Genomic DNA, 238,079 nt, shown 5'->3' with positions numbered 1-238,079 from the left:
ATATATTTAATATGTGCAGAGATGCATGCAAATGAATCATTCAGTTCATTTCGCCAAAAACGTGCAGGTCGTCAACCATGTATGCGATAGCAGCGCCCGCATGGGTAGCTCAATTGGTCATAGAGGTGAAACTTTGGAATGATGACCAGGGATCGAGTCTCACCAGCGGCAGTGTGGGAGCAACCTCTCAAAGTGAGGGGGGCTTCTTGTGCGCAGTGAGCACCGGTCTAGCCTCTATGGTTCATGTTCAGTTGAGTCACCATGATTTACATCCTCCCAAATGCTCTGTCGGGCCGGGGTGTGGGCGGCCCTTAGGGTTGGGGTTTAGCCTTTTTGGAATGATGTATGCGATAGCAGCGGAGGCCTTCGGACGTGAGCCTAAAAAATAGGGAAATTGAATGGTTGAGGTCCATTGAATCTATTTTTAGAATTCTATAAATAGTATGAGTTTCCTATTGTAAAACGTTCATTCTTCCCCTCTCGAATATTCTTTAAGGTTGTTATTAATGTCCATTCGCGGCTAATTTCTTGTTTGGTTTAGTGAATTGAAGCCCCGGAGTTCATTACGCTGTAAGGTTATTTATTTATTTTTATTATATATTTTTTATGCATTTGAGTATTAAATATTCTTCTAAGTTATTTGAAATAATTGTGTCATTTAATTGCTAGGGAGACCTACTAGTTATTTATTTGATATAATTATTTGTTATATTAGATAATGTTGTGCTACAAATTACTCTAATATTCAGTAGCAACTGGGTTAATTATTGACGGCTTAGTGATAATTGGACTCGGGTAGAATATTTTCCTAAATTAAATGCAACCGCTTGTGCTTGTGTTATTTAGTTTGTCGGTTTTCCTAGTTCCTATTGCTGCTATTAAATTAAATCTATAGCACTTGTCTTAGGTTATTTAGTAGTTAGGGGTAATTAAACCGCGTGTGCTTTAGTTACCTACAACTAAGGGAAAACGGAAATGAAATAATTTCACGACAAATATTCAACTGCATATTAATTACTTTATAAATCAATGATCAGTGTTAAACTCCGGTGGTGGATCTTTACTGACCAAGGTTTCTTATTATAAGTGTTTTCGATATATTATTTTCACTGTTTATTCGTTCGATTAAATTTCTCGTTTATTTAATTTCTCTTTTATTTAATATTTATTCTCGATATATTCCAAACCCCCCATTATTTCCTTGAGCACAAAAGTTAAACTAGTTACTCCTCGTGGGATGATCCTTACTCCCGCTACTACGTTTGTAAGGTTTTAATTTGGGAGCCTACGACAGCTCACCAAATTTTGGCGCCGTTGTCGGGGAGATTTTCTTGCTTATTTTGTGTTTGTTTATTTATTTATTGGTTTGTTTGTTTGTTTGTTTTTCTCGTTAATTTGTCCCAAAAAAATCATCAAAAATATAATTTTCTTTTCTTTCGTTACTTTTACATAATTGCTACACTATCTTTAACGGTTTATGCCTATAACTCGATCTGCTAACAAAGAAGTCTTGCCATACAATCCAGAAATTGAAAGAACTGTACGCAGATGGAGGAAACAAGTTTTGAGGAAATTAGAGTTTAGTGATCTGGCTACCGATTCTGCCAACTCTGATTTAGAAGAGGAACCCATGGCTCAAAATCGGACCTTAAAAGAGCTTGGAGCTCCAAATTTAGATCAACAACCATTATGCATTACTTTCCCTGCTCTGGATGCCAATGTGCAATTCGAACTAAAGTCTGGATTAATTCATCTTTTGCCTTCTTTTCATGGACTTGCAGGCGAAGATCATCACAAACACTTAAAGGAATTCCATGTGGTGTGTTCAAGTATGAAACCCACAGGGGTTACTGAAGAACAAATCAAGTTGAGAGCCTTCCCATTTTCTTTGAAAGATTCAGCGAAGGATTGGCTATATTATTTACCTTCCGGAAGCATCACCACATGGAATAACTTAAAGACACTATTCCTTGAAAAATATTTCCCAGCTTCAAGGGCGGCCAACATTAGAAAGGAAATTTGTGGTATAAGGCAAAACAATGGAGAGTCATTATATGAATATTGGGAGCGTTTCAAAATGCTTTGTGCAAGCTGCCCACACCATCAAATCAGTGAGCAATTACTCATTCAGTACTTTTATGAAGGACTTTTTCCAATGGATAGAAGCATGATTGATGCTGCAAGCGGTGGTGCTTTAGTTGACAAAACACCAGACGCTGCAAGAAATTTAATTGCAAACATGGCTGCAAATTCTCAACAGTTTGGCAATAGAATAACTCAACCGTCTAAGCAAGTGAATGAGGTAAATATTTCTGCTCTTGAACAACAAATTTCTGGTTTAACTACTCTTGTCCGTCAATTAGTAGTAGGCAATATGCAAACTGTAAAAGCATGTGGAATTTGCTCGGTAGTTGGGCATCAAACTGATGCCTGCCCAACTCTTCAAGAAGAACCTATTGAACAAGTTAACATGGCTGGAGGTTTTCCTGGACAACCTCAAGGTAAGTATGATCCGTTCTCCAATACATATAATCCTGGATGGAGGGATCACCCAAACCTTAGCTATGGGATCTCACAGGGGAACCAGTTTGTTCAGAATCGTTCCAATTTTCAGCAGTATAGACAACCATTTCCTGCAAGACAACAGCCGGTCCAAAGCTCTAGCTCAGGTATGAATCTAGAAGATATTGTTAAATCTCTTGCTACTAACACTCTGCAGTTTCAACAAGAAACACAAATATTCCAACAAGAAACAAAGGCTAGTATTCAAAATTTGGAAAGACAGATGGGTCAACTAGCAACTACGGTAAGTCGGTTGGAAGCACAGAGTTCCGCCAAACTACCCTCTCAAACGGTGGTTAATCCAAAAGAGAATGTAAGTGCAATTAGTGTTGAAAGTATGTCGCTGGAAAAGAATGTTGATTTAAACAAGGAAATAAGTGCAGGAATCATTGCCAACAATAAAGAGAAGTCCCAAGGTAAGCTTTCCTCTTTTTCTGATTATGAACCAGTACCCCCATTTCCTCAAGCTCTTTTAGTACCAATAAGAGGAAACTCAAATAATGATCTGTATGAGACCTTTCGTGAATGTGAGGCTAATAAACCATTTTTAGATTCTATGGAAAAAGTACCTCGCTATGCAAATTTTCTAAAAGAGGTACGCACTATGAAAAAGAAACGAAATGATGAAAGAATCGAGGAAGTGAAAGTGCAAGATAATATCTTTATGGCTAGTCAGAGCAATCTTCCTGAAAAGTGCAAAGACCCCGGTATGTTTACTATTCCATGCATGATAAGTGGGGTGAAATTTGAAAATGCTATGTTAGATTTAGGAGTTTCTATTAATGTCATGCCATATTCTGTTTATACTTCTTTAAATCTTGGACCCCTGAATAAATCTAGTATAGTAATTCAATTGGCTGATGGATCTACTACATATCCTAGGGGTGTGGTTGAGGATTTGCTTGTTAAAGTTAATAACTTGGTTTTTCCTACTGATTTTTATGTCCTTGATATGGAAAATAATAATCAAATTTCTCATATTTTGTTAGGAAGACCATTTTTAAAAACCGCAAAAACGAAAATTGATATTCATAGTGGCATGCTTACAATGGAGTCTAATGGTAAATTTGTGAACTTTAATATTTATGATACCATGAAATCTCCTAGTGATGATAATTTTGCAATTTTTGTTGATTCCTTGAAACTTGTTAAATTTAATGCAATTGCTTCTATTGAAAATAAAGAAGAACCAAATAATAAATCATCTTTGAGTCATAATCTGCATGAAGGGACTATTTCTTTGAATAATCGTAATCGTCGAAGGTACTCAAAAAGACGATGGAAATTTAAAGAAATATCAGAAGTCGAGCCAACGACGATAAACAAAGGCGCTGCTTGGGAGGCAACCTAAGGTGTGTTTGTCCCATTTTTATTTTATTTTATTTTATTTCATTTTTCTGTGTATTTTTTATTCAACATTGGGGACAATGTTGGTAATAAGTGTGGGGGAGGGATTTAGTTTTATTATTAGTTTTATTATTAGTTTTATTATTTGTTTTCTTATTTCAAAATTTTCAAAAATATTTTACTAGTATTTTATGCAAAATAAGTTTAATGTTAAAGTTACTTAAATTGTCAGTAAGAAGCACTCAAGTTGTCAGTAACCAGAACCGGTGAAACACGTAACCGGACCCCAAGTTCTCGCAGTAGATTCTGAATCCACATTACCTCGGCAGCGGAATTAGCCAGCGCCCGAAACTCCGCTTCCGTAGAAGACCGCGACACAGAGCGCTGTTTGGACGACTTCCAGGACACTACATTCGGACCAAGATAGACCACATAGGCTGTGGTGGAGCGACCCCCGTCACGAGCGCCACCCCAGTCCGAGTCTGAATAGGACATCAAGGAAAGAGAATGACCCCTGCGAAAATGTAACCCATGATGCAGCGTGCCCTTCAAGTAACGAAGAACGCATTTCACTGCCTGCCAGTGAAGCTCAGTGGGAGAGGACATAAATTGAGCTAAGCGGTTGACGGGAAACGCAATGTCCGGTCTGGTAACCGCCAAGTACTGCAACCGTCCAATGGCTCGCCTATACATTGTGGCATCAAACGCCGGAGACGTGGTGCACAAGTCCACAGAGGTACTCATGGGTGTTGACACCGTTTTCGCCCCCGTCATACCAAAGTGTTCCAAAACCTCAACCACATACTGTGACTGCGACAAGAACAACCCACTAGTAGTTGGAACGACTTCAACCCCTAGAAAGTGGTGTAGTGGCCCCAAATCCTTGAGCGAGAAGCGACGCGCAAGACGACCCACAAACTCATCAATAAAGGCCCCATCATTCCCGGTTACAATAATATCATCTACGTACACTAAAAAGTACAAAATTACACCACGGGAACAGTAGATAAATAGAGACGAGTCTGCTACAGATTTCTTAAAACCAGACAGAATGAGAAATTTAGACAACTCCAGGTACCAAGCCCGCGGGGCTTGCTTTAAACCATAGATCGCCTTCCGCAGTTTACATACGTGACCCGGGAATAGTCGATCAACAAAACCAGCTGGTTGGTCCATATAGACCTCTTCGAACAGGCGGCCATTTAAAAAAGCGTTGTTCACGTCCAACTGGCGCAATGGCCACCCCTGCGACAAAGAAATAGTGAGAATCACACGAATGGTCACCGGTTTGACTACCAAACTGAACGTCTCAAAATAGTCTCGTCCAGACTCCTGTAAGAAACCTTTCGCCACCAACCGAGCTTTGAACCTGTCAACTGAACCATCTGCCTTGCGTTTCACCCGGAAAATCCACTTGCACCCAACCACATCATGACTGGGCCGTGGTACTAACTCCCACGTGTTGTTCCTGACCAAGGCATCGAACTCGTCTGTCATGGCAGCCTTCCAAGGTTCACTCTTCAGAGCTTGGGACACCGTCCGCGGTTCAACGGACTCAGGGATAGGATGTGTAGTGGCCAGACTCACCATTTTATCATTATAGTATTTTGGATTAGGCCGTGGCTGCCGCCGTGGCCGGGACACCGCAAGAGGTTGAGAGTCCGGGACTTGGACACTGTTCTGTGGAGCGGTGGACACAGACTGTCTAGAGTCTGTAGCAGAGACACCCGGTACCGACCCAACAACGGAGACGGCTGGGGCCAAAGCCGCTGGCTCCGACGCCGCATCTGTCGAGGCCGAAACTGCGGCCTCATCTGGGAAAGAATTTATTGTGGCCGGCAGAGTGGTGGAGGAGGACACGGTGCCACCTAGTGGCTGATTCATGCAAGGCAAGGGGGCTGCCGAACCCGCAACAGACGGAGTTGGGATTGTAGTGGGAGTAGAGACAATAGGCAGGGGGGTTGTGACAGGTATGTGACTGATAATAAGAGGAACATCTGACAGCGGAGACACATTTGGCAGACTGTTGTGGGAACGTGACGGAACTCCTTCCAACTTACGAAACGGGAACTCATTAGATACAAATGACACATGACGCGACACGTACACACGACCCGTATCCGAGTCCAGGCACTTGTAGGCTGATTGACTTAGGGAGTAACCCAAGAAGACACAGGGGAGTGACTTTGGTCTTAACTTACCAGGAAAATATGGTTTTAACCATGGAAAGCACAGACACCCAAAAGGTCGAATTTTGGCGTAATTAGGTTCTCTGTTGAACAACTTTTTGTACGGGGAGGAATTATGTAGAATGGGAGTAGGCATACGGTTGATTAAATACACCGCTGTTTGGAAGGCATACGACCAGTACACTGATGGCATAGACGCAAAGTGTAAGAGCGCCATACCACTTTCCACTATGTGTCTGTGTCGCCTCTCCGCAGAACCGTTGTGTTCCGGGGTATGGGGAGGTGACGTAAAGTGTGAAATCCCCATACTATTGAATGTTGGAACCAACCTGGTGTATTCACCTCCATTATCTGAAAAGACAGAGATTATCATGTGGCCAAAATAATTTTCGACCATGGACTTAAACTGCACAAACACTTTATGGACATCAGACTTGAGTTTTAATGGATACAACCAGACATACTTTGTGAAGTGGTCTATAAAACTAACATAATACTTAAAAGCATCAACAGAGACCGTTGACGAACTCCAAACATCTGTATATATAAGTCCTAACGGCTTAGAGCTGGTCATAGAGTTAAACGAAAATGGCAATTTATGAGTTTTATTTACGTGACACGAAGTACATGAAAACATCTCGAGTGCACGACGATCAAAGTGCACATTATTACTCTTGAGAATGGAAGCCAGAACTTTGTGGCTGGGATGACCATGCTGATGATGCAACTTAGAAACTGAGGTTGTGGTATTAACTTGACATTTCTGAGCTGGAATGCTATAAACGTCATTCATGACCGGACTGCGAACTAGGGGTGTGCCCGACACTCGATCCTTAATAAAAAAATATGAATCAAAAAATTCAACCGAAACTGAGTTAGTCTTGAAGAGTTTAGAAACAGAGACCAATTTTTTTTGCAAATTTGGAACGCATAAGACATCTAATAAAAGAAGTGAACGGTTCGCATAGGGAAGAGAAACTGACCCAGTATGAGATATACGCAAGGACTTACCATCTCCCAGAATAATTTCATCTGGACCTGTGTACTCTGAAAGGTTATGCAGGGACATAGGGTCATTAACCGTATGATGTGAGGCCCCTCAGTCCATGAGCCACGACTGAGACGGTGTGGATCTAGTGGCAGTAGTGTGCACCGTAGGTGACTGGTGACCACTGCCTTGGGGTTCAACAAAGACCACGTTGTTTTCTTTCAAGAATTTGGCCAGCTTGCGACAATATTTTGTGTCATGTCCGGGGTAATCGCAGTAATTGCAGTACCGATTTGAACGGTTTCCAGTTTGTCGCGCATAGCCTTGTCGCCCACTAGAGTTTGCACCACCGCGACCACGGCGAGTACTTGAATGGAACATAGAGTCTGTTGCACCATTAGAGCGTCGTTGCGTGGCATTGGCCGTGGGCACGTGAACCTGAGACGCTGCGTCGTTGTCTTGAAGCAGGCGTTCATAGTCCGTAAGAACATCATGCAGTTCTCCAAATGAGATGGCCTCACTTCGGACACGGAGCGCCGCCACAACCGGATTGTAGTCGTCACCTAATTGAGTGAATATGTGAACGCCCAGATCCTCTTCACTTACCGAACTTTGGGCAAGTGCCAGATCATCCGCAATAGTCCGCATCTCTCGCTTGTATGAATCAACGGACCGGTTACCTCTGGGTCGGATTCTTCGCAAGTTTTGCTTTCAGTGAAACAATTCGTCCCCTGGAGGAAGCGGCACAGGTAGTGGATAACCAGATCCAGGTATCACGCGCAGAGGATGCTGACGAAACCACAGGTTGGAGTGTGTCTGTCAAGCTGCCTAGGATCGCACTCTGAATGATTTGATCCTGTCGATACCATGCCGTGTAAGCCGGAGCTGATATGGTGCCGTCATTTGATCCTGTCGATACCATGCCGTGTAGGCCGGAGCTGATATGGTGCCGAGGTTGGAGTGTGTCTGTCAAGCTGCCTAGGATCGCACTCTAAATGATTTGATCCTGTCGATACCATGTCATGTAGGCCGGAGCTGATATGGTGCCGTCATTTGATCCTGTCGATACCATGCCGTGTAGGCCGGAGCTGATATGGTGCCGTTAACGTAGCCCACGAGGTCTAGGCCGGTCAGCATGGACTCCACCTGTTTCCTCCAAATGGGAAAGTTGGAGTTGGTAAGTTTGATCGGCAGGTGAGATGGGGCATATATTTGAACGATGCTGGTTTGGGTTGTGACAGCCATGAGAGAACGAGGAAGGGGAAAGGGAAAAGTAAAAAAAAAAAACTCTCGTTAGAGCAGTGGCTCTGAAACCATGTGAGAGTGGCAAAAATGAACATTGCAATTCATTAACAAAGAAGAGGAATAAATAGCCAACATCCCACACAACCAGGGAGCTAGTTAAACAGAGCCCAAAGACTAGGTAAACAATAACAACTATTAACTAAGTCTCAATACTGATTGGGTAAACATTATATTCATACATTATTGTTTCTAATAAATTGCCACCAGTAACAATCTAACTATTTGATTGGGTGTCTCTTCAAAGCACATTTGTAAGTCTTCATCAATTGCTATTCGAATATGTACCCATCCCCGCACTTATAGAAGAACTTAAGGAGCATCTCTTTTAACTGCGGCCTTCTTCTCAAGACTTCAGCTTTGACTTCAGCTTTCAATTTGTTCATGTCTGGAAGAGCTAGATTCACCTTAAAAAAAATTTGACCCATATGTTCCACTTCGATAATCATGTTGCTCGAACCCGAGGCCGGAATCATCAAAGGTTCGACTTTGATAACCGTGTTGCTCATCGGAGGTTCGACTTTGATCACCGTGTTGCTCATCGGAGGTTCGACTTTGATCACCGTGTTGCTCATCGGAGGTTCGACTTTGATAACCGTGTTGCTCATCGGAGGTTCGACTTTGATAACCGTGGGCGTGTTGCTCGGACCCGCCGCCTCATCAGCGGTGGAGGCAGGAATCGGAGACATGCCACCCCCGCCAAGAACAGTCGGACGATTCCCCATGCTGCCGGAGGAATAGTAAGCGGTGGGAGGAGCCTGAGGATTTCCCATGCCGCCGGGGGAGTAGTAAACGATGGGAGGAGCATGAGGATTCCCCATGCCGCCGGGGGAGTAGTAAACGGTGGGAGGAGCATGAGGATTCCCCATGCCGCCGGAGGAGTAGTAAGCGGTGAGAGGAGCCTGAGGATTCCCCAAGCCGCCGGGGGAGTAATAAGTGGTGGGAGGAACCGTAATTGGTGGATTCCCTATGCCGCCGCGGGGGGGACGAACCAGATTCCTCACCGTGGAAATTCCGGCACCGGCAGTAATCGGACGAACCCCGCTGAGTAGTAGGCGGCCATAGGGGGTGTCGCATCAACACCGTCTTTATCATTATACATCATCACCAAGTTTTCTGGTGATGAGTGATAGCAGATCTGTTTATTTATCCAATGAGAATAACCTCCCTTTAACAAACTAGACTTCTAGTGCTGAACGGATTTGGTAAAAGTATAGTTACGGCACAAGGAGCTTGAGAGGATGATAAAGGTTAGTATGGCATATTAGGACTCTATATTTGTGTTAGAGGATGATAAAGGTTAGTATGGTCGATCCGACTTCGAACGGAGATTGCTCCTTCGTTTATCGCCTCCAGAAGGTCCGGAGTGGTTGATGTTCGAACTGGTCCGGAGTGGTTGATGTTCGAACTTCGCTCCTTCGAACTGCTACCGCCGGATTTGCCTTCTCCGAACTGCTGCCCTAATTTAAATAGTGTATTAAAACATTTAAATTTTTTGTCTAATTGCCAATAACTTTATGATTTAGTGGTACCAAGTTGCTATAAGAAGGCTTACATGACAGGCTCGACCAAGAGTTGCAATTTCCTCGGCTTCAGTGGCACCTGCTGCGAGTAAGTGTGTTTTTTTTTGGCATGTAATTTGTAATGTAAGTAATGAGATGATGCTGACAGTTTTTTCTTTTATAAATGAATTGTTCATTGCCAGAATATTTTCAAAATAAATTGGTGGAGACCATACAATTCTCGGAAATTCTTAATTTGAAAGAACAGTGTTGAAAAAGACACTTTCTTTCGTAAACTTCCAAATTTAATTGACATACCAAACACAAGCACACTTCAGTAAACATTTTTCTAGTGGTTAATGAATCCAAATGAAAAATTAAACTTAAAAATTAGCTCTGCCATAATTAACACTCGTACTCAAACTATTACTAAATTTCAAAATACATAAACCTAAGAAATCATCATTATCTACAAACGTTTACAAAAAAAAAACAAAAAAACAAAAAAAAAACAAAAAAAAACTAATAATAATAATAAATACAAGGAGCAGTGCAATGATGGAGAACCACAACTGTAAGAAGAAATTAATTAATGATATAGTTAACATAAAATCTTGTACTTTCATGCACTAAGACCCTATTGAAACTAATTAAAGCAACTAATCACCCACTAATTAAGGTTATCCAACGTTTTTCAGAATAACACAAATTTTCATCCGAGTAAAATAAAAAGAGCATACGTTTCCAAACATTTTATCAACAAATCAAATCATACCAAGAACAAATCAAATCACATTAATTCCCTGCTTTCAAAAAAAAAAAAATCACATTAATTCTCAGAGAAGTAAACATTCATACATTATTGTTTCTAATAAATTCAAAATAAATAAAAAGATCATATGTTTCTAAACATTTTATCAGCAAATCAAATCATACCAGGACAAATCACCGATTAATTCTCAGGAGTAAACATTCATACGTTATTGTTTCTAGGTATAAGAGTCAAATAGAACCACTATAGATAAAAGTGCAATTAAGCCCTCGAGACCCTTCCAACTTGAACTTATTTCTTTTTTTGCTCCGCCAGAATTCTTACCTGGAGGGCTTATTTGACTCAAAATAAAAGTTTTTAATTGTACTTTTAAAAAATTGAAGAGACTAATTGCATTTTTTAATCTATTTGACCCTTATCCTTTGTTTCTAATAAATTGCCACTAGTAACAATCTAACTACTTGATTGAGTGTCTCTTCAAAGCACAATTGTAAGTCTTCATCACATGCTATTAAAACCATGTTCCCATTCTCGTCCTTATACAGGAACTTAAGGAACATATCTTTTAAGTACGGCCTTCTTCTCAAGACTGCAGCTTTCAATTCCTTCAAAACTGGAAAAGCCAGATTGACCTTCAAAAAAATTTGACCCATATGTTCGATTTGGATAATCGTGTTCCTCGGACCCACCTCATCAATGGTGGAGGCAGGAATCATCGGAGGTGGTTCAACTTTGATAACCGTAGACGTATTGCTCGGACCCGCCGCCTCATCAGCGGTGGAGGCCGGAATCGGAGGCATACCAGCCGCGCCAGGAACAGTCGGACGATTCCTCATGCTGCCGGAGGAGTAGTAAGCGGTGGGAGGAGCCTGAGGATTTCCCATGCCGCCGGAAGGGTAGTAAGCGGTGGGAGGAGCCTGAGGATTCCCCATGCCGCCGGAGGAGTAGCGGTAAGCGGTGGGAGGAGCCTGAAGATTTCCCATGCCGCCAGGGGAGTAGTAAGCGGTGGGAGGAGCCTGAGGATTTCCCATGCCGCCGGGGGAGTAGTAAGCGGTGGGAGGAGCCTGAGGATTTCCCATGCCGCCGGGGGAGTAGTAAGGGGTGGGAAAAGCCTGAGGATTCCCCATGCCGCCGGAGGAGTAGAAAGCGGTGAGAGGAACCTGAGGATTCCCCAAGCCGCCGGGGAAGTAATGAGCGGTGGGAGGAAATATGCTGCAGCCGGGAGGAAGCATGCCGCCGCCGCCGATAGAATAGTAGGCGCCCATAGGGGGCGTCGCATCAACACCGTCTTTATCATTATCCATCATTATCACCAACAAGTTTTCTGGTGATGAGTGATAGCAGATCTGTTTATTTATACAATGAGAATAACCTCCCTTAACAAACTAGACTTCTAGCGCTGAACGGATTTGGTAAAAGTAGAGTTACGGCACAAGGAGCTTGAGAGGATGATAAAGGTTAGTGACTCTATATTTGTGGTAGACTATATATATATACTAGTTTTTTAAGCGCATTGCGCGATTGAGATAATGCCCAATATTTTTTTTAATAAGTACTTTAAAGTATATCAAGGCAGGATTATATTAGTATTAGTCATGCATAAATAATTGAATAGGTAATTCTAAGTTTACAAATGCAAGATAATATAATCAAGATTGATTATAATTGTCAATAAAATAATTGTATAGGTATGGTTGAAACCAAATACGGGACATAAGGGAGAACAAATAAAAATTAGGGCATAAAATTTTAAATATATACTAATATTGAAGAGCTAATTGTTGATTGTCAAACAAGGACATTGCGGGGTAGTTTTCCACTTCAATTTGTTGTGTAATTTGAATACTCTTTTTGTAAATAAATCTCCCAAGTAGTTAATATGATTGGCTTAATTTTTTTTATTTTTTAAAACAATTATTATTATTATTATTATTATTATTATTATTATTATTATTATTATTATTATTATTATTATTATTATTATTATGTATACCCTATGTCATTTTACATGTTAATCTAAAAAGCTAATTTTTTCAAATATCTTTTTACCCACCGTTGATATAATTCGCTGGTCAAATAAGCTAATATAATCCGCTAACGCTAACCGCTAACACTACTGATTGTCAAACAAGAACATTACGAGATAGTTCTCACTTCAATTTGTTATGTAATTTGAATACTCTATTTGTCAACAAATTTCTCAAGTAGTTAATATTATTAACTTTATTAATTATATTTTTCTTAATTTTTTCATGGTATTAATAAAATACTTGATAAATAAATATAAAACATTATTTTGTATTATAACTTTGATATTTAATTAAAAAAATAGTGTACAAAAAAAGATAATAGACAATGTAGTGAATATAATCAATTGATGAATTTGAATGTAAAGAATTTTTAAATTGGAGAGAAATAAAGATAATATAATATAATAAAATTATTTCTCTTAATTAATTTATTGATAATGAATAATTTTTTTTTTAATAAAGATATTGTAGGGACAATGTAGCGAATATAATCAATTGATGAATTTGAATGTAAAGAATTTTTATATTGGAGAAAAATAAAGACAATATAACTAATGAAAATTATTTCTCTTATTTAATTTATTGATAATAAATAAATTTTTTGAATAAAAACATTGTAGATACATAATTCTAAATTAAAGATCGAAATGCATATGTATTATTTATTGTTGTAACTACTAAATTATTATTTAATTTAATAAAAGTAAAATAAAGTATTAAATATGCCAACTTTGATTGGGATGGGGTTCGAACTTCGAATTTAAGACCTTTCTTATTGAAATCAATGAATAAGTTAACGGTGAACTAACAGAAATTAACGGAAAAGGTAATATTTAACGGAAAAGTTAACGGAAAATCATATTCATTAAGGATAAATTAGTAAATATTAAGAAAAAAATTAAAATCTGATCAATCTGAGCCAAGTTAACGGTGAACTAACAGAAATTAACGGAAAAGGTAATATTTAACGGAAAAGTTAACGGAAAATCATATTCATTAAGGATAAATTAGTAAATATTAAGAAAAAAATTAAAATCTGATCAATCTGAGCCATTCATTTGATTAAAATCTGTGACGGACACATTTTCTACCCATTTTAGGCCTAACTCTCTTGGGCTCTTATTAGTATAGTAGATATATATATTATAGTATAATCTCACTAAGTAGTTTGTGGTCCACTGGTATTGGATTGCTTCTTTTATGTGGGAGGTCTAGGTTTTGAGCTTCAGTCTAGGTATGTCGTGTAAGGTTAAATATTAAAATTTTATTTTTAAAAGTCTATAAAAATCACTGAAATTCTAAATTGAATACATCCTTAGGAGATCCCCAATAAGGGATCTTCACCACATTTTAGAATAGTAAAATCTCTTGGGGTAGATTTTAACAAATGGGATGAGAAGATTTTGAGGAAATTTTCCTTCTGCAAATCTAAGGATTTTGTCAGTAAAAAAAAAAACAAAAAAAAAATATTAAAATTGCAGCTTTTTCAGAGTGGCCAGTGGGCCACTCTGAAATTAATTGCATTGGCTGTTGCCAATTGGCAACGGCCAATTTTCCGGCCCAAATTCTGTGCCCTTGCCATTGCAACGACACACCTTCTCTTCTTTTTTTTTTTTAAATTTATTATTATTATTATTATTATTATTATTATTATTATTATTATTATCACATCTTTCATAAATTTTAACACATTTTAATCTACTCCTAATTTATTTTTATATTTCTCTCAATTTATTTTGTAGTTTAATTTTTAAGTAATTATTTGTTTAATTTTCATTCTATAACTATCGTATTAATTAATTAGACGTACTATGTTTATTTTAATTAAGTTTGGAAATGAAATTTTTAAGTAATTATTTGTTTAATTTTCATATTTAGGTATGTTCATTCATTTATGTTTATTATAAAATTATAAATATATAAAATAAATAATTAAAATATGGAGATAAAATGGTGGGTCCACAAAAAGTTGTGAAAAACTTAAAACTAATGGGAAGAAGAGATTTTGTGATTGAGTGAGATAGTGGATGATGAGGTGGATGTTGGGGCCCACAAAAATCTGGGGTAAAATCCCCAACTATTGAGGATGCCCTTAGAGCATCTACATCAGAGGATAAATAGGGGAGAATTCACTACTTTTGAGGTCAAAATGCCATGGTGGCAGAGAGAGAATCAAGAGAGAGAAGGGGTGGGGAGCATCTGCAAATGTTGGGATATTACTCTGCCCAAGAAAAAGAATTAATGATGGAGGAAAGAGAACCGATAAAGAAATGACATGCTTATTTTTTATTTTATTTTTTTATAAAATCAATTTTGATTTTTTTTCCCTCCCCTCTCACATTATTCTCTTTCCTACTCACTCTTATATTCTCACCTTAATATTTCAAACTGATAAGGATGCTCTTACAAACCTTCAATGATTTCGATTCTTATCATTTATATTTTTCTTACAAAACATGTTATAATATATTATTTAATTCTTCTTATTATATGGTTTTTCACTCACATCAACATTTTCAATATTATTATTTTATCCATAATATATCAAGACTTATATGCTAATATACTTATATATATTATTAATAAGCATAAAAAAAAAAAAAAAAAAACTATTTCATTAGAAACACATAACAACATTGAACACTAAAATTTATAATAAAAGAGTTGATCAGATAAAATAGGATTAATATTTGATGCACCATCGGGATATAGATGCTATACACCGGTGGTGAAAGAGAAGATGCCACATCATTAAAAAGAAATGTCAATATTAATCGGGTCCTGTTTCGCAAAATATTTAAGACTTTATTTTATTAGAAAGCTATTTATTGTTAATTAACAAAATATATCTATTTTCCTAAACATATTTATTACTTCGTACTTAATTATTATCTATATTGTTAATTAAATTGACAAGTGGTGATAAATATATATTAATCACAGGGTGATGGATGAAGGAATAATAAAAATAATTTTAAAACTTATTATTAAGTGCTTAATCCATTATATCTCAACCTCATTTTTTATTATTCTAATTATTGACTACAAACAAGATTGAGATGTATTTATCACTCTAAATATATTGACTACAAACAAGGCTGAGATATAATTATTGTCAATAAAAGTTTTATAATTAATCACACAGTGATGAATGGGAATTAAAGTTGCCAAACATTAATTTTGTTTAAATCTCTTAATTAACATTAAATTAGTATAGTTATATGATAATGATAATAATAATATAAAAAATCAACACTTAATAAAATATTATGTAATATTCAAATTATATTTTAAAACTTATTCAAAAGTTGAAATGTAATACTCCACACAACAATATCTAATAACGTAAAAAAAAATATCAAATTTGCAAACTAGTGTTGTTAATGACTTAATGTTAATCTCTCAATAATAAGTTTTTAACGTAAAAAATCAAATTTTTAATAAGTTTAAAAATTAATGTTATTACTACTTCCTTCATCACCGTGTGATTAATATATATTTATCACCATTTGTCAATTTAATTAATAATGTATCAAATAAAAATGTTTAGGAAATTAGATAGATAATAATTAAGTAATAAATATATTTAGGAAAGTATATATATTTTGTTAATTAAAAATAAAGAGTTTCTTAATAAAATATAAGTCTTAAATGTTTGGCAAAAAATGACTTGACCAATATTGACTTTCTTTTTTAGTGATATAGCATTTCTCCTTCACCGCCAGTGTATAGAATCTATAATCGACGGTGCATCAAATATTAATCCAATAAAATATTTAAAAATATAATTACAAGTTGCATAAAACAAAAATAAAATGTAATATTAATAGTATATATAGAAAATTATACTTGATATATTGCTAGGTATCAAGCAAAAAATTATTATTATAATAGTAATTTGATACTGCGAACAGCAACAATGTGCTACTATTTGCAACCACAAATTATTGTTGCAAACAATAATTCGCTTTTCGTAGTAACCTGTTGTTAAAAAAACAGAAAAAATATTTTACAAATATAAATATAAAAATAATAAAAATCAAAATATATAAGTATTTATATGAATATTATGAAACATATAGTACAATTTAACGATGATATACGCAAATTTTGGTTTGTTCATGTATATTTAGGAAGAATTACAGAAAGTTTAGAAGTTACCGAGAAAAGTTATTTGAGAAAGTTTAGAAATCTTGGGGTTGGTGGTTGGATTTAACTATTTATATTTGATAAAGAAAAGTCTACAAAAGTCCTAAAAAGTCTTAATCGAATACCACCCGACTTTTAAAGACTCTTTAAAAATCTTGATTGAATACCGCCTGATTTTTAAAGACTTCCTAAAATTTTGAATAGAATCCCTCCAAACTTTTTTTTTAAAAAATAAATAAGCTCATTCATTTAATCATAAGCTGAAACAATTACAAATAAGATCAATGGAACGACAACTTCCTTCTCCCTTTTGGTGAGACTAAAAAACCTGAAAATATTTGGTCTTTGCATGACACCCGACTCCTTTTCTCTCCTTTATCTCTCTATTCTATGTGTCAAATGGATCAGGAAAAAAAAAAAGAAGAAGTAACATTTTCTTAGGCTGTGTTTGGAAACCCGAAAAATGATTTCTGGAAGTCATTTTCCGGGTTTTTGGTGTTTGGCTACACATGGAAAATTCAGTCAACGGAAAATATTTTCCGTTGACTGGGAAAAATGTGCTCAATCTGGCGAAAAATGACTTCCGCCAAATTTGGGCGGAAGTCATTTTCCGCCCTTTGCTTTTTTTTTTTTTTTAAAGTTTCTGGCGGAACTGGTTTCCGCCAGAAACCATCGCCTTAGTTTCCGGCGGAACCGGTTCCGCCGGAAACCATGACAGTTCCGCCGAAACCATGGCTTAACCTTTTTTTTTTTTTTTTTTAGTTTAAAACATTTAAAAACAAAATTTTATTCTAAATAAAATAATTTAAAAAATATTTAATTATACCATTCTACTCATTTTCGAAAAATAAACCAAACACACCCAAACAGTTTTCCAAATGCAACCAAACACTGAAAAAGGAAAATGTTTTTCGAAAAATGACTCATTTTCCAAAAGTCATTTTCCTGCTTTCCAAACAGACCCTTAATGAGAGTGCTATTATAGTAGTAAAATATTGAGAGGTGAGTGGTAAAAAAAAAAACACACACACACACATACACAAACCTACAAAGAAAAACAAGTGCTATCTTGTAATTATTGTACTGTTCTTTTTAAAATGTAATGATGTGAACTTTTGATGTTGATTGTTTTTTGTTTTTGTTTTGTTTTATACTTAGAGCATCCACATCAGTTGGGGAGAATTGTGGGATAATGTAAGAGTGATTAGGAAAGAGAGTGTGGGAGGGGAGAGAAAAAAAGAAAAAAAAATCAAAATTGAAAATTTTAAAATAAAAAATGAATGTAAACAGACGCTTCAGGCGCGCCGACTGGCGCGCCGACTGGCGCGCCTGACGCGTCTCCGCCCGGCTTTTTCTCCATTCTGCGCAAAACGCGCTTAAGCGCGCTGATCCTTTTTTTTTTTTTTTCTGCCATTATCTTAACATTTGCAGGAGGATTATTTTTGGTATTATCTTTGCTTCCCATTTGTTGAAGTGCATATTAGTGTACTATTATCTCCCTATTATGCTTTGATGTGGATGCTCTTAGATGCCTTAAACTACAAGGCTTGGCCAGGCTTTGTTGGGGTTGCAGTCAAAAGATGAGGAGCAAGCTAGGTAAAAGTGTAAAACCGAATCTGCTGGTCTGTGTTGCCATGAGTATGGATCACATGCTTCCAAATGATGAAGAAAAGCATGGATATATATATATATATATATATATATATATATATATATATATATATATATATATTGAAAGGTTCCCGTGTGGTTGTGTGGTTATTAATGTGCGTGAGATTTGTACTCAATGTGCGTGTCCACGTAAGAACGGGATGATTTGGGTGTGCCAGTATAGATAATTGCGATGGGTTAATTTGAGTGACACAAAGTGATGTGCACTCGGTAAGGAATTTGGAGGATTTGGGGAGGAGACGGAGGTGGTGGTGATCGTTCTCTCTGAGCTCTGTGACATTGTCGAAAAAGGAGGAGGAGAGAGAATGAGATCCTAGGATTTCTATTGGTTAACTGATACCAGATGAGAGTGGAACGATTAACTCAATCAATAACAGAACAGAAGAGTACAAATATAATCTTAGGAGAGAGAACTAACTATCAGGCTAAAGACTAGATCTCTCACTAAGTTACAAATAACATTATACAAAACTATATAATAAAAGATACAATAAATATATGTCTAACACGTGAGTGTTGTGTCTAATGTGCTTGAGATTTGTACTTAATGTGAGTGAATGTGTAAAATGCAGCAGAAAATATGGATTTCAGCTTCTTCCCCATCCCCAGTAGTCATTGCCTCCCCGATGATGATGCGGAGGTGGGCTATTGTGGTTAAGAATTGTGATGATGATCTTGTACAAATTTTACTGTGAGTGCGTCATTTATATAAACATTCAACTGCACTGAAGGTAGCTGATAATCCAGAATCCATGGCCAAATTGAAGGAAGAAGTAACAAGAAGCTTGGGCGTTAATGTGCGTGAGTTTCTATTATGCTTCCTTCTGAGCTCGTAATTCTGAAATACTCACGCACATTAAGCACAAATCTCACGCACATTAAACACAATACTCAGGTACATTAAGTATCAAACTCACGCATATTAACATCACGCACATTAAGTATAAATCTCACGCACATTAATCAACCGCACAACCGCACGGGAAGCAACAAATGTACCTGATCCCTTCCCTATATATATATATATATATATATATATATATATATATATATATATATATATACTAATAAAAGCCCAAGAGAGTTAGGCCTATAATGGGTAGAAAAAATGGGCGGATATTGATCAAATTTTAATTTTTCCTTAAAGATTTCCTAATTTATCCCTAATGAATATGATTATCCGTTAACTTTTCCGTTAAATATTATCTTTTCCGTTAATTTCTATTAGTTCACCGTTAACTTACTCATTGATTTCAATAAGAAAGATCTTAAGTTCGAACCTCATCCCAATCAAAGTTGGCATAATTAGTACTCTATTTTATTCTTATTAAATTAAATAATATTTTAGTAACAACAATAAAAAATAATACATATGCATTTCTTTAATTTAGAATTATGTGTCTACAATATTGTCTTTATTCAAAAAAAATATATTCATTATCAATAAATTAAATAAGAGAAATAATTTCATTAGTTATATTGTCTTTATTTTTCTCCAATATAAAAATTCTTTATTCAAATTCATCAATTGATTATATTCGCTACATTATCCCTACAATGTCTGTATTAAAAAAAATATTCATTATCAATAAATTAATTAAGAGAAATAATGTTATTAGTTATATTGTTTTTATTTTTTTCCAGTGTAAAAATTCTTTACATTCAAATTCATCAATTGAATATATTCACTACATTATCAATTATCTTTTTTTTGTGCACTATTTTTTTTAATTAAATATCAAAGTTATTATACAAAATAATGCTATATATTTATTTACCAAGTATTTTATTAATATCATGAAAAAATAAAAAAAAATATAATTAATAAAGTCAATCATATCAACTACTTGAGGGATTTGTTGACAAAGAAAGTATTCAAATCACACAACAAATTGAAGTGAGAACTATCTCGTAATGTCTTTGTTTGACAACCAACAGTTATCGGTTAGCGTTAACGGATTTGACTAGTGGAGTATTTAAATCACACAACAAATACTGGTGATAATATTAACTACTTGGGGGGTTTATTAACAAACTAGTTATGACACGCGCTTTGCGCGATTAGACCAATGCCCAATGTGTATTTATAAATTAGTGTTTCTTAATTGGTTAAAGTATTCACATAATATAATGATGAGAGAGAGAGAGAAAATGCGAAATTAATAAAAGATATAGAAATAGTCTTGGTGATTATATATTGTAATAAAAGATAAAGAAATTCGAAATACTCCGAGCATTTAAAATACTTGGATTTATTGTCAAGTACTCTATAGTTCGTCGGGGCAGGTTTGACAATGACATTTGAAATTATGTACCTCTTGTTGGTCTTTAAAGTGCTATCATAAATTTCAATGTCATTATCAAACACTATTGATTGAACCCGAGTTCCATGTATATAGATATAACATTTACAATGATGTTGGTGGTGAATGAAAGCACCTTGATTTGAGTGTAAATAAAGAACTATACATGTCTAATTAATATAAATTAATAAATGACTAATAATAATAATAATAATTATTATTATTATTATTATTATTATTTTATTTAAAAAATAATTATAATCAATAGTATGTACTCATAACAATACACGATATAACCTTTTAATAATAATAATAATAATAATAATAATAATAATAATGAAATGGAAAAATTTTGTATTATGTACTTACAGTTTCATCCTCGAGGATGATGAGCATATACTTTTTCTCAGGCGATTTAATAGCAATCCTTGGTTCGTTTTTCTTAATGACACAAACTTTACAATTTTATCTCACAGTTTGTATGTCAATATCAATTAAGTTTTGTGCATTTGCCATGACTAATATTCTTCCGTCATTGAAAATATGCGCATAAAGAATGTAAAGAAATAATATAATGGGAACCATAACATAAATTGAAAAATCATGGGATTGAAATAATATAAGGAGTAACAAGAAGTATTATATTAATTAATTATGTAGTAATGATAGGAGATTTATATTCATACCTGTAGAATGTCTTTTGAATACTGTGTGTTGCAAAAGAAGTTAGATTTTGTGTTTGTTGAATAATAAGGGTTAATATAGTGTTGTTCTAGGTAGATTAAGGGTGTACTTAGGAATCTATAAAGATTTGTATTGTCAATATCAATTAAGTTTAGTGCATTTGCCATGACTAATATTCTTCCGTCATTGAAAATATGCGCATAAATAATGCAAAGAAATAATATAATGGGAACCATAACATAAATTGAAAAATTATGGGATTGAAATAATATAAGGAGTAACAAGAAGTATTATATTAATTAATTATGTAATAATGATAGGAGATTTATATTCATACCTGTAGAATGCCTCTTGAATACTGTGTGTTGCAAAAGAAGTTAGGTTTTGTGTTTGTTGAATACCAAGAATTAATATAGTGTTGTTCTAAGTTGATTAAGGGTGTAGTTAGGAATCTATAAAGATTTGTATTATAGAATCCTATTAATTAAGTCATCAATATTCTAATTTGAAATTAGGAATCTATTAAGATTTGTATTCTATATTCTAATTATAAATTACAATTGTATAAAGATGGTAATAATGACATGACAAGTAAATATATTTGATATAGTGAATATGACATAATTAGTAAATAAGAAAGTATCGTAATATAGAAATAAATTTCTATTTGTGTATTAATTAATTTTATTACGAAATAATTATGTAAAATATAAAATATTAGGTAAGAAAATTATGATTAAACAAGGAAATCATATTAATTAAGAGATCAATATTCTAATTCGAAATTAGGAATCTATTAAGATTTGTATTCTAATTCGCTAAATTTCTTTTGACAGAATTGTTAAACAGAATTGTTAAGTTTAACAGTGAAAGTTTGGTATAATTTAGAAGAATGAGGTTATATTAGGAATTTAAGTTGGCATAGTACAATTAGGAATGCGCAAAGTACAATTTTGTTGAGCATGTGGCGTACCGACATTTTTTTGTTCCGGTTAAGGGTCTAACAATATTCGCTTTTATTAAAGTTGTAGATAGCGGTTACCAAAAACTGGTAGCTTTAAAAATAATAAGAAAATATAATTAAACCAATCACATTAACTACTTGGGGGGTTTATTGATAAAAAGAGTATTTAAATCACACAACAAATTGAAGTGAGAAACTACCTCGCAATATCATTGTTTGACAATCAACATTTAGCTATTCAATATTAATATATATTTAATATTTTATGCCCTAATTTTTATTTGCTCTCCCTTATGTCTCGTATTTGGTTTCAATCATACCTATACAATTATTTTATTGAAAATTATAATCAATCTTGACTATATTATCATTTGTAAACTTAAAATTACCTATTTAAATAAACAAATTCAATAGTTTCAATTATCTGCATGAACAATTCCAATATAATCTAGCATTGATATATACTTTAAAGTACTTATTTAAAAAACACATTGGATATTATCTCAATCGTGCAATGCGCGTAAAAAACTAGTATATATTATATATATATATATATATATATATATATATATATATATATATATATATATATATATATATATATGCGCGCGCGCATATGCACCAACCATGCCACTGCACACCAGAATACCAGATTCACTGCTAATATTCCATTCTATTTATTCAATGCTGCCTAACATATATCCACCATTATTTTATACTCATTTATAATAATAATTCATATATTTGTTATCATAAATATGCCCTACTGTATTTGCACGAGTTTCTGACCTTGTCTGGGATGAACCGCTTTCTTCATTTATTGGCTAAAGTTCAGAATTAACCCTTATCGATCTCGAAACTTGTACGGCTGTACCCATCTTCTGAGGACATTTCTGGACATCAGACGCTCCAAGTCAGGCGTGATCTTCCTATCTTCTTTATTGAATTTGTTTTTTTGTCCATCAAATACAATAGTATATTAAAACATTATTTATTATGTAATTAAATAATCTTGTAATTTAGTGACACCAAATTACTTAAAAACTTACATAACAGGCTCGATCAAAAATTGTAATGTGTTTTAGTAAATTGAAAAAGTAATTATATTTAAACTTAAATGACAAGCTCGACTAAAAGTTGCAAGGTGTAAAGTTAAATTTAGAGAAAAGGGTCAAATAGGCCCCTAAACTTTACCCCAAAGGTCAATTAGGTCCTTAAACTTTAAAAAAGTTCAATTAAACACTTAAACATGTCAAATTGGGTCAATGAAACTCAAAAACTGGTAAATGACCTGTTATTACAGGTCATTTCAATTCCGGCGACAGATTTCAGCCACCGGTGACGAATTTCGGCCACCGGGGACATTTTCCGGCCGTCCGGTCGTCTTCCATTGGAGAAGACGATCGGACGGCCGGAAAATGTCGTCGGTGGCCGGAATCCGTCGCCGGAATTAAAATGACATGTAATAACAGGTCATTTATCGATTTTTGGACTTCATTGATTCAATTTGACATGTTTGAATGTTTAATTGAACCTTTTTAAAATTTAGGGGCCTAATTGACCTTTAGAGTAAAATTTAGAGGCCTATTTAACCCTTTTCTCTTAAATTTATAATCAGAATTAGGGATGTCAATCGGGCCAGCCCACTCGGTTTCGGGCTAACCCTGTCGGGTTGTCGGGCTAATCGGTTCGGACTAATCGATTAATTAATATTTTATTCACGGATTCGGTTTGGCCCTAACCCTAAACTTCGGGTTGTCGGGCTAATCAGGCGGATTGAACAATCTGAACTAAAATTAGAAACTAAAAATGAATACTCATATTTAGAGTAGGAATAATAGCGGGGCGGGACGAAACGAGAAGTAGCATTTATATATATATATATATATATATATATATATATATTAATTATAATAATTATTTTATGTATGTTAGGTTTCACATCACTCCTATAATAAAGAATAATTTTCAATAGTTCGGGTTGTCGGGCTAGCCCTTTTAATTTCGGGCTAGCCCTATCGGGTATCGGGCTAATCGGTTTCGGGCTCGTCAGGCTAATTTGTTTTATCGGGCTAGCCCGTTCGGGCTATAGCCCTGTCGGTTTCGGTTTTTATCGGGTTCGGGCTAAATTGACATCCCTAATCAGAATGATGTAAAACTCACTTAATCACCTCTTTTGAGACATAATATAATATATTTAATCATTGTTATCTTTATCAATGTCGTATATCTTGAAATCACTCTCCCAAGTCCCAACCGTACATTAAACCTCTGATGAATCCCTCAGTTTACTATAATTTGTATGTCTTGTCTTGTTCGGCTTCCGTCTCTCTCTAGCTTTGTCTCTTCTCGCTCTGCTTCTTTTGTCTCCCGTACCATCCTTAAACACTAATCAAGAAAAAAAAAAAGTGATTTATATGCTGATCGCGAAGTGTTAGTACAGAATAAAGGTTAGCTATGCATCGTTGGTCGGTTCTTTCTCTGTAGAATGCACCTTCGTTTTCTTCCTATTTAAGCAAATTTGCGCGAGTTTTTTGTACCTAGAAGGCTACGAAGAGCACAATGTCGAAGAATCCCGCAGTTTTTCTCCTGATTACGTTAATTCTGCTCCTCGGATGTTCCTCTGCTTCAGCGGCACCTGCTGCCAGTAAGTGTGTTCTTCATTCCCACCCGCAATCCCCTTCTGCAATTTTGGTGTTTTTTTTGGGTTCGTTTCTGCATATTTCGCGGAAATTGTTGGTGGGTTTTCACCAAGTTTGAGTTTTTTCATGTTTTTTTTCGTATTCGCAGAGATTGTTGGTGGGGTTGTCACCAATGTGGCCTCTGCTCTTTTCAAATGGCTGTGGTCGCTCAAATCTACGACGACGACGAAACCAGGTCTGGAACCTTCGAATGCGCGCGCAATTTCGTGAATTCCCATGTTTTGTTTTTCTGGTCGTTCAATGTGGCATTGTGTGAAACAACTTTTGTAAGGATTTGCATTTGTAATTGTCAGGCTGGCAAAACAAATTTCTATAATTTTAGTTGGTTTCATTTCTTTCAGCTGTTTCGACCCGTTCGATGATGAAATTTGAGAGTGGATACACTGTGGAGACTGTATTTGATGGAAGCAAGCTAGGAATTGAACCACACTCTGTTGAGGTTTCCCCAGCTGGGGAGGTCCTAATTTTGGATTATGAAAACAGTAACATCTATAAAACCTCAATGCCGCTTTCGCGCTGTAAGCCTCTTTCCTTCCCTTCTTGACAACATATTTGTTCGCTAAATTCGTCTTTCAATGTTTCATGAAACTGTTAGTTGTGTTTTGTTTGATTTGTTCATGATGTTTGCATATTACAAACTTGTGTTCATTTTCGCCTCGTTGGTAAAGTAATGGTTGCATTTCTTTTTTCAGTAGGATTGCTCTTTCAGCAAGCATTCTAAGAATCCGAGATTCGTTATAATGAACTTTTTGAGTTTGGGTTTCATATTTGCTTTTGTTTGGATGAAGACACTGCTTTTTAAGGTGCCTAAGATGTTTTTGATATGCATACTTAGAATTGTATATCTTTTAGGAGATTGATTATTAGTTGCTTTTGGGACTGTCCCCTTCAATTCCCCGCTTTATTCTTCTTGTTCTTTGTTACAATCATGTGTTGCCCGTCTTATCCAAAAAAGAGAAATTAGTTTGATATGTCTTTACGCCACCTACACTTCAAGATCTTTTGCCTTTTCCTTTTTTCATGTATTTGGTGTAAAACATTCGGGTTTTTTTAGACCATTACTTGTTAATTAGTTTTTTCCTTGATCGAAATCTTCAAATAGTGAGTAAATGTGCTTGAATATAGATAGCCGGCCCAAGTTGGTAGCTGGATCGACTGAAGGATACTCGGGGCATGTGGATGGGAAGCTAAGAGACGCGAGGATGAACCATCCAAAAGGGCTCGCAGTGGATGATGGTGGAAATATATATGTTGCGGATACCATGAATATGGCGATCAGAAAAATCAGTGACACCGGTGAATATCAATGCTGTATCTATCGCGTTTTGGTTGGCCATTGAGTAGAACTTCCGTTTTCAAACATTTCAAGCGTTTCCCTGAAACATATGATGCTAGATGCGAACAACGCTTGTTAAATTTTACGAAGACAATCTGTGATTTCTACAAGGTCAATAAAAAGTGCATTTTTTTTTTTCTGTACACAGGAGTTGTAACAATTGCGGGAGGTGGGAAGTGGGCGAGAGGAGGGGGCCATATCGACGGGCCAAGTGAAGATGCAAAGTTTTCGAACGACTTTGATGTGGTCTATGTTGGAAGCAGTTGTTCGCTTTTGGTTATAGACAGAGGGAACCAGGCGATTAGAGAGATACAACTCCACGAGGACGATTGTCCTAGTTACCAGGACGATGACAACAATATCCATCTAGGTAATGTTACGAAAGTAAAGGGAAAGTTTCTGAATGTGCTGTTGTATATTGTCTCAAACTGTCATATAGAAAAGAGAATACAAAGCCCTATTTCTGCCTAATCTATAGAGATTCCATATATCAAATATATTCCGTAATAGGTAAAAACCGAACTTTTTAGCTCCTCTATATGCAATGTTTTACTGATTATAGACAGCAACTTAGACACATTTCCGCTTCATCGTTGCAGGTACAGCACTGCTTGTCGCAGCTGGTTTCTTCGGTTACATGCTCGCATTGTTACAACGTAGAATTGGAGCCATGTTTTCGTCTGACAGAGTAAGCATTATAGTTATAGCCTTAATGTGTTAACTAATATTGCGTTTTCAAGGATTAAGCGCCTTAGTTATATCGTTTATAGGATCCTCGAGCTCCTACCCGAGGCATGCCCCCAACACCATATCAGCTAAATGCTACGCCCGTAAGGCCTCCCTTAATCCCACCCGAGGATGAATATGAGAAACCCGAAGAGAATGTATTCGTTTCAATAGGGAGGCTCTTTGCCAACACCAGCTCGTCGGTTTTCGAAATCTTTGGAGGCCTATTCTCGGGGTTTAGAAAGAAGCCTTATCCCCACCATCACCTCCAGCACCACAATTACCCTTACCCTCACAAGCAACCAAATCCTTGGTCAATGCAAGAGAGTTACGTAATCCCACGCGAAGATGAGCCCCCGCCCTTAGAACCCCGAGACCCTGCCCCGAGAAAACCATACCCTTATGTGTCTAAAGACCTGGAGAGGACCCGGCACTTCAAGCAAAGCCGGTCCAACAACTACGGTGGATGGACCGGGGAGTTCCAACAACCGCCCCCCCAGCTTCAACAATTGCATCACCAGAAGCATCACTCCCCCAGCCCCCAGACTTTCATCGAGCAAAGCTGCGAGACGACCAATGAGATCGTGTTCGGAGCTGTCCAGGAGCAAGATGGGCGCCGCGAAGCCGTGGTGATCAAGGCCGTCGATTACGCTGACCCTGCTTACAACCATTACAACATCCGATCCAGGTACAACTATAACACCACCTACTCTCATGGTTATTGAACAACTCTTTGCCTAAAATGATAGAAAATCACGAGAATGTGTAGTAGACAGGAAGTTTCTTACCTCGATGACTGCTACCTGGTTCATGTAACATATATGATTGTGAAATTCATATGATATAATTAAGGTTTTTCAAATTGCTTTGGTGACCCATTTTCATTCATATATACTGTGTGTTGAGTCATTGTGCAATCCAACTATCAGTTTAAGCTTTTAGTTGAGATGGAGCACATGCTTCAATTTGGTATCAGAACCAGTCAGGACCACCCATAAGCGACTACAGTCCACTGTTGCTTCAACTATCAACTTAGGCTTTTAGTTGAGATGGAGCACATGCTTCAATTATGTGAACCATATAATTGACAAGGAATTGAAGCAGCTTTTTATTGGTTAGACATCTTTCAAGTTTCAACCATTATATAACAGAATGACAAAAACACAAGGGCCCAGATGTTCACAACTGTACTAGAACCAAACAACTTAGTATTAAAATACAACATTAATAATATAATGTTGCTGCTCTCTGCAAATTTCAACCTGTCTTCTTCTTATATGCACTCTTCTCAGCCGTTTAATTTCTTTCTTGCAAGCACAATCCAGTCCCCTCCAGCAAGCAAAATAATTGATCCTATTTGCTCGATCAGATCAACACCCAAACATAATACACTTGAACCATGAAATATTTTCATGATCTAATTACGAAAATGAAAATAAAAACTTGAACTTGATCACCCACAACAAGAAAAAACAAAAAATTTAATGAATTTTTCAAACATATATATAATACAAGAGCAGCTGCTAAATGTAAGAATAAAGAATCCATCTGATACAATCACTAAAAAAATTGAGTTCGAGTTCGACTCTCATTTTCCATTCCCTCTCGAGCTTTTCATCAGTGATGAGGGCGATTGTGTACACCGTGTCCAGCCCCGGGGCTGGGACCAGAATTCTTAATGTCTTTGAGAGAGGGAGCTCTGTCAAAGCCACGAATGTTGGCTTCTTGGCGGGAACAGTGGAGGGGTTTGCCGCCATGGTTGGCGTTGAGATGGCGGGAGTTAATGGAGGCGACGAGCAAAGAGAGGATCAAGAAACCGAGGAGGAGTTGATGGTGGCAAGGTGGTGGTGCCATGAGTGGGTGGCGATTGGATTGAAGGTGAAAAAACACGTTTGTGTTGTGGATTTATAAGATGCATGTGAAGAAGGTTTGATTGACTTTTGGGAATAAAACAGAAGAGAAGTGATGGAACACGTCTTGGTTCAACATCAGAGGACATTATGGCAAAATGATTTGCATATATGGTGACTTGGAAGCCAAGCCAAAGGCTCAGCACAGATACATCCTCTTGAGAATGTACGTAATGCATGACAGCCTTCCTTTATTGTCTAAGGTTACAAGGCGGCGAGATTTACCTGGTTCCCCTCGTCACCCAAAAAAAAAACCCTTCTTAGGTTTGGGGAGTAATGAGACACTTGTACCCTCCGTTAATGGATAGTGTCAAATGGATTCCGTAGGATAATATACAGATTCGGGTAGCCTATGGAATATAGATAGTGTTGAGCAAAGGCCGGTAAAAGGTCGTGGTTGGGGAATTGTTGGGCAAGGGTCAATAAAGAGTTTAAAAGGTCAAATTCAACACCCAACGTTGCGAAAATGTGTGACAGTATAAAGATCGAAATAAAGTTACACATTCGCTACTAATGTTTGGTGCTGACATGCTTCTCACCACGTATGGCGGAGTCAATGGCTCGCAAAGAGGTGCGGTCCTGGCTCAGAGATAGGGGGTACGTGGTGGCTGTCGAGTTGCTCACTAGTGCCTAGATCAGCAAACACATTAGCTCATAGCTACGGCCTTTGCTCAGGCTAGTCCATTCCCCTGACTCTATTTTGGCTTTACTACAGAAATCTATATATACAGCCTTTTACTTTCAAAAAAAAAAAAAACTTTTAAACTTTTGGCATAATGATAAACACTTGATCCTGATAGTGTCAAAGAGGCTCAATAGAGTAATACTCATTAGGGTTTGACTTTAGAAATGGCTGAACAGGAAATACCCGGCCCTTTAACATTCCTACTTGCTGTAATAACAATTCCAAAACTTGGTCATTTCAGTTGGTCACGTAAGTGGGCTTGTTTTGGATTAAATCCATTTGAGATGGGCTTAATCTTGAGAACATGCATAATCCAGAAGTAACATATCCCCGTTTAAGCAACTCATATGTATCCAGGTTTAAGCAACTGGAAGATTGGACAGCACAGTATCCTATCCAGGACAAACACAGGTTGTCGTTGTCGCATACAAAGACCACATGCACCATCAAAACCCTTGCCTGCGAACTGCTACAACAGACAAAACCTACGTACACCAATCCATGATTCCCCATCATCATTGAAGGTTTTGCCGTCAGTAGTTCAGAAGTCTCTACCGCCCAATTATGGACCACTTAAAACAACCATTATATTATACTTTGTGGGGTTATATTAGTTGTGTTCTTCATACTATTATAAATTGTTGTGTTCTTCGTATTTTGGGTGTGTTTGATAAATAATTGTTAGTTGATAGCTGTTAGCTGATTAAGATTAATGATTGTAGAAAGATGTTTGATAAATTAGTTATTAGTTGATATAGTGGTCAAATAAATCAAAATTAACTGATAAGTTAATTATGGTACTAAATAAAACGTTTATTCATGGGATAATAATTCGAATCGTAATATCACTTCATTGATAATACTCGAATCTTAAATCATAATTGAAAAAAAAAAAATTGACTTCTTTTTACTGATTAATAGTGGGTAAGTGAGTGGGGCGGGGTTATGATAGAAGATTGAGAAATGAAAGAATATGATGTCAAACTTTTTGGACCACCATCTTGTTCTTCATCCACCTCTGAATTTCATGCCATAGATATATCATCCATTATGGTTTATGAACAACAGTCAACCTCACTACCAAGTTATTCCAACCAAAGTTGGCTTAGATTCGAAATATATCTACTGGAAATTCTGAAATTTCCGACCACCTGAAAGTTATCTTAAATCAAGTCGAAAGTCTTGTTCCGACCACTTTTGGTATTCGGAAAAACCCTTGTTGCTATTTCCGACCACTTTTTGCTTTCAATTTGATTTAAGATCACATTCAGATGGTCGGAAATTCAATAATTTCCAGTAGTGATATTCCTTCCAGATTAAAAGGATTGAACCCCAACTCGATCTCACCTATCCCACACTAAAACCTTAGCCTTTAGTAAAAGAGATAAATTACAAGATGTCTGGACGGTTTACTGGCTACTCCAAAATACTTGTACATTGGTGCCCTATTCGTTGCCAACAAAGCAGCGCTCACAACTTTCTTTAGATTGGTCAATCAACTGAACTATGTCTCAGGTCTCAAGGGCAAAATATACAATCAGTGCATTCAAAATGGAGTTGTGAAGAGAGAGAGAGAGAGGTATGGTGGATGACAACTACCAAATCAATCAAAGAAAGTGCAAGAAAGAAAGAAATCTCCTCTCTGTTGGCAAGGAACTCCCAGTAAAGGAAAGAAATCACCTTTCTATTGGCAAGGAACACAAGTATTGCAGCTAGTTCAATATGTTTATGGACACGATTTTGTCCCCCTTTCTTGTGTTGTCAAGTATATTTTCTCCGATCCTTCACATCATATTGGCTGGAAATTTAAAATTTTAATGAAACCCGAAAGAAACTGCACACCTAACTCACCATCAAACTAAAGAAAAATATTCTATAAAGGACAAGTTCTTCTAAGAAAGAAACTGGTTGTCTGTATATGTAAATGAACAAATATAAAAAGATTGGATAGATGGTGTGAAGCAAAAGCTCCACTTTCATCCATGTTTGAGGCAAAATTTATGCAAAAATTGCAACTGGAGTGGCATCTAAGCCGTAATCGTTAACAAGTCAAAGTAGCTGTTCATGACGATACTGATCAGAAACTCTTCTGAACCAAATCACGACAAAAATAGCAAAAATCCACTAACTCATTGTGAGAAGGCATTAGGCACAAGCCACTACGATTTAATTAACACTTACGTTTTCCAAAAGACAACTCTACTACACAACCTCATGGATCCCACCACCATTATAAACATACACAAAAAAAGATGACCCCAGACAAAAGATTGTGGCCAAAGTACCCACAAAAGGAGATCATTAAAGAAGAAGAAGAAAAAGAAAGGGATAGCAAATACATCAACAGTAACAAAGACGCAACAAGAAAAGGTGTATAATCATGGCCAGATTCGAAAACCTATATATTGTTTTTCATAAAGGGAATGGATAGATGTCCATCCTGTCAAGACCCAGGGACCTGGAATTTTTTATTTTTTTTTCGTAATTATAAATGAGATGTGAAGCACCGATCGAGTGGTTACCATAACGAGAAGAAAACTGTTGTTGGGTCACTACACCCACACTCAACCTTTTGACCACTGAGCTATGCCCTGGGGTTGACCTATGTTATCCTCGATTCAATGAAATGTGGCTTTCATATACTCACTCTTCATGAGCTTAACTAGAAACATTGTTCGTCAATCTAGTTGACCCAAGACATGATCAGAAAATCGTTCCATGATAATCAAGACATTAATTATAAATTAAGTAGGAATTCAAGACATTTCTCAATTTGATAGAATCCAAATTTCAAAAAAGAACCAAATAACACTGAGATTGGACCCAACTACAGATCTACCATGTTATAAGAGGTTACCGTTTCTTTTTTCCTTGAATTAGCAGCTTAAAACTTTCAATCGAAGAGTCAATGAACCGTATTAAGGAAAAAAAAAAAAGAACCAAAAATAAAAAATATACCAGAAGAACACTTTACTTGCCTTCTGCTCGACTCATCCATTGCGAGACCATATCAAAACGAGGAGGATCTTCCACATTGGAGTCCGACGAACTTGCAAATTTTCCTAGCCAAATCTTTGACATAGAGTAGCTATCGGTTTTTGCACCAATACCTATCCTTCTCCCATCCCCTTCAGCATCGTGGAGCGAGAGATAAGGATCCTGATCTCTTGATTTCACACGTTTCGCATCACCAGCATTTCTTCGACTGCTCAATGGTACCCTGAGGTTAGTGTCACCAACCACATATTGATACGAGCCCATCGAATAGCATCTTCTAGCATCCAAGTTACTACTGCTAGTCTCCCCTTCCCACTGAACTGTCAGATTATTTAATTTACGGAACTTCCCAAGTCTCACTGGAAAAGTGCCCTTCTCTACTACAATTTCCTTTAAATCGCTTGTTTTCTGACTAATAGAATTCCCGTTATCCCCGTTGTTCTGAGGACATCCATCCTCTTCTCCTAGTCCATCGTAATCAAACATGGGGTTATCTATCGAAAACCCACCATTGAAAAGGGCTCCTCTGCAGAGAGGACAAGTGGAGTTGGATAGGAGCCAAGTATCAATGCAGTTGATATGAAAAGCATGGCCACAAGTTGGAAGCAATCTCAACTTATCCTTCTCCAAGAATTCACCCAAACACACTGCACAATCGAAGGGCTCTTTAGGACCCACAATCTCTTTGTACATGAACACGGGAAGGGCATCGATAAACGCCTGATCTAGACCGGAGTCATGGAGATGGAAGAGCTGCTGCAACTGTCTCTGCAGGGCATCAGAGGTAGAAGCCTCAGGATTCCCATCAAACTCGGCCGAAGAAGAAGGGTTCTTGACAAGAAACCTAACCAGCAAGTGCAGGAGACCAGATATGAAAAACAGGACAGCCAATATGACTATAATGAACAGCACTGCTGGGCTAATCTTGTTCCCAGGAGAACTTGGTTGTTGTCTCTGAAAACTTCCAGAAACCGGAGGGGAGTATGTCAAGACACCATCTTTGTGATACTCAACCCAAGAATTCTGCTCAGATAACCATCTTGGCTCCCTAAATCCCCCCATTGAACAGATCATCTTGTCTCATCCGAAGAACCCAAAATCAAGCTCCTCCTTAAATCTCCAACCGACCCACAAATCACACAGCCACAAAACTTAATCTTACATTCGAGGCAAACATTTGCTTCATCAAAAGGGCACACCCACAAGGTCGTGTGTCACGAAAAGCAGCTAATTTCTTGATTTCTTTATTTTAAATTTTTATTTAATTCCCCAGACTCACAGGTTGCGAAATAATAAGAGAAAACTATGACACAGCCACTGAGAACATGATAAAGGTTGAAACTTTACCTCACTAGATCCCCATAAAGCCACCAGATAAATGTCTTACGCACTGCCAATCTCTTTAACGCATAGCTTCTCTGGAATTGCAGGCCATGGACAGAGGACTGAAATTTTGAATTCTCAATCCCTCTCTCTCTCTCTCTCTCTCTCTCTAGAAATGCTTACACACTGTGAACATACACAGTCATATGCAGGACATTCATATGTGAGAGAGACAATATAGTGGTCGAGTGCTAACAAGCGGAGAAGGAAAGTGCCAAAGCCCAGTGCTGACAGTCGTCGCTGCTTCCCAAATAAACAGTAAACAATTCCAAAAAGAAAAATGGGAAAAGGGCCGAACTATACGTGCGGAGAGAAGCGCGTGTGTTCTCGTCGCGGGAATGATATCTGGCCCACTAATAGGCCCAAATATGATATGGGCCAATCATTATTGTGTGAATCATGGTTCACACGGTAATTTATATCGTGCACTAGGGCGTGCACTGTATTGTGCGCCTTGAGGCAAAATAACGTTGTTTCACATAATTGTATAAAAAATATACATAATTGTATAAACAAACACACATAATTGTATAAAAAATACACATAATCACGTCAACTCTCTATCGCGCCTCCCAAAACAACGTTGTTATGGGAGGCGTGGGGCATACAGTGCTACGCGCGCCGTGGTGCAGGGTATAACGATTATGTTCACACATGTGTAAATCATATTATCAAATAATGTATATTTATTACATAAATAATATATTTTTAGTATATTCAAAATGTATATTATATTTATTAAAAATACATTATTTGAGTACTAAATGTTTTCGATGCGGGAATGAGATCAGGCCTACTAGTAGGCCCAAATAAGATCTGGGCTGAAAAGCAGCCCGCAATGAACTCATTATGGCCTTTCCTTAAAGACAAATGACGACATTACTGTATTCATAACTCCATCAACAGCTAAAAGGAAAATTATCACCCAATTTAATGATTTCTTAAAGTGTCCATCAAAATTTTGAATATTCAAATTATAAAACTGATTTATAGTTAATTAGTTTTAAAATGTTCTGGCGTAATTAATGGTATTAATGAGAATTATGGTGTGTTTGGTTCGTATATGAGAATCGCAATCAGAATGAGAATCAAAATACTTGGTAATGGACTAATGGTAATGAGTTTTGGTAAAATTATTTTGCATGTTCGGTAGTAGGGTGAAATTGGAATGATTACTAATATTGTTGTTTGGTTATATATGATCCTATAATGAAAATAAATGTTTTAAAAATACAAGAAGAAAAAATCAAGACAAATGATTCTAATATAAAGACATCCAAAGCAAAAACAAAAATCTAAAAGCAATAATCAAAATTTAAAAATCAAGTTTAGAATGAAACCCTTATTTTATTACGAGATGAGTTTTTTAATTAAGGGGTAATCAAATCTCATTCTACAAAGCTGTGAACTAAACAATAACTAACAATAACTTTGATTCACATTCGTGATAACTAAATCCATAAACCAAACACACCCTAAAATAACAAATGAATAAACACAAGATTAATTGCATAGAGGTGTAATAGTATAGTATATTTCAAAGTTTAGTATTGTGGTCGTTCCTTCCTTACATAGCACAAGGTAAATGATCTTGAGGATATAATCTGGATGAAAGACAATAATATATACGGCTCCAACGCCATTGCTGACCTGCATTTATTAATTTGTTAATTAGTACTTACTGCACAAACCAACCAAATTAAAGGGAGAATGGAAAAGAGTTAAAGCTAGCTTACGAAGACGAAGATGTCGAATCTAATGCAAGCATAGGCTGCCCAGATGATTCCATTAGTAAATTTGTTGAAAATAAAGCTAGATCCATACCATTATACAAAATGATGAAAGTGATTCCACAATTGTAATAATAATAACTCTAATACAACACTCAAGCCAAGACCCTAATTCTACCACAAAAATTAGTTCATGAATGGAGGTTTGGCCCCAACTTAAGTACCACTCCACAATCTCTTGTGGAGCCGATGTGGGATCGTATCAAATTCTCTTATGCGCGCACATGAGGGTGCCAGCAACAACAATAAGTTGTATTAGGAGCAAACCCGCCATTTTCCCCTCAAAACACTACTCCAGGGGAAAATGGCGGGTTTGTTCGTAATACAACTTACTGGTCTTGCTGGGATAGTTGCTGGCACTCTCATGGGCGCGCACACCATCGACAAAAGAACCACAATTGTGGTCACTTTCTATTCTTTTCATCATCATTTTGTATGGCTCACCTCTCTCCATAATGGTATGAATCTATACTAACTACCTCTGTGGTTCATGTTCAGTTGAATCACCATGATTTACATCCTCCCAAATGCTCTGTCGGGCCGGGATGTGGAGGGTCCTTAGGATTGGGGTTCAACATTTTGAAAGAATGAATCTATACTAACTTTATTTATAGACGAATCAAAAACTAACTTTACCCCATACACATTCTGAGTGCCAAGTAATGACAAATTAAATTTGATATATGGCTTCAGTTACAGCGATATGATGGATGGATGGGAGTTTCCAGGTGTGATGATGAGAGCGGAATTGAAAGTGGAGATGAGATGGCATATATATATATATATATATATATATATATATATATACTACTACTGCGATTAATTAACTAGAGTTCGTTTCTGTATGACTAAACTAATTTCGATCAGTAGGAGACTCATTCTCTATGCATGTTAGCATTGTTATGTTTGCTAATAAAATAATGTTACATAATGCCAAATTTGTGGAATGAAAAGTTTTGTAGGATCGGAGTAGCATTATTACCTATGCATTTTGATGAGGGGCAATATCGCTTGGTATACTCAACTGGTTAGTCACAAGAATGACCTATGCAATGTAATATATATGATGAGACAAATTTAACTCTTCTTATAAACAATTTATTACTTTTATAATCATTATTCCAAAAGGCTGAACCCCAACCCTAAGGGCCCCCTATACTCCGATACTTTTATAATCATGTAATTATAGTTAATAACTACTCGTGTTCTACAAGAAATTCATCTTCACACAAATATATAATAAGATATATAAGCAAAGAGTATGATATTGGAAAAACACATCATAGCAACTATTCCTCTTTATAATTATACATAAATACTAAGCCCGCATGGGTAGCTGGTCATAGAGGTGAAACTTTGGAAGAATTATACATAAATACTTATTGAATATAATTTACACGTCAAAAAAGTACTAAGTACCTAATGGTTGACAATGTCGTCCATCCAATCGCTATCTGAATGTATATATGTTTCCATTGTTTTCGTTCGTTTACTATTGATTATGTTATAATGTAGTATTATGCTTTCCGTGACGTCCTATTTGAGGGAGTCCACACTTATACTGCTTGATAGGCCTTTGGCTCTACCGACTGCTAATCACACTAACACGAGATACATCCATAGACCTCTCTTCCTCCTCTCTTATACCGTTAATCATCACCGCAACTTGGTTGATGGCGGGCCTGGCCGGCGGGGAACGATTAACGCAACTCACAGCAACCTGCAAAAGATTAACCATCCTCTCTTCATTAGCCCCTTCTCTGATCAATGCCCTGTCGAAAACTTCAACCGTCCACTCTTCTCTCAGCACTGAAACAACCCAACTTGCCACATCCATTTCGTCGGCCACCAGCTTCCCTGTCAGTAGCTCCAGAAGAATCACCCCCAAGGCGTACACGTCTTGTGTGAAGTCTGCTGTTGCGGCTTCGGCGGCGGGCTTCAGGCCGTACTCGCTTATGCGTGGCTCCATGGTTTGTGTGAGCAGGATGTTCGAGGATTTGAGGTTTCCGTGCGGGATAATTCCAGTTCCGGCGTCGTTTTTGAGCTCGCCGTGCATGAACGCCATGGATTCGGCTATGGTGGCCGCAGTGTTGAGTCTGCTAATCCACTCAAAAGCTTCCCCAGTTCGGGTTCCTGTAGGGAATTCAAGATCATATCGAATTTGAGTAATTAAAGGCTGGGTTTAATTTCTTGAAATTGATGGATATACTGGGCCCGGAACGAACGGGTTCGGAGAGACGGACCCAAGACGTTGCAACTCGAGATACGTCTCGGCCCAAGCCCCTTGGGCCATGATCAAGTCGGCCCAAGCAACTCGGCTAGGGGCCGAGTCCCGCCGTGGACAAGCTCGTCGTCATGGACCTCGGCTACTGCCGAGTGGGTCCATGGGGAACTCGGCCATGCCGAGTGGCCTGACTTTGGACCCGGTCTCGAAGGGGACGCGGTTAAAGCGGCCCGATCTAACTACCCTCGATTTTGGGGGTGTGGTTGGGGGTTTAATTGATATAAAAACCCCCCGTCTTGTCTTAGCAAGGACACTTCATTCCTGACACACTACTTTATAGTTATTATTGTCATAATCAAGCTTTGTAATAACTTATTAGCGATACTTAATATCCTTGCGATCTTAACAAGGACACCTTCCCTGCGACCTACGGTACCTGCGGCTTGACGATATTCTTGCGTTATATTTATTTATTTTATATTACGTTTTTATCTAGATTTACTGATTCGGGTCCATCCGAGTTAATTAAATCCATCCAATCTTGAAGAAGTAAGGAATGAATGATAGTTTACCTTGTAGGCGTCTTAGAAGGCTGCCATTATTCTGATATTCAAAGACTAAAAGCTTTTCTTGGCTGGAAGAATAGAAGGCCATGGCCGACAAGACACTGCGGTGTTTAGCCTGGTCCAATCGCTGCATTCTGGTCTTGAAATCACGGCTTGATATCTCCCAATCCTTGATTCTTTTCACAGCCAAGATCATCCTAGGATTCTCACACATAACCTTATATGAACTCCCGCCCTTTCCTCTCCCAATCAACTCCGCCGGCGAATTCAGTAGATCCTCAAATTTCAGCCCGTTCACCTCCGGGCTTGTCAGAACCACCAGCGCGTGCGACGGCGGCGCCGCCATCTCCGATGAGAATTCCGATGATGTTTCCGGCATGTTCTTTGATGTTTTTATGAAATCAGTGGATGCTGACATAGGATTATCAGTGAAATCATCGCTGTCTTCCACGGCTGCAACTTTTTTGTTAACATCGCGGGATTCGGCGGGTTGATTCTTCCTGCCATTTCTCCACAGCCAGAGACAAATTCCAAGAAGAACAGCCATAGCTAACAGGAAATAGCCAGAAAACATGAGAATCTGATCAGTCGAAATGTGTTTCTTCGGCTGCGATTCCTCCATCGTCTGATCACCCTTTCCTGTTTGCAGAACATGAAAGATGATCGAAACCAAGCATCCCAATACAAGACTATTATGCTTCATTTTGCACCATACACAAACTTATTCAACTGCAAATATAATGCAACATCTAGTACTAACAAGAACTTATATACTATCCCGCACGGGCTTAGCTCACTTATTCAGTAGGTCAAGAAGTCAAGGTTTGAACCCGTCAGCAGCAGTAGTGTGGAGATTATGTCTAACTAAAGTGGACAGAACTTGTTAGTAGCAGTGTGGGATTATGTCTGTCTAAAGTGGACAGATACCTTCTAGGTACCCCACCAACATTTGACCGGTCTATTAAGCTATTTAGTCACCTGATTTACATACTCCCAAATGCTCTGTCGAATCGGGATATGGGTGGTCATTCGGTTAGAGATTCAACATTTTGAGAGAAGAATTTATATACTAGACAACCCCAATTAAATTAGTCAGATTATTTGCTTAGTGATCATGAGATTTCAAATTCTACTCCTAGTAGTAGGTAACTATTTGTCTTCTTGTGATCTTTTGTCGACTGGAGTTATAAAATCAGGTTTACTCAATTCATATCATTGAATACTAATTGCGAGTTTAATAATATATTTTTATGTAGGGCAAGTTAAAAGATTTTAACACGACAAGGATGTCATGACATAGCCGTCTGGGGAAAGCTACAATGGTGTTTTCAAAATATTATTTTGTTGTCATTATTGTTGTATGGTTGATTGACACAGTCAAGCTGGAACTTGGAATTAGTACATAAAACTACTTGAAGATGGAGAGAGATTTGGCTGTTGGCAATGGAGCGCCGGCAGGTTTTTACGTCACTGTCATCGTCGTAAGAATATTTCATTAAAACGTGACGACTTATATTTACAATAAACAGAAATGGTCCAGACAGATCGATGAAATCATTAGTGGTATCAGATTCCAATCCCGTTGTGTATTCTTGGCTTCTTGCTCCATGTACTCTTCTAACTACTTCGATCAGTGCCACAGATCAAAATTTTAATTCTAATGATAAGATAAAATTAAAATATAAAGATATAATTAAAATATAAGCATATATTTAAAGTGTGTTAAGGAAAAATCAAATTAAAATATAAATATATTTAAAGTGTATTAAAGATTTAAGCAGACAAAGTGACTTGTGGTCCACTGGTACTGGGTTGCTCCCTTAAGTGGAGGTGAAAAGTTTGAACCTAATTTGAAGCAAGTAGTGTGTATATATGGTATTCCCTTCCTTATAATAATAAAAAAAAAAAAGATATCCCCTTATAATAAAATAAAAATAAAAATAAAAATAAAAATTCAGCAGCCAAACACCTTGTGCTCAGATGACTATTTGATTTCCATAAAAAAAAATATTACCTTATAAAAATGACAAATGTGATAGCGTAACAATAATTAACAATTAAAACTATAATTAACTTAGATGAATGTATGTTGGCAATTTATATCCTACACCACGGCGTACATTGCACTATGCGCCCAGATGCAAAACGACGTCGTTTTAATTTTTTTTTTTTTTGAAATTTCTCGCCCCAGTGAATGGCAGTAGGCTTTTCTTTAAAAAAAAAACCCGCTGTTCAAGAATGTACATAATGTTATACTTGAATACACATAATGTTATAACAAAATATACATACTCTTTTTAAAAGATAATACACATAATCTAACATAATACATAATAAACATAAACTTTTAACATAATACACATCAACTCTTAACATAATACACACAAATTTTCTGATTCGGATGTACATAATTATATAAAAATAATGTACATAATTGTATAAAAAAATACACATAACTGTATGAACCAATACACATAACGTAGTGAACGAATACACATAACGTTGTGAACGAATACACATAATCTCAGCAACTTCCTACCGCGCCTCCCAACACGACCCCAAAACGACGTCGTTTTGGGAGGCGCGCGGCGCACAGTGCTATGTGCGCCGTGGTGTAGGATATAACGATTGATGTATGTTTCAATTGTGGGCTAAGGCTTCATTGATATGGGTTTCACAATCTTTAAGCCTACTAGTGAAGGAGACTTGAGCGAATTATTCTTCATTAAATGCGACCCACGTGACACCCACGACGATCAGTGGGCAATTATGGGCCCATAAGAGGAAGTCCACATTGGCCCATTACAAACTCATCATTTGTTGTAGGGTCCTCGACATTACTCTAAATCAAATAAATTGGATTAACCCAATATAGCTTCAAATAATTAGTAAATGAATTGTTAACACAATTGTTAATGTTTATATCGCGGACCATAATAGTAAGATAGATTTTTAATACATATTATATTTTAAGTTATTTTTAGTCATTAAATGTTTATTTTGCATTACAATACATTAAAAATGAATCTACGGTCTACTAAAAATATAAATTTATATCAAAATATAATGAATCTACTAAAAATAAATGAATAGTATATAAAGAGTTAATGCTCAAAATCGTCCTCGACTATAGTGGTTTTTCTCAATTTCGTCCTAAACGACTTTGGTGACCCAATATCGTCCCAGACTTTTGTGTTTCGCTCAATTTAGTCCCAGACTTTTGTGTTTTTGCTCAATTTAGTCCCTCATTTGTTATTCTGTCCATTTGGTGTTAAATAAATAGACAAATCAGTAATTTTAATATTGGCATCTCTTTACTCATAGACATGTGATCTGCGAAATCCCTTTTTTTTATGAATTACTCCCAGAATTACTCCTAAAACTGCGAATATAAAATTTGATTTGCAAGGTCCGGGAGTAATTCTGGGTGTAATTCGTACAAGAAAAAGGAATTTCGCACTTCACAAGTTGAAAGTAAAGAGAGATCAATATTGACATTACTGAATTGTCCCTTTATTTAACACCAATTTGACGGAATAACAAATGGAGGACTAAATTGCGCGAAACACAAAAGTCTGGGACGATATTAGCACCAAAGTCGTTTAGGACGAAATTGAGAAAAATCACTATAGTCGAGGACGATTTTGGGTATTAACTCATATGGGAAATGGAAAAATCACTATTTTGGTCCCTCAATTATTTTTCAACTATCAATGTAGTCTCTAATTTTCAATTTTAACTAATTGATCATCGAATTGTGTAGAATTTCGTCAATTAGACCTATCGATGATCAAACTGATAAAATTTTTAAAATGAAAAAATCGTCATTTTGGTTCTTCGGGGGGGTTTAATTGACGAAACTTTAAACAATTCGAAGATCAAATTAGTTAAAATTGAAAACTAAAAACTACATTAACAGTTGAGAAACAATTGAGGGATCAAAATTGTGAGTTTTCCTATGACAAATGAACATATATTAGTGTCCATTTTGTAAGGTCGACTCTATAATGAACAATATAATTTGCCTACAAGTGTAAGCTAGATCAGAAATTTGTGAAAGATAGACAACTCTAATCAAGTATGTTAGAGAATTAATTTGATAATCATAAATTTTTGAATTCAATTTAATGTGAATTTCTGTATTAATTTTTATATTTGAGCCAGTGGACACCCATGTTTAGACTAGTGATTCAGTAACTCAAATAAAGTTTGCAAACGATTAAGAATGGAACGAAATCTATGAAAAGTTACCGTTGTCACTTTGCACAAAAAAGGTAGGCGGTTGAATTGCCTACCCGACAAACATTCTAGAAACCAATAATTGGAATTGGAATGTTTATATATATTTCGAATACTTTTGCAAAAATCCGAATGGTAACTCGTGATTTTAACAGTTTTTATTGTTATATTTATCAGACAATATAAGGTTCTGTTAATTACTTAGTATATATACATAATATGTTATTGGATTATATAAAATGATCGTTGGTTATAAGTGGTCAGAAATTATTTAAATTGTAAAATTAAAAAAAAATTTATAGTAGAGCTAGATTTATCATTGCAACTTATAAAATTGGTGCGGCATAAATATATAGTCACGCTTTTCTTGTGGTTTTTTAATTTTGTTCTATTTAATTTTTTCACTATGTGAACAAAAAAGAATAAAAAGTCTAATTTATTACAATTTGATACATTTCTCTCTTATGATGTCAAGAAAAATCACAATATTTTTTATTTTGTAAATACAACAATAATTTATCTCGTGATCTTTAAAAATGCCAAGCATCTTTCAATAGATTACAAAGTTATTAGGCAAGGACTTGTCAGCCTTATTTGGCAATTTATTTTTCAACCCAATTGGAGATTTATTATTTTTTGTTGAGAAATGGTAAAATACACCCTTCAACTTTACGTAAAAAGCCAATAAGATCCTTGAACTTTTGAAAGTTATAATTAGATATATTAACATATTAATTTAGCACATCAAGACCTAAAAATCTTAATAGTGACATGAAATAGCAAGTCAATAATGTAATGAGAGATGTCTGGCAAAATTCCGACTAAGGTGTAACCAACATGTCACCGGAAAACGAGACCAAATTGGTCGTTGTCTTCGTCGACTGGGGAAGGCGACCGAACCGGTTACCTTCTTCGTCTTTGGAGATGGAGACCGGTTCGGCCGCCTTCTCCGGTCGACGGAGATAGCGACTCATTTGGCCGCCTTCTTTGGTCGATGTAGATCGCGACTGATTCGGTCACCTTCTCCGGTTGATGAAGACAACAACAAGTTTGGTTGTTTTTTTCGGAGACCTGTTGGCCGTGCCTTCGCCGGAATGTCGTTGGAGCTCTGCTGATGCATTATTGACCTGCTATAGCAGGTCACAATTAGGATTTTGCGCATTGTGCAATTAATATGTTAAAGTGTCTAATTGTAACTTTCAAAAATTCTGGGGACTAATTGACTTACACAAAGTTGGAGTTGTATTTGATCATTCTCCATTTTTTTGTTTATTTCAATTTTAGAAGTCAATATTAGTTTTTTTCCTCTTTTTTTTTTTTTTTTTTTTTTTTTTTTTTTTTTTTTTTTGTCATACTATTGATACTTATGTTTTACGAGATAACATTAATTGAGTAATTTTTTTGCCATATGTGTGTCCCACTATGTGTCGTGCTTTCCCGCCAAACATCTCCACACGTGTCATGTTGCAGAGCAAGTTCAAAGACCTTGCCAACCACCCGAAGCTACGCATGATCACCCACCTAGCCATCTCACTACTGGTCAAGTCGCCCGCCTGAGTAGTCAATTTGAGCGGTCCACCATCTCCGACGAGTCATCCGTCGACCTCCAAGTGGTCGACCCAACATGTTGAACTAAGTCAATGCCTTTTGGCCGCCAACGGATAGCTAATATGACCAGACTGTGGGCGGAAATATCCAGGGGTAGTAGACCCAAGAGCGGTTCGCCAACTTGGCTCTTGCGATCCGTTTGAGCCCTATGAGGTCCGCTACTCATCGATGAGCCTAGATCTGACACCCCCACAACCAAGGCCAACCGTTTCTGCATATTGCAATACCAAACACGCCCTTAGTCGTTTTTTTTTTTTTTTTTTTTTTTTTTTTTTTTTTTTTTTTTTTAATACTATTGACTCTATTACAATGTAGTATTTGTTCATACATACTCCTTAATCCTCCTTCTAAAGAAAACCTTTACGCGATATCCCTTGGGCCATCACTTTTTGTGAGTTCTTCATTTCTTTTCATTTAATTTTATCATTATGTGAAAAATAAAAAAAATAAAATAATCAAAGCCTATTTAATTATATTTTGGTATGTCTTTCCCTATGATGTCATGGAAATTCACAAGATTATGTATTTTGTAAAAACAACAAGAATTTATCTTATAATCTCTAAAAATGTCAAACACATGTCACTAAATTACAAATTTACGAGGCACTAATTGACTTGTCGTCCTTATTTCACAATTTCTTTCTTTTCTAACCCAACTAGAGAATTATTATTTTTTGTTTAATTCAAATATAGAACTAAATATTAGTTTTCTTTTTCCTTTGTTGGCATACTGCTATTTATGTTTTATGAGATACAATTAATTGATTAAATATCGTTTTTAGCCCTCAACAATTATTATTTGACCACAATTGTCCTCAACTATTGATATATTAAGTGTTTTTTTTTAATACTTTCAAAAAAAGGGTGTTTTTTTGAATGCTACCTTATTACACTATTGATTTCCATTTATTTCTCAAAGTTAATTACCCGTTTAAATTTTTATCATTTCAATATTTAATAAAAAATATGACTAACAAAATAATTTCACCACTCAATTAGAAAAAAGTTAATGAGAAAGAGAGAAAAATTATATGTTGAGACAAGAGATTTAAATAATAACAAGAGATTTAAATAATAAAATTACGTGTTAATAAAATTTTTTTAAAGGGAGAATGACTAAATTTTAAATGAACGAATAATTGCCAAAGACCTTGTGGTCGAACGGCATGACTGTGATTCTTATAAATGGGGTTGACCCTTTGTGTTTCAATAGGTTGAGAAAAAAATAAATGAATAATTACATAAGCAAATAAAAATTTAAAATATATGGAGTAATAAGATTAAATTTAATAATACAATAATAATGGAGGACTAGATGTAAAATTTATTGAAATGAATTCAATGGGATTTTAATCGGTTGTTATTCGGGGGACAGTTGTTAACAAGAAAAATATGATTTTTAATTCCATACGTTACAACATGGGGATTATGAGATTATGATTATCCCAAACACAGGTTCTGTCCCTCTCTCTCTCTCTTCCTTTCTCTCTCTTCCCTTCACGCATAACGCACGTTTGCTTACAGTCTCAGTCTCACTCAGCAAAAGTTCTCTCTCTAAAGTGTTAGAACGTGGACACAGATACACAGTTTTTTTCAATCCTCAGGTACGTTAATTTGGCCTTCGCCGGAAACAACCCAGTTCGTCGCTATCTCCGAACCTTAAAATTTTTCGTTTTTAGATTAGTGGATTTTAAGGATAGACGCCGCCGCGTTTGTTTTCTTGAGGTACTGCTGTCTGCTTGTGTCCGTACTTTACATGCACTTCCCTCCTCTGTGAACTGTTGTAAATCCATTTCTGCATTCGGGTTCGGGTTTTACTTCAATGCCCGTCGTCTCATTCCCAACGGAGTAGTACATTCTGCTCCAATGGCGGACGAAATCCGATTCCCTTCAATTATAGGCCTCTTTCGCCTAACTGAATTCCCAGTTTTTTTCTTCTTTTTTTTGTCCAAAAATGTTGTTTGTTTTATCCTTTTGGGGATTTGCCGGTTTGTTTGTTTGTTCTGAAAAATTGTTTCTTTAGATTTTGTTTTTAAAAAATTTATGAGTTTTCCATATTTGGATAACGTAGCGCTGATGACACTAGAAAGAATCTTTGGATAAGGACGGAGTAAAGAGGCTAATATCTATATCTGATGCTTTGAACTTTTCCTACTTTGGGTATGTATAGATATTAGCAGGAATTTCTTGTTTGGGATGTCAAGAAGGAGAATGAGCTCGGCTCCTCCTCGGAATGCAAATGCGAGAGCTTTGGAATTGGAGAAATCGAAGGCGAGAATGGAGAAGAAAGAGGATGCTAAACAGAAGAAGGGCTGCTTCCCTTTTCTGGGTTGTTGTGCATCTCCAAGGCCTCATCCCGAGACTTCTGTTGCAAAATGTGGTAAAACTCCTCAAAAACACAACCTTTATATGATATCACATTGTTTTAAGTTCATCCTTTTTACTGTGCTTAGATAGTTTGTGTTCTTATTTGGTTCAAAAATTCTCTGTGTTTCTAAGACGACAGAATATAATCTTACGTGCTGTTGAATTGCTTTCCTGCAAATCAAACTTGTTCGTGTTTCCCTTCGAAAGGCAAATTGTTGTTTTCTCGTGACAAATGCGTGTTAGCTGATTGTCTAAATTCACCGCCTTTTGCTACCTGTTTTCGTTGATTGATACATTCGTGGGATAGTGATTACGTTATGTCCTTGCTGTTATTGGGGATTGATCTGTTTTCATGAACTGTTTCCTTTTCGATTGTTTATATTGTTAATGGTAATTATGCAATGAGTAATGTTATTAGAATCAAAGATGCAAAAGGGGGGAAGGAGGAAATATGCATTCTTTAACAGTTGCAGTAGTTGATGGTGGTCTGTATGTTTCCCGACTTTAATTTTTATATTCTATACAGATACCGAAACCAAATCTTCAAATGATACCAGCAGAGACCCCCCAGCTGCTGTGGTTATATCGTCTTCAGCTACAAGTAACGTGGAAACTACTCCATCAACTCCTAACATAAGCGAGGAATTGAAAGTCGCCTCTCAGCTTCGAAAATTTAGTTTTGCTGAGCTCAAGTCTGCAACCAAGGGCTTCAAATCTGAATATATTCTCGGTCAAGGTGGCTTCGGGTGTGTTTATAAAGGTTGGATCAATGAGATTGAAGCCACGTCAGCGAGGCCTGGCTCGGGGATCCCTGCTGCAGTGAAGACTCTCAATCAGGATGGACTTCAGGGTCACAAGGAGTGGCTTGTATGGAAATGTTACACCTTTATTTTGTCACTTTTTTTTTCCTTTATAAATACCTCAACGCCATAAATAATATATATTGTTTTTTTCTATTCACTTAAGTCATTCTCTTGTGGCAGGCTGAAGTTCATTTTCTCGGTGACCTCCAACATCCACATTTGGTAAAATTAATAGGATATTGCATGGAGGATGATCAAAGAATGCTAGTCTATGAGTTTATGCCGCGTGGAAGTTTGGAAAATCACTTATTCAAAAGTATGTTTCGATTTATATCTGTGAAGTTAAATAAATCTGCCGGTAGTGAATTAAAAGCTTTTGCTCTATGTAAAACTATCAACGCTTATATGATTTCGTGTGTGATTGTACTTTTCAAGAAAATTCGAATGGCAAATAAAACGTGCAATTTTACATTCCAAGCCAAGTTATCGACAATCCTTGAAATGGCAATGTTTTAGCTTCACACACTGCTTCCTTAGTTCTCTGTAATACATATATGCTACAAAACGACTTAATACGGAGTATCTGTCTTAAATATAAAAGTATCTGCATTAGTATTGAACGCATACATTATTTTGTTTGAAATGTTTGTTCTTTTTGAAAATTGTTGCATCAATATGTTTAAAATTGCTCTCTTTTTGCAGATTTGTATTCTTTTCTAAGTAAATGGGATTTCTTACCGTTTAAATTGGGAAATGAATATCTAGGTTCAGCACCCTTTGGGTGTTTGGGGTTGACTTGATACTTCCCAAATCTTTCATACAATCCTAATATGCTATATTCTATCAGAAGCAAATGTGATCACCTTAATTAAGAGTGCAATATATTGAGAAAATGAATGGCAAGAGCTTTTAAGAAGCGTCATCGGGAGCTAGGAGATGAGCGACAAGAAAATAGTGTGAGGCCACTGAAGCATATGTTATGCGAATTGTGTGGAGTAGGAAAGAAGACTATGAATCTATTATAAGCACTAAGGTTAATAAATTATACCCAATGGTGGACCTTGTCCTCTTCACTAGCTAGAAACAAGCCTAAATGCTATCGATGGTTTTACAAGGTATGTCCAATCTCAAGAATGGTCGATCCCCACAATGGCCTTTTGATGGCCTATTTATAAATTAGACCCAAGGGTGGGCCTTGTCCTCTTCCTTGGGCTAATAGGGCGGCAACCTCCTCCTGCTCCACCTTCTCTGTGGACCATCCTTGCGCATTAAAGCCTTTTTCTAGGTCGTCTTGTCTCCTTTTTTTTGGGCCACACATCCTTCTTGTCTAGTTCTATCCCCTAGTGCCCAGGCACAACCTTTGCGATAGGGCCGACCGGTCGAGGTTTTCCTTGATGTGCATGGGCCTCCCGCCAACCATATATGTTGGGCCTTTGGGGGCCCAAAGGGGGTATGGGCTACATCTCCATCCCCCAACACTAAGTAACGTGGAATTGGTGACCACGGAGAGTATATAGGCTTGGTTTGAGAAATGGTAGACGTTTCATCTTTTTAGGAAGGCTTTGACATTGAACTTTCCAAAACAAGGGGGTCGGCCAAGGGTTTAATTGATGCGGACTCAATAGAAAATAATTTCTATTTATAGAAGGTGTGCTTAATATGGACATGTTTTTTATGTTATTAGATTGGAAGCTAGGTACCTCGAGTCTTTGCGTGATCTCATTGTTATCATGTTAGTTTATTTTAGTAGATTAAAAGTTGGACCCTTTGTCGGGACATTCCCACAAGCGTCTAATTGTTTCATATGGGCGCAATGGGCCCAATTTTATACTAAAACTCAAATCTCCTTATATATTTGGACAAGGGTGTACACCATTCAAAAAAAAAGAAGGAAAGTTTTTTGAAACATTTAGGAGGAAATATTGGCTCTTAGACTCTTGTTTTTTAGTGGAGCAGTTTTTCAGGGCAATGTTGTCATATAACTGTTGATATGAGCTTTTGCCTTCTACCAATATCCATAATGTTTCTATTTTTAGTTGTTTTTTGTTTGTTTGTTTGTTTTTTTTTTTTTTTTTTTTTTTGAAAAAAAATTCTTCCTGTTTGCTTATATTTTTGTGGGGCCATATTTTCCATTAACTTTATCATTGTTTGATCATAGGTTGCTTTTTATTATTGTTGTTTTAATTGTTATCCTTGCCGATAGTGTTACTTTAATTATTTTTATCACATTCTAATTGCGATTACTATGTACTGCAGGGTCCCTGCCTCTTCCATGGAATATCAGAATGAAAATTGCATTTGGTGCTGCAAAGGGCCTCGCCTTCCTCCATGAAGAAGCTGAAAGGCCTGTTATATATCGAGATTTTAAAGCATCTAACGTCTTATTGGATGTGGTGCGTATTTCAAATCCTTAATATATCCGATGTTTTTCAATACATACTAATTTATCCAGGTTTATAATTTCTATTCCAGGAATACAATGCAAAGCTTTCTGATTTTGGGCTCGCCAAAGATGGTCCCGAGGGAGATAAGACTCACGTATCAACCCGAGTCATGGGAACCTATGGTTATGCTGCTCCTGAGTATGTCATGACTGGTGAGTTAGCTTCAACCGTGTATCTTAATTTTCATTTTTTTTTTTTGGGTTCTAAAATAGTGTTGAAATTATTTCTTAAATGAGATATGCAGATCCTAGTATGAGACCTGGTGTCATGTTTAATTAATACTAATCTTTTATGTTTATGACCATCCGATGCAATTCTATAAATTTGATGTGGTGTCATATCAGAATGTACCGAGTACTAGATGATCTTGAGGAAAAACCTCAGGAAGCCCGTGAAATTAGAGAGCGATGTTGTTGTTGATATGAATGAAGATGCCATTATAGTTCTGCGGGGAAGGACTTGCGATTCTTGCAAAATACATACATATTCTTGCAACCAGTGTTGCAAAAATCGGGCCTAGGCGGTCGGTCACCTAGGCGCCGATTAATCGCTCTAGGCGCCCTAGGCGGTCCCCAGGCGCCTAGCGATTTTTTCAACCTTGCTTGCAACTTAACGTTTTGGCAAATACTTTACCCCCATATATTGAAATTTGAAAATTCTGTCTCGTAGCACTTAGATGGTATGTTGTCGTATTTGAGTTTGTCGGTTGAAAAGAGGTGTCTGTCATTCAGTGAAACAGAACATGCTGACGTGTTAAAGATGGGATTCATGCTAAGTTGATAGCTTATTGAAATCTGTTTCTTACATTTTACCTTTCTGTTTGATAGCTGAACATGTTGATATTTTACAGTTTCATGAATCCTATTGTACTGTTTCTTGTTTCTGGAACAGTTATTGGTTGACCTGATTTGTTTTGTGGCAGGACATTTGACATCGAAAAGTGATGTTTACAGTTTTGGAGTGGTTTTCCTTGAGATGATGACTGGGAGGAGATCAATGGACAAGACGAAGCCACATGGGGAGCACAACTTGGTGGAATGGGCGAGGCCATACTTATCTGACAGGCACAGGTTTTATCGTCTGATAGACCCACGCCTTGAAGGCCGTTTCTCAATGAAGGCAGCTCGAAAGGCAGCCGAGCTGGCTGCTAACTGCCTTCGTCGTGACCCAAAAGCACGGCCTCTGATGAGCGAGGTCGTTGAGAGGCTGAAGCCTTTGCCTCACCTGAACGACATGGCCTGCGAGTCCCCCTACTTTCATGTCATCCAGGGAAGGGCTAATGGGAGCAGAACGCAGGGAGGAGGATCAACATCGAGGAGCAGGCGCCACTCCTTGCCAAGCGCCCCTCCTCGTGCTTCCCCTTCTAACCATCCCGTCCCTCAACAATCACCAAAACCCAGCAATGGGTCTTAGGATTAATGTTTGTTTTATTGCTTTGTTCTCCCCTCCCCCCAATTTTGAGTATCTGCTGAAGAGATTTTTGTCTGGTTTGGCTATGAATGGTGGGGTGGGAGAAGTAAAATATAGAGAAAGCACTGTGCAGGTTATGTGCAGGTTATGTGCAAGGTATGTGCAGGATGTAGAATTTTAGATATGGAAATTGATATTGTTAGGCCTTTTTCTCTAGTCTTTACCTTTTGATGCAAAATGTAATTAACTTTCGATGCAAATTGTAATTAACTTGAATTATTTTTCCTTTTCCATAAACAGTAGGTATTTTCCAGAATGCATAATAGCATATCATAAGCTTTATCTGTAGGAAATAGGAATCATGACAGCTAAATGTAAACAACTAGATATCAGGGTGGCCGCTCGCATGGGCAGCTCAGTTGGTCACAGGGGTGAAGTTTGAGAACAATGGATATCTGTGACCAATCACTATGGTCCACACAATTGTGTAGACATAGTGATATCCGCAAATATGTATATTATTATCAAATGAACCAGTAATAGAATTAAAATAAAATTTTAATATTGTTATAATGAATTTATTGTGTAAAACAAAATATATATGCATATTTTCAAATGAATTAGATAGTAAATATATGAACATGTAATTAAATGATATTTTAACTACTATAATGAAACTGTGTAAAAAATGAAACTAAAACATAACTCATACCATAGTCTACTGCTAAATGGACCACTGTCCATAGTAAAATTTACCTATTTATCTTTCATTATTATTTTCATTTATTGCAATTATTTATATTATAGATTATATTAAAAATAAAAGGCAATACAGCATATTGGGAGAATTCATTTAGATCACAACAATGCAATGACTGGGAAAACAACTCATAAAGTTCCACACTAGAATTCAAGAGCTTTTATGTACAGTCTCACAAATAAGCAACAGAGTTGAGAGAGATAATTGAAAGGATTTTATATGTTTAGTTGTTAATGTAGCAAGGACAACACTCAGCTTCTTTAAAGACCACCCCCCCTAACGCGAGAATCTGCTACACTGTTCTGAGCATCAGACAATTTAGTCTGCTGTCCAGCTTTGCTCGACAATCTCACGAACCTTCCGGTTGTACTCACGCTTGTTCTCACTAAACAATCGTGCGGCTTCTGAGTTGGCTGGTGAGTTGGGATTTGGATCACAGAGCAATGACTGCAATTGAAAAAAAAAAACAAGTATTGAAAGGCTGATTGCATGTGACTCAAGGACGGTTGCAGATATTGGATAGCTGGATACACATGAACATACCTGGATTGAGGTAAGTATTGCTGCTACATCATAAATAGGGCTCCACTGGTTTTGCAGGATATCCAAGCATATACTTCCGTCGGCATAAACTGAGCAAGTATGTAAAGATAATGGCGTGAAAAGAACTCAGAAGTGCAATTTCAATCAACAAATATTCTAACTCATGCATGGAATAGAAATTTTAGACATCTAGCACACAGATTACATTAGAGGAGAAAAAAATATGGAGTAGCATCTAACAAAACACAATAGCAAGCCATTTTCATAAATTCAAAAGCTGCTTAGCCATCAATGTGCTCAACAATACAGAATATTCGAATTAACTATGCATGGGTTCTAGACGTTTAGTATGATAGAAACAAGTACCCCCAGTACTCCACTTCCAATTAGGGATGACAATTGTACCCGCACGGCCACACCCAATGGATGTCCATATGGGTATGGTACAGCCAAAAAAGTAAGGTTTTGAAATGGGTATGGTACAGCCAAAAAGTAAGGCTTTGAAATGGGTATGAAAGTTTTCTGGATAATTCTTCAGGTACAGGGATTTCTCCCCTGCCCATTATATAAATTATAATAGTAATAATTAATTGTTACATTGTTATTTGGTATGCAATTTAATTTAGAATATGATGTGATAGCATCTCTAATTTTTTAAGTTTTCAGATAAATGAATAGGATACAGGGATTCCCATAAGTAATACCCATCCCTGCCCCCAGTGTTTTAAAAATCACTAGGTGCTGATCGGGTGTTTGATTAAAGACTTCTAGGCTTCTACCAAGTATTCCTTCTATAAAATACAAATGTTTGATCACAGATAATACTCCAAGTCTCCAACCATAACACGAAATCCATCAAAGAAAGAAGTGGACAAAAAAAAAGGTCCACATAGATTTTTCAAAAGGAAATGAGTCATATCTCGAGAATGTTAAATCAAGAATGATATTCCAATAAAATTCAAATTAAACATATTTCAACCATAAAGTATATGGAAAAGAACCAATCCCAGCAACTATTTTGGTGTGAATATGACACAAAGCAAATGTAATATGTTGGAGGAACTTACTATTAGGATGAAACATTCGGGAAATAAATCGCACCGTTGGTGGCTTATTTGGATAATCCTCTGTAAACTGAAGTGTCAACTTAAACGTACCTGAAAGCAAACAGCATATCAAAGAAACGGGCCAATATTTCACAGGAAAAGTGACCGGAAAAGTTTAACTAAAACTGACAGACAAGATGGATGCAACCATCCCTTCTAGAAACAATCTGATATATGAAGAACCTAACCATAGGCCAATCAAGTGCACTCAATGATAATTAACAAATACAATGTTTATAGAATAAAAGAAGGAACTAGTTAGATGTAATTTGGCCTAGGGCAAACCAAAAAAAAAAAAAAAAAAAAAAAAAAGAATCTCTAAGCACATTTGCCTCACCTCCATCCCAAGGAGTGTCATCCGGACTGCAAATCAAAACAAGCAAAAAAAAAAGAGTATTTAATACACAAGACAAAAGCTTAGCCTCTTACAGAACATATATCTATGATACAGATTCAACTTTCAATTCCATACCCAAAAATAACAGCATTCCAAAGCATTATGTTGTTGTCATAAGGAGCACCGCTGATGCCTGCTGGAGGATCCTGTTGCAGCCGCTTGAAATCCCTCATCAGTCTTTTCCTAGATGGCGTCGACATCCTCACCACTGCAACTTGATAAAAAGGAAGAAATCATTAATCATCAACAAAAATCTCCATTTTCCACGCTTCAATTTGTGTCAATTAAACAATCTTTTCATTTCATCAACCAAAAAGAACAAAATTAAATCATTGCACACAACAAAACCCTAGATCCGGAAAAAGCAATTGAAATAACCTCTTAATACAAATCGACTATCAACAAATTCACACCAATTCACTCGTCTTCGTATTCAAATGGCACATACAGCAATTGGCACATATTCAAACGCGATACAGCACAGATCATAATCAATCGCGAGGAACAGACAAATAGAGAAAGCGATGGCTTACCTAAGAGCAAGTGAGGCAACAATTTCAAAGAAAGCGACGAAATAGAATATGATTGCACTACTGGAACATCTTCTGAGCTACGCGTCGGATCCTTATACGAAGCCGAAGACTCCGAGTATTGCGTGATATAAAAGCCGGGTATGTACTATGTACCAGTCAGTTTATGAATTCCGAGAAAGGGAAAATGTTTCCGGGTCAGAACCGGTCGGCTTATATAGCAGTGGTCCAGGTCGGATCTGACAGGGCAAATATGAGATCATATCCTTAACAGGTTAACATTTGTGACTGTCCATTGGTCATTAAAGATGATATGTTTTTACTAATTGGATAAAAAAAATTGAAAAAAAAAGAAAGAAAAATTAGGAAAGTGAAATAAAAACACACTTGGATTGAAGTTTTAGTACATGTACTTCCAAATCATACTTTTTAAATTTTACTACTTAATGTGGTGGGTTCTAATAAATTATTTTTTCATATGAGTCCTAAATCAAATGTCTATATCAAGATTTTGTGTGGAAGTACAAGTTGAGAGTAGATAATGAGAGTACACACAACATTTTCTTATGTTTTATGTTCGTCAATACCATTAAAAATCAGGATAGTTATTTATTGATAATTCATTATAATGCGTTAAGGTTTGGCGGAGTTGATCTTGACACACCAACTTAGAAGAGTAGACTCATTGTGTATCTGTCAATTACCTAAAAAAAATATATAGTATGTACCTATCGATAATCTGTATGATGGGTGTCAGTAATCCATTATAATAGATTTGGATTTAGGTTTGGTGGAGTTGATCTTGGCATACTAACCAAAAAGAGTAAATTCAGTGTGTATCGGTAAAGTCTCGAAAAACTTAAAGTAGTTACATACGATAATCCATTCTAATTGATTTGAATTCAAATTTGACCCCTTTGCTCATATAGAGAGTTAGCATCGACATACCAACCCAAAAAACAACGATCATTGTGCTTGTCAAGGCCCTAGCAGGGTAGGCCTTGGCACACCAACCCAAAAGACGGGTCTATTACATCTGTCAATACCTCAATTAAGGTGGTTATGCATAAGACAAAGGGTATCTACATCAGTGATTTTTGGGTGATTTTTGAGAAAACAATACATATGTAGAGGAGATATGGTGAGAAGAGAGAAGAAAGGAGGTCTTTGTTGGAGGAGCTTGATTTAAGAATGCAACAATTAAAGTTGCATTGCATGAGGCACCAATCTCGCATCTAGCCGGACGCGTGCACGGCACGTGTCGGACTGGGCGCGTAAATCTTTATTTGTTTATTTTTTTAATTTTTTTTTCTTTTTCCCTTTTCTCCCATTTTTTTTTCATAGTCACACCTGCAAAAACTACAACTATTGAAGACTAAGTAATTATGATCATTGGTGTCCAAGTAAAATTATGATCATTGGTGTCTATATATATATATATATATATAGCCTTGTAGGTTGTCATATTCAGATAGACATTGTCCTAAACTCACTACACTGTATTATCAATCATGGACAACTAGATAGCCTAATTATAGGTGTTCCCAATTTGTAGTTTAAGTCTAAGTCTCTTTATAATTGATGAGACAGGTAAAAGATGCAGTTTGTTCTTTTCAACCCGGTTGGTTATTGTTCCGTTCCAAATATACAAAGCTGTTCAAACCACAAGAATACCAATAAAAGAAGCAGGAACAAGAAATTTGCTATTTTTAGCATCCTTCCCCAAACTACTTTCTACTGCAATGGTTTTCTGTCCCTTTAATAGCCTCATTATGTACACCCACTGCTATAACTGAAGATTTCTCCCCTCCCATCTATATTCTCTTCTCTTTATCTACCCGCGACTTAAAATTGAAAGAAAGACCGATGTTTTTGTGCTCCAGTTAAGCCAGAAACCAGCTTCGTTTGGTGATGGATTAGCTCTCACTTCACTAATTTCGGTCCATTGTACAATGCCCCGACAAATTTCAAGTCTTCGGGCACCTCCCGCTCTTTGAGCCATACATAGCTTTCCTTCTGATCCTCAGCCACCTCGGGCCCTGTTGCACCTTCATCTGTATTCGAATTCAGACAACAGATCGAGCAATCTTATGTTAGTATTGGAGACAGCCCGTAAAAAGTGTTCGGTATCTAGCAAGAAAGCTGCTGCAAAGGCGATAATGAAATTAAGCCAGTGGTACCTGAGAAGTTGGCAAAAGGGTAGTCGACGTAATACTGACAATGGCGACCTTCGAGGTCATTGTAAGGCGGGACGACCACATCGAGAAAGGCACAAGCTGTCAATGCCCTGAAGCAGTGCATGTTACAATCATTGGGGTAGAGGAGGTTAGTCTCGCAAGGGGCACTGAACTCCGAGTTCACCTTCACTTTTGCCAAACGAACTCCATCGGGATTGCCTGCATACCCGGTAAGATTAGGGAGATATAGTAGCGTCTCTATCTATAATCAGTGTTGCAAAAATCGCGCCTAGGCGCTAGGCTGTCGTCCTCCTAGGCGCTCTAGGTGCCCGCCTAGGCGTTCTAGGCACCAGCCTAGGCGGTACCCAGGCGCCTAGTGATTTTTTCAATATTGCCTATAATGGATAGTTAACGGGCGAGATTTCAAATATCTAACTTCAATTTGTTTTGCAACTAAAGAACTCGTAAAACAATGAATAAGATGAGGCTTACCATTACCACCAGGGCCAGCATCCGCCCAGTCATAGGACTGTACGTGCATTTTTCCAAAAAGAATTTTGCTGAAAACCGTCATTCCAGGATGGTTGTGGAGAGGAATAACGGCTTTCGGTGGCAAACAGAAGATCCCTATCTGCCAATATCATATGAACAACAACAATCAAGCATTTTGACACACACTTGAGCGAACGAAATCAGATTTGAACTACTGCCCGTGTTATAAAAAATTCAACGTGGATACATACCGAGAATTTATCACACTCATGGATGCGCATGTAAGCGATTTCAGGAGGCCTATCGTTTCTGGTTGGCTTGAAATATGGCATGGTTGGCTTGAAGTATGGCATGGTCGGCCTGAGACCAACATCCATCCCCGTCATTTTATCTACAAGCATGGAAAACATGATATTTAACAAATATAACTAGCCAAAGGAAAAGCTAAAACTAGACAAAAGGATGCTTATCTAATGAAACGGTTTACAGATCAAAAGATGAGATTTTTTATATAGCGATGTCTAGTTACCAAGTCTCGAAATACAGCTAACCAAGAGCACCACGGTATCGAGACAAAAAGGGCACCATTAAACTGTGCCAAGTTAAGATACCATGTTCTGCCTTTGGAATTCAGACAAAAAAGGATTGGACTACTCTGATATATAGGCCAATAAAATGAACCTTCCAGGCTAGCAAGTTATAATCATTCATTTTATGTACAATAGGGGATTATTTTTAGCCATACTAACCTCCTCAACTCAACTGATGGACCAATCTAAATAAATTAATAGTTTTACTTTACAGGCAACGGTTCCCACCGCATGGCATTGGCCATTTGTGGGCACGAATTAACAAGCACCCTTGGAAAACCTGTAAACCACCAGGACACATCTCGTGATTTACCTCCATCCTTGCCCAGAAAGGAAGTGGGAAGTGGATAGTAAAGCTCTCGAGATTATGGTGCAATCTCCTCAGCCATAAGTACTACACTACTACTACTATAGAGTATAGACACACTTGTTATCATGGTTAATCCCAAAACAAAATTGGGGTTTTAAACTTTTAATTTCCATCCTTGAGGACCACCAATACCGAACTCACAATCTCCCCAACCTTGGTCTATATATCATCTATATCTATTAGACATCTTTCCTTGTCAACAATCTAACACACAGAAACCAACTATCCAAGACACTCTACTAGGGACTAGGTACTAGGTACCAGATTCCTTTTAAGGAATTCACAGGTGAAGTTAACTCCCAAACTCCAAGGGATCCTGATATCACATCTGTGTCAAATCATACGTAAACAACACTAGAAAACAGACAACATAGTAATGGTTGCCATCAGTGCTGTGTCATTATCAATCTCCCAGTCATCAGTACGATGATATCTCCATCAACAAAACACCCAGAGACTGAGAAAAAGTAGCCAACCCAATTCTCTCATTGCTTGCCATGAATCATTATATTGCACAAAAGCATGTGCATTTGCTCTGACACTAAGAAATGATGCGGTCCAAAATAAAAGGCTTTTCGACAGTTAAAAAAGGAAGAATGATAACATACCCAAAATAGCTTTAACCCGTTCGACATTCTCCGGCGACGGGACGATGTCTGGGCCGCAATTCGCAAACACTTCCCGGCAAGTCTCGTAGAGATTCTGAACCGCCATGACTCTCCTCTGCTGCCCTCTCCGGTGTTTACTGGGCTCGACGCTCTTTCCTTTCCGATCACTAGCATTTTTGTCAACCCCCATTGCCATCCAGCATCCAAAACGCAAAAAAAATTCCGATTTTTTTTCCCGGAAGAATTCAAAAAGCGGAAAACTTTAGGGATGGGTAATTCAAGACGGATCAGGAGAACTCAGAAAAACATGATTTGGGCATCAAAAGAACCGCAACAAACTGGGATTTTTTGCTTTTCTTTTTATAAATATCTCCGTACTACATGTATCTATATTTTTAGTAATAAACAGTACATGTACGATTGTGCATCTCTGCTGCTGGGTCGAGAGGTATGAGGTGATGTGATGATGGATATATGGGGCGTTGTGGGCAGGGTAGGGGGTGATGGAAACTGGGTATAAATGGAGAGACAAATGCCAGAAAGAAGTATTCATATCTACAGTTGATTTCTAGAGACGGGGAAGGAAAACCACGGGCCATTCTTACATTCCAGTGTGCTGTTCCAATAGCGGATTCCTGCGATTTTATCCTCTTTTTTCCAGAGTCCCGCCTTTTACTTCTCATATTCCGTTCAACCCCTTAGAATTTTCATGTTTCACACTATGGTCCTTTTAAGCCATTTGCAAATTGCAATTTTTCTCCCTCCCTTTTCCCAATGTGTAGATTTTTGGGTAAGACCTACCATTTTATATCTTCTATACATTTTTTTTAACAATGATAAGTTGGAGTAGAGAAAATTTGACAAGAAATAATAAAATTGAAGTGAGGTTATAGATAAGTTAAACAATTAAATGATTGTTTGAAATTTATTTTTCTTTTTTTTTTTTTTTTTAAAAAGGGCAACAACTTTATTCACTATCAGATGTGTCTTCTATTGAATGACGTTATGTTCAGATATTGAATTCTTTTAATATCAGACTTACTGATACTGAAGTAGCTAGGGGCGTTAAAAGTGAGGGCATTTGTCCCCCATCGACACATTTGAACTGGGCGATATTCGTGCATGCCTTGCTAATTAATGTGTGCAATTCATTTACTATTAGATATACTGACTAAATATGTAATATTAATTTTGGAGAGGATGACGCTCAAAGTTGAGACAATTGTCAAACACTCTGATAAGTTCAAATTGGGCGACATACAAGGCATATGTTGCCTGATAGGGAATATTCTCGACTACATCGCATCGTATACCTGGTCGATATCAGAGCCGCATGTCGAGAGGAGCTGCACCCGAGCAGGGCCGATATCTTGGCATGTGTAACCCGACCCAGGGTTGTTGAGTGAAAGATTAGCACACTCGTTACTAGAGTCTAGTGCTCTTTGTGGCGGCCCGAGCATATATAGTCGGACCGACCGTACGACCAGCGATACTCAAAGCCCTAAAACATTGTTCCTTCCCAAATTCAATAGTGGCGAGCCCAGTAAAGCCAGGAATCTCCAAGCACATGTAGAGATCCGCCAAGTCTATGACCTACCTTTGTGTATGCACTCAACATGCCATGCATGCCGAGGGACTGACATGTACGTGCCCCTCGCTTCCCCTATAAATACCGCATTAAATGCGATATAGGGGACTTTTAGCAATTTCTACAATTTTACCTTAAACTCGAGTTCCGTGACAGTGGGTCATTAGAGAGCATCCCGAACAAAACGCCTAAATAATTTATATCAACTCGATCAAGCGATCTCAGTATAGGTGAAATGTTATTTGTAATTTTCATTTAAAATTTGTAGTCGTAAAAAATGAATACTATGATACATTATATTTTCTTTTAAAAAAAATTGAGGTATACTTCCAAAATAATTTATATGCAAATTAAAAATCAACACAATAAAATCAATTAAAATCAAATTCTCTCTAATTAAATATTAGAGTAAATACCCAAAATGGTCCCTCGACTATAGCTAAATTCACAAATTAGTCCTTGACTTTCAATTTCAACCAATTAAGTCCTTAACTTTGCAATTTTGACACGATTTGATCCTCCATCTATTTGTCCGTTTGTTAACCGCGATCTTTGAGGATATATATGTAGTTTCACGTGCAAAGCTCAAGAGAACGCTCTTGGAGGTGACATCGTTGTTTCGGAGGGGGGAAGTGTTTCTGCGCTTGCTGCTTGGGGATCCCGAGCCGGTTCAGCTTGCATACATCGCTTGGAGTCACGACTTTCTCGAAGAGCCACTCCAGGGACTTCGGCAATCTATCTATCAAAAGTTATAATCTCTCCGGCATGGGGTGCAGCGCCGGCAGTGGATTCAAATGTAACAATGTGGTCTAGAAATGCAACCGGAACCTTAAAAAATCGACGATGAACCATGAAATTACATATATATCCTAAAAAAGCGCAGTCAATAAACGGTCAAATAGACAAAGGACCAAATTGTGTTAAAATTGCAAAGTTAAGGACTTAATTAGTTGAAATTAAAAATCGAGGACTAATTTGTGAATTTAACTATAGTCTAGGGACCATTTTGGGTATTAACTCTAAATATTATTATAGTTGTCAAAAAATACAAAAATTTAGTACTAAATTACCAAATTTTAAAAGCTTTGATATCATTGTGAACATAAAATTCAAAATATTTTGCCAAAATGTCCAACAATTTCATGTAGTCAACGCCTCTTTGATGTGAATATGTGATATGAAATGCCAAAAATGTAAGGACCCAAAGTGGGAATTTGTTAAAAATCAGGATGGGAGTTATAAATAATGTATAATACGTGGGGATGGGTGAAATTTGTTAGCCTGCAGGTTAGGTGTGGTTTTGATCGGGTACGAACAAAACCGGACCAAAGTTAAATGTATATTATTATTAGTTTTTTTTTTTTTTTGTTTTTGTTTTTGTTTTTGTTTTATGAGCGATAACGAACGAATTTTTACTAATTAATATCTGTATGAAGTGAAAATTTATTTATTATATTAATTTAATGTATAATGTTTACAAATATTATTATTTTTAAAAAATATAATAAAATAGACGATTGATGTGCATTGTAACAATAATGAAAAAAATAGTAAAAATTATAATAATAAGCATATTTTTTTCCAAAAAAATATATATAATGTCGCTCTAAAAGCATAATGTACAAAATGATTAATACTAAAAATATAAAATTATGGATATAACTTTAATGAGACTTATTATGCTTTTAGATTATGAGTAAATGTCATATGTGGTCTTCCGAGTATAGTGATTTTGCCACATTTAGAATTAAACTTTCAAATTATTACCATTCATGGTCTAAGTTAATCACACATAGTTCTTCAACTTTTAAAATTTAAGTCGTGATCCTATGAAAGAATCATGGGTGGTCAAAATTTGATAGATGAAGAACCATAGGTGGTTAACTTGGATAACTAATGGTAAGAATTTAAAAGTTGAAAGATTACGGATGATCAATTTAAAAGTTTACGGCTAAACGTGTCAAAATCACTATACTCAGAAAAGCTCAGATATTATTATTATTATTATTATTATTATTATTATTATTATTGTATCATCTGGCCATCAATGATCAACCGGTTCAACCCCCATACTTTAACGTTTACTAAGCTTTAACGTAAAATTTTTGTTAGGGTTTGGTGGATTGTAAAATATTGTTTTTCCGGAAAACATGTTGGATTATGTGTTTTCCCATAAAAATCTCCTAGATTTATGTACGTTGTTGTAAAAAACGTACAACAACGATCAATTTTCTTCTAACATTTGCTTATACTATTTCTATTTTATATTGAACAGATCTTATATATAAGACTGTAAAAAAGTGGTATTGGCGCTGTTTGTCACATCAAAGATTGAACAATAACAAGGCGTTTGGTTGGAGATGTTGAATTACGTGAAAAAGGAATTGCAATTTCATAGTAGATTAATTACTGGGAATAAAGTGGGAATTTAAATTTTATTGTTTGGTTTACAGTAATAGAATTACTAGGAATTTCAATTCCAATGTTTGGTATACATGGGAATTGAAAGGGAATAAGTAGTAAAAAGTAAAAAATGTCTGTTGTTGTTAGACATTAATTTTAAGTTAAAAAGGGGAAGGGGAATTTTAACTCATCACTATCTTTTTTTTCTTCCTAAAATTTCAGGAATTAAAATACCAATGGAGACATGGGATTTTAATTCCATTAAAATGGGGGAGTTGCAATTCTTTTCAACCAAACAAGAAAATTTTGTGGCCTTTAAAATTAGGTGGGAATGAAATTTAAATTCCTTTCAACCAAACGCCCTGTAAAAGATAAATAATTTAAGATAGAAAAATATAAAATTGAAAATTAATTACTTTGTATTTATTACAAACTAAGGAAAATATAGGGTGTGCATTACTCTAACATGTCTTAATCTAGAAAAAAATGTGATTCCATTTTTTTTTTCTATCATTGCTTGCAATGGTATTAAGTTCCATGCGGTTGGGTGTGTCCTATGTGATTGTGCAGTTAAATATGAGCCATTGATCTTGTTTAAATCAACGTCCAGAATTAACAGTGGTTAAAAAAACGCGCGATGACAATTTGATCTTTTTGCATATAGGTCAAATTTAAGGTGCGTGATTTTCATTCTTAAGATGCGTGGTTTTTGTGATTAAGGTGAGTGGTTTTTGTACTGTGTGGCTTAAGGTGCGTCAGTTGTTGAAAACTTAAGTGCGTCAATCTAAAGCCTTAGGTATGTGGTTTTCCTTCTTAAGGTGCGTCGGCTTAAAGCTTTTGGTGCGTGATTTTCCTTCTTAAGGTGTGTTGTTTTCCTTTTTAAGGTGCGTGATTTGTATGCTTAAGGTGTGTCAGTTGTTGAAACTTAAGGTACGTGGTTTAATTTGTGTTATTAAGGTGTTTTGTTTGTCTGCTTAAGGTGCGTGGTTTGTGTACTTAAGGTGCGTCATTTTAAAACTTTAGGTACGTGGCTTATGGTCTTAAGGCGCGTCATTTTAAAACTTTAGGTGCGTGGTTTGTGGTCTTAAGGTGCGTCATTTTAAAACTTTAGGTGCGTGATTTGTGGTCTTAAGGTGCTTTGTTTGTGTGCTTAAGGTGCGTGGTTTGTGTACTTAAGGAGTGCCATTTTAATGCTTAAGGTGCGTCTTTTTGAGTTAACCGCACAACTGCACGAGAAGCTATACCCACACCTGAACCCTTCCCTATAGACTATTACCCAATAACAAGGTTTATCAGTCACACTTTTATGATTGTGATTGTGAACCCGCATGGACAGCTCAACTGGTCATAGAGGTGAAAAGTTGGAAGAATGACCATGGAACGAGTCTCACCAGCGACAGTGTGGGAGCTACCTCTAAAAGTGAGGGGGGGCTCCTTGTGCGCAGTAAGCAAAGGTCTAGCCTCTGTGGTTCATGTTTAGTTGCCCAAATGCTCTGTCGGCAGTTGAGTGTCGGGGTGTCGAGGATAGAGGAAATGGTCAAATAGATTTTTCAACTTTCAATGAAAAAACAATTAGGGCTTCCAATTTTAAAAAGTTTCAATTACACACTTGAACTCTTTAAAGTTGTGCAATTAAACTTAATTTACTGACAACTAATAAGTTACCGGTAAAAAAATTAAAATATATTTATTTATTTTATTTTTTAATTTTTGACTATCATTAGCGAATGTCATAATAGTCTCCTTCCGATATGGAAGGAGGCAAAACGTCGTCACCTCATTCTAAACTGGAGGAGGCAACGTCATGCCTCCTTCCCCGATCAGAATGAGGTGACGTTGTCTCCTTCTAGAACGGAAGGAGGCAAAAAGTCGTCACCTCCTTCCAAATTGGAAGGATGCGACTTTGCCTCCTTACACAATGGAAGGAGGCAAAAATGTCACCTTCTATAGAAAAAGTCCACAGAAGCAGCGAGAGTTGTCAACGTCAGCGGTGACAGTTGGCAATGGCGACGGTAACATGTCATGTTTAATCAATTTTTTTTAGGGAATACAGGATAATAGGCTGAATTGCAATAATTTTACGCATTGAAATATTCAATTGGAGCTTTTTATATATTGAGAGACTAATTACACAATTAAAAATATTTTAAGCGCTTATTTGACCCTTATCTCACAAAAAAATAACAAATATAATATGATTTAATTAACAAATATAAGCATTTACATGACGAAAAATTAAACCGTATGATAATTGAGTACACGATATAACTTGTACAAATATGTCAAACACGTCATATATAATTCACTCATCCAATATAATGATAATTATAGACTTATAGTTATCTTTTTCAAGTATTATACGTCTCAATAGTTAACAACTCTATTAAATTTTCTAATTAATAGATCATAATCAAATTATTGTCATATCTCAACTTTAATTATTTAAAATACTTTCAACATTTTTCACTCAAAACACACACACACAAAAACCTAAAATACTTTCTACATTTTTCACTCAAAACACAAAAAACCTATTGTTATAGACTTATAGTTGTTCCATGGAAAGAATGTCGGACGTTAAGATATATAAGCCTTATGTGGTCAATCATGCCAAAAAAGGAGATTAGGTTAACCAATATAATGCATGCATTATGCATATTTTCACTTCTTTTGAAAGTTTCCTTTCGAAATGATTTGACAATATATGTCCCACTAATCATAGCTACCAGCCTCTTTTCTTTGCTAGGGAAGTAGGGAGTAATTATTTGCAACTACATTAATTATTAAATACACTTAAACAAAGAAAATATTATATGTATTTTCATTCTCTACTCTTAATTTTTACTTCTACACTTAGGATTTTAGAGGGTGTTTGGTTGGATGTAATTTAGTTGTAATTAAATTGTAATTCAATGAAGACTTCAATTACAGTATTTGGTGGGAGGGAATTGCAATTCCCTCCTTTTGTTGAATTGCCCATGAATTGCAATTAAATGTTTTCGGGAAAGGAAAAAGTGTAAAAAAGGACAAAAATATCCTTGTTGATTGTTATTATTATTACACAAGGACATTTTAATTTTTATACCACTTTTTCTTTTTCATCCCCAATAATTTTATTCTTCCCTACCAAACAATGTAATTTGAATTCCTATATTATTCCTACCTTATTCTTTTCCCACCGAATTACAATTCATTTCCTTCATAATTCCTTCTTCCCAGCCAAACACCCCGTTAATGTAGACATATTTACAGGAATTCACATAAAAAATAACCTATCAATGCCCGCCACATCAGGAAATAAATTTGATGGGGTAAGATTTGGAAGTACATGTAGTACGTAGAACTCCTAAACAACTATTTCAATTAAATAAAAATATTATGTGTACTCTCAATTTTTACTCTCAAATTTTATTCCTACACATAAAATTTTGATGTAGATACTTGCATTGTGATCCGCATAACAAATTAGTTTATCAATACTCGTCACAGTAATGAATAAAATTTAAGGAATAAAATTTGGGAGTAAATGTAATACAACTCTTTTAATTATTGGGCTAAGATTATCCCCGTCAATTTATTATTGGCAAGATGATGTGACATTTAATTTAATTTCTTTTGCAAATTTGTAAATCTTGTAAGCTGCAACAGCTTTTGTAATTTTGTTTTATCTTTTAAAAAAATATGTTATTTTAATATATATATATATATATATATATATATATATATATAGTTTGGATCATATGAGAACATGTGCTTAGGTGAAAACGTAAGAGTACATCATATGCATCCATCTAATATTTTTTAATAGTCTAGATTAGATTAAGTGTGTGCGAACGCGCATTAAATGTGTGCAAACACACTAAATCGCATTTACACACATTTAATGTGCGTTCGCACACACTTAATCTAATCTAGACTATTAAAAAATATTAGATGGATGCATATGATGTGTTCTCACGTTCTCACCTAAGCACATGTTCTCACTGGAACTCCACCTTTTATATATATATATATATATATATATATATTGATGGCCACTATTAAAATTGATTGAATTTGTAGAAATGTATTGTGAATAGTAAATAATTTGTAAATTGAATAATGTGAAAGTTGGATTTATTTTTTAGAGCGATAAAGAATAGCTTAGTAAAACGTACAATAGTTGTAACGCTGATGCGTGCTTTCGCAATAAAGTACGGCGGTCGGCGGTGGGCGCAGCCATGCAACCGGTCGAAAAGCTCAACGGTCAACGTACATTCCGCGCTGTCAGAATAGTGTTGGGTCCCACTTCAGCTGCCCTCCAGTTACGTTACGTACCAGGATAAGAATACACTCTTTGCATCGCCTCAATTCCATCATATCGCTAATGTATATTTTGTTTTTCTTTAATTTCTTACAACGTACATATGCAATTATACACTTTAAAACCCCAGAGAATTGTCAAAAGTGTATAGACGGAGTACATGAGGAAATTTCAATAGCCCATTGTAAATTATTTCGTGACTAATAATAACATATTTAAAAAAAAATTGATATTTTTGTCAATCAAATTTAACTTTTGTTATTTTCAAAAAAAAAAAAAAATTAACTTTTGTTGGTAAAGATAAGGGTTGGGTACGGTAATAATAGGAATTTAGACAATAAATGTCTATAGCAAACACGTGTATAGATTTGATAATTTTAAATTATGATAATTCCTTGTTTGGTTAGGTTTGTAGGATTTAGAGTTGATAATTTTAAATTATTTTTTTATCAAATCATGAGATGTCCTGAACAGACCTTAACTATATAAGACACATTTAAGTTCGTACCATACTTAGACTAATCCTCACGCGCACCGGGCCAGTCCAATTAAGGAACAAAGTGCTGGTCATATTAATTTTTCCATACGATGAGGGGTTTAAACTCTCAACCTCTCTTAAGGAACAAAAGTGATATATAATTCATTGTTTGGTTTTGGCTGTAATATACTTGGAGGCTCACCAGAACCTTAGGGACCTGTAATTATAGGTCACCAATCGTGTTTTGTATCTCAATATTATAAAATAATATGTTTAAAGATTTAATTACAACCTTTGAAATTTTAAGAATTTAATTGCATAGTAGCCCATATATATGAAGTGAATGAGATGGAAAGTGCAAATTTATTAGGTGGAAGTGGTATCCTTGAACGCTGCGAACCCAACATACAATGTATCAGCAGCCACTAATGGATTTTATTAGATTAGGTTGCAGTACGTACTATGCTCGAATGTTGTACAACCGTCGATGCATGGACAGTTGGATACAGGCAACCTAACCGCTGCCACGTGACACAGTCCAACATCACGTGGATACAATGCACCCACTGTGTGGATCAGTGCATTCCCCATTGCCCGCCCGAGCTTCATTTTTTAATTAACAAGTCCAACATTTATAGCATCATTTAAAAAAAAAAAAAATATATATATATATATATATATATATATATATATTATGTTTGAATGTTGAAAGAAATTTGTATCACTAAATAAGAGTGTGTATTATGTAAATTTTGTAAATCTTATACAACGATCGTAATATTTATGTACAAAGTGTTTATAATAATTAAAATTATAATATTTCTGAACAAAGTGTTAATAATATTCATTATATTTTCTCTTTTATTTTATTGTAAAAATGTCACCGTTTTTATTCTTTACATACTCTTGGCAAAAAGTAGTCAAACTACACATTATTTTTCTTTTAATTTTTGTCTAATGTAGTCGTATAACATACATATCCTTTCTCTCAAATTATGTTTTAATATTTAAGGGGATCTCTTTCAAAGCATTGTTTAGACCATCCAACTCCTCCCACTTAAACTAATACTCCCTCCATTTCATTTCCATCATTCTTATGTAACTGGTTAACTGGTTCAATTAACAAGGCTTAAGTTAATTTTATTTAATTTTTCATAATATTAAATTTAATATTAGTATATAAAATTTATATATTTAAAAATTACATTAAAAATATTATTAAACACACAAAAATAAATTTAAATATAATTAAAAATACTCAAAAAAATAAACAATGAAAAAATAATTGATTTGACCAATAAATAGGAAAGATGATCAAACAATCTGAATCAAACTAAAAATGTAATTGGACCCCATTAAACTTTTAAAAAAAAAAAAAACCTCTCGAATAAACTCAAAATTTGGAATTGCTTCAAATAGCCCGTTGTCATTGATTTTAACTTGTTTGATGAGTCAAATAGTATAAAAGAAGAAGACCACGATAGATGACCGTATGGTTGTTCTAACATACAATCAAGGGTTTATTAGCCAAGTAGTTTAAAGAATGGAACAATTATCTACTGCCGATTGGCAACTCCAACTAATCAGCCTCCGAAGCATGGGAGGTTTTGGCCTGACAATCAACATCCAGGTGCATGGGTACATCCCCAATCTACAAATACGGAGAGCATCTACAACAGTTGTGATTTTTGAGAAGTTTTTCCGGGTGTGATTAGGAAAGTGAAGATACGAGGGAGAGAAAAAAGAAAAAATAAATAAAAAAGCAAGTCTGCCAACAACAACAACAAAACGGAAGATTTTACGCGCTCGCAAGTTGCGCTAAACGCGCGACTCAGACCAAAAACCACTCCTCCTCAAGAACCCCATTTCTTCGCTCTCCTCACCCTCTCTCCTCCACATCTTCCCCCAAGACTAAACAGGAGAATAATTGAATTTTCACACACACTGCAAAATTAAAAGATGAAAACCACACTGTCATGCACTCTGGATTTTTGGTTCTGTGCTACACATTCAGATATCCACATCAAGTTCCTTATCTCCTGCTCCCTCAGCCTCACGTATGCGAAAAATATGCCGTAGTTGAGCTGCATTTGCAAGAAAGGATCAAATTTATCCAGTTTTATTTGATTATTAGTAATTTCATTTTATATTTTGGGTGGAGGTGACTGAAACATGCATGTCAATGTCACAAACATAAGATTCTAAATCTTACTCTTAATAGTTCCAGACTTCCAGGCAAATCAGCACTTTCAGAAAAGTTACAGAGAAGAATATACCTGCTGCTCAAATGCCAAGCAAAGACGTTTGGCTTTTTCCTCGTAAAAAGGCTTGTCAAGCATCTGGCTCTTGCCATAGGATAATTTGGAAAATATGGACTGATAAGGAGGGTACTTTTCCATGACAGCACGAATCTACAACAGCAAGCAGGCATGAAAGGGAAAATTCATTCGACACTTAGTGTGAACTATAAAGAAAAATAGATAAAACCTGTCAGGAAACAACCGCTCAGCTGATACCAGAAACAATTAATTCATTCCTGGTTTGCTTGCAAGGCAAAATGCTATGATAAAATTAGTAATTTTCTTTTATTACTTTTCCCCTTAAAATGTAAACCTTGCTATCATATGCTCTATGCTTCTGGTAATACAGGGTATTTCAATAAAGAAATACTATTAGGGATGAAAAAATGGGAGCAAATTGTGTAGCACCTATGAATCATGATGAATGTTTGGAAATGAGGAATAACATAGAAAGAACCAGTATTATATTGAATTTCAAAAAGAACCTACACGAGCGGTCTATTCTATACTAATGGAAAGAATGATAATAAACTTCATTGCCTTAGTAATAATAATAATAAAATAAGAATAATAATAATAACAACAACAACAACAATAGTATGATCATGTACCTGATCTATATCTTCACACACAGCAAGTACCTCATGACCATAAGGATAACTGTTACACGAATGACAGGGTCAAGAAGAAAGTGTGTTGGAGGTATATGAAAATTTATTATTTATAGTTTATACCATGAACTGACCAAATGCACTTACAGTAAACCAAAATTAGAATACAACTTCTTGCGGTCTTCCTGAGTGAGTTCAGTACCAATGCTGTAAAAACCATATAAGACAGCACGAAAAAATGCCATTGCACAAAATGGAGGATATGATCTAGCATAATAATAAGTTAATACTAATGAGATCAAGACAAAGTAATAACTAATGGCATGCCTGTTTATGGTGATGTTGACTGCTCTTCTGTCAGCCTCAAAAGCAAGCAAGTCAGACATGACCTCTGCAGTAGCACCACCCAGTTTCTATTCAAAAGCTTTACATTAGACAATGTGCAAAAGTGTATCTGTCTAAAAGTATAAAACAATGAATTTGCTAGAAATTTTAAATCACCAAGCAAAATCTGTAGAAATCCTCAAGGTATGCCTTATAGAGAGTATTCCTCATAATCTCAATATTCATGTCATCCAAGTCCTGCAGGGCATTAAGTCCCACATTAGAACTACACTACACAATCAAACAGCACCATCCAATAATATAGACTGCCACCCCAAGACTAAAATTGGATAGAGGCTCCAGTGTGCTGGATAATTAAATAAATCAATAATTTGTGGAAAATCATTAGTGTAGGAGTCAAAAAAAAAAAATTAGGAGTGTATGCACTAACTGATCACTTCATCTATTTGCCAACAACAATTGTTTAATATCTAAATCCTTCATAGCTGAAAATTCTGCCCTTATGAGGAACCAAAAAGTTCCACAACATTCAGGTGGGACGTCACAAGCAAAACTGTCAGGGTTATAAAAAACCCAAACAAATTATAACTTTAAAAGGGTGAGGCACATGATAACTCGGAAGTAATGCACTCAGAGAAGTATGGAGCAAGAGGTGTGTCAACAAGCACAAGCTTGTAAAGCTCCCTCATATTTTGTGCAACTGCTAGGGAAGCAATGCTGTAGAAATATCTAAGTGTCAAGATATTGCTGGACAATTGGTTTATTAGCACTTATAGGCCTTATTATGAACACTACCTGTCAAACATGCCCAAAGGATGGCATTTCTCCAGCAATTCCTGAGCATCCCTGTCGTGCAAATGTTCCAGTGACAATTAGGACAACATTGTCAATCATGTGGCCGTACCTGAATTACAAGAAATAATATTGACAAGGTGAGATTTTGCCTTCAATAGGAGGTGACTCTACAACTGAGGTCTTATATTGGAACCTTTATATTGCATGCACACACTCCTATGTTAAAATGGAGCATAAGCACTATGGTATGTCTGTGTTAATTAGCCAAATCAATCCTTAGAGTAAAGTCAAATGCCAACCAATTGTATGCAGAGATGAATTATTTAATTTATTTTACATGCAGATATACTATACTGCAACAATTGCCACCAAGGGAGGGCCCAATATCACATATTCCTTGCAATAATACACGTATATAGGTATTAACCTTTTGGTTTGAGCCGGTCAGCTATGGACAATCTAGGCCGATTTACCACCTTGTGACCCTTTGTTGGCTAGGGTCACAATGCAGTGTTTACTCAGTGCACTCCCTCGGATAGTAACCTCGTCATCCTAAAAAAATATATGTGATGCATTGGAAAGAGAGAATTGAAGAGAAGGTCAAGTTAAAGATTTGCATACCTGATGTACTCTAAAAAGGTTGACAAGGGCCTGTAGCTTGACATAGCATGTGGTTATATTCCTCCACAAGTTTAAGAGTGCATTTCTCCACAATTGTAGTTGTGTGTAGAGGATATGGTTCTGTGAATTTAAAAAGGAGACGAAACCATTGAATTTCAAACAATAGAGCCCACAAATCTAAACTGACATTGACTACCAGCAAAATGAAATGATTATTAAAATAAATAAAAATAATAATAATAATAAAAGTGAATCGCCTTTCCTGTTAGTGTATCTAAACCTATTCCTCGATGCATCTATCAAGTAAATTCTTCCCTCCAATTGTCCTGAGCGTGATTCAATTCTATTCTGAACTCTGAAGTTAACATAATAAATCATTACTACAATCCAAGCATGCTAAAACTACGAACATGAACATGAGATCAACCCCAAAAGCGTCAAATGATATTACTGAGAGTTTTATATTTGAATCCTTGATTGAAACTCTGGAGCATTCATGATAATGCAATTGGAGCAGGGGAAAATGTGACTGACCGTTTTGGAGATAAGGGCCGTACTCGGTGGCAGAGAGGTGCATCTTAATGTCGTCGAGAGTTTCGCACTGGCAGAGCAGCCCTGTGTCCCCTCGCGATCGCCTCCAGGTATCCGCCGTGGATGTTGAAGGTGAGCGCCTCGAAACCGTACATTTTGCCGGCGATAGAGAGATTTGTTAGGGATCTTAAACGGATCCGGAAAACTGAAGGATATAACAATCCTTCGAGAAACTGTGCTAAGCTGTCCGGTGTGGTGTAGACTGTAGTAGCGGCAGCGCAAACTACAGAGACGAAGATCGATCTCAGGTTTCGCGCTCTGTTGACGAAAGCTGCGACTCCAGGTGTGGGCCCTTGAGGTGTTTCCAGTTTCCACGTGTATTTTGTCCAGTTCTTTATTTCTTTTAATAACTGCCACTATTTGAGGGTGAAAACTGAAAACCATATACACTCTACTTCAATGTAAATTACATTACAAATATTTGACCTGTTTGGTAAATAATTGTTAACTGATTGGATTAAAAGATATGATTACTTCATAATATTAACTGATTGTGATAAAATTATTGGTAAATTAATTGTTTGGTATAATTTTTTTCTTAAAAAGTTAATTAAAAAATTATTTTGATCAATTTTTTGAATTTTAACATTTTTATAGTTACAAAAAGTTAACTAACCAAACACTTATATTGATTTTTTTAATCAAGTCAAACAACTAATAGTTATAGATTAAGACAAAATTAACTGATAAGCTAACTATTTTACCAAACAGGGCCTCTTCTTGTGGCTATTTTAGGACATTTGGTAATTGGCTGTTAATTATTTGGGTTAGTAGGTTTTTCAAAAAACTGCTTTAAGTAGCCTTTGAATTTTAGCGTTTTGGAGTAATATGCTGTTACAAAAAATTAATTAATCAAACACTTATATTGATTGTTTGATTGATAAGCTAACTATGTTACTAAACATAATTGTCTATTTCTACTCAATCTAACTATGTTACTAAACATAATTGTCTATTTCTATCTTTATGTTTAGTGAAGTGAATCCCTAATAGAACAATTCAAACAAAATTAGTCAAATAATGACTTCGATAACCAAGAGCTTTTAAATTCTAATAGAACAATTATAAGTTTGATTCTTATTAGAATCTGCTTGCCGACCTTCTATGCGAATTTTCACTCAGAATGGCCATATTCAAGCAACAACTATAAACTATTGAACCGACCAACTATGTAGATAATGTTGTAGACTTTCTTTTAAACAAAATACGGAGTAACTACCACACAAACTTACCAACATAGGACAGTACTCAAGACCCAAGTATACCACACAAACTTACCAACATAGGACAGTACTCAAGACCCAAGTACCCAACACTAGTTTGAGAGAGCATGTAATTTACATTAAAACAAGATTTTCTAGATGCAATAACTACAATCTTTAAACAAACAAACAAAAACAAAGCCATTTCTACCTGCCTCTTAAATACCTACAAACAGCTGACTTTTCTCTGATTTTATCCTAAATACAAATATATAGATTTGCCGCATGGTTGAAATTCACCTCTCATTCATCACCATATGGATCCGTCTGTACGTTTTGATACAACAAATGGCCAATTTAGCGTTACATTCTAACAATTGATCAGCCACCTTTGCCCTTCAACGAAGCTAATATGCCATGACTGTCTTCCAGAATTGTTGTGCTCTCTAGACTTTGATGATTCCTCTCGCCAAGAAAATAACAATGATGCGAATTGCTGGTGTAACTACACAGAAAGAAATCAAAACTGTCATGATAGATGGTGCTATGATTATATTTTAATCCTCCAATCTTTCAGCTTCCTGTTCCCGGTCTGATTCATCAGTGTCACTGTATGATATGGGACTCCAGAATTTTGATTGGTCTACTGGATCTGAATTAAACAAGACAGGAGTAGTGGCATTGTTGAAGTCCATGAAGTGTAGAACACCATATTGTTGATCGCTGAAGGTTGTAACAATCCGACAGCCATCAACAGCCATTCCTGAAAAGCCACAGCCAGGGTGTGGATCATCCCCAGAACAACAAATCAGGGAATTCGTTTGTTGACCAGTTTCTGCCTCCCAAACATTTAAACGAAGATCCTCCTGGCCACCAGTCACGATTTTGTATGCATCCATACCTAAGAGATTAACGCGGCCTCTATGTCCAGTTAGCTCAGCTACTATTTTCCCTGTCTGCGTGTCAGCGCATTTCCTAATATCCCAAACCACTGCCCTGTCAAAATATTAAGATCAGTAATACATAGTGCCACAGTAATATATATTCCATTTTCTGCCTGAATTTAAATCATAGTTTTGATACTAGGACCTAGGTTGCATGATTAGAGCAGCCATTCTATGACACAGTTGGATGTTTTCCCCTACTCTAGTAGTAGAAAGAATCTTCCTGACAGATGGATCTCTTACCTGGACGTCAGGCCGGTACAGATTAAGGATTTCAGAGGCACCATTTCGAAAGAATATATAGCTTCTTGATGTTTCAATGTCAATACTTTATTCATTGTTCTTAAATCAATTCCAACCACAGATGATCCAGCTGCAACATAGATCAATGATTCATGGCATTTCATGGCGACAGGTGTACCAGGAACAGTTGTCATTCCCACACAACAAGAAGAACGAGCTGCAGATGATGTAGTGGTGTCCCAAACCATTACCTAGATAAGATTAAAACAGTATCAACAGATATACTAGCAAACCATAAACAAGTTCCTTCTATCAGTGTGAGACAATTTGAAGTTGGCTAGTAATAATTATAAAAGATTCATCTTACAACAGATATACTAGTTTTCAAGTTGGCTAGTGAAACAATTTGAAGACAAACACTGGTAAATATTCGATTAACTGCACATGACAGCTGAAAGATTTGTTTTACACCAGATAATACAAAATTAGTTTTTTGACAGGTGATAATTATAAAAGATTTATCTCCCAATAACATCTTGTTTAGAGTTAAATGACTTTCTTACAAATTTTGAATAAGGGAAAATACATTAAGGGAATGATTCCGGTATAACAATATAAATACCTTGGAATTCTTTGATATACTCACTAAAAGGGAGGTTCTGTGCCTGAAAGAGAAGAGGTAGAAAAACAGAAGAAATCAAACAAACAATTAGTCAAATAATTATCAAGACATGTTATGCATGCTCACTTAACATTTCCCCCCACTACAATTCTATCTCCCTATCAGAAACATATCATTTTCAAGTTGTTTAACAATCACGAGAATTTTGAAATGAATCTTAATCTGGTTTTGCTGGGGCAAGTTGGAATGATGATTAGACCGAATCACATTATATTAGATAAACAGAAGACAGCTCATTATTAATGTAAGATACCTTGATGACCATTTTATTTCCCTTGAAAAGAAAATATAGTTCCCATCCACCATCTGAATAAGATGAAATCTATACCAAATGCAACGCTACAAACCAATAATACCTGGCCACTGACATAAGAACAACAGGCCTTTCATGGCCATACAGTGTTGCTTTTAAAGCATGCTGGCCCTTTCCACCAGATTCAAGAGACCATAGTCGAACAGTACCATCTTCACCTCCACTAGCCATTAATTTTCCAGAACACCCATCCAACAGTCCATCTGAAAGTGCGGAAACTGGACCATTATGACCTCTCAAGCACCGTACGCAACGACCCTATGACCATTGGCAACAGCAACGTTCAGTAAGCATGTAACCGACTTCATATTGCACTAAATCATTGAATTCTTAGAAACCAAATTTTAGAAATAAAACATACAACTTATGGTATGACCGTTGCACAACAAAACCTATAACAAGATGTAGTAAAGAAGAACAAGGTATATAGACTAAGGAACCCCCATAAAAACACTTGCAACTTTAGACAAAAAGTAAAAATAAAATAAGCCTCACAAGCATTTCTGGGCCAGCTGTCCAAGTACTGTGGCTAAAGGACAAACAAACTTCAAATAGATACCATAAGATAAATTCACATTTTTTTGGTAACTTATGCATAGTACCTTCAACCATATCCGAATTGAATGATCAAAACTTGAGGTTACCACCAAATTATCGTTCTTTTGATCCTGACTTCGGTGAAAAGGTGTTTCATCAATGGGATACAATCTATAAAAAAAATGGGGGGAAATGATAATTAGATAATACTATGTCATGTAGAAAACTCTTAACTCCACGCATCACACCACTGTAAATAAAAGAACTGAATAAGGGTGGGGTGGGGTGGGATGGGATGGTGAGGGGGCAGGGGACACATGCAAACAGATCAACAACTTAGGCTACTCATTTGATGTCTGATTCTATTCCAAAATTTAATGTAGCCCAAGCAAAATGCAAATCAAAGTATTATTCCATTCCTCTTACCTCACACAAGAAATTTTAGCAGTGTGACCCCTAAGTTCAACACGAGGGTCTTGTCCATTTAGATATTCATCAATCATCAAAACAGTAACCAAAGCGCCCTGAGTACAAATATCAAACCAAAATCAGATTGTGTTAACTTGATATGTGCGAAAAGAGGATAATACTTAGTCTGACTCTGAGACTATCGTTACAACCAAAGGCAAGCAAAAGAAAGTAAAAAGCCCATTGATCCCAAGTTCCATATAGTTTCAAACATATTTAAATAGAGCAATAGAAGTTGCACATTGTATGCATGTTCTTGTTATCTGCGATGAAAGCAAGGAATAGTACCTGTGAGTAGATAATGTTATTCTTGTCAATTAATAAATTATCAAGCGATTTTGCCTCAGTATTGAACTCTGCAACAAAGGGGTCACTGAACTTGAACTTCTGCACTTCAGCAAGTCTACTTAAATAAGCTTCTCTGGCACCGAGTGTCTGAGGGAAGCTGGAAGGTAACAGCGATGGCCACCGCTTTCTAAGCAACGAAATAACACATCCAAAACAAAATCAACTGATTTATTTCTGAACAAAGGAACTAATCGATCACTGACAGTCAGTCACTGGTTATGTAGTTATGTGCCGTGTTACTAAAATTACGAATTGAGTGATGTTAATCGAATTAGCTAGGTTTCGGAGAAGAACCTGAAGAATGAAAGCCATATAGAATCGGAAAACGCTGCTGCTTGGAGGTGCTTAGAGGACATGGCCATATTCAGAACGTCCGGAATGGAAAGGAAGCTCGCGCAGTTAACCAGAGCGTCGACATCGAGATCCGTTATGGTTGTGCCGCCGTCGTCTTGCGGCTGCGTCGACGGCGAAGCGTCGGCCATCTTTCAATTATCTGTATCGGAGAGCTATAGAAGTCGGATAAACAGCGTCTGAAGGCGATTGGGGATTTTATTCGTGCGTTTCACGAGAATGGAAACGCCACCGACAGCTGTTCTCACTTGTCCGTTTCGCTTGAGACTGGCAATGATTCCCGCGAAAAAGTTCCGCTCACGCGGATGTGATGACGGATGAAGAAGACCGCACCGTCGGGTTCTGCCGGGTGGCATGTCCAGTGGTAGCTTCAACGTCGTCGTTTTACATTGGCACCGAGATGCAGAGCCAAACCGTATGGGGCTAAATCATAAATTTTACATTTTATTTAGAACATACATTTTAGTCAATAAATAAATCCATAACTGTTTACACACACACAAAAAGATTCTTTATAAATATGTTTTGGGAAGTAATTTTTAAAAAATATTCATTTATCAACAAATATTTTAATTTTATGATGTTTGGTTAAATGTGTGCTGGTGGTGTGATAGTATAAATACGAGTTTAACATAAAATCACCTAGTACCGTCTCTTTTAAACATTTAAATATTAAATTTATAATATTTGGTAGTGTATAATTATGCATTATTTTTTCTCCCAAATACTTTATCAATAACATTTTATATATTGCACAAAAAAATTTAACATTTTATATATTATAAATTATAATAGTATTTTCTTACTAAACTCATAAATCATAAAAAGTAAATTAATTCATTTATTATTTACAAATTACAATCAAAATATTATGACTTTATATGAAATGTATTATTACAATATATATATATATATATATATATATATATATATATATATATATATATAAGATCACCTTCGTTCAAAACAGACCCTATCTAAGATGATCATACCTCAATCCTAACCTGGAAGCTAAGCAAATCACAGCTCCTCCATCAAGTTTAGTTTATTGCAAATATATGAAACCAAAAGTAAGCACACATATATAAATTTTACAATTGAGGTCTATAAAATATGTGTGCGACAGAGATGTCAAAACACAACAGTAGACAAATTGATTTAAACGGTATGTATGCTCATTCACACAAAGTTTTAATCTTTAATATAAAATTATAGAAGATGTTATATGAGAATATTATATTCATAAGTAAAATATAACATGTTATCTTATATAATTTGAACCAAACACTTTGAGATCTATTTCCAAATCCAAAATGGTTCGTCATACAAAAATTGAAAATTGACAAGTAACAAAAAATTACTAATAACTAATATCAGCAACAAAAAAAAATTAAAAATGAATTGTGGTCGGACTGTATTTAGCAGGGTTTTCCGTACTTGCATGAAAGAGCACCGGCGAACCTAGTGATTTTACCGGCATGAGAGCTCGGCATTGGGTCGAGGAGGTCGAGACGGCCGTACTTCACGGCACCTTGCGGATCTCCGGACGGCGTGAAGAAAGCGTCGTTCACGAATTCATCACGATCCGACACCCATGTCCACCCCTTCCACTCATCGTTGGGCCAGTCCCTGTGGGTTATCTCCTTGAAGTACGACGGACCCGGCGGGGCAATGTAGCGGTTGCCCTGGCTGATTATGGTGGAGCCGGCTGAACCTCCGACAGCGTACATTTCCCAGTGTGTGTAGTCGTTGTTTATTATGTGAAACAATCCCCACCTGCACCGCGGCATCCTCTGCTCCAACCTGCGAGAGAGTATGAAACAAAGTAGTTACACTCGAGCCACAAGACTAGGCCAACACAAACTAATAAAAGACTTAACGCCTCGAAAGCGTTCTGGTGTGATCAATTTTTCATAGGGATATTGAATAGTTACGGGTAAACAATTTGCATGGGACAGGGTAATCATGAAACTTTGGCCGATATACCTGGCAACTCGTATGATTTGTTGACCATAATACAAAAGTTCAGTTACCATAGGGAACATATGGTGAATATCTATTAAAAATTTATGCTTGTTTCTTTCTCTTGTTTGAGGCAAGCCGTCAATTTTGAATATTGTAGTCTTTTGCAGTGAAAGAAGTTGAGTTGAAGTTGTTAATAATGGACTACCTAGAGAAATAGGTAAAAGAAATTTCCATCCAAGATTTAATAGTTGGTCCATTCTGAGACTTGATAAAGTCCATCTTGTTGCAATAGAAATGAACAAGAACGAAAAGGTTTTAGCTAATGTAATAACAATACTTACTATTGTTTAAAGACTTTACCTCTTTTAGTTATGTCAAAAAGCTCAAGAACAAATATCAAATATGTATGGAATAGAAAGATTCCAACCCCTAAGTAAAGAATTGTTACAAATAATGAAGAAATTAGTACATTCATATATGAAGCAATAACACAACCTTTTGCCGAAGTGGTTGAAGGCCACCGTTATTTGCATCACCTTGTCGATTGGGTCCCAATTGTTCGCCCCAAAGAGTAACACCTGTTTGGATTTCGTAAAGTTGATCAGTTGATTTGATACAGACTTAAAGATTTCAAGAGATTTCTTACCTTAGAGTGATCGGTGAAGTGGCAATTGGAGATGGTGACGGCGGTGGAGCCCTTAACGGCGTCTATAATTCCGTCTTCGCACCTGGACATGGAGAGATGGTCGATCCAAACGTTGGAGGATCCGAAGATAGTAATGCCGTCTCCTTCGTCGAAAGTCCTGAGACCTTTGTGGGTAGCGGAGTCTCTGATTATGCCACCGGAGGTGGCTTTGATGCGCTTGATCTTTAGGTTTGTGATGATGACGTTCTTGACAAACTGCACCGTGAAGCCGGCGCCGCCGACGATCTTGACGTACGCGCCGCGGCCGTCAATGGTCTTGTCGCTAGTCACTAATAGCTCGTGCTGCAGCGTGATCGTCATGCTGGCGGAGAATATGATCCACAGCGGCCCGTCCTGGATGACGGCGTGCCGGAGTGTCCCCGGCTTCGGCTCCTCCATTTCGTTGTCCGACGAATCCGTCACGACGTAGTACGGCCCGTCCTTTCCTCCGGTGGTTCCGGCGCCGAATCCCAGGGCGCAGTCCGCCATTCTCTTGCGGTTTTTCACCCAATCCTTGTCGCACCTCCAGCATCTATCAATGGGGTTTAAGGCCTTGCATGGCCCTTTGAACTTCTTCCCCCTCAAGTGCCTCCTTGTACCGTTGACCACCTCCCTATCATCCTCAAACGCCATTGTTTCATGCCTCATGCTACAAAAACACATTAAACCTACCTTAAAATCATCATTCGGAAGAAAACCAATCATTATTTAGTGGACCATGGTCCATTGTGAACCATATTTTGTATACTATAAAATAATGTACATTCAATACAAAAATAATGTACATTATATTCCAGAGATAGTACATTAAAAATAATATACATTGTGTGGACCATGGTTCACACAATAATTTGTCGAAGCCAACCAAACATTCACAGGGTGTTTGGTTGGAAGTAAGGAATTAGGGTGGAAAAGAATTGTAATTCGGTGGAAAAGGAATAAGGTTGGAATAAAGTAGGAATTCAAATTACATTGTTTGGTAGAAATTAATAGAATTATTGGGCAAGGAATGAAAGAAGTGATATCAAGACTTGTAATAATAATAGTAGTAATAATTAAGGGTACTTTTGTCATTTCATCCCTTTTTCCTTTTCCCACAACCACCGAATTGCAATTCATAGAGGGTGCCCATGAATTGCAATTCAGCAAAATGAGGGAATTGCAATTCACTCCAACCAAACGGCGTAATTGTGGCTTTCACTGAATTGCAATTCACCTACAGCCAAATTACGCACAATCAAACAGGCCATCAGTATTCCAACCAAATTTGTCAGACGGTTCATTTGGTAATCACAAAGTTACAAGTTTGACTGTATGCTGCAGATTTCTCAAAACATTTAGGACTGAACAAGCAAGCAATTACCTATGGACCTCTGCAGTGATATTACGGGTGACGTGTTCGGGATGTTTGGTGAAGGCTTTCATGGCATAGTCCATAGCTTCCGCCTTGCGGTTCACCCAGTATAGGTCGGAGCTGTGGATATCGCCAAGTTCGCCGGCCACGGCGGGGATGACAGCCCCGAATGCAAAAAACACGACAAGGAGCGACCAATTCATCTTGTTAAACATCTCTATTTTTTTTCCCCTGTGAATGGGATCCAATTCGGCGGTGGCCTATTGATACTAGGCCAAACCTTGACCGAAAACTGAAAACCTGAAAAAAATAAATACTTAGGCTCTCAGCATTTATTTAGTTTTATTAAGTCTTATTACAGGCTTTTCTCCCTCAAAGATCTGATTTCCAGAAGCATTTGCCCGCAACTATTTATAGCCAGCTGGTTGAATCATTAATCTGCAGCTAAATGCATGCAGAGCCATTTGTTGGTAAATTAATCATGGCCTTATGTTTAAAAATGTGGTGGCCTTAATTATATTGTGTTTTCTCAATAACCATTAGTCTGATGTTATTCTAGTTTTATATTGATAAATGATACTCCTTATACTATTTAACATTTAGTAATTGTTATGGACAATATATATATAATTATACAAGGTTGGATTATGTTATATATTGTTGACATCTCGAAACTTTGCTATTAATATATATATATATATATATATATATATATATATATATATATATATTAATTGCATCAAAATATATAGAATGAGAATTATATTGAGAAATTTTTAAAAAATTCTACTTTTTTTAAAAAAAAATTTAATAGTACTCATAATGACTTAGAATATGCTAAATCAAAAATTTACTAAAATATTTTTTACCCGACATAAAATATAAAATATAGGCTTGGCATACGCTTATTATTGTTTAACTTTTAACTTTTCATAATTATTATTGAAGAAATAATTTAATGGAATAAGGGTTAAATAGACTATCGAACTGCACATAATAATGCAATTAGGTCACTGAACTCAAAAAAGTTACAATTGAGTCCCTAAACTAACATATTTCAAATAATTTGTCCGATTTACAAATTTTCCCCTTTCTAACAGGTCACTCAATTTAAAATATATTTTAAAAATATTTTTAAAAAATAATTAAAATAAACTAAAATTATAAATAATAATAATAATAATAATAATAATAATAATAATAATAATAACCTCTCGTCTCCCGCCGGAGACCAAGAACTTATCTTCATCTCCGGGCGGAGATGAGGAAACCTTCTTCGTCTCTGGCCGGAGACGAAGAAGGTATCTTCGTCTCCATGACTGGAGACGAAGAGTCACGTCTCCATGGCCGGAGACGAAGAGACTCTTCGTCTCCGGCTATGGAGGCAAAGGTATCTTCGTCTCCGGCCCTTCGTCTCCATGGTCGGAAACGAAGATAAGTTCTTCGTCTCCGCCGGAGATGAAGTTTTTTTTTTAATTAATTTTTTTATAAAAAAATATTTTTAAAAAATATTTTAAATTGGGTGACCTATTAGAAATGGGGAAAACTAGTAAATTGGACAAATTGAAATTTGTTAGTTTAGGGACTTGATTGTAGCTTTTTTGAGTTCAATGGCCTAATTGCATTATTATGTGCGGTTCGATGGTCTATTTGACTCTTATTCCTAATTTAATTTTTTACACTTTGAACGATCATTGGTTGATCAATGTGCTATTACCAATCGCGAGTAACCCTCGGTCCAACCGCCCTTGACCCTATGGTTTATATTAAACCGAGGCCGGCCTTTTCCAAGCTCATTTTAAAATTTTTAATTACTCCAGTTATAAATATTAAAGTTTGAAATATTGAATTATTGTTTGATTACTAAACAAATGTAAACCCATTTTCTTCAGTTATTTTGGACCTACTAATAATCTTATATATTCATCATCTCATTAGTTCTATACGGATATAATTGTTTATGTGATTATGTTCTTGGTATTGGAGGCTTTAATTTTGAAAGGTTTAGTTCTCCCTTTTATGACTTTATCTACTGCAGGGTTCGCCTGCATTAATTTGTTTTACTTTTTTATAGTGATCAGCAACACGTTTACTTTATTTGCTACCATCTAAGTACTATAGAATTGTAGATATTGATATAATATGCCTTAAAATCTTTGTTTACATTTGGATTATTATGATAATACAACACTGTCATTGGATGATGTAGCGCAAATATATATTATAGTTTTATATTTTCATGTTTTTGGTATGGTAATTATATAGTGTTATTAATTCTATTATAAATTTAATTTGTTTGCTTTGAATAACATCAAACTAATCCTAATAATGTATCCTAGCTTGACCGAATTGTAGACAATGGGCATGGCAGTAACGATGGATAAAATAACAAATTTATTTGTTATAGCTATTTTTAGAAGGCAACAAGTCTCTATCAACCAGTGTGCATTCTTCTCCAATGTTAGCAAATTGCAGGTTACAATTAATGCATTATTGTGGATGTTGGATTGAATGAATTGTTGTGGATTATTAGATAATATAATATGTATTATTGATGGATTATTTATATTATTGTTGGATTAAATAGATTATTGTGGATGATTGTTAGTTTGCCAATATGGAATTATGTATGTTGAAATGAAATGTATTAGCGGTATGAAAAACAAAATATATTTTAGTGAATAGTGCCTATAAATTTTTTTAGCAGTGTTGCTTGACGACTGTTTCGGGCGAAAGGGTTTAGACAAAGAAAATCCGAGCAGGGGTCATATTGGAACTCTTCCTTCCAGGCGGGGATCGAGTGCAATACACGGAGCACGGGTCTCTGTTCGTGTAGGATGTGGGGCACGTGTCAATTGCTTAGCTTGTGCCTCGTGATCTGTTTCGAATTTCAAAATTTGAAAAGTTTGCCCTGCTAGGTCTCGACCTCGCCCTGTGCATGTGTTCCGCGTGTCACACATGGCGAGAGACCGGCATGCACCCTTTCGCGACTCTATTAAATACCTCATTAAATGCACATTCCGAACCACAAATCCACTGTCACGTATTCCGAGCCACATTAACTGCCCCTTCGTGAATTTATAGAAATTGTCACGTATTCCGAGCAAGTCTTAAACCAACAAGCAAACCTGAGCAGGATATCCACTCGATCTGATCCGTGTACCTAATGAACTTATAGGAATCTTCGTATTTAATCAACTATTTTAATATAATCATAATTTTTATAGTAGACACTTACTCTCACGTATCGTGTATAAAAACTACCTAATCTTATGAAATAATTATGTACACTAATTTAAACTTTGAGCTATGCAAAACACAAAATGTGAATCCTAGAACATATAATTATTAAAGGTTAAACATACACTTAACAAAAATGTAACCTTTCGCATAATTCAAACATCTAGAACATATCGAAGGAAATCGTTTCTTGAGGAACAAAACTCCTCCCTCCCATTGTCTTATTGCCAAAGAAACGGGAGGCGTAATCCAATGTTCATCCGGCGCAGCAACATTAAGCCACGTGTCCACTTAGTTCCAAAAACATATCTATTCCTAGTCTCAACGCGAACAATCTACGGCCAACGTGGAGCCAGATCGCATTTGTTCCATTTCAACGGTCCAGATTCATGAGAAGAACACGTAGTCGCGCACCGTTCAAATTGGGGCTCCGAATTAGGGCTTTGCCGCATATAAATACACTTCATCCTCCTCTCTCTGTTCCCCGGAGCTCTCACACTAAAACCTCTCTCCGTCGCGACTGTGTTTCCGATTTTCAGCTCTAGCTGCAGAAATGGGCAAGGGTCCAGGTCTCTACACCGACATCGGCAAAAAGGCTAGAGGTCTGTACGCAATTGGAGTATCCTGTGTGGTTTTACTTTCATTTCATTTTCATTTTTTTGATTTTGAGCTCATTTTGTTTTGTTTTCTGGTTGAAATAGATCTTCTGTATAGGGATTACCAGACGGACCACAAGTTCACGATCACTACCTACTCTCCTACTGGTGTGGTGAGTTTTTCACTCTGCTTTGCTCGGATCTGTGCTAGGTTTTTTTTTTTTTTTTTTGCCTACTTGCCTCTATCGATGAGGATTGTTTTAGATTTTGATTTTAGGGAGGCCTACGAACAAGGCTGTTTTTGTGTAGATTTTTAATATGAGTTCATTAGAGTATAGTAACATTGTTGAAGAAGAATAGAAGATTATTGTTAGTTATTTTGATTAACATCAATAACGAATCTGATGTTGCTGGCATGCAAAGTTTCATTGATTTTAACTTTGTTTACTTGGATAGTTGGATTTGTCATTCTGTCAGCCTTTGCATTTCTGTTGCAATAGCTGCAAGTAAAATTATACTTCACACTACTATGCGTGATAATTTCTATGTGATGTTTTGCCTTTATCTAGGTTTTATATTTTTTTTTTATGGTAATGTAGCTCTGTTTTGGGTGTCTTAGTTTTTCTATGTACTGGTTAGGTGTATTTGGTAAGACTTGTTTATTCTCAATTATATTTATATTGTTATTGCAAACTGTTTTTGACAAATTTTTTTCAACTTCTCTTAACTACAGGTCATTACTTCGACTGGATCAAAGAAAGGAGATCTGTTTTTGGGTGATGTTAACACTCAGTTGAAGAATAAGAACATCACCACTGATTTTAAAGTGGACACCAACTCTAACGTGAGCTCCCATATACAATCATTTTACATATTTTTCATATCTATTTGCCTGCCCTTGCTTTTACTGTTTTATCAGTCGTTCATAGTCGCCCACGAATGATGTTTCCCTATGTTGATGCTATCACAATTTGCCAATGTCAGAATTTTTTTCGCTGCACAGTATTCCTTGCACATCCTGCTGAGACCTACCCTCTAATGGCATTTAATAATTGTTTCAAGACTGACCTGGCTGTTCTACTACCTTTTAGAGCATCCACATTTGTTGGGGAGAATAGGGGATAATGTAAGAGCGATTAGGAAAGAGAAGATGGGAGGGGAGAGGAAAAAAAAGAAAAAAAAAGGAAAATTAAATTATTTTTTTAAAAAAAAAAAAAATCAGACTGTCAGGCGTGCACGCACCCGCTGTGCGCACGTGGCTGTCACCAGTGGTGGTTTTTGTGGTGGGTCCCACCATTTCTGCATTATCTCTTCATTTGCAGAACAATTCTTTTTCAATTATCTCCCCTCCACACTAGTTATTATCTCATGTAGGGAAGAATTAATGCTGAAATCTCCCCACAATATGCACAAGTGTGGATGCTCTTAGAGTGTTTTGTTGTTATTTATTTATTTATTTATTCTGCAATACTACCCCATGTTTGTATCGTTGGCAGTGGATGGATATATTGGTTGACTTTCATATCTAGTTTTAGAACACATTTCCTAACTGTTTTATGCTTCTTTTTTAGGTCTTTACCACCATCACTGTTGATGAAGCTGCTCCTGGCTTGAAAATCATTTCAAGCTTCAGAGTTCCTGATCAAAGATCTGGCAAGGTATCTTTCTGATGGATTTCATTAAGTTTCATAAATGATAAATATAAAAAACAATGAGGCCATCTTAAGATTGCTAGAGTTTCTTACTGGCTCTCATTGTTCAACAGGTTGAGCTTCAATATTTACATGACCATGCCGGGATAAGCACCAGTGTGGGGTTAACAGCAAACCCCATCGTCAACTTCTCTGGTGTGGTAGGAACTAATGCTCTTGCGCTTGGAACTGATGTGTCCTTTGACACAAAGAGTGGAGCCTTCACCAAATACAATGCAGGCTTGAGCTTCACAAATTCAGACCTGATTGCTTCGTTGACCCTGTGAGTGGTTTCTTCTATTTAGCAATTTGCTGATGCACTTTGTAGTTTGAGATCTCTTTACTTTTTACTCTTCCTGCTTGTGTCTTGGAGTGAGATGTACGGTGTTGTGTTGAACGTCATAAATTGCTTTTGCCATTACAGGAATGACAAAGGTGACTCTCTGAGTGCATCATACTACCACCACGTCAATCCATTGAGTAATACTGCTGTTGGTGCTGAGGTGAACCACAGTTTCTCATCCAATGTGAATACCATTACCGTTGGTACCCAGCACCAGTTGGATCCTTTGACAACCGTGAAGGCACGGGTGAACAACTTCGGGAGGGCAAATGCTCTGATCCAGCACGAGTGGCGTCCCAAGTCCCTTATCACCCTATCAGGTGAGGTAGATGTCAAAGCAGTCGACAAGAGTGCAAAGTTTGGACTTGCCTTGGCTCTCAAGCCCTGAATTTGCTTTGGAATAGTTAACCAAGAGGATCAATATACGATTGCATGTTGAGAGGAAACATGGGAACATGTTCTTTGGCAGTAGTTCATCAGGTTGTTTTTTTTGGATTGTAAAAATAATTCTAGATGGTCGGATGAACCCTTGTTACTTTTCTTCTACTTCCTGAATCATCTTTCTGAAACTATTAATCATCGTACTGTACCGAAACAAAAAAGCACCATTTAAGGCCGCTGATTTTGTCATTGCTCAATAAATCTGCATCTCAGATTCACAGTGGTCTGCAGGTTTTGGACATCCTTCACGGCTTCACTGTTTAAACATCGGATCCTGCTTTATCATTGGTTTTCCTCTGCTATATAAGTAACAAATAATTCCAATTCCATGTTAGTTAGTGTGTATATATATATATATATATGCTTATTTTTTATTCTAGTTTAAAGATTATAACCGCTTTCATTTTCCTATTCCATAAAAGGTGTAACTTACCACTAAACTATATACAATGAAAACAAAAACATTATTGTGGGTTTGAACTGTTTTACAGAAAATGTCTGCACAAAAGTGGTAATCACAAGAAGTCTTCTTACCCCATTTAGAACACTGTTCTCTTAAATTTCCGTATATTAACCATTTCTTGACCTCTTGGATCAGGTCAAGTCTACACTCACGAAACATTTTTAGCAGAGGTTCTTTCATTCCAAATCATGTATAGTTCAAAACAACTCCAACAAGAAGGCTACATGTAATATGCAGTAACTAAGCATGAATATAATGTTCTTCTCTTGAGTGTATGTATCACCATCAATCCGCCGTGGAGGAACTTTCCGGCAGAAATTCTCTTGCCGCTGCCAACAAAACATCATCATTATATTAATGTTGGGAAACAAATGAAGCCTAGCCTTCTACTCATACCATCTGCAAGGTAAACAAATAAAGGTGTTTTGTGTGTTTCTAACTAACCTTGGGATGTGGAGGGAAGAAGGAGGAGGTGCATGGTGGAATTGTTGGGAGGCAGAGCTAGGCGGAGCGGGGAAATGCTGTGGTTCAAAGGGTTGCGCGTGCATACAATGATATCTTCAAGCCCCGTTTCTTCTTCCAACTTTTCACTCAACTCCTCCAGACTATGCCCTTTAAAATAGAAGCTCGGCCATTCCACTGAATCATCAACCCTTCCTTTCTCGTCCCCCACTGCGTAATATATTAGCCGACCCTCCGCCGACTGCACAACCTCGTACGTACATTTCACATTTCTTGTCACTATATATTCTAGCTACAAAAATGCTTCCTAACTATACAATTATCACTCCTTATTAAGAGCTATAATTCTAATTTTTGTTCTAAATTTACAAGTGACCCTCCACTCGAAGTCCCTTTTTATCAAAACATCCATTTTTGGTCATGACATGATTATTTTGTCCTTTATTAAGGAAACAGACATTTCTGTATTCAATTATGCATTTTTCAAAAGAATATACCGTGTCAACTTACTTTGTATAAAAAGATCAAAATGTCTTTTGTACTTAACGAAATTTCAATGATTTTATTAATAGAGAACTAAAAATGGTCATCTCAGAATAATACTAGATCAATGAAGATGTTCTAATAAAAAAAGACTAAAAGTAAACTGTCACATATAAATCTATGACTAAAAAAATAATGCACGCATGGAGGTAAAATTTGGAAAGAGGACTCCTTGTGCACAGTAAGCAAATGTCTAGCCTCTATGGTTCAAGTTTAGTTGAGTTACCATAATTTACATCCTCCCAAATGTTCTGTTGGGTCGAGGTGTAAGGACCTCAGAGTTTGGGGTTCAAACCTTTTGAAAAGAATGACTAAAAAAAGAATTAACTCCATTATTAATTACTCCCATTTTTTTATTTTTTTTTTTGAAGTTGAGTGCCTAATAGCAAGTAAACAATAATGGAATACTATAAATGAACATATTATAAAAATGAGGGACCAAAAGTTTGAGTAAGTTACTTACCGAGGGTGCGGAAACGGTTGAGGAGGTTAGGTTAAAGGTGGTTAAGTCATCGTCGTCTGCGTCAGCGGATCGCGGTACCTTTTCCGGCTCTTGTTGCCGGAATTCGAGAACCTCAACCTCCCAAAAAATCCAATCCTTATGCCGGTGAGGAATGTCGTGGGTGATCGAGTTTCTCCAAGGGGGAATTCCCGCATTTGCCCTCAGGAAGTTCCCGTATCGCGTTTTCAGCTTCACCAAGTTGCCTTCCCTCACGGGCTCCCATTCGATCTTCGAATCCAATTTCTTCGGCATCGTTTGGAGAACCCTCCTGCCAGTCACACCGAGGAGGTGCTGCTCGTCGGCGGCGGTTAGGTATCTGCCGAAGCAGCTCTTGAGGCGGATCACGAAGTGCGCGCCCTCGACGAATTCCACGGTCCATTTCGCGGCCTTGGAGTCGCGGTGGCGCCGGTCCTGGATAACCGATTCCTCGTTGCGATCGGCCACGAGGTATTTGTCGTGGTGGCTCTTTAGCCTCACGGTTTTGGCTTTCTCGAAAACCTCCATTGCAGATCTGCGAGGGGTTATGAAATTTCGCGTGCCCCAATCTCAATATAAGGAGATCGGAGATATTGAAAGTGACGGCTACAACCACTGGAAAATACGTGTGAAGAATCGCTTTTTGGTGTCGACGAAATTAATGCTTGGCCGTTTCTGTGAGCTACACGGAGAGAGAGAGAGAGTCTGGAATGGAATTATGGAAGTGTACGCTTTACTTCCCCTTGCAGATTGATGCATGTGACTTTATTAATGTTTCTCGAAAATTTTAGGTATTTTAACAATTTGAGAAATGAGAATGAAATTTTTAATAATGTAAATTTTATTTTATTTTTTTAAAAAAAAAACTCAATTATTAATCTTAAAAGGGCAGGAACGGTGAGAGATCGAGACGGAGATAGAAAACATGTTTCCAAGGAGGAGCAGTGAGGAGTGTATTGTTGTAATGAATAGAAAATGTGGAACATATTTTATTCAAGACCTATCAGCTTGATTGGTAACATAGTTAACTTATCATTTATCAGTTCATTTTAGTTTATTTGATCATTATTAATTGTTTGACTTAGTTAAATAGTCAACATGAATGTTTGATTAATTAGATTTTTGTAACAATTTATTACTCTAAAATGTTAAATTTTAAAAGATGTTTAAAAGTAACTTTTTCAACTTTTTAAGAAAGTCATTTTACATGTAATTAATTATCAGCAAACAACTAATTTATCAAATAATTTTCTACAATAAACTAATGTTATTAACTAATCAAACTCATTAACCAAATCAGCTAATAGCTATTTACCAAATACCCTCACACTAAAATGGAAGAGCGGTGAGAAAATCATTTTTTAGAAAAAGCATGTCTCCAAGGAGGAGCCCATTTTTCAAATAATGGACAGAAAAAGTAAACTAGCAAAAAAATGGTTAACAAAGGACATTTTTTAAATTATGGACAAACAAGTAAACTAGCAAAAAGTTGTTAACAATGCACCAGCCGGGAATCGAACCCGGGTCTGTACCGTGGCAGGGTACTATTCTACCACTAGACCACTGGTGCAAGTTGCAGGTCTAATTAATCCATATATCTTACAGCTTCCTTCTTTATGGATTTCTGCAGAATCAGAACTTATAAATAAGCTTACTATAGGCGCATGTTTGCCTGAACTAAACATATTGGTCTGGAAAAATGGCTTACATATACACAGACAAAAACAAGGATTTTACAATTTTTTTCATCTTGGAGAGAATATACAGTTACTACTGAAAGAGAGTCATGATACCTCATACCAGCATTCTCATGTCACTCATTCTGTTGACAATTCGAGATGCATCGTTTAATCTATTCGCTCTTTCATATATACCAGCCACCACTATATGCAAGTCTTTCTTGTTGATGTGGGGATCAGAGTTAAGTTTCTCGAACAATGTTTCAACAGTCTCGAAATCCCTTCTGTCACCATAGAGACTCAGCATCTGAAAATGGACTTCATCTGAGAACACGCAGCCCTCCTCGTGCATCTCCCTGTACAGACCGTCTGCCTTCCCAACCTCCCGCAGGTTCCCATAAGCGTTAAGGACTAGAGCGATTGTGTTAGAATCAGGGAAATAGCCTGCCTCTCTCATTTTCTCGAACGCCTCAATTACATTTCTGTGCTTTCCGAGTCTAGAGTAAAGATCAATCATGCACTCGAAAACTTCTATGTTCTTCACCTCCCCAGCATCCACAGCCTGTCGAAATACCCAGGTGGCCTCTTCTACTCGCCCAGCTCCAGCTAGAATGGTTATAGCAGTTCCCCGAGGGATATTATCAGGGCGTTTCAGCTCTTGCAGCAGCCGCTTAGCATGAGCAACCAAGCCAGCCCTCTCGTATGCCACAATTATTGTTTGGTATAAAACCTGATCAATTTCAACCCCGGAACTCCTTAGCTTCTGGAACAGCGTCGCTGCTCTATCCAACTTCCCTGCTTTGCTCCATATAGAGATCATTGTCGAGTAAGTAATGGTGTCGGGCTCAATCCCTCTACTCTGCATTTCCTTAACAAGGTTATTCGCTTTCTCATGCTCAAGCGTCTTCCCATAGATCTTAATCATCGTGTTATATGTCACAACGTTTTGTTCGATACTCTTCCTCTGCATCAACCTAAACAAATGTATGGCTTCCCCAAACAGCTCGGCATCACCATAAACCCTCAAAAGCGTGTTGTAACTAATCACGCTCGGTTCAATTCCCATCTTCCTCATGCTCCAAAAGAGCGTGTCTGCTTCCTTCGCCATTCCAAGCTGCCCGTATACATCAATCATTATATTGCATGTTGTCAAATCAAGACGGCAATTCGCTTCCTTCATCTCAGAAAACACAGATAGAGCTTCCAAAATCTTCTGATTCTCTACGTACATATTCAAAAGTGTTGAGTAGCTAACAGTATCTGGCCTAACCCCAGCTGATTTCATCTCTTTTAGCAGTAACCGTGCTTCGCGAAAAAGCTTAGCTTTCCCAAACACATTGATCATTGTATTGTAAGCTACAAGATCAGGAACAATCCCTGAACTTTTCAGCCTAGAAAATATAGAAATTGCCTTGGAATAATCGCATAATTTACGTGACAGCTCGATCAGATTACTATACAAAACGATATCACCTGACACATGGTCCTGCTCCATCTTCTGAAGCCAAGATAGAGCATCGTCAAACAGGCCCTCTTTCCCAAACTGGGTGATCAGAGTGGAGTAAGTGTACTTATCGGGTGACAGCCCCCGTTGGCGCATTTCGTCGAACAGCCCATAGGCGAGCTGCCATTGCTTCGCCCGGAGCACGTTACGCAGCACGACGTTGTACGCAAACACGGAGGGAGTGTACAGAGCCTCTTCATTGATCCAATCGAGCAGCGCAAGCGAGCGTTGCCAGTCGGCTTCGCGCGAGAGGAGGGTGACCATGAACTTCATCGAAAGTGTTCGACCTTTGTACGGCGACATCAAAGCGAAAAGCTCATGCTCGTTGCTTGTCTTGCTTATTGACAGTAGCAGCTCCTCCATGTCGACGCTGCTGTCCAAGAACGCCGGCAGCTGTTTCCGGCGGTACGGTGTGGTTCTTGGTGACGACGACGGCGGCGGCGGCGGCTCAGCCGTCCTCCTCCAGGCATCTTTTGACGAAGAAGTAGCGGAGATCGCCAATACGATGAAGTGGGTCCGAAGTTTCGCGGATTTCTTACCAAGCACGGCGATTCCGGCACGGTTGTGTGGCAATGGTGAAGGTGTAATGGAGCATACGTGTATGGAAATCGCGACAGAAAGCATTTCAAATCTTGTCTCCTCTGCTTTCGCAAAATTTTGGGGGATAATAGATTAACAGGATGTTAAACATCAAACACAAGAATGTGGGCCTGTTACAGGCCCATTTTTATTCATCAATAAGGAGTCCAATCATTAATCAATGAAAGGCAATTTATATCCTACACCACGGCGCGCGTTGCACTGTGCGCCCAGATACATAACGACGTCGTTTTAATTTCTTTTTTTTTTTGAAATTTTTCGCCCTAGTGAATGACAGTAATTTTTTCTTTAAAAAAAAACCCGTTGTTCAAAAATGTACATAATGTTATACTAGAATACACATAATTGTATACATGAATGTACATAATTATTTAACAAAATATACATACTCTTTTTAAAAGATAATACACATAATCTAACATAATACATAATAAACATAAACTTTTAACATAATACACATCAACTCTTAACATAATACACACAAATTTTCTGATTCGGATGTACATAATTGTATAAAAAGAATGTACATAATTGTATAAAAAATGTACATAACTGTATGAACAAATACACATAATCACAGCAACTTCCTACCGCGCCTCCCAAAACGACCCTAAAACGACGTCGTTTTGGGAGGCGCGCGACGCACAGTGCTACGCGCGTCGTGGTGTAGGGTATAACGATTGTCAATGAAAAATACTGTGTGCTCTCACTATATACTCCCAATTTTTATTCGCATAAATAAAATTTTGATATGGACACTTATATTGGGACTCACAAAAAAAAATAAAAATTATCAGAGCCCGCGACATCAGGGAGTAAAATGAAGGGAGTAAGATTTGGGAATTCATATAGTAGAACTCTTATACAATTGATCACACGAGTTGTTATACCATCGACTAGAGTCCACCTTGTAAGGTAGATTCTGGTTCTAAACGACGTATAAATTGTGTATTTTTAGTATTAGAATTGTGAACTTTTAAAATATAAATTGTGTTTGTGAATCCAATATAAGGTCATCAAATCTTAATTTGTTAATATTATGTAACTGAAATATTTGAAAGGAATTTGTGAATACAAAACAAGATAATCAATTACATATATATTAACATTGTGTGTTTGTAGTATACAAATTGTGAATTTTTAAAATGTTAAATGTTACTGCACGATTAAACTAAAAGAAACTCATAACACCACATTTACACATCATGGGTATGAATATATGTATGGTTTAATAAACTCAATTAATATTCTTTTACAAAAATTTAACAATATTGTTAGTATTATAATTGTACTTGTGTGCGGTGAGCTTGAAATCAATATTTGTTATATATTTTAATAAATATGTTATTTATTTTAATCAATATTAAACACCAAGTGTCAAATTTTTATTTTTTAATACAAACATTATATCCGTAGTACAAATCAGTATTTCGTACAATACAACAATGGTAATTTCAACTACTAATGCTTATTAAGAATAGGCAATTAGGTACTAGGGATGTTGTCGAATAGTAACATTGTAACCCCTGCTTTTAATATACATGCAATAATGATGCTTTAACAGCTTATTAAATATATGTCATTGCTGTTATAAGGGATTCTAATACCAAATTAAAAAAAAAATGTTTCGGTCTCAATTAAAAGTTCATGTATATATTAGTATATAATTGAATGGTATATAATTCAGTTTTCATGCGGTTGGGTGTGTCTCGTGTGGTTGTGTGGTTTAAACAAAGCCATTGATCTTGCTTAAATCAATGTTTAGGATTAACAATAATTAAACAAAAAAAATACGATAGTAATTTAGTGTTTTTGCATTTAGGTCAAATTTAAGGTGTGTGATTTTCTTTCTTAAGGTGCGTGGTTTGTGTGCTTAATGTAAATCACGGTGATCCACTGACTCAGTAAACATGACCAGTGGTGTGTACAAGGGATTTGCCCACTTTGAACATAATCCCCACACTACTGCTGTTGAGGTTTGAACATTAATCTCTTATCTCAATTACTACTGCTTACTAAACCATTGAGTTAAATCTGTGTGAACAAATGCATAAATTCTTGTTCAAGGTAAAAGCAAATTTTATCCATCAAATATTCATAGTTAGTCATTTCTATGCTATCAAAAGTTACCAAACATATTAATTAATTAAGAGATTAAAAAATATATTTTTTTGTTCCCATTCTTATTCATGTAGAATTCTTATACACTCATGGAGGTTGACTTTAACAAGAACAAGAATGCGAATTTGCATTTCTTTTTCTTTTTTTTGGGGGGTGGGGGGGAGTGGGGGGGGGGGGGGTTAATACAGTGATGATATATATTAAATCAAATAATAACAGCTGTGGACTGTGTCTTATAGTGCACGAGCACAACGCCATTTAAACTAACTTCCAAGATTCCTGTTCATAATATTATTATTTTTTTAAACTTTAATAATTATATATAGTTTTTAAAAAGTCAGTTATTCTTTATTAGAGCAGGGCTAATGGTTTTAACAAATTTAAGATTTTTTGTTAAGTTGGTGCAAAGAGGGGAAAAATAATTAAAAACAAAATAAAATTGTCGCAGTAGTCGCTAACTGACGACCACCCTAATGTATGCAATGGGTAAGTGCACATGTTGGCCAAATGTAGTAATCTTTTTGTTTTGTTTTTTTTTTTTCATTTATAACAAAAAAACATTAAATTAGTAGGAGAATTCTTTTCTCTCATTTCCCTTCTAAATTAACAACAATTTATCAAACAAATCATTAGGAACGGAGCTCTTAAAGAATTAAACTAAATCTCAAACAAAAGAAAGTTAATATAGGCACCTTTAAACCTCGTAACATTTACACACGTATTTGTTTCAAAATACATGCGGTGTTCAATTAATAATCCCTATGGCTGTCTATTGACCCTCAAATAACATTACGAAGATGAAGATGTGAATCTTGTCATTATCCTTGATATGATTTTTGCATCTAAATGATTGATTGTGTTATTGTGATATTATCATGTTCTATATATTTTTATATTATATGGACCATACTAAAGACCCATACATTATTAGTCACAAATAGCTGCCGACTACCTAACCAATATTCCGTACAATACAAGCAGGAAATAATGTCAAATTTAACTACTAATAACACCTAAATAGGATTTAGGCAATTAGGCATTTGAGCAGTTGTCTAATAGCAACGTTGTAACATCTAACCTTAAATTACACTTGCAATAATGATGTTTTAACTTTTGATCAAAGTACACGTTAGCGTTATTTATTGAAGTAGGATAGGATTGACTTGCAAGTCAGAAGAAAAACCAGTTAATTCTAATTATGAAAATTTCACGCACGTAGCGTTATTAAGTACAAAAAATATAAAATATAATAATGATACCATTATGTACGATTTCATAAATTTCTTAACCTTAAAATTATATACGGGAAAGGTAAACAACTAAGTCTAATTAATGTTAAATTGTATTGTTAATTGTCGAAATAATTAATTTCACTTTTGGTCGCACGATGTTTGAGATCTATTATTTTTGGCACAGTTTTAAATTTTTTTAATTTTGGTACTTATTTTTGTTAGTTTTATTCGTTTTAGTCTTTCCGACCAAATTGACGATAAAATGTTGCAGGATTTTATATTTCCAAGGGTAAAATCGTCACCCCAATGAAAGATCTTCAATATCTAAATAAAATCATTGTAAAATTATATCTATATGTGTTTGACCGATGAGAATAATGAAGAAGAGATACATAAACTATGCACATATCTATGAGATTTATAGCGTTGATAATTGACAAATCATTCTTTTTCTTAGGGATGGCAACGGGGCGGGGCGGGGGCGGGGAGTATACTCCCCGTCCCCGTCCCCGTCCCCGAAACCCCGACCCCATCCCCGTCCCCGTCCCCGTCCCCGGCAGAGAATTGAAAATAACCCCCATCCCCGTCTCCGCGGGGAATTAGGCGGGGACGGGGATTCCCCGATCCCTGTTCAATTCTTAATCAAAATTTTAAAAATTAAAAATTTAAATCTTAATTATATATATATATATATATATATATATATATATTATTTATTTATTATTATTAATTATTCGGGGACGGGGCGGGGCGGGGAGGGGTATCCCCGTCCCCGTCCCCGTCCCCGTCCCCCGAAAATTTACAACATCCTCGTTCCCGTCGGAGCGGGGATCGGGGATCCCCAACGGGGACGGGGCATATTGCCATCCCTACTTTTTCTCTTAATATGATTTTTCTTTTGTTTAGATATTGAAGATTTTTGCTTGAGATGATGATTTTGCCCATAAAAATATATATAATCCTACAACATTTCACCGTCAATTTGGTCGGAAGGACCAAAACTGATAAATATAACAAAGTTAGGCACCAAAATTACACAAATTTAAAATTGTGCATCAAAAGTGATAAGAGTTCAAAAGTTGTGGGATCAAAAACTTTGTGTGTTGAGCTCGATTAGAGGGTGTTTGACAAAAACTAACTTTGGATATTTAAGTACAAAAATTATGTTTTACTTACTTAGCCACCACTTTCAGAACAATAAATCTCCTTTTTAACACTAGGTGTGATTCACCAATGCAAGGTAGCCAATTAAACAGTGGCACTATTGTATTTATACTTTATCTATTACAGGGTGTTTGGTTGGAAGCAATTGTAATTCCCTCATATCATGAAATTGCAATTTATAGTCTCCTCCCCTACCCCTACCTAGACTTGGCAATTCGTGTATACGAGTCCGTTAACGGATCGACACGAACACGATAAGGCTAAACAAGGACACGACATGTTATGATTAACGGGTTCAAATTTTTAACACGAACACGAACACGATTTGTTAACGGGTTAAACGGTTTGACACGATATACACGTTTTGTTAACAGATTTCAAGTCGTGTCGATACGATATGACACGAAACCCGTTTAAACCCGTTATTTCTATTAATTTATTTTAAAAAAATTAAAATTTAAAGTTAAGTTCTAAAAAAAAAAAAAAACTACCGTTCAATTCATCAAACAAACTAAAAAATATTCAATTCATAACATTCATAAAATGATAAAATAACATCCAAAAATTATAATTAAAGGAGCCCATACAAGTTTTTAGAATAAAATTGAACACAATAAAAATTCAAAATTCAAATTGTTAAACGTCATAATTGGTGTAGGATCTTGGCCTAATTTAGTAAATTCATCCTTAGTCACGTTCATAATATCTTTTGTAATCTCAATAATGACAATGGTTCTTACCTAAATGACAATAATTCTTAGCGGGTTATAAACAGGTTTTGTAAACGGGTTAACACAATAATATTAACGGGTTAAACGAGTTCTTAATATGTTTAACGGGTTGACCCGTTAAGACACGAAACATAACGGGTCCTTAACGGGTCAATCCAAGACACGTTAATGCTAAACACTAACCCATTATTTTCATGTACGGTTCCGTGTCGTGTTAACGGATCGTGTCCATAATTACCAGGTCTACCCCTACCCCATCCAGGAATTGCAATTTCACACTTTGTGAATTTGTAAATCAATGACAAATGACTATTTTACCATTATTCTCATTATTATATTCTTTTTATGTAATAACATTTTAGTATTTTTTTTTTTTTTTGAATGCTACTAGCTCTATTACATTGTAGTATCTGTTCAACATTTTAGTATTTATTTACTTATTCTTTTTCAATTTCCTATCATTATATTCATGTTTACAAAACAATGTAATTTAAATTCTCATTTTATTATTTATCAAAAAAATTCTCTTTTTATTTATTTCTCATCGAATTATAATTCTTTCCCCTTAATAGAAAAAAGAGTTTTTCTAAAGAAATAAGATTAAAATTCAACTAAAATGGTATTATTCCGTTAGTTGTAAATAGTATGGCATATTTGGTTCGCGGAATAGATTTGGAATTGAATAACATTCATAGTAATAGGTATATTCTTTTGTTTGGTAAACATTTATATTCCCAGAAACATTGTTTCTCGGAATAGAGATTTCATACCCCTTTTAGATATTAAGCTATTCTTGAGTTCTCAAAATAGTCTAAAATTGTTATTTTCAATTTTACTCATTTTATTCTTAAAGTCTATTTCTTTTGCAAACCAAACAATATAATACAATTTTTATTTTATTCATTGTCTATTCCATTTCTTATGTAATAGTATTTCTATTACTTTAAAATTCATTCCGTAAACTAAATGATACCTTAGTGCAATAAAAAAAAAAAAAGTAATTGTTTTCATTTTAAATGTGGGTATGAAATCTGGTGGTCATAACCTGATGATTAAATATGAAAATTAATCACATTATATTGGGAGAAAAGTGGAATTAATTAGAATGGAACTCCCAACTAGTAACCATATAGGTGAACCGAAATCCAACCGCTCCTCATAAATAAACAATTACAAAGAAAAAGAAAGCATTCAAAGCGTGAATATACCAAACCTTAAATACGACTCAAGGAATAGGAGATAGAGCGAGCGGTACTGTTACTATAAACAAAATGAAATGATTGCTTCTACCGAAGATCTGAAACTCAAAGAAAACGTAGCAATTTTCTGATTCTGATTGATTAAGCTGAAAACCCCTTTCTTGCTCTTCACCCTAATCCCTTCCTGCCCAGAAAGATTAGGATTTTTAGGATAGGACTCTGAAACTGAAACCCAGATGATTTGAATTGAATTGAATTGATTTTTGAGTTGGTTTTGGAGCTACTGGGTTTCGTCCATTTGTGTTGGTTTAGTGTAATGGTGGCAGATCAAGTGCAGAGCTGATGAAAAGACTGAATCTTGGAGTTTTTTGATTTGTTTGGTGGGAGTGAGATGAAGAAGCTGAGGAACTATTATCTGAATCTGAGACACCCGCAGAAAATGGAGCGGAAATGGATCTTTCCGGTGGCAATAGCGTCCATTGTGTCGCTGTTTCTGTTGTTCCTCACAACCCTAACTTCCTCGGACGGCACGCCGCTGCTGCCGCTGTACCGCTACTACGCCTCCACCTCCGCCGCCTCCATTTTTATCGAATCCAAGCTCCGCCCCATCCCCGTTTCCGCGCTGCCGCCGCCGCCGCGCATTGCCTACCTCATCTCCGGCTCCGCCGGCGACGGAAATATGCTCCGGCGGACTCTCCAGGCCCTGTACCATCCCAACAACCAGTACGTGGTCCACCTCGACGCCGAATCCTCGCCGCAGGAGCGCCTCGATCTGCGCAACTACTTGCAATCGCACCCCACCTTCGCCCGATTCAACAATGTCCGGATGATCAGCAAGGCCAATCTGGTCACCTACCGTGGCCCCACCATGGTGGCCAACACCCTCCACGCCGCCGCCATTTTGCTCAAGGAAGGTGGGAATTGGGACTGGTTTATCAACCTCAGCGCCTCTGATTATCCTCTAGTCACTCAAGATGGTAATTCATTACACTATTCTTCAATTCGGAGCTTCATTAAACTATGATTTTGTTTGATTAATGTTTGGTTTGGTTTGATTGGATTATTAGATCTGCTTCATACATTTTCGCATTTGCCCCGAGATCTCAATTTCATTGATCATACAAGCAATATTGGCTGGAAAGAGTAAGTGGGGGTGGCCCCTCGCCCTTATTTGATAAGTGATAAAATTTCCTCATTACTAGTCTTTGAAGAATGGATTTCAGCATTAATTATGTGGTTCTGTTCTTTCTGTTTATGAAGGTTTCAGAGAGCAAAGCCGATTATAATCGATCCCGGGTTGTATATGTCGAAAAAGGCTGATGTTTTCTGGATTACACAGAGAAGAAGTGTGCCAACCGCTTTCAAGCTCTTTACAGGTGATAATTCACATCATTAAAGCAATAAAGATCGAATCTTTGTTTCTGTTTTTGCTCTCTAAGTTCTATTGATGGTGGGTTGAGCATGTAAATACCGGGGCACGAGGGTATCAATCATGCTTTAGTTAGTTGTCTCATTTAGAACTTCTGCTTCGTATCACGCTTAGTTGTCACCTTCACCGGGTCATAAGAGATGCATGTTGTAGGTAGGGCACCAATGGAAGGCAGCTACTAGAAATGAAAAAGTTCCATTTTTTCCCCCATTAACTGTCCCGTGAGCAAACTGCAAAGGTGAAGAAATTTAGACGGAAAAATCTAATGGAAAAAGGAATTTCTGCTAAATGAGGGAATCTTTCATTCTTCCACTTCTTTGTCATGTGGTGTGGTGGAAGATGTGGTTGGCATATCCCTTTCATTATTGCGTGCTAAGCATAATTATTTACGTTTAAACAATAATGTCAAATCAGAAGTGTAGTTTATATGTCACGGGCATTTATTGTGGAGGATTTTTAGGGAAGTATATCTAAATCTTGGAAGGAAAAGATGCTTTGGCAAAAGAATAACGAAAAGCGGGGATGGGATTAGGGAAAAAGTATCACACTTACTATAAACTCTGGCTCGTGGAAATGGGTAGTTCATCTGCTCCAATTTGAGTAATGTATGAGTTCCAATGGATTTCTTTGTTCTCTCAAAGAAGGAAATTTCTATTTTCTACTTTCCAAAAAGAAAAAGACATGGTCCAAGCAAGAATCTTGTTTGGATAGTGATGCATCTTATGGACAGAAAAGTTACTCTACTTAACATTCGCCCTTGATGATAGTAAATTTTTCCTGTTCATATTTCCCGAGGCTTAAGCTAGTGTTTAGGATTTTGGCGTTGAGGCGTAGAAGATGCCTTTTTGCTACCCGATTTTAACTTTTGTTGTGTTGCAAAAATCGGGCCTAGGTGCTAGGCGGTCGGCCACCTAGGCGCAAGGCGGTCGGCCACCTAGGCGCAAGGCGGTCGGCCACCTAGGCGCTAGGCGGTCGGCCACCTAGGCGCTAGGCGGTCAGCCACCTAGGCGCCCTAGGCGGTCCCCAGGCGCCTAGCAATTTTTTCAACCTTGCTTTTGTATAGTGAAAAACTATTTGAATTGCGTTGAACTTAAGCTCTCCACATGGTATCGTTTGATTACAGGATCTGCTTGGATGGTCCTCTCTCGGCCCTTCATCGACTTCTGTATCTGGGGATGGGACAACTTGCCTCGGACCGTTCTCATGTATTACGCGAACTTCGTATCATCCCCGGAAGGGTATTTCCACACCGTGATCTGCAACGCGCAGGAATTCAAGAACACAACGGTGAACAGCGATCTCCACTTCATCTCGTGGGACAACCCGCCTAAACAGCACCCTCACTACCTGACCCTCGACGACATGCAAAAGATGGTTGACAGCAACGCCCCGTTCGCCCGAAAGTTCCACCACGACGATCCGGTCCTTGACAGAATCGACTCGGACCTCCTGTTCCGCGGCCAAGACATGCTCGTCCCCGGGGGATGGTGTGTGGGGAGCCAGGAGAACGGGACCGACCCATGCTCCGCCGTGGGAGACATCACGCTCCTTAAACCTTCTGCAGGTGCCAAGCGGCTCGAGAGCCTGATAAGCTCGCTTCTATCGGGCGAAAAGTTCCGCCCGAGGCAGTGCCAGTAGCGAGATTTTTTGTATAAAAGGCGAGTAATCTGTTCTTCGTGCCGGAAAGAGATGATCCTCTCAATCTCATCACCGAAAAGTTTGCTGAACATGCGAATTCAAGACTCCTGAATATCATGCCCAAATCTGCAGACTGCAAGGCTTTTTCGCCTATAATGGGTGCCCAGAAATGTGAAATGTTAGGTAAAGAACAGAAGATTCAGGTTTTTTTTTTTTTTCATGTACTCAAATGTAAACTTATTCAGACGCCATTACACTTGTTCTAAGCTCCTCTTCAAACACTGACTCACAAATTATGATTCATTGCATATCTCTGCCCCTCATCGCATCATTCTGGTGTAATGGGTGGATGCCACGTCGAGCTATGTATGTTATGTTTGTAGTTTAACAATTTTTTTAGTCACTTTTGAATTCATGGATCTTATTACAAGTTATCGCTTTCAGCCTTTTATAAAGATGAAGCGTTGGAGTAAAGATTAAAAGTATGTAATTCTGTAATTTGGGGTATTTTTTATGGTCTATTTTAGTTGTTTTAAATAAGCAATAATGGTCCCTACATTAGGCACAGGATTGATGTGACTGAAAGATTAGAGTCTGATTGGTGAATTGATCTTCTGCAGGTATACTTGGAATGAAATTCTGTAAGCTTTTATGATTAATTTAGCGAAACTAGAATTATTTAAGTATTTTTTTTTTTTTTTTGGTAAGGTAAGTATTTTTTTTAAAAGATTACACATTAATTGATATTACTATATACCATTTTACATAATTATGCACAATAAGTATTACATAAACCAAAGAAAATTGGTCACTACATGTGCTCACAACGATATCAAAATTGAATTCTTGATCTAAATCTCCTCTTCAACTACTCAAATTTGAGCGCTTGTGCAAGTGGAAGGCAAAATCTATCAACCCCAAAGCCCAACATCATGCCTGATAGAATTGTAGATAAGTAAATTAAGGTGATTCAGTAACCTTTTAGGTGAGACGAATTGAAATTAAGGTGATTCAGTAACCTTTTAGGTGAGACGATGATGCCCAACAAAACATAAAACATATATCTATTAAAGCAAAATTGTACGTGGATTGGATAGCAAACTCATCATGATGCGTCTCGTGTTGATATGCAGAGTTTGATCATCCCCGAAGACATGAAGCCTCACACTTTTTACCGATATTGTTAGTGTCTTTTGATGTAGATTTGTCTAAAATGAAGGTTAGCTGCACATTTCATGTTGATGCCCGGAATTCAAAATGTAAAACTACTAACACAACAATCATCATCGTACCACAAAACAAAACTTACCTCGGAGAACAACTAACGTCGACAATGCAACCAGGAAACCGTGGGCTTCTTGTCACAAGAGAGCGGCACTTGCCTCCTCAACTTTCCGGCCAGCAATACGACGGAAAGCAACCGCTCCATTACCGGCCGGCGGCAAGTGCCTTCTCTCCTGCGACAGGAAACCCGAGGCTTCCTATCTCCCGGCAGCTCACAAAATGACAACCATTAGCATTTCTTTTTGCTTCAGACAAGTGATAATAACCTACCATTGATTTAGTCCAAATTTATAGACTGAAAATTGATTTAATTAAAAATGAAACCCTGTGGTGTATTGATTACTAGCTGTCCTTGCCCATAGAAGATAGAACACAAACTGAAAGGAATCTAGAACTTGTCAAAGCGTCATTCATAGTTCCATCCGCGCGCTCACTAGTATGAACGCAATCCCTTTCACACAGCTAAAACTAGGTTGATGGTCAATGGTCAACCTTCATGCTACCAAAATTCACAGCTAACTAGCTTCATTGTCAACAGTCAACTTTCATGCTATTAAAATTCCAATTTTATGTATATAATGAGACAAGGAAACAATACTTTTAGTCTCGAATCTCGAGAAATATAACGAGTATTTTGGTCTTGTGTTATGTTTTTACTCTCCGTTGATGTGATATGTTTTGATAGATTCAGCTGGAAAAAAATTGATTATAATTTTTATTTATTTTCTTTTTATCATTCAATAAATTTAGGACACCAAAAATTTACTCTTTACCTCCAAATTTGGTCTTTAAAATTTCGTGAATATATAATTGAGAGATTTAGAAGTGTTATTACTCAGTTGTTTCTAATTAAAAGTGAGAGAAAATTTCAATATTGGTCATATAACTATAGGAGTCTAGTTAATTTAAATCCTTTTTTAAAAGTATCAATTCAATATCTTAACTATGCAATATTTGTTAATTTTAGTCACTTCGGCCAAATTTCGTCGAAAAATTTTAATAGTTAAAATAATGAGAGTATTTTGGTCCTCTTTTCTTCTTCCGGCATTCTTTCTCCCTCTAAACCCTATCTTTAATATCATCAAACCTCCTTTCTCCATCATCTTAGTTCATTGCATTCACCAAAAACGGGAGAGGAAGGAATGAACTCGTCCAGAAAGAAGAAAAGAGACGTGAAATGATCAAAATATCCTCATTATTTTAACAGTTAAAATTTTTCAGAAATTTGACCGGCAATTTGACCAGAGTGACCAAAATTGACAAAAACTGCATAGTTAAGGTACTAAATTGACACTTTTAAAAATTAAGGACTAAAGATCCATATAGTTATATGACCAAAACTGAAATTTCCTCTTAAAAGTGATATCTTATACTCATTTTTTACTACATACACTTCATTCAAGTATTGTGTCCAATCACATGGAGGTCTATCGAGAGCAATTGACAGTGGTATATATATACACTAGTTCTACTTGTTCACACCATAGCAAACCCTTAGTCGGACTCGGACATGTATGCTCTCATATGAAGAAAAACAATGCCCGACAATTGTTTGATGCAAAATGATTCATAACCATCGCCTCGTACACCTTTACAAATAATAACTGGATTCGGCAACGAAGTATCAATAATTGCTCTAAGGGCATCCACACTTGTGCATATTAGAGGAAGATTTCAGTATTAATTCTTCTCAATGGGGATAATAACAAATGTGGGGTGGGGATAATTGTGGAGATATTTATCCTGCAAAATTGGGGAGAATGCAGAAAAAGAAGAAAGAGAAGAAAAGAGGAGCTGCTGTGCGCGTTTCGCGCACAGCAGCTCGCCCACACGGGCGCCGAGGGCGCGTCAGGCGCGCCGTTCGGCGCGCCTGACAGGTTATTTTTTTTATTATTTTTTTTTCGTTTGTTTTTTAATTTTAGTTTTTTAATTTTTTTTTCTCCCTTCCCCACATTCTCTCTCCTAATCACTCTTACATTATCCCCATATTCTTCCCAACTAATGTGGATGCTCTAAGCTTTGAGAGATGATAACACGTGCTTCGATTTCCACATTCCTAATTATAATGGCACCAAGTAATTCTCCCATAAGATGATGAACGATATTGACTATTTGTAAATTATTAAATTAAAAAAATAATTATGAACAGGTACTGCATTATAACAGAAAATTTAAAATATATATATATATAGTATGTTATCATAAACATTTTATTTAAAAAAAAAAATTACAGAGCATATCATTAAGAAATGTATTCTTTTAGCTCAAAATAATCAAAAATATATATATTTCTTGAACAATAATTACTAAAAATATAATTATCCAATTTTATTACAATAAGCCCTATATATTCAGATAAACAATCAAAATACAGGTTACATTATATCCGATTTTTCAATATGTATACACCACCACCACATTCACCCCCAACCCATTCAACCTCCATCCAATATATATCTTGTCCAAATTTTCTCACCAAAACTCAAAGACATTTTAGTAATATCAACATCTATCAAACAAAAATATCATTTACAATTTTATTTTAATATATACAATTTTTAAAAATTAACTACACTTTCTTTTTTGAAAAATTATACAAATACAAATTTATAATTCTCTCATTTTTCTACATTGCTCTCCTCTTCTCATTTTCTATAAACTCTCTCATTCCCTTGTTGCACCGCTCAATAAATACAATGAATTAGTATTGCAACTATAAAAACATAAGTATATGTTTCCAATTCTTAGAACCAATAAATCTGACGGACTAGGCGTCGGTGGAAACGTTAGCGGCGTTAGCTATGAAGCTAATTTTGTCATTTTTCCGGCAGCCAAAAAGGACCAGCGTACCAGCTCAAAACAAAAGTTCTTCTTTTTCAAAATTTCCACCCTTTTTTTACCTTTTGCTAATAAAAGGATTGAATTTTGTCAGGTAACAACTAATTATTAATGTCGAACAATATTTATTTATTTAAGTAAAAAAATTATCATAAAATTACCATAATAATTACACAAAAAAATAAGAAATACAATTTATTTTGTCCTTATAATATTATATCTTTTAAGCATTTACTTTTATCCGTGCATAATTTACTGGTTATGTTGAACAACTTCATATCTCTAACGTCATGGTGGTGGTGTATACATATTGAAAAATTGGAAATAACACAAACATTTACCATGTTCCATTTAGAAACTTACCATTTTTCCATTTTACTTACCTAGTTTTCTGAAAAATAGGAAAAAGCATATCTCAGATGAAACCCCTCAGAATTTCATATTTATCCGCAAAATGCATATCATTCAGTCCACTACTTTTAACATTTTAATTGAAAAATTCATCATAGGGGAATAACCACAATTCTCAAGTATAATGACACAAAGTACTAAACTATTTCATTCTTATTTTAATGATGAATCAAACTGAATTACAGAAATATTCATCAAAAATTTCCCAAAAATATCATTAGGTTCTGCTCAGTAAACATGAAAGTTTCTTCTCACAGACTAAGTCTCTGAAGTCTGACATGTGAATTTTATTCATAATTCATCACAGCAGAAGATTAACACATTTACAGTAAAACTTTATAGGTAATTCAACAAAACAATGAAAGAATTCACCATGTAAAAACAGATTTAACAGATGCTGATTGAAGCAGCTCTCATTCCAAAAAGCTTAATCGCTCATTCTAATTATCGGAATAGCGTATACTGCCTCAAAGGCAAAAATAATCATCGAGCTCATATTTTAGATTTCAATCAAAAACACACAAAAATATTTAAAAAATACCAAAGTATGAAACTTTGAAGTAATTAGAAGGAGATCAGAATAAAACACTGGTTTATCAGTCACGGTAATCAGAAACACGGACCAATAGTGTATTCATCATCTCTCTGGAGATCAAATCCCATCAAAACTCCAAATGGAAGACAAAATTAAAAACAAAACAAAAAACAAAATTGATGAAATCGAAATCATCAGAGACTTAAATACAATGAATCACGGGATAGTAAATTCATATTGTTGCAGTTTTTTTCCTCATCACATGATACCGATTCATCAAAAAGCACATCCAAAAACTGAAAATCGCATAAGAAACTAAACGAAACAGATAATGATTCGAAGCGTGGAACGATGCAGAATCCGAAGCCAGTTGAACAGAATACCTTCACGTCTGATTGTCAAAAGTCCCAATTCAGCCTTTATAAGCAAATGTTGGGGGCGGGGAGCACTCTAAAACCCTAATCATGGAGGCGCAAGTAAATTGGACTTCTGGGCTTGCGATGGATAAGCTACAACGACGTAAAGGGCTTAGAATACAAAATGATGATGGACGAAACTAGCCTCAATCTCAGCCCAATCCCAATTGTGATTTATTTACCCAATCCATGTATGCTAAGAGCCCAATAATTTTAGAACCAATCATTATTTCATAAACCATGATCCTGTGAATCATAAATAAAAAGTACATTTTTAATATACTAAAAGCAAATTATTTATATACATAAAGTACATGATTTTTTATATATTATCAAATAATGTACATTTAGTACACAAATAATGTACCTTTAGTATATTAAAAATGTATATTGTATTCCCTGTTCCACACAATAATTTGCCTTCTAGATTGTTAGGCCTATTGCGATATTATTACGGCTCTGTTTGGCAAGGCTAAGCTAGGAGCTTATAGCTTATTTTAAGCTACTAATAAGCTATAAGCTCTGTTTGGTAATGTTCCAAAATAAGATCCTAGCTTAAAATAAGAGCTTATTTTAAAAAGCTACTTCAGGTAGCTTTTCAAAATAAGCTACTAGCTTCTTAACTTTTTTTTCCATCTTTACCCTTATTATTTTAAAGTAATGACATATTTTAACCTTATGAATTAAAATCATTTCTCTTCCCCTATCCCAACTTTCACGTCAATCCCTTATTATTATTATTATTATTATTATTATTATTATTATTATTATTATTATTAAATTAGCAATATGGCTTCAACCAATGACAATATTGCTATTTCATTATGGGATGCTAGATCATGATCATGCTAATAGTTTTATTTTAAAAATGTTTATTTTTTTTGAAGACGAACTGTTAAATTTTAATATATAAACAAACTAATTTAAATTTTATGAAGATGTCCTTTTTAGTCTTTTTACATTTATCAGCTTATCCAAAAGCTAATTTTACCAAACACTTTCAATCATAACAGCTAGCTTAACAGCTCTTCAATTTTCAGCTCCGAGCTTATAGCTTTTCAGCTTTCAGCTCCTAGCTTATAGCTTTTCAGCTAGGTTTGCCAAACAGAGCCTACAACTCTTGACATTGACTAAGGATGTGTTTGGTTGGCAAGTTTAGCACTTAGGTATGGGTATGAAAATGATTATTATTGTTTGGTTGACTGGTTTTTAACACACTACTATGATTTTGGAATACCTCATTAATGAAAAAAATTCATGCCCTTATTTTATAAGGGTTTCATTCTATTATTCATCCTTAGCCTAATCATTCTCATTTCACCCTACTACCAAACATGCAAAATACTTTTACCAAAACTTATTACCATTACCAAGTATTTGATACTCATTCCAGTTCTGATTCCCACGTGCGAACCAAACACACCCTAAAATTTTTCTAATATTTACAATGCTAGATTATCAATTTCAAAATGTTTGATTCAAATAGTGCAAAAATGTTCAAATTTTGTCTTCAACTACATTCATAATGAGCAGAACCTAACCATTTGTGATGAATATAAATACAGAATTCAACTTTTAGGCTGTTTTGGTGAGATTCAGTATTACAATTAGATAATATATATGCATTAAACTTTTAAGATTAGAGAAGATCAGAATCCGATCTGCAGGGCATAGAACTCAGATCTCTACCAATTTCCTAATCCTTATTTAATTGACAGCTACTACTTACTCTCATATAATAATAACATTAATGGTTAGACCTGCAGGTAGATGAACATTGCTTGCTATACTTTTGACTGAACTGGTCGCTGGTTCCTTAAATCTGATCGAGTTGTTGACTACTTTGTTGTCTGTTGTCTTACTTGTGGTATTGCTGAAAAATATAATTTGAATCGAAGATGTTTTACGAATGTTTTATTAATTAAGTGATATGAAGCCGTGATGTGTTTTATAACTATTGATGTGATAAATACGGTGGTTTCACGAATACATACAAGTACTGAGGTCATACATGGTTTAGATCTTTCTCTAATTTACTTGTTAGTTTAAGTCATGAGTTTGGGAAATGATGTAAGGTCAGAGCGCCCCGAGCTATGTAGTGATAGATGGAAAAGTGTCCAAAAGTATCCTGGCATGTGCACCTTGCATATTCGGTATGTGTGGCACGTGAAACTTGTGCATTGGGCAAGGTTGGAGGCTATGCAGATCACTCCATGTGTGCTAAGATGCTTGACTCACTTAGACCGCGTCATTATTAGGCCTCCAAGTAGTGCAGGTCGGCTTGTCGGTCCCGTCCTAATATGGTCGAGAAGAGGCGCTAAAGGGCAGGTGCTGCTGCTGGGTGAAAACCTACTTGATAATACACACAGTTGGGTCAAGTCGTGATCACCTTGAGTTCGATCATGCTCGGTAATGACACTACCATGCGGAGAGACCCGACACCGAACATGTATACATTAATAATACATAATACATACGGGAATAATCCCTATCACTCCTTTTATTCTTTAGTTACAATTGTTGGACAAAACATACAAACACGAGCTAGAACTAGAGTTGACCCCATTTTGAGGTTGATGGAATTGAATGAAGTGATATGCTTTAACTACAAGTTTAATTTGATAGTTGGACGGTACATTTAGTATTTACATGTGTTTGATTTGTATATAAAATATAATAATCTGAGTTATGTATTAACAAAAAGTTTGATAATTATATTGCATGTTTATTATTTTTATATATTGTATACTCAAAATATTAAGGATTGTTATACTCCAAAATCCATGACTGACCTTTCACTTGATGTTGCCTTACCCGTTCTCAACAATCCATGAGAAGTGAAATGATTCACTCATCTTAGCTATAGAGATTAGTGGATGAGGTAAGTTACGGGATTTATGTCACGTGACATACTATATGCTTTATAAATTATGAGGATGAACCAAAATTTTGTGGTTCAAGTTCATTAATTAATGTTTGATATTTGGTGTCTGTATGAGCATATCCACTGCATAAGTAAGAATCAATTCGAATTCAAATGTTTGAACCATAATGTTAAGTCTTCAAGATGTGATCCGATTCCCTTCATGATCCATCTCTACTGAAATTGGGATTGGTAGATATCTTACCTACTTTATCTTAAATAGTTATTTGAACTCAAAATAAAATAAACAATATTGTTGCAATGATTTACATGTTAGGTGAAGTATTTTACAGGTTTGGTAGTATGGTGGAATTTGAATGATTACCAATATTAATATTTGGTTGTGTATGATCATATAATAGTGAGAGTAAATGTTTTAAATATACAAAAACAAAAAATCAAGACAATTGATCAATCCTAATATAATGACATCTAACGCGTCAATATGAACAAAAAAAAATTAAAAGTACTAATCCAAACTAAAAAAAAAATATATTACAAATAAGATGAAATATATCATTTTTAATTAGGGAATGAGATTTTTAATTGAATGGATACTCAAATCACATAGCGGTGTTTAAACAAGTTATCAACCAAAATTTGGTTGGTGTGACTACGTGAGTGGCTGTGTACTCTCATCTCTTAAGAAATGTTGGGAATTCGAATCCTTTCTCTTATGAAACAACCAATTTGGCCAACATAATAGTACATACCTTATTGGTTTCAGTAGCAGCTGCGGCCTTTCTTATAAATCAAATACTCCCCCTAGTTTAAGACTAAGGTTCTAATTTCGAAGACAATAATATAAGAATTATATTCAAAGTGAATAAATTTATTATGCACATCAACATTTTACCTTATCTGCTGAACCAGTCACAAAATGAATTTTATGATTGCGGACTTTCTCCGTAAATTAAAGAAATTGAGAAGTAAAATGATAAAATGGGTGTAGTCAAAGGATGGTTTGGGTAATTAAGTGGTGTATAAAATTTAGATCCAATAAGGGCAGGCCAGACACAAATGTTAGTGCTGTCTCTACCATTGTTACGATCTCGGGTCGTCCTATATATGCATGGAGTTGTTGTATGTTTTGTCTGCAAGCTGTTAGATTCCTAGGAGACTGTGACGACCCAAACCCCAACTCTCCAACCCACTTTCACTCTCATTGGGTCTCCCAAAACCTCTCTCACACAGCCCAACTCCATTTTCAAATTTGAAAAACCTCAACTTTCTCACTCCCCATTCCCAGTCACGGGCTCTATTGGCGCCCGCATCTTCCTCGCTGCACTTTGACCGCCTCGGCGTCGCCAAAATCCCATTTTGACCGCCACCCATTTGTGTTCCCTCCTGCGCTCGCTTTAAACCCAAACCCTACTCTACTAAAAGAGTATCAGTTTCTTGCCAAACCCAGAAAAAAAGCATGAGCAAAGAGCCCAATAATAGCGGCGATGGCGGCGAGCTCAAGGTCAGTTTGGGCAACACCAGCTGCACCAGTCTTGATTTGTGTAGCCCCACGTTTACCGTGTCTGAGAAGAGTAGCGTGGGGAGTAAGGTTAGCGATGGGTGTTTCGAGGGGAAAGATGCCATTTTTGTGAATGGCGAAGCTGAAAGTGAGAAATGTAGCTTCAGTTCGGGTAGTTACTGTAATGGGGGTGACCCGAATGAAGGTAGTTTTAGGATGTCGAAACCGCACAAGGCTAACGATGTTCGGTGGGATGCCATACAATGTGTGTCGGCTAAGGATAGGGAGTTGGGTCTGGGGCACTTTAGGCTTCTGAAGAAGTTGGGGTTTGGGGATATTGGGAGTGTTTACTTGGCTGAGCTAAGAGGGATAGGGTGCTTGTTTGCAATGAAGGTCATGGATAAAGGGATGTTAGCCACTAGGAAGAAGGTGATGAGAGCTCAAACCGAGAGGGAGATTCTTAGTTTATTGGACCATCCATTTCTCCCTACCCTTTACTCACATTTTGAAACAGACAAGTTTTCCTGCTTGCTTATGGAGTTCTGCAGTGGTGGGGATCTGCATTTGCTCAGACAACGTCAGCCTGGCAAGCATTTCTCGGAGCAAGCAGCAAGGTTAGTTAGTTAGCTTTTAATTATGTTTCATTTGATGTTTTTCCTGTTTCTGCCTTTCTGGTGTTTGAATGCTCAGAAACCTCTTTGCTTAAGAATGAGATTCTCATTTGTATATCTTCAATCACTCAAATGATGTGTCATGTCCATAAAGATGTTTGGTAAAGTCAAATGTTTAGTTCTTAATTATGCTTCCTCTTCCTTTCTTCAAAGGCTAGATAAGAAAGGTAGCACTTGGGGAGCTTGTGGAGCCTCCTTTTTTCTTATTCTTGTCTCTTTTCCTTTTCCTTTTCTTAAAATACTTTATTTTCTTGGTTTACTGTATGTGAAAAGAACAATCATCTAGCTAATACTAGGTAACAACCATCTTTTTGGATGGATTATGTTTTATCTATTGGGTTATTGGGAGCTCCTATTTACCAAAATTTGCTGTCTTTACTTACTTTTGTGGACAGTTGATGGTGGATTAGTTCGATTGTGAATAGAACGACAGGGTTATATGGTTCGTTGATGGTTGAAAAATTGCATAATAATTTGTTTCGATTTTTGGTTGTTAGGTTTTACGCCTCAGAGGTGCTTCTTGCGCTTGAATATCTCCATGTGATGGGAGTTGTGTACAGGGACTTAAAGCCCGAAAATGTCATGGTGAGGGAAGATGGGCATATTATGCTTTCGGATTTTGACTTATCGTTGAGGTCTTGTGTGAATCCCACTCTTATAAGCTCCAGCAGTGAACCGTCTTGCACGATCTCTTCGTATTGTATCCAGCCAGCGTGTGTTGATCCAGCCTGCAAATTACCCATTTGTGTAGAGCCCGTGTGCTTTCAACCGGCTTGCTTTAAGCCACGCATTTTCTCCTCCAAAACTGCCAAAACGAAAACCGAACGTGCCCCTTTTGTTAGTTTAGATTCAAGGCCTGTATTGGTTGCAGAACCAACTGGTGCAAGGTCCATGTCTTTTGTCGGGACACATGAATACCTCGCCCCTGAGATAATAAGGGGAGATGGGCACGGGAGCTCGGTTGATTGGTGGACGTTTGGCGTGTTCTTGTACGAGTTACTTCACGGGAAGACACCCTTCAAAGGAAATGGAAACCGAGAGACATTGTTTAATATCGTTGGTCAGCCCTTGAAGTTCCCGGAGGGCTCTGCAGTTAGCTATGCTGCTAAGGACTTGATCCGAGGTCTGCTAGTGAAGGACCCTCAAAAACGATTAGGATACAAAAGAGGCGCCACCGAGATAAAACAACACCCGTTCTTTGAGAGCATTAACTGGGCTCTAATCCGGAGTACTCACCCACCCGAGATTCCAAAACCAGTTGATCTTACGTTTTTGAAGCAAACATTCAAGCCACCTGCGTGTGAAAGCCAAGCCTCCGACTCTGCCAGGTCATCAGGTCCTTATTTAGATTTCGAATTCTTTTGAATGGATTTTCACAGAATTGATTGTAGTTAGTAGTGTTTATCGAGGCAATCTGATGCCCGTTGCCCGAGCTTATTTGTATTCTGTAAGAAAATTGACTTCACCTTACCAAAATCTTTCCCATCTTCCAATCCAATAATAAAGATCATGCTCTTAGTCGTTCCATTCTTTTATGCTTTTACTTTTCAGTAAAAATCGGCATGTACATAAACTCATAGGAATCACTTTAAAATTAGTTTCCTTTTACTCAACCGAAAACATTTACACTGCTGTTTTCTGTGGTTGAACGCCTAGAAGATGACATCTGCTTGTGACTCTTAATTGCTTTTCAGAACTCACTTTACAGATCTTTTGTTTGTCTGTAATCGGGAGGGCCACCGTGCCTTTCTTTCTCCTGTAGCTACAAAGCAAACATCTTTGACGATGTAGACAAATGATGAAAAAGTTTAATGGTAAGTGTTGGACAATGATATGGTGGTTTATGTATGTGTTCTGTCACGCTTTTTTCTAGGACTGTGCTTTCTTTGAACAACTAATGGGCCTGTCTTAGGTGGTTGTTCTAGGACTATGTTGTTCTCTGTGTTCTCCCAACATTCCCTCCACCATTCTCAGCTGTCAAGGACCACAGTATATATAGACAGTATAGTGAGATTTTTTATTATTATTATTTTTTTTTTTGCATTTCTTTAAGGCTAATAAAGCAAGGGAATCACTGCAGGAAAGGCAGCCTTTGTAAAGTACATTTACATAATTCATGATGAACTATCTAAAAATTATTCAAAACATTTTGACTTTATTTGAAAATCAGATTTGTGAAGCATAGTGCATTCCACCATGGAACCTGTGGCCCAGAAAATTGCATATTCATTACACAGAATATAATATACCAAAACTGCAACTTCTTGTAACTTTGTAAGTATCTCTTGTTAACGCTCTCTAATGCCCCTTTCATTACTATTCAAGTACATATTAGAAAACAGATTTTGCTGTCGTTTTTCTTATCCGGTGGATTCTTAGTAGCAGATGAGCCCATTATTAGAAAGTAGAAATCCTTTTTTAAAGATGTTTCTTTGCAGATCTTCGGTTTTTATGGAAAATATGAGAGTGTTCACTGGACTGGTCTGGTGAAGGCTCGATTGATTTGGATTTACAGGCGAAAAATAATCAAGAGAAGTTCATGGTGGGTGACAAAGAATCAGTAGAGCTCACAGACAGTGGAACCCAGACAAGTTCTGGGGGGTTTCTTGGTTAGTGAAACCTCAAAAACTATCGATATTTTCATAGAGTTGTTAGCAGTTCTCTTAGGTTAATTGTTCCAATACTTGCAGATATCTAGTGCTTTATGTTCTGCATTTCTTCTACCAGGTTCTGGGCATGGTAGTGATCATAATCATGAAAGAAAATCCATGTGGACATTGCAGAGATCATCTTTCTCGTTCAGACGACTTGGAATGCAAATGTAGTATTGTGTATTCTTATTCTTATTATTATTATTTTTTAAAATTTCCTTCTGAATTGTATTATTATTATTTTTAAAATTTCCTTCTGAATTGTTACCAGAATCTCTACTGTGTATTATTATGTTGTTTCGATACAAAATTCTGTGACAAAGTTTTCAACTTTTGAGCAACCAGGCCAAGCTAGTCAACGGTTAGCTTTGTAATCACATGATTTCAAGTTCGATCCTCAATGGGAGCAGCATATTAGTTTTTTTTGTTTGAACTGATGAAATTTCTCCTTCAGATAGTGACTACAAATTGCTTTTGTAATCTAAAAAAGTTTTCAACTTTATATAATATTATTATTATTTTTTTAATACTATTAAGAGTTCTACATTTTTTTTTAAAAAAAAAAAGAGAAAATATATAAGTTTATATATTTTGAGCACTAACTAATTAATTGAATTCAATTTAATTTTTTTTTTGGGTAATAATTGCCACCGCCTTAAGCGGGCACTATCTGACTCTTTTAAATCTTGCTCCGCTAGCATCAGTAACCAAGAGCTTCAACATATTTTCTGGAGGGGCCTCAAGAACCATCGTATCTGTTTCTACAAATTAATCGAAATTACAAGAAAATCAGCACACTTATTACCTTCCCTCATAATATACACGAAGAAGACTTCCTCAAACTCCAGACAAGGAATTCAATTTGATTTTATTCATTCATTTATGATTTATAACATTATAGCTCAGTAACCTTGATTCAATCTTTATTACAACAGATATCAATTCTAATATGGAGTAGTATTTAGGTGTTGATACATAGATAAAGAGAAAATAGCTCAATAGCTCATGTCATTTTCATTCGATATTCACATATACTTGTGACCATTTTATCCAGAAAATGGTGAATTAGCTCTCAGTGATTAACATGAAAGGATAACTGACGTAAAGAGGAAATTCCCAAGCTCATAAAAGGGTGAAAATCATCCACCATTCCGCGCGCGGAACCTTCTTGCTCCGGCTGTGCTATCTGTAGCTTTGGGCGCCAGTAATGGCGGTTTCATCAACTCATAGCATTTCTGCGGTTATTTCTACACTGCGCGCCCGAAACCGCCCCGCCATTAACGACCCCGTTTCGCGTTTCTCCAATCCGGCTTCAATCGGCTATGTTTCCAGAGGCACTTATCCCCGCCGCCCGTTCGTTATAACCTTCTCTTACAGTATGTTGTTCGATCTCGCCCTGTTGCAGATTTCTCTTTCTATTCAATTTTAATTGTAATTTTTTTTTTTTTTTTAATTTGGTGTTATCAGAATCCAACAATGAACTTCCACTTGACCAGAAAAGGCAGCTGCTCGAACAATATGGTCTCGATCTAGACGAGTTTATGTCCGACCCTTCTCCAAAGGTTTCTCTCTCACACTCTCTCCCGCTTTCGTTTTGTAACTGAGAGTAACATTAGGGTTTTGATGGGTTATAGCCAAAGAGGAGAAAAGAGCAGGCGAAGAACAGAAGGGGCAAGGCTGTTGTTCCTGAAGAAACCAAGCCTCCCCGGGAGACGCATAGGTTGCTTCAGGTTTGCATTTAACAATTTATTTTGTCATTTCTCTACCGTGTCTGCCAGTGATGAAATAAATATAGCTGATAATCGTTTATTAGAACTATTGAAGACATTGTGTTATCAACCAATTTTCTGGTTTCAGTTAGGAGTAGTCGTTTAGGTGACTTATTCATTTGGTGTACCTGTATTTTATTACTAAATGTTACTGTGAATTGTGAATGCTAATCATTTTCTTATGTGTCCTGGATTTTAAAAATCGTGCATATTGTAAAGGGTGATATAGAGGCATATATGATTAAATAAATCAATGGCAAGCTCATTATCTGGAAAGGAAATTTTGGGCTTGGAGGATGGAACTCATAAAGTTGGCTTTTAATTGATTGCTAAACGAGGTTTTGTTTTTCAACTGTATCTGTGGAATCGGATCTAATTTAGTCCTGACGCCTAATACTTTTGGTCATGTAGGTCTTGGGAGGGACAGCTCGACGGAAGAAGTTGCTCTCACCCAAGGGCATGGATGTGCGTCCCATGATGGAAGTTGTTAAAGGTGCAGCATTTGGCATTTTGCAGGTCCACCATACTATCTTTTGTTTGATTTCATTCAGCTTGATATGTTGCAAAGTTCTACCAGATATTTTTCTGCAATTTGGATGAGACAATCATGATATGAATCTATCTTGATGCCTCCACTTGTATCTGCGAAATTGTTCTCAAATGTTTAGGTGGCTGGTGGTTGCCCTGCATCTTTGAGGCCTGGTCGGTGGTTAGACTTGTATAGTGGTACAGGATCTGTTGGTATTGAAGCTATCAGCAGAGGCTGTTCAGAGGTTTGTCCTATGATTGATGTCTGTGTTTGTGTGTGTGTGTATTGACACTTTGAGTGATGATATAGCTGCATTCGACTTGCCATCTTGTGATTGGAGTAACTGAGTAAGTATTTATTACTGGCTAAGAATGACTAGCTTCCTTGGGAGGTCAAACTTGATTATGATGCAATCTTGGCATTTACTTTTGCTATATCATTTTGAACTCTATCTTCATATTACTTCTCATCTTAAATGCCTTTGTTTTTTGGCTTTTTATTTTCTGATCTTGAAAACTTGCAGGTGCATTTTGTTGAGATGGATCCTTGGGTAGTCTCAGATATTCTGCGCCCAAACTTAGAATGGACTGGTTTCCTTGATGCTTCAGTTATACATACTGTTCGTGTTGAAAACTTTTTGGAGCAAGCAGAACATTTTGTTGGTATGTCAGTTCCTCTTGTCCTCCTTCCCCTGCCCCCTAAAAAAAAAACAAAAAGGATATGTCTGAAAATTACTACAATAAAAGGAACATGTAAAGCCTCAATTGGTTGCAGTTAACAATTTCGGTTAAAATTTATTTCTACTAGTAAAGGTGAGATAGAGAGATTACTGATTGAAGGCTTGAAGTTACCTCTGCTCATCTAGCCCGTAGACAAAATTAAACCTCTTTCCACCCATAATTTCTCAAAATGAGGAAACAATATATGTTGTTCTTTTGGATGCTGGAATAGATTATGTGTTTCAAGTTTGAAATGTCTTAAGAAAAACTGACATGCTGTTTTTTGCCTCACATTTTACAAATCTGACAGATTTGAGATTTCTTTTTGCAGGCAAATATGGGGCTTTTGACTATATTAGTGTCACGCCTCCATACATGGAAGTAGATTATGGCATATTGATGAATCAAGTTTCAAAATCCTCAGTTGTGGGGGAGGATACCTTCATAGTGAGTCAGTTTTTGTACTTTGTATTTGATATTTTCCTTTTCCAGCAATTGTTTCTTCTGTTGTTATGGCATTTTGGTGTGCTATAGGTAGTAGAGTACCCTTTAAGAACTGACATGCCAGATTCATGTGGCGGCCTTCTGAAGGTATGTCTATGACCATTTTCTTTTTCATGTGTACCATCAAAAGCTAGTTGAGTCCAGGGTAACAGGACTGTGTTTTAAATGTTTATTTTTACTTAATTTATTTATCTTTGGTGGCCTAAAAACTACAGATATCTGATCGACGGTTTGGTCGAACACATCTAGCCATATATGGACCAAAGTGGGCACAAAAAAGACGAAATTGAGGAAAGACTCCTATGGACAAAGTAGACAGAGCCTGATACAAGTAGAAAGTGGATATGGCAATGTGCAATTTTCTTTTGTGGAAGCCATGTGCATCTCATACTAGACTTAAAAGGGGTGCGACCTGTATTGCCGTCAAACGTGGCTATATTGGCATGGTAGTTTTCTGTTGTTGGTCTACTCTGTCTACTTGTGTGGTTTCAATGTTTGTGCATCAGCATATGATGAATGGTCTTATATATTGCAGGTCAATTACTTCTATCGCACTTTCTTCTATCCTAGCTTTTTGATGAGTATGAGGATCTACCGGTTGCCTAGGCATAACATTCTGAGCCAATTGTGAGAAAGCAACATTATTAGTTTCTACTGAAAGTTTTAGTTTAGTAGCTGATCTGTACCTATATAAAACACTTTCTTCAATTCTGTAAGTTATTAATCCATTTACCATCACTTTTACAGTGTGCTGATGTTCAGTGAACCTCACTATAAGGGATTTGTCTGTTTTTAGTAGGATGCTGCAATGCATTTTGGGTTCCAAGAGAGTTTCATTGGCCCTTGCTTTAATTATGTATATTAGAACTATTCCTGTAAATGGTGTTTTGTGCCAAACAGCATTTAGTGCCTGTCGGTTTTTATGATTACTCTGGATTGAGATAACAAATTAAGTTGATTTGAGCAGAATACTTGATAATACCAAAACACTGACCTTTCAGGACATTCTTAACCCAAATCTGCAGATTTACATATTTCCATAGCTGTGTTTAGTCTCCTTTTTCCTTCTTTTTGTTTTGTCAATTCCAATAATGTTAACTTTGTGACAAAGTGTGAAATACCAATATCAAATCGAGGATCCTGTTCCCATGGACACCCATCATTTTATTTTTTATTTTTTGTTATTTTTTTTTTTTTTTGGGGGGGGGGGGGTAGGGGTGGGTGGGGAGGGTGGAGATTTGGTTGGTCTTGGTTTTTTGTTTCTTGAATCTTGAGAGGGGGGCTGTGAAATGGAGAAAAAGAGGGCATTGGGTGACCCTGCAAACAGCTCCTTTTATGAATGCTGCTTGGACCAAATATTTGTTGAGCTGATTGTCTATCAGTTTTGTGATAAATAATAGTAAGCATGTTGCTAGCTAGCTAATTTGAAGTCTTAGAGGCCATCTCAGGACGAGGAACAATTTTGTGAACCTAAGTGAAAAATATGTGTCTTTTTTTTAACATGGATAGTGGACAGTGTTATTTGGCACCTTGAGTTTCATCTAAGCAAGCCTCTACCCTTTTCTTTCAACAAAAAATGGATTAAGAGGGTTTGTTTATCCAATGAGCCATGATTATTGCGTGGTGAATTGTTGTTAGTTTGATATTGGTGGTGTTACAGTTATACTTGGGGTGATTTGATGGTGATCAGTTAAAACCATAAATAATATTTACTACAATGTACTTTGGTTTCCACTTTTTCAGCGTATCCCCATGAAGGACAGTTTGGATGATAGGTGCTTTCAATCTTTCTCACTTCTACATCCTTACTTTATGTTCCCGGTTTCTTGCTGTCTTTGATCATTCACTGGTATGTTTTAACATATGCAATTCAATAACTACTTCATACACTATCTTGTAGATTCGCAAAGGACTGCACACTGGTAGGCCTCAATGAACACTCCTACATATTGTCTGGTGAACTTGTATATCTTTTTCAGGTTCCGCCTTTTAACTTATATATTATTTCGTTTTCAACATGTTCGAGAGTGTTGCCCCGGCGATATATTCCCTGTTATTGCTAGAAAAGTGCCTCTAATAATATGCTCAATTAGGCATGACATCTTGTCTATCTCCTCTGAGTGTTACCATCATTTTCTTGCATTTTGGGATACTGTGGTGGTAGATCAAATAATTAGACAGGCAGAATGAAGGTGGGTTTGTTTGTTTGAGAATAGTAACCTTTCACATTGATTTGGAGTTGTTTAACCGATACCAGGAAGGAGGCGCCAGGTAGTGGAAAGACTAATAACTCCAATTTAGACGGGATTGCCAACAGAGGACAAAACCCATAATAGTCGAGAGACTTTAGCTGCTATTAACTTAATTTTTTTAAGGACTGAGGATGTCTATTTGATTATTGCAGAGACTGCAGTGTGTATGTTATTTTGTCCCTTCGTCGTTTAGGATGAAATATTGTCAGAGTGATAGTGGTGAAAACGGGAAAGAGGATCCCAGCTAATCAGACAGACACTACATCTGTCATACTTTGTCAGGGTATTGTGTTTTTCTTCCCTTTTGTCTTCTGCTGTTCATAAACTAGCCAAAGAACGATGAATGATGAAACAGGGATTAGTATAAAATATTCGATGAAAGGAAATGGAAAATCCAATGTCATTTTCCAAGTGGGACATTCCAACAAGAAGGGTGAAAATAAAGTGAGACACCAAAGCTTCTCTTTCCCTTTAAAACGAACTGTGCCTGAAAAATAAAGGGGGAGTGTCCCATTGGCTGTTGCATGAAAATGCACACACCACAGTAAAGGAATAGTTCCCAATGAAACCAATCAACCTAAAGCAGTATGGGACAACTAACTTTGTTTTTAAATAGTTTTCTTTTTCTAATTTTAATTGTTTTTCCCTCTTCTTGCTTTTAGTTTCTTTTTTGTTTCTTTGGTTGTATAAAAGTCTTGGCTATGATAGTTGGTCTTTCAAAAAAGAGTGACAGAATTGCTTGTGTTCTCTATGGACACAACTGCTTAGTGCTTACCCACCTTCATATTTATGCTTGAAAATTTTGATCTGTTAGCTCCTACCTGCAACATTGTCGTCTTAACAGAAATATGGTGGTTTTGTCCTCCCGGCCTTTACGCCTAGCTTATGGTGAGTTGAAGTTTGGTAGCAGAGAGTAGCGGGGGGGAAAGAGATATGGCTGGCAGGGGTGGTGGATCGAGCACTGTGAAGGCTTCAATAGCGGGTGTTTTATTTGTTAGTTTTCTCTGGTTTTTGTTTGTAGGAGTTTTGGCCAACAACCAGGCAACAAAAGCTGACATAGTAGAGGCCACGACGATCCCCCCAAGAAATTTCGACATTTGGAAGCTGATAAGAAGCAACAGACAACATTCTCTTCATCACGCCTCTGATTTCAACTATGTCAGCAAAAGAAGAGTACCAAATGGACCTGATCCCATTCACAACAGGTATTCTCACCCCCCCTGCACTCTCTTCATTGCTTTAACGTAACAGAATTCATCTAGAGTAGCATTTTTATCGTCGTTTCCTACAATTTGTTCTTCAGGAGAGCGGGGGAATACAGACAACAGCCTCTTCAACCCTGAGTACAAAAAAGCTTCCCATGGAGAAGCTGCAGACTGCAGTTCATATGCAAATGTTTTATTAGTTTTACATCATTAATCTGTCGAGACATCCTAGATTAAGTTTCCATCCTTGTTTGTTGTTCTGGCAATGTCGGTTTTGTGCTGAATGTAAAACATTGAGAAAACGAAGCGTGTGATTGTAGAGATCAAAGACTGAAATTACAAGCAGCAACATGAAGCTAAAAATGGTGGTTGTATGCAGGGTGTTAACAAAGGCCACAGCTTTTTGAGGGGAGTCATATGATAGTCATAGGTATGTGTTTGTCTGCACTTTTTAAGATTTATGGGTTGTCTTTCTTTTTTTTTTTTTTTTTTTTTTTTGCATTGCAGAAGAAAAAGAAAAAAGAAAATGAGAGAATTACAGTGAAAAAAAGTGGAGTGCTTCCCAAGAAATCTAACCGTGTGTGAATTAAAGGAGCATTGCCTTTGCTTTTAACGATTGGATTGCCTCTTTTTGCACCAAATGGCTCGTGTTTCCCAGATAAAGCAGTGGCACGGGTTTGTCTTAAAGCTGCTCTTTCCCCAACATTTTTTCTTCTTCTTTGCCTTGATTTGTGCTCACGCATAATTTTAGAGTTATACCGAGCATCGTAAAGACAAAAGTAATTTTAGAGGAAACCAACATTTAAATATTGAACGTGGGCTTTAATTGGATAGCCTTATTGACATCAACGCAATTGTTATATCATGAACTAGGGTCCATATTGCATTGTGAACCAGATACAAAAATTTTGTACTCAATTAACACATTTTGTACTTACCATTAATGGTTTCTGTACATATAAACAAGTAACTTGATAATTGCTGATACATAATATAATAACTACAGGTATAGAAACTATCAACTGCATGTACAAAATGTGTCAACTATAAATACAGAATCTGACTTGATAATTGCTGACACATAATATGATAGCTACCGTTATAAAAACTATTAACTGCAGGTACAAAATGTGTCAACTATAGATGTAGAATCTAAAAGTTATTTTTGGACCAGAGTCTACAATGAAGGTAGACTCTCGTCCATGATATAATTTGCAAGGTGTACAGTATAACAAAAAATAATATGCATAATTGTATTTAGTACTATTGACACAAATCATTATCAACACCGAGAAAAATCATTCCAATTGGATGAAGTGTGGGTCTTGGATCCTTTTTAGGTTTGATTAGACTGTCTTAGAGAGAAAGTGAGACCGGGTCAAAAGTAAGGAGATTCAAAGTTCAAACGCATGGAATGATGGAAGAAATTGTCCTTCATTGTCGTTTCATGCCTACACCACAAAATCCCTCAAATTTTGGGTTCCTAGACTCATGTAGATTTTGATGTGTGTGACTGTGGATACAAATACATATCTACTCTCTACCTGAACTCATGACAGATATTTTTTATTCTACCCGAGTTCGTCATGAACCCGGTTATCCACTATTCAAACCCGTTAATATTAGGGTTCAAGAAAGTCGGGTACTCGAAAATATCAGATCCATTACCCCTCCTTTTAACTCACTAGTCAGTATACAAGGTATATACATGCCATTAAATCATGAATGTATCAACAGCTTCAGGTTAGGAGTTTTTTCCAATGCTGAAAATTCAAGATTGGAGGTGTAAATTACAAATGTCAATAGAACAATAATCAGCAGTTGCTTTTGATCCAACAAGTACTTGACAAAAGGAAGGTTTATGAACTAAATCATGGTATACAGCCATAGTAACAGACATATTTTCAAAACCCGATAGTAAAAAGGACATTACATTACAACACTTACACTAGAGGCATACGAGAGAGCGTACCAGATGAGAGAAACATTTGGCGAGGCACAATGGTTTTTCATGCCTTCTGCATATATTACATAGGACTGCTAGTATCTTGTTCGGTGAAAATTAGAGGGAATTCGTCGTATGGTTCAGAGATACCTTGCTGTGCAGCCATTTTGTTCAATGCTTCGTATGCCTGATACATCGACCACCTTTCCTTGGAGCGAGAGACAACACAATTGCATGCGATTCTTAGGAACTGCACGATCTGTTCATCGTGGCCCCTCCCACATATGCTCTTATCAATGACATCTTTAATACGACCCGATCCAGAGTGCTGATTTACCCAGTCCACCAGGTTGCCTTTAAAGCCTTCTTCAGCAGTGGTGAGTTCGAGTGGTTTTTGCCCGGTAGCCAACTCCAGAAGGACAACTCCGAAGCTGTAAGCATCGCCTTTCGTTGAGGGAATCATTGTGCTCGAGTACTCGGGAGCTACATACCCGAATTCACCTAAATCCCCCTTCACAAAACTAGTCTCGTGTGCATCTGGAGGTGCCATAAGCCTCGCCAACCCGAAATCCATTATCCTGGCATCGAAATCCTCATCCAGAAGAATAGCGTGAGAACTGAAATTCTGGTGGAGGATTGGCGGTTGACAACCGTGGTGAAGCCAGGCAAGCCCCCTGCCGGCACCTAGACCAATCCTAAACCTAGTAGGCCAATCCAGCATACCAAGATTTCCATGCAACAACGAAAACAAAGTCCCGTTCGATAGGTGCTTATACACCAAAAGCTTCTCCTCCTCCACAGTACAGAACCCCAGAAGTGGCACCAGATTCGGATGCCTGAGCTGCCCTAACCTATGCATTTCCATCCTAAACTGCTTCTCGCCCATCTTGCAATTATTCAGCCGCTTAATTGCCAGCACAGAACCATCACGCAGGATAGCTTTGTAAGCCGTTCCAGTCCTGATCGAGTTTATGATGTTCTCCGTGCTAAAATTGTTGGTTGCCGCCAACAAATCCACCACCTTAACCTTCACGAGCGGTTTCTGGAACAACACGACTTGAGTAAGCCTATGATCTCTGAATATCCCGACCCAACTATCCGATTCCGCCTTCCCAACTCCATAGCCTTTCTTCCTCCTATTGTTGGCAGACTTTGTGAAATACCAATACCATGCTCCAAACCCTAACAGCATAGAAGCAGCAGCCCCAAAAACACCAGCTGCAATTATTATGGCCAAGTTTTTCTTGCTTAATCCTCCACATTTCCCAGCCGGGCCGCCGCAAAGATCAGTTCCCCCAAAATCAAACCCGGAGGGATCGAAGCCGTCAAAAGACGCCGGAAGCCTACCGGAGAGATCATTATTTGCTACAGAAAGTGTCTTGAGCCTACCCAAACTAGCAATCTGAGATGGAATGTTTCCAGTCAATTTGTTATCGTTAAGTATCAACTTATTCAAATACGTGCAATTGCCGAGATCCGGGGGGATTGGCCCGGTCAAATCGTTGCTGGACAAGTCTAGGGTTACTAAATAAGGCAACCAACGACAAATTTGAGAAGGTATGGTACCGGAGAGTCCATTACCGGAGAGATCGAGGTTCTGCAAGCTGTGACAGTCCTGCAAGGCGCCGGGAACCTCGCCGCCGAGGTTCAACTCCCGGAGCTCCAACCCGATCACGCGATTCTCGTTGTCGTTCCAGCACGCCACGCCGACGAACTTGCAGATGAACCCGGCCGTCGTGTTGTCAAAGTTCCACAGCCCCAGGTTGCCGTCCGGATCCCTAAACGACCCCTTCACACCTTGCAAACACTTGACGTCATCTTCAGCCACCCCAACTCCGAACAGCACCAGAAGAATCGAAAGCTTCAAAAAACGGGAAAACCCAAACCCAACCATCCTAAAATCCGCTCAGTTCTACAGCTTCAGAGCTCTTCTTCGACTGGTCCAGATGAGATGAGAAGTTTGGTATGCAGCGTTGAACTGTAGAGGCATGGACTTTCAAAGCCGAAAGCTATTCCCCATTTGTTTTGTAATTCTGGGTGAATTGTTTAATATTATCCATTTTGTCTTCTTGTGTTTTACAAGGTAGCTGATCAATAATGGAATTGCAGTATATTTGACTGGAATTTTTTAGGTCTTTGGTGGGATTTGAAAATTGGTTTATTAGTGTCTAAGATGATGACAACAAACTCTTTGTGAAAGGTAATGGAGTCTTCACCGTTTAAAATGGATACTTACACATCGCACTTACCTAATACTCTGACCAGGGGATATTAAGGCTAAAAATGTTATTCACTGGCCTATAAATAACTCGGCAATTGAGTGAAATATAATTATAATATTTTCTATGTGTGATTTATCCGAACGTAGTGATTATAAGTTTACAACAAATATATATATATATATATATATATATATATATATATATATATATAGGCTTTGGTTCCAATGAAGTACCTAATTAAAATGAGATCATGAGATCCTATCACTACCATTCACTCATTTAAATTTGATGGCTTAGATTAAAAGAGATTTTGAAAATAATTATGGTTAGATTCTAAGCTTAGGGAGATTCACGTAATTGTGTATGCCTATTTATTTTTGGGTAGAATACTAATGTAGTATTCTGCACAGTAATAGCCTACCTAAGAATGGTAATAACTATTACTACCATGTGATTACATTGCTATATGACATTATTTCAAAGGTTGAACCTCAACCTAAAGGCCCCCCACACCCCGGCCCGAGCATTTGGGAGGATGTAAATCATGGTGACTCAACTGAACATGAACCATAGAGGCTAGACCGGTGCTCACTGCGCACAAGGAACCATCCTCACTTTGAAAGGTTGCTCACACACTGCCGCTGGTGAGACTCGATCCCTGGTCATTGCTATATGACATTCAATGACATTCAATTTACGCAGGTATGGGTAGTATTCTAATGAAAAGAATTATTAATTTTTTTTTGTGAGCAGCATTTGTATGATTTTGTCTGGAGTGTGCATAGATGATAAAAAGTGTGTGCATGATGTTGTACACTGTAATAATACTGATAACCATTACCATTTTTCGTAGGAAAAAAAATGTTCAAAACCCGTAGGCGATATGTAATCGATGGTGTGTGCGTGTTTTCGCTTTGGCTTGTGCAAAATGTAAAATGGGTGTTGTACAATTAGGTTGCGTTTATTTTACAAAATAAATAAATAAATAAATAAAAATCCTGAGTATATTTGAAGGTGTGTCCATAAGTTTGTATTGGCGTGTGTGAATTTTAAATTGGGAGCATTACAATGTTATTTCTTTGAAGTGATATCAAAAAACAATTATTGGTGGTGTGGGTCGATGCATGTTGAGTGTTTGTTTTTCAAGTAAAATGGATGCACGAGTAGTATTTGTTTGTTACTGTTGTGCAGTACATATTTATTACGTGGTGGTGTGTGCGGATATGTGATATAGATTTTAGAAAAGGAGCATTTAATTTTTTAATTACTTTTAAAAATATAAGTGATGATCTAAAAAAGTATTAGGAGCAAGTGTGAATGCAACTGTTGTAGTTTGGTATGATTACTATTTGTCTGTTGTTGTGTGAATCACATTAGTTCTAGACGGAGGTGTGTGCGTATATAATATATAGCGTGTGCAAATTATTGTTATGTGGCATTCAAAGTCCTATCAACCATGGCTACGCTTGGGCCTATATAAGGGGTCTTGGCCCTCCATTTTAGGGGTTCTTCATCTCTCCTCCATCTCTCTACAATGAGAAGCCTTTGGACTCCCTATCCCTCAATGATAACTCTCTCCCTTATCTTTAGAATATGTACTAGACAACATACAAGAACATTCATGAATAAAATACATTCTTGAGCTACATTTATGGCTTATTCCCTTTGTTATTATTCTACTATTCTCTTACTTGCTCTATACATACGGTACTATATACACTCGGGTAATTATCCACATCAGTATCAGAAACATTGATAAAATAAGACAGACTCTGATACTAGCATCAGAGTTTGTTTATAATATGGTATCAGAGCATTGATCAAACAAGATAGGCTCTGATACTATCTTATAAGCTAAGATTAGGCTAGAGTCAATCAATTGGGCTATAATGCACATGAATCAAACCACACTAAAAGATTCAACCAATTAGCTAGTCTAACCCGTAGCCTTATAAACACATATTTTCCCTCTTATTTTATTAATGTGGGATTTCCAAAAAAGATAAATCCTCTAGCTAAAGTGGCTTAGGACATTGGTAGTCACGCATTTGGAGAAGGGGAAAAATGCCATCGGAATCGAGGAGGATTTCCCCTCATATTTTCGCTTGCATTTGTACGACTCATTAGCTTAAGCAAGGCCTCTGCCATGGATAACAAGTGATCCCTTATTAACCACAGTTTTTCTCTAGCATAAAACCATGGATTCTAAAGCTCTAAATCCAAAATCCATATCCTCGGCAGCATCCCCCAATTTTTCGATCATTTTAATCAACATTTCGTGATGATTTTCCAGAGCAGCTAAATGCAATAGTAGCTTCGCACTCACGACAACGATAGCAGTTCTGGCTATGTTATCTTTAAAGTCATCCTTTAACTGCTGAAAAACAATAGGTGTGATCCAACTAAAAGAATTAACATGACTAGAAATTAAATCATACATCAAAGAGAGTGCCACTAATCCATTCGGTGTTATTGAGGCAGTATAAAACATTCAAATATAAAATCCCATATCTCTTTCCACTCTGAAAAATTCAGAACTGCCATTATTGAAATATCGTCGCAGTATCTCTTAAAGGCATTCCATTCATTTTCTGCTTTCAAACGCTGCATTAGTAAGATCCGAAAATTTGATTGGAGCCTTGCTGGGATATAATTCCACTTCACTCCCAAGAAAATGATGGTGAGCTGAACACAGCAAGATATAATTTGCGGATCACCGGAGGTACGGATCGCAATGGCAAGCTTCGATGCTACGCCGTCGGTAAACTTGTCGACGTCGACATCATATAGGGTTTATGCGTCGCATTTGACGGCTTCATCCAGATCGTTCAGGAAGTTGTAAAAAGCAACTGGGGTACCTTCATTGAAAAGCTCTCTGGCATTGGATTCAAGCATTTGTTCTGAACTAGATGTCGTCATTAGAAAGTAAGGTACTTGACAATGGAGTGAAGAAAGAAAATGCAAAGGAAGAAGATAAACAGCGGGAGAGATGAAGAAAATTGAAGTATATTCTGTAAGGAAGAGTATTAGTTATAACATAATGTATGTAATTTCAAACAGAATAACTGCAGCAGAACTTCTAACAGCTACGTCACCCCTTTGCATGCTGCACGTGAGCTTGTATATACATGTATACTTTGATATAACACGTAGTAGAAAGCATAAAGAAAGAAATAAAGAAAGAAAGGAGACTCGAATGATTGAAGGTGATTTTGGTAGATGACATGTTAAAAGTAGTTAATTTGCCAGTAAAATCCTTTATTGCATAAAATGAATACTCTGTAACTAATTGATAGGACAGGATGGTTATAAGGGATAAAAGTCATAAAACGATGACCTTCATTGAAGAATGATATTTTTTTATTTTACAATTTAACGAATAGTCAGTAAATCAACACTATCGTTTTGATAAATAAATAAAACTAATAATGGTATGCATTATGTGCGTAGGTTGTTATTGCCCAATATAAAATTATATATAGATATGAAATGAAATTATTTTAAATGTATATTATTCTTTGACGTTTTATAAGAAGCAACTATGAAAAAAAAATTGGGGATGTGATTTTTGTGTTAAGATCGAATGTGTAAAATTTGGAAAATGTGTTTGTGGTAAGGAAGTAAGAGTCTAGATACCTACAAAACCCTAAAATATCATATGTATTTATTTGAGTGATTCTTCTAAGATTGTTTTACGGATTTTATTCCATGAGGTTATTTTACGGATTGAGTGAACATATAAATGTAATATTTATATGGTAATATTAATCAATAATAAAGTGTTTGAATACTTTATTATTTGATGGTGTGCACAAGTTTAATTCAATTTTTTTTTTTGAATACTACTGACTTTGTTATAATGCAGTATCTATTTATAACTACTTTCTCAACTTACTGAAACACAAAAAACGTCAATACTTAAAAGTTGATACCGCATCCATTGAAACTCAAACCTATGAGAGAGTCACTTGCCCATAAGGTCATTGGCAAGTCTTGATTTTAGTTGCACATGACTTTTATATTACAGAGTGTTGGTGGTGGGTTTTTTTTTTATTTTTTTGAAAGGGGTGGTGGTTTAAATATGTGAAGGGATGTATATTGTTGTGGGCTTGTGGCCTTCTAGATTGTCAATATTTCGTATTTAGGCTTAGATAGCTTCATATGCCTGAATATCCAGAACTTTAATAGTTGGGCTTGGAGGCTGCTAAAAAAAAATATGGTGACAATATAGGCCCACCTTAAACCAGATGGACTTCTGTGGCAAATTATGCTGTGCATCCGTATGCACCAAGCATGGTGCATACGGATGCAAAAACGACGTCGTTTTTATAAAATGCGTGTCTCCCCTTTAAAAAAAAAATTAAGTTCAAAACTATAATTCCATAATTGATGAACTATAATTCCATAATTGATGAACTATAATTCCATAATCTAATCTATGAACTAAAATTTTCAGAATGAATGAACTAAAATTTCAGAATCTATGAACTAAAATTTCAGAATCGATGAACTATAATTCCAGAATCGATGAACTATAGTTCCATAATCGATGAACTATAATTCCATAATCCATGAACTAAAATTCCATAATGAATGAACAAAATAATGTTGTTACTAGGAATCGAACTTGATTTTTTTTTTTAAAGGGGAGACGTGCGTTTTTAATAAAACGACGTCGTTTTTGCATCTGTATGCACCATGCATGGTGCATACAGATGCACAGCATAACTATTCGACTTCTGTGGAATGTTATTTTTATTTATTTATTTATTATTTTTTTTTTGAGGGCGTGGAATGTTAATTAGTTTGCCTACCATTTAATATGAAAGGGAAAAATGTTAAATAAATATTAATATTATACTCAAAAAAAAAAAAATTAAACTCTCAAACTATAAAAAATTATAGACCATTAAACTTGATAAATTGATTAGTGTCTCAAATTGATGCAATTAAACTAAATAATTTGTAAATTACAAGTAAATTTAATTAAATGTAACATAGAATCATAGTCGGCGTTGGAAGTTCTACTTGACAATTTAAATAAATAATTTTTTAAAAGATAATTGTTGGAGAGGCTTCTTCGCCCAATTAGGCAAAGTAACCCGCGTCGGATAAGTCACCAAACATCTTCATCCATAGCTAGATAGAGAACTCATGACCGACTTCTCCAACCAATTGAACACGTAAGTTAGTGACACCATTTTTTTTTTTTTATTTATAAAATGATATGTAAACTTTTTTTTTTTGGTCAATTATATGGCAACTAATTAATTGGATTAATAGTACAAATTTGACTAGCTAGTTAAAGGTTCTAATTTGAACTTTTTGTAATTTAGAGGCTAATTAATTTTTTAAATATAGTTTAAAGCGCTGTTTTGCAACTTTCTAATATAACATAATATTAGTTACACCTTTGGTCTCAAAATACGCAAAGATAGCAATGAGGTTTATTCACCTCGGCATATAACATATTTGGGTTACATTTTACTCTTGTTTAGTTTAAGATAAGAAATGGGTTTTGGCCTAATATAGTCAAAGAAAGATAAATAAATAATATTTATAGAATGTTAGGCTTTATTTTGCATTACAAAAAAAAGGTTTAGTACATGAAATGGCTGATTTGGAACCTCTTTCCTCTACCTTTTTGTTATCACAGATATGGAGAAAATGAAATATAAGAATGAAAGCTAGTTGTAGTACTCGTAAAAAATGACTAAAATTTCTCCACAAATTAAGAAAATACCAAAACTAGTGTTTTATACTTGAAGATACATACACAATTTTTTTTATTTTTTATTTTTTATTATTTTTTTTTTTTTTGGGATAATGATGAGAATTGATTGTTGTCACGCTACATTTCTCCATTGCCGTACGTTACTATCGTATTGTATTTGTATCCTGATGATGTCATTAAAGTGATTCAATTATCCCGATAAAATGTTCAAATGATTAGTCAGTCAAATTGTATGAGCCAGCGGTTTTATCAAACCATTTGCCCCTATAATCCCAAAGTGTTAAGATCTTGCATTCTTTTACTCCATGGATTATTCTTACATAACAATTTAGGTTAAATGAATTTGGTCCATTGTGCTCAGGCATAATGGCAACATATGATGAATTTAGTATTTTAGTTATTCAATTACACAAATAACGTAATATCACATATAATTATCTACTAAGGTAATTATTTTATTATATTATCTCATGATAATTACAGTACTTTTTAAATGAATTAACACGATAAATTCGTTTAACTAAAATATTTTTGATTTACATGACACGATATGACACTATAATATGTTAGATATGTCATTTAAAAAATAAAACTAAAATTTTGTTTATTAAATATACAATTAAAGCAACAAAATATTTAAAATATATTAATTCATAGCACAACATAATATTTATAAAATGACAAAATAATATTTAAAAATCACAACAAATAGTAATATTAACGGGTAAGCAGATTGACCTATTAAGATGCAAATTTTAAGCTCGCATAGGCTTAACTCACTGATTCAGTAGGTAATATTTGAGAGAAAAATATGCAAATTTTAATGTGTTGTAAATGGGTTGATTCATTAAGATTGTAATTTATTTTTGTGTTCGATTTCGTGTCATGTTTGCAAATTGCTAGTTTAAAAAACCAGTTTGGTTGGCGTGAGTGGCCGTGCACTTTATCCCTTAAGAGATGTCGGAAATTTAAACTCCCTCTTGTATGAAAAAATCAATCTGCCTAGCAATTTGTCCCATAATTGAGTCGGCTCAGGACAAATAGAGATTAGTCTGAATATAATACGAATTTAAAAATATCTTCTATAATTAAAACTTGCTCAGGATAGTTCGTGGTGTGACAAAAAAAATTGCTAGTAAAAACACTTGAAAGGAGTTGAGGCATTGAGTCATGAGAATTGACCTTGTAGGGCAACACGATTTGGGCTAAGTCTTAGAGCACAGTGGAGCGTCTTACGTGTGGTATAACTCTAGCCCAAAAGCCGCAAACTACTCCGTGGAATCGAAGAAGAAGAAGAATAAGCCCAAGGATTTCAAAACTCAAGTCTCACGTAGTAAGATTACCTGTTAAACTCCTCGCATAGACCATTTTTTTTTAGTTCGTTTTGTTCTCACCTCTTCTCCACTTTACCTCTTTGTTTCTCAACCGGTGTTGTGTTTTGTTGTTTGTTCTTCTTCGACGTTGAAGAAGACGATTCTCTTCGGTTGATCCAAACGATTTAACAGATTTTGCTTCTGGCGGTGGTTAGATCTGCTGAGTGGTTTTTGCTTCTCTGGTGAGTTATCTGAATTTAAATGCGATATACGTGTGTTTTCCTTGCTAATTGTTGATTTTCTCAAGTTTTTGCTGATTTTGTTCTTGTTTACTTGTTCTCTCCGTTTTCTCTCTGCAGGCATGAAGCGATTACGAGATGACGTTTATAGTAACCCTCAATTTAAGCGGCCATTTGGCTCTTTACGTGGAGAATCGTAAGCTCTTCTGTTATTATTCTTGTTATTTGGTCTGTCTATCTGAAATTTTATCACTTTCGAGATTTGACCTACGGTTGCTGTCTATGAGTGTATGGTAATTATGCTTTGCACGAGCTGTTTCATAGTTTATGTAGTTGTGTTGTTTTGATGTAAAAATTTATATTTGATGGTGTTTACGAGGTTTGGAATCCATTGAGTTTTTTTAGAAATAGCAAGTGGATAACTTTGATTTTTTATGCTATGTGGTTTGTGGTTGCCTAAATTTTGTGATCAGAACTTGTTAGATATCGATGTGACTTGCTGAATACTGAGAGAAGATAGGGCAGAAGATAAATAAGCATATGATATTTGTGCATCATGGAGTGTTTTTTGCTTTATTCTCATTGCTGTTCAGTTTAAATTGCTTTGACAAAGGACAATTTATTTCAATGGACATAATTATAGTTTTGTGTTTCATTGAGTGAAGTTGATCCAGATGCAAGAACAAAAGATATATATCATATATGTCATTAGCAAGCCATATTAGCACATACTAGGAGTGAATTAAAATATTGTTGTAGCAACTTTAGTATGGGGCACATGCTCTGGAAAAAGGAATAAAATGAAGTTATCTATATGAGTTACAACAACCATGTTGATGCAGAGACATAGAACAACAATGCTTCCAATATAGTCTTAATTACAATTTTTTCATATTTCCCCCCTGATGAAGCTGTGGACAATCACAAGCCCCTGGAAATGGAGGTGGTGGTGGTGGTGGTGGAGTGGGAGGCAGCAGCGGAGGTGGCATTGGTGGTAGTGCGAGTGCCCAGAAGCTTACCACCAACGATGCATTAACTTATTTAAAGGAAGTTAAGGACATGTTCCAAGATCAGAGGGATAAGTATGATATGTTTCTTGATGTTATGAAAGATTTTAAGGCTCAAAGGTATACCATTCTTCATTGGGTGGTTTAATGTGTTAATTGTTTAGTTAAGATACTTACCATTTCAATTCTGCTTATATCTTTATGTTGATTAATTTTTTACAGAATTGATACTGCGGGTGTCATAGCAAGGGTGAAAGACTTATTTAAAGGGCATCCAAATCTAATTCTTGGGTTTAACACCTTCTTGCCGAAAGGTTATGAAATAACCCTCACTGATGAGGAAGAGGTGCCTCAAAAGAGGACAGTTGAGTTCGAAGAGGCTATAAACTTTGTAAACAAGATAAAGGTAACATTATTGTAGCCTTGTACCAATAATGTGTGTGTGTGTGTGCGTGTGTTTTTTTTTTTTTTTTTTTAATTTTATTTTAAATTAATTAACTTTGCATGTGGAATTAAAATGATAGATATTGTGCTTCTCTGCAGAAGCGTTTCCAAAATGATGATCATGTTTACAAATCTTTCCTAGACATCTTGAACATGTACCGAAAGGAACACAAAAGCATTACTGAGGTGTACAAGGAGGTGAGGCATGCAACTCATTTGCATACTTATTTATTATAGGGAATTTTCTTATTTTTAGTCTTATAGAGACGCTGTTGCCCTCTGCAGAAACAAAAAAATGCTAGGCATATCGCCCCTTCCTCTGTTCCTCCATTTGCTCTTGAATTAAAGTTTCCCTATTAATAGAACAAAACATCTACATTGTGTTTTATCAGGTTGCTGACCTTTTCCAACAACACCCGGATTTGCTTGAAGAATTCATTAAATTTTTGCCGGATACTTCAGCAACAGGATCAGCTACAAATCCTTCTTTTGGCCGACAGTCTTTTCATCGTTTTGATGAGAGGAGCTCTGCCATGCCGACGCTTCGGCCTTCACATATGGACAAGGTTCCTTTATATTATCATTATCATTCTCATTTTTTGCATTGGTATTTCTCATATCTGTTTCCATAGCTTCTTATTAATGATTGCATGTACTATGTCCAGCAACGCTTTCGACGTGACCGGATCATTGGGCCTTATGGAGAACGTGACCATAGTGTTGAGCGACCTGATGCGGATGATGATAAGTCGACGATAAGGATACATAAGGAGCAAAAACGGCGTGAAGAAAAGGAAAACAGGGAGTGGAGAGAGTATGATCATGATTATAGAGAACCTAGTAGTGAGAACAATGGAGATATAAGCATGCATCGTCTTAATGAGAAAAAAAAATCTGCCCGGAAGGTTGGAGAATTCGGAGCAAGCAGCACTTTGGCCTCTTATGATGATCAAGATGCATTGAGAAGTGAGTGAATAACCACAATTTATTACTTTCTGTAGTCACTTTATTGCAGTGAAAGTGAATGTTTAATTCTGCAGGAGGAGCATTTAAAATACTTATCCTTGAATTTCCATGTTCATCAAGAGTTATATTTGTTGTATTATATTCTCTCTAATTATTAATTTTGCCAGCCTGACCCTTTTTACTACTTGACATGGTCTGACTTATTGTCCCAGGTATGTATAGTCAGGAATTCACTTTCTGTGACAAGGTGAAGGAGAGATTGCGCAGTTCTGCAAGTTACCAGGAGTTTTTGAAATGTCTTCATCTTTATAGCACAGAAATAATTACAAGAGCAGACCTACAATGCTTGGTATGCTTATTATGCCTTTTATTATGCAGTTTCCCACTTTCCCCCTTTCTGCTATGAGGATAGGGACCATAATTTTATATTTCAAGTTTGGTTGGTTGATGCTTTCATTTTGTTTGATCATTACTTATTTGAAACTTGTTTCAGATTAATGATTTACTTGGAAAATATCCTGATCTCATGGAGGGCTTCAATGAATTCTTGGAGCGCTGTGAGCGAGTTGGTAAATATAAATGAGTCTGAGTATCATCACTTGTTTTGCATTCGTAGACTTCCATGCTAATTGAGCTCTGTTCTGCAGATGGATTTCTTGCTGGCTTTGTGAGCAAAAGTAGGTGGCAATTGCCTTTTATAATATATATAATATGCAGTCACAGGCAACCTGCTTGTATAAACTTTTGTCCTTGATAGATGGAGCATTTTGACACGGTGCTTTTATATTCCTAGAAAATATCCTAAACTTATTCCTGATGACAGAACCTATATGGGCTGAGGGGCATACTTCAAAATCAATTAAGGTGGAGGAGAAAGGGAAAGGTCAAAAACGTGAAATGGATGGTGGTAAGGAGAAGGACCGATTCAAGGAGAAGTACTGGGGAAAGTCCATTCAAGAACTTGACCTTACAAATTGTCAACGTTGCACTCCTAGTTATCGACTGCTTCCTGATGATGTAAGAAACTATTGTGGGTCATGAATCATGATATGAGTTTTAGTTGTTTTTTTTTTTTTTTTTTTTTTTTTTTTTTTTTTTTTTTTTTGAGAGGGTGGGGGGTGATTAAATGATCTTGCATTCTTGTGGGTCTAGAGATTGCTGAGTTAATGTAGAGGGGTTTCTGCTTCAAATTCATTCCTCCTCTCTCCCTATAGGCAAAAAGGGGAAAACTGTGGAAAAAAGATGGGATTTACAGATAAGTTTTGAAACCCCTGTGCCCACTCACAAACCCAGTGTGCCACTTGTACTGTATAGATCTGCAACTTGAATTGGGCCAAAAACCACATCCCAAAAGTACTAGCCTAGTAGCAAATTAGAACCCTTGGGTTCATCCTCATATCTAGGATCCATATTGGCTTTCCCAGGGTTGCTGCATAAGCAGTACACACTAATCTGAATCTTTGGGATATGCAGTATCCAATACCTGTTGCGAGCCAGAGGTCGGAACTTGGTGCTCAAGTCTTAAATGATCATTGGGTGTCTGTGACTTCTGGAAGTGAGGACTATTCTTTCAAGCACATGCGCAGAAATCAATATGAAGAAAGCTTGTTCAGATGTGAAGATGATAGGTAAAATAAATCTGATATAAGCTGTATCCTCTACTTGCACCCCTAAACAAAGTTAAAGTAAGAAGATATAAATGAATGATGAAGAAATTAACCAGAATAGGAAATGAGGCTGACATCCTTAGATATGACTTTAGAATGAATAGTTCTTACACAACTGTTTTGCTATTTTTCTCCATGACTAATGATTGGGTATTACTTGGTGATCTCAGATTTGAGCTAGACATGTTACTGGAATCTGTGAGTTCAACTATTAAGCGTGCAGAAGAGTTGCTAAATACCTTGGATAATTACACAAGTGGTGTAGATGGCCCTATCCGTATCGAGGACCACTTTACAGGTGTTACATTGCTGGACTCAAAATTTATTGTGTCAGCCATTGATCACTTTTCTGCTTTGGTGACTTGATTTTTTGAACATGTGTGAACTTACAATTTGCTGATGAACTTTGTTACTTTTCTGTAGCCTTACATTTAAGATGCATTGAGCGCATCTATGGTGACCATGGTCTGGATGTGGCTGACATTTTGCGTAAAAACCCATCTGTTGCATTGCCGGTTATACTGACCCGCTTAAAACAGAAACAGGAGGAGTGGACAAAGTGTCGGTCAGATCTAAACAAAGTTTGGGCCGAAATTTATGCTAAGAACCATTACAAGTCTCTGGATCATCGTAGCTTCTATTTCAAGCAACAAGACTCAAAGAACCTGAGCACAAAAGGTAAGCCTATGGTGGTTGGTTGTTGCTTTTCAATTTTCATGTTTCAGTGTTCCTGTGTACCCTAGTTATTGCCATTTGAAGCTCCACATCTGTTATTTTAATATTGAACTATGGCAACATTTAATGGTATAGGGGAAGATGAAAACTATTCTGTTTGTTACAAATGCCCGTAATCTCTAGTGACTTTCATCCATATCTGTTTCTCTTGGATAATTACTCTCTACACTTGTTTTGCATTTATTTCCTACTTCATTACTTAATTTCATGCCGTTTGTAAGAAACAAAATTTGTTTTCCATCTGTGGTTATATTATTATATTGAATGCTTGCATCTAGGGTTTGACCCAAATGTTACCTAGCCTATATAGTTCTGTGTTTCTGTTATAAAAGTTGTATGTTCAACTTAACCCTTTCAGTTGACTTAGGATTTACATAATAAATGCCACTGCTTTTAAATGTTACAAGTACCAATTGTTTTGTACTAGTCCTCTCTTAGTGAAATTTTGATGATATTACCCAATGATCTTATGAATGTTTTCTATATGCCATCTTCAATTCAATTAGTGTCTGTGTATCTATGAAAATCTAATCTATGTTCTTATCATTTACCAGCCTTGGTTGCGGAAATAAAAGAGATGAAAGAAAAACAGCAGAAAGAAGATGATGTGGTCCATGCTATTGCAGCTGGCAATAGACATCCTATAAGTCCAAACCTTGAATTTGAATATGCTGATCCTGAGATCCATGAAGACTTGTACAAACTCATCAAATATTCATGTGAAGAGGTTTGCTCAACGAAAGAGCAATTAAATAAAGTTATGAGGCTCTGGACCACCTTCCTTGAACCAATGTTGGGAGTTCCATCTCACTTTCATGGTTCAGAGGCCAATGAAAATGATGTTTCCTCTAAGCATCATGTAGTAAAAAGTAACGGGACAAATGGTGGTGAAAGTGATGGAAGTCCTGCTGATGCAGTTATGACAAATTTTAAGCAATCAAAAGTTATCTGTAATGGAGATGCACATGCTTCACCACAACGAATGAATTCGTCTAAGTCCAGTTTCCAAAATTCAGATGCTTTGGCCAAAGATGATGTTTTAGTAGTGGCCAATGAACGGTTAACTAATTCTGATGCCACAGTTCTGGTACATGGACGGTCAATAGTGGAATCCACTTTAGGTATGCATATGTTCAAACTGTAATGCATAGTTGTTACTCATTTGTATTTGGTCTTAAGTTTCTTCATTGTAATTCCCCAAATGAATTATTTTTCATCACCCAGGGCGTTCTGCAAGGCCTGGTAATGGGACCATTGAGGATGGTAATGGAGTCAAGTCTAATATGGATGATATACCATCATCAGAGGTAATGATGCAGATAACTAGCACCTTTGTTGAATGTTGGTTACACTTGCTTAATATATGTCTTTCTCCATGCCAATAGGGTGGTGAGAATTACCGAGCTGCTGCTTTGGCAAATGAAGGATTTGTAGAAGGTTCTAGAATTAATGGATATAATGAGGTTTCTGCTGATCCCTCCAAAAATGAAAAGGAAGAGGGTGAGTTATCACCAAATGGGGATTTTGAAGAGGACAATTTTGTTGGCTATCCAAATGGTGCCTCTCGAGATGGGACCATGCAATACCAAAGTGGTGCTGGCATAGAGACTAGTCGGGATGCTGCTGGTGAAAATGGTGGAGATGCTGATGATGAGGATAGCGATAATGCATCTGTGGCTGGTGATGATGTTTCTGGCAGTGAATCTGCTGCAGACGAGTGCTCAAGAGAAGAGCCTGAAGAAGAGGAAGATGCAGAACAAGATGAAGTTGATGGAAAAACAGAGAGTGAAGGTGAGGCTGAGGGCACAAATGATGCACATTTCGTTGGAGATGGCTCGTCATTGCCCTTAGCCGAACGCTTTTTGCTTGCTTCAAAGCCTTTAACAAAGCATGTGGTGGCTGCACCATGTAAGGGTGCAAAGAAGTGTCTGCATGTCTTTTATGGAAATGACTCGTTTTATGTGCTTTTTAGACTTCACCAAGTAAGAATACATGCTCCAGTTGTCCTTACTTTGTTCCATTTGAGATTATATGGTTGTTCTTTTACTATTTTGTCTCAACCTCCCTCCCTCCTTGTAACAACAAAATGAATTATAAAAATATAAGGGGAATAACAAGGATTTTTATGAAATATCTAAGTGGACTAACCCAAACCTCTGTTCTACTTTACTGTCTTTCCAGATACTGTATGAGAGGCTATTGTTGGCAAAGCTCAACTCATCATCACCTGATTCAAAGTGGAAAACTGGAAAGGAGAACAGTTCTGATCCCTATGCCAGGTGGGTTAGAAGTGCCTAACTTTGTATTCTGTGATTACATGTACAATTTTCTAACTCATATCATGGACCATGCGGATTCCTCTGCAGATTCATGACCTCATTGTACAGTTTGCTTGATGGATCTTCTGAGAATTCAAAGTTTGAGGATGATTGTCGGTCAATAATTGGGAATCACTCATATGTGCTTTTTACTTTAGACAAATTGATATACAAGCTAGTCAAACAGGTACCTTGACCATGCCTTGGATGCAGTTTGCTGTGAATCTGTGATGCTTTCAATTGGACATGAAAATTTATGTTTTTTTTTTCCTCCAGCTTTTAACTGTTTCAAGTGATGAGCTCGACAACAAGCTGCTTCAATTGTACGAATACGAAAGATCTAGGAAACCTGATAACTCTGTTGACTTGGTCTACTATGAAAATTCTCATGTTCTCCTTCATGAGGAGAACATTTATCGTATTGAATCTGTATGTTCTTTAGCTATCTTGCCCCCCAACCCACCACACTCATACACACACCCAACCCAAAAAATGCCCCCCAAGAGAGCTATACTTTTACACTATATTACTAACTGCCTTGGGATACTGACTTATTCTTTCTTTTTGTAGACATCATGCCCAAGTGGATTATCCATCCAATTGATGGATGATGGAAATGAAAAGTCTGAAGTGGTGGCTGTGTCTGTCGACCCCAATTTTGCTGGTTATCTCTATTCTGATTATCTTTCAGTAGAACATGGAAAAAAGGAGTCTTCATCCATTATGCTAAAGAGGTACTTAACTTCGTCTCCCAAGAGATTGTGTAGGAATGCAATATGGCATGCTATAGGATGCATTTGCTTGTCCTTAACCCATTGTAAGATTAGTCAATATTTCATACTATCTCATGCTATTTCCTGCACCATATCAATACAGTATTTAGATGACCTAAATCCAATATAAAGTTATGCAATCCATGATGTGGATTCAGCTTTCATGACTCTTCAGGATGTGACCTATGTTTCTCTACATTCTGATGATACAATAAAGCAAATATGATTGATCATAAAAGGTTTTTCTTTAAACAATCCTACCATAAATTTCGCGTTATTTCAATTATGATGCAAGCCCATATTCCAGTGCATGCACTTTACATGGTCTTATTTGGGTTTTCTTTAAGCATCGTTTCTCTAGTACACTCATTTAATCATTACTTGAGTAGGAGACAAGATTAGGTACTTTGAACTCATTTACCATATATATTTGAACATCTGGCTACTTCAATTTTTTGTGCAGAAGCAAGAGAAAATTTGCCAACCTTGATGAATTAGCTGCTGTGTGCATGGCAATGGAAAATGTAATCATTCTAAATGGGTTGGAATGTAAGATGGCTTCCAATTCATCTAAGGTAAGTGACTTTATTTTATTATTTTAATTTAACGTTGGATTGTATTACATCCTCTTTGAAGAAACATATATATCAAAGAGCATAGAAAGTCTGTTTTCTGATGACAACTGCTTGCAGATCTCGTATGTCCTTGATACAGAGGACGTCTTTATCCGTTGTGGGAGGAAAATGAAGGTATCAGGTGAAAGTTTGTCATCCCATGACCGTGCTAGAGTAGAAAGGTTTCATCGTCTTTTGACATCATCATTATGATACACTGTCCTATAATCAAGGTAACATGACTTGGCGTGATTGTGTTTTACTGATACTACTGTCTTTGAAACCCATCTGTATATATTCAGAGCTTGCTTGATAATTTATGTAGGTAACAATACTTGATACGCGGTTGAAGAAGTTGACCGCGATAGTTGCACAACACCAGAGTTGATTCTCTCAACTGTACCATCTTGTCAGTTCATGGTAATGGCATTTAAGCCATTTTGTATTGTAAATATGGTTTGCTTCATGGTAGATTGTCAATTGTAGAGTCGCGTTCATTTTCCCCGCATCGTTTCTGGGATCTCCGAAAACCCTCCCCCCATTGGATTCTTTCTGTAACTGGTTTTTTCTTCTATTGTAAGCTAGAAGAGTTTTTTCGTTTCTCTAGCAAACGTATTGTTGCTTGCTAGAGTTATGTAAACGAAGTACCCTTTTATTGTTAAAATAGTATAGTGAAAGTTCTTAGATTTATAATTTATTTTATTTTTTTTTATAAGTTTTGTTTCTGGTAAAAATTGTTGATTTCTCTTACACTTTATTACAAGACATTTAATTTGTAATAAACAATTACGGAGTAATAATTAGGCCAACACACCCCTTTTTATTTTTTGGTGGGGAAAGAGAGGCTAGGCCTCACCAACACACCTTTTTAATTGGCCGGCTTAGTATGAACAGAGATTAGTCTAAATATAGTCTACATATAATACGCGCTTAAAAGTGTTTTCTATAATTAGGACTATTCAGGACATTTTGTAATTTGCCACTTTCAAAGAATCCCCCATTATAAATATTATTGGAAGAGAACTAAATACAGATGTAAATATAGGTATATTTAATATACCTACTTTCCTTTTGTATAAACAGACATTAAAAAAATTGGTAAAAAAGGAGAGAAGAAGAAGGTATACATCCTTCTTTGTACTTCTGCATCTTATAGCAAGCCAACAACACAACTTAGATGCAATCTGTTCTCCAATCCCCTTAAATGATGCCCAAGTAACATACACCTGCAATTCAACATAATTTCGTACCTGAGAAAATCGTAAAGCCGAAGCTGAATGGAATCATGTTATGCAAGGATTGCAGGAATGAAGCATACTTACCAGAAAAGTAGCTTTGCCAAGTAATCCCGTGAAGTGCCAACTGTCTGACAATATTCAGTATCGTTCTGTTTAGACTCACAGTCTATCTCTTCTTTGAAAAATCCTTGCAATATGTTTTGAGCAAGTTGGTGAATAACTTCCTCCACTTCAAATGATGACGGTTTAGATAATTCGATTACCTATTTTAGGAAAATATACATAAGGATCCATGCTCAACTGTCCCCAAATTCATTATTGAACATTAACAATCTCATTACCATATCAGGTTCCAAGGAACGTAGGTACTCCAGCAAATCATTGTTACTCCTTTTTCTGTACTCCATTTGCACACTTTCCTGTTTCTGTGCATGCAATTCCTGTTATGCCATACAGGGTTTAGTTTGAAGTACAAAACAGCATAAAACAATATATTCAGAATAAAGGACAAAATAGAAAGCATTAGAACTAATGTATCAAGGCATATGATTGTTGCACTTTGATGATTTATAAATTATAATATATGCCAACATGGATAGTATGTAAGTTCTATCTCAATCCAGAACACTAGTCTAGATGAGCTCAATTGACAATTCTATAATTGCAAAATTTAAATAAACTCCCATGCATATAAGCCAGAATTAGAGCATATAAGACCTTTCAAAGATTTGAGCAATTCAAAACTGGTTTGGTTGGATAATTCATTTAAGTTAAAAATTCATGTAACTACATAAGATCATCTTCTACAACCTGCCATGGACCAAGAGTAAGATTATCACCTGCTTGACTTCAGACAGCTCCATTTCTAATTGATGAATGTAGCTCAAAGCTTCAGGAGACAAACCCCAAAGATTCTGAGAAGTATTAGTCTGTGAAACTTCATGGCACCCATTAGCACTGCTTTGAATTTCCCTAATGCCAACATTCTCAGTCTTTGCAGACAAGTTGTGGCTTTCACCTGCAACCTTTAAGCATTTTGAATAATCCGCCGAAATGTCAAAATTCCTCCTCAGCGCTACTCTGTACTCGGCATTCCACAAAGTATACCTGCCATCATAATTCAACTATAAACATCATATAAGAGCATGTGTATCAATGGAATACACAATTATCAAGTGAACAGGAAACTTTCAGCTATGCATATAGATATGAGAAGCAGAGATATAGGTAAAATCTGAGCATCTCACCCTGTAACTATGGAGGAAACGATTAGGCGATGGAGAGGATGCTTCGAAACCTTAATCGTAACGGAGAACTGATCGGACGGCAGCAAACCTAGCATCGTAGAAATAGTCTGCTTCATAGAGTCCTTGGCGGGATCCGAAACGCCCTTAGAGATAACCGAAGTGTCCAACGGTTCAATTCTCTTCAGCATACTGGCGATGACAGCAAATTCGCGGCTGAATCCGGACTTCCTGGTGGAGACGAAGTCATCGGAGACTCCGCCACCGTCAACGCCGGAGATGAGGCAGCTGATGCTGGAAAACGAGGAAACTCGCCGCCGGTAGGTGGAAATGGAGGGAAGCAACGGCCGGATAAGGAGGTGGTGCGAGAAGGGCGGCAGTTTGGGAGGTTGCGTTCGGTGATAAGAACTCAGTGACAGCTCGGCGAACCGAGATAACAGAATAGCCTGAGATGCAGCAGAAGCCATGAAATGGAGCTTACTTATCCAGCATGGAAGAAACGGCGGCTTCGCTTTCTCTGTGTGGCTTTCGACGCCTCCGGCTCCGGCGAAGCTCTCTCCCACGGCCTCTTTGGATTCTCTCCACGCCCCATCACCAGTCTTTTAAAGATGTTGTTGGTTTCTGAATTTGGCCGGATCTGTGCCCTTGATTTTGCGCATTATTTACGAATTCACCACTCGTTTAACTACCATGAATGCGATGAATACCAGAAAATCTATCACGAGTCGGTTGGGCTTCATAGCCTGCAAGGCTGCAACACGAACATCATCTGGACATGAAAACGATGAATGCCAGAAGATCTGTTACGAGTCCGTTGGGCCTCATAGTCTTCTCCCTACAGTTATGCCATGAACCCGGATTCAAAATACACAATTTACTTACTGAATGTTTACAATTTGAATTGTAAATATTTAGTAGGTATAATTATATCTACTATACAAAATTCAATCATCATATGATTTTTTTATGATGACACATATAAGGATTATATACTAAATACAATCAAATATGGTATACCACATGATGGGAGAATGGACTATGGTCTTAGAGTTCAAAGTCAATTGGACATTTGGAATCGAGGCCCAAGGGTTAATTAGGTTTAGAAGATTGTTGAAACATATAGGCAAGGTTTAAGAGACTTATGTAACATAGGCAAGGTTTAGGGACTTAGAAAGGAATAAAGTTAGGGGTGTGAATTGTTCTTAGGAAAAAAGTTAATGAGGTGAGAGCGCAAAAACTATAAAAATGGGGTATATAGTGCATAAAGGGAAAAGTATGGAATCAAAATGTGGGAAGACAGCGAATTTAAAGTACAAAAAGCTAAAAGACGAAGAAATGAGGACTTAAGTGAAAAACATAAAAGGGGGGAGCAGTGGTGCGCACTTGTCCCTAGGTGCAATTGAATGCCGTTGGGCCTTACTGATAGTTAGCAAGGATGGTTTATCCCGAATGAGGGAAGAGGTGGCAGCACCTCACGCGAGTGCCTAACACCCCACTGCTAGGTGCGGCTAGGCACTGGGATGCACAACTAGGCCTTGCGAGGTGGTGGTGTATACGTGTGGAGTGTGATGGGTGAGCGACAACAATACTAGGTACATGGACGGGTGGGGTGGCAAGCGACATGTGTCAGGCTCTCCAACACATGTTTAGTGATGGTTAACTGGTACATGAAAACCACTCATTCTCCTCTAATCCCAACCTTATTATAAATAGCGGTCTTACAAGTGATTGAGACATTATTACACAGATTTGAAACCTTCTCTCTTCTTCTCCCAAGGGATTGAGACATTATTACACAGATTTTGAAATCTTCTATCTTCTTCCATCAAGTCTTCTTCTCCCAACCTATACTTGTATCTCATCCTCAATCTTTAGCTCAATAATTTAATATTATTTTATTACAAATCGAAAATGATCTACGACTCAATGTCCTATTTATTTAATTATTGTGTTCATTTCTTAACGAGCAAATACCAATTTTCATCCCACGAGTATTAACAAAATGACAATTTTAGTCCACATGTTTAATTCTTACCAAAATTCATCCCACAACTATTGTTTTACTAACAAAGTTAATCACTCCGGTCACCGGAGATGTTAAAACACGCCGGATTTTTTTAAAATAAGGATACTTTTGTCCTTTTATCATTAAGATCAAAATATTTACTAAATTGCCATTATTGCTATTATTAAACTTACCCTAATCCTTAATCCTTCTTCCCTCCCTAATCAACCAGCGAATTGCGACCCCAATTTCTTTCTGCAGCATGTCTATGAACCTTTACACTTAACAATTCGCCAGGAACTACAATTGAAGCAAGGACGAGGATCAGAATTGGGTTTTGAAATTAACCATGAATTGGTAAGCGATGCCTGGGTGAAGTGATCGGTGAACAAGGAAAAAACAAATGAGAAAAAGGATTAGGTCACGCTGATCGAATTGGGATTTTAGGGATATTATTTGGGTTTTTAATTATAGAAAAATGAGAATGAGAAAAAGACAATAATACCCTTATTCTTTTAAAATTCCGGTGTGTTTTAACATCTCCCGTGACCGGAGTGATTAACTTTGGTAGTAAAATAATAGTTGTGGGATGAATTTTGGTAGGAACTAAACATGTGGACTAAAATTGTCATTTTCCTAATACTCATGGGACTAAAATTGGTATTTGCTCTTTCTTAAATATCCAAATTATCCTATTATATGATAGGTATAGTCAAATAAAATCGTCACCATATTATATTCAATACAATTAAATATGAGTATATAATAACACATGGAACTATTAGCACTACAGGAAATTGTGGGTAAATATTCAGTATAGTAGGAATTTTGTAATTTAAAAAAAAAAAAAAAAAAAAAAACGTAGTAACCTTTTGAAATCGTAAGGTGCCTTTAGTCCAAGTTCTAGAAGAATCAAAGTATAAAAGATAATAATTAATTATTTCCAAAAAAAAAATGATAATAATTAGTAATTAATATAAGCTGGTACCTATAAATACAGCAGTCGGGCACGTTTCTTCCATAATTGTTGGTTGCGTTCTTTGACTGAAGTTTTAGCAGCTACTTTTATTCTTCGTCTTCGCCGCCGTCCGCGTATTCCCACATGGCTTCTTCCTCCGTCAACCGATGGATCAGGCCCGAGGTTCGTTGCGATTCCATCTCAGCCATAGCTCTACGTCGTGGTTTTCACATGATGCTATGTTAGATCTGTAATAAACGAAGGTTGAGAATGATATACGCGTTTCGTTTTGCAGGTTTTTCCTCTGTTCGCCTCCGTAGGCGTTGCCGTCGGGATCTGCGGAATGCAGTTGATCCGCAACATCACCACCAATCCTGACGTCAGGTATATCTCTTCTCTCTCAACTCCGTTGGAAAAAACTCAGGCATCATCTTTTTCCCGCGCTTGTTTGTGTGTTGTGTTATCGTATTTGGTCGCTGCGAATTGAAAGATGAATGATAACCTAGGCCTTTAATGTGTAGAAAAGAGAAGATCCAATCGTTGCATATATACCACGTTTTTATAGGGTTATTTTGTTGTATATGATGATTTCTGTATGAACAAAGCCTGTTAGTTAATGTAAGCTTTGAGAAACCTGTTCACAAGTATGCATAGAGTAGAAAATGGGAATAGGGAATCCATGAATTTCTTTAGCTGCTGATTTTGTCTGATGATGATTGTAGAGAATATATATTTGTATAAAGTATTGTGATGGTTGGATTCCTTGAATTGAACAATACCAGTAATATGCAATTCTTAGAACACAACAGTATAGACAAAAATATGTAGGAAGTGGAAATTCCCATTGGAGTATAAAACCTTGAAATCGATTAGCTGTGAAAATCCTAGTTGTTCATGCTCCTATACAAGCCTGTTCCAGACAACCTCAGTTTGTAGGAAAAGTTTATTAAGGAATTAGTCATGCTTTTCTCCCTTGCAATGTTTGGAATCCATACTTCATCATGTATCTAAGAAGATTTTGAAAAGAATGGTCTGTGTATTCTGTGATGGAACAATAAATACTTGGTCATGTGCAAATGCAGTTCTGTTTGATGCTAGGTAATGAGTCATAGTAATCGGCTAATGTATTTGTTATGGTTTTACTTACTTTTACCTGCTGCTGTTGCAATATCTAGGGTGACCAAGGAAAACAGAGCTGCAGGGGTGCTGGACAATTTTGCTGAAGGAGAGAAATATGCCGAGCATGGTCTAAGAAAGTATGTGCGTAACAGGTCACCAGAGATCATGCCATCCATCAATGGATTCTTCACTGACCCAAAATGAAGTTTCTGCTCTGTAGTGCTCAAGATGTCCCAATTGCTTAAACACCATTTTTTACTTTCCATTAGTACTGATTCATATACTTTATAGTGATTGCAAATGCTGAACTTTGGAAAAGTTCACTTTAATTCTTCAAGCAATTGTTTTGAAACTCACAGTTGAATAAGTGCAGAATTATTGAGAAATTGTTATACTTTCAACAGCTTTTGTCTTTCTTTGTTCTTTATCAACTCTCCTCTGCTTAATCTAGAAATGATTAGTTAGGAAGATCATTGATATGAGCTAATGAGCATCCAGATTGCTAATCACACTGCTGATATTGGGCATTAAGTTAAATACATAAAGGGCTATGAATACTCAACTTAAGAAGGGTTATCTGCAAGACTGCAACCATCCCTCATACTGCAATTAATAACTCAAAATTAGTGTGCAAATGCATTGTAACAAGGAGGTTCAGGAGTCCAGGAGCAAATAGACTCAAAAGTGTATTTGAAATGATATATGATAATGGAAATACAGCCAAACAAAATATGAAGATGTCTCATTTTCAACACACCCTGGATTGGGTAAAGTACTTGTCATCAACTCATCACATAACCGATACTAATGAATGGATTGGTTTAAGCCAAACAAAAGGAGCACTGAAACTAAAATTCTTGTCCTGTTGTGATTGAAACTAAGATTCAGTAAAGATGTCTTGGACTGAGATATTAGATAAACTGGATTTCTAGTGGTCATCGGTTGTGACCTGTTGCCACTCTCCATCAACTGCTTCATTCCATAACGTCACATTGTTGTCTCCGGATGCTACAGCTAACAGGTTTCCAGTCAGAGACCATGAGACCCTCCAAACGGGAGTCTTAAAGTCTTGCAAAACCTTCCCCTCCCACTGATCACCTTCTTTTGCCACAGTCCATATGACAACTTTACCGTCCTCTGAAGCACTTGCAATTGTTGATTTTGGAAGCCCCAAATTGGGTGCCCAGGCAACATCCCTCACCCAGTTAGTGTGCATCTGAAGGGCAGGGAAGCAATCCATCTTCCAAACACCGTTATAAAGCTTCCAAACCTTCACGGTATTATCACAGCCACCGGATGCAAGCTTCTGAACAGGATCAAGTGCACCAGAACCAACTAAAGCGCCAGGAGCCATTGATGGAGCCCATGAAACTGCAGTTACTCCAACGGGGTGAGCCTGGTCTATTCTTGTGGTGTCCCAACTACCATCTGATCTGGCAGTGTAAACAGAGATGTTTCCATCAGAGGATCCACATGCCAAGCAAAGCCCAAGTTCATGAGGAGCCCATGAAATAGAATTAACCGAGGATTTGTGATCACTGAAAACATGAGCTTGTGCCCACTCATTTTGATTGCCTTCCTTCCAAATAATGACTTTACCATCATAGGAACAGGAAGCCAGGAGTGAACCAAATTTGGGGTGTGCCCACGAAACCTGCCAAACTGGACCATGATGACCACTCAGAGTAGCAAGGTGCTGTGAAGTAGAGTTGTTGCTCACGCCAATTATTTTGATGGTGGCATCAGATGAAGCTGTTGCAACACGTTTTCCATAGTAATCCATAGACACATCGTGAACTATGTCACTGTGACCAGTTTCAATCTTCTGTGCAGGCATCTTTCCTTGTTGCTACTATGTCCTCCCTGCAATGGTTTATGCATATAAAATCCATATTCTATCATTAATATGTGGCCATTATATTTTGATAAATAATATCAATATGTTTTTTTTAAACCAAGATATGCATATTAAAAAAATTCCACCAACTTCATAGCACCAATTGGCAATGGATACAATGGACTTATTTACCAGCTACTAGGGGTACAAATTAGTCCTAATCAAGAAAACCAAAAGTTTTCAAAAGAAAATACGCCATCATGGACACAGCTATTTTGCACATAGAGGCTTCAACATGTTAACTAAAATTTAAAAATATCATGTTTCTCCTGAGGGAGGACTGATAACACATTGAGGCCATCATTCATTTGCCACACACTCATCTGTCTAAAGAATAGAAATGCTGACAAGCAAATTTCTCTAATCTCTATAATCCAATCAAACATACATTGTATAAAATACAAAAGGGATTACACCTTAAATTTATAAAACTATGGTGCTAAAGTTGCTATATTACCTGGTTGTATAGGAACTAAAATTTTCAATACATGAGGGGAAAAGTGCATAACTTTATGCAAACGCTTAAATTCATAATACATATAACTGTATTCTCTCTGGGATTACACAAAAGCGCATACTGCGAGATCGGTGCATATTTCTTAGCTAAACACTAGAGTTCCTAATAAAAACGACCTAATCTTCATAGCTACACCAATATAACCAAAATAGTAATTCAATTTACCCAAGCATGGTGTAAACTACTGCGATTTCATAGAGGAAATTCAGATGCACAAAGAAATGACTTTCTAAAGTAAATTATTAAATTGAAGATTTCATGAGATCGAAAACTATTTAGCCACCAATTAACCTAAAATCTTCCATGTATTAGTCCTAGGGCTGAAAACTTTCTCCAGATCTTAAGCGAATTGAAGGCTAAGATTGATGAGAGGTTTACCGAACAGAGAAAGTAGCCGGATCGGGAGATCGGACCAGAGAAACCTCGCGGACAGGAACAAAGAGAAACGCTCGCGCCACGGGAACTTGATCGGAGAGTTGAGAATGGAAAGTGTGGTTTGGGTTGGGCTACTAGGCTATGAACTATGAGTCTATATGAAGTCGTCCAAGTCCCACCCAAGGATGTATGTAATACTTTCGAGAGTCAAATAAAACCGCAATAAAAGAATTTCAGAATTTGTCACCGGTATTCCTCTTACAATCGAGGAAAAATATTAAAGTTTTATCATCAAAATTTTTCTATCTCTAACTCATTTACACCAAATTTTATTCATTCACTAATATAATTTATATTCTCATAAATATAATATAAAATATAATTATTATACAAATAACATCCAATACATTTTTAGTTAATATATATCTAATATTAATATTGTCTTATTGCGTTATATTCTGCCAGAGACAAACCCATGACCTGACCCCCATTTAGGAGAGTTATTTCTTGTCACTTGATCATTAATGAGTTACTTCTTGTCACTTGACCACAAAATCATGATATAATTTATTTTTAGTTATACAAATTTTATGTTTAAATATTTAACAAAATATGTAAATATATAAAAATAAAATATGAATATAAAAGGAATTAACAAAAATAAACAAGGGCAAAACAAAAAATAATCTTTCTCTACCAAAACAGCATTTTAATGTCTTCCTTGCAATAAGAGTTTAGAGCCAAAGACTTTACCATAATCAAACATGATAACTTTCCAGTGAGTGCTTATTAAAATTATATTTTAAGTTAACAAAGCCTGTAACTGTTTAAAAGGTACGCTATTAATTAAGCTCGTCTTGTAATCTTAACCAATAAAAAACTATTCATTGTAATTATCAAACCAACTATTCAACTAACTCAGTTGGAGTTGACCCCGAAGTTAACAAAACCAAGTCGTGTAAAAATATAATAGAAGTACATATTTGTCATTCTAATCTCAGAAAACTAGTGACAAGAATCCAGCCAATAAAAAATTCTGAGAAAATGGAAAACATAAATAGGCTCATATAGCTCCTCAAAGGCTTCCAGGATCTCATCCGCAAAATTTTACAGAATGATGTCGTCTTGAACGCTTATGTTGAGTGTCTTGTGTGGAAGAATAATGCTGTTTATAACCACGACCTCATCTTCAACAGCCACGGCTTCCCCTGCACCACCATTCATTGGAAATGTCAAAGATTTTATGTGCATTGAAATGGTGTTTGAATGAAAGATGAAGGCAGAGTAATTAATACCCAGGATTGTAACTCCCAGTTTTGAGTTGTAATCTCCGTCCGCCTGAACCAGTAATGTTAAAAGGGTGAAACCGTGGAAACACTAAATTATATAGGGAAAGTCTACAAGGCAATCAACACGAATACAACCATGTATGCTTTTGGATTGTATCGGATTAGTGGCTAATAAAACCCAAAAGCATACATGGTTGTCAATCCGGTTACAAAATGAAGTGCAAATTTCATTCCCTGCTTGACAACAAATCCCTTACAGCAGTTTCCATAGCTTTTTGTGTAGTCTTTTCATTGAATTCAAAGAAAATGCATTGAATACCATCAAGAGAAAGTGATCTCAAGGATTTCCAGAGCGTAAAAATGTTATGGTGAATTACCTGGACTCGGGACCATTTCCCGATGGATGACTTCCATCCTACAATAGCATACATGACAACTGCATTATCCTGTCATTGCACAACACCGGTTAGCAAAGTCAGGCTATGTGTTTAATACTTCAATATCACCATCACCATCACCATCATCCTTTAAACGTTTCTACCTTGATTTCCACATCATCTAAGATAATGCAATTTATTAGTCTTGCACCAGCTGCTATGCGAACATTTGCTGATATTGATACATTAGGTCCAAGCTGTTCATTTGGAAATCACACATAATGAGAAGAATGTAATGCAAGTTCAATCATATAGAGAGTTGCACCTACAAATGTTTAGACATCTGGCTTGTATATTCTAGTCATAATTACTCTTATAAACATGATTGTTGGTAGTTGGAACAATTATAAGATGGCACCAGAAGAATTGTTTCTCTAAGCACATTAAAAAAATGAGGCAGAGGCAACTGACTCCTGATCTTGAACCAAAGATCCAAAACACCTTACTAAATGAGACTCAGTGCATGATGGGGTCTCTGGTCTCTCTCAATATCTCATTATGGACAGTTTCCAAAATATTCTTAAATACAGAAATAATATAAATTTGAATTACCTTTGCTGTTGGATGTACTTTTGCAGATGGATGAATGTAAACATCACCGACGATTGTGGCATTCTTGGTGCCATCTCCCAAAGCAAGGAGATCAGGTGAGGTGTATCGGAATTGATTAAGATACAAAGCGGAACATTTCAAAGACATGCTGAAAAGTGAAAGATTTATTATGGCAGCCAAAGCTTTGTAATTCAAGAAGCACAAAAATCACACAGAATAACTCTACCCTGGAGTCTTGATCTGTTCCCAGAAGTCTACTGTCTCGTACGTGTACAATTGCTTCTTTCCAGCAAGAGGTGACAAGATATCTTGATCCAACCTAACAAAATCTCTAGGCAGGGACCTACCAGAAAGAAATATATTAAAATTCATTTGAAGGATTGTGTCACAAGTGTAGAATCATCATGCTCTGAAGATTTTATGCAACAACCCAAGTAATAAACTGTTACTACCTCGTTGCCAACTGGAATGCTTCAAAGCTGGGGAAATGGTGTAGAGTAGCTGCAACAGTAATACCCAATTTAAACACCATGCGATACCATTGTTGATTTGTTGCAATTTAAAGTGAATACTGCCTACCACAGACTGGTACAGACACAGGTTCAACTCCAATATGGTGCAAACGAATTTTTATTATTTTGGTCATAAAAGCAAACCTTTATATTATTCAGACTCTCTCTGGGAAGTCATCTTATTTGTAATCAATGTTCAACAAATTTTTTAGTTACATGTATTAGAAATTATTACACATATATGGATAACAGGTTAAATACAATAATTGGCTTCAAACCATACCAAAGAGTTCAATGACCATAAACTGAAAACAATTTTCAATGATCATGCTTTCCTTATAATTTTAATGAGTAAGATTCTTGCACCTGTTTAGATAATGTACTGAATAATAATAATATACTGCTAGAAACCATTTTATAGAAAGCATTATGAAATGCAGCAAACCTCTGTCTTCCCTGTGTCTCGATACATCCTGGATAGCACTAAAAATTTCTGGGGTAAAAACATAAACACCGCAATTGATCAGCTCACTAACCTGCAATTTATGTTGTAAGGGACCATAAGGAATTACATGCATCCAATAAGGAGGTAAAAAAATGCTTTTATGAAATAATTTTACTTGTAATAATACATACAAATGTCTCAGGCTTCTCCGTATAATGCAAAAGTTCATTGGTAACTGGATCAGCAACCAACTCACCAAACTGGTTCGCAGATTCAGCGGAGACCTAAAAATAAGAAAATATGATGGCGGTCAAAAGTGAAGAAAATTTTGCTCATTTTGATGTTTGCAATTAGAATATATTGATTACCAGAATAACTTTACCTTACTAATCAGTAATGTACCCATCCCACCATACCGTATATGGGCATCTGCACAGAAAAGAGAATTCATACTTAATAGGAGTATCTTATAGAAAAAGACATGGGTTTAGAAATAATAAGTGAATTTACTAAGGGGTTTTGCTTTGAAGAAAGTTAAAAACAGAAAACTTATAATTTAAAATTGATATTGATAACATTAATCACAAAGCAATTTTTAGCCTACCAAGCATGTCCGGCAGTGGAAAATTGCAGCATACATCACAGTTCAGCAAAAATATATGTGACTGTCATTTAGAGAACGAAATTAGGAACATTGCAAATCTGTAAGAAATATAAGAGAAAAAGATGATGCAATGCTCCATACAGAGTAAGAGGGAGAGAAAAAAGGGGGGAAAAGATTCACAGGGGTAATTGCTTCTTGGGAGCTCATAGAGGCTGGGTGTTAAAACTAATACAATTTTGCTAGAAGAGCATCTATATTTCTAGAAACTTACTGGGGAATCTTCCATAATCAGATCTCTAAAGTAATAAAGACCTCCAGCAGAACCATGAGGCTTTTCCTCTTTCAAGTATCTAACAAGGCAGACATTAAAGATTCACATTCAGAACCAATACTATATATTGCATCTGAAATCGCCAAGAGGAATAAAGAAACACAAAAACATAGAACAAAGATTGAACCAGTGACCTAGTCACCTGACAGGAACTTTGAGCTCAGTTGATATTGAAGATACATAGAGTGCAAATTCCCGTTCCTCATAAAATCCAATGAGAAAAACCTCTGCCAAGTTGGGTATCTACTGACATAAGACAAACATCCTCAATCACACTTGGGAACATACAAAAATCAACTTTTCTTCATTTAATATATAAGTTGGGTACTTTGGTATCTAGTGACATAAGAGAAACATCCTCAATCACAATTGTGAACATAAAAAAAATCAGTCTTTTCATCATTTAATATGTCTCCCTGAGGAAGACTCAAACTTGTGACCTAGTAGTTACAGACTCTTATATGAGCCTTCACCCCTAGTTTAACAAACACTTGTTGGCCAAAAATCAAAAGACAAGAATATACACACTGGAAAATAAAAGTGCATGTTTTTGGATCTTTCAAATAAGCTGTTTTCCAATACACTTTAACATTGCTTTTGTACCCTGACATCAGTATTCGGTAATCACATTGAACTCCAACTAATTCAAAATTGGGAGGTAATGTCAGGGAGCTCTCCCAATGCTTATTGCCTCAAATTCAAGACCTTACCTAATAAACAAAACTCCTTACCCTTTGGTTATAATTTTTGGCAATTTAGTGACACTTAAAAATTTTCAAATATCTACATACATTTTAAGAATTTTAATTTAACCTGCAACTTTCATGAACTTTACTCTTTCAATGTAATTGCAATTACAATTCATCTTCAACCAAACTTATTCGAAACCTTTTAAACACATTATATTAATAAAAAATAAAAAATAAAAAATAAAAAAAAAATCTATCATCAAAATATAGAACCTTCTGACTTCTGAGAATTTTCCAACGAAACAAACGTGAGCTTAAAGCGTACCCTTCTACAGGCAGAAATAGGATGATGAACCATAGGCTGCCCAGCTAAAGGAAACAGTGGTTTTGGAGTGTTGAAAGACAGCGGCCTGAATCGCGTACCTAAGAATTTCCATCACGAAACAAACAATTAACCTAGTAACAATGAAATTCGCAGAGGAGTTTCTATGAGGATTGCATCGCAAGCCGTAGACAGTTTCCTTATACCTTTTGTTGGTCCGCCCACCATGATCACAGCAACCACCTTCTCCTTAGAGCTCGCCGCCATCTGGTTTTCCCGACGACGACGACGACGAAGTTGGCCCGCAGAAGGTGGAGTGAAACCGCCGCCGTAAGGAAGTTGCAATTCTAACAGTTCACCGCTCGGGTGGAAATCGGCATGTACGGAATGGCAGTAAACGACAGCTGGAAGTGTCGTATCGACTTGAGAAGATGAATATGGTCCGATTGGATGACCTGACCTGACCTGACCCGACTGACAGAAATTTGGCAGCTATCTGTTCTTAGACTTTTTAATGGGCCGACTAATTTGCGCATAAAAAATGTTTAATTTTGAAGCTCATCTCACATACTATGCTTGATGGATACTCCCCGAGTAGGGTACTCAATTAGGAGTATAATTTAGTGACGGGAGTTTACAATTTGACTATTTTCTTAGAAAGTGGGAGAAATTTAGTAGGTAAATCTAACAATACTTTTAAAGGGTGTTTGGTTCAAGTTATATAATATAACTAAGAAATGTGAGCTTTGAAATGTTACATTCCCATGTTTGGTTCATGTCAATTTACTTTCTTAAAGAGATGCAACTTTCCCCAAAGAATGTAATATACCTTCCACATAGAATTTTTAAGGGAATGTGATTCCCTTGCAAATCTTATGTAATCTAACATTCACATGCACATTTGCTATTTTGCCATTTTAATTATAATTATTATGAAATATATATTTTATGTTAGATTATTATACATATCATATTTAATTATTTTTGTAATTATATATTTTATTTTATTTCTTATTATGTCACGTTAAATTATAAAGTAATTTTGTTTTTCAAGTTCAAGCTCTTAGTTATTCATTTTTAAATTATGCACCTATATTTGTTACCATTGCCTTATTTAATTAATTTATTTTAATTTTGAAGCTAGTTTATTGAAATACATAAAAATATGTTAAGAATATTAAAGTAAACAAAAAAAAATAGTATAACATAAAAGATAATCCCTAAATCAAACACATAAATCTAGCATTCCCAGCAATCTAACATTCCCTAAGGTAATCTAACATTCATGAACCAAACGACCCCATATCTGGTTTGCTACATAAGCAAAGGTAAATATATATATATATATATATATATATATATATATATATATATATATATATATATATATATATATATATATATATATATATTAATTAATTAGTTTTAAAACAAATTAAATTAAAAAAAAAAATCACCGGTTCCGATCCCCGCCTCTGACACCGCCGCATGGAAATTCACCAGTTCCAATTCCTCGCATGAGGCTCTGACGCTATCGCTCGAGGGCGGATTGTACGTGTTCAAGAACAAAGCTACTCTTCCTCTGATCTATCCGCCCTGTTTTCTATTATGTATTCATCTGAAATGTGTTAAACAAAACTAGCTGTACAGCCCCATGCGAATCATCATCAACTTTTCTTCCATTCTTTCTTTGCGCTTCTGCATATCCTCCTCCTCCTTCTCCATCAATCTGTTGCCCCTTGTGCTTTACCGCCTTTGGGTGCAAATAATGGTGCAGAGGGGGCTTAGAATCTCTCTCTCTCTCTCTCTTATGCAGAAGCACAAAGAAAGAATGGAAGAAAAGTCAATGATGATTCGCAGGAGGCTGTACAGATAGATTTGTTTAACACATTTCAGAGAAACACATAACATAAAACAGGACGGATAGATCGGAGGAAGAGTAGCTTTGTTCTTGAACACGTACAATCCGCCCTCGAGCGATAGCGTCAGAGCCTCAGAGGCGAGGAATTGGAACCGGTGAATTTCCATGCGGCGGCGTCAGAGACGACAATCAGAACCAATGATTTTTTTAAAAAATTTTAATTGTTTTAAAATAAATTTTGAATTTTGTTTTTCACCTTTGCTTGTGTAGCGAACCAGATATTAGGATCTATCTTTCTTTTATGATTTACAAATTAGCGTAGATCGAATCTCTAATGATAACCATGGATTTCCTCCCTCATCCAAAAGAAAAGGAGTTTAATTTAGTAATTTATATCATTTTTAAATAGTATATTATTTTATCTCATAATGTTCACCTCAGATGGTAAAAGTTACAAAGAAATGTAGTTTTACTTCTTTAAAAAAATCTAGCTCCAAAAAGGAGTGCACTCCTGAATATTGATTATTAATTTTTTCCGTAAATTAATATTTCAAATGTTAAATTTTGAATGAGTTGAGTGATTAGTATTTAAACTTGATTGTAGTATTGGACCCCATTACATCCCTATGTCCCATCAACATAAAATAAATTTATTTTATTTTATGTTTTATTGATTTTGAAATTTTGTAAAAATTGGCATGCCAAGATCAACTTCATAATTATCTGAGTAATGATACTTTCATATTTAAAATTTTCATTTGATATGATGTTTATGCAGGAATAAATACCCAACTTCACATCATGGCATATGTTCAATTTAGAACATGACCATCAGCACAGAATAGGAGGATATTGTAATAGTAAAGCTGACAAATTGAAGAGAGAAATGAGGTGAGAGAAAAATGGAGTTCATCTGCAATGAAGGGTTCATAACAATAACATCTGCAAAAGCAATAATTCACGTTACGTTGTGCGCGTTTCACGCACAGCAACTACCCACTGCATGCGCACTGGTGGCGCGCCTGACAAAGTGTTTAAATATTTTTTTTTTAACAAAAATCAGTTTTGGTTTTTTTTTTCTTCTTCTTTTTTCTCTCCCTTTCCATCTTCTCTTTCATAATCACACTTACAAAAATCCCTCAATAACCGCACCGGAGATTAACTATTGTGGGTGCTCTTAGAAGAATTTAGTGTATTGGACAACCCCAAGATCTCGTAGTTGGAATCTTATCGGGTTAACTTAGTCGATTTGTTAGGCAAACAATCTCACTATAATACATCTTCAAATAGCGGCCTTCTTGATTTGAGTCCATCAACTACAAATAATCTAAATTGATTTATTTCCTTGTATATAATAGGTCTTCTAAGCTTATAAAATGGATATACTTCATTCATAATACACATTTAGGTAGCAGCTACATGCATGGTACCTCGTAAATCAAAGGATTAGTGCTTATTCATCATTTTTGTTTGAGTTTTATCATCTTTTATCGTTAAATCAAAGCAACGCTATAATCGATTAAAAATTCTCGGGCGTAAGATGCTTAAAAGAAAAATAATGATGTGATGTGCGCTGTGACATGGAGTCATGGAGATTAAAACACAAAGAGAATCCCTTATCCATTTTGTCAAGTCCAATCGTGCGATTTGCAACGGATATATATAGAATCAAATTTTTATTGTCTCACCACATTCCTCAATTATATTAGAGTACACTAAAAGTGTGTTTGGTTTATGGATTTACACACTAAAAACAAAAATTAAAATCATAGTTAGTGTTTGGCTGACAATATTTTTAAAACTAATATAACAATGGAATTTGATTATTCATTCAATTAAAAATTATATTCCCAACTAAAAACTGGTATCACTATATCTGGTAATTTGATTGATGTTTAAGTTTTGATTAGTGTTTTTAGATTTTTGTTTTGATTTTTTTTTTTGTTCATATTGATGCTTTGGATGTCATTATATTAGGATTAATTGTATTTTTTGTTTTCGTATTTTTAAAAAGGGTCATATATAACCTGATTAATAAGAACAAGAAATAATAATAATGGTAGAAAAGTAAAGAAGACAAGATTTACGTGGTTCGGCAATGTGCCTACATCCACGGGAGTGAAACAATTCTCTTATTCATAGTAATGATGATAGTGGTGACACAACCCCTTGGGGATAAAACCAATATATTTATAGGCATCTAATCCCCGGTCTACCCGTTTCACTCCTACTCCTAGTATGAGACAAACTCATATTCCTAATCCATATATGAGACAAACGCATATTCCTAATCCATATATGAGACAAACTCAACATAACCAAACATCAATATCGATAATCATTTCAATTTCATCATGCTACCAAACATACAAAATACTTTCACCAAAACTCATTACCATTACAAAGTATTTGATTCACATTCCGATTCCGATTCACATGTTCGAACCAAACACACCCTAATTTTGTCCGCACTGATTCCTGAATAATACTGCAAAGGGTAACAAAGCACTCCCTCACAAATTTTAAGGTAGTTGTATTTAAAACATTACTTCATGGTCTTTAAAATAGTTGTATTTAAAACATTTCTTCATTGTCTTTAAAATAGTTGTATTTCTCAAACTCAAGATCTCTAGAGCTGGAAGAAACTTACATCATTTCATCTACACATTATTGATAAGAATCAAAGCTTTTGTAGGTTGGCTAGAATTCAAAAGAAGATTAGACGTCCATATTTGGATGTAACGAAACTAAAAGCCATATTTTCTTGGTGGAATCGGAATCAAAAGCCAAAACTATTGCCTTTGTACCAAACACCACTTGTTAGTGCCATTAGTGCTGTATGTTGGATAATGTTATGCGGCTTTACGTTTGGATATTTGGAGAGTAAATTTTAGAAGAATATGAATGTAGTATACGTGTTAAGATTGTAACATATATAATTCTTCCCTGAAGATTATAACATATATAATTATCCTCATGCACAGCGCATCTTAGTTGATTTTGCTTTTGAGTGAAATATTCACAATTCTTAAGAGCAATATATAACTTATTCCGAAAGATGGAACATAATTACACGAAATTAGAAGTAGAAAATCTCAGTTTAGTTAATTGTTGGAAATTGACATTCAAGAATGTGGTTTAACTTTAAGTGTTGCTTTAAGGCTTGTCCCACATTGGTTTCCTAGAAGGAAATTTCCCACCTTTTAATACCACCCCAAAAAGGTTCTTTGAAATGTTTTCAAGAGAGAGGAAAGGGGAAGTCTCGTGTGCCGCTATCGCCCGTGTCGTGCGCGACGCGGTGTGGTCAAAGTTTTGTTTTGCTGTCCGACTTTTTCGCTTGAATTAGTCTACTTTGTCTGATTTTTGCGCTTCAGAAAGTGTCTTGTGGTCAGGAGAAAATCGAGCAGAACAATTCAGCGTAACCTCTCCACTCTTTGCGTTATTCTTTGTGGAGGTCGTGTGGAAGGCCGTTGGTTCGAATTAGTATAAATACCAGGCCTCCCAAACCTCTTTTTACAAGAATAATTCCAGAGCAAAACGTATTCTCTCTGTGCAAAGAATATACGTGAGTTATTCAGTGTTTGCTGGTCGAAAGCAACCGGGTTAAAGACTTGCACAGTCTCGGGCAATTAGCTTTTAAGGCAGTGTATCCACACGTCACAGAAACAAAAATACTCCATTCTCGTTTCTTTAAAAACAGCCTTAAACACATACAAAAACATTCCCCGCACAACAAATATATTATATTATACGTTTACTCAATTGAAATACCTTTTCCAAAAAAAAAAAAAAATCATATAAGATTATCTATTTAAAAAATGACTCTTAACCATAACCACTCACACTTTTGGCATTTGAAACAGTAATGCCGTGACCATGTCTAGATGTCTCTCCTTTCCATTTCGTAACATTTGAATCGTTAAAGTTAGCGTTTCAATCAAAAAAGCATTGTTGGGAAATTAAGTCACAATGACCATTCACGCAACGTGGTACGTTATTTAGGAAAAAGTGTACATCACAGTTAGTAAGTTGTTAATGTAACTACAATTTCTAAATATCAATTTTTGAATGTAAAAGATGAAATTATGGAGATAGAGTTAAATCACAATGGTTCCATACGGTTGCTATCAAGATTTAATTTTGGGTCATTGAGTGCAATCTTTAACACGAAAATTAACTGAATTATCCATGAAGGTGACTAATTGAAATATCAGACGAAATTAATCGCACTAAAAATATCATATGCTATAAATTGGACAAAAAATGTATTGATAAAAACTGAATTGATAATGACCTACGAGAATAATGCTCCGGCCCGTAATATATTAACCATTATATATAAATAAACAATTCTGGTATTGGCGGTATAGCGCATGTGATGACAAAGACGTGAGTTATCTAGGTAGTCAGTCATTTATCTACATGGCAGCTTAGGAGGGTGCATGTCCAGATATTTGATGATGTGTTAATAATCTGCCTAACAACATATCATCACATGATTTTCATAAACCATAACTGAACATATTCCTGAAACCTTTGGCGGCATGCATGAAGACATACATGGTATAATACATACATATGCGTATATATACATTATATACACATATATATTGCTTAATCATGCATGTGTAATTGTGTAAAGACATGTCTATCTTGAAGTGTGGTACTAATGCTTTTTGAATGCTTTAAACGAATGATGATGAATCACCCATTCCACTACAAAAGCCTTTACAAAAGCCACTCCATATATATGCATAATTCACACTAAATGACAGACACATCACACATGTATTAAGGATCGAAAAACGGTACGGTAAGCATTTCTAGACTTTTTGATTTATTCATCAATCAATCATACATATATAGTGGATCGTTACTCTAAATGGAATTTGTTCATACCAGAATGAGATTGATTTTGACATGCTTTGCAGTAGTGTTGCGTAATAAAAGACTAATCTAATAAAGCAGTGGCGTAGGTTTTGTTTGTTTGTTTGTGGAGGGATCAACTGACACTCCAAGATCATCTCATCTATCTTTCGCTAGATAGCTTGGAATTGCTTGGCACAAACAGTGCGTGACTTGAAGATTAATGTTACGTTCCAGACATCATTTGCTTTTCATTAATAAAATGTGTATATAATTGTATGTTTTATTTGATTCACTTTAATTTCCATCTGTAATATAATCAGTTTCTTGCTCTGATCTTCTCTGCAGATTATATACTGTTGTTTCAATTCATGGCTGGAAGACGAGGTTTAGCAAGACTACCTTGTGTAGTTCTCCTCATAGGTAAGGGTTTTGTCCCTTTATTACTCTGGGTCTGATGTGTAAGTTCCAATTCTTCTTCAATTCGGGTGTACCCAGACAGGAATTGTTGTGTTAACTTGAGTTTCACGGTTGTTATGAACCTGAACCCTTAACTACAAATTCAATGAATTCACTTTTATGGCAGTGGTTATTCGAGGCCGGGCATATCATTCCTTTGTTTTCATTGCCTTAATTAGCTAATTGCATGTTTTGTGGGGAGAAAGTAGATGGTTTAATTTTCTTGGCTTTAAGAGTTTTTTGTAATTATTTGTGGTGCAGTGGTTGCTGGGATGGAAAGATTTACTTTTAAAGGGGTGGCCTCCAACATGGTCACTTATCTTACGGAAGTTGTTAAAATGAGCAACTCCGCCGCCGCGAAGATGGTGAATAATTGGTGTGGTTTCACATCTCTGGTGCCGATCGTGGTGGCGCCGGTGGCGGATTCTTACTTGGACCGCTACACCACTATTTTGGGCTCTTCTTTCATCTATGTTCTGGTAAGTGGTAACGGGATGATGAATTAGCTAAGCCCGCCTAACAATTAGCATATACTATAAACTCATATGTTCTTTCTTATTTTTTTAGGGGCTATTGGCTCTGACATCCCAGGCCCTGGGTTGGCCATGGCCGAGAGCTACAAACAACAACGGGATTGGCTCGTCCCTCTTGATGTGGTCTCTGCCGTTGATTTCACTAGGCCTGGGCGGCTTCAACGCATCATTGCAAGCTTTTGGAGCGGATCAGCTCGGAGAAGACGAGGACGACGACTTACCTCGTACCAATGACGATGGTGCCGGGGGCCAGAGCTCCGACATCAAGAGCTCGTTCTTCCAATGGTGGTATTTTGGGATTTGTTGCGGCTGCCTCCTAGGAGTTTCGATCATGTCGTACATTCAAGATACAATCGGCTGGGGATTGGGATTTGCCGTCCCCACCGCCGTAATGCTGGCGGCGATTGCGCTGTTTCTGTGCGGCTCCCGGTTTTACACCGTCAAGAATGCAAGAGATATCAGTATTGCCGCGGCAATCAAAACCACTGTGGCGTCGAAGTTTAAGAATTGTGGCCGACCAAAGGAAAAACCCAACGTTATTGAGTTGCAGTAAGTATCATTTTCTAAACATTTTTTCATAATTACTTTCTCAACTTATTGAAAGTACACTGAAACTCGAATTAACGATCTCCGTCATGTCACTAAATCACAATGTTATTGGCCTATTAGACCGTTCACTAAAATGATGATTTTTGGACCAAACATTTTGTTGAGTTGCCTTATGTATCATACTCTGGACATTTTCCATGATTTCTTACTTTATATACTATCTACTGAAATTAGTAAGTATGATTTTTTTTGGTGACTTCTATTATATTGTACGAGATTAAAATTGTGATTTTCTTTTAATTAATTTATTGAAGAAAGATTATATTCTGATTGGACTAAACATTTTGTTGAGCTGTAGTAAGTACAATATGTGATTTTTTTTTAAAAAGGAATTTATTAAAGAAAAATTAGATTCTGATTGGACTAAACATTTAATTTGTTGATAGGCTTCAAGATCATCAGAACCCACTTTGCGACCAAGATTCCGGTGGGGCTGAAAACCAGGAAAAAGGCATCAATGTGTCAAAAATGGCGAGAGTAGTACTGGGTTTGCTGCCGGTTTGGGCGATGCTTCTAATGTTCGCCGTCATTTTCCAGCAACCGGCGACGTTCTTCACCCGACAAGGCATGACGATGAAGAGAAACATCGGACGATCCAAATTCATGGTCCCGCCGGCGGCGCTTCAGAGCGCAATCACCATCTCCATAATCCTCCTCATGCCGCTCTACGACAGGCTCTTCATCCCCTCCATCCGCGCCTTCACGCGCAACGAGCGCGGCGTGACCGTCACGCAAAGGATGGGCATCGGAATGTTCCTGTCGGTGGTAGCCATGGCGGTCGCCGCGTTCACGGAGAACAAGAGGCTCCAGATCGCCGGCCGGCAGCCTCCGGGACAAGAAACCGTCGCCATGAGCATATTCTGGCTGCTCCCTCAGTACATTCTGTTGGGCGTTTCCGACATATTTACTGTGGTCGGAATGCAAGAATTCTTCTACGATGCAGTTCCGGCGGACATGAAAACCTTGGGCATAGCGCTTAATACTAGCGTGTTCGGCGTTGGAAACTTCTTGGGCTCCTTCATCATATCTCTGATAGAACATTTTACCAGCTCGACCGGAAAACAGCACGGCTGGTTCTCCGACGACATAAGGGAAGGTCGTTTAGATAAGTATTACTGGCTGTTGGCACTGTCAAGCTCGGTAAGCTTGGTAGCCTTCATAATCTTTTGTAAATTCCTAAGGGTTAGATGATAAACATTATATAGTAGGCACTATATATTATGTTTATTAGGTATATATATATATATACACACAAAATTTTGTATAAAAGCCCAAAGGGTAGAGAGCAAAGCACAACAATATAGTAAGCTAACGTAATTTGTCAACTCCCACTAGTAGCTAAATTGATTCATGAGTAAGGTAACTCAGCTGAACACAGAGATTAGATATTTGATGCGCTTATTGTGTAATGTAATGTTTGCAAATTATTATAAATGAGCAAAGTTTATCACCCCCACTTAGCCTATAGACCGACTATCTATTTTTCCCTTTCATCCCCTTTCTCTTGCATTTGTCCCTTCATTCATACACTTTTTCTAGATTAATCTAAATCAAGAACCCCCATCCCCCAATCAAAAAAGAGAAGGAAAAATGTTCGACCCAATCATCAAACTACAAGCAAAAGTTCGTATAATTAGGTCATAAAACTTTTTTTTTTTTTTTTTTTTTTTTATAATTAAGTCCACCAACTATCTAAACTTATGCAATTCAACCAAATTTAATACGATGCTTAAGTCATCGCAGACGTAGCGGTCATCCTATTAAAAATTATTTTTTATTTATTTTAATAATTCTAAATAAAACAAAAAACTCACCCCTATCCGTCTTCGTCTTCGACTTGGAGACGAAGACGGGGAGAGTTTTTTTTTTTTTTTTTTTAAATTATTAAAATAAATTTATTAATAATATTTTTTTAATAAGATAGCTACTACGTCAACGATGATTTCATAAACATCTCGAGTTTTATCGAATTGCATAATTTTAAATAATTAAGAGATTTATTTGTATTTTTTTGAGTTGGATGATAAAATTGTACTAGTGTAGTTAAATGATTAATTTGATTTATTTAAAAAAAAAAAAACAAAAAGGTGAGGGGGTAGGTGTAATTAAATAAAGTGTATTCATATTGTGTGGGGCCAGTGGGCCCTACAAAATAAATGTCTTTACCAAAACAGCATAAGATTTATGAGGACAGCTGGTCAAACCATCGGTAAACGAGTATAAAACCAAGCAAGATTTTACGCATACATGATACATCTCCGCAATCAACCGACAACCTCGTCGTTCCATCTGCTCCAACGAAAGCAAAACCCAAAATGGGCAGCGCCGTCGTCGTGTTTCCTTTCCTCTTCTTCTTGCTATCATCGGTGTTTGTTCAACAATCCGTACACGGCCGCGTTCTGCCTCACTCAACTCCCAGGCCGGCGCCGGACGCCGCCGCCGCCTTCGCCCGGTGGCTGGTGTCTCAGAACTCGTGGGGCGTACTCAGCACACTCGCCACCGACTCCGGAGGAGCGCCGTTCGGAAATGTCGTCTCGTTCAGCGACGGCTTGCCCGACAAAGGCCTCGGAGTTCCGTACTTTTACCTCACAACTCTCGACCTGACCGCCAAGTACGGCCTGAAAGATCCCAGAGTATCGCTTTCGCTGAGTGAATATTCCCTCGGAACCTGCGGCGACAACGATCCCGAGAGCCCCCTCTGCTCCAAAATCACCTTGACCGGAAAGGTAACCTATTTTTAATATATTATACCGGAGTATATTTTTTTTTGAGTATTAATGACCGTTAAAATGCTATATTCATTACTACTTTTTCAATTTATTAAAACATAAAAAATCAATATCATTTCCAGACTCAAACCCACACCCTCTCATATATTATATGCTTATTATTTAATTTTGGTGTTATTTTAGTTCAAATTGGTTGATGGGAAATCGAAGGAAGCTGATTTTGCTCGACTTGCTTTGTTCACTAAGCACCCTGAGATGAAAGGTAAATGCAACACTTCTATCATCACTAATTTTGATTTACGAGGAAGTTTGTACTGGCTATCAAATTCGCATATAAATAATCTAAGTTATTTATAGTGGACGGACACTGACTCAATTAAAAAAATTAATAAATAACTTTTATCAAAATTAAATTTAGAATTCTGTGATTATTAAGTCAATTGTCTCATTAACTTGATCGTGTTTTGATGAATCTGTGTTTAGGTTGGCCTAAGGATCACAATTTCGAGGTTTACACTATGGAGATTGAGGATATATACCTCATCAATTTCTTCGGCGGTCCTAAACCTCTGACTGTAGATGAGTACCTGAAGTGGAAGAGCTCCAGCTTGAAACATTAGTATGCGCTTGTGAGTTGTGACAATGGCCTGATGGTCAGTTCTGTATTGTAATAAAGTCTTCATATGGAGTTCAGTTTTGTTAAAAATCAATACAACAATGCAATTATAAACGGCGTTTATTATGTGGGTCATGGTATTCGCCTTTTTTTTTTTTTTTTTTTGTTGGTAAAAATTCTGTTTAAAAAATAATAATCTCAAATTAGTGTTGAGTCTTTGTTATTTAATTGTTTTCTCAATTTGAGAATGTCAAAAGGTGTAACTAAGAACTTGTACCAGGACTATGTGGTTCAATGGTACTCGGGTTGAACTTCTATTTAGAAGATTGTGTGTTGGAGGCGTTATTAGCTCTTTGTGTTTCAAAAAAGTATATGAACAGATACTACAATGTAATAGAACTAGTTACTAAACTAATTATCAGACTAATTTGTTTAAAGTTGTCCCTAAAAGATGAGAAAGAATTGACCAAGTAATCAAATTTTATAATTTAGCTCGATTCAGAAAATCAAAAGTCAAATTTGATCAAAGGTGTACTCAAACTTAAGGAATCTAAAAAATCAAATTAACTTTAAAAATTGTCTCGATTCAAAAAATCAAAACTCATATTCCATCAAACTTTAATTTTTAAGTTCCAATCGAATCCATCATTCATGTCAATTTGCTAACAACACATCAAATTTCATGTCAATAATCTTATAGTCTAGTGACATAAAATGGTTCTTCTAAATTAAAGGTCATGAGTTCATCCTCATGTTTCAATAGGTTGAGAAAGTATATATGAACAGATATTCCTGTCAAATTTACATCAACCACTTCAAATTTAAGTATCTTTGATTTTTTATTTTTCAAATATTATAAATATAGTTTTTTTTTATGATAATGAGCCATCGTTATATCGTGGACCGCTACACCGCTGTCAAAACGGCGCCGTTTCTTTACTTAAAGAAACGGCGCGCCATTACTGTTAACGGATTGCGCATTTTTTGGTGTGTTAATTACCAATTGAAACTATAGTGCCTCACGTATTATTTTATATATTATCAAGTGAAACTGCAGTTATATCAAAATGATATTGTAATTGTGGTGAAATGAAACTGCAGTTTATATAACATGAAACTGAATAATGTAACATTTTACATATTTGAGTGTATATTGTGCAATGAAGCTGTAGTTGATCATGGAGTTGTGTTTTAATGAAACTATAGTGCATATAAAATAAAATTAAATAACATTTTCACATATTTGAGTGTATAAATGTCGAATGAAACTGTAGTTATATCGAAATGAAACTGTAGAAGTGTTGAACTGAAACTGCAGTGTATACAAAATGAAACTGAATAACAGACTTACTTTTTTGCGGAACGACGCGAAACGGGTGCCGTTTCTTTTCATTAAACAAAGCCACGTCGTTTCCGATAATGAGTTGAGTAATATTCATTTTTAACAATAATGGGAACCTTCGACTACCAACAGATGGACGCTGAATGTGGATGCTACCGTGAAACATGCTACACAGCAAGCCGGGTATGGAGGAGTGCTGAGAAACAATAATGGTGAGTGGGTGACAGGATTCTGTAGTAAATCCAACTACAAGAATGCCACAATTGTTGAAGCCGAAGCAATCAGCAGAGGACTTCATTGAGCATGGAATGGAGGTTTCAAAGACAGTGAGATTCAATCTGATGCGGAAGTAATTGTCAAGTGGATCTCTGTCAACACCCAACTAAGAGGTCCCATATGCGTATACATTGATGAGATTCGTCAGTGGCTCCAAAAAGATTGGAAAGTGAAGATACGTAGCATCCCAAGAGACCAAAACGAAAGTCGGATGCCATTGCTTCTTGGAGTATAGCCATGCATGGAAACTGGAAGGACTTCACAGTTTGCCCGCCCGGAATGGATGAGATAATTGAGAGAGAATACATTCGTGTCTTCTGTTCAGGCAGTGGGAGAAATTAACTTCGCGCTGGTCCCCTTCCCATTTTTCCAAAAAAAAAAAAAAAAAAAAAATCGACCTCTCTCCAGAAAAAAAAAAAAATCGGCCCAATTTTAATGTGAGAAGCCCAAAACTTTGCGGCCTAATATTTGCCGTAATAAGCCCAAAATATCCTCATCATCAACTGGTTCGTGCTAGGAGCACTGGAAAACAAGCAAGTGGCTATGAAGGTTGAGTTTTCAGTAGTTGATGATAATGTCCGTTGACAGTTGCCGGACTGAGAGAAATCCGGCCGGCGAGATAAGTTTATAGTATTCTGTAGAGAAGAACGAATTTAGCTGAGGTGTGAATTGCCTTTGAATGAACAGCGTATTCACACTCCAAATGCTGCATCCTCTCTGCAATTATCGACCCCTGCACCAACCTAGAACCCTCCCAAACCCCTCATCGGAAAGTTTCTTCTCATTCCCATTGCCGACCTCTCAGAGCCCTGTATTGCGCCGCAGAGTCGAGCTCGGCCGTGCCTCCGTTGTTGTATCGGCCGCCGATACGAAAGCTGTTTCTCAATCCGCCATCGAACGAATCGCCGAGAAGCTCCGTAGCCTCGGGTACGTAGAAGACAATGGCCAGAAAGGAAAACGAGAGGAAACGCGACACTTGGAGGTGAATTCTGCTTCTCCTGGTCAAATTTTCGTTCCATTGCCCACTCAATTGCCCAAGTACCGGGTGGGCCATACGCTCGACCCGAGTTGGAGCACGCCCGAGAACCCAGTACCGCAGCCCGGGTCCGGGAATGCTATACAGAGATTCCATGATATGAGGAATGAGTTGCTGAAGGCAAAAGAGGAAGAGAGAGTGAAGAAGAAAGACAAAGCCCCTTCTCTGGCTGAGCTAACAGTGCCTGCCAAGGAGCTGAGTAGGCTGAGAATGATAGGGATTGCGCTGAAGCAGAAGATTAATGTTGGGAAGGCTGGAATTACAGAGGGGATTGTGAATGGCATTCATGAAAGATGGAGGCGGTCTGAGGTGGTGAAGATCAAGTGTAAGGAAATGTGCAGGTTGAACATGAAGAGAACTCATGATATGCTGGAGGTTAGAGCCATACTTTTGAAATGCTTGTTTCATTTCTTTAGCTATATCATATGCTGCGCTGATATATCATTTCTTTAACTAAAGATATACTTTGGATATTTGTATGGCTATATTTGATCATGTACACACTATACAGTACTTCTATGTTAAATCTTTGCTATTTTTTATTCAGCTTGTGATTCCTTTAAAATTTCTCAGAGGCAAACGGGAGGTCTGGTTGTTTGGAGATCTGGAGGTACCATAATATTGTACAGAGGAGCTGATTATAAATATCCTTACTTCCTTTCTGATGATACTTCATCAAATGATGTTTCTATTGATGTACATATGGACTGTGGAGGAGATGATGTAAGGGAGACTAGCTCGGTGGGGATGGATGGTGTTAAATCTGCTGGATTAAATGGAGGTTCTTATCCATCTCTGGTAAAGGGTGTAGGTTCTCCAAATAAAGTAAGATTTGAACTACCTGGTGAGGGAGAACTTGCTGAAGAAGCTGACCGTCTGCTTGAAGGACTTGGTCCACGTTTTACTGATTGGTGGGGATATTATCCATTACCGGTAGATGCCGATCTTTTGCCAGCTGTTGTCCCTGGGTATAGGAGGCCTTTCCGCCTACTTCCATATGGAGTGAAACCTATATTAACAAATGATGAGATGACAACATTAAAGAGACTTGCTCGGCCTCTACGGTGCCATTTTGCTTTAAGTGAGTATCTTCTTCTATGAATCTATGAGTGCTCTTTCACTAGTAAGCACTTTTGTTACATTTGCTCTTGTTTCTGCTGCAGGCAGAAATAGGAAGCTTCAAGGGTTGGCTGCTGCAATCGTGAAGCTTTGGGAGAAATGTGAAATAGCAAAAATTGCTGTAAAAAGAGGAGCACAGAACACCAACAGTGAGCTTATGGCTGAGGAGCTGAAGGTATGTGAGATTGGCTATGTTTCTTATGATGAATGGAATAATTAAATTGGCCACTTTTAGTTGGGTGTATTAGTATTTATCTAGTGGTAAACTTATTCTAAGACATATTGCTTCTGCATATGTTCTTATTAGAGTTTTCTGATATCTTTAATTGAGGACACAATAACATTTTGCAGCTGCTAACAGGAGGAGTCTTGCTAGCTAGGGATAAGGAATTTATTACCCTGTACAGAGGAAAGGATTTCCTGCCTGCTGCAGTTTCCTCGGCAATAGAAGAGCGGAGAAAACAAGCAATTAGAGAAAAACACAGAAAAGATTATAATTCACAGGTGGCTGATGTGAAGGAACTAACTCAATCAAGGGAAGCTGTGCAACCCATTGTGGAATTTGCTTCTGAGGATGAGAATACTGGTAAAAATAACAAGAATGTTGTCCCAGGGAAAAAACAGTTAAATTCAACAGAAGCAGCTATCGAAAGAACTACAAACAAATTAAAAGCTGTATGTAATTACAGTAGTTGTGTGTGCTTACTCTTGTGCATATTATTACCTGCATCTCAAGGAATAAATATTTCAATGTCAGGCACTAGAAAAGAAAGCTAAGGCAGAGAAACTTCTGGAAGATCTGGATAAAGAAGAGATTTCCGAACCACCTGATTTAGATAAGGAAGGTTTAACTGAAGAAGAAAGATATATGCTGCGTAGGGTTGGTTTGAGAATGAAGGCTTTCTTACTCCTAGGTGAGTGCTTCTTCCCTGCATGTTATATTCTTTGTTTGAATCTATTAAAGCAGCTATCCAAGGGGAAGTTCATGTCATCTCTTGTTTCATCCTCAGGTAGACGAGGAGTATTTGATGGAACAGTTGAAAACATGCATCTTCACTGGAAGTATAGAGAATTGGTGAAGATCATAGCTGGGAGGAGGAGCATTGGAGAGGTTCAGCAAATAGCGAGAATGCTAGAGAGAGAGAGTGGTGGAATTTTAGTTGCTATTGAGCAAACCAGTAAGGGTTATGCAATCATTGTTTACCGTGGGAAGAACTATACACGCCCTGCTTCTTTGAGACCTCAGACACTTTTAAGCAAAAAGCAAGCAATGAAGCGTTCTATAGAGGCACAACGTCGTAAGGTAAGTTTAATAGTGCATATATTGAGGGAACAGACATACTGCTTACTTTTGTTTTGATATGTGCAAGGACAAACTTATTAGTTATAAGAAAAAAGGAACACTCAAGATCATCAATGATGCATTCTTCATTCCTTGTTAGTTTTGTGTTAGTTTTTATTTATTCATGTTCTCTTAATAATAGTTTGAGTGAAACAATACTGATTTGTGGGTATTTCTTTTCTTCATTTGGTTTAATGCAGTCGTTGAAACTTCACGTGTTGAAGCTTAACCGGAACATACAAGACTTGAAGCTAAAATTGGTGGGTTCACATGATCTGTCCAGAGGTTTTGATAATTAGAGATTTAGAGTCTTCAGTAACAGCCGATGTAAAATAAACACTTTTGTCTTGATTCAGGTGAAAGATCGGGAAATAAATGATGTCCAACTGAGGGAGTTAAAAGCTGGAGAAGTGAGTGGTGACTAGTTTTTGTTCTTTGGCTTGTAATTAATTGCTAATATGGTTGTGAATCTGATATCTTGGCATCATCAGGCTTGTATTAACAAATCGAAAGACACCATGCACCCTGCTCAACAGGAATTGCAACAAGGCTTATCTATCCAATCTGAGAATAAGGCTGAAGTTGAGTTTGATACTAGTGAACCAGAGAATTGGGACAAATCATCCACTAAGGAAATTAAAATTGTGCTGAATTCAGACGATGGAAGCTGTGCAAAAGACCAGGAAATAAATGATGTCCAACCCAGAGAGTCAAACGTTGGAGAAGTAAGTTATGACTGGTATTTGTTCATTAGTTTCTAATTAATTGTTAATATGGTGGTGAAGCTGATTTTTTCTTGATCTGGATTGTATTGATAAATTGAAAGACACCACACACTCTGTTCTGCAGGAGGAGCTGCAAAGAGATTTCTACGTGCAATCTGAGAACAAAGCTGAAGTTGAGTTTGATACTAGTGAACCACAGCATTGGGACAAATTGTCCGGTAATGAAATTGAAAATATGCCAAATTTGGAAGCAGATGATGGAAGCTCTGGGACTCCATCTAATCCTCATTGTTCTAGGGTAAGTACCAAGAGTTTGTGGCGTGTTTTGCTTATAATCTCTCTCTCTCTTAATATTAATCTTTAGTCTGGTATCTCTCCTGTTGATTTTAGCAGGAGGATCAGATAAGTCCTGAAATCCTCAACAGAACCAGGAAGAGTCTAGATTTTGACATGAAATCGATGGTGCCTCATGTTGGTTCTCTAAAAACAGAGGTAGAACATTACTCCATGGAGAACAGATCCAATGATGTACCTTCGAGAACTGTGCAACTTTCCAACAAAGAAAGGCTTGTTCTTCGCAAACAAGCTCTCAAGACAAAAAAGCGTCCAGTAATTGCTGTAGGTAAGTACCAATATCCTCTTCCAGTGTCACCAAACTTATTGTGCCCTAGATATTAAATTTGTGTTGTACTCGTATAAACTCTGCCTGGAAAAGTAAAAAATCTTGTGGCATAGTTGTTTCGTTCATCTCCTCATCTGTGTTTTCTTCTAGCATCCTTTAAAGCACCGTGATTATTCATGGCATGTAGCTTTTGTGCTTTGTTATTATCTCTAAGGGAGAAGCAACATTGTTACTGGTGTGGCCAAAGTGATCAAGACACACTTTCAGAAGCATCCTCTTGCCATAGTGAACGTTAAAGGCAGAGCAAAGGGTACTTCAGCCAGGGAGGTCGCATACAAACTGGAGGTTTGTGCCCGGAAATTTTATCAGCAATTGATTTCATACAATAGTTTGATGGATAATAATGGTATTTTATTTCATCCTCCTTGTAGCAAGCTACGGGCGCTATCCTCGTTTCTCTAGAACCAAACAAAGTCATATTGTACAGAGGTTGGGGAGCGGAAGGGGAAGCCACTCGTGGCAGCGGTGGAGCTCCTAGAGATTTGAAAACCGGAGAGCAGAAGGTCCGGCCGCCTATTTCCCCTGAGCTTTTATCAGCAATCAGACTCGAGTGTGGCCTGCCATTGAACCAAGAAGAAGCAAAATTACAGTAATTTAAAAATTTTGAAACAACATTGAATATGCGAATTGGTCGTTGAATGAATATATTCATCATTGTAATGAAAATGGTCTGTCAAAGTAGTTAATAATGTTCATTGAGACGGGTGTAATTGTGCAGGTCTCTAGTAAAGTTAGTTTTACTTTTGGTTCGTTGTAGTGGCAATTTTAACTTTTGTAATCAATTTATAATTTTCAAACATTTCATCACATGTGTTTATAAATTATTTCAATTTTAGTATTTTCATCTTTAATTTGTAGATTATGAAAGAGAGGTAAATCGCTATTAGAAAGATATTGGCCCTGTTTGGTAAAATAATTAGTTTTTTAATTAATTTTGATTTTTTTATTATTATTAACTGTTTGACTTGGTTAAAAAATTAATATAAGTATTTAGTTAATTAACTTTTTATTACTTCAAAATGTTAAAATTTAAGAAGATGTTCAAAACAACTTTTCAATTGACTTTTTGAGAAAAGAAATTATACTAAGGGTGTTGCTATTTACACCCCCTTTGACTAAAATGAGGTATAAAGCACATTGAAAATGTAAAAAGGTAGTAAATTATAATAAATATATGGGTGGTGCAAATAGCCTAATGGGTGGTCAAAATGCTATTTGCACCACCCTATTAAATCTACAATTATGAGGTCAAAATTTAATTATTATTAAAAAAAAAAAAAAAAAAAAAAAAACGAAGTAGCACCATAGCCTTCTCCGGTGAGAAGGCAGCCCAGTGGGTCGCCTTCTCGCCGGAGAAGACAACCCATTTGCCTTCTCCGGTGAGAAGGCAGTCCATCGCCTTCTCACCGGAGAAGGTGACGGGGTGAAGGTTTTTTTTTTTTTTTTTTTTTTTTAATTAAAAAAAAAAGGAAAAATAAATAATAATTTTTGACCATATTTAATGCTGGCATTTACACCACCTATAAAGCTATTTGACCTACTAAGTAGGTGGTGCAAATAGTAAAATAGGTGGTGTAAATAGAATAACCCTTATACTAAATAATTATCAGTTAATTCTAGTTATATCTTCTAATTAATTGAATCAACTAACCATTAACAACTATTTACATGTGTGACGGGTTTGACCCGATATTTCAACGTGTGACCCGAGTAGGCGGGTAATGTCATTCTTCTCCGACCCGATATTTCAACGTGTGGCGCCCACGCTTCTGAAGATCATTTTCCATCTGAAATCTGTTTCCTCCAATCCCGATTTTTCCGGTTCGCGGCATCTGAGTGTATTTAATAACTAGAAGTTATGCATTTCAACGAAGACGACTATTGAGCAACTGCAATACTTACCACAGATATTTCTCTGTTCAACTGTGGCGTAAACCCGCCGTTTCTTAGACATTACTTACCGCCATGAGAGCTCTTCAGGCGTCGATTCCCTACAATCTTGGATTTGGCATTCCCTCCCTTGCTGCTACTCCCAGTAGCCGGCCTTCTTACGCTCAGCGCCGCCATGTCGTATTCGCTAAAGGTACTGCTACTACCTACCTGATTCGTTTCTTAATTTATCTTTGTGTTTCAAATACTATGCGTTTATTCCTTCATAGATAAACCTAGCTTTAATCTGAATTTTATACAAAGTTTCCTTTCTTCTTTGAGTATGATGAGGCGGTATCGGACTTGGAATTGGATTTAGGCGATTTATTTCAGTCTAATTCATTAATATTTAACTCAGAATTTCATCGCTAAATCTCTGAGTGAAATATGATTCAGTGTTGGAAAATATTTAACCTGGTATAATAACAATGTCGCACCCGTATTGACAATATACGGGTACTATGAATTTAGGTTGGATAAAACACGGGAATAGAAAAAAGAACATTCTTGCGACGTGTTATAATTAACACTACATTAAAAGCATTTCACGATCAGGGTATCGTGTGCTTTCAACTTGCAAACGCAGAACTTCACAATATGTGTTTTGCTCACACGAAGGGAGAGAGAAGGAGAATAAAATAGATAACTTGATTGAGGTGTATTTATGAATTATGATGATGTTGGGAGCTGCTATTTATAGTAAGCAGCCCCCTCCACCAAAGGCGCTCTCCATATGAAGAGCCCAAGATGCCCTGTCCATAAGGGATGGCAATATGCCCCGTCCCCTTCGGGGATCCCCGGCCCCGTAGGGGATGGGGACGGGGAAGAATTTCGGGGATAGGGGACGGGGATGGGGAATTTTTTAAATTCCCCGGCCGAGACGGGATACCCCGCCCCGTCCTCGAATAATTATTATAACTAAATATATATATATATATATATATATATATATATATTAAATTACACTTGAGTTTAGATTTTGACTAAAAGTTGATCGGGGATGGGGATGGGGACTATTTTAATTCCCCACCGGGTCGGGGTTTTGGAGACACTCCCCGCCCCCGCCCCGCCCCGTCGCCATCCCTATCCATGCCACAACGCTAGCCACACAAATATTCTCCATACTTCATCTTTTAATTAAAATAGGATTAATTCTTTTCGGTTTCATGTGTATGTAGTTGAACGTGAACCATCTGAGCAATCTATTGAGATAATGAGGAAGTTCTCAGAGCAGTACGCTCGGAAGTCTGGAACCTACTTCTGTATGGACAAAGGGGTCACTGCTGTTGTCATTAAGGTTGTCTTCTCTTCTTTTTTCTTACCTACTGTTATATTGGAGTTGTGTATGTGCTCTGTGATGCTTTTAGTTTGGATATTTGATCTTCTATATTTTGAAATTGTATCTTTGCAATGCTTATCAATCCCGGCACCAGTCAAGTTGCTAGAAATATGGAGTTCTGCATTGTTAATTTCTGTCTCAATAATTAAACACGTAGAGCTGTTACTGATATTCTGTAAGTTGACTGTATGGACCTTATATTTACTGGCTGCTTGAATTTCTTTAATGTACACTTCTTGATCTTTCAACATTAACTTTATAGTTCACCACATTTTTTAGACTATAGGTACTTGTATTTCTTGAAGGTATTGGTTTCCCTAAAGATCTCTTGAGAAAACTATAACTACTTTAATTTATGTGAAGTCACGTTTTGAGTTTTTCTGGTAAGGTTTAAAACGCTGTATGGATTTCTCTATGATCTTCACTAATATTCGACATTCCCCTGTATGAAAGTATGCAACTACTTGAATTTCTTAAAGATAGAATCTCCTAAGAACAGGACATGTGACAGATTGCACCTTTGGTCAAAGTAGTGCAATTCAAATGTTCTATTGTAGTCTAATACGTAGTAGTATGCAATTGTGGGCTTTTTAGATTCTCCCTCTCTCTCTCTCTCTCTGATTTGTCTGGAATTTGTGATTGATAGTATTATCTGAAATATAAACAGGGACTGGCCGAACACAAGGATTCATTGGGTGCACCGCTCTGTCCCTGTAGGTAAATGTTCTGCCTGGTATATTTCCTTTCAACAGAATTTTTATGTCTGTTCTGTAGTTGATAATTTTTGCAATGGTCTCTATTACAGGCACTATGATGATAAACCTGCAGAAGCGCAACAGGGTTTCTGGAACTGCCCCTGTGTACCTATGAGAGAGAGGTAGTGTGCCTTAGATTTTAGGTTTAGAAGGCAATATAAGTATGAATAGGCACTTCACTTGATACTGGGTTTCTTTATGCCTAGATTGCGTTCTATAATTCTGTCGTGTCTTTATTTATTGCACTGTTCATACTCAAGATCTAATAATCAACTTTGCTTCAACAGGAAGGAGTGTCACTGCATGCTCTTTCTCACCCCTGATAATGACTTTGCTGGGCAAGATCAGGTAAATATTAGATCTAAGTCTGTTTTGTATGATTACTGATCCATAATTCATGAAACGCTTAATGTGTGATGTCAGTCGAGATTTTGATGTACATACCGCAATTTTTCTTGATGTTATTATACTATATATAATATTGTCATGAATGCCTCACATTGCATTGTAAATCTTACTAGTGCTATATAATATTGTCATGAGTGCCTATTGCTTTGCAGACTATTTCTTTGGAAGAGATCAGAGAAACAACTTCAAATTTGTGATGCTTCATCATCTTGTATTCATTCCTTTAAAATGACCATATGTAGATGTGTATGCTGAGTTGTTAACGACTTTTGTTCATTTCATTGATGTATGTGCTGAAGTTGTTAAACGTACACAGGCACAGAAAGGAAAAGAGCAGTTTTGCTTGTTAACACATCATTATTTTTTTCATTTCTCCAACCCAAGCTTTGTACTATAGCTCTGGAAATCACACTTCTTAACCTTTGGTATGATATGGGATCATTGACAGATTGACTTTTATCTTTCTCTTTTTCATTCTATCCATTATGGGAGGCATTAGATAAAGTATTGTGTTTGGTTTATAGGATAAATGAGAAACTTATTAAGTTTATTTTATGATTATAAATTTGCTAATTATTAATGGATATATTTTAATTCTTTTATTTTTTTTAACTAAAATTTATTTCATTTAACCATGACAAATACAATAGTTACCATGACAAATACAATAGTTAGGAGTCTACTGATGTGACTAACAGTTTGAAGATACCTATTTTCCTGATAACACTTTACCATGGGACCCTAAGAGAGTTTATTCATTGAAAAATGGCTGCAGACTCGTCGTGAGAAATTATGAAGGCGATAATGTGACTTTTAATAATTGATTTGCCCTATGGAAACTCAAGATCCTACCATGGAAAATATTTCTTTGGAAAAAAAGTGATATAATATTTTCTTTGGAAAGATATATGTGATATCTTCTCCACTATTAAAATTTGCTTTGGAAAGTTATAAGTGATATCTTTCCACTATTAAAAATTTACTTATAAAAAAGATTGATGTGGATCCAAATTGTGCCATGTGTGGAATATCTCAAGAGGACACTATGCATGCTTTAGTGTTGTGTGATTATGCAAAAGCCATATGGGACAAATCCAACCTTCCAATCCCTAATATTGTTACAAATATTTTTCATATTTGGTTTTGTGAACTTTTAAATGTTCTAGACTTTAATGAATAATATATGCAGCAGCAATTCTATATCATATTTGGAGAGCACGGAATGGAGCGGTTTGGGACGCTTTTCTTCCCCGACCGAGGAGATTAATTGCGCCAGCCACCGCAGCCATGCGAGCTTGGCGTCGAACCCGACGCACAAACGCCACCCGGTGAGCTTGGCATCGAACCCAACGCACAAACGCCACCCGAGCAGCTTGGTGTGGCCGATACACCGTCACTGTCTCACGGACAGCCGGCTGCCCCAGCTGCTAAGAATGCTGTGCCACCACCGTGGATCTGCCACGTCGAAGCCGGGTTCCTCCACGAGACGGGCAAGGCAACCGCTGGAGCAGTCCTTCTCTATATGAATGGGGGATATGTTGCAGCGTTCAGTACACCCCTTTCGGACTGTTTTTCACCACTTATGGCCGAGGCATTTGCATGCAAGGAGGTTTTGTCATGGTTAAAAGATCGGGGCGAGCGGTACACGGATTGCCTGTCACTCCAGCATTATCTTACTTCACCACCATCTACGGTTCGTTCGTACATCGGCTATGTTATTGATAGCTGCAGAGCAACTATGTCTTTGTTTGATTTTTGTTCTTTTAATTTTATTCCTAGATCAAACAATTATTTAACACATACTTTAGCATTTACCGCTTTCCAGCATCCTACTGCTATGTATTGGGATCTAATCCCTCCTGACATTATTGTAGTTTATTTCTAATGAAATTTTCACTTATTACTTTAAAAAAAATACAATAGTTATTTGTATTTATAAATTGGTTATAAATTGATGGATTTTATTATGATTTAATTAAATGAAACTATAATGAAGTGTTGCACAAATAACACAATTGAGATGCTTATGATATATTAATATATTATTACTCATTTGACGTATGAATTTTGACAATATGAAGTAAAAAATATTTTTAAAAAATTAATTTAACCAATAAATAATAAATAGGTAGATAAAATGGAATAATGGAGTATCACGTATTTGTCACGTTGGCATGGTGGCACCACTATGGTCAATGGCGGGAGAGACCCGCTTGACACGTTGGAAAGTGGCAGCAAAATTTACAAAGCGTTCTACGGTACAGATTTCCTTCGTTTTCCTTCTGTATACCCATTTCCTTGCAAAATGCAATCGCTCTCGTCCTAGGGTTTCTGCAATTTTAGTTCTCAGTTCTCGCCGGAGAAGATTCTGATCTTGATTGGATACTTTCGTCCTCTGAAGCAGTCCGGCAAGGCAGCTCCGCCTGATGTCGAGGACTCGGGTGACAATCACATTGGGCCGCTCTGGTCAAGTACGCCTTTCTCTTTTTCGCTTCTTTTCATTATCAAGTCGGTGTTCTTTCAATTACGAGGTTCTATTAGGGTTTTCCTCCATCACCCTAGCTTGAAGTTCAGCTTATTTATATTTATTTATTTTCGGTTCTTAACTTTATCGTAACTGGAAATGTAGAGAGTGGTAAAACACCCATCGGGTTATGATGGTGCTAGTGGCAGTGGACAGAGATTATCAGGGAGCAAGAGATCACTGGCTGAGCCCTTTGTTAGTAATGCCAATGCTTCTTTGCTAACTAAAAGGTAGCTACAAACTTCAGGGTTTTGTGCCTATTGTTATTATTTATGGAGTTTCTATTATTATGAATTTGTGTTTTAGCAAACTTTGAGCTTGTATGATATTGTTTTACATATGTAACACTGCTTCATTTGTTTTAAACTGGACTTGTGGAGTCAAATTTGTATGTGAGTTATATTTGGGAAGCAAATTCATGTTGAGTAAGTAAGTGAGTTTCTTTTTAAGAGGTTTAGAAAATCGTTTCATTCTTTGATTTTGTTGGTTTAAATTCGACTTTATTCAGGATAAAAGGGGATGCGAGCACTCGAGGCTCCAGATACATTGGTCCCATTGGTACTCTACCTTCTATCAGATTAATGTTTCCTTTTTGGGTATGTAGGCTTTTAACTATTTTCTGATTCTTATTTCCTTTTTAAATTTTGAAGGTGCACGAATTGGCAACAATGACCTCCGACTGAAACTGATGCGTAAAAGAATGTCTAAACAAATTCTGGAGACTGAAGAGAGGAAGAAGAAACAGATGCAAGCAGCGATGTCTGGAATTATTCAATCTACACGGCAGTATGAGAGGATCCGTTCCACTGACACTCCACTACCAAGAAGAGTACCTTCTGATGGCCTGAGGACAAGATCCCCAAACAGAGCTTTGAAAGATTCTAGAGAGGTTGCTTCCTCAAGGAATATCAATGAATTTCAGCGTGTACCACTAACAAGGCCAGTTGATGCCACAAGAACTGTTCGCCTGATGGGCAGTGATCCTGTCAACCCTTCAAGGAGTAATTTCCCTGCACCAACTATGCTAGGTGTTGCAAATGGAAGCGTGCCAAGATGCTCATATCCCGTATACACCCTCTTTCTGTCATTTAACTTCTATCATGAACTATGCATTTACATTTCATCCTTAACAGTTATAAACAGATTTACCTATATCTTTATTGGACAATAGATTTTTGGCTGCCTGCTTTAACTGAAATTATGATCTAATACAAAAATATTTATAGAATAATAATTACATTTTTACCTACATGCTATAGAAAATCTCAGTGATCATAAAGTTCTTGACTATTAAATTTATTGCTAGCAAACGGCTACATATGTGAGAGAATGGTGAACTACAATTTGACTTAAATTTTTTAGGTTAATTACCTTTACTGCAATTGTTCTAAGGCATACTCCCATAAAGACTTCATGCTTACGTAGTCCTAAAATATGCATATTTGGTTACTAGAGTTATGCAATATGCTTAATGATGAAGCCATGAAGGAGAAAATGCAGATTGTGTGGTTACATTTTCTTTTATAGTAGTAAGGCAGCGGAATGCATTATTGGTACATGATTGCTCTAGTTTCTTTTCTGGATCACAGAAACTGAAAGCCTTACCTCTCCAGTTTTGTTTGTTTGTTGTTTTTTTTTAAAAGAAAAACTGAGTATGTTGCTTGCTTTATATCCAATATAAAGACTTTGGATGTTGCTAGTAACTATATTCCATAAAATTTATTTGCTTCAGATTTTCAAATTATTGTTATTCTCTTCTGATACGGTCTATTGTCTTTGACCCACTTTGTACTACCATTTTGTCTTGTTGCAATATTAGCTGTAATCACGTTTCTTCTCTCTGGTGTTAATATAGGATCAAGAACCTGTCACTGTGACTGGCTTGTTGAATGCACTCGGATTGGGAAAGTATGCTATCCATTTTCAAGCTGAGGAGGTAAGTAGAAAATAGAACTCTTTCCTCAAAATACATGAGCAATGTGTTTGCCATTTTCCTTGTTATCTCTTCATGTCACTATAAGTAATTTTTTCACCATCATATTTGACATGGAGAAGATTCAATTAGGATCCGATTCATGTTTGCAAAACTAAGGGTGTGCTTTGTTCAAACATCGGAATGGGAATGGTAATGCGAATCAAATACTTGGTAATGGTAATGGTAATGGTAATGGGTTTTAGTAGGAGGAGTCACTTTGTTTGGTAGTAAATAGGAATTGGAATCAAAATTAATAATTAATTAATAAAAATAAAAATAAATAAATATATAAAAATATATAATACATATATATACACATACATATATGTGTATATCATAGTTATCATGGCGTCGCCTAGGCGACGCCTTGGCGTCCTGTCGGTGGAGACAGGACGCCTGGAGGCTTTGCCTCGCCTGAAAATGGTGAGGCGAGCTCCGGCGTCGCCTTTGCATCCCAGACGACGCCAAGGATGCCGATTCGGCGTCCAAACCCATAAACCCTACCCATTTTTAACTTTCTTTTTTAAAAAAATGGTATGAGAAGAAGAAAGCCAACCCAGTGACCCACAGCCACCGCCGTCGCCGTCCCACAGCCACCGCCGTGGGTCGCCATCGGTGCTTCTTTCTTCTCCCACCGCCGTCGTCGACTGCCATTCTTGATTTTTTTCTTCCTTTTCCTTCTTTCTTTCTTCTTGGCTTCTTTGTTCAGACTTATTTACTTTATATTTACTTTATTACTCCTAGAAAGTTGTAGCCTTGAGAAAAAGAATAGTTTTCTGCTTCTGTTTTGTAATGAAAGCTACTGCAGCTACAACTTCCTAGAATATAATAAATAAGGCTGCCTATTTCCACATATATTATATATAATTCTTCACAATATATATTCTCATATTATTATTATTATTATATTTGTATAATATATATAATATATAAAATATGCTGGCAGTAATTGTTGTATAATATGAGAATATATATATATATATATATATATATATATATATATATATATATATATTACTCATCGCCTAGGCGGGCGCCTAGTCGCCTAGGCGACAAGGCGGTCGGGGAGCGCCGCGACTTAAAAGGGCGCCGTGATAACTATGGTGTATATATATTAAAATTCCATATTTAACAATGACCTTTTTTATTTTTTCCATTTTTTTCTCCCTTATTTTTTATTCCATTCTTCAAAAGTAGAGTAAAATGGTAATAGATTTTTGCAATTACTAAAGGATTTGATTCCAATAGTAGGATAACAAAAGTAGGCAAGCAAACATGGCAATGGATATCAAAACCCATAGTAGGGTGCAAAAGTCCCCACCAAACACACCCTAACTTCTTTTTGGGCCATCTGTTGGCTTGTCCAAAAAGAGGTGTTCTGGAAAGCCATAATTTGAAGCTTCTTGAAAAAGAGTTTTGCGCATATGTATCTTGAACTTCACTTGGTAGGAATGATAAGTCCTGGTCAGAATTTCTTCCTTGATTGGACTTGATTTTTACAGTCATCTGTATTCGTGTTACTGACTGGAACTTCTATGTACCATTGATAATGTGCTGTGTCATCCCATAAGTTGCACACTTTGGAGATTTTCTGTTCTATATTCCTTTTTCTGTGTTCCAAATATTTTATTTTGCAGATGTTTTGTCCCGTAGATTCTGTGAAACTGCAGATATTTGCTATTCCCTCTAAAAAACAATTCCTTCCCGTTTAACATCATTTCTCAGGTGGACATGGCTGCACTGAAGCAAATGGGGGACCGTGACCTGAAAGAGTTAGGGATACCAATGGTATAGATACAACATTATCTTGTTGTGCCAATTTAATCTATCATGTGGAAATTTAGTTCTGGCTTAAGTACCATCTTCAATTTGTTGAATGTGCACTCTCCCATATTAGTCATACTTATTTTTCGACCGGTTATCATTTGCAGGGACCAAGGAAGAAGATATCATTGGCTATAATGGCTTATAATAAAAAGCCAAAACCAACATGACCAATCACCTGTATGCTTACTGTATTGAACATAAAACATCAAATTGTGTCAATATACATTTTGAAGGCTTTTGAAGTGAACATGCCACCTGTGAGAATTTGTGTCTTAGATCTTGATTGTATAGAGGGAGAAGATCTCTGCTTTGAATGTGTGCACTGTATAGTAGTCATCTTGGTGGTGTATCTTAGCTAAGTCATTCAGAAACTATGCAAAATGTTTTGCCATTGCTTGAAAGAGCTTGGAAGATGTGTATCATCCCTCTTCTTCTCAAACATGATATCAAGAGTTAGAACTTTTTTGTACGTAGCAACTGCTTTGACTAAATTGGTTTTGAGACAACTAATCCGAATTTAATTAGATAATGTAATCTAACTGAAATTTGACAAGATTAGTTTCATCTTCTGAAGAATTATTTAAAATGTTCGATTAATCGAGATTTGACTATATTAATTTGGCTACTCAAATCCTCCCTAATATCCTTGTTTTCCTCAAGTAGACAAGCACATGCAATCATGCAAGAAACATCATTACAAGAAGGTTATACAGCTAGTATAAATCCTGATGTTCTTGAAAATCATGCAAGAAAACATCATGAAAAACACACAAGATTATTCAACATTAATTAATTAACGTAACCCAAAAGCCAAAACGAGATTTGAGACACCCAAAAACGTATGACAGATCATGGGTTGGGGTCATGATTGGCTAAAATTGCAGCACCTGCTAGGCTGCTACTTGCTCAGTTGCTCTCTCCTTTTCACTCTCATAGTACTCTTTTGTCAATGGCAAAAACCAAAAAGTTGCAGTGCCCATTTGTAAAGGCCAAGTCATATCAACACTTCTCTCTACTTTTACAAAAGTTTCTTTAAAAGCATATATGCCCAAGTTTATTCCTGTCCATGCCACCAGCCACTTTATTGTATTCTCAAAATTTATATATCCAAATTTAAAGTCTTTTGGGTCATCTAATATGTCTAGTCTGGTTATCTTTTCTTGAAAGGAAATATATTATGTATTTTTCGGTGTGAACATGGCTTCGGAAAATAAAGATGGAATTTTTCTAATTAGCTTATTATAAATCTCCAAATGATATAATCCATAAGAATCGTGAGTCCTTATATTATTGTTGATGAGTTATAGGGCATCCCAGATTCCCAGTCAGATAGCTTCTGTCCGCATTAAATCGATTGATCGACTTGTACTTGATTTATCATACTCTCTCTGTCTCTCATCTTGTAATGTTATTGTAGACCCACTTTAATCTAATTTATGCTATCAATTACCTTTAATATTCATACCGTAAAACATGTCAATGAATCCTTTTTATTACTCCGTACTTTTTAAGAATAAATTTAATTAACTTAACAATATATATATATATATATATATATATATATATATATATATATATATATATATATATATATTTATTCTCAATGTGACTAAGAAAAGACTTTTTTTTTTTTAATTTCTTTCTTTCTTGCACATCTAAATCATGTTATTGAGTAATTTGAAACATATGAGAATCCCACCAATAATGAACGATTTGATTGGTAATTGATTTGTCGTAGCGTGGCCATTAAAAAACAAACAATATATGTCTTCGTTCTTTCAATATTAAAGTAGAAAAAGAAGTAAGCATGATTCTCATATAAAAGAAAAATGATACAGGTGTGAATGAAATATAATTTCCATATTAAAATATTATAAGAAACTTATTACCTCTTTTTTAACTCGAGTTATCGTATACATTCTTAAATAATAATTGCGAATTTTTAAATCACAAAAAAAAAAAGTAGAAAAAGACGTGTCCTTTCAACTACTTAATATTAGGTCTTAACCAATGCATGGCTAGTGCAGAGTTTGGAAATGTATGTCACAAAGCAAAAGGACTAAACATGGGGAAAGAAATATTATTAAACTAAAAGAAGAAGACTTTGAATGAGGCCAGGAGGATTAGCTGGATGGAGTCTTTATCGTCCAAACAAATTCCACATTTAAATGGAAATTATTGATATCACCCCAAATACTTTTCTTATTTTCAAAAAGTGAATTTTATTGAGACACTAATTGTAATCAGTGAAAAAAGTAATCACTATAGGTTGTCATCAACACCTCTGAGAAGATATGCATATGACCATATAGTACGTGGCTTTAGTATGTATGAGCTTTAATTTGACAATATAGAATTTTGATATGAATAAACTTTAAAATAGATAATTCTGTCAACCCATATTATTTTATGTGCAAATGTTAAATGAGGCCTTAAAAAGTAAAAAAAATTTGTAAATCGAATTATATATTATTGTTATGAAATTTTATATTAATAATATGTATCAAATATAATCATATATATATAATTTTTATTATACAAAGTATCAGATAATATTTTATACAACTAAATATATTATATGTGATTGTATATAATACTATTTATAATATTGCACCATAAAAAATCTTTATTGATATTTGTGGATTAGTGATATAAGACATAGAGTCTGAAATGATGATGCCTTAAAAAACAATATAATTTGGGTGTTAGAATAATGGGAAGGATCATGTGGGAAGCAACAGCAAAGATAAAAAGAGAAAGAAAGCTTAGCAATTAAGCTTAGAAAGCAATGATGATATAATACACTCCATGCACGACTGCTGCTCTCATCTGCTATTCAATCCATTCTTTCTCACTTGGATGGCAACACATCTCAATGCATGCATGGTTGTCACCCCTCTTTTCCCATGCCTTTTTATCGGAATAAGAGAGAAATTTATAATTAATATTTAATGATGTATATAAATGTATTGAGTAAATTTATTTTTATGTAATAGTCTACGACTACATAAGAAAGATATATTGCACTAAAAAGATCATGTGTTATAAATTTGACTGAAAAGGTACAGTGTTGACTATAATGTTGCAAAATGTCCTAGGCGCTAGTTGGGCGACCGGGGGCGCCTAGTGTTTGGAGCGCCTAGGCGGCCTAGTAATCTCTGAGTATATAGTCTCTACATTTCCCACTTAGAGATGAGAGTTGTTACATTATTATGATCCTCTAAACTAATCAACAACATATGTGTAGATGGTTAATTGAGTACATGACTAATGGAATTGAATATAGAAAAGAAGTAGTCGAACAAGTAAAAAAACAATTGACCGAGTTGAATCCAAACTCGGTCCAATTGGACACTGACTAGACCGAGTTAAACGTTTAATCGGCCGACCGATTAAAAGCCACATAAAGTTAAGACCGCCTCAACTTAGAGACGCTTATCATCTAGACAGTCACCTAGACTGATTTTTACAACACGAATTGACAAGACTCAAACTTTTAACATTGGGTGAGGAAAAGTATGCTCCACTTACAAATAATACACCCTTACTCGTTCCTTTTGGGACTTTTTTGGAGTTTTGAATCCATTAACTTATGCCAAAATATTACTTATTTAAAAAGGCATAACCTAACCAACCTAGAATAAGAATCCATATATACATAATACATGCTCTTCCTTGAGCTCTTTTCGTACTGCTTTAAAAGGAGGTGAAAGCAAAATGTTGCAGAGATTTTACTTGGGTCAAAATTAGCCTTTCAGGCCCCTGAAAACTTGGTTCAGAAATCGCAACAGAATTAACCTTTATGTAACATGAGTTACTCGTTAATTATTATCCATAAATACAAACTTCGGGTAATAATTAAATAAAATATCGTAAATTACAACATATTTTTTATAAGATTGTAGTTTGTACTTTAAAAATTACTCTTTTTCTTTCTACTTTTGGTAAAGCACAAAATTGAACATGTTCAAGATTATAGTAGGCACCAATAATATCTTTAAAAACATATTTTGTAGGGAGTATGTGTTATTATTATATTAGTATATAAAAATTTTATGACATGATTTGTAGTATAGTATGTTTTGTAAAATTAGACATTGTACTTAAAAAAGTCTATCATTACTCTTCATTTACTTGTGACAAAATATAACGTATAAAGTTTTAAGTTTCAAATTTGACTCTCAACTTAAAGTTGTTTATTAATTTTTTTAGTCTGAACTAATCAATTTTGAACAATCTAAATTGATTTATCACTTTGTAATCTTTTCCAATTAAAATCATAAAACGAGTTTTACTTTAACACACATTCTTACAAATAAAGGTGTAAAACTTAACATATGTCTTTATTTTGTGTGTGTGTGTGTATATATATATATATGGATAGTAACAGTGATCCTATTTGGTAACATAGTTAGCTTATGGATTAATTTTGACTTGTTTGATCACTATTAGTTGTTTGACATGGTTAAACAACTCATATGAGTGTTTGATTAATTAACTTTTTATAATAGTTTTTTATTTCAAAATGTTAAAATTTTTTATAAAATCATTTTGCATGTGATCAGCTATCAACTAGCATCTAATTGTCAAATATTTTTTTACAATTAATTAATACTATCACCTAATCAAATATACCACCTAAATCATCTAACAAGTAACACTTATTTACCAAACACAGCATAGCAAATACACTCTTCCAAATTCTGTTGCCTTTTTCCCTACACTTTGATTCTATAATCCCTCAAAGGCTCAAACTACGGATTCCATAAATTCCCCCGCGTTTTTCTGCTCGACGTTCCCGTCTGAAGAACGCTTTTTCCCTTATTCCCTTTCCCTTTTTCTCTCTCGTTCCGTTCCATTCCGTTCTTCAGAACAAACGCTGCGGAAATGGGGAGTGGGAAGACCAGATGGAAGCTCTCATTTCACAGGTCGACGTTTCTAAGGAAGCATCTAACAATACCCACTGAGTTCTTGTGTCCAATCTCCCGTTCTTTAATGGCGGACCCTGTTATCGTCTCCTCCGGCCATACCTTCGAGCGCCACTGCGTTAATGCCTGCAAGTCTCTGTCTTTTACGCCGGTTTTGCACGATGGGTCGTCGCCGGATTTCTCCGCCGTCATCCCGAATTTGGCGCTCAGGTCTGCCATTCTCAACTGGTGCGACTCTTCTCTTCTGGAATCTCCGACGCCTATTGATTTTCTGTCCGCTGAGAAGCTCGTGCGAGGGTTAATGGATTCTCAGAACCGTAAATCACGGACGACGGAGAAACAGGCTCAGCGGCGGCGTTGTGATGGGAGCGATTGCGAGGTTTTGAAGGAGTTTAGTGAGTCGCAGACGACGAGTTCTGAGGAATCATCGGTGGCCCCCGGCGCTGGCTCCGCCAGCGGGCCCACTACTCCGCTGCCGCTGACGACGCGGCCGGCCTGTTACTCGTCGTCTTCTTCGTCGTGTGATTTGGAAGCTCTGCACGCGAATTCTCTGGACGAGGATGAGATTGTAGCGAAGCTCAAGAGCTCGCTCGTGTTTGAGCAGGAGGAATCGGTTATCTCGCTCCGGAAGCTGACCCGAACCCGGGAGGAGACGCGGGTGCAGCTTTGCACGCCCCGAATACTCGCCGCTCTCCGCCCGCTCATCGTCTCCAGATACGCCGCCGTCCAGGTGAACGCCGCGGCGGCGCTGGTGAATCTGTCGTTGGAGAATCGGAACAAAGTGAAAATCGTGCGCTCCGGAATCGTTCCGCCGCTGATCAACGTGCTGAAGGGCGGTTCCCCGGAATCGCAGGACCACGCCGCCGGCGCGCTCTTCAGCCTAGCCCTAGACGATCAGAACAAGACGGCAATCGGCGTTCTCGGAGCTCTCCCTCCGCTTCTCCACTCTCTACGCTCAGAATCCGAACGGACCCGACACGACGCCGTTCTCGCGCTCTATCATCTCTCTCTAGTCCAAAGCAATAGGGCTAAACTCGTGAAACTCGGCTCCGTCCAAGCCCTAATTTCCATGGTGAAATCCGGCCATATGACACCTCGCATTCTCCTCGTTCTCTGCAATCTCGCCGCCAGTCCGGAAGGCCGCGCAGCCATGCTCGACGGCGGCGCCGTGGAGTGCTTCGTCAGTATGCTAAAAAGAGAGGATTTTGATTCAAGCTCCACTAGAGAGAGCTGCGTTACTGCACTGTATGGCCTCAGCCATGGCGGCTTGAGATTCAAGGGGCTGGCAAAGGAAGCTGGAGCAGAGGAAATGCTGATGAAGGTGGAAGCAAATGGCAGTGAACGGTCCAGGGACAAGGCCAGGAGGATACTGGAAGTGTTGAGACAGAAGGATGAAGAAGATGAAGAAGTGGACTGGGAAGAACTGCTCAACTCTGAAGATGATGATAAACCCAGTTCTTGATTCCATGGCAAGTTCAGTTTGGTTATGGTTTTGTATATCTGCTTCAAATTTGGTTCTTTCTGGGGGGAATTGGGTTGTAATTATCTTCAAGTTTTTTGCTTGCTGCATAGCTGCTGATAGAGTGGTAATGGCTTCCAGGTTTTGGTTATCTCAGCCATTGGAGTAAATAATATTTTGCTGAAGCTGTAAATAAAGATTGTTTTGGGGGGGATTTGGGGACAGAATTTTATTGGATTTATATGGAAAGAATCCTTTTTGATTATGTTCTATTACTTGTGGTTTCTTGATAAGGTATCTGTCTTGTATGATTTCATGATAGAATTTTCTTCAAACACATGTTGAAACTAATCCAATTGAGCTTTGGTCTGGTTCGATCTGATTCGATCTGATTCTATTTCAGATCAATTTTGTCAAAATATGATGTGGGAGCTTAATACCTGTATTCTTGTGTTTCTTCTTAGGTGGAGCTTAAAAGGAATTTTGCATAAATAGACAAGCATCCTAATACACACACCATCGTATATCTACATTTCATGTATTGGATGTCACGTCCAACATTGCTAGACTTCTCAAGTCAAATCCGTAAATCGTGACATCGTTTGAGGGTTATGCTTTCAGCTACTTCATGCCACAGTCCACTTGAAACTCCCCATCTGCACAAACATTAAGTTCTTCGTATAATTTAAACGCGAGAAAATGTATATGAAGAAAGGAGTGTTAGCAAGAATGTTTACTTTTTAGATACACAGCTAAATTTGCCTGGGCATCAGCTTCGGAGTTGTATTCCTGGCACGTAAAAGCAAATCAGCAGTCAGAATGAAGGCTTAAGAGTATGGAGAAAGACGAGATCTTTGAGATGATAAGTTCTTGCAGTATCCATTGACGAACTCAACTTTTACGAGGGTACTCTCCTATGAAAATGGTAAAACAAGGAGACCAAAGCATCTTTGGCTCGTAACAATTTGTAGAGTGCACTCGATTTAAGATAGAGGAAGGAAATGTAATGCCACGTACTCTTTCAACATGGTTAATCTGGAAAGATGTGAATTGGTCCTTGTATTCTCTGACCACCTTTGACAGCTCGGCCATGTTCTGGTTCTTGGTTCTCCAGATTCCTTGAGTCTGTTCCACCAAGAAAGTATGAAAAGGAGACAACGAGATTTTGATAAGACATTACCTAGGTGAGACAAAAAGAGATGATGTGCAGATGCTGTGCAGTAAAACCTAGGTGAGACAAAAAGAGATGTAAGACCTGCATGCAGACAAGCTTTGAATCTCCTTGGGCTCGTATGTGTTTAAACCCTTTCTCAAGAGCATACTTCAATCCCAAGATCAAACCCCTGTATTCAGCAACGTTGTTGGTTGCAACACCCACGCCTTCACGCAACCGGAAAACCTATGAATTGAATAAAATGTTGGAAAAAGCCGTAACTCACAAATTTGACCAGTGTCTAGGAAAAAACAAAAAGAATACCTACCATACTTCCATCTGCAGCACGCAGCACAGCCCCAGCACCAGCAAGTCCAGGATTTCCCTTTGAAGCACCATCGAACTCAAGAATACAGGAACTCTGTACATGATGCTATTATCGTTAAAGAATCAATTTGAAGCTGTAAGCCAAAATTAAATAATGATTTTTCTAGGTGAACAAAGAAGATGAAGAAGAGGAAGTCACTCAGTCAGTAACCCAGATGAAGATCTAATAAATTACTTGTAATAATTATTGGACCTCATGGAGGCATCCAGCAAAGGATCAGAATTTCCGGGAAGAAACTTACACAGTAAGAAGAAATTGGAGGGACTTCAAGGAAATTATCTAATTTTCCTGGTTTTTGCTGAGTAGCTGTTGAATACAAAGGAGATCCAGCCATTTCCTGTTGATCAAGGAAATGATGCATTTAAATTTTAAAGTAAACTCCTTTAAAGTGAAGATGAATGATTGAACTTCAAATGCAGAACATGCCACTGATAATCCTTCAGAGCATAGCAAAATAAACCAAATATAATCATTTTAATCAGCCTGAACTGATCAAGCTACAACACTAAAAAGTAATGGAAGTTTCTAGGCAAAGAACATGCAACAGTTTCTTCTCAGTGAACATATATTTTGAGAGACATGGGAATCATTAACAACTGAAGGAACCAGAAAGTTTCAAACTTGACTAGAAATTCACTGCTAATATGTGTGGCATTGGTAGCTGCTACTTTGTCATTTCAAAATTAGGAAGTGCAATACATGGCATGGCAACTCATAATGAACATTAAAAGGAATCACTGAAGATTGAAGACACAAGTTGAAACAAAACAATATAAAGTCTTTGGAGTTCACATAAATATGTCATACAACAATAAATTCTCCAAAGAGGCACATAATGTCACGGAATATCAATATATTCTCATATTATATATTACCTGTGCCCGTTTCTCCTGAAAGTCCTTGCTGAGTGGTTTATCTTTGGAAGAACCAGGTTGCTGGTACAAGAAAACTTCGTGAATTATTGGATAGAATCTTTTAATACAAAAAATTCAACAATTTTTAATAACCCAATGCCATTCTTTAAGTTTTAGAGTAAACAGTATAGTCATGTGGCTTGGCAAAACTAAAAAAGTTTAAAAACCTACATTGTACTCAAATAGTATATCACTTGGAAAATTAGTATGCCTGACCAGAAAATATATATTTCCACTCTACTACAGGCGTCATTTGCAAAAGCACAACTCAGTCATGAAGCAATTAACTTATTAAAGAACATTCGTCTCTCTGAAGTAAGGTGTTGCAAACTTGCAACTTATAAGTTATAAGACTAGACATTGATCTTCTCCAAAAATGAAGCAGAGAACCAGAAAGATAAAACCATTTGAGTGGCAGATTAGAGTCTAACCCGGAAAGGACAGGGTACAAGTAAGCCAAAGAGATCATCTCGAACATCAGTGCTGTCAACGGAGTACATTGCATTCTTAAGCCCATGAGAAGTAAGATATTCTTCAGATTCTTTAGCCAAGTGATACCCTTTATATACACTTATAGAAGGTTCACCAACCTGAAATATTAGGACCACAGACCATCTCTAAGCTTCTCATGATAATGTTTGAAAATCACAACCCCTAAAAATTCTACTCTAGAAATAAAACAAATTTCATCCATAAACTTCACATAAATAGACATTAAAAGAGATGCTGAAAGCTTACAGAAGAGCGAATTAGGGCTTGGAGATCACTTAAGCTTTTGTAGATACCAATAACGTTGCCCTTACGGACGACATAAAATGCATCCTTTTCGTCTCCCATTGATTGATGCTTCAGCCACAATGACATCTACCCAGCTTCACAAGTTAAAAATAAACGAAATTATTATTTAAAAAAAAAAAAAAAAAAAAAAGTCGGCACCAACTTCAAGCGTAGTTTATTGAATATAGAGCACTAGTAATAATCAGGCGCAGTAATTAGCGAGATTTTGAAGTTTGATTCACAGAATTCGGAAAATTTTCCTTAATTGATACGGGGGAAGGTTTTATCGCGAACTTTAACAGCTTTAAGGAAAACGGAGGGAGAAGTGAAAGTGATCGGCGACCAACGGCGGTTGAGTGCCGGAGATGGAAATGTCTCACCTTCTAAGCTCTGAGCTCTCCACTCCCGACTCCCGAGTTTTGACAGCGATGTGTTGCGACATCCGACGACTAGGATGACTTCACCCTTGCCCGACAAGACGACAATCGACATGCATAGTTGGGCTGGGCCCGATGGAGGGAAAATTATTGGACCATCGTAATTTAATTGTGGTTTTGGGCTTTTAACTCGGCCCATATACTGGGTTGGAACTTGGGAAGCCCATCCAAGTTATATATTACTTTTATTTTTAATGCTTTTTTCTTTTTCCAGTTGAAAAGAATGGAATTAGGGATACCTTAACCTCAGTAAAACAAAAAGAGTAAAGACCAAACATGCTTTTCTGAAACGGATAAATATGAGAAATGTCAACTGTTCTTTTCAAAAAGATATGTCTCGCCGTCGACCAATAGCCTTTAAGATCACAATTTTTTAAGGTCAGTTTAATTCTTTTTATACTTTTTTTTTAACCTACTTTGACACCTAGTTTATTAGTCACAAAAAAAATTCAGAGTTATTACTTGATAATATGAACATTTATGAAAATTATACTTCATATTTTACTTATCCAGTCACCGTTTTCGGAATATTAAAAACTCGTTTATTGTATTAATAGTGAAAATTAATTCATAAATTACAAGTGTTATTAGTTGAAGAAATTTCATATACTTTTTCAATGTTTATAATTGTTTTTTGGTATTTTGAGTGTTGTGACTTTCTATTTTACTTGACACCCTAGTTTTTTGGTGTTATAATTTTCTATTTATACATGTTACAAAGTTAGTTATTTTTTGGGTATAAAATGTATAGTTTTATTTGGGGCCTTGCTCCACTTCTGTGACGTTACTCCATTTCTTGTACTTGTACAGTGAGCGAGTATTGATATAACACATGTGATTGAGCATAACTCCATCAATAATACTAATGCATAATTAGTTTTGAATAAAATTTGAAACTACTTGCAATTTATAATCTTAAATTAAACTATAATTATATTCACCAAGCAAAGCAAAATCTTGTATCAAACAAGAATACAGTAGTATACTTGAAACACTTGCATTGATTCATTATTAAGAATAGTGGAGGTACTTGTAATTACACAGATGAAAAATAAATTTAAGAAAAGAATATAAGTATGCTACTTTGTTTGAGTTGTCCTGTAAAGCTATCTGCTATTCAGCTGGCTGTAACACAATACTCCAAAAAAGAAAAAGGAAGAAGAAGAAGCAAAAAAGATGGACCAAATTAAACAGGCCATCCTTCTTTCTGTTTGTATCTTTAGCTCACTTGTTCCCCAATCAAATCCAATCCCACAACAAGGAAAGTTAAACCTTGGAACAGAAGGTAATAGAAATGGATCCCCTGGGCAGACAATAAGCTTCTTGCAGCAGCAGTGAGGAGAAGGAAAGCAAGTGTTAGTTCCTTTCTGTAAATCCTGTTCTGCTTCTTCTTCTTCTTGGTTTCCATTGGGACCTCTTGCTCTTGCTCCTTCAGTTTGCCATACATTTCGAGCCCTGATTCCGAGAGCCGCCTCGTGATTTTGTCCCCCTGGAGGCTCTTGGATTCCCTCTCAGCAAATGCCAGCAGGTCTGATTCAGATGACCTGCCTGTCTTCTTTGTGACCACCCACTCATAGGCACTGCCTAGCTGGAACAGGCCCGAGACCATGGCGTTGAACTTGGTGACCGACATGGTGTTTTCGAAGAGGAGGTAGGGTACGAGAAAGGGGAAAGATTTTGGTGAGGGAAGGATGTTCAAGATGGACATGACAATGGGAATGTAACATATCACCCAAGGTGGTAATTCGGCTTCTGGGATGAACATTGTTAGGGGAAGTATGATGCAGAAGAGAGTGAATGAGTAAAAGGGAAGTATGAGTTTCCTGAGAAGAAAGAAGAGGAATATCAGATTGCCCTTCTTCCAAATTGATATCTGCAAGAACATACAGACAATCCAGATTTGATCAGTACTATGAATCTATGATTCCTGTGTTTCAGATGACAAACAAACCAAGAACTCAAAAGTTACCTTGGAAGTCAAAATGGCAGGAAGGCATAATCTGAAGAGCTGCATTGGACCGGAATGCCAACGATGTTGCTGTTTTTTGTATGCTTCATACGACTCTGGCAGCTCACAGGTCGCTCTAACATCGTTTAGAAATATGAATTTCCAGCCATTCAAGTGTGCTCTAACCGCGATATCCATGTCCTCCACAGTAGTCCTTTCGAGCCATCCTCCCGACTCCTCCAAGGCCTTGATTCTCCACACTCCAGCTGTTCCATTGAACCCAAAGAAATTGAGAAAGTGGCCATTCACTTGCTGCTCCACCTCGAAATGGAAGCACAAGTTGATGTTCTGAAGCCGCGTGAGCAAATTCTCATCCTTGTTCACGAATGACCATCTGCCTTGAACTAGTCCTAGTTCTGGATTCCCCTGATACAAAAACAATGAATTCTTTTCAGTAACTCGATAATTCCATCAAGAATTCAAGACTCAATACAATCTGATATCAAGCTTACTATATACCTTGAAATGAGGAACTGTGAGTTTAAGGAAATCAGCATTGGGTTGGAAGTCTGCATCAAAGATTGCGACGAATTCATAGTCTTTGACATATTCACAGGCCATTGCAGAGTTAAGGTTGCCGGCTTTGTATCCTGTTCTGATCAACCGATGTCTGTACACTATGTTTACGCCTTTCTCTTTCCATGACAGGACTTCATTTCTGATCATCTGCTGCAAAGCTTCATCATCTGAATCATCCAAGACCTGGACTAGAAACCGGTCTTTTGGCCAATCCAGTTGGCAGGCAGCTCCAATTGATTGCGCGAAAACCTGTATGTTCCACAGGAAGTTCATAATCAGACTCAGATCAATTTCTTAAAAGAGAATAAGAATGCATAAAGATTGGGATGTTTTGTATCACCTCTTTTTCATTGCACATAGGAATCTGTACAAGGACCATAGGGAAACTTGAGTCATCTTCAGGATCATATGCATTTTCATCTATAACAGGCTTGATTTTCTTGTACTTAATCCAGAAACAGCCGAGACAAAGCGCGAAGCGATCCACGGATTGAATGAGGAAAAGAACAGTGCAGAACTTAGAAAGTGTGACAATGGAGGGAGCAACATAGTCAGCTCTGAAAGACAACCAGGCCATATAAGTCCATTGCAGAAGATTCTGAACTTCTCCAGGATTGACCAGAGCAAAGTGACTCAAATCCCATTGGTTGTAATATGCAATGATCTCCAGAATTAAAGCCACCACAGAAACAGCAAGAAAGCCTCTAATGAACCTGTACAACTTCCCTCTATACCTGGGATCTTCTTCATCTGTATCAGACAAGGCAATGCGTTTCTTGACAGAAGAAAATGTTGTGAGCAAACCAGTGGCCAGCCATGGAAGGCAAGCTAGAGCTCTGTGGGCTTTGAGAATAAGGAATGTCTTTGGGTTTGTAGCCTTCTGTTTATCCCGAAAGGCGGGCGAATTCGAATCGTTGATCTCCACCAGGGAAATGCTCTTGGAGTTCTCAATAGTCACCACTACAGAGCTTGGTGCCATTCCTCTTCTGAACACACAATCAAAACCCAAAGGGATCAATGGCAGCCCAGATTTGGGATTTTCACAAAGATGCAAACTTTGTGGACCTCAGAGCTCAGTTATGACACTTCCACAGCTCCTCTGTCACACCACAAACAAAATCATTGGATAGTTATAACTGCACTCATTTCAAGAAAATATGGATCTTGAACCTGAAAAGAATGGCAATAGGCTCTTGGCTCAACAATTCTCCAGGTCAAATCTAGAAAGAAAAACAGAGAGAGATAGAGAGAGGAGAGAGAGAGAGAGAGAGAGAGAGAGAGAGAGAGAGAGAGAGATGGAGAATCTGGTTCTGTAATTTAATGAGCACAACCAGGAGTTCTACTACTAATAAAAGAAAGGAGGAGGAGGAGAGGGAAACTTCATGGGTCAGCAGGCAAATGGAAGGTTCAGGTTTCTCATGTAAATTACATATGAAATTATTGACCGGCCTGCCTTTCTTTATTGTGTAAAACTAATCAGATGCGATCGAGCCCAGTCTAAGCCGGTGTATAGTCAAAGGATGAAAGAAGAAGAGGAAAACAGTGGGATAATCTTTAGCATTATTTGATCAAAAATCTTCAACTAATACATGGTTTCTTGGAAGCCAAATGCAGACTCCCACTGCTGTCAATCAACAACCACCAGTTTGCAGACAAAAAGTGACAGCCAACTACAGCCAAATCAAAGATGTTAAACACCCTTTTCCCTTTTTTCTTTCTTTAATTGTATACTTTTCCCACAAGGAAAATTACACAGAAAGCGACAGCCTCAACCAAGTTGGTCAAACTATCATATTTGATAACTACAAGGTAACAAGTTTTGATTCTAAGCAAGGTAACTATAAGATAACAAGTTTTGATTCTAAGCGACAGCCTCAACCAAGTTGGTCAAACTGTCATATTTGATAACTACAAGGTAACAAGTTTTGATTCTAAGCAAAAACAACCTATTAATCTTTTTTGTTTGAATCATTCAACTATAAACCATCTAGATTGACTTATCTTCTTATGATTCTTGCCGATTAAAGTCACATTTCGGATAGTAATTATGGAGTTTCTCTCCTGATTCAAACTAAAATTACACAGAATTAAAGAAATTATTATTTGTTTAATGATGATGATGAACTGGAAGGGGAGTGCCAGACACGAAGTGGGGCAGCCCGAAGTCAAATTACACGGCTTTGAGAGGAAGGGAGCTAATCATTGAAAACTTTTACTACCATTACTGCTTAACTTAAGGTCTTGGATTTAATTAATGATTTAATTAGTCGTTTAGGCACATGGCTGGCTCCAACAGTCCAACCACTATTTCATGCGGAGGTGTTTGTGATACGTGGGATCCAGTAATTTTGTCGGCGTGAGAGAGAATTTTATTCCCATTTTTAGCGAATGAAATGCCATACGTGTGAACTGCATCACGCGTAGGCGCGTAGCTAAAATCTGCAACATCAAGATTAGAAACTGCGTTCGTACACGCTAGGTTAAAGACTTAACTAGGTCCTTTTTTTTTTCTTTTTTTTTTTAATGGATAAGAGGGAAAATACTTGGTTTACTCCTATTTTATACTCCCAACTAGTATTTCCTCTCACATGTTCTTGATGTAGACATTTTTATGTGGACTCACATGTTGAAAATAATCAATCCTGATTTGCCACCTTAGAGAGTACAAATGAGGGAGTACAATTTGGGAGTCTATGTAGTAGAACTCGGATAAGAGTAAAATGGTGAAGGCATGATGTTAATCGAATTCTCTCACTATAGTAGAAATATCAAATATTGTGTACAAAAATATCACTTTTTGTTTTGAATTATATGAAAATAATATTTTTCGTCTATTGGTTATATTGTTGCCACTTTCATTTTTTATTTATTATTTGTGAAGTGATTTTTTTACTCTAAACCCTATTTCAAGGATTGATAAAATCACTTTGCAAACAAATGAGAAATAAAAAGTGACAATAAGTATAATTAAAGAACCAAAAAATGCTATTTTTCATAATTTAGGGACAACAAATACCCCATCTTTTGTTAATTTTTTTAATAAAAAATTTAGTGTCGTGAAAAGAGACTGAACGTTCGAATATATGCATATCAATATATGCAACAATGCCTTTGTAAGGGCTGCTTTCGAATGAGACTAGACCAAATAACAAATAAAGGATAAATTTTATTTTTTAAAAAATTCATAGAAGTATATATTTTTTGAGTACTACGAACTCTGGTATAATGTAGTATCTATTAGAAGTATATATTAACCTTAGAATTGCTACTAATTATTTTTAGAGCTCCAATTTCATCCGAACACATTATTTTTAAATAAAGTATATAATTCATTTTTAGAAAATAAAAGAAAAATAAGAAGTATAAGAATTATTTGTATCTATTAGTTAATAAATTAGTCCAAAAATAACATTAGAATATCTAAATATATATTTGGGAGAAGAATATCTAAATATAGTGCAAAAAGTCAAAAAAGCAAACGTCATACAATATTCAAAACCAATTAGGACTAAACCAAAAAATAACATTTACTGGTCAAACAAATTGCAAAGATAAAAAAAGTCAAAACCATTGAACCTATTCATTAGGGTTATCTTTGGGATTTCCTTTTATTTTTTATTATTTATTTATTTATTCATATGCAATTTGGAAAAGGAAAAGTTGTTCACATGTACAGACATGAATAGACGTAAACAAATAGTTAGGTGATGAACTGGAGATTTAAAGATGGATTAGATTCCATCCAGTATAAAGTATTATAATTTTTTTTTTCTTTTTTGGAATATAGTATAAAGTGGTATAATGAAATATTATAAATAATGTTTATTATGTCAGCATGAAATTTCTTATCAAAATGGCAGCATTCAATTTGGCTCTTGTCTAGTCATGGACCCCTATGTTTCATGACGACAAATTATAAATTGTCCATTATAATTTAAGCAACCCGAAAAATGAAAAATAAAAAACAAAAGACAAATTAATCTTTAAAAAAAAATACAATTTTGAGGTCATAAACTGGGTACCCTCTCTTTCAACGAAGGCAGACGGTGGAAGCAAGGTTGGAGAATTGACATAACACATGAGGATATTTCACATGATAATGGAAAAAAAAAAGGCAATCTTTTTTTTCAAAGGAAGCGTGTGAGAAAAAGAAAAAAACTAAATATGTACCTACATCAAATGGGGTATTAGTCATTAATTTTTATACAAAATGTCCTTTAGTCTTTAATTGAAATCCGTCATATAATTTTAACTAGTAAAAGAACCACAAGGAAGTAAACTAATATAGATTACTTATAACCGACTAGCTCAACCTAAGAAAGTAAATAGACAGCTCTCCGCAAACATAAAATTTTTATCCTAATAGTGTTATAATTAGAAATTTTTTAGGAAACTTTTGATTTATTAAGAAATGACCCAAATATTTTAGAACCGGTTTCAGAGAGTTCCGGATACAATAAACAATGGTAACAAAAGAAAAGAGCAATCATTCTACAGCAAATGAAAAGCTTGTTAGATTAATTAAGTCACATGGAATCATTAATATGTGACAATAAAGATCGTACTAACCTTATTACACATGTATTTTGTTTGATTTTTTACTCAGCTCTCTCTGGATGGTGTATGAGGAATGTAATGTGAGCAGGACGGGTGACTTTAAATAACCACGAGCTATTATTGTGGTAGTTGTATATTATTAGGTCTCCTAAACCCTAACCAGACTCCTTCATAAACGAAGTCTAGCCTCTGTCATAGACAAAAAGATAAGGTGTTGTAGCCGCAAAACAGGGTTGACAGTACATAAAAAACCAAACAGTCATTTCTGGTAAAAACTGAAAACAGAATGGGCTCACAGTAGTACAAGGGGGAGATGGTGATGCACCCTAACGACAACACAAACTATACCACAATCAAGCGGAGGATACGGCGGATACATGCTATGCCTGTCATTCTCAAGGACCTTCACTGCTGTCTTGGCTGTTAGGCAGGGCCACATGCAGTCTCCATGTGGCCAGCTACCCCAGCCATGGCAGCATCGCTGTACCCAGTATTTTTTTCACAATATAATACAGACACACACTGTAGGGCAATGCATTTAAATAAGAAGCATTATTCTTGCATCCGGGCAGTATTTACTAGCTAAAACATGCATCATTAATACCCCCATCTTCCAATATTATTTGTGGGAACATCATACCTTAACACTTGCATCCAGATCTCTAAAACTCACCCCTATACTATAGTTCACCAGACCCCTACCACCCCCCCTCACCCTCTTGACAAACAAAAGTATCATCAAGAATTAAATCATATGGGGCAGACCAAGAATACGACTACTTACTTGTAATCATGCCAATCCAAATCAAGCATCCCAGTCCCAGGTCTTCAAAATTATCATTTCCATTGCAAATAAAGTTACAGCTTTAGGCTTGAAACCTGCAGAAACAAGAGAAGTTACAGCTTTAGGCTTGAGACCTGCAGAAACAGGAGAAGTGCAATAGAACCAACAAAATGGAATTAGCATATTTTAAGAGGTCTTTAGTTTTGCCAACAATTGAGCATATAGATACAAAAACAGTCAATGGATGTAGGTTTTAGTTTTGGAAACTGAAGAACAAAGACAACAAAGAAGTATACAAATTTTATCCAAACTTTTGCATTGTACATGCTACTAGGAATAGATTTCCAGGATGCTAGGTATAGTATATATCAAGCTGTTCCTTTGATGAATTGATGTACAATCACACAACTAGAAATACAGAGACAGCTGCTATCAAATCAAGGACAAAATAATTAAATACTTGAACCGGTGAAACCTCTACTATTGCCAGTTGAAATCTTGAAATAATGACAAGAGAGATATGAAGATATCGAATTATTCTATCCGTAACATGACGAGATTTCACAGTAATAGAAGCATAAGAATATGCTTCCCATCCAAGAATATTATATTCACCTTATCATATTATACACACAGTTAGTAAGATTAGAACACACAGAATAGTTTCAATTCTTCACATGGCACATAACCCATGTGGCCATACTACATGTTGGACAACTACTGCAAGTGTAAACAAAACAAAATCTGAAAAAAGGCGTATTTAATTGAGTGATGAACATAGCATTAAATGTGATCCAACGGGAATAACAAGAACATGGGTGTGCTTAGAACAATTATGAAAACTGAACCTATCCCAGTTGGTAAGAAGTCCTTCTCTGAGCCTAGAGATGTTTGCTTAACCCATAACAACATGAACATCACTGCCTATATATGCCATTGATTATCTAATAACTCACCATCAACATACATGTAACAGTGTTCAGATGATCAATGCCATTCAATTTTCAGAAGAAGCAAGGACTAAATCAATGCCATTCAATTTTCAGAAGAAGCAAGGACTAAATTTCTTAAATTGATAAACAAAGTACAAAGTAGGTTTGTTTGAGAAGTATAACTATTCAACTAGAAAGACAAGCAATAAACTACAAAATGATTTAGAAGCACAATATACAGGCAGTGTTTCACATCCAGTATTCTCACCACCGGAAGCCCTAGGGTAACCCTCATACTCCAAATTCACGTTCCGTGTGGCACAGATAGCTCGGAACTTCATCCTCAAACTCAAAGAGTTCATGATATCGGTAACGGATTCGTTTTCCGGGTCCGCTATAGGGTACTTCCGGAGCAATTCATCCATCTGCACGATGTTTTTCTGCACTGGAGGCGAATCGCGGAGTTCTAGGCGTCGATACAGACTCTGTAGAAGCCCAATTCGAATCCGACTTCAAACCCGGTTTTTAGACCCACCTGCAGGCGGCCTTCCTCTACGCCGGAAGCTAGACCGTCTGCATAACCATCGGAGTATCCTTGCTTGTAATGTGTGTCCTCTAGATTCAGAGATGAGTCGAAGATATCTTCTGCCATTGTATTCGCCGGCCGAGAATTCGTGTTCAGAGAAGCGGCGGCAATGAAATCCGATTAGGCCGCGCGCCAAATGTCCAACTTCCAAGTGTCTGTTAGTCTATATGGGCCGGGAAAATTTAAAACTCAAAGCCTCAAATATAGGAAAAGCCTAATAAATTTGTAGGCTATATTTGTTATGGTAACTTATTGTGTGGATCCGAGTACATCAAGATAGACTCATGCCTAAATATTTACAATTTAGGCACTAAATGTTTACAATTACACAATATTAACATATACTCCATATTAATTTGTATTCACAAGTTCCTTTCAAATATTGCAGTCATACAATATTAACAGATTAGAATTTGATGACCATGTATTGTAATTACAATTTTCCTTCTACAATATATGTTTTGACTTAGAAACGTAATTTATAAATAAAAAATTTACAATTTGAATAATAAAAATACCCAATTTATATGGCGTTTAAAACCAGGACTCACCTTGCGATGTGGATCCTGTTCCATGGTATAACAACTGATTTGTCATAAATATTGGCCATTTTGTGGGCTTGACGAGGCCGGCTAAAAATAACTCGACAAATTATTGTGTGGATCATGGTCCGCACAATGTTATGTGGAGCATAATAAAAAAAAATACATTTTTAATATACTAAATGTACATAATTTTGTACTGTATGTACATTATACAATATAATGTACACTCAATACAAAAATAATGTACATCTCTTGAATATAATGTACATTATTTTTGTACTAAATGTATATTATTTTTGTATTAAATGTATATTATTTTACAATATACAAAATATGGTCCATACAACTTGTGTAGACCCTGGTCCACAGAATAATGATTGAAATAACTCCTGATAAGTGGTAATAAATTGGGCCGACTTTTTAAAGGTAATCTTTAACCGGGCCAACACATGGTCTGTAGCTACAAACTCAATGATGGTCTTTTGGATCCCAAATCCAACACAAATTTGGTTTATTATCCATATTATCAAGAGTACTTCACAATCAATCGTTATGCTGTGCATCCGTATGCACCATGCATGGTGCATACGGATGCCAAAACGACGTCGTTTTATTTAAAAAACGTGCGTCTCTTCTTTAAAAAATTTTCAGGTTCGATTCCCAGCAACAACATTATATTGTTCATTCATTCTGGAATTTTAGTTAATAGATTATGGAATTATAGTTCATTGATTATGGAATTATAGTTCATCGATTATGGAATTGTAGTTTAACGATTCTGAAATTTTAGTTTATAGATTATGGAATTTTAGTTCATTCATTCTGAAATTTTTAGTTCATAGATTAGATTATGGAATTATAATTCATCGATTATGGAATTATAGTTCATCGATTATGGAATTTTAATTCATATGTTGTTGCTGGGAATCGAACTTGATTTTTTTTTTTAAGGGAAAACGCGTGTTTTATTAAAACGACGTCGTTTTTGCATCTGTATGCACCATGCATGGTGCATACGGATGCACAGCATAATTTGCCACTTCACAATACAATTTTGTACTAAGAAGTAAGCTTTCACTATGTCATATCCATCTTTTGTATTCTTCCTTAAAACCACTGCGTATCAAATAGGGGTGTAAATGAGCCGAGCCGCTCGTGAGCGGCTCGGTCAACGCTCGGCTCGAGCTCGGTCAAAATCGAGCTCGAGCCGAGCTCGAGCGGCTCGTCAAATAAACGAGCACGAGCCGAGCCTAGATACTCTAGGCTCGTGGCTCGTCGAGCCGGCTCGCGAGCCGTATAATATACAATATAATATATAATATTATATAATTAAAATATATAAAAATAATAATTAAAATTTAAAACTCAAAAGTCAAAACTTAAAAGCCCTATTGTTTTGAACATATCCGGGACGAAATATATATGTACAAGGAATCAAGGACTACTACTGTTGACTTGTGTTTTGTTGTGATTTGCAAACTTATTTTGAATGTTTTGAAGTTTGAACAAACAGACTTGTGTCTTCACTATCTTTTACTTCGTTGCGAAATTATTTTGAGTGTTTTGATTTGAAGTTTGTATTATTTATGTATGGATAAAACAGAGCAGTTTAAATTTTAAATCAAATAGGTTAAACCGTCAAATTCAAGGTTAAGATCGAGCACGCATTTGAACCCGAGCTCGAGCCTGATCTCGAGCTCGAATTCGAGCTCAAAATCAAGCTCGAACTCGAGCTCAAGATCGAGTTCGAGCTCGAGCTCGATAATTGCCGAGCTCGAGCTTGAGCATCCAGTTACGAGCTCGAGCTCGAGCATAGCTGCATTTAACGAGCTCGAGCTCGAGCATACCCATGCTCGAGGTCGGCTCGACTCGTTTACACCCCTAGTATCAAATGACTCTTCACTTCATCAGAACTACGATATCTTCTAAAATTATTACAATCACATGCAACACGGGCACATAATAAAGTATTCCGCCTTTTTACTCCTATTTTCTTCACCATATTGTATAAACTCTTGAAGCCCTTGCATATATTTGAATATAGTGCGTTTTTCATACATCCAACTCCTAACCGTGAATTCATAAAATACTACTCTAAGTACTCTAGAGATATGGATACGCAATGATGGATATAATTATAAACGATATTATTAGATGATTTGAATTGAAATCAAATTACCTAATTCGTAAACAAAGTACCTAATGTATAATTAAAATTTATACCTAACGATATGCAACCGTTTCTTTATTGTCAAGCCATTCGTAGAGATATCCGCTTCACGCACGACATTCAGCAGATCAGGGACGACTATTGCATTCACCACCATCCACCGTTCTCCATCGTCACCCACACTTGCCATTTAGGGGTCGTGTTGGTGGGAGGAATAAACTCAAGGCCAAAGCCATCGGAGTTGATTCGAAGAACCATATGAGAAGAATATTAGTGCATTAACATCTCCCACGCTTGAAAATTTGAATCCCCATTAAAAGGATTGAAGTGACTGAGTTAGCCCTCCGATTGATATAATTGAAGAAAAAAAAAAAGAGTATAAATTTAATTTAAAGAAAACTGATAGAATTATATATGCATATATACAAATAAAAATATTACATGATATAAATACATATTAAATTATACAAGTAAAACTTTATAAGAAGAAGAAAGTAAAGTTTTAACGTTGAAATAAGTGTAGTAAATGTGATATGATAATGACACATTGGATAATATAATTAGGCATTAATTAATGTAGAATGGAAGATGCATGGAAGGCTCATATATATGGTCAAACATCAACATTCAACTCACCACAACATTTCAACAAACTAGTTAGTTTTAGCATGCCGCAAGCCATCTTTGACATATATACATGATACTTCTGTTATATTAATCAATCAAACATGGATTACTACTATTATATCTACATACTTTAATAAAATGTGCACAATTAAAACGCCAATACTATAATAATAATATATTCATAATTAAAATATTCATTTATGTTATACCATCCACTTGCCACACATCTCCACCTATATATACACTCAATTACTAATCATCATTTCAATAAATCTCTGAGAGTCTTCAACTTTACTGTTATATATACATAAATATATATCAATTCTTGTTAGCTACTATATATACTTAGCCATGGCGATGCTGAGATCAATGACTACACGAAGAAGCCCGTTTGCCTACGAGCAATTAACCGACGAAACTCCTCTGATTGAAATTGACGATCATCCGAAACTAGTGAGGACGAAGACGGTGCCGGCCGGTAAGCACGTTTTCAGTTCGCCGTCGTCGAAGAATAATAAGGTGTCGTCGGAGCTGGCGGCGGCGACCAAATCTCAGGCGAAGCAAGTGCACAGGGCCAGCAAGGTTCACCCGCTTTTCAGCCTCTTCGATGGCCGGAAGAAGTCGAGGAAGGTGACGGCGAGGCCGGAGTTCTCGAGGTACCTTGAGTATGTTAAGGAAGGCGGATATGGCGGTATACGGGACATGGCCTCTAAGACCAATATTTCTGTATTGTGATTTGTCAACTGTGTTTTGTTTTGTTTTATTTTTCTTGCTTTAATCCGTTGGAAAAAAATAAAAAATAAATGTTACTCCGTAATTACTTTGTAAAAAAGGGCCATATTTGTTTATGGAGAATAATAATAATATTTCATTTTTATAAGATATCGTATGATCATCAAATAGTGTAGGACAAAATTATCAAAATTTTAAAAATTACATTACATATACTATTAAACTTAAATATTGAAAAACAATATTATTAGAGAAAAAAATTGAAAAAGACTAGTTAATTTGATTAATAAATAGTAAAATTATATTTTTTTTTGAATGTTACTGGCTCTATTCTTTCTCAACCTACTAAAACACAAAGAAACCAATAACACCCGCCTCCACTGAGGCTTGAACTCATAACCTTCCAAATGGAAGTCCAACCCAGGTACCATTAGACCACATAGTCCTGGTATTAAAATTATATTTACATCTTATAATTAATACGGAGTACATTTTTTGAGTGATGAGAGAGTAAATCTTGTAAAACTTAGTGTAACAGACTCAACCGAAATAATATTGACAAGAATCAAATTGTTGACATTTTAATACAATAATTATGTTCTACTTACTCGATCACTCATTTCATCACAATAATTATGTTCTACTTACTCGATCACTCATTTCATCATAATAATTAATACATCGAATAAGTTTTGAATTCTTGATCTCTTGGTGAAAGGAAAATGATACATTTTGGTTCATGATTTATGCTTTTATATATATATATATATATATATATATATATATATATATATATATATATATAGATTCAGTCTATTAACTCTTTTTACATATTTTTTTATCATTTTCATATGAAAAATAGTGGAAATTTCAATTTTGTCATTTCATCATTAATCTTCTTCCTAGTATACGACTATACATATCCCCTCACTCCAAGTCTCCAACCAATGTCATTTTCAACTCAAATTTGACGTCAAATGTTATCAGGGGTAAAATTTATCAAACTTGTTTAACGTCTATAGTCATTCAAATTAAAAATGATGTGAGTAGAGCGAAATGATATGTAAAAAATATAGTTAATACTTCAATGACCAAACTAACCGTAAAAAGATAAGAGTATTTTTTTTTTTTTTTTAATACAAGTTGATACTTTTTTTTTTTTTTTTTTTTTTTTGAAAATGTCACTTTGAGAATAACTAATAAACAAAATTTACGCCCCCAATTAATAAGAGTGGTATAACTCTAAAAGTTTTATTATTATTATTAGAAAAAATGATTAAATAAGCTCCTAAATTTTGTTTGAAATGTCAATTAAGTCCTTAAACTTTTAAAAGGTGTAAGTACACCATTTAACATGATATGTTGATGCAATGAAATTCTAGAACCCGTAAATGGCCTGCTATTACAGGTTATTTTAGTTCTCGGTATATCTCCGGCGACCACCAAATCGTCGTCAATCGCCATCTACCAAAGAAGGCGACCAGTTGGTTGCCTTCTCCGGCAGAAGGCGACCAATTGGTCGCCTTCCATTCAGAGAAGGCGAAAGGCGAGTTGGTCGCCTTATGCCGGAGAAGGCGACCGACGACAGTTCGGCCGTCGCCGGTTGCTGAATTTTCGCGCAAAGATATGTCGGGAATCGAAATGTCCTGTAATAGCAAGTAATTTAAAGATTTTTGGATCTAATTATCTCAATATAACATATTAAAAGATGTAATTGTATTTTTTAAAAATTAGAGACTTCATTGATTTTTCAGGTAAAATTTAGGACTTTATTTGACATTTTCCATTATTATTATTTTTTATAATTAACTACGGAGTAAAAATTAAATTGACTACGTGCTCAAGAATTAACAAAAAAAAAAAAAAAAAAGGAAGGTTGCCTTGGGCGCGGGCGGAAAAGATAGAGTTGGGCTCTGTACACTGTACTGTACTTCGTAATCCAAAATGATAGAGCTGGCTCTGCCGCAGTGGCACCACCACATGTCTCTATTCCCAGCAGCGCCGGCGCCGGCGGCCTCGCCGCCACGGGAATACAATTGTTTCTGTGCTTCGGTCCGTTACACTCGCTCTTCCTGCAATGCTTGTCTCCTCCAATTTAGCCCAAAAACTTGGAATTCAAACCGAGCAATCAATTTCAAACTTCACGCGACTGCTTCTCGCCAAACAAATCCGGAGCTCGAGCGCCTATTAGAAGATAAAGAAGTAGATGATTTTTATATCGGAGATAGAGCAACATCGAGGATAAGCTATGGGGAAGAAGAAGAAGAGGAGGATGACTCCGGTGTGGTGTTGTCTCTAACCGAGAAACCGGACCGGAACTTCGCAGTGCTTGATGAATATGAGCTCGAAGAGCTCGACTGTGCTTCCGATAACCCTAATCATAAGAGCGGTGAGTTCTTCACCTTCTGTATTCATACACTAGCACTGTTAAAACTTAAAGCACCATGGATAATGGATTATAGTATCCAGCTAGTCTAATTGACTCCGCAGAATGGTTAGTTTGATACTGAATTTGCAGGGTATGACTATGCTTTTTGCTTAATATAATAGAATTTGTTAGGAGATAAGTTGAAAATAGTGTTGTTTGTAATATAGGATATGTAGCTGTCCTTGGGAAGCCTAATGTGGGAAAAAGCACACTTTCGAACCAGATGGTTGGGCAGAAGCTCTCTATTGTCACAGATAAGCCTCAAACTACACGGCATCGCATTCTTGGTATATGTTCAGCTCCAGAATATCAGGTTTGTAGATATTTGTAACTACGTTGCTCATATTTATGCTGTTCTTTACATATATGCACTCTTCCAGTCTTCAATTCTATTTTGATTGACCTCACCCATGAAAAATTAGGGAGATGAACCATACACAATGCAACCTTTCTTGACATGTGCAATCTTTTTTCCGGATGCTTTTCAATTGAAATTGAGTCTCTTTGTGAATAAATGTGTGTCTTTGATGATTTTGAAGACTTCTGTTAGTTTAGTTCTTTCATGCTCATAATCAATTTGGTCAAAATATTTACAATTCCTTGTACCTTGGAGTCAGAGCTGTGGATTTGCTTGCAGATGATACTATATGATACCCCTGGTGTTATAGAGAAGAAAATGCACAAATTAGACACAATGATGATGAGGAATGTCCGCAATGCTGCTGTCAGTGCAGATTGTGTAGTAGTTGTTGTTGATGCATGTAGGGCTCCTGAAAAGGTATGCACCTTTGTTTGTATTTTGGCTAAAAACATCGTGTGTAGTACTTAAATTATCTGCTTTCTGTCTTTTAGATTGATGAAGTGCTGTATGAGGGTGTTGGAACACTAAAAGATAGATTACCAATATTGCTGGTTTTGAATAAGAAGGACCTGATCAAACCAGGTGAAATTGCAAAGAAACTTGAGGTATAAGCAATATTACCTCCATTATATTTTGCTGCCATTTTCTTGCTTGTTTCAAATGTTAATGCTTAGATACTCTCTTTTTTAGCCTGGAAAATTATGTATGACAATTGAAACACCTTATATCCTTTTGTGGAAATCCTAAATAGCAGGTGTAGTTACAAAAAGAAAATGCATGGCACTAGCTGGGAATATTAATTGTGGTCTTAAATCAGGATATGCAATTGCTGTTTGGAATATGCATCACTGTTTAAAGCCATCTTCTAGATAGAAATTAGAGTTCATTTGACATCATGTCAAGCCACATAACATGGTTATAAACTAAATATATGGCACTAACATGCAGAACTTGTGGAAAAGCAAATAGTATACTTTAGTTCTTTTCTGTGTCTCCTTGTTTTTAATAAGGTGTTGGTATACTTTTCGGGAAAGAGAACATTTGGTGTAATACCACTGATCAAGATTGGAAGTTCCCATGTGTTTCTAGGATGTTAAAATTTTCTCCTGCTGTATTAACATTTTCTCTTGCTTCCAGTGGTATGAGAAATTTACTGATGCTGATGAGGTCATTCCTGTCAGTGCCAAATATGGGCATGGAGTGGAAGATGTGAAAGATTGGATACTCTCTAAGCTTCCTCTTGGACCGGCTTATTATCCCAAGGTATGGCCGATTTCCTTCTTTCTTGAAAACAATTTTTTAATAATATCAGTGCTTTGCCAATTTCCTTTTTTATATTTCATACATTTTGAAAATGTAGAGTCTTATTGTTACCAGCTACATGAATTGCTGTAGAGCAACACAATTGCTTTGCACAGTGAGGAAATTTAATTACTAATCAAAATGATTGAGAGAATTGGAAGATATGAGAAGGAAAGTTAATAATGTAACAAAACAGCAGGTTTTACTCTGTAAAGTTTGAACTAGTGACTGATTTGCGTCATGTGTTTGCTGAATGGGTCCTGAAATTTTTGTTTCTCTACACAGTTTCAGAGTTCTATGTTTTGATAAATGTATCTGTTTTCTGAAAATAATCTGCAACACCTATCTATTTGGAGAAGTTCTAATTTGTTTCAATGATTTTGGTTGATCCTTACCTCTAGGACATTGCTAGTGAGCATCCAGAAAGATTTTTTGTTGCTGAAATTGTCAGAGAAAAGATCTTTATGCAATATCGGAATGAAATTCCTTATGCCTGTCAGGTAAAACAGTGCACAATTCTCAATTTTTTAAATATATATTTTATGAAATAATGTTAACACTTCATTCTGTTTTGTTGACTTTTCTTCTCCTGCAGGTTAATGTAGTTAGTTACAAAACTAGACCAAATGCAAAAGATTTTATACAAGTTGAAGTTATAGTGGAGAAGAACTCTCAAAAAGTCATCCTCATTGGAAAGGTAATGTTCATTAGTTACTCTTCTGTTAATTAACTTTACAACTGATTAATCTTCACCACAAAGTCAAATGTTTGAGCTGATTGATGGTTTGAATAGGGTAAATTTGGAGGTCAATTACTATACCTTAAGATTTTTGTTTGAATATTCTTGTGTTTCATTCCACAATTATATGGTGTTGGGTTTACAAATCCAGAATCCATAATATGACTTATAATTAATTTGGCCTATATGCACATACATACACTAATATCTAATTTGTGATTTAGTTCAGGAAGGGAAGGCCTTGAAGCTTCTTGCAACAGCTGCACGGCTTGATATAGAAGATTTCTTGCAAAAGAAAGTTTTTCTTGAGGTACAGTCTAATTAGAGGGATTCCTGCCAAAAAAAAAAAATAGTTTATTTGTACTGTGCAACAATTCATGTTAGTACATGCATCTTTTAGAAATAAAAGCACCGTAATGAATAACTGCTGAAAATTGGTTCCATAGTTGTAATATTGGAGAAAATAATCTCAGAACACTTTATCTTGAACAGGTAGAGGTGAAGGTTAAAGAGAATTGGAGGCAAAATGAGGGTCTCCTAAAGCACTATGGATATGGCGGACAAATTAAAGCCTTGTGATTAGATATTCTGTTTGAAAATTGATATGGAAAGAGGTGACAAATTCATAATGTGCAAAAGTTGATGCTCTGATGATCGGCTGATAGAAATGGTATTAAACAGAGAACTGCACACAGTTGGAAAACGGTTTCTTGCATGAACATTCTTGGCAAATGAATTATGTCAGGTGGTGTGTTATTAAATTTCCTACTCCAAGTTGTGTTTCTTTGTTGCCATGCCGATATGGAAGCTATTGCACAAGAGACATGCTACTGATGAGGGTTGTATATTTTTCACAAAAATGCAACACATGCATTCTACTTGTAAGTTCCTAAACCTGTTTCACTTGGCTTCAAAATGTTAACCTGATATCAATTAAAATTGCTACAATCAAGTGTTTGATATGTAAATATGAGAAGGATATCGGATAATGAGAAAAGATGTAGTACTGTAATTTAATTTTTGACAGAACTGAACTAATTGTTGATTCTCATTTGCTGCAGAAAATCATTTCAGCATCTGCTTCCCTGAATGACTCTTGTTGTGATGTTATATTTGGACAAGTAGCTGAGATAGATATATTATTATTATTATTATTATTATTATTATTATTATTATTATTATTATTATTGTTATTGTTATTGTTATTGTTATTGTTATTGTTATTGTTATTGTTATTATTTATTTATTTATTTATTTTAATCTTACTGTTACTTTCCCCTTGGATTGAAATTTGAAAGGAGTAATTGCAGTAACATTTCTTTTCCTTAACAAATGATGAAATTTGAAAGGAGTAATTGCAGTAACATTTCTTTTCCTTAACAAATGATATTTTGTTTGTCACAATGACTTTTGCTATCACACCGTTGGTGAAGTTCGATCATTTGTCATTGTTATTGTTATTGTTATTATTATTATTTATTTATTTTAATCTTACTGTTACTTTCCCCTTGGATTGAAATTTGAAAGGAGTAATTGCAGTAACATTTCTTTTCCTTAACAAATGATATTTTGTTTGTCACAATGACTTTTGCTATCACACCGTTGGTGAAGTTCGATCATTGGTCTTATGACAAATTTCATCTTTGTGACCAATTGAAAATGATAAATTTTATCTTTGTGACCAATTGAACTGCCTATGCGGGCTACAAATTACAAATTTGAATTTGTATAGTTAATACAATTTTTATGTCATCTCAAAATAAAAAGAATAATTCAAGGTTGATGATTAAGCAAGGTTGGGGATCAACACAAAATATCAATATTAAAATCTAAATTTGTATAGTTATTAATATTTTCTATTTTTTACAAAGAGGAGGTAAAATATGTAAACATATAGAATTTGTATAATTGGATATTTGACCAATGCATACGTAATAAACGTTCAGAAAACTAAGGTTACTACAGTGTTAGTGAATGATCAGCTGTTTCTACAGTCACTATGTCTATGTATCCAAATCCAACAAATACTGTTAGATTCTCAGAGTATTTGATTGCAGGAAAAATGTCATTGTTCATCAAGAACCCAGTATCGAACAACATATATGACAAAGCTGGAGCATAACCCGACAGCAGCAAGAACAACAATAATCCGAACCCAAAGGAAGGATATGAACGCCTTCAACACAATCGCATCCCATAACCACAACCAGACTACGGAGAAGCCTAACCCTATCGCTGCACCCACAAGCACTTGGTTGACCGTATGAAGCTTCTGTGAAATTCGTAGCCATGACTGCATAAATAGAAAACAGCCAAATATTATCACGTTTTCAGAAACATTGTAAGAGTACTATGCTACCTTAACTCGGGCTGCTAAGTAAGGTTACAGTTATTAACAAACGGTTTTGTTAGCTACTTTAGTATATTGATCAGAGTTTGATTAAAGTAACCGAAAGTTCTTAGACTAACCAGATCTTTTTTACTAGTCTATATATCTTAATAGGATAGATATCTAAACTTTAAAGCATGCAAAAGTTCCACATCAAACTGAGTAAAAGTTGCTATTGTGGACTTACAAAATAAGAACCAAGTGCAAAGATAAGCCCGGCAAGTGCTGCTGTGAGTCCATTCAGTCCAAACCATTGAACCACTGCAATCAATAACACGAAAAGAGTTATAACATGTTGAAACAGAATGGTAATCATTAGTGCAAAAAAATGGCAGGTCCTCTAAACACGGTAAGAAGACATGACAATTGATCTTAAATAAATTTTCTTTAAATAATGAGAAAAGTATTTGTGTATGGGATTTTATATACCACATATTTTTGGACAAATTATCACATGTTGGTCAACTAGAGTTCACATTTAAGATCTAGGCTACAAAAACGCTTGTATTCACAGCATCTTCACAAGATTGGCAGGAGAAAGTTACTTGAGACTATAGCGAATGTGACAATATAGAAGATTGATTGTGCATGTGAAGATGGCATTCCGGGATCTGATCGTGAGGTGGAACCGGGTCGTTTCTGGTTCAATATTCTCTTCAGGATGTGTGAAAGCGCAGAATTCAGAATAGAACCAATAGAAGCCCAAAGTGTCTGTGCATCATGTCTCCAGAGCAGGATTACACCAAAAACTACAGCAAAAAGCCATTTACTCTGCATTTCAAGTGTAATAAAGCTACGATAAGTTGTAAACTATAATCAATTCGTTTCCTAGAACTAAAAGAAAGTTGAGGAATTTGCACCGACAGATCCAGATTCCAGACATTTACTGATCCTCGGCATACAAGTATATATAGTATTATAGTCTAATGCCGGAAACCAAAACATAGCATTCCCAATTGTATCATGCAATCTTAATGTGCTCACTAGTAACCAAATGGGCATCTGTTAGGATCAAACGCTTACCACTACGCCAAAAAACACTATAGCTAGTAGACCGCCATCACATTTTCGAGAGGCAGGGTGCTGGACTTGGCCCTTCACCGGCCTCCGCCCAACAACATCCTAATATCAAAGCTTCCAATTCAAAATCCATCCTTTTGAAATGTGGAATTAGATCATTAACAGCTTAAAATCCATTCAAAAAAAAAACTATTCAACCCTTTCCATCATCCTAAGCTGCTTCCTTCAAGAAGATTAGCTTATGGAATTTAATCAAATATAGGTCCCTTTTAGTAAAGATTGCAATTATGATATATGATTGAGAATTCTGATTAATTAATGATAAACTCCAAGTTATTTATTAAACTAAAAACTGCTTATTAACCAGCAAAAAATTACAGTGTATTATCATCTCAATAATCTGATTAAATTAGGGTTACCAAACGGCCACGTAACTATTTACCCTCACCAAACTATCCTTAATCTCGCTAACACCACAACAAATGCATATAAGCTCGGCGGCGCTATCAAAATAAGCAATTTACTGGCGATACACACACAAAAGTCACAAATTCTCGAAACAAAATAGAATAAATTTTACCAACCAGCTTATTCAGGACGGCTTCGAGTCCAGAAACAGAAGCACCAACAAGTTTGGATGCATTGATGAAAGCTTCTTGCTCAAGCGATGGGGAAAATGGAACGTCCTCGTCATCATCATCATCATCCATTCTCGCTGCAACTGCGCCGCCGTTCATGGAGTTGGGTCTCCTCCGGGTTGTGGTATTCCGGCGCACAGATTTGGGCAGAGGAAAATCTAGTGTGAAGGCGGAGATTTTGATGGGGTTTCGAAGTGTGGCGTGGGAAAAACTTGTAAATGGCCGGATAGGAATAGACGCTGTCAATGACATTTTTCTTTGTAAAAAAAGGGAAAATTAAAAGTAAAAGTTGTGGATGAAGTTGAAGCCCACTAGCTGAAATGCTGAATTCTGAGAGGGCCTCAACTCAAGTATATGCTCTGTACACTGACTGAAGGTCAGTGAAGTTTGTGGGATCATTGCGGCAAATAAACATGTGGCGATTCAATTCTGCTTCGTAAAATTACACTTGATGCTTCAACAACTATTATATATTTACAAGGTACCCACTCAAGTGCCCAAGTGCCGATTAGTCGGCGTCTAGGCGCGATTTTTGCAACACTGATTAAGTGAACTATAAGAATATGTCATTTTAGATCATAGTATACAATGCAAAGTCGGTCCTGATCCACAGTCTAATTTGCGTTAAATCACTATGCTAGACTATTTCTAAGTCCCTAGAATCTTGTCTAAGAGTTGCTAAAGGAGGTAAATCACAAGTTGCCACGTTAATCCTCAAGTTTCCACCCATTGTCTAATCTATATATTTTTAAGTCAAATTGATATTAAATTTTATACAATAAGTATTACAATTTCTTTTATAAGTAACATTTCACATAAAAATATTACAATATTTATATTAGAATTACACTTTGTAAGTATCACAATTTCAGTTATAAGTATTACAATATTTATTATTAGTAACAATCATTTTATCCTAAATAGTATCACAATTTCACATGAAAATATTACTGATACAAAATATCTATTATAAATAACATTTTATTTATTTGAAATTCATATTAAATTTTATTTAATAAGTATATGATTTCCATCCTAACTCCTAACAAATAACTATTATAAATTTGACCGTCTCACTGATTATGATTTGTGAGACAATCTCATACAAGTGTGACTATAACAATAATAACAATAACAATAATAATAATAATAATAATAATAATAATAATAATAATAATAATAATAATAATAACAACAACAACAACAACAACAACAACAACAACTTAATTTGCTTTTTTTTTTTTTTTACAAAAATAGAAAATAAAAGTAAATTGGCATCCCCAAATTACAAGAATATGAATACTCTTAAAATTATCGTTTAGCACTTTTCATAAAGAGCTCATGAAAATCCAGATATTATGGCTGAATTAGATAAAGAATTAGGGTTTTGAGATAATAGATATGACTGTATGAATGGCCTTTACAAATATTCCTTGAGGTCTTTACACGCAATAAGATGGTAGAATTATTAGGGTTTTAAAACAAAAGTTGGCTCTTGGAATACATATATGATCACTTTCAGAAACCAGTGTTAAAAATTAATTGACAGAAATGGCTTGCCTTTTCTGATGATGAATTGATGATAATCTCTCTCCTCTTAACTTTTATAAATTATACTCACTACAGATTCTTTTCCACCTTATATATATATATATATATATATATATATATATATATATATAAAGCACATGAGAATGCTTGTTTTTGACCTTTTAACTTTTAAGTCTTCTTACTTTCTGCAGGATAATCTTGTTAAATTCATATTTTATTTTATTTTTAAAAATGGGAGACGATGATGGTAATATGTACAATTGTTGTGTATGTCTTATATGCTAGAGAGATTATAAATGTTAGAGTGTAATGGAGTGGAGTGACTAGTGAGTAGTGTTTCGTTTTCCTCATTGTCTTCGTTTATGTAGGGTGGGTTGGGGGTGTGGCCGTGTGGGAGCCCGTAGTATGGTTCAGGTACTTTTGTAAATGCACTATTAGGATTACATATAAATATGATGTTTGTATCATTGGTTTTTTTTTTATCATTAGAATTAATAAAAGAATATCTTCGCTTCCATGAACGTAGATACACGGTCAAACGACGTAAATCTTGTGTCTTCTTAGTCTTTCTATTTTTCATCTTGATTTATGTTTTCGATCTCTCAACAACAACTAATTAATAGGCTCAAACATAATTCCGAACAATAAATATCATACAAATTTCTTTAGATATCGAGACTAACAACTATAAATGGTAAAACTAAAAAAATCCCATTACAACTTTCTTCAAGTAGTGGAAATTGTATTTACTTCAATTCTCTGACATTTTTTCTAATATTTTCATTGCTTCGGTTTTTTATTCATCATTCTCTATTTTTCAAATATTAAAAAAAAAAGTAAAGAATTTGCTATTTTCTTTTCTCCAAAAAAATAAAAGGGGACTTAATTTCTCCATTTGATAAGTGCAGTGCACCCTAAAACTCTACCTAGTCATGTTTAAAAAAAAAAAAAAAAAAAGAATGAACAATCCAAATATAACAATTGTAGGTGATGAGTCCCTTATTTGTAGGTAGAAAGCTGAGAAGTACTGCTGTATGTGTCTTTACTTTTAAGGGTGTTGGACAGTGCCCTTAAAAAGAGGAGTTTTGACCATTAAGAATTGAAGCAGTAGTAGTCATGGACATATATAATAAATTTTGGTTGTGCCATTTTTTTGCACTATTCTAAATGGGACATGTATAGAGACAGGTTTTCCAAAAAGCCCTAATCAATGGTACTTGAATTGGAATCCTTTGGTAGGGGTCCAATTTGGGGGGCATCTATCTCACGCCATATGCCGCCACGAATTCGATAACCTCCATAGATTACCTACCTTGTTTTACATACATAAATTTTTAATTTTTTATGAAAAAATAAATAAAATAAACTTTCAAATTATTTTCAAAATTCAATGGCATTATATTATTAAATTAGAAAAAGCTCCATTTAAACTTATAGAAAAATATGGATTAGCTCGCACGGGCTTAGCTCACTGATTCAGTAGATAATATTTGAGGGAAGAAACTAAGGCTCGAACTTCGACAGCGACAGCGTGGAAATTATACCCAGGTAGAAATTATACCCAAAGTGGATAGATTTTCTTGTGCGCCCTATTTGAGCCAGTGAGTGAATGCTCTGTCGGGCCCTCCTCAATATATTACATGTAAGTTACATTAAGTTCATAGGACCCGGCTTGTCTCTAGAGTCACTACAAAGGAAAATTGTGAGATCCCTAACTCATTCAAACGCCTACTCAATTGGCTCATCAATTGATCACCTTAAAGTCTTGCTCTAACAATAGTATAGGGTTTGAGTCTCACCCGACTTCAATATATAGTAGTCTTTTTAAAATTATTTTGACAATGTACGTATAGTAATAATTAGAAACCATCAAATCTACTGTGGATCGATCTATTTGCAACCTATGCAGAAGTAGAGATAATCAAAAGTGTGTAGGGCTACAAAAGTTACAGCCATGCATGCATCACTTAAGCTAATTAGCAGCTAGCTAGCTAGCACAGGAAGAGAAGACAAAGCTAGAACACGTATATATGTCGTACAAATTGAGTATTATTATTTCTTGAAGTCAATAATTGAAAGAGTACTCACAATTACTATCCATGCATGCATCATTTCATTTAAGCTTAACGCTCCATCTCTCTCTCAACTTTGAAAACCTAGCTAAGAACATATGCACAGGCAGGCTTGGAATTGAAGATCGGAGTGGCAGAGTATATATATTATGATGTGAATTTTTGTCAATATTTTTTCGGTCAAGTTTATCATACATAGTCATTCTAATACAATTTACTTAATGTACACCTTTTGATAGTGTGACTTTTCGTTGCCACAAAAAAAAAATGAATATACAACCATGCCGGGATAGTTTAAGTGGTTGTCAAATTAAGGTTTAATCTTACTTCTAATGGCATGGTATAAATTCAAACTCTATTAGGAACCTAAGGATCGAGTCATTAAGAGACTTAGACCAATTAGTGGTAGTGAAGCTTTATTTTGCGTAGAGAAATGTATAGGCAACAATAAACTTAATTAGAATTACTTGGATAACTTGAGATTTACCTTTTTTCATAGGTTTTAGGGCGAATTTATAAGAGTCAGGATATATAATTTAGAGAAGTTGAAACTTGAGTTGTAATTATAAAAATATAATAATAATAATAATAATAATAATAATAATAATAATAATATATGTACAAGTCCATAGCCAATAAAGTAGGAATTTTATAGGGCATATGCATAATGCATCTATCCCCGACAATTTCTGATCTTGCACCATTTGTCGTCAACTCATCATAAATGTTCTTATTCAATTTCTAATTCTCATTTCGCATTAATTATTTAAGCAAGCAAAATCATAAATATTTTTCTAATGAGTAAAATTCCTGCTACATTCTTTTTATTTTATCGAAAAGAGAAAATACATTAAATGAAAATTCTGATTTAAAAAAAATAAAATAAAATAAAATACCGTGCCACAGCAACCAAAAAATAAAATAAAGAATACAAGATATAAGTAAAAAGTATGAGTAAAGCAATTCTTTCATTATGTAAGGCAACAAGTAGGATTCTAGTGCACTTTGAGTGAAACACGTCTTGTGAACCTAGTCATTAAAGAATCAAAGGAGTTAGCCGACCAACTCAAACTAGCAAAGTCAAAAGACATGACTCACAAGGAGTTTATAACTTGAAACCTTGTAGTTATTGAATCAATACATGATCAATTTAACTCCGATTGCCCTCTTGCCCCTGAAATCAACTATGTGATTATAATCATCAATGAATATGTATTTTAATTATATTTATATATGCATAATATCTGATATACTTAATTCAATTAAAAATTGACACAAAAACGTACGTACGTGGTTTTCAGAGCAGCTAGCGGCGTGCCGACCAGATTTCTCGACTGCTGCAATTCAGTAAACCGTAAACTGCCCTCCGTCGACTTGGAAAAGGGGCTTGCTTCCCATCCATATATATATATATATATATATATAGTTATAGTTATAGTACATATACTCTTAAATTATTAATCTTTTCTGGACAACTAAAGTTTGAATGCCGTACATATACTAAGCTATCAATCTTTTCTGTAGTTTGATGGGACTGAAATTATTAACTGTTATATATACTTATGAAATTGTTTGAATACTATAGGATGGGGACTATTATGTTGCTGCTGAGATTCTCGGGTTAGATTTTGAGGATGGTTGGTACTACTTATCATGCCTGAAACTTGGATGTAATAAGAAGCTTAAAGAACAGGAAGGGACACTTTTCTGTACTAAGTGTAAGAAGAATTGTATGATGGGTCAAGTTAGGTACAAAGTTGTTGTTATTGCTCTTGACAAGTTTGGAGATGCTCCAATGTTGCTTTGGGATAGGGAAGTTACAGAGCTTGTGGGTATTCCTGCCTCTATTTTGTATGCAAAATACAAGGAGGTAAATTCTTATTACCTAATGTCTGCATTTTTTGGCCTAAACTGTTTACATTATCTGTTCTTAACTTGGTTATTTGTTCACTATCTAAACAGCTTGATGTTGAAGTGCCCCCTGAATTGGATGCTATAGTTGGTATGAAGATGCTGTTTAAGATCAACTTCAAACTTGCCCAAAAGATGGTCCCAATTACCCATTCAATGTTGTTAGGGTTGTAAGGGATGAGCACTTGCTTAAGACGTATGCTGACAGATTTGTGGAGCATGAAGAGCAAGACTTAATGTCAAGGATGATTGATGAGGAAACTAACACTGATGCAGTTTCTGGAGTAAGAATTTCTAACACTAAATTTTGAGATTTTTTATTTTTTTGGTTACTAATAGTGTTGTCTGCTTTTCTTTCTAATAGGAAGATTCGATTGGGGTTGAAGTGAACAGTCCTGCGACTGTCGAGCGCTCGCAAAAGGAAGGAGAAGACAATGCAGAAAATGTTGGTGCTATTAAAAGGTCACTTTTGGATGAGTTTTCATCATCCAAAAGTAGGAAGAAGTTGAATGACTCAGAAATCAAAAAGGAAAAGATGTAATTGAGATTGATGGTTGAAAGAGATTGTTGATAGCCGGACACTATCCAGACATTTTTTTTTTTGTTTTTCCTAATACTGTGGTGTGACAATTTTTTATTTTCAGTTTTATGGATGGTTTATAACTTTTATCTAATGCTTTTAGTAATTTCCTAACTGTTTAGTACAATAAATTGGTGTATGTACTGCTATTCGAACCTGTTTTGGAGTTTTTCTATTTTTCCTTTCAGGTTTTTCAGAAAAAGGATGAAAGGTGTCCAAGTTGCAGCAAAGATGTTAGGGTTTAGGGTTTTAGAAGGCAAACAGGATGGAAATACTTTGGTAAGCAATTTAGAGTTTGAAGTTGTGTTTTTCATATGTTCTTATTGCCAACTCTAAGACTTTATATCTAAATATGTTGTGCCTGTTTTGCAGCAAACATGCTAGGTGGCCAAGTTTTTAGAAGGCAAACAGGATTGAAATAGTTTGGCAAGCAAAGTCGGTTTTAGGGGTCCACAGGATGTAAATAGTTTGCCAAGCAATTTAGACTTTGAAGTTGTGTTCTTTGTATGTTCCTATTCCCAATTCTAAGACTTTATATCTAAAATATAAAGTGCGTATAAAATAGATTTTGTTTCAATTACCTATTTGCACAATCAGCTTGACTGTGTATGCAATTCTAAAACTTTACATGTAAATGTACTGTTCTTAAAAAAGGGTGTTAGTTGCAATTACCTATTTGCACAATCTTCCTTTACTCCGTTTGCAGCTATCCAAACAACTGCTCTTCAAGCTGGAATCCATCAATGTGTTCTAGCACATTTAAATAGATATCAGATAAAAGCAACTAAAAGAAGAATTTTGTCAAGTCATTTAGGTCATGTAAAAAAAGGGTGTTAGTTCCAATTACCTATTTGCACAATCTTCCTTTACTCTGTTTGCATCTATCCAAACAACTGATGTTCAAGCTGGAATCCATCAATGTTTTCTACCACATTTAGAAAGAAATCAGATAAAAGCAACTAAAAGAAGAATTTTGTAAGTCATTTACATTACTGTTTTATGTAGATATAAAACAAACATTCTACTTTAAACGGAAAAATGTTTTTATCCTACACAAATCTGACTTTTATAGTAATATAAAATCCAATAATTTAAAAAAGTCCAGATGTCAAATACAATAGAAATACAAATTGATTAACACTGTCAATACTTGAGGACCATTTGTGACACAAAGACATTTTTCAACGTGTCTATTATTAATAAAATAAATTTGTTTCTGCCAATAAAAAACAATTAAATAATCTCCTTATACATAGAAGAACATTATACCAGTTTTAAGCAAATAGTAAAAAAAAAAAAAAAGGAATTTATATTACTGTTTTGACAAAAAAAAAATGAGAATCTGCTTTTAAAAAAGAGTTTATCATGCAAAAAAAAAATCACTTATAGATGAACCAAGTCTAAAATACTGCATCAAAAACAAGATGTCAAAGACAATACAATTATTAATAAAATAAAGGAATTTGGTCGATAGTCGAGCACCATTTCCCGAACAAGGACATTTTACTGAATGTGTCTAATATTTACAAAATAAAGTTAGTGCTTGCAATATAACACAGTGAAAGAATATTATGATATATACAGAATAGTTATACCAGTTTTGACCAAAGAGAAAAAAAAAAAAGCTATTACCATTACTTTGCTAACATTACTCAATTCTATACTTATATAGAACCAAACAATGCACCCAAATTAAAGGCCAGTGATGGAACAATATTGCCTTACAAATTAAAGTGAACAAACTTACAAACTATGCAAGTATATCCATACAAACTAATCTAACTACAGCCAAGTAGAGAGGAAGTCTTAACCTATTTCGTTGTATGACCCTATTGCTTTTAGTGGTCTTTGATTGATTGTTTTTTTTATGACAGCTGCTCTTCAATTTCTTCGAAGCTTGATGATTTCATTCTAATAAGAATAACAACAAAAAATATTGTTAGAATTTGTGTTCAGGATATTTAATAAGAGGAAAAGCATACACTCGCATAAAGTGAACAAAGTTACAAACTATGCAAGTATATGCATACAAACTAATCTAAAGACAGCCAAATAAAGATAAAGTGTTAACCTATTTGCTTATATGACCATAATGCTTTTAGTGGTCTTTGATTGCTTTTTTCTTTTCTGGGACCCATTCTTCAATGTCTCCATAGCTTGGATTATTCCATTCTTAAAAAAATACCCAAAAAAATTAAAATGGTTAGAATGTGTTCATAATAATCATTAAGTACAATCAAATAATCCATGTATGTGTTCAATGTTCTTAGAACAGTCTTACAAACTGTGCAACTATAACAGTGCAAAGTCATCTAATGTAACACCAATCAAGATATAGTCTTAACTTATTTTATGATGTGGCCGTGGTGATTATTTTCTGCTTGCTGCTCTTCAATTGCTCTAAAAAGAATGAAAAAAAAGTTAGACTTTCTGTCAAGAATAAATAATACCAACACATACATTGAATAAATTGTCCGGCACATTTAGAAAGAAATTACATAACAGCATTACAATTCAAGATTGGTAAATTAAATAACATTAGTGTGTTAACTAAAAAAAAGAAAATATACTTTTATTTGAAGAATAATGTCAGCCACTGCCATAAGAGAAAAATGAATAGTTCTAGAACCAGTGAGTAATTGGGTGTGTGTTCCATGTTCTTACAAATCAGCTAAAGAAATTGGATCAGTGGGAAATATTGGCCTGTTAAGTATTACTTAATCATTCTTAGGAAAAGAAACACATTTCCTAAACATTAAATACAATTGATGGGCTGCTATCATTACTATTAAGAGAAAACTCTTCAGTTCCAATCCTATTTTCAAAATCCAGGCAAAAGTAAAATAAAGTACAATGAAGCCATATGATCAGCTTTGCCCCATCTAACTACCAACACAGTTCTCCAGTTTCAGACCAAAGGTAAAGACACAAATCACATCTACATTTTCAAGTAAACACAATAGACAGAGCAATGAGGAAAATCACTAAATCAACAATTTTAGGCATCAAAAGGAAACCAAGTGATGAAAATAAAGGTAAGTTCGAAACTTATCTTTTTCAGACTTCGAATTAAGCTTCATTGTAGCATCCTCTTCATCTGCGGTTCTGTTTATGCTCTCTATCTCCTCAAAAAATTCCAGTATGTTCATAAAAAACAACATGATAAAGTCGAAAACAGGTTAGGGTTTGTGTGAATAATAATATAGCTATACCATTTTGAAAATAACTGTTAAACAGTTAAGAGTACTTTCTCTTTGGTGTTTTTAGAGCAACATTACAAAAAATACGATTTAGAACCCTAATGGCTATGAAGAGGACAAATCTGAAATCAAAAAAATTCAGCTATGATTGTTGATATGCATGCATAGATCAAGAAACGTAGATCAAATTTAGAACAAACAACAACGAAAAGTAGGAAACCTAAACAAATTTAGTGTAGATTGACAAATTAATAATCTTAGAATTGGAGAATTACCTTCACTGAAACGCGATTGCCACGATTTACCGTTGTTGAACACTAAGATCTTTCACAGAAAGGAAAGATCGGGATTGTGTACTGCTAATCGGATCGATGCTAAGCGAGACCCGACTCCAATTTCGCCGGGAAAAATGTTCAATAAGAACAGTTGAATCGGAGATTAGGACTTAGGACTGATCTAGATTTAGGCTTGACAGAGAAAGATAGTAAGATCGTAGGGATAGGTGAAGAACAGATCTCCGATTCAGACATGAAAGCAAGGAGAGCTCAAGAAAAGGAAAAGGGTAGACCCTTCTTCCTCTTCTCTCGAAATTCCGACAGAATAAACAATAATATTGGATATATTATTGTATATATATATATATATATATATATATATATATATATATATATATATTATATGCGGAAAATTATATATATACCGAAAATAATATATTTAAAGAGTTTAAAGATATAAAATAATAAATAAATATATAGATATGTATATAGTTGTTTATTTATTTATTTAATTTTTAATTGTTATGTGTAATTAATTAGATATATAATCTTAACAATTGTAATGGTATTTATTGTGGACAATGTTATACTTAAGATTTTGTCAAATAAAATTAGTGTTACTATATAGCCATTACCATTTCAGGTTATATATATTTCACAATTAGATTATCCGTAAGGTGTGTTTAGTGGCACACCACTAATTTGTAAATAATTGTGCGGTAAATTTTTAACAATTTGAAATTAAGTATGTACTGTTAGTTGTATTATGTGTAATTCATTTTTATGATTTTTAGTTATTTGGATTATTATTAAATTTAATGTTGTATTTTAATTCGCAGAAAATGAATTGGGCAACTCATTATCAAGGAATAATTCTGATCAAGGAAAACAACAGTCTCCGACAAGAAATCCTGCCCGCATTCCTCTTGGAGGGGGTTTGTCTCAAAACATCACACCCTTGAGTAACGTGACTAACGGTAAATCCACTAAGTTCAATTGATATAGCATCGTTGTGAATTTATAAAACCTTTTTATAAGTCTACTTATTATGTAAGTCTTATTTAAAACAATTACAATTTACAATCATAAGCTAGCGTAATGAATAGCATTGTGTGATTAATTTAAAAAATGTTAACTGTTCTACTTACTGTTGTTTTTATCCTCTTTTAATTTTTTTTTTTCATACAGCAAATAGTTTTTTCAAATCATCATTAATGAATAATGCTGGTCAAGGTAAGGAGCAACATACGCCAAATCATCCTGCCAAAAATCCTTTGGGATGTTGTTTCTCTCCAGATATCACACCATTCAGTACCATCAGTAATGGTAAATCCCAATATATGAATTGATATACATTCATTGTTAATTTAAATATCCTTATATTATTAATTGTTCGAAGCTGTTTGTAAAATTAAATAGTATAATTATAATGTAATTCATGTTTAATATCAATTTGTAATTAATTGATTAGGTGTAATTAATTGATTACATTTTACTTAATCATATATAGTTTTACATTGCTATTGTATTTAAGTTAGAATGTGGATCATTGTGTACATAATTCTATTCGTTTACGTATTAAAGTTGTGCAATTGAATTTTTTTTTTTTTTTTTTGTGATGTGTATTGAATTGTTTCGAGTTATAATTATTGGAATTAATTCTTAAGTTAATGGTATATTTTAAATCACATCAAATCATTTCGGTTACTCATCTTTTATGAATAATGCTGCTCAAGATCAAGACCAACGTACGACAGCTAATCCTTACACAATTCCCCACCGAGGATGTTTCTCTGAATATATCACACCATCGAGTAACATCACTACCGGTAAATGGCCGGTGTTGAATTGCTATACAATCATTGTGAATTTAATTATAATGTAACTCATGGTACATATAAGTATGTGTGGAATTGTAATCTCACTATTTTTTGCCTTATATATGATTTATTTTTTAAAAATAAATTTTTAATTTTTTGTTGAAATAGTTAAATTTGTTTTGATATGTGTAATTAATTAAATAGATTTTAGTTAGTGAGTTACACTCTTTTCTCTTTTATTTCTATTTATTTATAGTGCACATATTATTGTGGACCATGGTCTACCATGTGATTTTTCCACTAAAATATAATAATGTTTTTACAGTTACATTACTATTTCATATTCTAGGTTAGCATAAACTATAATGTTACGTGTATTTAAATTTTTTTTTTTGAATGCTACTAGCTCTATTACATTATAGTATCTGTTCATATACTTTCTCAACCTACTGAAACACAAAGAGCTAATAACGCCTCCACTGAGACTCGAACTCACAATCTTCCAAATGAAAGTCCAATCCAGATACCATTGGACCACATAGTCCTGGTACGTGTATTTAATTTATAATAGTAAGAATTCTATCCTTTTTATATATTCATTGTTAATTTAAATATCGTTATACTGTTATTTGTTCGAAGCTTTTTGTAAAATTAAATGGTATAATTATAATGTAATTCATGTTTAATATCAATTTGTAATTAATTGATTAGATGTAATTAATTGATTACATTGTACTTAGTCATATATAGTTTTTGTCGTGCTTGAATTGTATTTAAGTTAGAATGTGGACCATCGTCTACATAATTATATTCAATTACGTATTAAAGTTGTGCAAGTGATTTTTTATTTGGTTATGTGTACTGAATTGTTTCGAGTTATAATTATTGGAATTAGTTCTTAATTTGATGGTATATTTTAAATCACAGCAAATCATTTCGGTGGCTCATCTTGTACGAATAATACTGCTCAAGATCAAGACCAACGTACGACAGCTAATCCTTACACAAATCCCCAGCGAGGATGTTTCTCTGAATATATCACACCATTGAGTAACATCACTACCGGTAAATGCACTAATCTGAATTGCTATAGACTCATTGTGAATTTAATTATAATGTAACTCATGATACATATAAGTATGTGTGGATTTTTGGGTGATATATGATTTATTTTGGAATCTCAATTTCTAATTTTTTGTTAAAATAGTTTCATTTGTTTTGATATGTGTAATTAATTCCATAGATTCTACTTAGTGAAATACACTTTTTTCTCTTTTATTTCTATTAATGTTGAACATATTATTGTGGACCGTGGTCTACCATGTGATTTTTCCACTAAAATATAATAATACTTATACAGTTAAATTACTATTTCATATTCTAGGTTACCATAAGTTATAATGTTAGGTGTATTTAATTTATATTATTAAGAATTCTTTCCTTTTTATGTTACTACGTGCTACAAAATTATTTTTTTTACAGTACCATAAAATGTAGTGGTTTCAATTTTTGGTCACTTTAAATATTGTTATTCTTTAAATTGGGCTAATATTATGTATGTGTACAGTACGGCAATCCAATACACAAATAGGAGATGAATTTGCAATTCGTAAACCATTAGATAAATATGCAATTGTCGAAGACCAGGTAACAACCAGAGACTTGCTACCTGCCTTTGAAGATGAAAGTAACAATGCGGTGAGCGATGTCTCAAATCAGAACATAGCTGGTACTAAAATACTACCCTCTGGTGTTTCAAACAAATATAAGTAAAGTACATATGGTCAGTCTTTCAATATTAAAAATAATTTTTAAATGTTTTTTAATTTCAGATGCAAATTTATCGGGTGACGCTGTACGGCAGACCTCGGGAATTGGGACATCCTCTGGTCCACAAAATGGTGTGTATGTTTGTTTGTTTTATATATACAGCAAATATAAATTAGTAGTTAAATTTGTATATATTTGGTTTCAGGTCAATACTGCGATTTTGGCGATGCAACAAATTAGTGCGTACATTGTGGGGCTATGTTTTGGTTTGAAGAAAGGAAGAAGAATTTGTCAACAAAAGCATCGCCACTGTTTATGTTGTGTTGCAACAATGGGAAGATCAAATTGCCGGATAATAAGTTGCCACCAAAAGGTATATTTGATCTCTTTTTCGGCAATGACGAATTATCAAAAGAATTTTTACACAACATTAGGACCTACAACAACATGTTCTGTTTCACATCCATGGGTGGAAAAATTGACAAGAACGTGAACAAGGGTGGAGCACCTCCAATTTTTCGATTAAGTGGTCAAAACTACCACCTAATGGGCACTTTACTTCCAGAACAAGGCAAAGAACCTCATTTTGCCCAGTTATACATATACGACACGGCAAATGAAAGGAACAACCGTATAAATGCTGTGAGGTAAAGAAGTTTCCGTAATTACACATTTGAATACTATTTTTTATCTAAATAAATATCAATTCCAAGTATATGTTGTTGTAGGGGTATTGGTGACCAAGATGACATTCATGTAGAAATAGTGAATGTCATCCAGAAAGACCTGGATGAAAATAATGTCTTGGTTAAGTCTTTTCGCATGGCTATGTCTGAGTTGGATATTAATCCATGCGCCGAAGTAAAAATAAAGTTGTTGGGAAAACGAACTAGAGATGCTAGGACATATAATGTGCCTCAAGTGTCTGAAGTAGCAGCTTTAATCGTTGGCGATCTGGATACCAGTATTGAAGAGCGTGATATTATTGTTCAATCGAAGGGTGGCCAACTACAGAGGATTACTGAATTAAATCCTTCATACTTACCACTGCAATACCCTATTCTGTTTCCATATGGCGAAGATGGTTATCGGGAGGACATTGCATTCGCCGACGTAGTCGGCAGGCGCTCTTCTGGTGGTAGACAAAGGATTAGCCCCAGGGAGTTTTTTTGCTACCGCATACAATCTAGACAGTCAGCTCCAAGTACCATATTATTTGCAAAGCGGTTGTTCCAACAATTCGTTGTAGATGGCTACACAATGGTTGAGTCTGGAAGGCTAATTTATATAAGGACACACCAAAAAAGCCTAAGGTGTGAGAGTTACAGTGGATTAACTGATGCTTTGACGAGGGGTGATTTAAGCCCTGCAGCCCAAGGTCGTAGAATAATACTACCTTCGAGTTTTACTGGTGGTGCTAGATATATGATACAAAACTACCAAGATGCAATGGCAATATGTAGATGGATTGGATACCCAGATTTATTTATAACCTTTACATGCAATCCGAAGTGGCCTGAGGTGCAACGCTTTTTAAAAGATCAAAGGTTGAAGCCAGAAGACCGGCCGGACATAATTTGCCGCTTATTTAAGATTAAGTTGGATGCTTTGATAGGCTGATTGTCGAAAGAATCAACTATTTGGCCCTGTTGCCGGAGGTAATATTTTGTTATTTTATTTTAAATCAATTAATCTAAATAAATTTTATGTAATTGCTTAACCTTATTATGTTTATTTGTATGTTGTTACAGTCATATATACAATTGAGTTTCAAAAGCGAGGTCTTCCGCATGCTCATATATTGCTTTTTCTGGAGAAAAGTAAAGAAGTTAGGCAAGTTCTCACTCTAGACAACATAATTTCAGCAGAGATTCCCGATGAAAAGAAAGAGGCTGAGTATTACCAGACGGTAGAGGAATTTATGATGCATGGTCCATGTGGAAAAGCCAGGACAAATTCTCCTTGCATGGTAAATGCACGATGCTCTAAACATTTTCCTAAGAGATTTGTTGATAGTTCTACGTTTGATGACGATGGTTACCCGGTATATAGAAGGAGAGACAATGGCAGTGTAGTTACAAAGAACGGGATCGCCTTGGACAACAGGTATGTGGTACCGCACAATAGATATTTATTGCTCAAGTACAAGGCTCATATAAATGTCTAGTGGTGCAACCAATCAAGGTCAATAAAGTACCTGTTCAAGTATGTTAACAAGGGTCATGATCGAGTAACAGCCGAATTTTACAAAACAGGCAATGATGACGAGAATGGCAAAGCAGTAGATGAGATAAATATGTACTATGACTGTAGGTACATATCCCCGTGTGAAGCTGTCTGGCGTCTATTTGGTTTTGATATACAACTTCGTGCGCCTTCGGTAGAGAGGTTAAGCTTTCACCTTCCTAATCAACAGAGTGTGATATTTGCAGATGATGATGCAGTTGAGAACATTGTGAATAGACCTACGATAGCACAGAGCATGTTCTTAGAATGGTTCGAAGCTAATAAAACATACCCCAATGCCAGAGAGCTTACTTATGTTGAGATGCCAACAAGATTCGTTTGGAAGAAAAACCTTAGAAAATGGCAGCCACGAAAGAAAGGGTTCTCCATAGGATGTATATTCTATGTCCCTCCAGCTACTGGTGAAATCTTCTATTTGAGGTGTTTGTTTGAACAAAGTACGCGGCCCTAAAAGTTACGAAAGATATTAGGACTGTAAATGGAGTCCAATATGACTCATTTCGAGATGCGTGTTATGCAAGGGGTTTAGTTGATGATGACAACGAATATGTTGATGCAATAGATGAAGCCAGTAGTTGGGCGTCAGCTGATCAATTGAGGAGATTGTTCGTGACATTACTAATGAGCAGTTGCATGGGGAAACCGGAAATAGTTTGGCATGCCGTTTGGCAACATCTATCAGACGATGCCCAATACAAAATCCGTTCACAACTGCAGAACAGAGGTAATCGTACATTTTTTTTAAGAGTATTAAGTCAAGTTTAAAGTATTTTGGTTATAACAACAAATTTTTATATATTTTTATGCAGATTTTGTGTTGACCGATTCCCACAAAATGAACTTTGCTTTAGTTCAGATTGAGAACCTATTATCTAATCATGGTAAGAGTTTGAAGGACTATCCTGAGATGCCAACGGCCAATTTTGGTGCGTTCCATATTATTGCAAATAGGTTGATTCAAGAAGAATTAGCATACGATCGTGGGGAACAGGAGAAAGAGAGAATTGGTAAGGCAGTTAACAGACGAACAAAAGGCAATATACAATGAAGTTTTAACTGACGTGGATCGCCAGGAAGGTGGGTTATTCTTCGTTTCGGGTTATGGAGGGACAGGTAAGACTTTCTTGTGGCGAGCACTTTCTTCCGCATTAAGGTCTAAGAGTCAAATAGTTTTAAATGTTGCTTCTAGCGGCATAGCTTCGCTGTTATTACCTGGTGGCCGTACGGCACATTCCCGTATACCGATATCTGTTAATGAAGATTCCACATGCAACGGAACGGCAGTGAACTGGCGGAACTTCTTGTGCAAACAAAGATGATAATATGGGACGAAGCCCCAATGATGCATAAATTCTGCTTTGAAGCATTGGATCGAACTTTGCGGGATTTGATGCGGTTAGTAAATCCAAGGAGTTCTGATATGACATTCGGTGGTAAAAGTTGTTCTGGGTGGCGATTTCAGGCAAATTCTACCAGTCATTCCAAAGGGTACTAGACCGGATATAGTTCGAGCGAGCATTAGCTCATCCTATCTATGGCAATCCTGTAAAGTCCTGAGGCTAACTAAGAATCTACGCTTGAAAACTGTTGAATCTATATCCGAGTGCAAGGAGATCGAGGAATTTGCAAAATGGATAGCTAATATAGGTGACGGAATTATTGGGTGTCAACTTGAGGGGGAATCAGAGATTACTATTCCAGAAGATTTGTTGTTAAAGTGTGAAGATGACCCTATTGCTACAATCGTTGATAGCACTTTCCCCAATTTCCGAATGGGAATTGCCGATTTGTCATATCTTAATCATAGTGCAATTTTAGCTCCAACATTGGATGTGGTAGATGCCGTTAACCAATACATGAATGACCATAATCCTTCTGAGGGTAAGACATACCTGAGTTGTGATTCTGTGTGTAAGTCAGATGCCAATGTGGACATGTTAGCGGATTTGCACACTCCGGAATTCCTGAATGCCTTGAGATGTTCTGGAGTACCAAATCATGCTTTGACATTGAAAGTTGGATCACCTGTTATGCTGTTGAGAAATATTGATCACACATTAGGATTATGCAACGGTACAAGGTTGATTGTTACAAGGTTGGGTGACATGTGTTGGAAGGCCAAATCATGTGCGGTACAAATGCAGGAACTAGAGTATTGATTCCTAGAATGTCTCTTACACCGTCAGATACCAAATTGCCTTTCAAATTTCAACGAAAGCAATTTCCCTTGATGCTATCCTATGCTATGACAATCAACAAAAGTCAAGGACAAACGCTTGCTAAAGTTGGTTGTTGTTGAAAAAACCGGTCTTTAACCATGGACAACTATACGTAGCTGTTTCAAGAGTTAGTAACCCCAGGGGTTTGAAAATTTTGATTTGCGGTGAAAGTGTACCATATCTTAGTAAGACTAAAAATGTTGTGTACAAAGAAGTTTTCAATAATGTATAATAACAATTAACAATTTCTTTCAATAATACGTTTCTTATTATGTTTCTTATTCTTATTATATTATACCTCATACTGTTATGTACTATATAGGTAGAGTCCCTTAATGTATAATAAAATTACTATTTTCATCAATGTCTAATAAAATCACAACTTTTCATTTCACACTGTATTCAGATAATAACTATATTCTATACTGTATATATATCATACTATTAGGCATTCAAACTATATATTGGTTTCATCTAATTATATTATACTGTATATATATCA

At 36.2% G+C, this 238,079-nt stretch overlaps 33 protein-coding genes, 2 long non-coding RNA genes, 1 other non-coding gene and 2 pseudogenes across 55 annotated transcripts; 18 read left to right on the top strand and 20 right to left on the bottom strand.

The window, feature by feature from the left end:
• Nucleotides 1-11,090: 11,090 nt before the first annotated feature.
• Nucleotides 11,091-11,966, bottom strand: LOC109178027 (extensin-1-like). The gene has a single exon (XM_019327525.1). The coding sequence runs from the start codon at nt 11,964-11,966 to the stop codon at nt 11,091-11,093; it is 876 nt and encodes a 291-aa protein (XP_019183070.1).
• Nucleotides 11,967-24,746: 12,780 nt separating this feature from the next.
• Nucleotides 24,747-28,092, top strand: LOC109178012. Its single transcript, XM_019327506.1, has 7 exons — nt 24,747-25,110; nt 25,254-25,340; nt 25,507-25,683; nt 26,291-26,461; nt 26,650-26,871; nt 27,101-27,189; nt 27,272-28,092. The coding sequence occupies exons 1-7, from the start codon at nt 25,026-25,028 to the stop codon at nt 27,950-27,952; spliced, it is 1,512 nt and encodes a 503-aa protein (XP_019183051.1). The 5' UTR covers nt 24,747-25,025; the 3' UTR covers nt 27,953-28,092.
• Nucleotides 28,093-32,544: 4,452 nt separating this feature from the next.
• On the bottom strand, nt 32,545-54,718 carry LOC109178231 (RING-H2 finger protein ATL46-like). The gene is made up of 4 exons (XM_019327843.1): nt 54,708-54,718; nt 47,561-47,567; nt 36,620-36,622; nt 32,545-33,926 (listed from the first exon to the last, which is right to left on the bottom strand). Exon 4 carries the CDS (start codon nt 33,891-33,893, stop codon nt 32,793-32,795), a length of 1,101 nt encoding a protein of 366 aa, XP_019183388.1. The 5' UTR covers nt 33,894-33,926; nt 36,620-36,622; nt 47,561-47,567; nt 54,708-54,718; the 3' UTR covers nt 32,545-32,792.
• On the bottom strand, nt 37,454-39,497 carry LOC109178230 (probable inactive receptor kinase At2g26730). The gene is made up of 2 exons (XM_019327842.1): nt 38,789-39,497; nt 37,454-38,125 (listed from the first exon to the last, which is right to left on the bottom strand). The coding sequence occupies exons 1-2, from the start codon at nt 39,483-39,485 to the stop codon at nt 37,575-37,577; spliced, it is 1,248 nt and encodes a 415-aa protein (XP_019183387.1). The 5' UTR covers nt 39,486-39,497; the 3' UTR covers nt 37,454-37,574.
• On the top strand, nt 46,136-51,929 carry LOC109178229 (probable receptor-like protein kinase At5g15080). Of its 2 annotated transcripts, XM_019327839.1 has the most exons (7): nt 46,136-46,233; nt 46,800-47,009; nt 47,523-47,863; nt 47,980-48,115; nt 50,056-50,192; nt 50,272-50,395; nt 51,166-51,929. In XM_019327839.1, the coding sequence occupies exons 2-7, from the start codon at nt 46,826-46,828 to the stop codon at nt 51,654-51,656; spliced, it is 1,413 nt and encodes a 470-aa protein (XP_019183384.1). In that variant the 5' UTR covers nt 46,136-46,233; nt 46,800-46,825; the 3' UTR covers nt 51,657-51,929. The 2 variants fall into 2 exon arrangements, with proteins under 2 accessions (XP_019183384.1, XP_019183385.1); XM_019327840.1 differs by lacking the exon at nt 46,136-46,233 and having other exon boundaries at nt 46,748-47,009.
• On the bottom strand, nt 52,493-55,176 carry LOC109178234 (ubiquitin-conjugating enzyme E2 2-like). 5 transcript variants are annotated; one of them, XM_019327847.1, is made up of 6 exons: nt 54,978-55,176; nt 54,535-54,675; nt 54,400-54,425; nt 54,024-54,113; nt 52,957-53,045; nt 52,493-52,860 (listed from the first exon to the last, which is right to left on the bottom strand). In XM_019327847.1, the coding sequence occupies exons 2-6, from the start codon at nt 54,657-54,659 to the stop codon at nt 52,732-52,734; spliced, it is 459 nt and encodes a 152-aa protein (XP_019183392.1). In that variant the 5' UTR covers nt 54,660-54,675; nt 54,978-55,176; the 3' UTR covers nt 52,493-52,731. The 5 variants fall into 5 exon arrangements, with proteins under 5 accessions (XP_019183392.1, XP_019183390.1, XP_019183391.1 ...); XM_019327845.1 differs by having other exon boundaries at nt 54,535-54,673; nt 54,993-55,175; XM_019327846.1 differs by having other exon boundaries at nt 54,535-54,667; nt 54,993-55,175.
• Nucleotides 53,316-53,821, top strand: LOC109178236. The gene is made up of 2 exons (XR_002053684.1): nt 53,316-53,413; nt 53,450-53,821. It is a non-coding gene; the product is annotated as an uncharacterized LOC109178236 (long non-coding RNA).
• Nucleotides 55,177-56,527: 1,351 nt separating the features above from the next.
• LOC109178233 (plant cysteine oxidase 2-like) lies at nt 56,528-59,809 on the bottom strand. Its single transcript, XM_019327844.1, has 5 exons — nt 59,227-59,809; nt 57,910-58,049; nt 57,659-57,797; nt 57,170-57,385; nt 56,528-57,043 (listed from the first exon to the last, which is right to left on the bottom strand). The coding sequence occupies exons 1-5, from the start codon at nt 59,420-59,422 to the stop codon at nt 56,913-56,915; spliced, it is 822 nt and encodes a 273-aa protein (XP_019183389.1). The 5' UTR covers nt 59,423-59,809; the 3' UTR covers nt 56,528-56,912.
• Nucleotides 59,810-69,404: 9,595 nt separating this feature from the next.
• LOC109178232 lies at nt 69,405-73,628 on the bottom strand (annotated as a pseudogene).
• Nucleotides 73,629-74,577: 949 nt separating this feature from the next.
• On the bottom strand, nt 74,578-78,768 carry LOC109178326 (F-box/WD repeat-containing protein sel-10-like). The gene is made up of 8 exons (XM_019327960.1): nt 78,293-78,768; nt 77,939-78,125; nt 77,609-77,706; nt 77,248-77,353; nt 76,689-76,903; nt 76,273-76,315; nt 75,651-75,901; nt 74,578-75,459 (listed from the first exon to the last, which is right to left on the bottom strand). Exons 1-8 carry the CDS (start codon nt 78,478-78,480, stop codon nt 75,021-75,023), a joined length of 1,527 nt encoding a protein of 508 aa, XP_019183505.1. The 5' UTR covers nt 78,481-78,768; the 3' UTR covers nt 74,578-75,020.
• Nucleotides 78,769-79,620: 852 nt separating this feature from the next.
• On the bottom strand, nt 79,621-82,716 carry LOC109178327 (probable pectate lyase P56). Its single transcript, XM_019327961.1, has 4 exons — nt 82,363-82,716; nt 80,961-81,648; nt 80,810-80,892; nt 79,621-80,152 (listed from the first exon to the last, which is right to left on the bottom strand). The coding sequence occupies exons 1-4, from the start codon at nt 82,566-82,568 to the stop codon at nt 79,768-79,770; spliced, it is 1,362 nt and encodes a 453-aa protein (XP_019183506.1). The 5' UTR covers nt 82,569-82,716; the 3' UTR covers nt 79,621-79,767.
• Nucleotides 82,717-86,062: 3,346 nt separating this feature from the next.
• Nucleotides 86,063-88,905, top strand: LOC109178198 (mitochondrial outer membrane protein porin of 34 kDa). Its single transcript, XM_019327785.1, has 6 exons — nt 86,063-86,195; nt 86,295-86,362; nt 86,923-87,033; nt 87,761-87,847; nt 87,955-88,163; nt 88,305-88,905. The coding sequence occupies exons 1-6, from the start codon at nt 86,147-86,149 to the stop codon at nt 88,609-88,611; spliced, it is 831 nt and encodes a 276-aa protein (XP_019183330.1). The 5' UTR covers nt 86,063-86,146; the 3' UTR covers nt 88,612-88,905.
• Nucleotides 88,906-89,214: 309 nt separating this feature from the next.
• LOC109178199 lies at nt 89,215-91,175 on the bottom strand. The gene is made up of 3 exons (XM_019327786.1): nt 90,596-91,175; nt 89,572-89,830; nt 89,215-89,456 (listed from the first exon to the last, which is right to left on the bottom strand). The coding sequence occupies exons 1-3, from the start codon at nt 91,136-91,138 to the stop codon at nt 89,413-89,415; spliced, it is 846 nt and encodes a 281-aa protein (XP_019183331.1). The 5' UTR covers nt 91,139-91,175; the 3' UTR covers nt 89,215-89,412.
• Nucleotides 91,176-92,109: 934 nt separating this feature from the next.
• TRNAG-GCC lies at nt 92,110-92,180 on the bottom strand. Its single transcript has one exon. It is a non-coding gene; the product is annotated as a tRNA-Gly (tRNA).
• A 116-nt stretch (nt 92,181-92,296) lies between these two features.
• On the bottom strand, nt 92,297-94,463 carry LOC109178195 (pentatricopeptide repeat-containing protein At5g39980, chloroplastic). Its single transcript, XM_019327782.1, has one exon. It carries the CDS (start codon nt 94,415-94,417, stop codon nt 92,405-92,407), a length of 2,013 nt encoding a protein of 670 aa, XP_019183327.1. The 5' UTR covers nt 94,418-94,463; the 3' UTR covers nt 92,297-92,404.
• Nucleotides 94,464-100,828: 6,365 nt separating this feature from the next.
• On the top strand, nt 100,829-104,362 carry LOC109178197 (beta-glucuronosyltransferase GlcAT14B-like). The gene is made up of 4 exons (XM_019327784.1): nt 100,829-101,817; nt 101,908-101,983; nt 102,101-102,216; nt 103,393-104,362. Exons 1-4 carry the CDS (start codon nt 101,232-101,234, stop codon nt 103,905-103,907), a joined length of 1,293 nt encoding a protein of 430 aa, XP_019183329.1. The 5' UTR covers nt 100,829-101,231; the 3' UTR covers nt 103,908-104,362.
• A 9,015-nt stretch (nt 104,363-113,377) lies between these two features.
• Nucleotides 113,378-115,974, top strand: LOC109178196 (serine/threonine-protein kinase D6PK). Its single transcript, XM_019327783.1, has 2 exons — nt 113,378-114,390; nt 114,945-115,974. The coding sequence occupies exons 1-2, from the start codon at nt 113,735-113,737 to the stop codon at nt 115,810-115,812; spliced, it is 1,524 nt and encodes a 507-aa protein (XP_019183328.1). The 5' UTR covers nt 113,378-113,734; the 3' UTR covers nt 115,813-115,974.
• Nucleotides 115,975-118,119: 2,145 nt separating this feature from the next.
• LOC109178003 (putative rRNA methyltransferase YlbH) lies at nt 118,120-121,577 on the top strand. Its single transcript, XM_019327492.1, has 10 exons — nt 118,120-118,474; nt 118,566-118,660; nt 118,733-118,828; nt 119,279-119,383; nt 119,536-119,640; nt 119,920-120,058; nt 120,447-120,562; nt 120,650-120,706; nt 120,835-121,065; nt 121,155-121,577. Exons 1-9 carry the CDS (start codon nt 118,306-118,308, stop codon nt 120,907-120,909), a joined length of 957 nt encoding a protein of 318 aa, XP_019183037.1. The 5' UTR covers nt 118,120-118,305; the 3' UTR covers nt 120,910-121,065; nt 121,155-121,577.
• A 1,752-nt stretch (nt 121,578-123,329) lies between these two features.
• LOC109178022 (CLAVATA3/ESR (CLE)-related protein 25) lies at nt 123,330-124,717 on the top strand. The gene is made up of 2 exons (XM_019327520.1): nt 123,330-124,076; nt 124,175-124,717. Exons 1-2 carry the CDS (start codon nt 123,805-123,807, stop codon nt 124,212-124,214), a joined length of 312 nt encoding a protein of 103 aa, XP_019183065.1. The 5' UTR covers nt 123,330-123,804; the 3' UTR covers nt 124,215-124,717.
• A 1,087-nt stretch (nt 124,718-125,804) lies between these two features.
• LOC109178204 (probable inactive receptor kinase At1g27190) lies at nt 125,805-128,068 on the bottom strand. The gene has a single exon (XM_019327794.1). The coding sequence runs from the start codon at nt 127,913-127,915 to the stop codon at nt 126,104-126,106; it is 1,812 nt and encodes a 603-aa protein (XP_019183339.1). The 5' UTR covers nt 127,916-128,068; the 3' UTR covers nt 125,805-126,103.
• Nucleotides 128,069-135,332: 7,264 nt separating this feature from the next.
• Nucleotides 135,333-144,761, top strand: LOC109178203 (paired amphipathic helix protein Sin3-like 2). 2 transcript variants are annotated; one of them, XM_019327793.1, is made up of 24 exons: nt 135,333-135,532; nt 135,650-135,725; nt 136,441-136,656; nt 136,759-136,942; nt 137,080-137,178; nt 137,373-137,546; nt 137,646-137,946; nt 138,159-138,295; nt 138,440-138,515; nt 138,594-138,623; nt 138,770-138,963; nt 139,420-139,574; nt 139,784-139,911; nt 140,037-140,291; nt 140,903-141,469; nt 141,573-141,655; nt 141,734-142,330; nt 142,530-142,627; nt 142,715-142,853; nt 142,943-143,095; nt 143,237-143,400; nt 143,903-144,014; nt 144,132-144,285; nt 144,373-144,761. In XM_019327793.1, the coding sequence occupies exons 2-23, from the start codon at nt 135,652-135,654 to the stop codon at nt 144,264-144,266; spliced, it is 4,071 nt and encodes a 1,356-aa protein (XP_019183338.1). In that variant the 5' UTR covers nt 135,333-135,532; nt 135,650-135,651; the 3' UTR covers nt 144,267-144,285; nt 144,373-144,761. The 2 variants fall into 2 exon arrangements, with proteins under 2 accessions (XP_019183338.1, XP_019183337.1); XM_019327792.1 differs by having other exon boundaries at nt 144,132-144,286; nt 144,379-144,761.
• Nucleotides 144,762-145,028: 267 nt separating this feature from the next.
• Nucleotides 145,029-147,134, bottom strand: LOC109178244. The gene is made up of 5 exons (XM_019327860.1): nt 146,539-147,134; nt 146,131-146,398; nt 145,633-145,731; nt 145,376-145,554; nt 145,029-145,279 (listed from the first exon to the last, which is right to left on the bottom strand). Exons 1-5 carry the CDS (start codon nt 147,000-147,002, stop codon nt 145,204-145,206), a joined length of 1,086 nt encoding a protein of 361 aa, XP_019183405.1. The 5' UTR covers nt 147,003-147,134; the 3' UTR covers nt 145,029-145,203.
• Nucleotides 147,135-149,541: 2,407 nt separating this feature from the next.
• On the top strand, nt 149,542-151,018 carry LOC109178247. The gene is made up of 3 exons (XM_019327863.1): nt 149,542-149,681; nt 149,794-149,882; nt 150,674-151,018. The coding sequence occupies exons 1-3, from the start codon at nt 149,643-149,645 to the stop codon at nt 150,819-150,821; spliced, it is 276 nt and encodes a 91-aa protein (XP_019183408.1). The 5' UTR covers nt 149,542-149,642; the 3' UTR covers nt 150,822-151,018.
• Nucleotides 151,019-151,270: 252 nt separating this feature from the next.
• LOC109178245 (protein transport protein SEC13 homolog B-like) lies at nt 151,271-153,589 on the bottom strand. 2 transcript variants are annotated; one of them, XM_019327862.1, is made up of 2 exons: nt 153,410-153,589; nt 151,271-152,480 (listed from the first exon to the last, which is right to left on the bottom strand). In XM_019327862.1, the coding sequence occupies exon 2, from the start codon at nt 152,452-152,454 to the stop codon at nt 151,546-151,548; it is 909 nt and encodes a 302-aa protein (XP_019183407.1). In that variant the 5' UTR covers nt 152,455-152,480; nt 153,410-153,589; the 3' UTR covers nt 151,271-151,545. The 2 variants fall into 2 exon arrangements, with proteins under 2 accessions (XP_019183407.1, XP_019183406.1); XM_019327861.1 differs by having other exon boundaries at nt 151,271-152,483; nt 153,411-153,575.
• Nucleotides 153,590-154,346: 757 nt separating this feature from the next.
• LOC109178243 (mannose-1-phosphate guanyltransferase alpha-like) lies at nt 154,347-159,062 on the bottom strand. The gene is made up of 15 exons (XM_019327859.1): nt 158,794-159,062; nt 158,591-158,688; nt 157,719-157,819; nt 157,517-157,595; nt 157,246-157,306; nt 157,024-157,070; nt 156,833-156,925; nt 156,642-156,732; nt 156,137-156,185; nt 155,911-156,027; nt 155,685-155,832; nt 155,237-155,329; nt 155,073-155,141; nt 154,702-154,744; nt 154,347-154,614 (listed from the first exon to the last, which is right to left on the bottom strand). Exons 1-15 carry the CDS (start codon nt 158,852-158,854, stop codon nt 154,514-154,516), a joined length of 1,251 nt encoding a protein of 416 aa, XP_019183404.1. The 5' UTR covers nt 158,855-159,062; the 3' UTR covers nt 154,347-154,513.
• Nucleotides 159,063-165,153: 6,091 nt separating this feature from the next.
• LOC109178017 (protein NRT1/ PTR FAMILY 5.8-like) lies at nt 165,154-168,310 on the top strand. 5 transcript variants are annotated; one of them, XM_019327511.1, is made up of 6 exons: nt 165,155-165,261; nt 165,383-165,539; nt 165,663-165,737; nt 166,035-166,252; nt 166,341-166,855; nt 167,302-168,310. In XM_019327511.1, exons 3-6 carry the CDS (start codon nt 165,686-165,688, stop codon nt 168,104-168,106), a joined length of 1,590 nt encoding a protein of 529 aa, XP_019183056.1. In that variant the 5' UTR covers nt 165,155-165,261; nt 165,383-165,539; nt 165,663-165,685; the 3' UTR covers nt 168,107-168,310. The 5 variants fall into 5 exon arrangements, with proteins under 5 accessions (XP_019183060.1, XP_019183056.1, XP_019183058.1 ...); XM_019327513.1 differs by having other exon boundaries at nt 165,157-165,261; nt 165,417-165,539; XM_019327515.1 differs by lacking the exon at nt 165,383-165,539 and having other exon boundaries at nt 165,154-165,256.
• An 800-nt stretch (nt 168,311-169,110) lies between these two features.
• Nucleotides 169,111-170,404, top strand: LOC109178100 (protein CREG1-like). Its single transcript, XM_019327630.1, has 3 exons — nt 169,111-169,641; nt 169,828-169,906; nt 170,128-170,404. The coding sequence occupies exons 1-3, from the start codon at nt 169,231-169,233 to the stop codon at nt 170,262-170,264; spliced, it is 627 nt and encodes a 208-aa protein (XP_019183175.1). The 5' UTR covers nt 169,111-169,230; the 3' UTR covers nt 170,265-170,404.
• A 1,995-nt stretch (nt 170,405-172,399) lies between these two features.
• On the top strand, nt 172,400-177,620 carry LOC109178342 (CRM-domain containing factor CFM2, chloroplastic). Of its 5 annotated transcripts, none has more exons than XM_019327980.1 (13): nt 172,401-173,289; nt 173,488-173,995; nt 174,078-174,208; nt 174,385-174,708; nt 174,791-174,947; nt 175,044-175,336; nt 175,576-175,635; nt 175,732-175,785; nt 175,867-176,100; nt 176,225-176,398; nt 176,494-176,722; nt 176,937-177,067; nt 177,154-177,620. In XM_019327980.1, exons 1-13 carry the CDS (start codon nt 172,558-172,560, stop codon nt 177,373-177,375), a joined length of 3,249 nt encoding a protein of 1,082 aa, XP_019183525.1. In that variant the 5' UTR covers nt 172,401-172,557; the 3' UTR covers nt 177,376-177,620. The 5 variants fall into 5 exon arrangements, with proteins under 5 accessions (XP_019183526.1, XP_019183528.1, XP_019183527.1 ...); XM_019327979.1 differs by having other exon boundaries at nt 176,491-176,722; XM_019327981.1 differs by lacking the exon at nt 177,154-177,620 and having other exon boundaries at nt 172,400-173,289; nt 176,491-176,722; nt 176,910-176,999.
• Nucleotides 177,621-178,513: 893 nt separating this feature from the next.
• Nucleotides 178,514-181,674, top strand: LOC109178194 (ferredoxin-thioredoxin reductase catalytic chain, chloroplastic-like). Its single transcript, XM_019327781.1, has 6 exons — nt 178,514-178,865; nt 179,890-180,008; nt 180,718-180,767; nt 180,856-180,927; nt 181,093-181,153; nt 181,366-181,674. The coding sequence occupies exons 1-6, from the start codon at nt 178,748-178,750 to the stop codon at nt 181,408-181,410; spliced, it is 465 nt and encodes a 154-aa protein (XP_019183326.1). The 5' UTR covers nt 178,514-178,747; the 3' UTR covers nt 181,411-181,674.
• Nucleotides 181,675-183,375: 1,701 nt separating this feature from the next.
• On the top strand, nt 183,376-188,012 carry LOC109178192 (ankyrin repeat and SAM domain-containing protein 6-like). Of its 2 annotated transcripts, XM_019327779.1 has the most exons (7): nt 183,380-183,684; nt 183,843-183,967; nt 184,246-184,295; nt 184,388-184,803; nt 185,593-185,673; nt 187,438-187,500; nt 187,644-188,012. In XM_019327779.1, the coding sequence occupies exons 1-7, from the start codon at nt 183,640-183,642 to the stop codon at nt 187,704-187,706; spliced, it is 843 nt and encodes a 280-aa protein (XP_019183324.1). In that variant the 5' UTR covers nt 183,380-183,639; the 3' UTR covers nt 187,707-188,012. The 2 variants fall into 2 exon arrangements, with proteins under 2 accessions (XP_019183325.1, XP_019183324.1); XM_019327780.1 differs by lacking the exons at nt 187,438-187,500; nt 187,644-188,012 and adding an exon at nt 187,350-187,435 and having other exon boundaries at nt 183,376-183,684.
• Nucleotides 188,013-192,219: 4,207 nt separating this feature from the next.
• On the top strand, nt 192,220-194,191 carry LOC109178190 (U-box domain-containing protein 40-like). Its single transcript, XM_019327776.1, has one exon. It carries the CDS (start codon nt 192,427-192,429, stop codon nt 193,927-193,929), a length of 1,503 nt encoding a protein of 500 aa, XP_019183321.1. The 5' UTR covers nt 192,220-192,426; the 3' UTR covers nt 193,930-194,191.
• Nucleotides 194,192-194,391: 200 nt separating this feature from the next.
• Nucleotides 194,392-197,608, bottom strand: LOC109178191. Of its 2 annotated transcripts, none has more exons than XM_019327778.1 (10): nt 197,539-197,608; nt 197,120-197,258; nt 196,813-196,971; nt 196,343-196,402; nt 195,709-195,804; nt 195,408-195,500; nt 195,182-195,325; nt 194,944-195,051; nt 194,664-194,715; nt 194,392-194,582 (listed from the first exon to the last, which is right to left on the bottom strand). In XM_019327778.1, exons 2-10 carry the CDS (start codon nt 197,243-197,245, stop codon nt 194,548-194,550), a joined length of 873 nt encoding a protein of 290 aa, XP_019183323.1. In that variant the 5' UTR covers nt 197,246-197,258; nt 197,539-197,608; the 3' UTR covers nt 194,392-194,547. The 2 variants fall into 2 exon arrangements, with proteins under 2 accessions (XP_019183323.1, XP_019183322.1); XM_019327777.1 differs by having other exon boundaries at nt 197,120-197,253; nt 197,539-197,606.
• Nucleotides 197,609-198,578: 970 nt separating this feature from the next.
• LOC109178189 (xyloglucan glycosyltransferase 4) lies at nt 198,579-201,556 on the bottom strand. Its single transcript, XM_019327775.1, has 4 exons — nt 200,463-201,556; nt 200,063-200,371; nt 199,565-199,969; nt 198,579-199,468 (listed from the first exon to the last, which is right to left on the bottom strand). Exons 1-4 carry the CDS (start codon nt 201,099-201,101, stop codon nt 198,815-198,817), a joined length of 2,007 nt encoding a protein of 668 aa, XP_019183320.1. The 5' UTR covers nt 201,102-201,556; the 3' UTR covers nt 198,579-198,814.
• Nucleotides 201,557-204,882: 3,326 nt separating this feature from the next.
• LOC109178298 (oral cancer-overexpressed protein 1 homolog) lies at nt 204,883-207,213 on the bottom strand. The gene is given in 3 exon segments (XM_019327922.1): nt 204,883-205,563; nt 206,647-206,843; nt 206,846-207,213. Coding segments are annotated over 3 exon segments (417 nt in total). The 5' UTR covers nt 207,048-207,213; the 3' UTR covers nt 204,883-205,545.
• Nucleotides 207,214-212,928: 5,715 nt separating this feature from the next.
• On the top strand, nt 212,929-217,047 carry LOC109178296 (GTPase Era). 3 transcript variants are annotated; one of them, XR_002053693.1, is made up of 10 exons: nt 212,930-213,444; nt 213,651-213,796; nt 214,121-214,261; nt 214,336-214,449; nt 214,982-215,107; nt 215,548-215,646; nt 215,742-215,843; nt 216,115-216,195; nt 216,378-216,766; nt 216,947-217,047. XR_002053693.1 is itself a non-coding variant. In XM_019327920.1 (9 exons), the coding sequence occupies exons 1-9, from the start codon at nt 213,000-213,002 to the stop codon at nt 216,462-216,464; spliced, it is 1,341 nt and encodes a 446-aa protein (XP_019183465.1). In that variant the 5' UTR covers nt 212,930-212,999; the 3' UTR covers nt 216,465-216,919. The 3 variants fall into 3 exon arrangements, 1 of the variants encoding a protein (XP_019183465.1); XR_002053694.1 differs by lacking the exon at nt 216,947-217,047 and having other exon boundaries at nt 212,929-213,444; nt 216,110-216,195; nt 216,378-216,919; XM_019327920.1 differs by lacking the exon at nt 216,947-217,047 and having other exon boundaries at nt 216,378-216,919.
• A 715-nt stretch (nt 217,048-217,762) lies between these two features.
• On the bottom strand, nt 217,763-220,301 carry LOC109178297 (lipid phosphate phosphatase epsilon 1, chloroplastic-like). Its single transcript, XM_019327921.1, has 4 exons — nt 219,879-220,301; nt 218,820-219,045; nt 218,462-218,535; nt 217,763-218,178 (listed from the first exon to the last, which is right to left on the bottom strand). Exons 1-4 carry the CDS (start codon nt 220,182-220,184, stop codon nt 217,951-217,953), a joined length of 834 nt encoding a protein of 277 aa, XP_019183466.1. The 5' UTR covers nt 220,185-220,301; the 3' UTR covers nt 217,763-217,950.
• A 6,427-nt stretch (nt 220,302-226,728) lies between these two features.
• Nucleotides 226,729-228,302, bottom strand: LOC109178144. Its single transcript, XR_002053665.1, has 4 exons — nt 228,118-228,302; nt 227,858-227,957; nt 226,894-226,971; nt 226,729-226,796 (listed from the first exon to the last, which is right to left on the bottom strand). It is a non-coding gene; the product is annotated as an uncharacterized LOC109178144 (long non-coding RNA).
• A 715-nt stretch (nt 228,303-229,017) lies between these two features.
• On the top strand, nt 229,018-237,642 carry LOC109178026 (annotated as a pseudogene).
• Nucleotides 237,643-238,079: the final 437 nt, after the last annotated feature.

The sequence above is a fragment of the Ipomoea nil genome, unplaced genomic scaffold (genome assembly GCF_001879475.1).
Source record: "Ipomoea nil cultivar Tokyo-kokei standard unplaced genomic scaffold, Asagao_1.1 scaffold0813, whole genome shotgun sequence".
In the NCBI taxonomy this organism is placed as follows: domain Eukaryota; kingdom Viridiplantae; phylum Streptophyta; class Magnoliopsida; order Solanales; family Convolvulaceae; genus Ipomoea; species Ipomoea nil.
This window is presented reverse-complemented; position numbering and strand designations above follow the sequence as displayed.

Bases quoted from the DNA above. Each gene is read 5' to 3' on its own strand.
- LOC109178297 (XM_019327921.1), bottom strand. From the start codon at position 220,184: ATGTCATTGACAGCGTCTATTCCTATCCGGCCATTTACAAGTTTTTCC. The intron at 219,046-219,878 runs GTTGGTAAAATT...CTTGAAATGCAG, and splicing joins AAGCCGTCCTGAATAAGCTG to AGTAAATGGCTTTTTGCTGT. The intron at 218,536-218,819 runs GTAACTTTCTCC...TATTGATTGCAG, and splicing joins CACATTCGCTATAGTCTCAA to TGGTTCAATGGTTTGGACTG.
- LOC109178234 (XM_019327847.1), bottom strand. From the start codon at position 54,659: ATGTCGACGCCATCTAGGAAAAGACTGATGAGGGATTTCAAGCGGCTG. The intron at 54,114-54,399 runs GTGAGGCAAATG...GTTTGCTTTCAG, and splicing joins TGACACTCCTTGGGATGGAG to GTACGTTTAAGTTGACACTT. The intron at 53,046-54,023 runs GTAAGTTCCTCC...ATACTTGCTCAG, and splicing joins CCGAATGTTTCATCCTAATA to TTTATGCCGACGGAAGTATA.
- LOC109178327 (XM_019327961.1), bottom strand. From the start codon at position 82,568: ATGTTTAACAAGATGAATTGGTCGCTCCTTGTCGTGTTTTTTGCATTC. The intron at 81,649-82,362 runs GTAATTGCTTGC...GTGTTTTTGTAG, and splicing joins ATCACTGCAGAGGTCCATAG to CATGAGGCATGAAACAATGG. The intron at 80,893-80,960 runs GTAAGAAATCTC...AAATCCAAACAG, and splicing joins ACTTCACCGATCACTCTAAG to GTGTTACTCTTTGGGGCGAA.
- LOC109178326 (XM_019327960.1), bottom strand. From the start codon at position 78,480: ATGGCCGACGCTTCGCCGTCGACGCAGCCGCAAGACGACGGCGGCACA. The intron at 76,904-77,247 runs GTACTATGCATA...CAATGGTCATAG, and splicing joins CAATTCGGATATGGTTGAAG to GGTCGTTGCGTACGGTGCTT. The intron at 75,460-75,650 runs GTAAGAGATCCA...ATATTTTGACAG, and splicing joins TGTACCGGCCTGACGTCCAG to GGCAGTGGTTTGGGATATTA.
- LOC109178190 (XM_019327776.1), top strand. From the start codon at position 192,427: ATGGGGAGTGGGAAGACCAGATGGAAGCTCTCATTTCACAGGTCGACG.
- LOC109178229 (XM_019327839.1), top strand. From the start codon at position 46,826: ATGTCAAGAAGGAGAATGAGCTCGGCTCCTCCTCGGAATGCAAATGCG. The intron at 47,010-47,522 runs GTAAAACTCCTC...TATTCTATACAG, and splicing joins GACTTCTGTTGCAAAATGTG to ATACCGAAACCAAATCTTCA. The intron at 47,864-47,979 runs GTATGGAAATGT...CTCTTGTGGCAG, and splicing joins AGGGTCACAAGGAGTGGCTT to GCTGAAGTTCATTTTCTCGG.
- LOC109178012 (XM_019327506.1), top strand. From the start codon at position 25,026: ATGTCGAAGAATCCCGCAGTTTTTCTCCTGATTACGTTAATTCTGCTC. The intron at 25,111-25,253 runs GTAAGTGTGTTC...TCGTATTCGCAG, and splicing joins TTCAGCGGCACCTGCTGCCA to AGATTGTTGGTGGGGTTGTC. The intron at 25,341-25,506 runs GTCTGGAACCTT...CATTTCTTTCAG, and splicing joins TACGACGACGACGAAACCAG to CTGTTTCGACCCGTTCGATG.
- LOC109178197 (XM_019327784.1), top strand. From the start codon at position 101,232: ATGAAGAAGCTGAGGAACTATTATCTGAATCTGAGACACCCGCAGAAA. The intron at 101,818-101,907 runs GTAATTCATTAC...TTGGATTATTAG, and splicing joins TCCTCTAGTCACTCAAGATG to ATCTGCTTCATACATTTTCG. The intron at 102,217-103,392 runs GTGATAATTCAC...GTTTGATTACAG, and splicing joins CGCTTTCAAGCTCTTTACAG to GATCTGCTTGGATGGTCCTC.
- LOC109178198 (XM_019327785.1), top strand. From the start codon at position 86,147: ATGGGCAAGGGTCCAGGTCTCTACACCGACATCGGCAAAAAGGCTAGA. The intron at 86,196-86,294 runs GTCTGTACGCAA...TGGTTGAAATAG, and splicing joins CATCGGCAAAAAGGCTAGAG to ATCTTCTGTATAGGGATTAC. The intron at 88,164-88,304 runs GTGAGTGGTTTC...TTGCCATTACAG, and splicing joins CTGATTGCTTCGTTGACCCT to GAATGACAAAGGTGACTCTC.
- LOC109178192 (XM_019327779.1), top strand. From the start codon at position 183,640: ATGTCGAGGACTCGGGTGACAATCACATTGGGCCGCTCTGGTCAA. The intron at 184,296-184,387 runs GTACTCTACCTT...TAAATTTTGAAG, and splicing joins CAGATACATTGGTCCCATTG to GTGCACGAATTGGCAACAAT. The intron at 184,804-185,592 runs GTATACACCCTC...GTGTTAATATAG, and splicing joins TGCCAAGATGCTCATATCCC to GATCAAGAACCTGTCACTGT.
- LOC109178022 (XM_019327520.1), top strand. From the start codon at position 123,805: ATGGCTGGCAGGGGTGGTGGATCGAGCACTGTGAAGGCTTCAATAGCG. The intron at 124,077-124,174 runs GTATTCTCACCC...TTTGTTCTTCAG, and splicing joins CCTGATCCCATTCACAACAG to GAGAGCGGGGGAATACAGAC.
- LOC109178100 (XM_019327630.1), top strand. From the start codon at position 169,231: ATGGGCAGCGCCGTCGTCGTGTTTCCTTTCCTCTTCTTCTTGCTATCA. The intron at 169,642-169,827 runs GTAACCTATTTT...GTGTTATTTTAG, and splicing joins AAATCACCTTGACCGGAAAG to TTCAAATTGGTTGATGGGAA. The intron at 169,907-170,127 runs GTAAATGCAACA...ATCTGTGTTTAG, and splicing joins TAAGCACCCTGAGATGAAAG to GTTGGCCTAAGGATCACAAT.
- LOC109178003 (XM_019327492.1), top strand. From the start codon at position 118,306: ATGGCGGTTTCATCAACTCATAGCATTTCTGCGGTTATTTCTACACTG. The intron at 119,641-119,919 runs GTTTGTCCTATG...GAAAACTTGCAG, and splicing joins TCAGCAGAGGCTGTTCAGAG to GTGCATTTTGTTGAGATGGA. The intron at 120,563-120,649 runs GTGAGTCAGTTT...GGTGTGCTATAG, and splicing joins TGGGGGAGGATACCTTCATA to GTAGTAGAGTACCCTTTAAG.
- LOC109178027 (XM_019327525.1), bottom strand. From the start codon at position 11,966: ATGGATAATGATAAAGACGGTGTTGATGCGACGCCCCCTATGGGCGCC.
- LOC109178203 (XM_019327793.1), top strand. From the start codon at position 135,652: ATGAAGCGATTACGAGATGACGTTTATAGTAACCCTCAATTTAAGCGG. The intron at 142,628-142,714 runs GTGGGTTAGAAG...ATTCCTCTGCAG, and splicing joins AGTTCTGATCCCTATGCCAG to ATTCATGACCTCATTGTACA. The intron at 142,854-142,942 runs GTACCTTGACCA...TTTTTCCTCCAG, and splicing joins TATACAAGCTAGTCAAACAG to CTTTTAACTGTTTCAAGTGA.
- LOC109178230 (XM_019327842.1), bottom strand. From the start codon at position 39,485: ATGAAGCATAATAGTCTTGTATTGGGATGCTTGGTTTCGATCATCTTT. The intron at 38,126-38,788 runs GTAAACTATCAT...AATTCCCTACAG, and splicing joins CCTTCTAAGACGCCTACAAG to GAACCCGAACTGGGGAAGCT.
- LOC109178245 (XM_019327862.1), bottom strand. From the start codon at position 152,454: ATGCCTGCACAGAAGATTGAAACTGGTCACAGTGACATAGTTCACGAT.
- LOC109178233 (XM_019327844.1), bottom strand. From the start codon at position 59,422: ATGGCAATGGGGGTTGACAAAAATGCTAGTGATCGGAAAGGAAAGAGC. The intron at 57,386-57,658 runs GTAAGCCTCATC...CCGGGTATGCAG, and splicing joins TGCTGGCCCTGGTGGTAATG to GCAATCCCGATGGAGTTCGT. The intron at 57,044-57,169 runs GTACCACTGGCT...ATTCGAATACAG, and splicing joins CCCTTTTGCCAACTTCTCAG to ATGAAGGTGCAACAGGGCCC.
- LOC109178191 (XM_019327778.1), bottom strand. From the start codon at position 197,245: ATGTCATTGTGGCTGAAGCATCAATCAATGGGAGACGAAAAGGATGCA. The intron at 195,805-196,342 runs GTAATATATAAT...CTTGATCAACAG, and splicing joins TTCAGGAGAAACGGGCACAG to GAAATGGCTGGATCTCCTTT. The intron at 194,716-194,943 runs GTACGTGGCATT...TTTACGTGCCAG, and splicing joins AGATTAACCATGTTGAAAGA to GAATACAACTCCGAAGCTGA.
- LOC109178195 (XM_019327782.1), bottom strand. From the start codon at position 94,417: ATGCTTTCTGTCGCGATTTCCATACACGTATGCTCCATTACACCTTCA.
- LOC109178342 (XM_019327979.1), top strand. From the start codon at position 172,558: ATGAACAGCGTATTCACACTCCAAATGCTGCATCCTCTCTGCAATTAT. The intron at 174,209-174,384 runs GTATGTGAGATT...AACATTTTGCAG, and splicing joins TTATGGCTGAGGAGCTGAAG to CTGCTAACAGGAGGAGTCTT. The intron at 174,709-174,790 runs GTATGTAATTAC...TTTCAATGTCAG, and splicing joins CTACAAACAAATTAAAAGCT to GCACTAGAAAAGAAAGCTAA.
- LOC109178199 (XM_019327786.1), bottom strand. From the start codon at position 91,138: ATGGAGGTTTTCGAGAAAGCCAAAACCGTGAGGCTAAAGAGCCACCAC. The intron at 89,831-90,595 runs GTAAGTAACTTA...GAGGTTGTGCAG, and splicing joins CAACCGTTTCCGCACCCTCG to TCGGCGGAGGGTCGGCTAAT. The intron at 89,457-89,571 runs GTTAGTTAGAAA...TTTTGTTGGCAG, and splicing joins TCTTCCCTCCACATCCCAAG to CGGCAAGAGAATTTCTGCCG.
- LOC109178189 (XM_019327775.1), bottom strand. From the start codon at position 201,101: ATGGCACCAAGCTCTGTAGTGGTGACTATTGAGAACTCCAAGAGCATT. The intron at 199,970-200,062 runs GTATATAGTAAG...TTTTTGTATCAG, and splicing joins TCACAGTTCCTCATTTCAAG to GGGAATCCAGAACTAGGACT. The intron at 199,469-199,564 runs GTAACTTTTGAG...ATGTTCTTGCAG, and splicing joins CTGCCATTTTGACTTCCAAG to ATATCAATTTGGAAGAAGGG.
- LOC109178247 (XM_019327863.1), top strand. From the start codon at position 149,643: ATGGCTTCTTCCTCCGTCAACCGATGGATCAGGCCCGAG. The intron at 149,682-149,793 runs GTTCGTTGCGAT...TTCGTTTTGCAG, and splicing joins ACCGATGGATCAGGCCCGAG to GTTTTTCCTCTGTTCGCCTC. The intron at 149,883-150,673 runs GTATATCTCTTC...TGCAATATCTAG, and splicing joins ACCACCAATCCTGACGTCAG to GGTGACCAAGGAAAACAGAG.
- LOC109178296 (XM_019327920.1), top strand. From the start codon at position 213,000: ATGATAGAGCTGGCTCTGCCGCAGTGGCACCACCACATGTCTCTATTC. The intron at 215,647-215,741 runs GTAAAACAGTGC...CTTCTCCTGCAG, and splicing joins AAATTCCTTATGCCTGTCAG to GTTAATGTAGTTAGTTACAA. The intron at 216,196-216,377 runs GTACAGTCTAAT...TATCTTGAACAG, and splicing joins AAAAGAAAGTTTTTCTTGAG to GTAGAGGTGAAGGTTAAAGA.
- LOC109178196 (XM_019327783.1), top strand. From the start codon at position 113,735: ATGAGCAAAGAGCCCAATAATAGCGGCGATGGCGGCGAGCTCAAGGTC. The intron at 114,391-114,944 runs GTTAGTTAGTTA...TTTGGTTGTTAG, and splicing joins TTCTCGGAGCAAGCAGCAAG to GTTTTACGCCTCAGAGGTGC.
- LOC109178194 (XM_019327781.1), top strand. From the start codon at position 178,748: ATGAGAGCTCTTCAGGCGTCGATTCCCTACAATCTTGGATTTGGCATT. The intron at 178,866-179,889 runs GTACTGCTACTA...ATGTGTATGTAG, and splicing joins CCATGTCGTATTCGCTAAAG to TTGAACGTGAACCATCTGAG. The intron at 180,009-180,717 runs GTTGTCTTCTCT...AAATATAAACAG, and splicing joins TCACTGCTGTTGTCATTAAG to GGACTGGCCGAACACAAGGA.
- LOC109178231 (XM_019327843.1), bottom strand. From the start codon at position 33,893: ATGATCTGTTCAATGGGGGGATTTAGGGAGCCAAGATGGTTATCTGAG.
- LOC109178017 (XM_019327515.1), top strand. From the start codon at position 165,686: ATGGCTGGAAGACGAGGTTTAGCAAGACTACCTTGTGTAGTTCTCCTC. The intron at 165,738-166,034 runs GTAAGGGTTTTG...TTTGTGGTGCAG, and splicing joins TTGTGTAGTTCTCCTCATAG to TGGTTGCTGGGATGGAAAGA. The intron at 166,856-167,301 runs GTAAGTATCATT...ATTTGTTGATAG, and splicing joins CCCAACGTTATTGAGTTGCA to GCTTCAAGATCATCAGAACC.
- LOC109178243 (XM_019327859.1), bottom strand. From the start codon at position 158,854: ATGGCGGCGAGCTCTAAGGAGAAGGTGGTTGCTGTGATCATGGTGGGC. The intron at 158,689-158,793 runs GTATAAGGAAAC...GGAAATTCTTAG, and splicing joins GGTGGGCGGACCAACAAAAG to GTACGCGATTCAGGCCGCTG. The intron at 156,028-156,136 runs GTAGTAACAGTT...TCTTTCTGGTAG, and splicing joins GCATTCCAGTTGGCAACGAG to GTCCCTGCCTAGAGATTTTG.
- LOC109178244 (XM_019327860.1), bottom strand. From the start codon at position 147,002: ATGGCTTCTGCTGCATCTCAGGCTATTCTGTTATCTCGGTTCGCCGAG. The intron at 146,399-146,538 runs GTGAGATGCTCA...TTATGATGGCAG, and splicing joins GTTTCCTCCATAGTTACAGG to GTATACTTTGTGGAATGCCG. The intron at 145,280-145,375 runs GTAAGTATGCTT...GTTGAATTGCAG, and splicing joins TTGGCAAAGCTACTTTTCTG to GTGTATGTTACTTGGGCATC.
- LOC109178204 (XM_019327794.1), bottom strand. From the start codon at position 127,915: ATGGTTGGGTTTGGGTTTTCCCGTTTTTTGAAGCTTTCGATTCTTCTG.